Here is a 283,974-nt window from a genome sequence, read left to right on the forward strand (position 1 = left end):
TGCGGGTAGGTAGCCAATTGGCTGCAGAGCGCAGTTGGAGGCGTGGCTAAACCTAAACGGTTGACTGCGTCCACACCGGAAGCGTTTTTTTTCTTTTTTAATAAAACACTTTCATGGAGGTTTTAATGGTGCGCCGTCTTATGAAGTCACGCTAACCTTTTAACTCTTAATTGAAACTCAAAAATGACTAACTCCCAACCCTCAGTCAGCTGAGGGAGCTATGGACTGTTTGATGGAAGTGGTCGAAACGGCCATTTGGCATCCACCCTGGGAGAACAAAAAGCATGTAGAGCCACGGAAGTTTGTAAACCGTGTTCAGTGAGCTAGAAAATGTTGTGGCGTGATGATGTTGCTTCTGAGTGTCAGGCAACTAGGTTCAAAAGGTGTGGTCAAAAGACGACATTTACCTCCACTTAGGAATATCTAAGATGTGTAGTACCACGTGTTCCCAACACGGGGCGCACTCACTGTATGGTTGACGTAAGGATTTGTTTCCATCGGTAGTTTGGAATTTTTAATATGAAATTACGTTTTTGTTTTTTTAAAGGTCACTTAATACGAATGCGCACCAGCCACCTAGGAAATACTTCAACACACATAAAGGAAGCACTTACTCGAAAATTAATGTGGGCGCAGTCAAACTTTTAAATTGAACCACGACTCAAACTGCGCTTTGCGACACAACTGCCATGATATCATAATCATCTCTTAAGGGAAGGTGATTTTCTATTCTGAAAACGTGACTACGTATACAGAATTTCTCTTTTTATTGTTGAATAAATAACAATAAGTCACCTTATCGTGAAATAACAACAGAGCCAAAGTAGGCGGAACATTTCTTACTGTTGCATGTTCATGTCGGTGCAATTAGTTGATGTACCGATAACGGACCAAACGCGGAAATGAATCCGACTGTCAACGTTCTTAATTCTAACAAATTATAAAGGAAACGGCAGCTCACATATTTAATAAACATCGGTCGGACCGCTGCTTTGTGATATCATTGTACAATTTCCCCACGATTCTACGCCACATATCGTCGCTAACGGTCCGCTGACACCAAGCAAAACAATGGCGTCCAGGTCGCCGTCATCCTCTCCGGACACTGCGACGGGTTCAGGTACCGACCCGGCCCGGCCAGATACCGGAGAGCCCCTCGGTGGAGCGGGTTCGGACTCTGACTCAGACTTGGGTTTGAGTACATTTGACTACGGTGCAATGGAGGCGGGAGACCGCCTGGAGGGGGATGAACTGGTGCAAGAGTTCGAGTCTGCCGCCGACCGTGTTGGAGGTCTTGTCCAAACGGCCAGCAGAGACCAGCTACTGTTTCTCTATGCGCGGTACAAACAGGTCAGTGCTGGCTCCTGTGGCCCTTAAAGCCATCATTCATTATCATCATGTATGAACCAAAGCCTGACTTATTATTACTCATCATTAAAGGAGGACAAGAGGGGGCATTTTTTCATTAACAAGCTCAGTTTAAATATTTTTTGATCAGGGAACTCAAATTAGTTATCATTTTCTTTTTTATCTATTCATTTTGGAGAAATTAGGAAACAAGTGACGACTTCAAAAACTGCCTAATTTTAATGAGGAACGCCCCACCACACTCCCCATGGTCCGACACGAGTCACTTAAGGGACCGATTACAAACACTCTTTTGGAAATCATTGTACTTTAATTGCTTATAACGCCCAAAAACGGTGATCAATTGGCACCAAGATTCATGTGGTCAATAAATCCAAACTATTGTGTAGAACGCTTTTCTACTTCCGCAGGTAGAAGTGGAAAAGAGTAGTAATGTTGTGCATTTGCATTTTGGTGGCGAGCGGTCGCCGTTTTAGAGAACAGAACTGACAATTCGAGCAATATTACCATGCTTGCCTCCCCGCTGTGACGTAGACTCTGGAACTGGAAAAAAAATAACGTGCCGAGCTCCAAAAGCGGACGTGCCAATTTGTCGTAAATTTCATCACAAAAAAATACAAAACAACTTAAACCAATACAGAGTCTTTAATAAGGGGGGGGCATTTTAGTATTGATGTCATTTTTACATGCAACACTATTATATAAGTGCGAATGTTAACGTCAGTGAAGAGGGAAGCTTAAATGAGCAGGTCAACAATACAATTGTTGTTTTAGGTGAAGGTGGGAAAATGCAATACACAAAAGCCCGGTTTCTTCGACTTCGAAGGACAGAGAAAATGGTAAGTATGTAACATCCCCCTCTCTTGTCTTCTCAAGCACACACTTGGTTTTGGTTTTATTTGTTTGTCCCACATGACCGTGCCGCAATTCATTCCTCATGTGGAATTGTGTAAATATTATTTTTTTTGTTTAGGGAACGTGTCCCTCAAAAAGTCACTGCTTTGACCGAATCTTTTGCCATTGTGTGACAAATTTCTACTTGTTGTATCTGGGTGTGCAAAACTTCACAATAACATTTCAAAATACATTCCGAAGATAATATTAACACTTTATAAGCTATACATTTTACTTATGAATCATAATGATCAATGAAGACAATGTGTTTTTTTTTCTTCTTGTTTTTTTTTTTTTTTTTTCATTTTCAGGCAAGCCTGGAAGCAGCTTGGTGACATGGAGCCGGAGCAGGCAATGCAAGAATACGTTTCCTGTGTCAACGCGTTAGACCCTGAAGGCAACAGGAGGGTAATAATATGAACACACACTGGGTTTAGGGTTATTTAAATTTTATCTATCTAAACTGCAGATGGATATGATACAACCTGATAATATTCTTTTAACTTATTTCAAACAAACTAAATAAATAAAAAAAAAATGAAACAATATCCTAAACAATCATATTTGCCCTACCACATCAACATAAATTGCTTTCAAATCTTACCAACAGGGACACAAATTTGATAACAAAGCAAAACTTAAAATCAAATCTAGATGAGTAAAGTCTACCTGTCAAATTGAAAGGAGTGACACATCATTCGGTTTGGTTCCTACTCAGGGCTTGTGGAAATCTGATTCAGCAACTCTATGTACCCTGTGATTGACTGGTGAACAATCTGGTGTGTAGTCCATCTTTTGCCTGAAGTCAGCTGTCATAACCATAACCAGGATACGAAAAAAATAAAACAGTATCGTTTGAAGTTCAATACAGTAACGTATGACAGATTCCTTTTTTATAATGCAGTGCAGTGTTCTTACCAGTAGAGGTCAGTCTCACTGCATCTATTTTACAGGTTTGCTTCAGAAAAAAAATAGGCATCCTCCACTATGGTTTTATTTTAAAAGGTGAATCATGCAAGAAGTTGTAATAGACCGAGTCTGATGGTAGTGTGACACAACCGAGACGATTAATGCTACTGTGCCAGGAGAGTTTGTGTTGCCACGGTGACGCAGTCCCTTGGGGGCAGTTGCAGACTTCTTCAGTCACAACAATAACATTGCGCTGTGACCTTCTCATAGGACCCCCCCGCTCATGTCAAAATGTGTGAGGAGGAAAATGACAAGATACCAAAATCTTTCATCTCCGCCGTGCAGTAAATTTGCTGACAATGAAACTTTTTCTCCGAAATGACCCACAGACCATAGAAAAAATGAATACAAAGGAACACGAAAATGTTAAGGATGAAAATAACTGTATAGCAATAAAATTCCCGTAAATTGTCTATGCATTTCACAACATTTCTATAAAACATTTACTTTTGGAATCTGTTAGAGTGAGTAAAACACATTAAAACAAAACCCGATCATAGCCTTTGGTGTCTTCTTCAGAAACGTTCCTTTATCACGAAAATGTCCCCGAATAATTCAAGCTTTTTAGAAGTGGCCAAAAATTTGCACACACACCAGAATTATTATAAGTCACTCAAAATACGTTTCCTTGACTTAATACCATTTTGCATTCGTTGGATGCACGGGATTTTGGCTTAGCTCAAAAGTACTCCCTTTGTGACTGTGTGCACAACGTCTGTTCCTCGCCGCTTCTCCTTCTTTGTTCCCTATATTTACAATACCTGCCCTCTTCCCGTTAATGTTGCCCCGCCCTCCTCTTTCACCCTCCACTCATTGTTTGCTCTTCTTCCTTCCTCACTTATGTCACTTCGATGTCACACTCGCTCGTGCGCACGACCATGCTTGACACATTCTTTTCTCTTGGGAGGGTTGGGATGGGGAAAAAAATTGCTGACTGCGCCTCATTGCCACACAAAGCCGGCGAAGCAGTCGAGAGCGCTGGCCGCAAATGCCCAAATCTGAAAAGATGATTGTATTACAGCGGCCTGGCCGTTAGTTTGGAAGCCCTGTTAAATAAGTAGTGAATAGACGGAGAAACAGGACAGAGAATAATAGCCAGAAGTCGACCTTTGTTCCTGCTTCAATTGTTGAGGAGATACTGGGTTGATATTAGATTATACTGCAGGGAACCAGGGACGGCGCATCAGCGAATATTCTGCTTCACAAGTGGATTAGTTTGTCCCAAAAGTGCACGCACTGTTCTTTCACTTGTCATGTTTCTCCCCCTCTTTTTTTTTACAAAATCAAATTTGTGTGGGCTTTTTTTTTTTTTTTGAAAGTCAGATTTAGTCACTAAAGAATAGGCTGGAGATGGAAGAAAAAACACATTTCATGGGGAATTCCATTAAAGAGACAATGCAGTTGGGCGCAGACCTCCTCAAGGCCAAACTGTTGGATTGGAACCTTTTGTACACATCTCATGCACATGCCTGAATTTTATTAGGATGCGTGCAACATTTCCCAATACATTCAGGAATAGTGTGCATAAAACTTGCACACTTTATTCACATGCAAAACATAATAGCTTCTCGTTAGGTCTATAGGCCACGCCTCCACAAAATAGTTTGGGAAAGTGAGGCTTCTCTCACAAAATGCAAAACATCATGAAACAGAAACTTTAACCTAGTCTGAAGTTAGATTAGGGTTTTTAAATCCTCAGAAGTACAAAGTTCATAAGTGATGTTATTTGGTATTTTCTATACCTTTGCTAATACATCAATACTGCCAGAACTTTAGTTCCGGAAGCAGTACTAGAGCAAGGACTGTGGCACATTTCGACTTTTCCATTTTCAAGAAGTGCAACATTTTTTCATTTATGTTAACTAACGCGCTCATAATCTGTGTGTGTCAGGAAAGACGAGGGGCAGAGAGGAGAACGGGCTTTGGAGGCGCAGCGGTCAGCTCTTTGTACCAAGAGGAGACCATCAGGTAGTAGAATTAGAAATACACAAAAAGCCTTGCGAATATATGATGACGCTTTCCGTGTTCTTGGACAAAAGCCTGTTAAAAGTCTGGAGCATTGTGGCGTTGGCTGATCCCACCGTGCTCGCATCGCTTTTGGGCTGTTTGATTACATTCATCAGAGCGTAACATACACTCCTGATTTATGTTAATGGAATATTTTCTGCCATTTCCTCGTGCCTGGCAGACTTACTCAAGCTGAAAGACCTCATCTTCCTTCCAAATGAAAAAAAGAAGATCTTTTGGCAATTGAAATGAGATGTTCGAATCCTGCAGGTTTCTCGCTATATAATTAGTATGCGCAGTCTTTGGAGACGACGGCCAGTGTCTCCCATTTTTAATTGTGTTAGCATTGAAGGAAGAAGGGTGCGTGATGAATACGTGCTGGGCACAGCGGAGGCACACGTTTACATTCCCAGGACTGTTGCCCCTCTGGCAGGTAACGACCGTGCCCGCACGCACACGTGCCACCGCTGTTCGATCTCTGCGATTGCGTCGGAATCCATGCAGAGCTCGCTGGAACTGTCACATTGACTGCTCTGCTGAGTTCCAATTTCATCTTTGCTCACAAACACAAACATACCAAACACACTGCCTTCAATATTCAACAGCTACGCACCTGTCAGAGTTAATTGCATCGATCGTCCCTCACCTCACTCCCGAGACGTGCGCTTGTGTGTATTGATAAAAGCGCCATTGATTTGCAATATCGCGACGTTACTGAGCTGATCAGCGTGTGATTAAGGAGGCCACGTTTGTAATCCCCTCGACAAAACATGCTGATCAACACACAAGGCTTTGTTGCCTGGACCCTCTGACGGAAGCAGGCGCTGAGTTATTTCGCTTCTCATTGCTTCTTTATTGCGAGCGTGTGTGTAGGGGTGCGTGTGTGTGTGTGTGTGTGTGTGTGTGGGGCCAGTTTGGTCTGATGGATGAAGGACATATCTTCTCGACATCAGACTGGACGCGCGCGCACTACAGCACACAAGCACACATGAACAGCTTTTTTTTTTTTTTTTTTTTTTGATGACAGGCTAGCTGGTGACCTTCCCAGCATGCATTGTTGCAGTGTTGATGTCACTTTGCTTACAGGAGCCGCATTAATCATTTGTTTGTTTTGCGTGTGTGTAACATCAGCGTGTAGATTACAGGCACATAGCATCCAAATGTTTTGCTCTATCAAGCTTTATTTGATCTTTGGCACTAAAGTGCACAATATAAGCGTCTCCGTCTGATCATTGACAAAAGACTGATGAGCTGGCCTATTGATTAGTTGCCGCGGGAGACGGATGGCCGCCACACATCAGGAGCACTCGGGGTCACTGTGGCCATCGGGCAAAGGAAGGGAGTGGGCGTGTCCGAGCGGGAAAGTCATGAATATACATTGCGGCGGTAATCAGGAATATGCAAATGCATGAGCTCATACAAAACGTTGCGGTGATAAAAGTGTAATGAGTTATTCATGATTCATCACAGGCTGATGGGCAGAAAGACGAGGGCGGGGGAGGCGAGTAAAATGAGATGAGAAAACGTATTGAGAAAACAACTTATGTAAGAATAGCTTCACTCAAAACAACTTCATTGCGGGGAGTCGGTGTCAACCCAAATGACAGATTTTGTATTCAGCTATCGGCACATCATAAGGTTATCGGGATTTCAGATTTTATTTTTATTAGTTTTTAAGTGATCAGGAACTACAACAAGCTTAGTCGTGTTCATGTTGAGAATGACTGCATCGTTCTTTTCTTCCCTAATCTGTGTAAACAAGTTTTCAGGACATTTCAGCTCATTGCTCCGAGTGCATATTGATTAGCGTTGTGGTGCACTTGGTTACTGGTGGGTGGCCAAAAATAATAGCCAACAGCCCAACACTATTAGTTTACTATTGGAGTACTTGAGCGCTTACAAAGTGGGAATTAGCCGACAACTTATAGTGAACTCATTGACCCACAACATTAGGTACGTCTGCAATATGCAACTGATAGACAGTGGGGAAATTAAAAAATAAATATATTAAAAAGCAAAAAACATTATATTTACTCCAACATATTTTGTGCTTTTAGAGTCGTCGATTGTATTGGTCTACCAAATTAAGTATCTTTGGACATCTGTTGCACCGAGTTAAGCAAAACTTCTTTCAAGTGATTGAAAATTGTGAGTTGTGTCTTCTGCCCCCACCAAAAAGCAAAATGCTGCACGGTGTCTGCTGTGTGTGATGGGTCAAGGTGGGTTGAGCACAGGGCCGTTGTTGGTGTGTTGAGGAGACGGCGGGCGGGGGGCTGCCAAGCTTTTGGCCTTGGGGATGCCGCAGCGGCTGTGTGGGCTGTCTGTCACACAATAGAGCACTAAATTCAATTAATTTCAATGGCCAGCATGAGTAAGAGGGAGGGGAAGGCGTAAAGCTCTAAATGAGATTTTGCCCCCCCTCCACCACTACCATAACAGCAGCCACCTTCCAAACACACACACACACACACACAGCGGCACTCACGCTTGTCCCCAATGCCAGGAGGTGATTAGAGATGCGCAGAGATAATCAGAGGTGGGTTGGTGCCTCTGCGCATGTTTGTGTAGCCGTTGTACGTCAGCGTTCCCAAAGGATGCGGAATGTGCTTGTTGCCTGCGCACGAGGCAGACAGAGGTTGTGTTATCTGTCCGTGTGCGTTTGATGTGATCCTCAAAGCGGGGAACAACCGATGCGTTGATCAAAAACAGATATTGCCACTTGGCCACACAACACGGAAAGATGAATTGATTTATTGACAACACATCGATTGTTGACAATTGATTGATTTGTTGAAAATTGTCCAAATTCTTGAAATTTCAACCTCTCAATAAAACGTTCTCAGATATTTGTCGTCTTTCATGGAAGCAGCCTCATCTGTCTTAAAATAAAACATTTGCAAGCATTGGCTTTTATTTTGGAAATTAATGATCAACATTTTTTTGCCTTTTTTCAACATATGACAGACCAATTTATTAATTGAATCTTAATTCATGTTTGTGCATTTTCTGTACTCTGAATTTGAACTAATGTCCTGTTTTTCAATCGTGTATGGAAATTAAAACTTTTTCTATCAGATTCATCAACAAAATAAGAGAATTTTTCAGATCACCATTTTCAATGTCTGTGTCGTACTGCTTATTATCTAATTTACGACCAGCCCAGTAAAAAAAAAAAAGGATTTTGACGTATTTATCCGTCAATGGTATTGTAGGAGTTAAAATGCTGCTTGGATGTTGCTCAGACAACAGCCGCAAAACATTACGTCGTAGTCATTTGACTCACGGCCTCTCTGTTTTTCTATTATTTTTTTTTGTCAGAGAAGAGGATAAGAACATCTTCGATTACTGCAGAGAAAACAACATTGAGCAAATCAGCAAGGCCATCAGCTGCCAGAAAGTGGACATCAACTCTAAAGACGAAGAGGTAAGAAAAAGTTAAAAACGTCACCCCGCGTGATGCACAACATGACTTTCATGAGGCACATCTCATTGCTGGTCAGCACTGCATTTCACTTCTTGAGGATGAGTTTGAACACTCATCTAACCGCAGTACTGCCTGTGGAACAGCAGAGGGCAGTGGTGAAGTTTCACATAAGCTAACAGCTTGACTAGGGGCCAAGGGACCTGTTACCATTTACGTTGACCCCCCCCCCCCCCACTCTGTGTGTGAGTGTGTTGTGCGCGCGCGCATCTACTTGTGAGACACTACATGGAAGAAATAGTTCGAGGAGACATCCAACTTGTCAGTTTAATGATCTTGCAAATTAATCTTTAATTACTTTTTTAAAGGTTATTTGGTGATAATTACAAACAGCCATTTAATAGAGCGGACACCACAGCAGTAATACATTTTTCATTTTGTACATGAATATTCTAGGGAGAAAAAAATGCAAGGCACTTGTCAAAGTCATGCAATTTGCTGTATAAAATTTAATAACTTTCTAAATGATTCTGGATACACCTTTTGAAGAGGACCTTTTCAGGTAGTCCCATCGCTCAAACTGGAATTCATTAATCCTACTTTGAAGGCATATATATATATATATATATATATATATATATATATATATATATATATATATATATATATATATACTAGATTCAAAAAAGGGCTCCTTAAAAATAATTGCTGATTATTGCGTGTGCTTGCTCAAACATCAAGTCAGTCCTGTTCTCTCACGTTTAACTCTTCAAATTAAACCCCAATGTACAGACTTCAACTCATTTGCAAGTTCCCCTTTAAAGTTTATCTTGAGTTTGAGCACCCAATTCTTGGATGGTAAATTGACTTTTTGTTTTGAACCGAATGCCCTGATTGATTCATGGTTGTCCACCGCAGCCCCTCGAAAGCTCTCCACTTAATAGTTGCATTGGCCTATTACTTAATTCTGGCCCAGCAAGCATTATTCAGTTGCCAGCCACACACCTGAGGAGAGCAGGGAAGGAGAGGAATGAGGAGTGAGCGGGAAAACCGATTGGTATTCTCACTAGTATCCATTCCAACACGGTGATCAATATGATTTAAGCAGCAAAATTAGACTTGGAGAGTTTGTTTTACCTAATTGCCCCCACTGAAAAATGAACTTGATCTCGGACCAAAAGAGAGGCCAGAGTGTGTGTGTTTCAACATGATATAGAGTGGGGGCTGCGGATGCGCACGCACGCACGCAGCCAATTAACTAAAGCTCAGACTTGCCGCTTTTTGTTGTCCACTTTTAAAGAATACAAATGTCTTTCTTTTGTTCCTGTTTGCTGTGCATATACCACCCAAGTAAGCTCAACAAACACCTTTTAAGTCATCCTCAACCGATCCTTCCAGAATGTTCGCACACATCTTAAACGTGTTTCTGTTCTGACTGTGTACATCTGCAGGGTCGAGCGCTCCTGCATTGGGCTTGCGACAGAGGCCACAAGGAGCTGGTTTCATTTCTCCTGCAGCACAAAGCCGACATCAACAGCCAGGTAGGCACTCGTTTTTTTTTTTTCTTATGTTATGAAATTTGACGACGTTTACGGTAATGAGCAGCATCCCGACAAGCTTCATACAAAGTATGGTGATCAACGTGAGACACGTTTAAGTCTGGGATTTCATTTTAGGTTATCAATACGACAAAACTCTTTCTGGATATTTTGACTTTGGGGAAAAGTTTGATGAAAGAAATGGATAATTTATCCAAACCGCCTCAGTAAATAAAAGAAGAGCGTTTGTAGCAGACACGCAAGGCCATGCTGCTCCATCTGCTGCTTCTGGCGGGTACTGTCACACTTGGCCTCAATTCAAGTGCTTTGCGCTGGTGACAAGTGCAAGGCTTTTCATTAAGTGGCTCGTGTCGTCTTTGTGTGATCCCACTAACTCACAAACCAGTGGCATCAAAGCAATACCCTACCTCTCACTCTTGGGATTTTGCACTTGGCCGAGGTCAAAAGTGTCTCTGCGTCAGGTAGCACAGCCAGAAGGAATAGTTGAGTGATTCACTTCCACTTGCTCAAAGAAATTCGGAATGAATAAATCATGTCCGAAAGGCGTGTGAAGAAGTTCTGAAGGACGTTCGAAACCATCAATCATGAAAACCCCCTAACACTGCTATACTATATATAATATGCTGGGTTTCTTTGCAGAAATCTAGTTGCATATGCACACAAGCAAACCCTAAGTTGTATTCTGTCACGTTCTGACCCCTATTTGCTATCCTCTTCTCCCCGCCCCCTGTCCAAAGGTCACCTTTAATTCACGTTGAGCCACAGACAAATCCTCCAGAGCTTCATCCAAAAGAGCTGGACGGTCACTAGTGTCGCTTTTACTTTAGCCTCGCTCAGGTTTAGCAACATCCAGGAGAGCTTTAGCTCGGACTATAAGCTGGCTCAGCTGTACATTGGAGAAATTAGTCCCCTGTCTGCCCAGAAGGCATGACACAGCCACCAGGTTGCACACCGAGGCTTTAACCGTAAGGCTGAATCAATTGCAAGTAATCAGGCAAATTGTTTTACGTCGCACAAGCCACATAATCAGGACATTTCACAAATGACTTTGTGTGGTCATACGTGGCCTTTTTGTTTGCAGGGAGGAGGAGTGGGGGGATTTGCTGGGAATGGTTCATAAAGGACTTAACTGAGGGATAACTATAAAAGGAAAACATCAAATTAATGATTTGCAGCATTATAAAGATGAAACGCTACATAAAGTCTTTTGTCCTTTTTGGAATAAGCAGCATACATATTTGTTGTTTCTGTCACTGGACTCTAGATTGTGGATCACTCGGTCAAAGTGAGAAATGAATTTGAGCAGAATCATTTACAGCCTGCTCCGATTCCTTCTCGCAGTTGGCACGCAGCACTTGAGGCTTATCTTGAAGGTTTCCGATGAGTGGGAATTATTTGGAAATTAAAGGGGAAGTCTACCCCAAACAATTACAAATTTTTTTTGTGATTTTAAAATAAATAAAAAACATATTTTTGCACAGTTGCATCTACCAACCTAAATAAGAGACCGAATAATATGTTTGTGATGTAAATTGATTAAAAAAAAAAAGAGAGAGTCACGCAAGCACTTAATTCCGTTTTTTCACGATAACATAACACTTGTAAGAAGTGTAGTTTATTTGGCGCTTTGGAGACTGTGTTTGCTCAATTATATGGAAAAACTTCCTAATCTGTCATTCTCAGTTTTAGTTTTTTTGTTTTGACGAGGCTCAAAACGCAAACTGCTATGCGAGCCTCGTGTAGTTTAAAGGATTATCCAGCATCCCTTGCCAGCGATATGTTATTAGCAAGAATCCACGGTTGTAGTTTTGGCTCACTTCATTTTGAATTTTACCTTTTTTCTTCTTTTTTTTTTGTCAAAAGAAGAAATAATGATTGACTGATGCCTAAATTCTCACTAGTTGCAAAAAAAAAAAAGTAGCCACAAACCTCATTAAATCAAAATATTCTGGATTTGAACCCCAACAAAAAAACCTTATTTGGCATTGTAGAAGTGTAAAACTAAAGTATAATGCAGAAAATTAGCTGATCAGCGCGGCGGTCGAGCTCACAAGCATTTTGCAGCACGGCGTCTCCATTAGAGAAAGATTCCAGAAATTAGACAAGCAGTGTTATTGGAAACAGATTTACGAGGTGGCTGAGAGAAAAATACACGTGTCTAAATCATACCACTCCTTCACAATGCCAAATTATCTCATTATTTAAAGCTTGTGGAACGATGCCCTTCTTATTAGAACTTGCTTGAACCCCCTTTTTTGGCACTTTCCTTTTAATCAGACAAGAGGTAATGAGAATCTGTCCTCTTTGTGGCCAAAGTCTGTGACAGCAAAAAAACGAACAAAAAAAAAACATCCATTTCTAAACAAAATGGAGGAACGTTTGTTTGAAGCCACGGGTAATCTCACTTGACCTCCACCAACTGCCGAGCAACCAGTAAATAAAGATCAAACATGATTTATGCTTAATTTGTTGATTAAAAAAGGTGGGAGGGGGGCTTTAGAGTTAAACAAAAAGTATTATTTGCCTGGCTGAGGCGGGGAATCGTTTGAAATTAATCAACTGATTGTTTTAGCGAATTGTTCCCAAACCCCGGTAACCTGCATTAAGGGCTCGTTTGATAGTTAATCCTGGATCAAGCCTGGGGGGGCGGAGGGGTTGTGGGGGGTGAGGGTGGCGCTACAATAGATGGGGGTGTGCGTGTGCGCCTTTGAATACATAGATCACGATTGTGCCACCTGCCAACTGTAGATCAAAACCATCCTCACAATGTCGCCACTAGCCCAGTAAAAGTGGGACAGGCACGCAGTCGCTCGCACTTGATGTCATCATGGAAATGACAGCTTACGCAAACTGTGTTCTCTACTAGAATGCATTTAAGAGCCAGAATGCAGCAGAAGCTTAAATTCGTTTAAGACATTCCATCATATCACAACTGGAGTGAAAACGGATGAGATTGTCAATTTCATTCGGAATTAGCATTTCTCCCCTCGGATTTGCCAGATAATGTCATTTAATTTGCTGACGTATTATTATAATTTTTTTTTTTCATCTGTTATCGCATCATTAAATTGTTTCCCATAACTCAAATTGTAAATACTTTTGGACTGGGAATGCTCGTGCTCCTTGCACTGCCACTGTATACAAATTACAGCGTCTTAAAAAAAAAAAAACAATTGTATATGCAGTTTACAAAAAAACGCCCCCCCCTCAAAAAAAAAAAAATATATATTGTTTTCCTCGATGAGTGTTGTGTAAATGTTCCCTAACAATTGGTACGTAAAACTGTCTCTGCCCCAAAATTGAAGAAGTCTCCATTCTTCATCTCTTCACCAGATTTATTTTTCTACTTTTTATGAAAACCAACAGACAGCAAGAGATTGAAAGCCTGATCAGTTGATTTTTTTTTTTTCCCTCGAAGGCAACAGGCCCCCACACATTCGAGATAGTGCCTGTTTATGTTTTTAATGCTTTGGTGACTTTGGGAATCTCTCAGCGACATTTAACAGCCATTCATGTGTGCGCCTGTGTGGTCATTTTCGGTCCTGTCATCCCACAAGTACCCAACTTTTGTTTTCAGGTGCAAATCCCAGCCCCTCCCCCTAAAACATCCCAATCAGCCAGACAGTTGCCATGGCAATGTGCAGTTATTCATGGCAACTTGAGCCAGATGTTTTCGGAGGTGCTGCAGACGGTCACAAAGGTCCAGAGCGTATTTGCACAATGTGGTCCTTGTCGCGTGATTAGTGGGAGTAAGTGGCGAAGGTGTGGAGGGAAAGTTGGGATTAACCCGACAAAATGCAGGTTAACACCACGCAAACAACGCCAGGAAGGATGCATTGTTCACGGCACCGCGAGAGGAAGTGAGCGGAAGACGAGATGATGCCACGCAGAGCAGGTGTCACATGTTCACATGCGACTGTCTCACTCGCTCACGCCGCCGCCTCCGCATTGTTTGAAAATCAGATGATCCACAAGACGGAAAGGGCAACTCGCAGAACCGCTAATTTCAATTAGCAGCTCGGCCGCTGCAGGACTCAAGTGCTCGCAGTCTATCAGATAGAAATTCATAACTTGATTGAGGTCGCATTCCGCAGCTGACAGAACAAAAGACAAAACAAACGTAATAGATATCCGATTGCGAGGATGGGCCGCAATTGATGGCCAATGAACAACAAAAAGTCGACATGATGCTACTGTCGTGGCTTTTGGTACCGGATTGGATCGTCTTGGTTTATGGAGCCAATGGAGGAGATTAAGATTTATGACTATGACGTCAAACTGTGACATGATCTTTTCATTGCTCCAGTATGTTTACGTTTCTTTTTCCCAAATGAAGCCAAATAGAAACAGGCTACACAACATACAATATAGAAACCAACTGCCAGTGTCATATATGTTTGTTTTTTCCATCTTATACAACTTCAGAATTACACGGAGCCTCTAACATGACATGGAAGAAAAAAAACATTTTCAGTTTTAGTCTTGACTTTTTTGGAACAGATTAATCACGAAAAACGAGGTTGCACTACATTTGGAGGGGAGGGTGTTTTTTTTTTTCCCTTCTTTTTTTTCCCTCTCTGTTCAGCGTCTGTTGTAGCTCACACAATACCACACAAACAAACGCGCACACACACTCGGCTGATAGAAAGTCAATGTTGGAGGCATTGTTACAGGTTGCCTTCGCTCCGCTTTCCCAGCAATGTTGTCTGTAACTAATGGCGCAGTCATAACAAATAGCCCGTAAGATTCATCATAATTGTGTGTTGTGCATACGTGCGCAGGTGCGAATGTGCAACCTTTTTGTCTCCATAGCGCATAAGATTGCTACGTACAAAAAGGAATCCAAATGAGAAATGCACTCCGGAGAAAGCGACTAAATCTAAATTGACTGTGCAATGTACCGCAATCAGGCAATATCTTGGCGCACAACCGTTTGATTGTGGATGTGAAATGAGCACATTTCAGCTCCCTCGGTGACTTTCCTGATTAATGCTGGACTCGGCTGTATTTTGCTTCATACACTGTTCCACATATTTAAGAGCACTCCCTCCAACGACCTCTTTATAATAGACCCAATGACAGCATTACTGTGAAATATTACTCTCATCTTTACAAGTTTGTCTGGCTGCCGACTTTGCGCTCCTATAACTTTATGGCATTATTGCCTCGGGTGCATCCGATAACGTCTGCAAGGGGATTTTTTTTTTCTTTTGGTATTTTATGTTTACAGCCGTCTTTGGGGGGGACGATTATTAATACGTCAATATGAGCATATTTGACTTTTGAATGGGAAAGATGTCGGCGTGGGTGCCGTTCATGAATTTTTTTACATCCCCTTACTGTTGGCCTTCCCCAATAAAATTTTGGTCCTTCTCCGGATGTGAACTGGCATCTATCTCTTCTGCCACCAAACCTCATTTGCATCGTCAACTACCATCTGGTCCCACAGCCAAGTATTCTTCTGGCTTTTAACTTAAATCATTGGGATGTTTTGATTTACTCCACTAAGTTAACTAAAACTTGTCACCAGTTGTCCCCAAACGGCGCTCTGTAAGGCATAGCTTTTGCTTGCTTGCAAAATAATTGTCATGAATTCTTTCTTAAAAAAAAAAAAAAGGGGTTGGATGTGTACCTCCAAGTCGATTTAGGCATGTTAGCCAATTTCTGCTTTGGACCAATGAAAAGCTCTCTGTGTCGAGTTGTACAGCTAAGGCAAAGTGACCTTGGCAAAATATTTGCGGCTTGGGAGCACATAAGTTCAAAAGTCTCCGACGTGGATAAATCACGGCTCTTGCAACGTATAATTAGGCAACATGCTTTTATCAGTTTTTAGCACGATGGCCTTTGTGATCGCCTTCCCTGCTTTATTGTCAAATACGAAACAACGGGAATTGTTTTTTTTCACTCATTTTGTTTGTTGCACTCACAAAACAAATTTGTGAAAAATAGGCGTGAGCAAAGTCTCTAAGCCGTCAACAATGATTGTGCTTCAATAAACTAGTTCCTCTCTATTTGCAGCCATGTTGTTAGTGGCAGCCGTGAAATGTCAACTATGCGATGTTTTGTAAGTACTAAATTGAATTGAGCGCAATTTGGTTACGTTCCATTCTATTAAACAGATTGTAAATATTTCAGTAAAAAAATAAAATAAAATAAGAATTGTCGTTCCATTTGATTAATATTGGAAAATAAAAAAGCGTGGTTTCACAAATGCACGATTCTTCATTCATATTCACCATCGTATCACCAACCAGAAATTTCAGGCTGGTCCTGGAGCAAAATAGAAAATGGTTGCCTCTTTGACGATATTCCTTCATCAGCTACTTTCGCAAGCGCAGTTAGTTTTACGAAAAATTCAAATGGCATAATATCACACGCACTTTCCGTTTTTATGAACGCGTCTTCCAGGATTCATATTAAGTAGTCGCCACACGGTTTGACTTAATGAAATGAGCGCTGTTGCCGTGTCAAAGGAGCCGTTCCGACATTCACACACTTGCGAATGTATAATGCGAGCACTCAGAGGCGAGCTCGTGACTTGACAGTAATGCTGCCGTCTGGAGAGGCCTTGCGGCAGGTAACGGCCGTCTTTGCCTTCATCAGCTCTTGTTTCCTTCTTATTGGCCACTCACTGGGCCTCGCCTACATCCTACTATTTGATTTCCATCGTTCTTAACCATCCACATAAATTGTCAGGAGCATTAAAGCTGTCCTCGACCGCTTCAGACGGAGAAGGGGGGGGGGAGTAAGAGCTGGAAACTCAGTGGGTGGAGGAAAAGTGGGGGCGGAGGGGTGAGGAGAGAGAATAAACAAAGTAAGTGTTTTGCCTTCCATCAGTCTCCCGCAGTACTCAGCTTTATGAGCCCCCCACCCCCGCTGCCTCCGCCGCAGCCCTCGCTCGCCTGGCCATTGATTTTCATATTACACTCTTTTTTGCATTTATTTATTTCATATATTTCTTTTTAAACATCATCGATGAGCTGCAGGAGCCCCTCGCCATGTTAATTCTGGGCTTCAACCCTATCCTCCTCCCCGACGGTCTTAATGGAGGCTAAGGCGTCCCATGGGAACAAGCATGCTGGGGAGGGGGCTACGCTGCGCTGGGATGGGTAGAAGATGATGGATTTGCAAACAAGCAAAGCACATTTTTGTTCTCTTAACTGTGAAAAGCAACCAACTTGGACACATTTTAAGGACGCTTTTGCTATACTTGTTGAATTGACTGTCGAATAAAAATAGCCGTTGTTGCGCCACAATTTAAAAAAAAAAAAAAAGAAGAGAATCCGTACAATCTTTAGAATCTTTCCTGGTGCTATGATGTCAGCCGTAATTGCGAGGGTGGGTGAGGGGGAGCACCCGGGCACCTGAAGGACACTCCCAGGCACAGTGAAGGGCGGCGAGTTAGGCGTCAGGCTAATTTGACCACGGGTGGCAGTCCTCACACGCTGAGTGGCAAGGTTACCTCTTGCGGCTCAGAAAGGAGGCTCAGATTCAATTAAGGATGCCCCCCCCTCTCGAGCAGATCCTTTTAACACCGGGGCCTTCCCAGTACGCACACACGTAGAATGCACACTACACACACGCGCGCATCTGATTTGTCATTTGGAATTCCAAGACAGGCACAAGAAAAACAACTCACCTGTTTGCTCATTGAAATGAACAAATGTATTTCATTGGCCTGCATGAAGAAATTGAATTACAATCTCAGCAGAGATGTGGGCTTAGTGCCTTGCTCAATGGTAGTTTAGTAATTCTCTGGAAATAAAGAGTCTCTTGGCGGCAACGTATTACCTCGCTTGCCAATTGAAACAGAAACTTGGAAGTCATCGAAAGCAGGTCTGACTGCAACAAATCGAGTAAAAGCAAACATCTCTAACCGCCACACTCCAACCAAGTGATACAACGGCAGTAAAGAATCTGTGTGGCAATCTTTTTACGTTTACTCCCTACATTTGAAAACAGGCAGGTGTACTTTCACATCCTTACTTTGTCAAAATGTTATAAAACAGAAACATATATATATATATATATATATATATATATATATTTTTTTTTTTTTTTTTTATTTTATTTTATTTTTTTTTTAAATTTTTTTTTTTTTAACTGCCTTTGCAAAGCTACGGAATATTTTTTGAAAGCAAAAAAAAAAAAAAAAAAGTCAGGCTAATGCTAGCTACCTCTTGCTATGATAAACATGGCATTACATGATTTGTTTCCCACTTCTCAAAAGCAAACACTAAGTAAGTTAATAAAAAAAACTATTTTAAATTGATAACGGGAAAAAAAATGTATTATTTTTATTTTTTTTTAACTGAAGTATCGCATAGGTAACGTGCTCCTAAAAGGAGCTTAACAACATTTCCTCGGCCTAATTGTCTCCTTCTTATCTCATTGTGTAGTGACAAGCGAGCTTCACGTGTTCTTTATGTTGCAGCTCTACGTTTACATTGCGAAAGGCTGATTGATGTATGTTAAGCAGGTCAGTCAAGAAAACGTGATGACCAAAAATAGATGTTTAAAAAGATTCTGACCACTCACTCATTCATCATGGAAAAGTGAAAGTGATCTGTCATTGCTTATTACGCGTACTTACCTGGAGGTCTCACGGCTCTTTGCAATCCATCCCACTCACAAAAACTCACTTGGTATGTCGTACGCTTTGCAGTCATTCATCATAAAATCTTTAAAAAGGGTATGAAGCTTGAGCTTTTTGGGGCCACAGTTGCTGTTCTGGTTGTAGATGGGCCCCGCCCGGTCAAGTGACCGGCGTCTTCATCTCTTCCATCTTGCTGCATTTTGATTAATGGCACCTGCTCTTCATAATGCGATCTGCCGGAATCTGCATGCCAATGATTCCAGTCGATCGATTTCGCCAACACACGCTCGCACTCCCTCCCGGCCGCTGTCATTATGAAAGTCAGAAGCTGCTGCATGCATTGATCATAAATTATAATTGCTTGTCCATTTTTTCCCCACTTGTTTAATGTTTCTGTCAGGGACAGAGGGGTGACGGGAAATGAGAGTGTGTAAAGTCTGAACAAGGAAAAAGAACGGAACAAACTCACCGGCCTCAGAAGATGTTCATTCATTTTGTAGAAAAAAAGAGTCACGTTATTTTGTGTCATGTCTTTGATCTGTTTGTCGTTCTTGTTTTTTCTACAAATTTTTACAACTGACTGAACATCCTCTGTGAGTGGTGAGTCCATATTTTTTTCCCGAGGGTTGTACTTACAAAAGTAGACGATTGTGGCTACAGCATCTTCCCAAACTCTTTTTCAAAGGTCTTCGAGCCATGAAGCAGGCAATAAATAATACAATGAGCTAACTACGCTGTATAAATTGGCGGAAATTAAGGAGCATGCACCCCGAGTCTTGCTGACCAGTTCATAAGCAGAAACAGACGATGAAGGACAGTCATACCAATAGTGTTGATCTATGAACGAACGAAATTGACAGCAATGATATCCAATAGCCATGTGTATATAATAAAATCAGTTGGCATCTCGCAACAAAGCAAGTTGTCTTCTGATTATCTTGGCTTGGGCCATTGAAGCTAATCACACTAATGTCTCAAATTGTAAGCAGTGATTGATTGATGAAAGGCACTATCACAACATTATGCACCTTTGCAAAATCTATTGAGTGTCATTGGAAGAGACGTAGCAAAAACTTCTGCAACAGTCCAAAAGCGAGCGGCAAAATCTTAGAAACCACTCTCAATGGTTACCATGCTTAATTAATGTGTATTGAATGTGATTTGATCAAGCAAGCATTATTTTCTTCATTTTTGACAATGAGATTTCTCTATCTGTATGTAGTCACCGTTGTTTGATGGTTAGCAGGGAGTCTTGTCCGGCTTTAACATCAACCTAAACACATCTCATCCAAAGTTCAGACACACAATCAGAATGAAATGCCGCTGGAGTGTATCGTAGACTCCAGGGACGTCTGCGCTCTATTTCTATCCCCAAACCGAGTTATGTTTTATGCCCTTGAAGCCGCCACTTAATGCTGCTGTAAACAGTTTAGGCTCAACATTTGGACTATTCTTGTCTGAGCGGCAAGCGATTTGCGGAATCTGATCCGTGCGTAAAACCAGTTCAGTCACTTTCCATGAATGACATTTGTGACAGTCCCTCTGCGTGTTTGTGCTGTGGATAAGTTTGAGTACAGCTGAGGCTTTTATTACTTCCTGCTTGACGGATTCATCCGACATTGCTCCACTCTCATTAGACGGCGGTGTCCACAAAAAATGTAAATGCTGTTATCATTTCCTAGCACAGATTCATTCGTCAGGCTTAAAGATCAAAAGTGCATGACACGTCTTTCTGTTTTCTTTTATGATCATTCTCTTTCCTCACCTGGCTCGTGTGGTCGAAATGATAGATGGGTGTGACTTGCATCCGGAAATACTGCAATTGTACTAATAGGTCAATCCCTATTCATGCTGCACCATTAAGGTGATCCACAGCTCCGTGCTGGAGCACCTGCTATTGTGCAAGCGGCTGCTTTATTGAACACTCTGCTGACGTTTCTGCACCGCAAGGGGAAACTTTGGATGACATGCGAAAGCAGAGGTTTGGTCCAACATGCCTCTGTAATGGGATGGGAACAGGGGTGCACCCAAGCGGGGGAGGGGGGTTGATGCAACTCAGCGGCTGGTGTCTCTTCCAAGCTACTTCCAAAGCAAATGGAAGACAATCCAATTTCCTGTGATTCCATCAAGCCTGGGTACTGGATCCAGGGGCATTAGGGAACGCTGAGAGGACATGCCGCTGACCCCTCACATGCACACACACGCACACTCACACACTTGACACAGTGCATTAAAAACACTGCCTACGTTCACTACAACGTACATCTGCATTTGCCTTAACCTTAGAAATACCGAATTTTATTGTGCATAGTTATTCAGTTAGTTGAGGCTACGAGTCCCGTATAATAGGACTTAGATTTTTTTTTTTTTGTAGGAGGATGAGGATGTTACAAAAGTGCATACTTGCATCCATAGCCACATATACAGTGGAGCCCCCCTTATTTGCAAGGCTGAGGGACAAAAGCCAAGTAAAGCAAAAATCGGTATATAATTGACCCAAATTGCGAATACATTAAAAAAATTCTTAACAAAAAAAAAATATATATATATATTCTTGAAGAAACGTCCTTAAACTGAAAATAAATGACCTCCTACCCCCCAAAATAAATATTCACATACAGGTAGTATAGTTGAGTATATGCCCCTACAAATGTCAATGTAAAAATTACCTCTCACTTTATTGAAAAAAAACTGAAGTGTCATAATCCTTTTAGGCTTTTATTGTTAGCTAATGAATGCGTATTCAAGTGGACACAAATTTAGATTGTTCCTGTATATATAATGTACTGAAGTTCCCAAATTAAGTACAATTCTCACCAGACACCCAATCAAGTTCCTCCCATGTCCATCTCAACCCCATCCAAGTTTAGCGCAGTGTTAGCCAGTTCTAACACCATCCATCAGACTGCCAGTTTTGTTGTCATGGGCTAACTACGACCCGGTTTCCACTCACTGCTGGAGATTTGCATCTGTCTTTGAGATCCACCCGGAGGGAATAGAAAGCTCTAATCCAATCAGAAGGTCCCCAAAGTGCTGCCCCCGAGGCAGAGACAGAAAGAGAGAAAGTGAGGGAAGGAAAGAGAGAGAGGACAACAATAGGATCACCATGCGCTGAGGTTGGCAAGAAGAGAGGGAAGGAGGGGGAAATAAAAAAAATGAAATGGAGGGAATGAAAGCAGAGGGATTATGATGGAGGAGGTGAGTGAATGGGAAAGAGGGAGAAGGTGGATGTGGTCATGACAGCGGAGAGTGGCGAGGAGGAGGGGTGAAAGAGGAGATGTGATGTAAGAAGAGGGAGTAAGAAAAGTTACTTCTTAAATGCACACTTTGATCATCATCGTTTTCATCTTTTGGAAAGATTTTCACTGCAGAACAGCAAATGTCACCAAAGCTCGGCGGCTTTCAATCCGCCTCCAATCACGTGAACCCCTTGGACTTTTGTTCTGAGGGCGCCAGCAGCACTTTGGCCATTCATCATCATTACGAGGTGCAAAGGCAGGCTGGAGCAGTGATTAAGAACTGAATCTTCTGTTGATGATGCCTGTCATAGATTGGGTCGTCTTATACCTACACACACACACACACACACACTTCTCGCCCTGTCCTCAAGTCACATTTCTAATGAGAAATATGTCTCTACCATTGACCCCTTAACCTCAACTATCATTTGTACCCTTCACACACGCACACCGACTACCACTGACTCTTCACACTCATCTCTCCGTTGTCCGTGGACTGAGTGGTCACATAGTATTTAAATAAGATGAAGCAACAGTTTCTAAACATGACATTTCTACACTGCACTAACAGTTGATCACTTCAAACGCTGTCTTAACAAACAAAGATAATCCAATTTTTTTTATTCAGCTTTAGATCGATCACGATGACAAAACCGTTCAATTGCCCGTGCTTAGCATGGCACTGCCCAAAGCCAAAGAGGACATCCTCAAACAGAAGAAATAACCTGTTGAGGGTTGGACATGTTGTCTTATTTCTGGTCTAAAGTGCAAGACCAACATGATGTGAAGTTGGGTGACAAAACTAGCAACATTCTGCTCCGTACAAAACCGCCAATGAAATAAGAATTTGGAACACTGAAAAAGATTCTCCCATTTATTAAAAAAAAAATTGAAAATTGAAAATTCCCCCGGTCAATCAAAGAAACTTGTCACGCTCCCTCCCTCGTTGCAATGCATTCATCAAACATATTTTTGAATGTGTCAAATCACACAAAGCAGTCCGACAGATCACGATCACGTTTGAGTCACGCGTTTCCCAAATCAATACCTCATCTCCTCATAATCCCCCCACGGGCCAATGAAAACGAATCGTGCTAAACCCGCCAACAAGTCGCCACTAATTGCTATGCTAACAGGTGCATTTTTTCAGCATTTGCTGGCTGCAAATTTCCTTTCTGTTCTCATAACTCTGTGCTGATTTATTCTTCGCTCGTCACAAGTCTGTTGAACATTGTCTTTGCCTTTCACAGGATAATGAAGGACAGACGGCGCTACATTATGGTAAGAAGGCAGCTGTTGATGTCTGTTCACTTTTTAATGCACCTCCACTTTGATGGAAATGTGTCGCCGTCAACTTCCTGTGCTCCTTTTCCATGCTAATGAGGCTTGCCTGTTCCTCGTGTGCATGTCCTTTGGCATGTTTGTATCTATGCTTCCGTCGAGATTCCAGTCTGGTTGCGGTCCATCTATGTGCGTAAATGGGTGTGTGTGTGTGTGTGTGTAGGTTTGCTTAATAATCGCCAGGCCTCCCCGAGGAAATCAGCAGCGGTCCTCAGACTCCCCCTGACCCTCTCATGCCCCAACACACATGTCCCCTGAGGGGCGTTTCCCTTGTCCTTCTGAGTGTGTGTGCGTGTGTGTGGCTGCTCCGTCTGTTCTCCTCACCTCTCTGCAGTAGTTTGGTGACGGCCATATTGCGTCACCCGCTGGCACATGCATCCACAAACCGAAGGAGGTGGCATGTAAAAAAGATGACTAATAAACATAAGCGATGAACTGCGAGAGACAAATAGCAGAGAATGAAAATTCATTTCCACCTCTCTTTGCACAGGGCCATGGCGGCTAGCAAGTGATTAATTGAGGGTTTACTGCTCACCATAAATTGTTCTCCTCCTCTACGGCTCCCCTGAGGGCCGGCTACTTTTTCTTTTTTCCTATTTTTTTTTTTTTTTTTTACAGCTCAAGGCCTAGGCAAGACGTCAACCACGTGCCACACACGCCGCGGCGGCTAAATAAAACACTCATCAAGTGCAGGACTCACTCGGGAAAAAATAAGCCGCACACTAATCTCAGCTCGCGTTTCCGATGTATCATCACATCTCGCGTACACTCTTTGAGGTTAAGAGGCTCGGCTGTCAATCACCGATGCTGCTGACATCAGCAATCATGGCCGAGTACGTAGTCCGGTGTTTAAAGGCAGCAATTGATAGACAGTGACAGAGAAGAGCACTCACATAGAGAGTGCAAAAGGGGGGATCCTGCAGCGTACCTGCGCAGCGACAGGTGCATCGACGAACGCAGAGATGCAACTCTGTTAAGAAGGTTTCTTCTTGAGATGTTCAGAAAAAAAACCATCCAACTCATCTTAAACGGGAGACTGCACACAGCAGCAGTTTGACTTTATCTGGCGACGCTTCTAATTGTTGTCTTCTCCATGTAGCATCCGCATGCGAGTTTGGCGACATCGTGGAGCTCCTACTGAGCACCGGCGCTGACCCGTCCATCAAAGACATGGAGGGTTCTCTCCCCGAGGAAGTCACCGAGTCCGGCGCCATCTCTTCACTCTTGCGCCAGTACACCTCTCCCAAAGGCTAGAGCAGCCATGCCGTGTCGGCCCTCAACTCCACAACGCCGTTCAGCAGCCCAGACTTCCCAGCATCCCTCACTTCCCCGGTGAGAGACTGACTGTGCAACCGCAGCCCAGCAGATTTTGTTTTTTGAGGTTATTTGGTTTTGCCGTGTTCCTTTTTCATTTGAAACAATTTAGACCTCCTTCACCCACTAACGTTGGCTGACATGGTGCCGGAGCCAAGAAATTCATTTATCAACAGCATTAAATCATTTGATGAGGCAAAAGACTTTCTAATTTATCTTCAACGACCACTATAGACGTTTCTGACCACTGCTGCAGGTTAATGTTTCAATTCTGTTTCATTCCAAAGAATGCTTTATTGTCTGTCATTTATCAATATTAAATTCTTAAAAATTGTTTTCCTCTCATTTTTATAAACCGCAATCAAAGTCAGCCCAGATTTTTTTTTTTTCTGCTCAAGACCAAAATTAGTTTTTTTTGCAATGACTAACTCCTGGAGAAATACATATAACCATAATAACAGAGGGATGTATGTTTTTACGACCAAAAGAATTCTAAACTAAACATGCGCGATAATTCTGTTGCACAATAAGTGTACACACCTGCTTATAATGCTTATCACATTTAAACTCATCTTAAATGGGACTCAACACACGCCTGCCATCATTTAAATTGCCTCTGATAAACCGCAAAGAACGTTCGGATGTTCTAGTAGGCTTTCTCTGACTTTTTTTTTGCTTAGCTGTTTTCTGCAAGCACTGATCGGTGTTTTAAAAATTTTGATTTTGAGTAAGGCGGAAGTTCACTTGAATAAAAAGAGCGCCGAAGCATGAGGCTACCACCAAGTGTCTTTTGGTGATGAGCAGTATTTTATTTGCTCCAAAAGTCTTTGTGAATTGCAGCCCGAATGTTAAATCTTGGATTCTTAAGACGATAACACAGTTGACCACTCGCTTGGTAAATGTGTGTTTTGCAAAATCAGAAGCTTCCGTCTTGCCACCCCACTCCTCACCCGGACATATGAAGAAGATTGTTGTCACACAGCCAACACTTTCCCGAAAGTCCTGCAGCTCCTAAAAAGGAGACTGACTGGTTTCCTTCTACCTCTGATGCTCTCTTTGGACTACAGCTTGTACAATAAGAAGACAAGAAAAGAAAACCGCTCAACTTTATTTGGTGTTCATCAGAGGTACTTCAAATGTGCTACAACTTCATGAGTTTGAATGTGGTAATTCTCTCTGTTCTAAGAGGATGTGCACACTTTTGAAACCACATTTTCTCAGTTGTTTATTTTTTACTTTCCCTCTTGGACTACGTAGAGGTTGTAAGTGTAAAAATATTTATGTTGGTCTCCTCCTCCAAAACAAAGAAATGTCATTTAAGTAAGGGTGTGTAGACTTTCTCTATCCACTGTAACTCTGCTGTGTTAACGACACAAATTAAACTGTATGTCACATAGGAGCCATGCAGATGTTCTGCAGAAATAACCAGCACATGGTGCCCGTCCAAATCTGCTTTGCTTTTCAAGCTGCTCTGATCAGTGCAACACACGCACACGCAAACACACACATTGACAGATGAGAATAGGCTAAATCTGGATTGCGGTTCTTAACTACAGCTTCCCGATGAAGACTCAAATACACAATATGTACAGTGGCGAGGGGGCACAGTTTAATCCTCGTCTCTCTCGCGCGCTGTCGAGCGTCTCACCCTTGCCCCTCGTCTCTGGTGTTTAACTCAACTGCCAATCTGGCCTGATTGGAGGTGTTAGATAACAGTCGTCCGCTTGGACTCCGTCACCAGCTTGCATTTGCTCTCAAGTTTACATTCGATATTTGTTCAAATGCGAGAGAAATGACATATCTTTATCTTGCACGCACGCCGTGACCTCAGAAGCTCCTCTTCCAGAAGTAGCCAGCCTCACTCACGTCTGGAGAGTCTCGCCGTGCTCTATAAATACTCCTAATGTCCCTTTTATGAAATCTGGAGGAAGAAACGATGAAAGCAGCCTCACGTGAGTTGAAAGCTTTTCAGTATTCCGAGGCATGATGAGCTGCACTCACGCCCGCAGAGAGTCTCAGTGACCATGTCATTCATATGGATTGCGTCCGCATGCCGCCATTAGGCAGCGTGTGTATCGCTAAAGCCTGTTTGGGGGCTCCCTGTGCCTTCCTAAAGCTTGTAATACCGGCTTGAATTAAGAGAGGATGACGGCAGCCACGCGGCCCCCCCTCAGCCCGTCTGCAAGACTCTGACACTAAGCCCATTATGTTTCCATTATGGGCCTACAATTTTCCTCTCAGCTTCTTTTTTTTTTTTTTTCCCTCCCTCTCCACACTTAACCACTGTACCTGTATTTTGTTTAAACACAAACTTTTTCTCTTGATATCCGCCTTGTAGCAACACTCACTGATGATTTGAATGCAGAATGACATTTGGAAAACAGACAAATAATCAATGGGAGTCATTTGAATGAAACATTTTATGTCATTGTCTCGACACAAAATTAGTTTGAATTTTATACATCAGTTGGAGTTTAGAGTTAGGGATTAGGGGTAAGGTTTGTTGTTAGAGTTCGTTGTAGGGTTAGGGCTTAGAATTAGTTTTAGGGTTTAGGTTTGGGGTGAGGTTAGGGGTAGGGTTACTCAGGTCGTCAACAAACATTTTGACAGTTGGAATGTTGTTAGTGGAGGCTTTAATGGCGGCATTGCTTTGATTTCTATTATTTCTTTGTCTGGAAGAATTCCACTTTTAATTCAGAACATGCAAGCTTTGAAAGTCTTTGAACAGCAAGCATTCCATTCTATATTTGTCATGTTTTCCCGGCCCGTGTGGCCCCGCCTCCTCTGGTGACTTGACACGCCGCTGATATTATTTTATTGAGTGGGAAAAGGCCAGTTTGGCATTAAAACGGCACGCAGCTCCCAACCTTGAGGCTGTCATTGAAAGGCCTCCAGTTGACTGCAGCTCCTCTCTTTAACACTCACTCCATCACGGTGAACAACATTGTTCACCAGATGGGGAAAAAAAGTCTGGTCTTTGTGCTTGCGACACTGATTTTCAGGGCACAACAAATCATGTCTGTTTTGCATGTTAATTTATTCATCTGTTTAAAAAAAAAAAGACTTTCCTTCGGAAAGTTCGTAATAAAAGCTCGGTGCGATCGATGATAATGGCGTTTGTGCTTGTGTTTGTCATCTTCTCAAAAGCAACGTGGTGGACTTGCCGCAGATTTATTTTCTATACTAGTGCTGTAAGTGGCGTGTAAATTATCCCAACTGTCCGTGTGGCTTTTTGTCTTTGTTAGGCGCTACTATTAGAGCTCATCCATTAATGCCCATAGTCCAGCCAATCAATGCTTAAATAAAAATCAGCTCCATTTGTAACATTTTATGCAAACTTCTAAGCAGGCCGACTCTTGGTTTTTGTTGTTGTTATTGTTGTTGTTGTTTGTATAATGCAACAGGAATCGTTAAAACACACGAAATCAATATCACTTAGGTTCGGGTTTGCTTTGGCCCGCCCTCGGACGAAAGCTTCACATTGCAGCATACAGATGAGCAGAAGCATACATGCGTGCTGGGGTGTAATTTCATTGTGTTTCGATACATTCGTCTCCGCCAGTTCAGTAGAATACATTTTTGTAATAAAAAAACGGAGTTGGTGTTTTGGCGCTTCAAGCCGTCACACAGCCATGAAGCTCAACTTTTGTCAAATGGAACTCTCATTGTCCAAATTACGCAATGTTTAACATAATAATATTGTTAACTCAGTCACTGCCATTGACGGCTAAAGACGTCAAAGATCCATATGTTCTAGTAGGCATTTCCTGACATTCACATCTTAACAAGACATGCCTAGGTCGGCAGAGAGCTTCCACGGCGTCAGAGGGATCTCATTGTTCAAAGATCGTTTGAGAATTTCCAGCCATCAAATATGACGTGCAACATGGTGAAGGCGTCAAGACATCTTTATTGGTATAACGCATTTCACAACGGCTGCAGCTGTAACAAAGCGCTTAACATAAAATGGCAATAATTCACTAACAAAGGCCGTGAAAGCAAAACACGACTGAATGATACCAACACATTTAGCGTAGTCACCAGAAAACAGCAGAACAGTCTCACGTTGCGTCATAAGACAAAGAATAAAAATGTGTCTTCAAACGAGTTTTAAAAGTGGACCAAGAAGGAGCTTACCTCACATTTCCTGGAATTTCATCCCATAGCAAAGGAACGGCAACAGAAAAGGCACCAGCACTTCTTAGCACCTCCAGTATCATCCAGTGCTCAGACTTGAGGCACGTAATGGATGGAGGATGTTCAAATAAACTGTAAAATGCCCTGCAAGAGGTCACAATTGGGGTCATGTGCTCCCACTCTCACAACGGTGACCACCAAGAACTGGATGACGATTTCAGATCTGCTCTACCAACTGATGACATACCAGAAGGATCAACTGAGGGGTTTAGTTTCTTGCTCAAGGATACTTTGACATGGTCACACCGGCCGGGGATTGAACGTACAAAATTGGGAATCAACCACTCCACCACTGTTTTATGGCGGTGGCATGCCAAATGGTTGGTTTGCATTCCTCGGCCGTGTTTACAGATGCGCCTGCCTCGAGAGATTCTCGACACATATTTCACAAAGCACTGTCCAATTAGTTAACAGCGAGCGGATTAAAGCCAGCTGCAACAATCTGCTGCAGTCGCTTTAACGCTGACTGGATCAGGCAGCTGTTTCTCTACTTGTTTTTTTTTTTTGTTTTTTTCCTCGTCACGTCATGTGTCTTTGTGGTCGCCCCCACCCTGAGATGGCATCAATCACTGTTAACTGACCCACCACTGTCTGCTGCTTCTGCTAAATGGATCGCCACAATTGAATCGAGCTCTAAGTGTGTGGTAAATGCTCTCAATGGCTAAATGAATTTGCGGGTTAACTCGCTCCAAAGAGCGTTTCGATACGGCAAAAAAAAAAGAATGCTAACACCTAGAGCGGGCAAATTTTGACGACAAAGCAGACGACTTTAAACCAAAGACAATCCATATTTATTTTCCTCATATACATTTGACTGTACACGGTTGGTACCATTACACAGAAGGCAGAAATGAATAAATTCAGTGCTCGCCTTTACATCTTTTTCAAAGACACATGGCAATAATAAATAGCAGTCGTGAAACGAGACGATCAACACGTTGTCAAACTGTACACAATTTACAACAATTAAGATGCAAACTTTTGAGGCAACGTAGACAGAAAAGCGGTTGGGAGGTTTTTGGATGTTTGGAACGGAGAACGGGAAGAACAAAAGGGATCGTTTTATTAATCTCTTCAGTCGACAAAAGCAAAACGCATCAAGATAAAATGCGGCAATTGTGTTCGACGGGCCAAACTAAAAATTGACGTGAACGTTTTCCCCCAAAAACTTTCAATACTACGGATACGCGGCCACTAAAATTCGAAAAGAATTACCGAGTACCTTTTCCTCTTCCGATGCATTTTAACGGGCCTCAATTCTAAGAAGATTTTTGCGATTCGTTGGCCGGCCTAGGCTCCGCCCCCACAAACAATTGTGCTCGACTGTCGTACTAACAATAACTGGTCAACACATTTTTACATTTTGTTAATCGGCAATACAAGTAAACTTAAAAAAAAAAAATTTGTTGATTCTGAAGCTGCCCTTGTTTTTTGCTTAATATATTATAATATTTATGAATTAACAACAACAGGTCGTAGATGAAATTACAACACATTGTAAAATCCGTATTGCGCAAGCTCTTATAGGTCAAACTCAAAAGCAAAAAATGTAAATATCTCAAAATCTTAATGTTGTCGAAAAACGTCAAGACAACGTCCAAAATATGTTTACGGACATGAGCCATCTCTGATCCAAATTTTGCTGTTGACCAGCGTACTAATCCTTTCTATTATATTTAACACTTGTGTGCTTGCTTCGTTTGATGCATGACAGCGTTGGCGTTAATCCTCATCTCTCAGCATTCACACATTCTATTGCTCCTCTTCCCAGCTGATTGAACGATTGCACAAAAAAAAAAAAAAAAAATGAAATCTGCTTTACTTTCGAAGCCCCGACCTGAACTGTAAGACACGTCAGCCTTGCCACCGTTTGCTAATCCCTTTGACTCGGAGGCTGGAGCGTTGGAGAACAGGCTGACGACACATCTGGCCTCACAGTAAGTAGGATGAAAGCGGGCGCAGGCAGATAGATAGATAGACCCCCGCTTCACTGAGTAGATTACCGGAGCAAGAGAAGACGGAGGGAAGGAAAAGAGCTGAAACAAAACCAAGTCGCGGATGCACGTGGAGCGTAACAAGTCAAGATGTCCGACAAGCAGACACGACCTCAGAAAAAGGATTTGGCTTCAACAAATGTTTTCATGGCAAGTGCAATAATAAATCTTAGTTGAACAATAATGAGAATGAGGGCCATACTGGAAAGAAAAGAAAAGAAGCACTTTTGGGTTCATGAACGTCTCGACATTGTTCAAATGTCAATTTTTAGTGAGTTTGTCCAAGTGGCTTCTGATTGGCTGGCGACAACAAGCGGGTGTACGAAGCCTCTCGCCTAAAATCAGATGTGTTTAAAAAAAAAAAAAGTCACCAGAAGAAAGTTGCAACTTTGCCTGAAGGGGAAAAAAAAATATTTGATAAAAGAAATCAAAATTAGAATATTACAAGATGGGATTAAGATAAAGGCTGTTGAAAAAGTTGTCAAGTTTGATTTTAGTCGTACGTTTGTTTTGTCACATCGTCATCAAATTTAAACGTGATGATGGGCGGGTGACATCTTGTAGTTACATGACTACTTTATTCTCAAACTACGTATTACTTTTTTTCTTATGCAAGTTCAAATCCAAAATACCCAGAGTGACATTAATACTCGTCGGTTATTGTTAACTACTCATCAAGTCATTCTGAACGATTCTGAGCTCAAATTTCAAAGAAAGAATTTGCCTTGGTGGAGGGACATTGTGATCCGTGAATTAGCTGCGAATGATTAATGTTGTGGATTGGAGGAATTGATGGTTGATTAATCCCGTCTTCAATCAATGAAAGCAAAATGAAGGGCACTTCTTGAGAGTGCTGCCAATTTACTCACAACTAGCCTGCTGTGGAAAGAAGTTATATGAAGTTAGTAGATTTTAAAAAGTCTACACACCCTTGTTTCATTGCCAGGATTTCATTTCAAAATCATTTCGAAACGTTCTGGCATTAACGTATAACCTGTTCAATTTAATAGATAATTTAGCTGGAAATACTTAATCACATTTAAACTCATGTTAACTGGAGCGAACACACACCTGCTTCCATTGTCTACGCCTCTGATTCATTCCAAATAAGTGGCGGATGTTCTAGTGAGCGGGATGTCAAAATCAAGGTATTTCAATTGACTGACACAAATTGAAGATGAAGTTTTTTTCTGTTGACTTAGTATATCCACTTCACATCTACAGCATCTCCATCAACTGTCATGTGACTTATCTAGGCAGCATTAGTCTGCTCAATGTAACACTGTCATGGAAACAGGAGTTCAGAACATTCTGAGATTGAATCTCCTAAATGTAAAAAAATAAAAAATAAAAAATAATAACACCTAACCGGTAATCGATCGTTAATCGTTAATGTTCTTCTAATTGATCAAGGCAGTGTGGTCAAAAGTCCATTGTTAGGATTGGGTGACAGTAACACTGGTTTATCACAACGTACGAAGAGTTTGCATTTGTCAAATATGAAAAAGATGGGCACGTCTCGTAAAAACTCACCACGTTGCATCCGTGCATTTGTTTAATAAATGACCTATTGAAATGTTTTCCGCTCATTTCAATTTGGACTCTCTTGAACATTAAACGGTGACGTGCGTCCTGAAGAGCGTTACACAGACGAGAACAAGTCAAGCAGCCACAGATACACAAGTTTGAAAACATCAGCGTCCCGCGTCGACCTCCCTCGTAGAAAAAGGAAAAGAAAAAAAAGAACGTCCACGTGGGATTTGCAAATCAACACTTGTGCCACAGTGCTTGTAAAAGTGTCTCCCCGATGCCGATGCGACACAGTCTCAGCCTTGTGCATAGCCCTCGTCTGCGTTCTCCTTTTCTTCGTCCGAGTGGCGAGGAGAGTAAAGTGCATAGAAAAGACTCGGGACGCTCCGTCGGAAACATGCGAGCGCTTCCGGACTGACGCTCTTGACCGAGCCTCGTTTTCTGGTCAACATTTGCACTGTCGACTTTCACTGGTGTCCTTTTACGCCCCACGACACCTATAAAAATGCCGTTTCAGCATTTACTCCACATCCTTGATATCCACTTTGAGGTCCATGTACTAGTACACGCTTTGTCCTCACTAGCCGAATGATTTTTTTCCCCTTTACTGCGTGACATTCCTGCTCACTCGTAGCACAATTGCATGGTAAAATTCTACTTCACTTGATATTTGCACTTTACGAGTACTACCTGTGAATTTCTGGATATCAACTAATAGAAGTTCATAATGTCATGAGTAGTACTAGCAGCACGCAGTTGTCAACTACTCCATAGTTTTTTGAAAGATGTTCTACTAGTTATGTCAAAGTTGTCCTACAATTGAAAACAAAGTACAAGAACTTAAGCTGGACATTAATTGGGCCTACTAGCTGGTCCTTGTTGTGTTACTAGTGCAGCACAGTACTGTACGAGTAAGGTTTAATTGTGTGGCAGTAAGCAAAAAGTGGCACTAGTAGCAGAAAAATGTTACTATTAATTCTACTAGTGTCTTACTGGTGAAGAGCAAGAGCGTACTAGTTTATGGAACTTAATCGAGAGTAAGATGCATGTACTAGTACACTCTTTACATTACATTTCTGAATACTTTTAGGACAAATGTCAAGCAAGACTGCTTTCGCATGCAGTTGTCAACTAGTGCACACATTTGCCTCACTAGTAACATGCAGTTCTCCTTCTAATTAGGACAAAGAGCGCACTAGTACATCAAGGAAAAATAATGGCACATGCCAAATACAGTAGTTGGGCCTTGTAATGTTACTAGCGCAGCAAGGTAGTTTACTAGTAACAACTACAGTAATTGTTTACGAGTAGTAGTGGAAGAAACATTATAAATAAGACACTGTAGTTCTACTCGTGTGTACAATATCAAGTCCTTGTTCTCGTATCGTTACTCTCGTTGCTCTTTTTGTAAGACAAATCAACACACGATGAGAAAAACTATTAGAATGACTGTCTTACGAGTCACATCTTTTCTGATACTGGATGACAACCCTGCACACTAGTGCAACAACTTTTGCGCACTGATGGGAAAACTGCAAAAAGTAGAACAGCAAAACCACCAGTGGGTCCAGAAGGCTACTAGAACAGGAAGATTTCATTTGTACTACTAAACCATCAGTGGTTCAAATAGCGGCACAAACGACACCGGCTGAATTGTATTAAAAGTGAGGACCAAGAGTGTACTAGTACTGTTCATGGAGCTGAAGTTGGACGTCAAGGTCAACTAAATGCTCAAATGGCTTTCGTATAACCGCCGTTGTGTCAGAAACAAAAAAGTCTTGCGTGCGTTTTGTCCTCAGAACTGAGACTGGTCCATCTCATCCAGCCAGGACGCCGGACTGGTGGGGAAGTCGGGGTAACCCGTACTGCTGCCCGTGGACAGGTCTGACGTGGGGCCGCCCGCCATGGCCCGCAGAGCCTGGCCCACGCCGCCCGGCCCGCCCGGCGCCCCCAGCGTGTCCATGCTAAAGGCCAGGTTGTTGAGGAGGGGGGTGTGGCCCGGCAGCGAGGCGATGGAGGAGGGCGACTGCGGGAGCGCGTAGGGGCTCCCGGCGCGGATGTCGTGGTACGCTTGGCCCGTGGCGTCCACCGAGAAGCCGCCGTTCAGCACGCCGCCGCTCGTCATGTCGCCGACGCTCCCGTACAGCCCGTTGCCGTGGCCGAGGTCCGACAGCACCTGGTCGTCTGCGCAGGGCACAGGACATTTTCGACCGGACAGTTCAGTTGTATTTCACTTGAAAGGATATACAATCATCACAATCATGTACTTGAGTCCAATTTTTATGAAACTTTTATGTACAATACATATTAATTCGATCTGATGTTTTGCTTAATATAAGTGCAGCGTTGATGTTCAAATGTGGTTTTTGGTAAATAACAAGTCGGTCTAATTTTTGGGGAAGACTTTTTACATCTACCCTACCTAATGTGAAAAGTTTGAGAACTGCACTGAAGTATTTGCACTTGGGCTGAACAATTAATCAAATTCAAATTAATATTGTGTTGTAGTAAAATGCAATTTTCACTTTATTACGAGATGAAAGAAATCCGGAAGTCAATGAAGCAGTAGAAAGTTACCTGGATAAGCGGATGGACAGATTTGCGTCTATTTTACTCAGTAGCTTTCTTTCTATTCCACTAAAAGCTTCATGGTTTTGCTCCGACATGCTTAAATTGCAATGGAATTTCTTTTTGGAGGTAAAAAGATGATCTCAGTATGAAAACATCCAAGGCAAGTGTCTGGGAAGATATTGGAAGTTTGGGGCAGGATGCGTGTGAGGGCAACGTGACTCAACGAGGACATTTTGCATTTGCCCGGGAGCGAAGATCTCAAGAAAATAACGACAGACAAATGCGATGGCTGACGCACTCACAGCACTGCGCTTTTGCATCTTGCAGCGTGCCACAAGACGCACGGGAATGTTGCGGCAGGCCAGTGAGGCGTGGCTTCTCAAACTGTGGGGTGGGGGCGCCAAATATATCCCCAAAATAATTTGCAATAAATCACGTTGTATCATTTAATCAGGTCCTCTTCTTTCAAGAACTAAAAATGTGTTTGTTTTTTTTACAATACGGTCCCTTTTTTTTTTTTATGACAATGAAGATATACTTGTTAAATAAAAAAAAAAGGACTTTATTGACGCTTACCTTGTAAAAACTATTCTTGTACGATTCCGTCTTTTTATCACAACAAAAAATGTCTTTGTGTTTCGATGACAACTGTTTTGTTAGTAAAATACCTAATTGAATTTATAGAAAAAAATATTATATTATTTTATTATTATATTATATATATATATATATATATTATTATAATAATATTTCAAGTTTAATTTTTTTCTTTAAAATGGGCAACTTTTTCTCATTTCGGTGTACACATGGTAGTTAGGGTACGTTTAAGTAGCGCCGGCGTTACAGAGAGAAAATTCTTTTATCCCAGCAGCGCAAAAGTTTTGAGCTCTTCTTCGACGAAGACGACGTTACCTCTGAAGCTCAACTCGCTGTCACTGAGTCCCGCGTCGTCCGCCGAGCTCTCCTTCTCCACCTTTGGCCCTCCTCGGCTGCGTTTAACACTTTTGTAAAACTGAGTCCAGCGATGGCGGCCCGCATCTTTTTTCAGACGCTTTTCCTTGGCTCGACGGTTCTGGAACCACACCTGACGCGAGAGGAAACGAAATTGGTTCCAATGACAATCTAACAGCAACAACGTCATTCTTTTGGTTGGCGGGCTGGCTACACTTTGGATTGGTCGCCAGCCAACCGCAGATATTTTGGTGGAACATCAAAATGTGCTCTTTTTATAAACGTGTGTGATTTCTGTTTTATGATTTGGAGTCACATTTATTTGAAGGAGAAGTCAAGTCAAAAATTTTCTTCTCCATCCGAGTTGACAGCAAGTGGCAAGATGGCCGCCCCCTCAAAACGGCTGCTTAATTTCTTCTCCCCAAACACAATCTGAACGAGAATTCCGTGCTCCCACGAGTGGGGGGGCGCATACGGGATATAATTAGGAAGGTTATACAATCAACGGCAGCTCGACGTCTACCTGCACAACTCGCATGTCGAGGCCCGTCTCGGAGGAAAGCTGCTCCCTGACGTGTCGTGCCGGCTTGGGAGAGTTCTTGTAGGCACTTTTGAGGGTCTCCAGCTGCTTAGCCGTGATGGTGGTCCTCGGTCGCTTGGTCCCCGCCTCGGAGTCATCTAGCAAACGTCCAAATAGGTCAGTGAGCGCTTTTGTGTTCTGCCTCTGCATATTTTATACATGACAGAAATATAGCGATACATTTTCATCCCAGGTGAACTGTCCTGAGCCGTGAGAGCGCATGCGTTATTGCTGTGGGAAATTGGAATTTGTCCAATTCTATTCATCTTTCTTTGACAGTGAGATTTGTCTTGAGTCAAATATTTGTCTTGGCTCACATGAGGTTGGGAAACACGAACTTAGAGAAGGCATTGTCTTCGCGTAGTTAGCCTACGTTGCCTTTATTTCTTACTACCTTACCATTGTATTATTATTATTATTATTATTATTATTTTAAATATAATATGATTAATATTTGTTTCAGTTCTTCATCTGTGTTTGAGCGAAAGACTGATTCAAAGACATTTTTCTATGTTTAGTTTTTGAATTTCTTTCAACTAGCAGCTGACCGTTCTGTTTAGCAGTCTCGTAGTCCACCTTGCACACCAGCCTGCCGTCTTCCATGAGGTAGAACTCATCCCCGGTGGCCAGTTGCCTGCTGCACATGATGCAGGCGAAGCAGTGCAGGTGGTACACAAAGTCTTGCGCTTTCCGCACCACCTGCGTGGGAGGGATCCCCTGTTGGCACGATGCACATTTTGTTCCGAAGCGCCTACGGGGGGGGGGGGGGGCACGAAAGGAGAACGTCAACTTTGGACCACAACCATGGACAGCAGCTGAGATTAAAGTAGTTTCCCATCCTAGACGGCTACACGACAATGTGTTCTCCCGTCGAGAGTGATGGTGCGCCGCCTGTGTTAATAGAAGCTCCAGCTGTTGAAAAAATCAGCACTGGAATGCATTTCTGTTAACGATAGACCTGTCTGGAACTTGATGGATGGAGAAGATCAATGCACTGCGGCCACGGGGTGTGTGTGTGTGTGTGTGTGTGTGTGTCTACGCGCGTGGGTGTATGTTTATGTGTTTGCAGAAGAAATACAGGGAATGAGGAAGAAGAGAAGGAGGAGGAGGAGAAAGGGAGGAGGAAGAGGAGGCTGCTCCCAGTAAACACACCCTCAGGAGGACCAATAAAACACTGACTCAGGAGAGGCTCTAAATCACGCAAGTGAGCCTGAGACTGTAAAAGAGCAAGCTGAAGCCTACACACACGCACGTGCACACACACGCACACGCATGCAGCCCACAACATGAAGTGCACTTGCGCAGAGAGCTGTAACAAAAATGTGGCCTTCACAAAGACAATAACGCTCATAGACAAATGTAGCTTCTTTCCACAATATGTTTCATTTACTAAATATATTGTTTAATGAACAATAATTATGAACAGTCTATCTTGCCGTTTTAGTTTGCGGTGATGCGGCATCAAAGCACTGTCGCTACATGTCAGAGTTCAAGTTCAGGAAACAGCTCTGCGATGCAACTTTGCAAAAAATGAAAACTTTTTTTTTTTTTTTTTGCTCGTGTCACTTAATTGGATCGGTTCCATTTGCATTCATATAACGAATGAATGTACAATAAAATTAATTGCAAAATGTTTTTTTTTACTGAGCTAAGTGTCCTTCGCAGTAATATTTGCATATTCCCTGTGTACAATTTAAAAACTGAATTTATTGCTTGAACACTGGACAATGTCCTGAAATTAGCCTCAACCATGAAATAAATACATTTAAATCATTTACATGTTTTTGTTAGTTTTTTTTACATATTTCCCAAATAATTTAAGGTTATATATAGTCTTTCCCCCCCAAAATAAAAAAATAACTAAAATAATCCTTACCCACCACAACCGCCCCCCCTGCTGAAATATTTGGACAATTCCACATCATTGCATAATTTTGATGGTCTGCACAGCCAAGCAAAGCCAAAATGAAGCTTATTTGTTTAATTTGCTGCAGATGTTAGCCGTTTTCAAAGTCCTTTAACTTCAATTATTTTTGATGCAATGAGCTGCTTTTTCAAATACACATGCTACGAGCGCAAAGAGCATATTTCATGCATTAGTACATTTCTATGCTAAAAGCAAACTCATTAACTCCAGTAATACAAAAGAAAGAGGGGACGATACACTTTTGGAGTCTGCGCTAGTTCTATATGTGTACTATTAGCAAGACAAGCCAAAAGTGGGCCATGCATAAATTCCAGGTGGGTGTGGCTTATAGACAGCTTTTATAGTTGTGGTTTTCTGACCAACACTGAATTTACAGTGCCAACATAATTTAATGACTGACTGACTCAATCTCGAAATTTGTCAAAGTGGAACCGTATCAGAAAGTGACGACTCCCAGTTGAGTGTCAAAAAGCTCATTTGTACGAGGCGCGTTCCTAAAAAGAAGAGATCAGTGGCAAGATACAAGTGACATTTGGTTGCAGTATTTTGTGCAATTGTGATATTTCTGTTCATTTGTGGGAAGTTGTCATGTTAATCCTACATTTCTTAATAAGCTTCCTCTGAAAGTTACGTTGGAAACAAGTTGTCACTTCATTTCATCATCGCATCATCTACATTCATGAATCATGCTCTTAAAGCGCAATCATTTGCATTAGATAAGGCAGATGAAATGAAGCCCGAGCTCATTTGAGGAAGCTCCTCAGAAAACATGCAGTTTAGTAGGTCATGTGAAAGGTCAAAGGTCAAAGGTGAGACTGACTTGAAGAAGTCCTCCTTGCAATAGACGTTGCCGGCCCTGGAGAAGCATTTGTCGGCCAGCGGCGTGTGGCAGTCGGCGCACTTGAGGCACTTGGAGTGCCAATGTCGGTCGAGGACCTTCAGGATGAACTTGTCTACGATGTGCTGACTGCAGCCCGCACACTGAGGGATCTCTGCCAGACAACACACACACACACACACACACACACACGTTTGCAGTCAACACTCAACGTCATCACTTTCAATGGCTTTCATTTGGCGTCAAATTAAAAGGTGGCAATGCTGATGATGTGGAATAGAATGCAATCAGGTTGATTTTGCGGACGGGAAATTCAACCTCTGTGTTTGAGCCATCGTACGCGGATGCAAAACGTCAGAGGAGTCCCTGCAACACCTCCGCAACGTCAATAATGAGCAGGCCGAGATATATAAATGCTTGTTCGAATTTGTGATGGGCAACCTTTGACCGGCGGTCATTTGAGCAATACTTCAAATCTTCTTTTGTGTTTTTAACGTGAAAATATCAAACACACGAAGGCTCATAACATACATGTACACATTTTTTTTTTCATTCATTTGGTGTGGCCCTTTTGTAATTTGAAAGGTCTGAGTCATGTGTGGCAAACTCAAGGCCCGCGGGCCAGCACATTTTCGCCATAGTATTTGATGTGGGCCGCTAATGACAAGAGCGGGTCGACTCCATGGTGAATTGCATTCTACTTAATTTTACTTTTAATGTTCACAAATATGAAGAAATCACTTCACAATTTAAAATGAATAACAGTCGTACACTAAAACACACCAGTATATTTGCTTGTAATCATTTTGCAAGACATCTGATTTCAAATAAAATTTGTTTTTGATAAATATATAAAGTACAATAATAAAATAGCAACATGGCGGCACATACTCCACTTGCATGCGTGTCCACCTCAAAGCCAAATCTGGCCCATGGATCACTTCATGTGGAAGTTTGCACTAATTAAGCAAATTGTCTAATTTTTGTACTGAATGGAATTGTTCTTCTCGTTTTGTCTGAAAATGTGGACCAAAAATGGAAATTCTTTGAAAACTTTAATCTATTTTGAAAGCATTTATTTTCACCAAATGGACAATATTTGTATTTTCTCTGCATGACATCTGATTGAAAATTGTATTTGTCGTTCATAGAAAACGTACGCCAACAATGACTTGTGTGTGCTGTGAACATTTACACATGCACTAAATGATTTTCACATCATCTGAGCTCAGGGCAAACCTTCACGAAATAAAAATGATCTTGACGTCTCTTTTCTAAATGGCCATGTAAGCCTCACTAGATTTCATCAATGCCATGATTTCAAACCCAATAAATTAAAAAAAAAAAAAGAAGTTAAGAGAGAAAAAAGAAAAAAGAAAATGATACTAAATGATGATCCATTGAAGTATAATGTTGATAAGCAATGCAAAATGTCCCGCCAGCAAACGTCAGAATTGAAATGCAGAACAGGTATCTAATTTGAATTATATTTTCAAAATTGTATATTAACGTGGTCTCGTGTTTTCTGCCATCCGTATTTAATTAATCAAATTTAATTGTGGATAAAAGCACATTTTCAGGCATAGATTGGGACGTGCGTTGTATTTTGACCTTTCTCGTTTTTTTTAAATCAGATTCACGAGCGCGATGAAGTGGTCGTAGTTAGTTTCAAAGGAGAAACGTGCACATACGAAATCAAACTGTTTCAAAGTGTTTTTCTTTGCTTTGTTTAAAGGAACTTTAGGACGAGCATCCCATAACGATGCAGCCGTGCAACATAACAGGCAGGCCAAATGTTGCGTTTGACAACACGATTGGTTATTTGAACTCGATTTTTTTTACGTCAAATTCCGGTTGCAAAATCTTCAGTGGCTCCTCAAAACATCCACATGATTCATATTTCTCACTCATCAATGTTGTCATTTGTTTTGTTGACTGACGTTTTTGGAAATTATTTCTTTTTATTGAATGTCATCCACCCAAAAGATCCAAAACAGTCCAAATATGCGTTTTTTTTTGTTTTTGTTTTTTTCAAAATAGCTCAGTTACTATTTTTTTAAGTGCTTCAAAAGTGCTTTCATATTATTATGAATTGAATATGCATATTAAAAAAAAGCTAACAAGGCTCATGTGGCGATATCACTTAACTCTAATCGGTTGCCATGACTCCCCTCCCCATCATCACAGGGAACCTCATCATCTTCATCACTTCAACTACGCAAGAGGTCACGCACACGCAATGTATTTCGCCAGTTTCATTTTTCACCTATCGAATTCGTTTGTCGAATTTTCATGCACATCATAGAAAGAAATATTTTATTCCTAGAGAAAAATGCAGGTTTTAAATCCACGCATGTTGCCACTGCAGGGGGTTGAGTGGCAGGATCTTTAGCCAATCTTTTAATCTGCCTCGAATTATAACATTAAATAGCGTAATCTCACCACATGTTTAAAAAATAGAGATCATAATTAAAAATGTACAAAACGTTTTGAAAAATGAGATGATTTCTTTTTTAAACTTTTCATTGGGATTTGGTCAGAATTAGGTCACATGAGAAATGTTTACAGTTTCAACCACGTGCTATTAGAATTAATAAAGCGATTAGAGCACGAGCATTATGATGCCGACACAATTAGATCCTATTTTTTTTTTAATTATTTTGCTGTCATTGGGAAACATCTTGTGCAAAGAGAAGCGCACGCAAAGGCCTTTGAACAAACAATGCACGCATCGGCTTTGCATTATTACGGAGGCCGTGCAGTCCTCTTTTTAACATTTAAATTGATAATTTTTTTGGGGTGGACAAAATTAAACAAATTGAAAGCCAGGATGCTGCAATGTTTTAGACAATTTAATATATATATATATATATATATATATATATATATATATATATATATATATGAATGAATATCAATGCAAATACATTTGCCCTGTACTTGCGTGAAGAACATGAAAAAGAAAAGACACCGCGCACTTGCTAAAATGTGATCCGGCGTCGTCACGCAGCACTCACGACACGCAATCGAATTATGATGAATTAAAAAAAAATATATATATATCGACAAAAACATGAGCCGTCGGTGTCCTTACGTTGCAGTGGCACTCCCAGGATGTCCGGTAAACTCTTAACGGGACTCTCTGTGGGAAGGACCGCCGCACTTTGCATCATCGTGATCCCACGCGCACACGCACACGCGCATACACCGGCAAGACTCCCCCCTCTCGTGTCTTCTGAATGTAAAACAATTTATGAAGAAAAAAAAGGGAAAAAAAGAAAAGAGGCGTGCTAGTGTTGCTACCCTCTCGCTCCTTTATGTCCACCAAGGGATAGCGTCCGCGCTTGTACCGGGCCGTGCCGAGTTCTTTTTTGCTAGGACAGGATCAAGACAGGCTGCTGAGTCTTGCAGGGGCGGCGGGTTGTGACGTCATCGCGGCGCAGGCTCACCGGGGGCCAATGGGAGAGCTCCACCGCCATCTCCTCCTCCTCCTCCTCTGAGCATCCTCAAGAGGTGGAGATTGAAGAAGAGGAGCAGAGGCGGCACACTGAGCTCGTGGAGCCCATAAATAGCTCACTGCAGCGTGAGTGGCCCCCAGGGGGTCCCTTGAGGAACCCCGGAGGAACCCTGGCCACCATAGAGGACGACCCCACAACCAGGAAGTTCAGGCCTGATTTCAGTTTTGCCAAGAGTCATTTTAAAAAATAATCATGGTGGGATGATCTGGCTTTTCGATTCGTTTATGTTCTTATAAAAGCGAGAGTTGCATACGTTGAAATGTTTGTTCAAAATGACAGTATTTGCTCACATTGAATTAATAACTGATAGTTATTACAAAGGTAATTGGGTATTTCTCCTCTAATTTATTTTTTTTATACTTCAGTAAAGGTGCATAAAAAGGGCCATGTTCCGTTGTGCTGTATCTTTTATATTTTATATTGAAGCAAATATAAATATAAATATAAATATCGGACGACAAGGTATCGTACAATTATATCTAGCTCTCTCTCATATATATATATATATATATATATATGTATATATAATATTCTCACCATTAGACAATGAAGGAAATGCCGTATGAATGAGATGCTTTCTCATTTTTCAGATAGCAAAGTTACAGATATTGAAGATTGCATCATTGGTGCTATGCTACACTATCAATCTTATTTTCTTAAATACAAGCAGGGTACGAGTCTTATTATTTAATCCAACATGACTATTAATCTTATTGCTGCATGGAATATAAGCGCCAATAATTAATGAATGTGAAATTGGTGCTCACCACCGCACAATTAATATTATTCAAGTATTTTAACAACGATCAATTGGAATGTTGATGCTGCACTAAATTAATACAACAATAATGGATCGCATTCGGTATTTGTAGAAGGGAGCGAGGTGGTGGTGTTGGGGGCAGCAATATGTGCGCAGTAACGCAACGTGTTGAAGTCACTTTGGCGTGCGAGCTAGCAGCCAGAAGACATTGGAGGTGTTTTTTTTTTTTTATCATTGGGGGCTCTGGAATAGGCTTGGACTGCGAGTTCAAGCGACATCAACTCCGTCATCGCTTCCAATTGACGTCAAGACCCTTTCGGTGACTCGCGCGCGCACACACTCTCACACACACACGCACTACCCCGCGACTGACAAGCACCCACACGCTCACGTCTTGGTGCCAATTAACGAACCCGCGTTACGTACTAAATACGCTACGTGACATTTAGGCGTATATAAATATATAAATAAATTACCAACCCCCCAAGAAAAATCTATATCATTGCACAAAATGTGCAAAATACATACATTAATAGTAAAGGATTTATATTTCAAATTAGTTGAAGTATTATTGCCAGTTAAAATGAGGCAAGGAACAGAACGATTTTTACAGTTTCAAAGTAATAATAGGCACAACAATAAGCTGGAATGCAGAGATAATTCTAATAGACAAAAATATGATTTAGGCCTACACAGCCAAACAAAAATTATCCAAATCAATCATCAATTGAAAATGTTTTTAGATTTGTATTAAATCATTCATTATTTGTCACCAGATTTATGTCAAAATATTACGTTTTTGTACTAAACATAAATATCTATGAAATAGAATTAAAAATAACAATCGAGAAGAAAAGCGGGGATGTTTACATGACGAATTGGGTTTCAAGGCACTACAAACGCAAAAGTAGTTCACACTTTCATTTATTGAATAATATTAATACACGTAATTCCATTTTTCTAAATCCCAAAGCACTACAAAATATCGTTTTTGCCTCCAAGCAATGAATCGAAACACACCCGTGAAAAAGTGCGAAGTTGTGCTGTTCAAAAGAAACCAACAGTCGCATGCAGCAGTAATTCACATCGAGGGCGACTCCTTTGCCACCACGTTGACCCGCCACCTCTTAATTAGAGCTCATCTTTCACTTTATTGACATCTGCACACTCGCAGGCATGCATAAAACGTCAGCTTTTGCAACGATTCGCCCCCCCAAAAAAAAGTCAAATGCGCGGAAGCTTTCATGCATTCACGATATAAGAAATGCAATGAAGAACATGCATTGATTGTTGATGTTTGGGATTGTACGGAGTGACCCACCTCATCTCTGCACCTCTTCTTCGCCTTCCTCCTTCTCACATTTCCGCCTGCACAGAGCGTTGGTTAAGACCGGAAAATAAAATAATAAAAAAAGGTCCTCCATGCATGCAGCTGTGTCATGCAGACTTGGTGTGGTCACACCGAGGAAGTCAAGAGAGCAGCAGAAGAAGCAACCGTACAAGCGACGAGAAGAACCGGAGAGAGGGAGAGCATGCAGAGCACAGAGGCAAGCGGAAGAGAAAATTAAATTGCACTTGGGGGGCAAATTGTATTAGGGAATAGTTATTGTCTCCTGACAGCTCCTGTCCATTTGGGTAATTAGTCGCCCAGATTGGTCCAACTGTCAGAAATGATATTTTCCCCATTCGCTGATTGAACCTGACCCTCTTGTACATGTACACTATTAGAGGGCGCGCGTGCGCTTGCGAGGCGTTAATAGGCTCATTGCACTCTAATAACTGCAAAGTTCATCCAACTTGTCACGGATTACTTATCACCTGTCCTGACCACTCCCTTTGATTTTATTACACACAAAACACACAGACGAGGCTAATTACGTGATTATTATTATTATTGTTGTTGTCATTAAGCTTGTGTGTTTTACCATGTAGCTTGATTACTATATCGTTATTATTGTGATTTTATGCTGGTCTACAGCAATTTGGAATTAGAGATGGCTTTATGTGTCCCGAAACGGATTTTTGACGCACGTTTGAATTATGCCTTTCCTTTTTTTTTTTTATTTTATTTTATTTTATTTTGAGATTATTTCATTTTGTTGTCTAAGTTTGACCTATGAAAGATTGCACAATACAGGTTTTACCATTTGTTGTAATTTTTCGCTATGACATTTCAGAAAAAGAAAAAAAAATCCACTTGTTTTTTAATGTAACTATTCATTTATAAATATTGCTAATATATTACATATCATATTATTATCATGAAAAAAAATAAAACAAGGACGGATTCGGAATCAGCACATAAAATCGGCCAAGAAAGGTTTACTTGCATTTCTGATTAGAGAAAAAGTGCAACATTGTTGACCAGTATTATTAGAAGTAGCACACAACTTTTGGGATTCTGCAAGAAATAAAACAAATGTCAGTAAAATCCTACTAGAACACGTGAACTTTATTTAAGGTTCATCCGAGGCACTCGAACTTGTAGCAGGTGTCTGCTGACTCCCATTGAACATGAGTTTGAATGGAAGCTTTCTATAAAGTCAGATCCCAATTAAGGGGGTGTGCACACTTTTGCAACCACAGGTCATGACAGTAAAAATGAGCACCGGCCAACGTGATGGTGAGACACAGAAGCGTGACATTTTGGGGCAGTGCGGTTGTGTGTACGAGAGCCGTAAAAGCAGATGGATGTGACCCTAGTTGACTCCTGCTTTTAAAAGGCGGAATATTAAAACCGAGGGGGGGCCGTGCTTATATTTGGCTGTGATATATATACCAATACAATATATTAACCTTCTTTTCTTCATAATGTATTCAGCCAGCAGCCCCTCTTCCTCTTCGTCGCCCTCCCCCTCCGCGCCGGCCACAGCGGGACGCTTTATAGGAGCATTAAAGTCAGAAAGAGGAGATGACAGAAAAGCGCATCAAGGTTCCCTCCTGCATCCTAATATCAATAGCAGCGGGGTAATAAACACGCAGGCAGGGCTCATGGCGCTGAGGAGCTACTATAAAACCTTACATCTTCTAATTTATGGAAGACAACAACAGGCCAGCAAGGTGACGTTTTTACCCTTCACTGTGAGCTCGGGGGGAAATATTTGCTTTTGGCAATGGAAAGAAAACTTTTCCGGGGGTCCTCGCTGGGTTTTCCTGCCTCACTCCAAAAATATGAACGTTAGTTTCGTGATGGTTGCTTGCTTGTGAATACGTCCGGCTTTTGAGTGGCAACCGTGACCAGTCCAGCCAGTCTCCCGCCCAAAGTCAGCCGAGATGGACTAAAGCTCAACCAATGTGAGGGTTGAACGAGTTTGAAAAAAGAATTAAAAATCCTCCTAAATGTTGTGATTGTGATTTATTATGCGATTATTTTTTTTCACAGTCCACTCCTGATATATTTCGCCCAAAAATCTATTTTATAATAAACAATATCCCCCACAACGCCACGTGATCAAAAATAAAAACTAAAAATAATTCCTGACCAATTCTCGCTTTGGATTTGAATGGCGTGTCCTCAGAGTGAACCCCCCCCCCCCCCAGATTTGGCAGCGTCGCCTAGCAAAAACAGCAAATGGCTGCCAGCAGCGTCGTCATTAGGAATCATTAGTTGGAAAGCTCAATGAGGCCCAAGTGTGCGGCGGGCGAGAAATGCAGGTAACGTTTAAACAGATTAACAGATCGCTTGCGTGGGACAAACGTGCTTAAAGGACGACGCTTGATGACCTTGTGACGGAACGTGAGTGAGCTTTGGGAATGACCTTTGGCATTGCACTTTACAGCCGTTCATTCAATTAGTTTTATCCAAGTTACGTATGAAGAGGAATCCCATGAATGATATATCGTACACAAAATGAAGCCGTACATTAGAACAGTAGGCCAGACATATACCGCGCCGTGCCACGGAGGGTCCTGTATTTCCATGACAGTCCATCTGGCTCCTTCTCCTTACTAGGCTTCTGTTGTCCACGGCATTCACTAAGCAAGTCATCCCTGAAGGCCATCATCTTGATTTATTCTTGGAAGCCCATGATGTCCACGAGAAGAGTCCCCCTCCTTTTTTCCGCTTTGTGTATAGCAGGGTTAGGGAACTACTGCCCCGGTTCCTGGAGAGCCATAGCCTGCCAGTTTTAGATCTCTCCCTACTCCAAACGCACCTGATTCCAATAATCAGAATAGTTTGAGGCCGCTACAGAGCTTGTTGATATGCTGATCATTTTATCAGATGCGTTTCGAGTAGGAGGAGATGTAAAGCAGGCAGGATATGGTTCTCCAGGAACCGGAGTTTCCTACCCCTGGTGTACAGCCTCAAGATTCTGAAACCCTCCACCTCACCTTCTTTAAGTATTTGTCCGTGGCTGCCCTTAGAGCTGGCTCCTCTTGGTGACCATTTGACTGTGCCATTCAGCTTCCCATTAAAGAAGAGAAAACCGTGGACAAAATACTGCAACAGCGAACTGTTGGACATGTGCATTCAAAAGTTGAGAGGTCAAAAACAGGTAGTGTGGCACGTTGTTAAAAACGGAGAGCTTGTGGAATAACAAAGAACCGGCCAGACAAACCTAATTTGTTTTTGAAGGTCTAACTCCGTGTTTGATTCAGTGAGAGCAGCACAAGGGCGGTGGTGCTTCAAAGCACAGCTATTAATCAGCCTGTCGCTCACGCGGACTCTTTGAGCAGCCGCAGCAGTCCCGCTGTTCACGCCCAAGAAGTGGATGAGGAGATGAGAGTGTTTGTTTTCACTGCGAGCATGAAGAGAGTTCAATCCAATGTTCCAGGAAACACAAAGCCCAAGATCACAAGTGTCCCCTCAGATGAGTCCGCCTAATCCCGACGACATCGGACCGCCATCCATTTATCCCTCGCGCACTCTTTCATCCAGCTCGACCCCTCTCCGCCCACCGAGGCGGCCCCGTCGGAGTCCACCTCCAAGTGTGTGTGAGGGGAAGAAGGCCTGTGAAAGCCGATTGCGTTTTAATAAAGTTTATTATCTGCTGGGAGCTAATCCTCATGGGTAATCTCTCCCCCTAAAGGAAAGCTGGATTACTCACTTGCTTTAATCCCAATGAAATTGTTAGGATTTAGCCTGTGCTGCGCAGCAGATGGCAACAGGCTTTTTCCTTCAACCTTGTGATGATTTAACCCCCCTCACCTCCCACCACTCCCCATTTTAACATGCAACACCCTGCTGCTTTTGCACTGCGTCCGCAAAAACAATAACAAGAAGCACGAAAAGTTCTAGTCACGCTTTTTAATGTCACAGACAATAAGGATGCTTCATCTTTCTCTGTACATTCAAAATGAGCTGGCAAGACAAAAAAAAAAACCACAAAAAGTGTGGTCTTCCTTCCCACAATAAATTGCAACAGCGACATTAAGCTGTGCACTCTTCATGAACGCAGCGTCTGTCTTGACGACTCAGCACCGTGACGTAACGGTCACAGATGTGAGGCGTGAAGCGCAGGAGCAGCAAGACAAGTGGCTCATGGGCTCAACTGCTTAGATTAAAAAGTAACGTGAAACAGTACACGATACCATTTAGTTACAGAATGAAAAAAAAAAAAAAAAAATCTCCCACTGAAAGGATATCAATTTGTAATTCAAGAATAGTGGTGAGAATTTAGAAAGCAAACGATACACATTGGACACTTCATTAGGTACACTGGTATAATCTTATGATTTCCTCCGACGAGAGGCGTGTTGACAAATTTAAAAACTTTTTCATATGGCTATTGCAATGGATCTCCTTACTTCTTTAGTGTGCTGTGCGAGATCAGGTGTAATGATCCCAATTTTACTTAACTTGGCTGAGTTTTTAAAATTTATTTTCGACAAATAATGTATCTTTGTCCACCTTTCTATGCCTCCTACTTATAGTGACAGGCAGAACAATCACACGCTCTTCAAATAGATTATTCTCACTTGGGTCGATTAACCTGAATATCGCTGGCGTCAAATTTGGTGAATTTCATGTTTTTTCAAAAATCTACACTATTGGTCAGGCCACACACATGGGTGTTCCTTTTAAATGTTAAAATGTCTTGCTCCTGTTCAGGAAGCAATGCTAATGGTTGAGCAAACTTGCCATTTTTGGGGTCTCCTGCAAAGTGACGATTTGGGAGGTACAAGGTTTTGACCCGATACCAGCAATATTCGCTTGTTGCCATACAAAACTGAAAACTAAATTTGAGTAAACAGACAAAATGTTTGTTGATAGTTAACGCTGCATATTTTGAGGTTCCGTCATTTCCAAAGTCCTTATTATTCAATGAAAAATTCACCTCATCTCTTTATGCACTCAAACCAAAGAAATAAAAGTATTATTCTTTATTGAAGTGATTTTAGACAGAAGTAGTGTTTTGGGACCAGTTTGTGGCAATTTTGTGCAAAATAAATGGGATGAAGTGAGTTGTGGAGTTTCATTTAGACAAAGCGGCCATTTGAGGTATCTAACGGGGAAGGGGTATCAATTACTCACAGATTTTCGCTATTAGCAGCAAAGCTTGTTTTCTAGCCCGTATATACATTTTTGGGACATTTTTGTTTGAATTTTTGTAAATTATGTGCTTTGTCTCACTAAAGGATGAGAAACACTACATTAGATTGGACAAGTGTACCTAATGATATAGCCTTTAATATACAAAGTGTAACTCATAGTGGATGTCTTCCGCCCAAATTCGAACATAAAATGCTCACAAAACAAAATAAAAAAATTCTGTGAAATCACAGTTGAGAAGTTGTAGTAGTTCCATTGATTGCAGACGTGTTAAAATGTTCTTCATAGCATAATCAAAAAAAAAAAAAGTTTCTCCTTCATTCACGCCAGAATTATTGATGAAAATAAACATCCATATGCACAAAGTTCCCGTGCTCGGGCGTTTTCTGAAAAGCTAGTGGAAGGCACCACAAGTGCCCTGAAGCACAGAACCAAACCAGCAAGGAAAGGTTGGTTTGTGCTCTCCAGTACAGAAGTAGTTAAGTGGGCCAGGCTACTCCAGACACATCGCCTTCCACCAACCTGCGATGAGGCCCGGACCACACTTTGGATCAGGGTAGTGAGACTTTGGCCCGCCGTAAACGTAGGCGTGTTTTGAAGAAGAGGTACATAGCAAGAAGACACATGGAGGAGAGGAAATAGAGGATGACGCACAGGCTGACGTCCACTTTGGAGAAGCCGATGCTCAGCATGGACATCCAGCGGCCTCTCCGGCCCGACCCGCCGTCCTCGACCAAGCGTTGGGCCGACAGTCCTCGCTTCTGCATGCGCCTAGCCTCATCGGAACCGAAGTCCGGCTCCAGGGCCGCTACGGCCAGCTTGGCGTCCAACTCGACGCCAAGCCCGAACACTGGCCCGGAATCGCGCTTCTCACGGTTCCTCTGCAGAGTGCGTTGCTTGACTCGGCTGGAGGTGGCCACCTCCATGGCTTTGGCTTTGTAGTGCAACTTGGCAAATGAGTCCAGGTCCACGATGTCCTCCGGCACATCTCGAACCTTCATCCCAACGATGCTCGGCCTCCTGACGTTCTGTTGCCGATCCAAGCCTAGCTTGCTTTCCTCTCCGGCCCAAGGTGTCGTTTCAAGGGTCTTACCTTGCGCTTGGGCCACAGCGGCCGCTCCTCCATCGTCCACCACGTCCTCCTCTTCATCTGCCACCACTTCCTCTTCCTCCTCCTCTTCCACTCCAGCTCGCGTTGGAGGAGGAAGATTGGGAGGGTTCAAGGCCTCTCTTGCTTCTCTTCCGACATGCTTCTGAGCCTGCAGGTTAACATGTTTTACCTTTTGCTTGGCTATAACGTCACTTTCGTCTTCAAGGTAGTCTGACGAGGAAAACAAGAAACATTTGGATTAGAACCCTGGTGAAGTTAACAGTCAGATTATTCACACACACAAAAAAAAGATAACTTGTGCATTTAAAATAACCAGATAGCTTTGCCCTTAATCAGTTACAAAAACAATGTAAAACTCCATCGACGGGCTGTTTAGAACCCTTTATGCAAAAAATTTGCAATTCGTGTAGAAAGCAAATACGGCAGATGCTTTTTAGTCTCTCTGAAAAGGGATATTTTTATGAATCTCTTATACTGCCCCCAGGTGGCCAATGCATAAAAAGCAGAAGGAGCAGCACAAATTAATGAATTCATCATGACATGTAAACTGTTAAATAATTTAAATTCAATTACTTTGTTTTTTAAAGTACAATATTATAGTGTTTGTTATAAACATTTATTCAGTTTTTTTTCAGGGAGGCTGGAACAAAGTACAGTGGGTTGCAAAAGTATTCATACCCATGAGCAACGCTCAATTTCTCGACACACAAGTATGTTTCACCCGTTTGAGTTAAAGTAAATCAACAATCATTCCTGTTTTTGTTCCTAAGTGCTCTTTCCTATTGCTGGATTGCGTAAGTCCGGATTTCATTGTAGCAAAAGTATTCACACCATGTCATCAAGTCATAGTTCCGCCCACTCCTCTTTGCAATACTGCTCCAGCTGAGAGGATGGCAATTTTTAGAACCGTCGCAGGTTTTCTCTTGGGTTGAATTCCATCCTGTGTTAACTTTGCGTCAAACATACTTCCTGGTGTTCAGGCCACAAAGTTCCACAACCTGGAGGGACCTCTTAAGGTCTTCAAGAGTTCTGTAGGACTTTGTTCTCACTTCACTGAGCACATTCTCATTTACAATGCCAACCTGGCTGCAGGCAGCAATTCATCTCAAGCCAATAAAGTAATTATGCGTCCACCAGTTAATGCTCTAAAATTATGTTTTAGTATACAATACAGTACTAGTTTTTTTTTTTAAGAAAAAAACCCAAACATGTTCCTAAGAGAGTACAAACAATGTTTATTCATCTCCCAAAATTGAAAATGGTGTCAAGACGTGACAAGATCGAAGACGGTGCTTATGCCGCACCTGTGAGGATGCGTTCGGCCGAGTAGAAATCCTGAAGGAAGGAGAGAACAGGCACTGTGTTCCACTTGTGGTCCCCGTTGTCCTTCAGCCCGTGACAGCTTGCACACGTGTCAGGTGGAGGCCACTGGATCTTTGGGAAGTTGGGGTCCTCGCTCAAAGCACCTGGAAGTAATTTAAGAAAAGAAAAGTGGAATGGCTGCAATGTTGGAAAATTATTCTTCAGAAACCATCCAACAAGCACAAGGTCATGCAAAGTTGTTGCGCCGTGTTGTGTTGGCATGTTTGATTTGAGGACACGAGTGCTTCGAGGACTGGATGCAATCTGTGTTGAAGCCATTTCATCTTGTCACGAGCCTCCATAAATCTTTGGGCCTATATGCATACGTGCATGTAGGTCTTTTAAGAGCGTGTATGTAAATCACCTGTCTGTGTTTGTGTGCATGTAATCTACGGATTGATATTGGTGTGTGTGTGTGTGCGCGCGTCTCAACAATGATCAATGGGCTTCAGGGATGTCCCAGTGGGAGGGGTGGCGAGATAATAGATGTGACCAAAGTGGACAGCTTCCTCACTGCTGCACGTGCACGAGCACATGCACGCATGGACGCACACACAAGCCTTGCCGTGAGGCAGAAGGCCTCACTGGTGCAGACCACCTGTCTGGTCCCTTCGCAGCCCTTTGAAAGCAAAGTCCAATCTTCAAATTGAACATGAGAGGAACGGAGGCCTCGGAGGGGACATGTGCATCTAATGAATTAAAACATCTTCTTTTAACATCTTTTCTTTTATCTGTTGGCATCATGCTAACCACAATTAAACAAACTGCAATTCATGCATTCGCAAAAAAATGGGTTGGAGAGCATCGAAAAAGTCAGGCACGGTCATATGAGTGAGTGAGTGAGCATTTCGACACACTTGCACAGAACAAAATGAATTAAGCATGAATATGTATGTTACATACAGTAACACTTTTTCGTGCAGCATAGTCTCAAGTGGATACATTTTCGAGTACCATTCTCAGACAAGAAAATGACATCTTTTAAATTGAAACACAACAAGTAGGCCACAGAACTAAATTTGGCCAGGTAAACCTGGATGATAAACACATAACCAGATGTGGGTTAGTCCGTTGCGATTTGGATAAAGGTACTAGCTCCTCTCTGTTCGCAGCCATGTTGTACTTCGAACTACGGAAAACCAGCCCTAACTTCAAGGAACAAAATAATTCACAACATATACCACAAATTTCTTGCAAGGAAACAAGAGGATGCAGAAACTTGTATACACTTATCTGTACAAATACTGGCAAGGACACACACACACACACACGCACACGCACACATATACACACACAAACAGGGCACAACCTGGTAATAAATCGCTTGTTGTCACCTACAAACCATGTTGTGTGTGTGTGTGTGTGTGTGTGTGTGCGCATGCGTGTGTGCGCATGCGTGTGTGCGCATGCGTGTGTGCGCACACAGCAGCTTTGTCACTTTACGGCGCCGTCAATTTACTCCCAGCACCTTTCTCCCACACCTCCCTATCCTATCCTGCTCAGCGCGAATCTCAATGATATGCACGTGCATGGAGTCTGCATACGGTCCTTTACATAAAAGATACATTCATTTTACTCCGTCTTGCACCTGCTTGCAGCCCGTGAGGCTGCAAGCAGGTAGCGGGGGTGCTTTTACACATTTCAGCAGGTGGATGGGACATGCATGCACGCGGCCCTCATTTCAATCAGACTGCCAGGTTTGTGGCCAGGGTGACTTTAGCCATCGCAGCCACATTGAGATTGCCACCATGGCCCGTCACTGGGATGTCATCGCTGCTAGCGCATACATATTCATCAGGTATAAATATGTATTGTATTGTTCAAGTCAAAGCAGCCTCCTCAGCGTTGACTCTGTTAAGTGAGGATCAGATAGCACACGGCATCATCCAAACATCAGGGTGAATGCAGCTAAATAATACCAGATGCTTTAAAGAGTGTTCTAAGAACTATAGATAGTAAATCAGCAAATGTTCTTAGTATGATGCAATGCATTTCTACACCACCACTGCAAACAAATATGCAAATAGGGTGCTACCGTGACTTACAAGTGCAGTCTGTAGAAATGTGTCTCCCTCTCAGCCTGTTGACAAGCAGCAACAGGACTGAGCTGCTGCCGCTCTTTAATGCGGCCCGTGCGAGGCGGCCTCAGAGGGCCCTGGGGCCTCTTTGTTGCCAGCTAAATTAATTGTTCAGCCGCTTTACAAATAGCTCCTCTTTCATGCATGGCCACTCCTGAAAGGCGGAGTGCGGCGGCCGGCTCAACAGCTCCACTTTGGAGTATAAAAAATAGGAAAAAAAAGAGAAGAGGAGGGGTTGTGTGAGCGAGAGAGCGGAACGGAGTGCGGCTAAAGAACACAGACGCTTGCATCCTTCGTCCCTCTCTTTGCTTTTGAGTCACCACACTGATCCCCAATGGAAACAAGTAACCCTCTACAATGGCAACACGCCCCCCCCCACAAGCACACCCCACAAACTGTGTGCGCGTGGGGTGGACTGGAGGATGGGAGCATTGTGTGGCTTGGTCCTTGTGTCGTGGTGTTTGCCACCTGCTGTCGCACACTACCTTGGGAATTGTGTGTGGGGGTGCGCGTGTGTGTGTGTGTGTGTGTGCGCGAGTGCGCGTGTGTGTGTGTGTGTGTGTGCGCGCAGGAAGAGAGGCCTGGCCTCCTGGGGGAGCCATCCTGCCGGGGTGCTGTGCTATCACTTGTCAAGCGGAGGTTATGAGTCCCAGGGGACGGAGTGCGGGGGTTTTACTCGCAACAGAGAGAGGGACAAGACACAGGATGAGCGAGAAGAGGGATTGAGACGGTGTGTAGTAGTCTGGGGGGTCTGAATCGTGGTGAAGTGTCTGGGGAGTAGACACACGCAGAGGCGGGTGTCCCGCTCGCCCCCGCTGTTCAGGACACAAGCTGTCCCAGTGAGAGAAGAGGGGGGCGGTCTCCACAAACAAAAGATAGTGATTTAACAAAGTGGGCTGTTAATGACAGCGCTGGGCCTAATAACATCACTGGAACAAAGACGAGGTAGGGAGGAGGCTTTTGCTCTTTTAAGACTAATATACTTTAGTTATACAGTCAAACAAGAGTGGAAAGTGTTTTTTGGGGGGGGGCGGGGGGGGGGGATAACAGTGCTGTAGAGTATCGACACGAACATAAATTTTACCCACTACAAGTTAAACCTCAGTCCACACCATCAGAAAAACACTTGATTGTCAAAAATGAAAAAAATGTGCAACAGGTGATGTTAAAGAGTCATTTTGGACAGTCAGACGCCTGAAGAAAATGTTTCTGGAAAGAGCACTCACTGGAAAGACTCAAAATACCTCGACACAAACAAATGACATTTAAAAAGGTTGGCAGAAAATGTTTTTAGTGATCTAAAATGTAGTTCTTGAAAAATGGTCAAAACACAAATAAAATGAGCAAAAACAAACAGTGTTTGTGGATGATTCAGTTCCCTCAAAAGTCCCCATTTTGGAGACAAGTGAGCTTCATCAAAATCCTGAGGAAGCAGACGAGTTTCTGGGCGCAAGAGAAGAGAGGGGAGGGGCAAAATAAATGAGGAGGAGAGACAAACGAGAAAATGGGCAAGCGATAGTGACCATGTACAGGAGGACGCAAAGATAGTCAGGAGAAAATCGGGGACACAGACACCGATGATACTCGAAGACGGGGTGGGGCGGTGAAGGGTTGTAGGGGGGGGGGCTCTAAGACCAAGTGACAGCTGGTGTCTGATCTGAGGATCCGTCCTCGCACCACCCAACAACGTCTTTAGTCATATTAACACGAGCCAATGAGCATGTGAGGAGGCTGGAGCCGAAATCTTTTCGCAAACTCAGTGAGCTAACTGTGAAGGTCAGCAGAGGGAATGCGTAGCACAACTCCACTTTAAGTGCACCAAGCAATTAAAATGTATTAAATGTAAATGTTTTTTTTTATCAACTAAAAGGAAAGACATGTAATCCAACATGTTTAAATATTGATCATATGATAACATAATGGGTTTGTGATGGATATATGGCTAACAAATTGAAGACCTAGAAGGTGCACGCTTACCTGCGATTCTATTGTTGACCCGATTGTGTCGGGCCCAAAGCCAGAGGATGGAGTCAGTAAAGGTGTTTGTCTCCGCCAGGCTCTCTTTGGCCATGTTCTTGAAGTGGTCGGCGCATGGCCTGCAGCCAAAGAAATTGCTGATGTAGCCCGTCATGGCGCTCAGCACCTCCTTGGGATCTGGAGGGGATTCAGGAATTAATGCTTCACAAAAAATTCAATTTGTATTTTATTTTCGGTGAAATAAAATTAAACTCTGACTTTTTTAAACTGCAAAAAACAACAACAACAAAAAAACAAAAACAAAGTGAGGTGGATTGAAGGATTGTGTGAAATGTGAGACAAGCTTTCCCAATAAAAAAATGCTATTTTTTTCTTACTGTTACACATTTGTTTTCAATCTCGCTTGTTCTTATTACCGGTAGTTGTCTGCTGCATTGCAAATAAGAATCGGTTCTTCATTGCCTCATCAGAATAAGATAAAATGGAAAAAAGTAAATACATTTAGAGTAGTCTATCCTATCTTATTCTAGTGTTTTTCTAATGCATACTTTACATTAGCTTAGCATGGCCTCTCTGTCTTCACTTTTCTCGGTTGGTGGCTCGCTCGCATGATTAGCTATTCCTCGTCTTGCATTTCTGATAACGATACTTGTCATAAATGTAGCTCATTCATCGACATGGAAGTGAGGATTTGTGATTTGGAAGAGTGACAGCATCTTGGCAGGACAAACGTTTAGCCAGTGGCAGCTCGAAGCAAGTAAGTTATAGTGCCTAGTATTCCCTCGTAGTCCCCAAGCAGCCAAGCGAACAGGGAGGGACTGTTTGCGTCAATGCACAGACGGGTGACCGCCCCTCGAGCTCTGTGGTCAAATGCGCTTCAAGTCACTTTCATACTGGGGCAGATACAAAGACGTAATCAACACGTGTTACCCATAGACTAAATTTATAGCCTACAACATATAGCAAAAAACCCTCAGTCCTGGTTTGGGATTGGTATGGTATGTTTCGATTCATTTGAATGTGTGATGGTTTACCATGATCAAGTTGAAATAGCAATACCTTGAAGGTGTGTCTGGAAGATTGCTACGTCATTCAAAAAATGAAAAAAATCAAAAACTTGTGTCGTGGCTTCCTGGATTCCCACGCTTTGTGCGCTCGTAGTCAGAGAGCTGGGTTAACCCCATATTGAGATGAATAATCTATACCCAATCTGGAGATTAAAGGAAGTTAACCCTCTGTGTGAATGGCGGCCAGGTTTTTGTCTCAGGAGCTCGACAGTCCACAAACATATTTTTCCGGCAGTAGTTCGCTTTTGTTGTTGGCTTAGCAGCCCGCCGGGTTATAAACTGCACAGCCACTCAGAGAGTGTGACAGCACAACAGGAAGACTCTGTCTAGAGTTCACACCTGTAATATCGCATTTAGTGTGTGAGTTGATGCATGAGGTTTATATTGCGTTTATGGTTAGTATTGCATGTGCCCATATCCATCCCGTGAGATAGATGGAGGCCCGTGGGGTACCAGATGGGACACCCCTTTTCACCGGTCCATCTGCAGGTCACATGATGGTCCATAAACCCCGGGATTAACCCCTGCCTATGTGTGTGTGTGTGTGTTGAAGAGGGAGCTTAACATGCCTGCTAGAAGTAGAGCTTCCAGTCATCTGCCTTGTTTTATTAACCACTCACATTCCACTAATCTAACGTAATCTCTTTTCACACAGTCACAATTAGGTTCAATGCAGCTGTGACCAAAAGTTGGGGTTGTCAGAGTCTAGTTGGTGCTCAAGTTGAGTTTTCTGCTTCCACGTATGGGTGTGCATTCTGTGTTAAGTGTTGGATGGATTTTTGTGTGCTTGTGTGTTAAGTTAAATCAGGTCACTGTGAAAAGAGGCTAATTTGTGGGCAAAGTCCCCCGTCCCACAGACACATTCAAAGCCCCCCCTTCTCCCCATGAACTTAAAATAAAGTATACCTGAGTTGTGTGCACTTGAGTCCCTGGCTTTCATGGCTTGGACTGTAAGAAGGTGGAAGAGAGTCCACACGCCACAAGGATAACCTCGGAGGTGAGGTTGTGACCCCTGGCAAGACACCCATCTCACCCCCTCGGGCAAGGCAGCATCTGGAGCCTGAGAGAGACAAGGGAGTAAATTTAAAAAAAAAAAAAAAAAGGAACGACCAGCGAGAGTGGGCCCCCTTCCCGCATCTCCAAACCTGTTCAACTTAATGAAAGCTGCTGCGTGTAGTTTTCTTGATCAATGAGAAGTCAATCTCAGGTTAATGGCTCGGCCCAGCGCTAATGAACAAAGGCAGTCGCGATATCTAACCAACCGAATCCGACAACATATTCCCCCTGACGCAAAGTCGTTTCTCTCGCCGCCCTCTATTGCCGTCGCTGCCGTGATTGACAGGGTTACTCACATGTCAATAGTAAAGATTTGGGGCGAGCGCGAAGTCCATTTCCTCGGAAGTGAAGTCAATTCATACCTTCTCATCGATTCATTGATCCATTGATCGGCACAGCTAAAAGCTAATGATCTGAGTAAGTGACTCTTTCAATTTGCAAGGGGGCTGCACACTGGAGACATGCACACTTCCACATTCCAGGAAAAAAAGGACCTTCGTACATATTGAAAAGTCTTTTTCTTAGGTACACCTGCATAATGATTGGTTTCTCAGGATCACATTTTCCCCATTAATTTAACATCCATAAGTTCGTGTGTACTGTTCTATCAAAACTCACCTGTGTCACATTCTCGAGGATTTCACTGAAGGCTTTATATGAAACTTGGTCACCAGTCTGGTCTCGTAGCCATGAACTGAGCGAGTTCAACACGTTCATCACCATGGGGCGGCCTGGGAAGTACTGGAGCAAATACAGAAAAAAATAACATGGCGAGTTGGAACAGAGATTTTGGGCTGTGGATTTGTAGCATTTACTTCATCCAACGGGAATAAAAGCGGTATTGCAAAAAAAAAAAAAAATCATGACAAATTCCCGTTTATTTACTTGAAGCTGGGCCCTCTTGTAAATGGGAAGGTCACATTGACAAGACACTGAGCCACCTACAACATTGGTGTGTCACTTCCAAGATTTACACCGCAAAGTGCATTGGACAAAAGTACCACATAAAAACACGACCTTGTTTTTATGTTTACCCGATGGTCTAAGTTTGCAAGTCTACAAGAGTCCCTCCCAAAATGAACTGTGCCCACAGAAAATATCGTCACAATGTCAAGAATGTTAAAATGATTGACCACGAAGAAAACTAATCAATGTTCACCATCGCAATGACAAACGTTATTCTCCTTATTAAAAGCTGTAAAAAGTGCAGTAGATGTTGAAGGTATTATTTTCGGGTAAAATTGCAACCTTTAACCCTTTAGGGGCTCGGAAATGTAATTATTGTAGCTTGAAATAAGTGGCTTTCCCATTCTAGAATGATGTAAAAGTACAATTAAAAAAACATATTTACAGTCAACTGGTTTATGTCCATTTGAATTCAAATCCAAGTTACCAAGTACGCTAAACAAGTGCTATCAGACAGTCTAATGCATAAATAGAAATAAAATTGTAAGAAACAGTATACTGCACAATCTTGTCCATGTTGTCTTGAATAAGCCACTTGCTCATCCGTCCTGCTCAATAGTGACGCACACCAATCGCACTAAATCAGCACTTTAATAGCTTGATTAATAGTTACCCAAAATATCCCTGACAATGTTGTTCCCAAAGTGTTGTTCTGAGCTGCACTTGAGTTATGGTGCGAGTGATTTTCCATCTCAGCAACTTCCAAAAGAATTCCACCTTTAAGCTGCTTCCCTCACTCAGATCAATTTGCTAAGCCGCTAACAACTGTGCGGCGGGCAGCGGGGGGCTTTCACCTGAGGTATGTTTACGTCTTTTCAAATGGTCGCTACCAAGGCGATGCGCCATGAATGAAACACGATATAGAGACCGGCACAAGCGGCAAGACGGTAAGGAGGAGGAAATCCAGCTGATGGGCGATTGAGACCGGTGATGACAGACTAAATGCAAACACACACTAGCTCATTTTCACATTTAAGATGTTGACAAAAGAATCACTTTAGACTTTAATAAGCGTCTGCTAAACGTGCTTCCTGTGGATGGTTTACAGTATGTTGCTCACAAATAAACATAGAACCCCACCATCGTAACCTCTGCTGCAATTGCTCCAAATATTTTTTTCTTCTAATATAATATACTCCAGGTATTTAAAAATAAAAAGTGACTAGCGTTGAGTGCTTGCCAACAGCAAACAGATCCAGCTATGAGTCTCAGAGGAGATTTAGAAAACGTCATCCAAAAATATACTCCTTTTTATTTGTCCCCGCCATCTGTTCACCTAAGTGCACCTGCATATGGGGACAATCTTACGCTTCTATTCATCACGCTTTAACAGGATCTGGAAGACACAGCACTTAACTTAACCCACTCAGGCTGCATTTTGTTGACACTTTTATACGTACGAAAGGAATTCTGGATATTCTGCCAAATGTCCAAACTGCAGCAAAAATAATGAATTATTGTAAATCTCTGTTGACCAATATATTCTAATAAAGTCTTGCAATCATATAAACAACATGAGCACACGCTCAGGATTCATGAACATGTGTGAGCCCGGTGCGCGCTACTTGCGGCTGGGAAAGTGACCTAATGGGTTTAGGTGTGGATCGGAGGTCTGGAGAACAACCAGTCAGGAAAGCTCATTAAACGGTCATATGAATTTAAGCAGAAGCCGAGAGGCAGGTGTGTACCAGTAATGGGCTTAGCGCAGCATCACCAAAGCAACGCTATTCATGTCTCCATGTGCCGAGTGATCCCATCAGAAGCTCAAAATATTCCACCGGGTCAACGTGCTGAACCACTTGCGTCATGTGACTTACTCATCACTGAGGGGTGACAAAATTGTGCTAGGTTTGGGGAAATTGTTACTTGAAGTTGAACGTGGGAACAAAAACTGGTCAGACAAGATGATGAACGTCTACAGTTCAATTACATTAATTGTTTTACGTACTTCGAAGTCATGGCGGCAGTGTATGCTGCACATATCGAAAGAATATCCGAAAAGTAATTGTAGAACATCAAGTGATGTTTATATCAACAGCAATGGGAGACCATTTTTTTTCTTTAAAATTACAAATATAATTATGGATCAAAATGTAGATGACCTGGACAAAGGAAGCGCATATTTCAACATGTTCCTTATTTATGAGTTCAGAACATCACAATCTGGCATATGCAAGAGTTTGGACAACGACTGACTACTAATAAATCCTATGACGGACAACTATATGACACTTAAAAAAAAAAAAAAATCTCAGATCATAAAATATTGGGAGGTGTTGATTTTCTCCTGAAAGCGTGTGCAAGTAGATAAATATATCCGCCTGCCCTGACGTTTTCCTAAACACATTGGATTTAACCATTTGAAAACAGCAAAATTATAGTTTAGATTAGATGTTCAACTAAATTGGTTAATATAAACAAATGACATCCTTCGTTTCTACCTTCATCTCAGAGCATTTGGGTCCACATGGATCTTCGGGGGAAAAGAAAAAAAAAAGAGCTTTCCCATTTTCCAGTTTACTAATTCCAGTAAAAAATACATGAAGTTGATGTTTGGGAACAGAAATGAGAAGCTTGCATCCTTCTTTTCATTTGTTGCCCCACAGGGCTTCTTTCAAGAAAAACAAGTTGGCCATGTAATCCCTAAAAACCTCCCTTTAATGCTCTCATGCATCCCAAGATCCATTTTTTAATCCTCATATACATGTAGAGATGATTCATAAATCCGGCTTCAGTCCGACAAGACAGCAAATCGAGTCAAATATTAGGAAGAGCAAGCCAGCGTGAACACGCTTGCATGGAAATGCAATAACGGCTTGATGGTGAATAACAAAGAAACATTTCACGGAATTCTTGGACAAAGGGAGATTACCATAAAACGACGGCAAATCATCAAAAGACGCTTTTAACAATAGCATCATAATATGTCACAGTAAGCCGTACAAACACAAAAACATCATCAGACACCCAAAAACACTTTTTGGGCACAAATAAACACCCTTTGTCTTGGTGTTTGCTTCCCGTTGCTGCAATTTCATCCTTTGATTGTTTTTTAAAGCACTTTTCTTAAAAACATGTTTCTATTCATGGTCACTTTTGTGACGGGTTTTGTCCGCTTGGTCAATGTGTTTGTTGGTGAGTTTTTGTGTGCAAATTAATTATTGATGCCATTTAATAATGTGTAGTAGTGGGATGGATACGTTATTAGGCAGATACTTAACTCATTCACTACTAGCCAAGTAAAAAAAAAAAGAAAAAGAATCTTTGACGTCTTTAGCCATCAATGGGAGTAAATGAGTTAATGAGATCAAAGAAAATTGTGGTGTCTAGTATTAGTAATAAGAAATATACATACATTCGTTGAGTTTTATATACACTAAGTTCTTTACATTCTGGTAAGGTCCACATTGATTTTAGTATAAGAAAAGATTTTAAACATGTTTCATATTTAGCAGAAAATTATAAAAAACAAACAAGTTACATGAAGGATCAGTTTCATTGAGATATGATCAGCATTTTGAGGGAATTGTAATGTAACAGTGCCAAGTACCATGCAAGACATTATCAATATTATTAAATGTGTTTATATTTCAATCCAAATGTCATTTCGTGATCTGGGAGCTTTGATACAGTATAATGTATCAATGTCATTGAGCTTTTTGTTTTATAGTTGCTTATGCATCGCTAATCTATACATAGTGAACACATTTAAGATGAAAAAAAAAATTTAATAAAAATCACAATATGAGGTAGCATCACGCCATCAGCTTGTAACGCTGACTGAACTTCCTCCCCACATATGACACCATTAGTGACTTTTAATCTAATCACATGACTCACGCACTGAGGTCAGGTATCACACTTTCACGTCATTTCTCCGAGAGGACATTCCTTAATCAACAGATATTTGTCACCTTGATGCAAATTTCAAATACATGTATTTCAATGAGTCAAATTCAATTCCCTTCAAATTTGACACCGGCAGTGATGAGTTTGCCTCATCATTTGTTGAGCTTGATTAGAACCAACACCCAGCTTGTCTTGCATTAACTACGCCTAACAAGCTAACTGGATGAATGGATCATCTGTCGTGAGAGCGTTCAGTCAAACGTCAACAAGGGCCCTCACAAGTGGCGACCATGACAGCCGGCTTAGACGCACAAAGCCCCGACCGGCGGCTGGGCCACTCTGTTTGGGGAGGGGGTGGCAGGCTAAAAATACCACTGGGACCTGCTGCTATTGACTAAACAAACGGGAGCTAATGGGAGGCCGCGGCGCGTGGCCCGCGCAGTCACACACACAGCAGCTTGCTACAAGGCCTCCCTAGAGAGTGCGATATAATCAGGGAGATTGGTGGCAGTGAGGCAGCCTGGTGCGTGGCCAATAGGGACGAGGCTAGCGGGTCAGACCTCATCAGTGCAACATGTTAGCCTGGCTGGCACACTTTAGGGACGGAAGAAGAGCGTCATAGCCAGAGCGGGAATAGGGAGAGGAAAGACAAGTAGTATTCATAAAATCCAACAAGAGGATGATGACTCCTCAAAGGGGAAGATTTGTGAGCAGGTGAAGTAGTCAAAAAGGATCCAATAAAAGAGAGCGACGGGAGGACATGTTGTAGTGGGCAGAGAGCTCTGGACCGGATAACGCAGAGAGGTTTGGCTTCTAATGAGGATGCATCAATGCAAAGCTTGTGGATGGTGGCCACGCTTCAATACCCCGGAGAGCCAAAATCAAGAGGGTCAACAATGCCCTTGAGAGTCTTTACGCTCCCTCTCGATTCAATCACTTGAGCAGCATTAGTACACAACGTTTAGGAAGGAATGAACACAAAATAAATAAATTCGGTTTGATTCAGACGGATTCTGATGTTGTACGGCTCAGTTTGAGAGGGGATGACACAAATGAGATTCTAATTGTACAATATGAAGGAACTTGTCAGTATGGTTACTGTAAATGTTGCATTTCCTTCAAAGATAATATTTTTTACATGGTGAAAGGGGGGTTGTTTGTGAGCTCTACGCAATAAAGAGCAAAATAATTAAATGGTGAAATAATTCACTGGGTATACTTGGTGTATGTGTTCCACAATTTGAATTGAACAGTAGTAAAATAAATGTCATTTTCTATTTTCTAATTTATTGTGAGAAGTATTTAGGTTGCACATTCTTATATATTTACACTGCATTGCACCGTTTGCAATATTAACTTGAGCTGGATTTCTGAATTATTGGATCTTACAAGTGCACATGCCAGCCTCATGCTCTCACTGTGACAATTCGCTGTCTCACTCTCCATCTAGTGGTGACCTGCTTTAATTACACTATCATTTTAGATTAAGCAGATGTTCTGACAGGCACAAATTCCCATGGAACAAAAAGTAGGGTGGAAAAACTGAAATTATAATCAAGGAATAAATGCAGCTCAAACTGTGCAGACGCAAAGCAGAGTAAAGGGAAATCAAACATGGTCAACCTGTTTTCATTTCAGGTCATCTTTCTGAAATTAGATTTTACTAATATTTCTAAATTAGATTTCAACTTGCAATAAATATTTAAAAATGAAAAATAATGAGCCTAAATCTGTTTGTGTGTGTGTGTTACGCAGTACTCTCCCTTCCCACCTTTGCCAAGACTAAAATGTACTTCCTAAGAGAAGTCAGCGCCTCTCCGTTGATGACTTGATGAGCAGCCAGCTCCACCCGCAGCGAGTAGTGCAGCGTCGACTCCAGGTCGGCCATGTAAATCCTGGACCTGTGCAAATATTAACTGCAGTTGAAGGGACTGCCACAAGATGGAGAAGACAGAGGAATGTTTCCGTTTCATGCCTGTTGAAAGGTCTCCACAGCTCCTGTGTGTGTGTGTTGACGTGGTCTGTAGAGGCCGGTAGGGATTTCCCTGAACGCACCACCCCAGGAAGCCCCTGAAGGGCGTAGGAGTAGAAAGTGCGAGCCTCAATGTTGCTGTGTGGGATGAGAGAAGAAGAGGATGTAAAGCAGTAAAAAAGATTTTAGGTGTAAATACTACTCTAAAAATTAAAGGCTACGGCTCCCTTCTGGTGGTACCGTCTACAATTCTATACCAAACTGAAGCACCCTGCCTCACTTGGTTAAAAAACATTGTCGACAACATCTGCATCAAATGAAGAACATTGCAAGCAAGCACCTCATCATGCCACTCTCGTGCCTGACCCTTGCCAACAACTGGTTGAAAAGCGAGTGAATCCCAAGAGGACCGAGACATTTACAAGCAACACATTTGGCAACGTGCGGCTCAGTCGCCAAGCAAGGATTGTTCAACAAAATGCATTGGACTCTTTTTGTTTTCAAGTCTTGTGTTATAAAAATGCTTTATAGCCTCTTGTGCTCTTTGTGGCCATATATTTTACACACTTACAGGAAAACATTTGCGACGACGGGGCATCTGGTGCCAGGCTAGCGCGAACGAAGGGAGAGATCATCGATTATGAAGCCGCGTGCTAAAACGCCGCAGCCTCGGCCATTACCGCGCTTAGTCGTTCGCGTCTCCTTCTTTGCACCCTCATTGACTTTCTCCCCTTGTGCGGGACGGAGAGAAGACAGAGCATCGTAAAACTGGAAGGGGATGGTAATAAGGTGGATGGATGCTAAAAGGAGGCCCGTGCTCACTCACACCAGCCCGGGACTCAATTACACGTGTGAGCCTGGTGGGAGTGTTGCACATGTGGAGGGAGAAGAGCCATTTATCCAGTCATCCCCTTGGGCTGGTGTCAGCGTAAACCGGGACGAGGGGACACATCCACCTGGGAGCAGTGCACATTACATGCATGACGGATGTGCGCATTCTCACACAGACACAGACACACACAAATGCGTCTCTCCCAGGATCAATCAGACATTCAAGCGATGATGGGATGCCATCTGCCGCTGCGCAGGTGAAGCCAGAAAAGCAATGGCATTGTTTTCATGCAAGAAATTAAAAAGCTCCCCAACCCTCGTACAGTGATGGAGATGAGGGGGGTCGAAACAAGTGGGGACGCGGGGGAGGGAGCATAGAGGAGGGTGAATAAATACATCGGCAATAAATCATTTCCTCTTTGCATTTGTCAACTAAAAAGAGTCCTCTTTTGCATGCCAAGTTATTGAAAGCGCCAGACAAAGAGGCACAAGCGGCAGATGGATTTGCGAGGTGAGGAACGATGGGCGCCGCTTTATGATGGTGAATAATGGGAGCAATTTTGATGCTCTCATCCCATTAAGAGGCCAGATGTTTAAAAGTAGTCTCATGAATAGGGTTCAGATAATGAGGACGCAAAACTTGTTGTGTGCTAAACAATTCCGAATGCAATGAAATACACTTGTGGGGTGTTGATGGAGGTAAAGTGAACATACAGGTTTATGAGGTTGTACATGCAATGTTTTCAAGTTACTACACCATATGGAGGGAAATGTTGAGACGCATCACATCATCAACCCTACAGTCTTGTGATGTAACCGAGTAATGCTTTGTTACGGTACTCAAGTACAATTTTTACAAGAGGGGTCAAAATGTTCCCATCAGTGCTCCCACACACATCCTAACCAGATGCATGAGAAAAATGTTATTTTAAATATGGACACAATTTGTGAATACATACAAAATATGCGCTCTTAAAATACTAGAATACATTTTTCAATCCAGTGTAAGCACAACTAAGGCATGTCGGCCATCTAGTGGTGATTGCTGCTATTACAACTTAAAACGACAGTCGATCACTGCATATTCACATTTTGGGACCCACAGTTTTGCATATTCATGGATTCCTCCCAATATTTAGTCATATTTTGGATTTGGATGCATCTGTTCTCAATAGCCAGGTTAAAAAATATATATTTTTCTATTACACTTCCTGCGGCTGTAACACCCAGGTGTCCCAATACTTTTAAGTCGTGTACAACACAGATTTTCATATGGTGAACTGCTTCCCTACTTTCAAAATTCTAAAGCCTATTTTTGTTTTAGTCTTTATTAATCATGCATTGAAAAGTGTTCATTCGTGTCTGTTGTCAAATTGGGTGCCGCAATACATTAACCAGCATGTCAAAACGTTTCTGTATATAAAGGTTACACAAAACATGACGTATTTTGGCTATCAGCACCCATTTAAATCAATTGCTAGTCACTTTTGTTTGCCGCTTGTCAATTTATTGACCAGCGCTGCTAATGAATGTGAATTTGCAAACAGGAAGTTGCAGCTGGAACTAAGCCATACAACACATTCACATTGCGTAGATTTATGAGCTAAAACAACCGTCGCTACATGACGATCCTTCATTACATTTTTTTTTTTAGCGGCCGCTGTCCGATCGATTATTGCTGAAAGAGAAATCACTCCATGAATCATGTTTGGGAACGACTTAAAACTGTTGCGTGCCCTTCACATTTTAAAATAATAATGAGGTTGCAAGCAGAGGTGCTCTTCCTCCATCTGGCAGATGATCAACATATTGTCATCAAAAAAGAAAGGTCATTAAGTTTGTGAAATTATATCAGCGCAAGTGTGACTAGGTGGTAATGCCAGAGGAAAATTTGGGATTTTCATATCAAAAGCCACAGAGGTCATTTGGATGTGCCGAGGTAATTTTCAAAGACAAGTAATATAATTTTTGACCAACCAAGGAGTCCGCATAATTAACTTCCTTTTTTTAATTTTGCACCTCATAAATGTAGCGTGTAAAATAAGCCTTCTAATTTTGACCTCCAAACCTCTTCCTTCAAGCCTCGACTGTGTCTCTTATATGGAGTGAAGTTGAGTAACTCACACTTTGAGTCTGGTGAAGTTGCCTCCGGGATAATAAAGGTAGCAGGAAGGGAACACCGTTACCCCCAATTTGGTTACGAGGTCTTCCTCGGTGCTCAGGACTCTCCGCACTGCAATGTTCTCAAACTGTAACATGTCCAAGGTCACCTAATGCACACAAGGAAAAACAATGTGCTTAGAGAATGTGGTTGATGCCAAGCATTTTTTAAAGTTTTTTTTTTTTTTTTTAAGTAAGTTGATGCAGACGGGTGCTGTTACCTCTCTGCCGATGTAGGAGTTTACATCCTCAAAGATCAGGGCGAGGTGTCGAACGTTGTTGGTCTCCAAGAAGATGTCGATTTCAGCTTGGCTACGGATAAAAACGTAAGTTGCATTTTGCTTGGAAGAAAACTATTTACATATTTGCTTATAGGCTTTGTTCAATACATATTTGTGAATATGAGAGGGTGAAATCTGATCTTTCAAAGAGCATGAAGAAGGCTTACATTGTTCCAGCGAATAGCTTGAGGAATTATTTATTTAACAAGGTTAAACAAGGAATATAGTTGCCTCTAGCACCAAACAAGAAGGACTACATTTGCATGACAACACTGATTGTTATCCATTAAAATACAAAGGCAGACAGCCCATTATAATTTTTAAATGTACAGGGACTTTTTGTGCAGTATTTTAGCATAAAATGTTCCAAAACAATTCAAACAAGTCCCAATTATTTTTGTTTGGTCATTCATGTGAAGGAGCAACACAGCCATTTAATATCCAATTTTCCAATAATTTGCATCCATGAAATAGAACGCACTTAATGTAGCTCATCATGGTGCCCAAACTACTTGACAGAAGCTCCCGTTCACCTACTCATGCACACAGCACAATATCCGACACCAATGGGCGGCTGCTGCCATGAAAGGCGCTGTCGAGCCAACGAGGGGCAAATTAGGGTTGAGTGCCTTGCCCAAAGACGCATGGACGATTTTTGTCTACCTGGTGGGTTCAAGTGGCGGGCAGGCTGGAGGCCACGGGTCTTGGTGTTTTTCCATTAGCTCGACAATGTGGTGGCGGAGGGCCCTGATGTCATGGAGCAAACCTGGAGGTCAGAGAACATCAAACATTACTCATCAGTTTGTTTTGAGACAGTGCCAGCAGCCACCCGGTCGCAAAATGAGCCGCACGTAATCCAACATTAATATTTAATCCACATCTGATGAATTTATGTGAAGTGTGTACCTCAAAGGCCATCAAGATTTGGGTCAACTTCAATATTTAGCCACATGTGTTTTCATGCAGTGCAGTTGTGCACCACTGCAAATTACTTGTCTGGAGGAACTATTTTATTGACATTTTTTGTCACTGTAAATTGCCTTGCAAAGTAAATCTTCACATTTCCTCATAGTCTACCTATACTGATAATATGCTGCCACTCTTTTTTTTTTTTTTACCACGACTGTTTCCTCACAAAATGAATGGGACACATAATCAGGATTTATAGTTTAAGGAGAATCAATCAGAATTCAAGAAATATTGCCTCATGGATAAATTAACTCGTCTGTTTGCGACAAAAAGTGTCAATTCATTTTTGCATCATCACCTATAATTCGGCTGGAAAGTGGAGAACAATACCAAGTATCAATCAAATATGCGTAAAGGCAGAATGTCTGCGCCAACTCCTATATTGGATTTCATTTGACTGTGTTGTCCAGGTGTATCTGAAGACATGGTTAGTGAATGTGTTCCTGAATGGGCTCTTTGTGCACTACCATACCTGTAAAAGCCTTTCCAGCAGAATCGTCCCGGCTATAGGCATGGAAAAACTGAGAGGCAAAACAAAGCGAGAGAGTTTCGGGTTACACAGAGCCGAGGAGGTAAAGATTTCAAATCGGGCAGTCCTCACACAGCCATGAGAGAAGCAAAGCGACGTTGTGTCAAGTTTGGTTGGCACACAGGCACTCCCCGTCCACCTCGACCCACCTCTACCCCGAAAATCCCTTCTGGCTAAAAAGACTTGGAGATGTTTAAGCTTCATTGTGAATTGGTAAAGAAGGAGCCCTTTGTGCACAGTGAAAGTTTGCATTAAGTCACTTTAAAATGGGGGTATTTGTATAGTAAAAATCAAAAACATAATTAAAATGTAAATAAAGATATAACTATTAAAATGTTAAGGAAAACTATTGACTTTGCTCTGGCCAAACAAAACCAAAAATATTTGCTAGACGTGTCAGGTGGAAAATGCCCCACTCTGATAAATCTAAAAAAATGGCGGAAGCAGTGAAGTCAACACCACCAAGCATTAAGATGTATTTATCGTTTTGATCAGGTCATGTTCAATAAAACGTACATGATTAATGGAACTGCATTGGCTTCAATTCTTAATGTAAATTTGCATATTTTTACTAATGCACCAAGTTACAACGAGCAATTTGTACTAATTGCAGCGTTGGTTCTCCGAGAATGCCTTCCGTGCCAAAGTCAAATTGGTCCTGCGTGAAATCCTTGGTTGGAATCCAAAATCAATCAAAGTGAATCGAAAATCGAATCGGCCCCTTGTGTATTGAATCGATTTTGGAAATTTGAATCGATAACCAGGCCTACCAACGATGACTTCACACACAAATGTTTGTCTAAATCAAATCAACTCATGTGTAGCGTAACATCAAAAGAAGAGCACGAAGGTTGTCAAAGACCTACTAGAACTTGCCAATGAAAGACTTTAAACTTCACCTGGAATCAAGACTTCAACCTTTAAGATTCAAACTTTACTAGCGGAAGCGACTTGTAGGGGACAGTCATTACCTTCAAAGTTGGAAATCCTCTGATGCCGAAGCCTGTGCAGACCTTCCTGTTAGTCTCATCAGCGCAGTCAATAGCTGCCAGGTCAACAGCAGGCTTCCACTCTGAAAGACACAATATGAAAGCACCCAAAAGCCATAATTAGTATACGCAGGTTGAAAAAAAAAAAACAGGCAATTGTTTCTACAATTATTGATGATACTGCTTATCAGAGATGAGGAATCATTTTCAACCAGGCGACATTTAACAAAAAAAAACCTAATGGACTGAAAAACAGTTTCTTTCCGAGAGCCATCACCATTCTGAACTCTCACACACACACACAACCACCCTTACCTTGCAGAACAGCAACATAATTTATTTATCCAATTTTGTATTATTTTCCATCTCATTATTTATTCTTTTATTTATCTAATATATATATTAGATTAAATTATTGTTGTATTGCACTGGAGAGGGGAGCTCTCAAATCTCGTTGCACACTGTACAATGACAATATAGCGATTTCTGATTCTTATTCTGAACTCTGGCCTGTGGGTTTCGTACTCCGGTTTCCCACGTTCCACAGACGGGTTGATTGGAAATCCAACCTAGGTGTGATTGCGAGCGCAGGTGGTCATTAGTCTTTGTGTGCCCTGGCAACCAGTCAAGGGTGTTGACTGTATCATCCTTAACCGTAGAATGTGATAACTTAGTAAGGTACAGTTGCAACAGTTCATAGCATACAATCAGATAAGATTCAATAATATAACACATGCGATAAGATGTGACAACATAACAAAGCAACATACAATAAGATGCATATCACAACAAACCATGACGATCAGCCACGATAGATAGATAGATAGATAGATAGATAGATAGATAGATAGATAGATAGATAATCAATCAGTCAAGTCAGTCAGTCAGTAACACACCTTTAATATCCCTCGCCAGACGTTTGTAGACGGGCGAGAAGGAGATGCAGTGTCCACACCACGAGGCATAGAACTCCACCACGATAGCTGAGCTCGAGTTAATCAAAATAGACTTGACATTGTCCGGGGAGAGCGTGAGGATTTGATCGGACTCCGTGTACAGCCCGGCCTCCACCGCCGACCACAGAAGAAACAGGCAAAATGTCAGGCGGAACACGGTGACGTGTCGGGGGTCTCTGATGATTTTTCCGCGGAAACGGGACGTGACACGGTTGTAGCGCCGCGCCATATTCCCGTTTTGGTCACTCGAACGCAAAGTTGACCGCCACCGAGAGAAACTTTTCAACACAGCAGCAAGTCGTCAACCGCCATGAACAGCATCCAATTATTTCGACTGCTCCTCGAAGGTGGCCTTTACGGTAAATGGACGGAAATGACGTAGTGAGAGGGAGCGTCACGAACAGCGATGAACCATCGACAAGTATTTATTTTGGACGTAATTTTGTTTGGTTTTCAACCCTGATTAACCCTAAATTATAGCGAATCAGTGAAGTGGCACCACCAAATCTTACATTAATCTGAGATCATCACGACGCTATTTCATTTTTGACGAATTGCGGAAATGCACTCGCAGGCACATCCGGGTACGCTCATCATTCGTTTTTTTTCTCTGCGCCTCTACACTGGCCTTTACTGTAAATAGATGAAACTAACTTGATGAGCACAAATGTCACGTATCGCGACGAATCCATCGTCAACTACTTATTTTGACGTCATTTCGTTTGGTCTTCAAATTTGGCTGCGGCTAAATTATGGTAAATCTGTGACGTGACGCCAGGGAATTTTATATTAATCCGAACTAATGATTTACGGAAATGCACAGGCAGCCATATCTGGGTTTCAAAATAAAAACTCGAAACTGTACGGTGTATTCAGTAGTAACAGCTGGTTCTCAAACTTTGGACCAAATAAACACTACTTAAAAAAATTATAAAAAAATGCACGTCTCTCTCTTACCACCATCACCACCATCATTAAAATCCAGTACGCCCAAATGTTCTTAAATCAGAACAAAACAAAACATAAAAACAAAGCAGAATTAAATTTTCCAAGTAACGATTTCATGAAAATGTATTCTACATTGAAGTTTGATAAAAATTGAAACTAAATACATTTAAAAAAACAGCTCTTAAAAGAATAAATGCAAATGTGTTTTACTAAAATGTGAAATACAGCTGAACGGTAGTTAGCAAATGTTTTGTACTGGAAAAATGAACCACAAAATGCTATTATTATTATTATTATTATTTTACTTGTGGTATATTTCACTTGTATGTCTGTCAGTACATTCTAAATGGGTCAGCAGCATCATTCGTATACACGGATACAGCAAACACACAACTCACAATCGGGATGGTGGAAAGATGAAGTGTGGTGAAAATGTAGCCGATTTTTTATTTGTGTGTGATCAAGGTTATCAAGTGCAGACCAGCATGAGGCAGCTAGACAAACAAGTGCTTTGTAATTTATTGACAGTTGTGTGCATGTGCACTGTTGTCGCAAGACCATGTGCCAGGAGCTCTGGACTTTTGCCACCAGTCTTTTTTGCTGACATCGATTTGGTTTTGTAATAATGTGAAAGTTGATGAAGACACCAACAACCAATAATGTCCCCAACCTGTCATCTCCTCTTCAAGATGTAAATTATATGTAGAGTAGAAAGTCTACACACCCCAGTTAAAATGCTTGTTTTGGGATGTATAAAATGAAAATATCAAACTTACACTACTATTAATGTGGCCTAAAAGCTGTACAATTCACTTGAAAGAAAAATATTTTTCTTTTAACTTAAATAACAGATGACATCGATTTAATCTATTATATCAATGTTTGCAGGTGCTGACTTGGCTCATACTTAATACAGCCACGTCCCTATTTTCAAATGGGTGTGCACACTTGTGGAACCACATTATTTCCATTGTTCATCAATGCTTCAACTTAATTAGATTGTCTCTAGAGTTTTGAATGCACATCCATCTTTCATTTCCTGGTTGATTTATTTTGTAGAATTTGTATTTAAACAGTCCACTTCATCATAACGTTCACATTTTGATGTGGGATAAAGATGACGCGTAACAATTGATCAACAGTACCTCAGATGGAAAGGGCCACAGACAAAAGATGTGGTGTTACTGTGTCATCAGGAAGTTTCAGGCATGAAGGCATAAACGTGAACATTCTGGGAAATTTTGGAGTTCAGGCCCCCTGTTACAGAATAGCATGTACAAAAATTGCTGAAACACGGAACAAAAATTCAGCACATCAGTATAGGTTATAGTGCCTTTTAGGTTCATTGATCCCGTGAGGAAGATGGGCCGAACCCAAATCCAGTGCTGCTCGCAGCTCAAATTATGAAGCCACTTGAAATTTAATGACGTATTAGCTCACCGTGCTGTTACGTCATCTCATTTATAATAAAAACAAATAGAATTGAATATTTAGAACTAGATAAACGATATTTGCCTATGGTCAATTAACACTTAATCACAATCAAACAGTATTAACATACTACTCGAAATTGGATGCTGGTAACAGAAGTAAAAAAAAAAAAGTTCTGAAAAACAAAGGCAGAAAGTATTTTTAAACCACGACAGGCAGTGACCTCTAGTGGTAAATATTTTTCTTTCTAATAAATGGACGTGCTGTGAATTTATGCAATAGCTGGTCTAAAAAAAAAATTCTGACTTAAATGTTTTAAGTAATTTATAAATTCTCCAATCTCTAAATATAATATTGCTCGGGAAAACTGTTAAATTTCTACTAATCTGGGAACTCTAAGGTCATTGATAATGACAATTTAAAAGCACATCATTTCTAGTTCACAGGTAGGCGTCAATGTATGTGTTATTAGGCATGTGCAAGTTTCCTTAATAAATAACTCCGGCCACAAACAGAAACAAGCAACAATTTCCCAGCTAGTACATTAAATACCATATTAGTGAGATAACGCAGACACACAATTGCTATTAGGCGCAGTCAAATGATATCCAATACAAAGAGTTGTCAAAAAAAGAACCCCCCCAAAAATTCCTGCATTTCCAAAGATATTGCTTTCTATTATGAATGACTATCAGTCATAATATAGAAGTCACGGTTGTAGTTGGCCGTCGAGTAGAAGTGTTCGGCATCAGCTGTTTGATTTTGCAACAAAAGCAGTGCAAACATTGACATTGATGAAAAGGTTTCCAAACAAATTATGTACTGCCACAGAGGGTTGCTTTACAAACAAAGCTTTATTTACAGTTCCAAAGTCTACAAATATTATGTACAAGTTTGCAACGTAAACCGTTCATTAACCAACAATCACTGAGGTTACAGAAATTGAGGCTCTGATAGGCTACAGTATATATTTACACCCCAAAAAGTATCGTACAAGTCAAGTGCACTTGGTGCACACTCACAGCATATTAATATAAATAATTAGAGACATTTTAAACATTTAAAATGAGGAAATTAGCAAGATGGGAGAGGCTCATTTAATAAATCTGACTAGGACCAGATATTAAAGTGGATTCAACTCCTTCTTCAGAGAAGAAAAAGCTCCCCTCTACACCAAGAGATGAACGTATTAGACAGACGAGAGGTCTAAAAAGGTGTTCAGTCAACGACATGAAGCACTGCATAGTCACAACAGAGAAGGTTACTTTCTCCAACATACAATCAATTCAAGAAGACAATCTGGGAGAGCTGAGGTTGGCATCATGTTTTTGGTACATTATCTAACCAAAGACTATAAAAAAAAAAAAAAAATTGAGGGTAGAAACAGGTTTAAGATAAGGTCACTTCAGCTTAAAACGAGTCAGAGAGCAAAGAGCTGTCTTGCCAATAATGGGCTAGAAAAAAATAACTGGATCAAAACATGGTCACGCCAAGGCATGAGGTGTGGACAGAGAGATGGCATTTTGCTGAAAAATCAATTGGGAGAGTTTTTACTGTGTCATAGGAACCACTCAACTGTGTCTACGTACATCAGGCTGAGGCACACCAACACGAGAAGGTTAAAAACAAACAGAAAGCTTGGACAAACTGTATCAGGAAGCGATAAGGCCCAAACTGAAGTCGTGAGGTTGTATGTGGTGCACCGGTTAAGAGTAGACAAGCAGAAATTAAAAAAAGGATAATTTACAGCAGTTGAAATTTAAGAGAGGTTCAAAACATGATGAGCCATTAAACACAGCGTTCTTACAACGTGAAGAGGCACTTAAACTCAACGTTGACCGTCGTCACCTGGCTACGTTCTTAAATGTCTCGGCGCGCTGAGGATGAGCAAACACTGCGCTAGCCAAGCGTGGACTTGGAGAAAAGCAGGTGTTTCTCTCATGTCATAGAAAGGAAAAACAAAAGGCTCAAATCCAGCATCTTAGTACCGTAGTACAGTACGTTTTTTTCTTTTTGTGTGTGTCCCACTTTCACACTGTATATGCTAATATGTAGTGTATCTGATTGAGAGCATCCTCCACCTGCTTTATACTGCTAAACAGAAAAACTAAGAATTGCCTGAAAAGTGTTAAAAGGAAATCAGTAGTATTTTACTTGCAGGCTGTATGGAGTTACCATTTCACACACAGTGTTGATGATAAAACTGCACAAAAGTGGGACACAATTATTAATGTGACTCTTAAATACTAAAAACGTTCTTTTCATTCTCTTAAATCTCTGACATAAAAGTCTATTGCCACGCTCATTACTTGTGCTTTTACAATTAAATCAGATTCTTTGAAAAACATTAAATCTTTCCTCTTTGACAGGCGAATATACAATTCCAGAGTATACTTTCTCTTCTATTCATTTTTTTCCTTTTTACAAAATAAATAAAACACTATGTTTCACACTATACAGTATGAGTGAAGTCCCAATAGAGAGCAGTCGTGATTAAGATCAGTGACACATTTCAGTTACTGAAATTAAAAGTACGTTTATATGACGGCAAAGTTTTAAGTCCAACATATCTTGTTTGGAAAACGAGCAAGGAAGAAGAAAAGCCCCTCGCGGAGGGAGCATGACTGACATCAAGATGAGTTTAAGGCTTATGTCCTGCCCCCGACACATGATGACTTCTAGTTAAAAAAAAAATGTAGTGTAGATTGTATAAAAGAAAATGTGCCACTGATCAACCAACTTTTCACTTCCATTGGTTGAGATATTACATTTTTACTAAACTTTAAGTGGATTACATTATTACATTTAACTGACGGCAGCCCTTTTGGTCATCAGATTCAGCAAGTTTGCAGTGTCCTTCAGCAACAAATCGAAGATGCTGTCAGCCAGCTGCATCTTAACCGACAGCTCATCTTGTTCGTAGCAGACCCATTGACCCTCCTCCTCGTGGAGCTCCTGTACCTGCACATCAAATAGACACAGCAGAGGTTGTGGTGTGTTCAAGTGCATGTCAAGAATGAAAGAATTCTGCTTTTGAATGATGTCTGCCATGAACAAACTTTCAGTTTTACACATATGGGCCGCAATCTTGGGCATCAGAAACAAAACCAACAAATACAGTTTTCATTGCAATGCTTAAGGAGCTTCATTTTAATTGCATTCAGTTTAAATGACATTTTAAACGTTATTATAAGCCATTTATTTTATTTCCATTTTTTCCTTACACTCATTCCAAAAAGGCAACTTTTCCTTTGATAAAATCCACTTACAGTGAACCCTGCATATTCATGATTCAGCATTGGCATACTCTTATATTCAGATTTGTTTTTCAGAACTTATCCTCCTATTCATCTACATATTTGCTTTTTTTATCCAAAGTGATAAAAGTATCACTTTAGCACCACCCGGGGGAATCTCTGTGTTGTTACGCTTAATTCCTTGATGGAGATTGGAGATGTTCTGTGTTGTGGTGGGCAGTCCTTGAATGCACCTAGTGTGCAGTCAAAAAAATATATATTTTTTTTAAAAAACTTGCCCGATGAAGCCACTAACAGCCTCAATAGTCTATTGTATGAAAATGCCAACATGTTGCGCTTAATGACTTGAGTGCCGGTCCTTCTCTATGGAATGAGCTGCCACTTTTAAAAACTCTTTTGAAGACACATTTTTGTTATTTAGCTTTCGACTAAACATGAGACTGTCATTGTTCTGCTCTTCTTCAGGTTTGTGTTTTAATTTGTGTTCTAATTTTATTAGACCACATGGAAAGCGCTTTGTTACAGCTCCTGCTCTTGTGAAATGCGCCATATAAATAAAGTGTTATTGTACTGTACTTACCAGTATTTGATCAACTCTGTCTCTTTTCTTCCGGCCAAATTTCAGCATCTTCTGCCAGTCGGACGTTTTACTCTTGTTTTTGGCTAAACCGTAAAGCTTTAGAACTTCCTCTGTGACAAATTCCTGGGCAACAGACAATAAAAAGTTCTTGATTTTTGGGAGCACCAATGTTTTGGACGTGTGGTGGTGTTTTGGAGAAAAAGAAATCATACCTGCACTTTATTGATGTCTCCTGGCGTCTTAACTCTGTGGGAAAAGGCGGGTTGGACTCGCTGTGGCTTGACCCATTCAGGCTGATTGGCATTGGGGTCTTCAGCATAGATTTCCTGGAGGATCTCCCACGTCAGGTCATACACAGCCTGTGGCAATAGAGGTGTTTTGTTATCCAGTTGTTTGTCAAGGATTGCTAGGTTTGATAGTTATGGACAACAGAATGTAATATAAATAACTTTATCATGGAACATTGACTTCAATTGCTTGTCTGGAGTTCCTGCTGAACAATCAAGTAAGTGTGAACATCAAATAGTGGGCAAATAAATTGTGTCTATTGTGTGATCTATTCTTCTTGCCGCCTGTCATTTTGCCCACTTGCCACAAAAACCGCAATCAACATTACGGATAGCGGTGTGGGGGAGCACTCTTTTAAATACTACTTCAAGCAATCAAGTTTTTTGCACGTGCAAAACTTTAGTAAATTAGTCTTCTTTTGTAATCTGCCTAGCTCCAAAAATGTGTCTCTGAGCGAGCCCTTCTGAATTTTTGTGAAATGTGATGTCACAACATGCTAAAGTCAGAACGAATAAAACTAAAAATATTAAAAAATAGAGTGCGCAAGTGCAACATGCAGCGTTTTTACCTGTTTGTAGCTGCGGATGGAGAGGGCGTCCTGGTCTTCCGTGCTGTCCTCAACACCCAAAAACTCTTGAGAAGGTTTGGGGCAGGCCATATGTGATAGTGAAACTCTTCCTTCCTTTGTAAGGCCACAGCTCCCCCAGATCTCCTGAATGGCAACATGGACCATCTTTTCTACATCACCAGCTGAGTGGGGCACCACCATAGCAGGTTGTTCTGGCAGTTTCGGGGATAGGGGGAGAGGGAGCGCGGGTCTCGGAGGAGTCTTCGCCAACTGGTCCCCATCAGGGTGCGATGCCAGTCCCTTCAGGTGCTCTTCGGTTAAGGAACCAGACCTTCCCACATCTGCTCCCAGCCTCGTCTCTTTGTTCTTTTGCTTCTGTTGGAGTCTTTGCTGTTCCCTACGTGAGCTGAGGCCAAAGTCCTCATCAAACCAATCCTGATCCTCGCCTAGCTCGTCCAGCAGATCACGGTTTAGTTCCAGCTCAGCAAGTCGCTTGGCAAGCTCTTGTTGCCCACTGGCCCCCAAAATTGGACTTTCCTGATATAAAAGAATAATTCTATTAAATATTCATCTATTCTTTCCGCTCTCAATTTGATATATCATCAGCATAACATTGGACTTTGGTTGAAAAGAAAATCAATTGGAAAGGGCAAATCAACATGTTGTGTTTGTCAGTTGTCTGTAGCGTCTCAAAATGACTCTTTGACACTGTTATTTAACCATCAAAGCAACATCTTGGATTTGTGCATCACGTATTCAAGAAAAATCACTCGCTTAGTTTGCCCCGCAGCCGACAAAAAGGGAGGAAAGGGAAACTATCATGCTTTGAGTTCCTATCACTAACTGGTTACTCTATCACAGAAGATACACTTCGCAGAGATAGTAATGGTCAGAATTAAGAATATATTTATTATAATATTTGTAGTGTTTGAAGTGCACTCCTTTGTACAGGAGGCATTTTGAATAATTGGGCTTCTCGAATTGCTAAATTAGTAACAACCGCAAAATTTTATATACAGATCCTGTAGGTGATGCCATCTGATTGTGTGGGTGTTACTAAAAAAAAAAGATTTGTTCGAGTGCACTACTACACTCAGCTCGCTGTTCATAGCCTACATGGACAGCTATTGTTGGGAATTTAAGGGTTCAATTCAAAGCTATTCTGCTTTTATCCTGCAAACTGTAACTGGTGACTTTCTGGAACACAATCCCATCAACATGACATTTGTCACTTTAAAATACTTGAAAATGCTATTATAATTCAAATTCTGCTATGATAATGGATCTAATTTTGATTTAGATTTTCTGAGGTTAAGATTCTGACTCACCGGTCGATTACAAAACTCTGGCGAGGACGGCTCTTCTTCGGGTAAAAAGGAAGATAGACCATCATGTGGCTCCAACACAGAAATAAGCCCTCGTTCCTCTGATTCAAAGATGATGCCACCGTTGATTTGATTGGAAGCTTCAATTTTCTGCTCTTTAGCCCTTTTAATCTGGACCAAATGCTGAACGGTGTCAATCACAAAGTTAGTTAGTAGTTTGTCTGCTAATGTGTCGGGAGAAATTTGATCCTTCTGCGCGCCCTTGTGATCACCAGCTTCATGGGAGATGTCAGAATATATCAAGTGGTTATCTGGGCCCACCTCTTCCTTCTCAACGACTGCAGAAATCTCCTGACTACTTGGTGGCACATAGTGGTCTAGCGCGTCGTTTTTCTCAGATATTGCAGAAATCTCCAGAGTATTTGTCGGTGTGGACTGGACAAGAGAGTCGTCCTTCTCAACTTTGGGAATTTCCTGACAACTTGTTGGTGAGTACTGATCCAGCACATTATCTTTCTCAAGTATGACAATCATCTCCGGACCATTCTGTGATATGGATAGCTTGTGATGTTGAGAATCGAGGTGGCTTTCATCTTTAGGTAATGATTCCTGGCTGTTGAGGTTTTTCTCTAGGTTAGTTACTACATCGGTGGACTCAACCAATACATCATTATGAGAGGTTTCCTCACGCTTCTCCTGAATTTGTATCTTTTCTGACATATCCTCGTCACTTTTGTGTTCATCCTTGCATGGCTCTGACACGTCATCAGAGTATGAATCGTCATGTCCTGCAGTGTCTGACAAGATCTCTAACTTGTCGGACAGATGAGTGATCTTTTCAGGTGGAGCAAAGATTCCATGACGTTCTTGGCACTCAAAGTATACAACTCCATTGTAGGTGCCACAGTTGCTCCCCTCAGACTTGTCTAACTCCACACCAGCCCAAAAGCCTCCAGCAAAGACAGTTGAACCTTTAAATCTTAGTGTCCCAGCTTGCACGTTACCAACTAGAACACGGTCCCCGATGTTAAAAGTTGGCATTTCATCTAAAGTTAGAGGGAGAGGGCTATGAGAGTGAGAGATGGAATTCATGCTCTGGTTATCATTGTTTGAGTCTTCAGTTCGCTGAAGATCTAGTAGTTGACCAGATTCATGGCTTGCACCACTACTAACAGAAAAGTGACTCAAGTCTTCAGCAATGTCCTCTTCAATCTCTTCTTCATGACTGGCAACCTTAATTTCAGTAGCTATTGAGTGCGGCTGGGGAGTAGACGGCTCCTTCCTAGGTGAAGAGGGTACCGATGACTCAAAGTCATCTTGGTAATCTGTCAGAGGAGAAGAGGCCTGGTCATCACTTAACGTTGCCTTCTTCACGGAGGAGACGACGTCCAAGTCCAGCCGACAGGAATGGTCAATGGATGCGACGTTGTCATGCGCGTCTGCAGCAGAATGTGATTCCAACACAGTGTCAACCTTCTCAGATTCGATTATTTGTGATTGGGCATCTTCAGTCAAGGGTTTTAAAGTGCAGTCAGGTGACTGACACCTTTCTTGACCTGAGGTCAGGAAATCTGGACCGCCATTTACAGGGGATGGAGAAACAGCTGCAACATCAAGCTCAACAGATGCCGAGGTAGATCTGTTATGACCTAAATGAAGGAGAGCCATTTGTCAAAAAAACTTCAGTACAGAATCAAGAAACAATTATGAAAAGAGGAAAAACATACTTTGGTGGGGTGATGAATTTAGCCCCACTGTAGGTATTTCACTTGTTTCAGACCTGAAAATATTATGGGTTTAGTTTATTTGCAGGAGTACAATAACAAATTTTAGTTATTGCAAATGTGCGTACCTTTTAACAGGGGCTAGGGAACCCGATTGGCCTTCGACTAAGGTGAAGTCTTTCTCCGGAGACTTGCTAGGAGGAGTTGGCACAGGTTGTTTGTTTAGTTCTGCCTTAGTTTTTCCAATGTAGTTGTCATAGCTCTGAAAACAAAAGGAGAGAGGACAAATATATGACTATGTTATGAAAAATCCCAAACGACAAACACTGCCAACACCAGAAGAAAATACACAATATTGACCTCCAGTTGTTTCAGCAAGCTGGCCTCTTGTGCCTTCAGGCGCTCCTTATGCCTCATTTTCTGCTCCCTCTTGAGCTGACTCGCCATTGACTTGCGTTTTCTCAGCTCCTCTTTTAGGGCCCTGATACGGCTCTCTATGTCGCTCTGCTCTGAAATGGGTTCTGAAAAGCAAATGGAAAAAATACATCACAGATTGTGTGAGCAAAATCAGACCTCTGTGATTAGCAAAGTGTAATCCAACTTGGATCCATTTGAACTTAAACCTAATTCTTTAGGGATTAGTGTATGTTTTCTTTATGTCTAAAGTTCACTTTTAAGCTACTTGTCGAACTAGTTCTGCATGATGCATTAATAGAAACTCTCTAAACTTTAGAGTTACTTGCTTTATTGAGTTTGTTGATAAATCATATCAATTCGATGCTTTGGTATATTTATTTACCCATTATTATTTTTTTCATCGTACAGAGTGCAGCAGGCTGTAGCTACACAGTGCAAGCTAAGAAGCTTCGATATGTTCACCCTCGCCACTTGCCCAATTCCAACTTCTTGGAGCAACACTAAAGCCGTCATACTGGGCTCAGGCTGCAATGCTTACATGCCAGAGTTAGGTTGTTTCCAAACTCACCAGTCTGAGAAGCCATAGGTGTTTCTGTGGGCCTATTTATGGCCTGCTTGGATATTTGGAAGGGAGAGTGAATCTGCATCTTGCTCGCACTGCTGATATCAGCGGGAGAGGCACAATTGTCGCTGCCTTTGACTGGAGAAGACTGAAAAGAGGACATGACACTTTATTGCTTTCAGATGACAATATCAGCATGCAAGAACTAATTAACAAAATGTTGCAGAGAGAGTTTATGTTAACAGACATCCAGATGTGAAGACTATCTCAGAGTAGCGAAATGATTTTGTGCATACCTGCTTGCTGAGTGGGAGGGAAGCGAAGTCCTCAATGTAATTTGTAGGGCTGCTCAAGTTAGAGGCAAGTGTAATTTCAGCCACGGATGCAGGTTGTGTTGACGACGGACTTTTTGGTTCCTGGCAGTGTCCTTCTGTGGGGATACTGCACTCGGATGTTTCTGAGGAATAATCATCCTCCGTCACGTTCTCTGAAAATTAAACCACACGAAAAGGACAAATATTTTCCCCTACTATAACGTCAATGCTTTTATACTAGATAAATTACACTCGTCAACATATGTTTAGCAATTTTTTTTTAATCAAAGATGCAAATTCTTTTTTTTTTTAATAATTCTTTTTGCACCAATTCCGAATCTGTGCTAGTTGTTCATAATAACTATATTATGTCATATATTTAGTAGTATTTCTGAACATAAAGCATCACTGATTAAAATTTTGCTGTTGGCCAGTGTTATTGATGAGTCACAGGGCACTTATTAAACTATTAAAGAATTTGTGTCACCTTTCTCACTAATTGGTCTTGGTTCTGCGTTTCGATGATGACTGGACTTGGGGATAATTTTCAAAATCGCCTTGGTCCGATTCTCCGATATGACACCGCCCTCACCCCAACCAGCCAGGGCCTTTTTTTCTATCCTCTGGACCGCCGCCTCCTCTTGATCAAGACGCTTTTTCCACTGCAGCAGCTCTTCAGCGTGATGACGCCTCTGCATCAACTGCTGCTCCCGCTTTGTCAGGAATCTAATAGGTGGATGGTAGGAATAATGCAAACAAACAATGCAGAGAAGAAGTGTGTGTGGAGGGGGAGGGAAAGAAAGGAGAAAAATTAAGACGCGATTAAAGACAGAAGCAATACGGGAGTTAGTATTGGCAAACTAGGAAAAAATGTCATGAACAAGGTGCAAGTTGGAGAAAGACGTTTCGCATAGCACAAAAGTTCAAAGCAGGCAGATTAAAATCACCAAGATTGTTTTCACAGTAAATCCACTTCAGACATGCTTTATATTATCTTCATTTCTCCAACTGATCAGTCAAAAGTGAGAAAGACCCATTAACCACAGGTGATTAGACAGTAGCAAGATAAACAGCCGATTTCAGCAACAAACTGAATCCCTGATGTAGTGAATACATGAATATATCTTCAATAAAATAACACTCTACTTATTTTTTACGATGGTGTCATGCTGAAACATCCTACATTTAAATTGAGCAAATTTCATATTTTTTCCACAAATCGATTGTACTGATCAGTGCCCACGTGGATATGTTATTTTTTTTACAAATTATTGACTCATATAAAGAGTTGAAAACGACTTGCGCTCTTTGACTATGCAATGTAAAAGCCTCAACAACCATGTTGTTTGTGTGTGTTTCTTGAATCATTTCGGTGTTTCTTTGGCTTGACCAAGTAAAAGTACTTTAGTGGAAGCAATGTAAAGGCTCACAGCCAGGTACAGAAGTTGGATAATGCTGAGACTCAACGACACAAATACTGTTACACTTCAGTATTTATTCCGGATCTAACTTAAAGTTTGCCCTCTTTTCCTAATTCAAATTCACGACAGATCAGGCACTGAAGAATCATCGACCTATTCTCTTACAGAAAAATGGCTTTGAACTTATTAGCTCAAGCTGCACTAGTTACCCAACAGAGGGACAATTAAGATGTATTGACTTCTTTGCTCCACTCTTTGTTAAGTAAATTCTTTTAATTTCATGCGATTAATTTAAAACCTTTTGTATTAATGACTGCCACAGTTGTTGTACAAAGAAACTGAATCGGCAACTCTTCTAAACCTGTAAGCCGAGAAGGAAAAAGATGTTTTAAATTTAACACCACAGAATTGAGTACAAATTACAGAATGTAGTCAAGATTTCACACACAACAAAGAAAGGTATCATGAAAATATGCATAACATTTGGCATTTTCAAATCAGATACTGTCCAATCACTATACTCGCTTTAAAAAATTAGTGTGACGACACTTAGTGTCCTGAAAAACATTTTGAATCCAGTGTGAAGTTGTCAAAAGTTTGGCATATTTCAACACATCTTTCTTTGGATATTTAAAACGCCCCTCACCACAAACGGCATTCTGCACATAAAAGAAACACTGAAACCTCAGAAGTCCCAAACTCATCGCATCAGACATCCTTCTCCACCACACCCTTGTGAGGGCCCAGTGCCAGTGTTGAACAGAAGCTATTACATTGGAAGAGGGATGTGCGTTGTGGGTTGGGGGGCCAGGCTAGGTGCAACTGCGGCAAAAGATTTAGGGAGAACTACACAGTACCTGTCCAACTGGTTGTAGACAAAGAGCTGGAATTTAGGATGAAGGTTGGGAAGACAAACACTAAGGGAGGCCCAGTGTTGGGCCGTGAACACAGAGAAGAAGCAGTGGACGGGAGAACTGTGTCTACAATACATGAAACAAACAAACAAATCAAACACAAAGACATGGGAAATGTAGGAGAAATGCAAGGTGACAGGAAAAGACAGAAAAGCAAAACAAGGGGACAAAGGAAAGGAGAGAGGGAGAGGGAGAGGGAGCAAAGAACCACATGAGCATGTGTTTTGTGTGTCCCGTTGGAAACAGCCAGCTGCCCGCTGGAATTAATTCATTTTCAAATGTTGAAGCATGCATTAACCATAAACGTGTTTGCAGTGTATTCACAAAAGGGGGATACATATGAAAAACAGTGATAAATGTATGAATTTCAGGGAAAGTGACTGTTAGTGTGTTATTTTAGAGCAAAAGCAGGCGAGTGGTTTAAAAAGGATGCGAAAGTAGACAAAAATCTAATCTAAGTGGATCATGGTCAACGACAAAGCCCTCCAATAAAAGCCTGATCAATGTCAATACTGTTTGTTTTATCTGTTACAGTTTCCAAACATATTATAGTACATGTTAATTAATATTCAGGTAAGTTTATGCCGTAAGTCTTATGTAGCAGAAAAATAAAGCAAACTGTTTGAACTACTCTGCTGTAAAAGGCTCTGCAATCACATGACCTAAGATGGTAGCCAAGAGAAAAAGCCAGATTAATACCAATCACACGCAGCAACTGGTCAACAAAAACAAGTCGGAACAGAAAGAATTAGCGAAGCACTGATACCACTTTTCAGACTTTCATTTGAGTACTCATTGATACCATGTAAAGGTACTTGATAATGCCATTAAGTCTTGCAACAGACTATGCATGCAGCATCTCTGCGTATGGGGTACGACGGCGTGCGAACCTCCGATCACTAGTGTAACAAATAGCAATATCATTGATAGCATCAATCTATATATGATCTTGCTGTCTTGTGGAAGAATGTCAAATTATCGTTAATGACGTATTGCCTTTCAAGTTGTTCCAGTTATGCAAGTGTTGGCAAAACCATCAAATCACCATATCTGATTTATTGAGTCATTTGCTGGTTTACTGCACATGCAGGTTCATATGTACGTAGACTTGCACGGCTTCTTCTGACCAGCTTAGCTTAACTTTGTTTGTAGGGAACAAAAACAAGCATTACAGCCAAGAAAGATCCATCAAAAGTGAAGTTGTGAAAACATAAAAGATTAATTGTTGCCAATGAAATTGTCTTGGCGATTGGTAAACGTATGAACTTTGCTCCAGCTCACTGGTAGACATGTTCAAATAAGAGGCTCAGTTGAATCATTGAACATAATGGCCGACACAGCACAGAGTGTACTGGAGGAGCTATTCCTTTGTCTTTAAAAAGTCACAACACCTTGAAAAGAACCAGCTCCGAACTATTGAATGTGGCAGTTACATAAAACACACGTTGACACGCGTTCAAAGAATGAGGTTATTTTTCCACCAGAGGGCGTCCCAGTAGCTTGAAACAAGCAAAGACTGGAAACACGTCAATCGCTGCACCTTTGCCAGGTGTGATCCAATGCGACTCAGACAACTCGGCACTCAAACTCACGCAGGGAGGGGCCCTTTGGATCATCTATCTTGCATAGATAAATTAGCAAAAAATTAGTCAGCTTTAGCGTTGTCATCTGTGTTTATACTATCACAACATGGCTCCAGTCGGTTATGCATGTCTGGCTGGTGAAGTGGTATTGATGTCATAGCACTTGCACGAGTTAGAGTAAAGATGTAAGGTATCGCCGCCAATACTGATTAAGATGTCAGTGCGTCTGTAAAGAAAATAATGACAAATCTGAAAATGTATCCAACACAGTAGTGAGGGATTAATTCCGGTGACTAGTCTAAAAAGGGAACATAGAACAAGCTTGTTTTCACATCCACAACCAGAAAAGCAGAAGTGCAATTGAATGCTTGTTAGTCGCAATTTGTTTAGTTTCTAATCAATCTAATTTTTAGCACTCAACACTCAGCGTTGATAATTAAATTAAGGGCGAGGGAGGTTTCCTAAAATGAATTCAGTGAAATTGTATTAATGAAGAAGACTATTTACTTTTCATCCATGCGAGAGCGCATCTTCTTGAGCTTCTGCATGATGCTGCTGGTCTCACTTGCAGTTACTGACGGGGATGGCGATGGGGTGCGGCTGTCATCAGCAGGTCGCATGTTGGAAGGCGCTGCTTGTGACGTTTCTGACACTGGAGACACCTTGGGAACAGATGGAGGACTGAGTAAAAATTCAGTTCACATTTTCTTGAGAGAAGGCGTTTCAAGTCAACCTGTTCTTTCTGATGAAGAACTTTTGTCCTACTTACAGGTGGCACTTCACAGCCAGCAGACTTGAGACGCTCTTTTAGTCTCTGCGTTGAGTTCCTCATTCGCTCAATCTCCTCTTGTTGCTTCAACAACAGCTGTTTTTCTCTTCTAGCAACTTTATTTGCTTCTTGAAGACGCTTGATCTCAGCCTAGGGTTATAACATGTTCCCCCCAAAAAACAAAACAAAACTGTAAGCACTAAGTTATGGTTCACTCGATTACGATACCCATGTGACGTTAACTGTCAAGCACCTGCTCTTCCTGAAATCTTAACAGAAGGCCCTTCTGCTTCTTCTTGATGGGCGGCAATTTATCATCCTCGCCCTTCTTCCTCAGTTGCTTTTTCTGGTGCTCCAGCCAAGCCAGCTCAGTTCTGATCTTTTCCTTGACAGCTTTCTGGCGTAGACGCAGCAGAGCATTCTGATGCTGTAGTCGCAGGTCTTCGTCTTTCATGTGCTGACGCACCATGTCCATGGTGAACCGGGAGAAGCTGTCCTTTCCTCCAGAAAATGACATATTTGGATTCTGATGCAGTGGGAGAAAAAGCAAAATAATCTGATATTATTGCTGAGGAAAAACAAATGTATATAGCAATACAAAGGGTAAGTTACATGAAAACAAAATGAATTAGAGGAAGTGAGACAATGCATAATGAGTGAAAACATGCAACGTAGATCCTCAAGTGGAGCTTCATAGCAAAGTCTAGATGTGCCCATAGAAGTGGCCACACCAACGTGAATGTCTGAGCAGGCCTCTCACCTTTGCAATATGATGCGACCCCGAGACTAATGTGCTGTCATCTGCAGCTTCATCCTCCGAATGCTCGTGGTGGAGTTGCGTGTTTTCCAAAGAACGCCGACGGTGCACCTCAGACGGCAGCAGAGAGCTGAAGGAACACTCTTCCACCTCATCCTCCGTTCTCGACGAATCAAACTTGAAAGAGTACTCTGCGAAACGAGAAAAGCGTTGTGCAGTATGCAATTGTGATTTATAGTGGAATGCAAGTATGTTGAAAAAGAGAGTTGTGAGCTTAAAATTCTGTTTGTGTGGTACCCTTGTCATCAGATACAGAGTGGAGGCTTTCACTACAGAGGGAGTCGTTGTCCGCAGTGGGACATTCCTCATCTATTAAATTGCTGCCTGCTTTCTTCTCTGCTCGCTTGTCATCTTCTTTATTCCATACCAATTCTGTTTCTTCTTTGATCACCTCTTGGATATGTTCCATAGAAGTGTGTGAGGGGCTATTGGGGCTGCTATCATCTGCACCACTGAAGAAACAAGAGGTGGGTAAACAAGCATGTTATAATTTGTTCCTCAGGTGCACTGTAATTAAATGAAACTGGTTGTAACAAATAAGCATAGCTAGTACATGAGGGGTCTTTGCACAGGCCGTGAGTCTGTATGACTTAGGCTTTGACTTGATTCCTCTCTTTGGAAGCTGGAAGCAGAATTTAATTCAACTCCATGTTAGTGTTAATTTGTTTCGTATTATACTGTAGTTAATTAAAATATTAGTGAGCTAGGACTTTTCCAAGAAAGGTCTTACCTGTCGGAATCTGATTTGCTCTGCTTTTCACGATGGTGCTTTGTCAGAACCGAAGACACGGGTGCATCAGCAGACACAGCCAGAGCTCCTTCAATCTGAGTTCGCGCCAAATCTGTCAACTGGAAGACCAGAAAAAAAAATGCTCTGATGACATATTGGGTGTTTGCGTGGAAATCCTGCATTTATTGCAGTGACTCCACGCCACAATCAGCCATGTCGAAGTATTGCTAACCTCTTTGATGTGACGCGCTGCTTCAGCCGTCTCTTTTTGAGTTAACACTAGTTTTTCCAGCAATTCCTCATGAGCCTGTCCCAAAAGAGCCACTTTAAACATGAATCTCTTTATACTTGCAGCTGGTACATTTTTTGCGGAGGAAAACGTAACAGAAGCTTTTGTATGAATGGGAATTCGTACCCAGGCCGTTCTCTGTCTGTCTTCTTCCCGCTGCAGCTGGGCCTCCAAAGCCTTTCTCTCAGCCTGGATCTTCTGCTCATAAAGCTCATTCTCATATTTCTGCTGCTTGGCCTGTGACGTTTACAGAGAAATGCAAAATGAAAGCGGTTAAAACTATAAACGAATATATTAATGTTGATGTGTCCTTATTTTATAAACCGCCAAGGTCTTGCTTCACCTTTAGTACTTGTGCCAATGAAGCACTCTCCTGCTGAGCTTCAGACACACCCATCAGCCTCTCCACATCCACTAGATGTCTCAAGGAATCATCTATGGACTCCTGGTACTGAAGCTCTGCTGTCATATGATGATGAAGGGCGGCAGGAGAGTACTGAAGATTACCTGAGAGAAGGAATCAGGAAGAAGACAAACTTAATAAATGATGCTGACTCATGACTAATGAGCCTGGAAAAACAAAGAAAGTAATTATGTCGAACTTTCCTATCGATAAAAAGTCCTGCCAAAAGGTTATTAATAAAAAGTCCTGCCAAAAGGTTCAAGCTATTTAATCTTTTATAAATGTTGGCAATTAGTGATTATTCACCTGTGGCCCTGTCGCTGGTACTGGGCCCGACACCGAGGCCATTTCTTGGAGGTTCATAGCGAAGATCTGCAGCTGGAGAAGAGTCCAGAAAGCCAGTAGGAGAAGTCATTCGGGCTCTTGACGGTGGAGACTTTTGCTGCTTGGCCTGCAATGTTTAGGGAACAGTTTGATGTGAGGAACACAGGTTAGGAAATTAATTGAATTGAAATAAGAGGATTTATGATTATTACTCATTTGAAAGACCCAAAAAGTAATCAGTGTGCACGTCCAAAAATTATGCAAAAAACATAGAACACACAACGCAAATACTAATGTAATTGTGAGCAAATGCCAAATATCTGGGTTCATGACAAATATTGTATAGATTATTACTTTTCTGAACAGAACAAAAAAAATACACCATTTTCAGTATTAATGGGAATTCTGCACTAACCTCCGGAGCTACGGGCAGACCCATAAGTCTCTCCACATCCCCGAGCTGTCTCAATGACTCGTCTATGGACTCCTGGTACTTGAGCTCAGCTGCCATATACTGCTGCAGGGCAGTAGGTGAATACTGGAGTTTACCTGAACAGAAACAGAGTAGACGACAATCAAACAACATCATTAAAAAAATGTCGGCCTGTGATACGGGTCTCTACCGTTTTTTCGAGAATCGTTCTTGAGAGAGGCCGCAGCTTGAGACAACCCCAAATCGGGAAAGGCTGAAGGAGAAGCCAGTCTTCCTCTGGATTGTGGAGCTGTTATACTTTCCGTTGCCACACTAGAAGTGCAATACAGAAAAGACACAATATCAATAATTAATTCATATAGTGATTCCAAGAACAACAACATCCTTGCAACTATCCAGCTAACAGTTGCAATTTCAGGGATACGGCTATATAAAGAAATCTAACACTCCTCCGGAGGACAGGGTTAAAAACAAAGACGAGGGCATGCATGGCATTACCTTTAGCAGGCTAATTATGCTTTGATAAACCAAGCTTAGAACAGATACATAATCATCAGTGATACGTCTGCTGAATTTTTAAGTTGCATAGCCAATAACAGAGGCCGCAAATCAAGTTTGAAACAAAACCTAAGCACAAAGAAATCTTAAATGTTCTCAAACTGAACAATCCTCAATACTTTCAAGAGGATTCTTATAGGATCTGAACTTTCCAATTGTAGCATGAATGACACCTGGAGCAGAAATTTATTCAATCACCTGCGTGGACTGGAACCGTTCTTTGACTGTTGGCTAACGCCGCTACTATGAAATGACACAAAGTCATCATCGTAGACTGCTGCGTCTCTGTGGGAGTCTCCAGATTGAAAAGAGCAAGCAGATGGAGAAGTCCTGTCATTCACTGTGGAAGAAAGAAGAGAAAAATGTTCAGGTGTTTTTCTTCATTGCAAGTACAAGTACGATCCTTGAACGTCATAAATCAGCACTGGGCAGTGTCATTCAGAGGTAATTATGAGCAAACCAACCTTTAACATTGAAGTTCTTTAAGTAAATATTGATTACACTGAAAGGGTCTCCTTTGTTCAACTCCTCCCAAGGCATTTGATGACTGTTCTGAGGCATTAACGGCGATGTAAGGGCTGCGCACTTGGCAGCTTCCTTCTGGAAGTCAGTAAGGCGTTGCATTTCCATTCTTTGACCAGTACAGTCACTGGAGCAATCTGTCAATCTCGGAACATGATTGTTGGGAGGCTGGGGAGGGCTCATTTCATCCTTACTGAAGCTCCCCTCACTCAGGATGGTCCCCTCACTGATAGAACCGCCACTTGAGTCATGTAGATCTGTCCTATTCTCTCTCTTGTCATCAGCTACACTATACGGTTTAATTTGAGGCATGTCAACTATTCTCTCTATGCCCTTGACTTGATTCCTTTCTAGTCCATAGCTGCTTGCAGAGTGCTCTGTTCGATCAGCTATAATTTGTTGAGGTTGCCCTTTGAAGTTTTGCAAATTCCCAGTTCCCGGAAGAGAGCCACTATTGTATGGACTAAGACCTGCGCTTGTTATAAATCTCTGGAGCCTCGATGTCAAGTCGTCATTTTCAAATGTGCCAGGTCCAGGCGCCAAGCCTCTCTCATCAAGATCAGCCCAAGTGGACTTTGGGGCCAAAATATCCGCATTCAAAGAAGTTGCCTCACCAAAGTTGATTCCTACCCGGGCAATCTGCCGAGCTTCACTCTCTATGCGATTAGAGAGAGAGATGGCTGTGGCCTTGAGGGCGTCAATACGGGACCTTCTTGACTGAGACCAGGTGGGAGTTTCCGCGATAGTGGGCTTGATGTCACCAGCTACCACTGCGTTCTCCAGCCTCCGACGGTGAGAAAGGAGAGGGTCACAACTTGCACAGCCAAGTGCACCACTGCTGGAGAGGGAGACGGACTGAACAGCTGGGCTGAGGTCAGGATTTAGTTGAGAAGTAACTCCAACATCCAAATCACCCCTAAAACAGAAATGACAAAACACTTTCATTAAACCACTGTGATGTGTTCGGGAATTTCATTGGTCATATCTGACAAGAATGCTTCAAATCTATTGACGGCTTGACGCTCGTCAGTAAAAATCTATAAATAAATCACATCACATTAAAAGCCACAGGGTTCAAAATTTGGGGAAAAAGTAGCGTATTGTAGTCCGAAAAATGATACACAATACTGTTAAAAAAAAGGGGGTGGGGGCAGCAAGCCTATCGTTATGTTGTTAGTGTGAACTGGGTGATCTTGCACACATATACCTTGTTAATTGAGGAGCGATCTGATCAGTCAAAGACCTGTCACTGCTTGAGGGGCTCTGTGGTAGTTCCATTTTCTTATTCTCTTTATCAGACTCTCCAGAGGGCTGGTACATTGGTCTCTGTGGTACAAAGTTGAAACTGGAGTAAGGCAACCACTTCATCAAAATCTGTTAAGGCATATGCTTAAAAATGGGAAAAAAATGAGTAATAAATACCAGTTGATTTGACACAGCAGAAGATTGCATCTGTATGGCCTCTCCAAGCTGGGTCTCATCCATCGTAAGAAGGTTGTAGGTCTCTTCTCTACATTGTTTCTGCCAAGGGGTCAACGTTGCCTCGGTGGGAGTGACTACAGTTTTCGCCATTTCCTTTTGCTTCCTGTAGAGCTCTTGAAGCCTCTGGTTTCTTTTGTCCGACTCCTCTTTCAAAGACTTCTTCTCTTCTGCCTGTCGTCTCTTTCTTTCTTCTTTTTGTTTAACAATGTACTGACGGATTTTGTCGGAATCATAGTGGCGCTTCTTCTCCTGAGGTTCAGCCACATTTGTGGACCCTGGTCGATGTGGTGAGGGGTTGGCACTACGATGCCCTCTTGAGGGGCCATATGATGGCACGGTTGTTCCCCAGAAAGAGAGGGGAGTCCTTGTTTGAGACAATGACCTTGCTTTCCCCTTCTGACCACCCTTACCTCTCCCAGAGCGTGGCCGAGACCGCTCCTCCTCCTCAGCCGCTTTGCACTCAAGCTGTGGGTCATCAAAGATGGCCTGGATATCTGCTGACAAGAGGTCGTTGCTTAAAGGAAGTGGGAACTTGTCTTGACAAGCAGACGAGGGGCTAGAAGTGGATATGGAGTAGCTTTTGGACTGAGCCCGAAATGCGCTGTGACTCCTGTCTATGCTTCTGGAGCGAGGGAGTTGGTTTGCTTTTGAGCCTTTGTCAACACTGGACCGCTGATGGGAAGCTGTAAACAGTGGAAGGTGGGGTGTGTCAATCAAAACATTCATCACAATGTAGCTCATAGTGCATCCTCCAATTGTATATGATGGAGTCAGTATATTAGTATAAATTGTGCGAGACATTAATTCCAATATTAAGGGCAAAGAGTCAACTTTCTTTGAATGACAAATCAAATATGCTAAACATGAATGTATTCCGAGTGGAAGTAACATGGGTTGCCGTGCCAGCTTTAATCCATGATAAATAGAAAACCACAGTCTAGATTTGAAAGAATCTAATCCAGACAGTTGTGAATCACGCTACGTTGAGCCGAGCTTCACTGGATGCCAATCCTACTCCGCCACTCGCCAGGGTCTTTGCTGCCAGCAGTGTGAGCAACCTCATCATCAAATCAGGCCAAGACTCATTGGTCACCCAACCAAAAAAAGCCAGTCAACCTAAATTCCTTCCGGTCATTGGCTGCCAGTAGCGACAACCTTTATAAGGCAAAGATGAGGGAGATGACAGGCTATAGTCAGTCATCAAATTACTAACTTTGTATTTATTAAGATGTGTTTGTCTAGGTGTATGTGTGTCTCTGTCATGTATGATGACATTCAATGTGTCAAAACACTAGAAAGCAAGCATTTAACACCTTCAATTTCATGGATGGACTCAATGGCAGTTAACAGCCTGTGCAAAAATGTTGAGTCATAGGAACATAAAATTGAGAGCATCGAGGACAGAAACAAAATAAAATGAGAATTCTTTTTGAAGCAATGAAACCTGGTCAGACAGCGGGTGGACGTAAATAAGTGAAAGGCATATTTATGATATCAGAGTGATACATTCTGAGTGGCTGCTCAAAGCATTCCACCATTTATCACCTTTTTTTTTCTCTTTAGCATTTGACACATTGGGAATGATACTCTGCCAAGAGGTGCAAGAAGATCATTTGAGAAACAGCAAAGATGGCAAGACCACAGTTGGGCTGAGTCAGCTGTCTATACTATAATGGCTTGATGCGTGTTGAAAAAAAAAACAAAAAAAAAAACAGGTTTTGTGGCATAATGTATGGCTTGAAGAGTTTACTGGCCCCAACCTGTTTGTTGCAGTTTGTCATCAAGATGATGTCTCTTCTCCCTGGCTTGCTTGGGAGTTGTACCAAGTACCCTGTTTACCAGCTTCAAGCCCTCCCGCCAGGAGGCAGGAGTAATCACTGCGAGAAAAATACAATATTACTAATATTGTACACGCTTATCGAGTGAGGTACAGAGATAATAAACAAGTACTCAAAGCTCTGAAAGATCTAATTTAAAAGCCCAAAGAAATGTTCAAGTAGTTCCTGGTAATCAAGATGCGTGCAAGACAAACAAACTTCTGTTTGAAGTGATCAGAAGAATCACATGAACTTGGCTGCAGATTTGAGCGCTATTTATGGCACCATGGCTCATGAACGAACTCAAACAAGCCAAGTTGGAAGAGGTAACAAAAACCATAGAAACCATAGACGCGAGGCAGGCAACAAGTGTGTGCATGCAACACTTGACTACAGTGTGCGTGTGTACACATCTGTCCCTAGACAACTAAAACGTCAAGCCTGTTAAATATGTAACTACTCAAAGTTCTTATCCTTATTCTTACCTCTTTTTGCGTTTTGGCCAGAGGCTGCTTTGTGGATTTTCCTGGTTGGTTTCGCTTCTCTCTCTACAGAACGATACTTTTCGCGTTGTAGTCTGGGTGGTGAGCATACTGTAATGACAACACAACAAACATATACGACCTCAGCCCCAAGTGGTCTCACTCCTTACCTCTAAGGTTTATGTTGTGTCTCACCAGCAGACTGCTTAAATGGGTCCTTAAGCACGTCCCTGTTTAAACTGTGAAGATCCTCCACTTTTAACGCATTCCCATGAGAACTACGGGTCCGTGCCTCAGTTTTGCTGAAGCCTGAGAAAGAAGCAAACAACCTAAATATTTATTTGAAGAAAACTTATTTCAAAATGGTACTACTACTGTAATAACAACTGTAATAAAGTACGAGGAGTCAACGATACCTTTGTAAGTAGGCGCTTGTGGTGCAGCTGCTACCTTCCTTATTTTGGCCGCAGTGCCGCCTCTGTTACTCTTGTTGGTCATTATGGGCTTCTCAAGACGGTCCAACACTTTTTCCTTCTCTAAAACCTCCTCCTGATTTTTTACCTGCCTTCGAATACGCTCTTTGAGCTTTTCCAGCTTATCATCCGGTTGGTGTCGCCTCAGGTTTTCCAAACGCTGGGAATCAGAGCCTGGACTGGTTGAAGGAGTGCTTTCCCATTTACAGATCAAGTCAGAGGCAGGAGGTAGAATTGGACTGGAGTTTTGAATATCCGTGCTCCGGGTGATTTGTGCCTTGGAGCCGCTCGTCTCCATAGGTGGGACTGAATTTGTCGCATATGACGGGTTGGCATAGGTCTGCTGGGTGTCCACAGTGGGCGGGTCATTGAGGTAGCAGACCTCTGTACTGTCTGCAGAGTGTGCGATCCCCTGGTTCCCATCAGTCCGCTCGTCCCAAAAATCTATCTCGTCCACGGGCTTGCTAAATGGGACGTCTGAAGATGGTGACAAAGGCCCCGACATTGACTGCAGCCTGTCAGCCTCCAGCTGAGATGAGTGTTGCGATGATGGAGGGGCGGTCTCTCTGGAGACGAATCAGATTACATTGGATCAGCACAGAGGATCAAGATTTAGTCTTAATTCAACAGTGACACATATGGAGACCTCGTATGGATGGTAACATTTAGGAATGTTGTTTATGCAAATGTAACCTCATTGATTGACATTATAGTAGATATGTACCAAAAAATAAACATTAGGCACATATCATGGGAGAACATGTTATTGCTAAGAGACCGAACATTATGATGTGATAGATATATTTGTTCTTGGGGGAATTCAAGTTGGCATTACACTGACTTTTTAAACAGCAACTTTCAGAGCACAGAATAAGACTAGAAAACCACTTTTTTTCATGCCCGCTAAAATGTGATAAAATCCATCTCATTACAATATATTAGCACTTTGAATCCCGCGAGGCACAAACAACATTTGTCAGGAGAGAGTGATAGAAATATTTGCACAAATTGTTAATCCCAACCTGTACGAAGCCAGCTGTTCCCTGAGCGCCATACTGTTGTGCTGGCTGACATTGCAGTCTTGGGTGGCATTTCTTAACGGGCTGCGTGAGCGTCTCTTTTTGGAACTTGACCGCCGATGTTCTTTGGACTTCCAGGACCCCCTGGTCTCATCTAAAATGAGAAGAACGCAATCTTAATATCCTATCATGATAAAACTAATTAAAGTCTTTTCCCTCCACCCAAATATTATGACCATTTTTAAAGTATTGATTCTTGATATGTTGTAACATGATGTTGCAAACACCAACCTCTGCTGCAGACCGATACAGATAACTTCTTGGGCGGGTCCATGACAGAGAGGAGGAGTGCTGTCGTCCCAGGAACAGCCTCCACATGGTTTTCTATTCGCCGCAGCTACACATACAATAATATCATATCATTTGCTTTGCAGGTTGTCATTGGGCCACTCACTTAAGCATCATCTTTGGTTCCAAGAAAAATCTATAATTCCCATTTCACTCAGTACGAATATTGCAATAGAAATATCTACAAAATAGCCAACACCACTTGAATCATTGTAACACTAAAATCCACATTGAAGATGCTACAATAGTATTAAAGGTGTACAAATAAGATCTTCTGCATCACAAAATTGATGCTTTTTAGATTACTTACAGCAGCTTTGGACTGAGGCAAACTGTTCCATGCAGTTGTTAAATCTGATGAAAGAGGAAGATCATTATGACAAGAAATATCAAATGTGATGGATTGGACGCATCAACTGCTGAAAATGAAGCAGTTTAATTACACACCTGTATCGATGTTGTGATCTGTGTGCTGATTAACTGTGATAGCAAGGGGCAGAGCCCTCTGGCTACTCCTCATCTCACCCATTCACCTGCAGACGAGGTTAGACAAAGTTAATGAGATTACCTGAGATGTACAATATAAAAAAGGGAGGATGAGCCCATCTACGGGGTATTTATTACGGTCAATACTTATTCTGGGCATCATTCTTGTTTGGACCGCTCCATAAAAAGACGTTTTTCAACTTTTTCATTATTTATAGCGATTACAGATCGGTATTTATTGTAAGAAATGTAGTTAACTATGTGAAACTTTGTGTACATCATCACATAAACTGCAAAATTAAATCTAAAAACAGGGTTTCAGATTTTTTTTTGGTGCTAGAAGCACAGTGCCCCCTAACCTGATGTTTTAGGGGTGAGGTAAAGGTTTAGAGGCGCACACTGTCAATCGACTTGCAAAGTAGAGCACTCAACTCATTTTGACCCCATAACTGATAAATGGGCTGATGGGTGGAGCAGATGTTCATTAGCAACAAAATAAGTTTAAGTATAGTAATTAAAAAAAAAAATCAAATTACTGGTCGCACAGGTGCAAGGAGATCAAAAATTCACCTGCATTGTCTTAATAATAGGGGCAAAATGCCACCATTTAGGGGGCGGGTGGATGCCTGTAAGTGTTAAAGTAAATTAATAACGACTTGGGTGAACTCATGTTACAAATATTACTACACTGGGAAAAAATTAAGTAACAACAATAAAATATTGTTAATTAAGAAATGTGGACTTTCCCCTGTTTGTGCTACATGTGCAGCTCAGGCGCACCAACTGCATACCTTGTTTCAAGTTCAGCGTTGATCAACAGCCTCAAAAAAGGGCAAATGAAAATCAAAACAAAGAATAACGCGGAAGAAGGAAACAGAACAGTCAGCACTTTCAAACAAGGAGATGAGTCAGCTGGAGCCAACTAAAACTGTCCTTGATGTCAATACATAATCAACTAGATTTAATGAGCAGGTTCCTTGTGAATGTATACTGTATACCGTCAACGACAACAGCTAGTTTCTAAGAGCAATGTTAAGTCAACTTGTCATTTAAAACTGGTTTTACAACAACGTACTCTCCGCTCCAAGTTTCCATGCGGGAGGGTGAAACGGAAGATTATCAAATGTCATGAGTGTGATGTTTACCTAAAAAGTCAGGTAATACAAGGGTAGAGCAGCCATAGAGTCCAAACTGGGCATTCACTCACTTTAAAAACGCAACTACCTTCTGACGGTCTTCTACTCTCAGGGCTAACAATAGTCTCATATTGGAGAAGAAAACTTGCTTGGTTCACTTTTTTTAAGGGACTTTAAAAAAGAAAAGTCATGCAGTTTGGTCATATGAATCACATGACATTGCCCTGAGCTGAACATACTCCCCTTCTGACAGAGTGAAAGGGGGAGCTGGTGAAAGTTACATTTCCAGCATAGTCATGTATGATGTGAATACCTAAAACCAAGGGTGTCCCTTTATTGACAGGTGAGCAAGCACCTTCCACAAATAGATAAGGACTGAGAAAATTGTCTTTTTAAATTTGTGGACAGGATAAACAAAATGATAATACTGTGTTCGTAAAATCGATCTATATATCTCGATGCCATTCGTAAGCCTAAGTCTACGTTGTTTCCCATGACTGTATAGGTGAACATTAAGCGAGCAACGTAAGGGCGAAGATATCTAGTGGTTTTAAATACCCAACATGTCATTCTCTTTGTTTTGTGTTTAGCCTGACAGCAAATGTCAACTGGGAGTGACAGTGAACAAGTTGAAGCCAGCTTTTTGAAGACTTCCCATTTCTCAAACTGTTGCTTGCGGTGAAGTGACCTTAGTTCACTGCCACCACACAACGCTTGTACAACAAATGTTAGCTCGCAAGTCAAAGCATTCAATTGACCGAATGACAGCATAACTCAAAAACTCCTAAGTGGGGTCACTTGTATCTCAAGGCACCACTGTATGTATAACATATACTAGTTAGCCTGTGTACGCCTCACTACCCTTGGGATCATTCAGCCGGCCGGGATTGTCCAATTTGAAACTCGGCTGAAGAGTCGTCGCTGGAATTCCGGTGCTCTAAATCTTCCCAAACCCAACTTTGACATTTCGAAAAGCTGGCCTGCTCACTTGCACTCACAAATGTCTGGAATTACGAGCTCGTCCCATGTTTTTCTTTTATAAATAAATTAATTCATGTGTATTACAATAAACAATAGCAGATTTACTATACATAATGTTTTGGTCACATAGGTTAGGGCTACAATAAAATAAAGGGAAATGAACCATCAATTAATATCAAAGATTTTTTTGATCTACCATAATGAGAAACGCAGTGTTTAAAGCATTGAAAATGACAATTGAACAAAATTCTACCAAACAAGTGTGGCATAAATGTGATTCACCAAACACCTGAATTTACACACCACACATATTAATAAATAGAATTTTGCCCAACAACCAGCGATACAAACCAGGGTTGTTTGTTTTATACCAAATTGCAGTCTTTGCGATTTGAAAATTGCATTCTTCTATATTTCTTTGCAAATTTTAATTTGATTAATTTTTCAGTCCTCCTACTACAATAATACTGTGGTGGCATATGAGCTGAAAACGCATCGCGTCGCGTCTTGATGTTTTGAAGGTAGCTTACTTGTATGACTTTCGAGTTTTGTAGACACAAACAAAAGTCAAAACTGAAACTATGAAAGCTTTAAGTGTATTTTTGATCACTCGTGCTAATTTGCGCATAAACACAAGATTTGGGGCGTTATAGCATAAGTAATATCAATGTTATCTAGAGGAATTACGTATTGGTAGATTAAGACACCACCACACCTTAATGGCCCGGTTGCAGACTCAGTGGTCGTTAAGAAAATTGAAGTTGCTTAGCTACAAACATATGGCAACGGGCAGGAATGATCCCCTGTGCGGCTTACAATGTCGCGTTTTTAACAAGACGCTTCACGGAAATTGTTGATGTACAGTTGTTGATACAGGCTTTAAAATCATACACAGGACTTTAAACACGTTGACGATCATCTTCTTAGGGCGTGAACGAATGGTGGCATATGATCACTAATATGGTTTTCGTTTAAACATCAAGCATTTTTAACGGAAATATTAGGGTACCAACTTTTTTTTTACCTCCAACTTTAATATGACTCATATGTTCGTCGGCTCAGTAAATTACCGGAGAAGTAAACTCGAGACTTCACGTTTGAGCTAGCCGTGAAAAAGTCGTGAATGAAGTGTGTAATATGGTTAAAGACCACGATGCTTACCGTTTAAGGTAGTGGTCCGAATCATTTAGACGTCCATAGTTACGATGGTGGATTCAAGAAGTAAAAAGTCCTTACATCGTCCGAAATCTTCAGACTGCTTCTGTAGTCTGTTTGCTAGTGTTAGCTCCAAGCAGCGAGGGACTACCACTTGTGCTAAGCTAGCAACTTTTTTTTAGTGACGCGAAGCCATTGTTGCCATCCGAGACACTTTCCGGGGAAGAAAAACTAATTTTGTCGGGATAGTTAGCGTCCCGGAAACAAAAATTGTCTACTCGCTTCTTAGTTTATCTTTGCCGGGTTAGAGCCATGAACCTTTCGGAACCACTGAAAACCAGATAGCCAAGATGGGGCGCTTTGTGACGGACGAATCACTTGAATATCGCGAGATTATGGTCACGTCAAAAAACACGGGGATAAACTCATCCAATGACAAAATAAATAAATGTTTTGGGATTATTATTATTATTATTATTATTATTATTATTATTATTATTATTATTATTATTCGCAGTCTAGTAGTAGTAGTGGTAGTAGTAGTAGTAGTAGTAGTAGTAGTAGTATTTGTGAATTCGTGTTAATTTTCTAGCCTAGGACAGAATTGTACTATTGAATCCCATTTTATGCACGATGCATTTATTCTTAGTATTTATTGTATTCAGGACTAAAGCTAACACAATAAAACATTGTGACGCAAGTAAATAATTTAAATAATTTTAATTGAAGTAATTTAATTGTTAAAAAAATAAAATCATTGACTGTAATGAAATATACACAACAAGAATAATAATTCAATTTAATACTTCCCTATTTATATAACGCTTTGATAATTCACTTTGTTTCACCAGGTATGGAAATTGTGACAATTTCTCATTTACATAGTATAAAAAAATAATACAGAGATGCTGGGACCAATTACAAAAAAAACAAAAAACAAAATTACCTCTTATTCATGGACGCATTTGTATTATGAGCAATTTACGTGCGTCTACTGCCACCCTGCGGTCAGATCCCAATTGCACCCAAACGGAGATGCCCAATATTAAACAGGAAGTGCTTACAAGTGGCTCATTAATACACAAAATGCATCATGTGGCGCTGGACATTTTGAAGAATATTTTTATAATAGAAGAAGAAGGAAAGCCCATAACAATAATTAGTATTTTTTAAAAGAAAAAATTGAATTCTGTCCTATTTTCAGTAAATAAAAGGGGCTCCAGTGATGGACCCCGCCATCTCCCGCCCCCCATCTACCCCTTTCCGAGCTCTCGCTTACAGGCAGACGGACGCGGTTGAAACCGCTGCCACACTTGCTCTTCATCTACCGAACAAGACAGGACTTTAGGTGAGAAATCTTGTCCATGTTGCATTTTTGAGTAACATAGTTAAAAGTTTTGTGTCAATTTTGGGCTGGGAGAGTTGTATTCATGCGGAGCAAGGTGATGAATCTTTTGGAGAAATGCGTGCCTACTAGCAAGGTGCGTTCTCTCAGGCTTTAATACTCGTGAATACTCATGGAAAATGTGGAGGAATGTAGAATTTTGGACTTGATTTAATTTAAAACGTTTGTTTCCCAGTATTATTTGACAAGAGATGGTTACTCCAGTCACTTTTATTTATTTAAATGTATTGAATTGTTAAACACAAGCAAATTTTCTTGGATTTGTTTTTTCTTTTGGGGGGGGGGGGGTTAAGTTATTATTTTTTTTTTTTTTAAAGATGGAAGTATGGCTCAATTAAAATCTGCTAATGTCATTGCCCAGTATCAAAGAAGACTCACACCCAGTTAGAGCTCAGGAATTAAAAAATGCTATCATCACTGCCACAAAGATCAATAATTCAAAAGAAAATCAACATTTATTTTTTTGAAAGCATAATTGTGGTCTTTCTTTGTGCACGTTTACTCGCACACATACAATAACACATTTTTATTCCTATTCTGGTTTCCTGTAGCTCCAGTAATCAATTAGAGCAAGCACAGCCTATATTCTCATGTCTTGGGAGTGTTGCAATAAAGGGAGAGGCAGTTTGAATAATCAGTACAGGGGTTGGCAGACTGCTAGAGGCAACAGTGTCACAAGAAACCATCAGTACATTGATTTTTAAATCTTTTGATGAATTGTTTGGAGATTCTTCACACACATTGTGGAGCAGCACTATGATCAAGTACCAGCATTGATGATCGAGTACCAGCATTGATCTATTGGTGCTCTGCACTTGAAGACACACTGACTGACCACTGCTTGGGTCAATACTGCTTAATGACTACATCACCTTATCACTTACTACTTTCCAGTCCAATCTAGTTGGCGGAGTCTTTTCTTCTTAAATTCACTTTCTTTGTGGTTTTGTTGTTTAGATTACACAACACCCTCATTGGAAAAAATAGACCTATGTATAAAACGAGGTCATTTATTCTTCTCCAAATGAATCTGTTAAAGAGATGAAGAAAAACTGAGTTTCTCGATATACTTGCATTCATCATCAGTGGCTATTTGTTTACAGTGATCAAGCCAAACTTTTTCATCTTTGAAATATCAACATTTATTTTGTAGTCTTGCTCCAGAACAAGAAACACATTTTCCGCGTAAATTGACAGTTGGCACATCTGCTTGAAGTAAAGAGTTGAAAATGGATATGGCAAACTCCTCCAAAAGGTTCCATCTTCACGATTGAGTCAGACCGAATATTATACCACTTATTTCCTTCTTTAAGAATAAGGAACCAAAAAACAAATGCATGCAGTATATTCTGAAGAAGAACATAAGTCCAACACTTTTGTTTTAAAGATAAAGATTTCCTTTATTAGTCCCACAATGGGGAAATTTGAAGAAATTTGGCTCCCATTTTCATGTGTTGAACTCAAAAACTTGAAGTTTTGTTCACAAATTTGTCTAAATCTCATTGTGAGCATTTCTGCTTTGCTGAGCTAATCCATCCACCTGTGGGGCATGCTGATAACACAACATGATTAGTGCACGGGTGGCACGGTGAGCTACTGGCCTCACAGTGCATAGGTCGTGGGTTTGATTCCAGCTCCGGCGTTCCTCTGTGGAGTTTGCATGCGCTCCCAGTGCCTGCGTGGGCTTCCTCTGGGTACTCCGGTTCCCTCCCAAATTCTGGGAAAAAAAAACATGCATGGCAGGTTGATTGCTCACTCTAAATTGCCCCTAAGTATAAGTGTGAGCGCGGATGGTTGTTTGTCTTTGTGTGCCCTGCGATTGGCTGGCAACCAGTTCAGGCTGCCCCCCGCCTACTGCCCGAAGACAGCTGGGATAGGCTCCAGCACCCACCGCGACACTTGAGAGGAGAAGTGGTACAGATAGTGGATGGATGGATTATTGCACAGGTGTGCCTTAGACTTGCTCACAATCTCTCATGTACAATAGCACCCACAAGTGTGCATATCAAAAGCACAACTTTCAAAATTAAAGTAACACTTATTTTACGTTTTTCTTCATGGTTACTGTGAGGGCCTGTCAGAGACTGTTCGTGGACTGCATGTGGCCCCCGGGCCATACTTTGCCTCACACTTGCTGAAGCTGTCAAATGCTGATGGCTTCACTTCGCTCTGACTAATAAGTGAAAGGAATTGGATAAAAAGGAAGTGTCTGGATTTTGGGGCGCACCTTATAATGAGATTGTGTTTTTGCAAGTCAATTCCAAATGCAACAAGTATTAAAATCCTGTCCAAAAGTCACGAGAACATCTCTGTATGACACTTCATTTCCTTCCTCTTCACCATGGCGTCTAGTGATTGGGCAGTGCCTGCGTGATGGTTTATTAGTAGTGTTGCTCATTAGCAATACGACATGTCCCTAGGGTTACATAATGGCTCCGCTTCCAGGAAGGTCAACGTCACAGTTGGGTTTCTTTGAGAAATGTCTTTTCATCATATGATGGGTGTACCCAATAGAAAAGCGCAACCATTGGCTGTGACATGTGGATCTACTTAGCACTATCACTGCCACATATTCAACTGCAGAAGCCAAATTAATTAATTCCACTTCCGAAAATGAGTCAAGAGTGAATTTCATCATCAGCTGACAAACTCATAAATCTACTTAGAGTTGATGATATCTTTTAAACTAAAGACTGAAGAACTGTCTGACAGATATTAAAATAGTCCATGAATTATTAACTTTGGCTCTGACCATCAGTTGCACTAAATGCACACCATCAAAGGTCTGTTATTCAGGCTTCAAACCAATTGATCCATCAAACCTGAAGCTGTTCAGTGTTTAGAATGCAATAGGCAACAGCGACATGAAACTTTAATAAGCCCCGGCAGCAGTTGGTTGTTGTTAATGGAATATGAAGAAAATGGAAGCTACCACAAAGAATTGTGTGGAATAACAAAAAAAAAAAAGCACTATGGGCGAAAGTATTGAGAGACGCCACTTGATGTGTTTAGTATTCAATCGGAGGTTAATTTTTCATCTTAAAAAATAATTTTGGGGTTGTCATTTTCTGCAAGTCTAAGTAAGGCAAACTTAGATAACTTTTGTGTGGCAGAACTGGACCTCAAAATGACACAAAATCCCACAGACACTTTTACTGCCATCAAAATTTTACTTGATACCAATACTGACACAATACCATGGCAAAAAAAAAAACCTAAAACATCAATAGAGATGACACAACAAGCTTCCACTTTTTTTAGTGTCACAGTTTTGTTGTGATGTTGGTAGCAAAAGTTAAGGGCCCAAAGACTGAAAGAAAACAGGTGGACAAGTACACACAAACTCAAGGGACAACGAGGTACACCTGGACATGACACGAGTGGCCAGAGGGAACTAATTGGCCAACACATTTAAGGGACAGGGCTGACAAGGGGTACAGACATTCACACTGACACCCTGACGCCCGTTTTTTTTTTTGTAGAAAACTCATATTTAATATTCATCAGCGGTTTTTTGCACATTGTTAAAAAAAAAAAGGAAAATAAAATAAGTTTATTTTTTTTTATTTTATTTTTTTTAAATCTTCAGCAGCTCATGCTTGGATCGTTTCCACCTATACTGCCTGAGGCACAGGAAACACACCGTCCCCAGTTGGCTGTGCACCGGCACTCCAGTCAGTTTTAATGCGCTCTGAATAACGGAACGCCACATTTGAACATCGCACCAAATTTCTGAGCAGTCAAAGTGAGCACCTGCGTGCTTTGAGCGCATCTCCAAATATGCCCTAGAATCTCTACTAAATCTACTAAACCTCTAATCTCGTTGCACACTTGAGTACAATGACAATAAAGGGATTTCTATTTTTTTTCTAACAGGTGGAAACAAACACTATGTTGACAAGACATGAGCAAAAGTCACAGGAGATAGCATGAAATGAAACTAAAGCAAAAGTAAACAAAAAACACCAGTCATGACTCTTAGTATTTTTATTCATGCGAAGCAGTCGAGCAAATATAAGCAATAATAATGAGGATTATTATAGATTAGGCTTGATAATATAAAATATTTTAAAAAACAGCTCAGCTATTAACCTTCATAACACTTGTGCCCTATGCTCACGAAGCAGGTGACACAAACGAGCATATTACTGATTTAAAAAAAAAAAAAAAGTAATCGCCCTTTAGCCCCGCAAGTAATTTTTTTGGCCGCTGCTTGAATGCTAGGCGCCAAGCTACTTTGCGCCGCAGCAGCACGGACTTTATTTGTACTATTATATGCAAGTCCGTGCTCAGCAGCAGCAATGAGCTGTCCAATGCGTGAAACGGCTGACGTCATCACGACAAAGAGGTTCGATGTCAAACGTATATTAAATATTTATAATAATTTTGTGAGGTATACACAATAATAGGTCTCCAAATTATATATTTTAATCAATTTAGCTTTGCGTAGGGACAATGATTTTATTGACATAAGTACAAAGTCCATGTAAATTAGTATGAAATGCTTAAAAAAAATACTTTTTCACATTCACAATTACGCATAAATACAAAATTATACTTGACGGCAAGTAGTTTTTTAAAAACTTGAGAAAATACTGCCCCACCCCTCACAAAACCTCTTTAGTGTCCTTGCATTATTGTAGTAATAGCTTTTTATTGTTTTGAATGCTTTAATGGCATTTTGTAAATGTCACTGTACATTGTGAAGAAAATCAGAAATTAAGTCTAAATAGCAATATCTGTCAGAAACATCGCAATACAGTTTTTTTTTTCCTAAAATCGTTCAATCTCTTTTTTTTTTTCCCGTAGTGAGCGCTACATTTTACCACAATAATAAAAATGTATCCTAAGGAAATGGATTACGTGTGCACTACTCAGTTCATCTACAATAACATCAAATGCAGTTGGTACCAACTTTACAAAATAATTCACTTGCCTTTGACTTAGATTTGAGTGACGTCATGTTTGTGAACCCGCTCTCAGCAAGGTGTTATTGCATAAAATAAAGTTTTTTTTTTTTTGTTTTTTCTTCTGAGGTCAACCTGCAAAATTTGAAATTAATGTCAACGTTCCATCAGGTTGACCTCATTAAAGAATTACAGCTATGCGAAGTTGAGTTACATCAAAGGCTTCTTATAAATCAGAATTTATTATTATTATGATGATGAAAGTTCCTCATTATTGCCCAAGGGCATTTTGTTAATCGCCCATCCCGACTAATATGGAGGAGATTCCAGTATTAGAAGCATCTCCCCAGTTGTACAACAATAAAAACTCGCAAGCTATCCATCCTTCCATCAATTTCCTGTAGCGCTTGTCCTCATTAGGGTTGTAGGTGAGCTGCAGGCCGTCCCTGCTGACCGGGCTGGAGGCGCAGTACACTGTGGAATCAATCATAGGGCACATCAAGACAAACAACTATTCACACTCGACTGTCAGGCAACCATTCTAACAATTACGCACACGCGCGCTCACACACACACACCAACTTGTGCTACCACTGCAGCCACACTAATGAGCATGTGAGAAAATTGAGATTTCTATTGTTTTTGGATATAGCTGACCTAATGTTGAGGTTGGCAAATGTGTATGCTTTGTACAGTAGTCATTTATACACCTAACTTTTAAATTCAATTCCTCATAGATTACAAAGGTGTACTCGCTGACCGACAAGAGCTGACTTGCTGGATAAGTTATCTTGTGACTTTTATTCTAATAACATCTTTCATTGTTTATGTGAAGAGAGAGTAACAAAAGCTGAATATGCGTCGTCAGCAAAGTGACGCATTACTGGAAGTAATTGCTCTGAAAATCAGCATCGTGATATGTAAGCTGCTTGCATTGGCACCGCTGCCCAGTAAGTTGGAAAGCGCAATTTCCAAAATGTCTTCAAAAGATCAATGTCTTAGAAAAAGCTTTCGCTCCATTGGGACAAAAAGACCTACAGTAAATTTTTGTGCACGTTATGTTTTTATCCAGTCGCGTGTATTTGTATTCGTGATGGACTCATTCACATGAAAAGTGTTTCTTATCCGGCGCAACCAAAGTCGCTTTATATGTCGCGTTATGACTCAACATTATGTTTATCTGCAAGACGTTGAACGTGTAAGACGTAATGGACTTCATCAGCAGCAGATTGTGTGGCTGAAATAGCCAAACGCGAGTTTCACTGTTTGATTTATGATGCTATCGATTTTAAAGGCTGCCCAAGCCATTCCCAACAGACGGGCCTGTGATGGCGGCTTCAAAAGTGTCGTAATCACTGTAGACTCGAAGTTAGTGTTGCCATGGTGACAGCAATTGCAGTTGAACCCGCCTGGATCAGACTCCAGTATTTGTTGATCGCTAAACCTTCAACACAGGGTTAGCCAAGTGACCCGCCACCTCACTCTGAGTAGACATTTTTTTTTTTTTTTTAATTTTAGCTATATTTGCATGATATTTTGCTATGGGCCAGACTCTTAATATTTTAATTTGATTTTTATAACATTTTCTCTCAGTCGTCACATTCTTTTTCTGAGGAAATTGTTAGTTATTTTTCCGCCTGGCTTCATCATAGCTTCATTGGATTTCAAACTCAAAGTAAAAGCTAACTCATTTACAGTCCCCTCTTCTTCTTTTCTCCTCATTCATGCAGCAAGCAGTATGACAGGGGACCACAATACATTGGGCCCACCCCAACCTCCAGGAGGAGCGCATTGTCCAGAGGATGCTTTGGTTCTTGCTCTGGAGCCCATGTGTGGCAACAGCACCCCCAGACACCACATCCTTCACCCACCGCACGCCCATGCGGACAGCGAGAGCTGGCAGAAGCATCGGACGGGGCTGGCTGCAGGTTCCAGCGTGTGTTCCGGCTCCCCTTCTCTCCTTGACCCCTACAGTCTCTCGAGCAGCCGCGACACCCTCTACCTCACCCACGTGCCGGGCCGCACCTCGCCTCGCCTTACCCTGGACGTGATCTCATCTTTTGACGGAGGTAGCATGCTGGCGATTGATGGCGATTTGCCCATCAGCCCCAATGTGATCAAGAGACGTCGGGGGGGCATAATCGAGCAGAAGGACATAGTGAAGGCCCACCAAGCGCATAAGATCCACAGCACTCCGCAGGCACGTCGCAAGGAGTGGGAGTAAGTATCATACCGGTGAAACGTATTGTGCGACTCCTTACAACAGTACAGCGTTGCCCTTTTTCTTTTGTGTTTCAAGAGATCGGGCGCCCACCTGTGGCATTTCACACGTCGGAAGTCCTACTTAGTCCGACTTGAATAAATCCCCCTCATAATAGCATAATTTATGACACCATGGCTGGAGAAATAATATACAGACACACACTTCCGCACGACTGAGTGTTGGATGACCTCGGCTCACGAGAGCTAGCGTCTCTTGAAAGGTCCGTCTTGAAAATGGCCTTGCAAGTATATCGGCAATCAAATCCACTCTTTTCCCTCCTTTGGCTGTTGTGGGTAAAAAAGCAAGAATATATTTGAGATTTTCAAACGGTTGCCGGGAAAGACTGGTGTGGTTTTGTTCATTCCGCATAGCGCTGCCCTCTTACAAGTGATTCACACAATGCGTTCGCACCTTCAACATGAGGCCTGCAAGAAGGCCTTACTGTCATCAACCCATGATCTGATTGGCTATCGCAACTGTCTATCAACTCCAACAGCCTGTTCACTCACACAGCGCAGACGCCCGAACGGTGGAGTCTGAAGGTTAAGTCGAATAGTACATACCACTGGTCCTATGAAATCTGCCTGGCAACACAAGCTAGCTGAATTCTGATTGGATACAAATTCTCACCTAAAAATACAACACTTGTGTATACATTAAGTATAACAATAAGTATTGTTGTGTTTAGTATCTGCCAATTCTTCAGTTAATTGATTGTGGACTTGCCAATGCTTACCTTGAATTGGTCTGAGAGGTTTTTGTGGCTCCCATGACACCAGTTAAGTATGGATTACTGTTAGTTTGTCTGTCCGTTGCCATTTTGTAATCACGTGATGTTATTGGGAAACAAATGATTCACATTCAAGTGTCATTGAAGCAACTGTGCCGTGCATGTTTGCCCAAGCCACTTCTGCAATGGGATTTCTGTTTACGCTGTATCATGAGAGAGAGAACTGAATGGCAGGGAGTGATGCCCCCCCCCCCACTCCTCACTTTCCCAGCTGAAGCCGGGGCCTTACCTACGGTGGGTCTGGCCCCCCCATGGTGCACATCCCGCCTTTCTCGCCACAGGCTCAGGATGCCACAGTCCATGCTGAGTTGACGTCTCTTACTTAGTGTGGGCGGAGAAAGCTTGAATGGGAGGTGCTGATGCGAAATGAATGACATGAGATTGACTTGCACCTTGAAAGAACAATTCTACTGACATAACTGCTTTTATTAGTTGGGATCAGTAATTTAATTTGGAAAAGGGCAGTTTAATTATTTACGTTTATACCATGCTTTAAGTTATTTGTGCTGCATGTATAAGAATGGGGACCACCGACCCAACAGGTATGAATATGCAGTACAGTGATATCAATCCTAATGAATACTGACCCATACGGTCATGCGTTGTATCCAAACAAATCAGAATCTGAATCAAAGCTGGCGGGAACAGAAAATTAGGAAAACACAAAAAAACAAATTAGCTAAGAAAATGTACTCTGATTTCCCCTTTTGAGGCATTGCTGTGTGTTAAATATAAATCATCATCTGCACTGTTTCCTCGGCAAACGCAAGTCCATGTGACGAATGGATGATTGTGGCAATGGCATGATTAGGAGGCCTGTAGAGATGTTCAGTCATGGAGCAGGTAACTATCTTCCGGCCTGCCTGCAATAATTAAACCGATCCATTGATGTCAGGTGGATGGCGCTGCAGCTGACCCGAGTGAGTCACAACGCGTTACGACCGTGAACATCCACCTCTTGCGTCGTAGCGGTTTGGATTAGAATTGTTGCACCTGAGCCAACATGTGCATTTGTTTTCTTTCCAGGATGACTTCAAACCAACAAATAGTTTCTAATAACGTGATTTGATGTGGATCCTTGCCCAGTAGAAGAATTAATTTGATTTATTTTATGCCCCCTGCCAGGACTAGGAGGGGAAAAAAATCAATCAGACTACTTTATTTACTCGCTTTGCATTTCAAACTTGTAGAATGAAAAGCTTTCTAGTCAGACAAAATGGGAAAAAATATACGTATATTGCACAAAACGAAGTCAGAGCTGAAGGATATTATTAAACGACCAAACTGTCATCAGTCACCAGTAGGAAAAAACTAGAAAAGAAATTAAACTCATGAATAAAATATCCAAAAAGGTTATAGTTAGGAGAAAAAAATAATAATCCAGAACCTATTATAGCGGTGCATTGATATGAGATTTTTTTTCTTTTTTTTTTTTCAAGCCACCATTAAAATTTTATTTTTTTGAGATTTTTGCTAGATGGCGCCAGCAAACTTTATAACTTCTATCCACTGTCAATTCCCATAATGTTCAAATCTAAATAAATTCAATGTTTTGCTGAGATTAATTTTCAAGATCATGCGTTTTGCTTTGCCATTTCTTTGCTTTTGTGTACCTCATAGCATCCTTCTCATCCCATTCACTGATTCGCGAGCTGACAGCCAATCAGAGTGATCAATAATTACTGACGTCTGACACCATTTTAGCGCACTAGTGATTGTCACCTCATTTATTCAACTGTAGACTTAATTCGTCAAAAATCTTGCTTTTAGTCAGATTTGTCCCTGCTTGTCTTATACTGTAATCAAAATGCATGCATTTTATTTCTTAAACCCTGACTATGACTGGTATGATAAACAGTAACTTCTCGACGATGTTGAATGAGTGCCAAGGTGTAAAAATAATCATCTTGACTAACACTCACTCCAAGTATCAAATATTTCACAATGCTATGCAATACTATGCTTGTTGCTCAATATTATCGTTTTCGGTATTCAGACTGCTGCTCACGCTAAATATGCGGCAGGAGGGCAGAACTTCAAACTGTCTCAGTTTAATGCAACTGAGTGGAAAGTGCCATAAGGTGCACAGAATCTTGTCGATCCAAATCTTCCCTTGACGTGCGAGCGGTCAGAGTGTTGCTCTGCCCCTGCCTGTTGCTTCTGTTATTACTCTGCATTTTTTGAGGAAGCCGTACTAATTGATGGCCACACAAGGATCAAACTAGCACTTTGGAATCCCATTTGTGTCGAAAGTGTTGCTTCTGCAGCAACCGCAATAAAATCGTTGTTACCGCTACATACTGTCGGTATCCACGTCCACAATGCAAACACTCACACGTGTCAAGTCAACAAATTGTGCAATAGTTCATATATAGTGGGAAAGCCTCGGTGGTTATAGTTGAAAGGTGAAGACAGCAGCACATTCTAATTGGACGTGTGTGTGTTGGCTTTTCATTAGTCATCTTTTCAGACGTCGTTTGTGGTAGCAATCGTCTGCAGGGTTGCTCGCAGACTCGGCCAGGCACAGTGTGTGATCTTCATGTCTTCTGATCACAATGTGTTTGGAACGCTCGGGATGTGCCGCTGGTCATCCATAAAGCGTCCGCCAGTCACTGCGCACAGCTACCGGCGGTTGGAAAATTGCCCGTTTTTCCATCCCCAGAGGCTGAATTGCAAGCCTCATTATCCGTCCACGAACATTCAGCACGAGGCAATTTAAGAAATGCTTTCAAGTTTGGATGCTGGTTCATTTTAAAATAGCATTTCTGCTTGATATTATCGCCTGTTTTTAGTAATGTGGTTTCACAAAGCCTGTCCGTCGGCACTCAAAACGATACGATGTCGCTCATGTGATACTTTATCATATGATCTCAAACATGACATCTCGAGCTTGTTTTTGGCGGGGTAAATATTGAAATAAAATGTTTTATAACATAAGAGATTGGTTTGAAACAACAGAGAGTATTTCTTTTAGAATTAGAGTCTGGATTGTCATTTTTATAAAATGACTCAAAAGCCTGCCTTCTGAAGAACTGCAGCCTTCTCATTTGCAGAGCTGGGCCCTTGACCCTTTTTTGCCAGTCAGGCTCCCGGCCGCGATTTCTGTACCTTTCCGGCCTCGAAACTCCGGCCTTATCCGTAGAAATTGTCGGCCCTGGACCCAGTTGGTAGTGGCGCTTTTCACGCATTCTGAGACAATTTTTGTCATTTGCCTATTTCTCGAGTATGTTCATCACACCCACGAGGGCCGATTTGTGGGACAGACTAAAATCAACCTGCGGCCTTTGTTAATCGAACCCTTTTTTTTTTTTTTTTAAAGTAAACTAAGTTCAGGAAATTTACCATTTGATTCTAAGATGCAACTCAATAGATTGGCACAAGCTACAATAAAAGTAATGTTCTGTATTTTTACAAAACTGTGTTACAATTATTTATTTAATTTTTTGTCAGTTCTTAGCATCTGCATTTGCACCAGTGTGTCGATCCGCAAACCCGACATATTCAGCAGGCAGAACGCAGCACTCCCCAAAAAGTTCAATTGCCTATTTACATTTGAAAGCCGAGCTTGTGTGTGTGAAATTACTTCAGAGGTCTTAATTGCACAGCGAGGCATGCCAGCTACCATAGCAGCGGTTACTCATTCTGACCAATTAGATTGTTTTATTTTTTTTTTCCTTACACTTCCAATGCCAAATTCCTTTTTGATTTCTTTACTTTCCTCCATTCAACTTTACTGTCAGACTGAGAGAGTCGGTCACCGTGAATTATCCTCCAATATCGTCTTACTGTTATTGTCACATGGACACACAGTGTGGTGTAAATGTCAGACCTGTTTGACACAGGTGAATTATTAATGATGACACGCTGAAAAGCCATTTTCAGCGACATATCCGTTAAATAACGTCCGGAATAGAGAACAGGTGCTTGCGTGCTTATTTGCAGCAGTTTGAAGTTGAATATTTTAGATGTTGACGTTTTTACAAGATTGCACACATTTGTTCCATGTTTCAGTGCCACTTCCTCTTTTGTTTTATCTCTTTGTCCAAAATGTAATAAAACTGTCACTAACTGGCCCTGTTTGTGACTGCGAACGAAGCCAAGAACTTACAGGACTGCGTCTGAGTTTTCCGTTACACGATGCCTCGGGGTGGCAAATTGAAGTGTGGGTTTTCCACTCGCTTTGTGACAAGACGCTTTTTCTAAAATTGCTGCTTGATATAATGTGGCCGATATGACTGTAATAGAGGACCTTGCTTGAGTGGAAAAAAATATTGAAGCTGTCCACATACGATATGTATCCTAACGCTCGCTGACTTTGCTGATGAATCGGCACGAAACCTTTTTTTTTCTGCTGCAGTATTAATATATTATTCTTTTAACTTGGAACCTTTTTTTTCTTTTCAGAGTGCCCATAATATCTAAATTGTATTTGATACACATGTGGTTGTCTAACGACCTGCAAAGATCAGTGTTGATTAGATGTTTAATTATTAAAGTCGATGGACTTGCTAAAAGCTCAACTGCTACAAGAATGCACGCAAGATGTTTATTACAAGCAGTATTGGCTAGACTGCTCATCCAATCAGATTTGGGCCTTACTCTGCTGCCATGTCACTTAAATCTGCATAAAACTTACACTAGAAAAACACAATTGTATCATCGTGCACACGCTTAATTTGGAATGTGACACAGTTGTGTTGATTAATTGTTTGTGTAAAGTATTGACAGTTTCTATAATTATAGAATGTGGTAGTGGGGGATTAAGTTTGATTCCCATTGAGGGCCCATGTACCAAATGTGAACCTATGTATGAATGTTCCTAAGTATCCCTCTTTGACAGTAATGCATTTGAGGAGCCTCTCATGCTCTCTGTGGATGAGTTATATAAAAAATTATTACTTCTTGAAGGTTGATGTTCTCGTTGCCCCGGTGAGAGGCTTCCCGTTGAAATTCATTTCTCTGTGCAGCCGCTCCGCAGGACTCTGTGTCAAACTCCCACCTTGCCCTGTGATATGAAACCATTTAGTATAGGAAGCAATGTGACCGTCCAATCCGCTGCACATGTGCGCTAACGACAACATGCTGTTTGCTTGGAGACAAGAAACATTTATTCCTCCTCCTTCTAAACTGGGAGCGAGCAATATGTCAAATTACAGAACTGATTTGGGTTGTGGAATAATAGAGCACATGAGGATTGCTTGCTAATGCTTTTAGTTTTGAACGTGTGCAGGCCTGTCAAAGAGCTTGCACTTCTTTCATGCGGCTTACATTTCAATATCAAAGCTGATTGAGCCTTGCAGTGTTGTTGAGGTATAATGTTATTTGCTTATTGGTGCTTTGTAGTGTGACACGATTCTTTTTTAGATGTTGCTTTTATTTGTGTGTGGTCCGCATCAGCATCCACATACAGTATTAAACTTTGCTGCAAGCTCATGCACAGAAAGCGGGAGACATCGTGTGTGTGTGCGTGCTCGTGTTCCGTGCAATTCATCACTTGCACTCCCCCACTCCAAACCAGAAGGAGCCCAAATATTGCAGCAGCCTGACTTATGTTCCTTTTAGAAGGGGGCAGTTTTGACAAACGACAAGGAGGTGCTTGGTAAGCAAACACCATGACCATAAATATCCAACGTCGCAGCAAAAAAACGAGACTTTATTGACTTAGTTGTGACCCCTACTGGATACAATGGGGAATTGTTGATAAAATACACACGCCCATTCAAGATCAGTCATCGCAAGCCACTGTCTGATTATTATATCATTTGGACGTCACAGTTTGTTTAATGTGAACCCACAGTTAGGCATTGATCAGAACAAAGTGAGAAAGTAAATTCCAAAAGATGCTCTTGAGGGTGAATTGCGTTACGCAGGATTACAACCAGCATTTATTTATATACATTTGACTTCAATTTAAATGTTTTTGTTGTTTGTTATTTTATTTATTTTAGTTTCCTGTTTTAAATGTGGCTCAAATCCGAGACGAATAGAAATTATATCAATGTATTATTGTCTTTGGTCACTAGAGGGCGTCATCTCATTTCCTTTGCCTGTTGCCTTGCTCAGCTGACTAAATGAAGAAAAAGTCCGAGTATTTCGAAAAAAAAAAAACTAATTAGTCGAGGTGTTTTAAAAACTCTTTTCAGTTTTGTAATTATTCAATCAATTAATTTTAATTTATGACATCTTTGCTCAATATGGGCGCGTGGCCTGCAACTCGAAGTTAATAATTAACTGCAAGTCACACATGGTTACGTTAAGCACCAATATCCGTCAATACATTAAACAAGTGTGCGATTTTTGAATGAGGCTGAACATAACAAATTGTGGAACAAAAGTGAAAGACTGTGACTACGTTGTGGTTGCTCTCGTTTGTATATTGCCTCATAAATGTCCTCTTCATGTCTCCCACAGAAGATGCCTGGATAAACTGAGCATCAACAAACTGTTGCATCCTCTCCTCTGAGCATGCAATGCCGTGAAAAGGGCTTTGATGTCAAACCTGTCAAAAAGTCGTTATTGTTCATCCCTTGGGCATCATCTAGACCAGGGGTGTCAAACTCCAGTCCTCGAGGGCCGTTGTCCTGCATGTTTTCCATCTCTCCCAGCTGCAACCCACCTGATTCAAATGAGCAGGATACTTATCAGGCTTCTTCAGAGCTTGCTGATGAGCTGATCATTTGAATCAGGTGGGTTGCAGCCGGGAGAGATTGAAAGCATGCAGGAAAGCGGCCCTCCAGGACTGGATCTTGACACCCCTGATCTAGACTCTAGATGATGCCCAAGATTCTAGAGGTTGTTTCATTAGAACGTTGGGTTACGGCAGCAGATTCACGGGGCTGGGACTGGAGGGCATGTCACTTGTGTTGCTAGGAAACGCGAAGGAGGAAGGCAACAGTAGGAAGCAGGATTCTGAGGTGGGAAGAAAACAAAGGGGCAAGTATAGAAGAGGTTGAGAAACAAGGAAATGGCGCAACTGCGGGAAAAAAAATGAAGCCCAACACATGATTGTTGTTATAACCATAGAATCCCTCGAAATGTAGCCTAAGCGTTATGTTTATGATGCAGCCACTCTTAAGCAAAGCTGCTCATGCAATCTCCTCTCATGTTCCAACCATTACCATCTCAATGAAGCTAAATATAGAGCAGCCCCAGCCCCTCCTCACCTTCTCACTCCCCACCCTCAACCCCTTCATGAGGCCACATCAATACGTCTGCCTTTGTACTTCGGCTGCGCTCTTGTCGCGTGATTGGCCAAGCTTTGGCACGTCACTGTCCGATTTTGGCCAAGTTTTGGGGGAACTTTTAACGGGAGGAAAACATTCGACCAAATGACAGATGTTGAACTTTTAAAGATGTTATGGCTTTGTTCAAGAATAATATTAGAGACGGAATACTTGCTGATTATGTATGTTCCGTAATTAAATCATTTTCTCAGTTTTTACTACCTGTGCTTGGAAAGCTCACTTGTGCTTCAACCAAATTTTTAATAAAATTCAAAAAAATATTTAACATTATTTTTATTTCAACAAGTCCATTAAAAAAAAAAAGAAAACACTGAAACTAAATGCTCTGTTTTTCTGCACGGCCTCATCTGTTGTCATCGTGTTCACCACACAGATGAAAATGTGTTGACAGCACACAAATAAACACAGCTCGTGAGAAATTCAAATAATTTCTCTTAAACTATATGAGTGAAAAGACCTCCAGTTCCTTTAATAGCACTTTTTGAATGGATTTTGTGTGTATCACACTTGCCATCAAAGGTAACAAAATTAAATAAAAAAAAATACAAAAAAACATCCTTGTAGACTTCAATCTTTGGCGTTTTGTCAAAGCTGCAATATTAAAAAATTAATCGTAAAACTCCCAAGTTCTTTTTTTTTTTTTTTTTTTTTTTTAAATCACAAAGTTTGTCCACATGGTCGCTTTTCTCCCTTTCCATTTGAGTTCCCACATCACTGTTGCGCTCATGAGACAGAGGCCGATGTTGCCAGAAGCCTTCGAGGCAGCAACACGATAACGACCAGCTTTCGGAGACGAGCCTGCCAGGTACATATATCCGCCTTCCCGTGTTCTATTTTGAGAGCCAAATCTTTGCATCTCAGTGCTATGTGCCACTAAGAGCAGACGCTGTCAACTTGCTGTCCAACATGCACCACACTCACCCTCGTAACACTGATATTGTATTTCTTTATTTTTATTTTTTATTTGGAGTGTGTACTATATGTATATTTTATGGATGACACCATCTCATCACTGTCACCTCACGTAATCTATGTTATGGTACTACAAAATCATCGTGTTTCACAAGGGGAATGAGCAGATCGGGGAAAGAGACACGTTGAGCGCAATTTTTAACAATGATCAGAAATTCGGCTGTCTGAATTTGTGACTCGGGTTTTAAAGTTGTTCGGGTTTTAAACTAGCGCTAGTGTTTCAAAGGACGCTTTTAAAAACCAGGGTTAGGGTTTCAAAGGAGGTTTTGGCTTTCCAACTCGGGGTCACAATTTTTAACAGTGGTCACACATTTGCATTAAAAAAAATTCAGCTGTCTGAATTTGTGACCTCAGATTTTAACGTTGGTAGGGTTTTAAGTTAGGGTTAGGTTTCAAAGTAGGATGTTAAACTAGAGTTAGGGTTTTAAAGTGTTTAAAACTATTTACTGCAGCCAGCTTTCGGATGCCGTCATGAAAGGGGCGTGGCAGCCACACGGGGAGAGGCGGGGTTTTAGTGAGCCAGGCTAACTTCCAAGTTGAAAAAATAGACACCGAAATAAAACGTGTGTTTGAAAAGGAATTTGATTGCCATTCGGCAAAATGTAATATAGATCCATTCATCATCCAAGCCTCACTGGAAAAGAGGATTTGAGTGTTTATTTACACGTTTACGGAATGAAACATACATTTTCGGCGGGAAACAAAACAGCATTTTCAGTCCAATGAAGTGAATTGAGTTTGATTCTCTCCAAATGGTTGTCACACTGGATTCATATTCAGCTTTCAGGAGACAGAGGGGGGGGGGATTGAGACTCCAAGCATCAATGTGCAAGGTTGCAAACGCTTGGCTCGTTGGACGGAAACATCAGCCGCACTCCGTAATCAGTGCCGCCGGCAACACTTAATTACCATAATAACCTCTTCACCTTTCAACCAAAAAAAGCTGAGCGTGTTTAACACTCGCAGTATGACATGAGCGCAACGTAGTGCCATCATCTGCTCTTGTTTCAATTACACTTGGAACCTGAGGGACCTGCTGGGCGTGGCGAGCCTCTCATGTGACTGCCATGAAAAAGTCAGACTTTATTTTCAACACATTACCTAAAACGCATTGCTTTGTTTTTTTTTCGTTGTTGTGCTGCACCATTACAACTGAAATGATCCACCGTGTCTTTGAATCGGATTGTACTCCATGTATCAAGATACATATTGATTTTTTTGGGGGGGGGAGAGGGGGGGAGTGTACGGTTATCATTATTATTATTATTATTTATTAGCTTCAAAATACATGTATCTTTTTGTGCCGGATACATGTGTACCTAATAACCTGTTCAGTAAGCGTTTGCATAATTTTTTTTAAATTTTAACCTTTGTATACAGTGGTGCCCTGAGATATGAGTGCCTTGGCTCAAGAGTTTTTTTTTTAGATCGTATCGGTCGCTTGGGCATTTGTGGCACATTAGCTAAGAGCAAAAATTTGAGTGTGCTGGACCCCCACCACTAGATGGCGACAGCAAACTTCACAACATCCAGCCACCATCAGTTCACATTAGATTCCTTGCAGTGGAAGAGCAATGTTATTTGGTGGCGCAAATGCGCCATTAAGACGATTTGGCAATAAAATAAATATTGAAGGTAGCCCAATAATAAATAATAATAACAAATAGGTTTTGTGGAAAATAGAATTTGATAACTTTTTTATTTTTTTTATTTTGAGTTTTTGAGTTCAACAACAACATCCTGTTTTCATTTTTTCTGGGGGGGGGTGAACGGATTAATTGCATTTCCATTCATTCCAATGAGGAAGGGTGATTTGAGATCCAAATGTTTTAAAATATCAATGTAGTCACGAAATTGATTTCAAGGCCCTACTATGTAATCCCTTTACAGTGACAGCAACCCCCACCCCAGCGTCTTCATGCAGCCCATGAACACATAATTAGACACGCACTTGATGTTGTCATTGACATTGTTGTGTAAATAATACCAGGTGATTAATTCTCTGCTTTAGCTGCATTCACAATGCAGAATATAATGTAATTATATATTTGCCATCCGGTTTTATATTATGCAGATTTATTTTGACATTTTGGATTTTTGTCATCTTGTGTTTTGATGCGCAGTATATAATTTTAAAAAACCGCCTCACGTCTTCTTTTGCCTTGGGACTTGTTGTAGTTATTTGCATATTCATTGCTAAACCAAAGTGCATTTGGAGCAGGCAAAGGGGGCGTGATGTATTTGCATGAAGACACGTTGTGCAGGTCCTGTCTCCTGATTTTTTTTTTGTGTGTGCGTGTGTGTGCGTGGAAAGAGTGGAGGAGATCGAGGTGGCTTCCCTCCCTCCCAATGCATTTTGCCTCTCTTATTTTTGGGGGGGAAATGACAAAGTTTATACCTCTTCCAGCGTATTTTGTACACGAGGAATGAAGCGCTCGGACCTGTAATTGCTGGATGAGTTCTAATATCATCGACGCGATGTGACCTGTTGCAGCTTCTTGAGGATTTTTCGGGTGTGCGTGGATTTTGAACGCGCGTGCTTATAGATGCGTTTTTTTTTTACTTTACGCACACCAGTGGAAAGTGGTGGTGAACTTGCTGCTTTTTTTGACCGCACGCAAAGACAAGGCTGAAGATGTTTTCACGTGTTTTCTGAGTAAAAACTAATGATGGACCGATAGGTCACGGACGGCGATCGAGCGCAGCACCGCGCCCTTTTTAACCACGCGTCTCGTCCCACCGATTGCCTGCTTCTTCATCTTATTTTCCTTTTTCTTTTTCAATTTTTGTTTTTCCTGGACAGAATGGCCCGCTTTGGTGACGACGTTCCGGTCTTGTTGAGCACCGGCGACGGCGGCTCGGAGCGCAACAGGAGCCGCGATGGTGCGGCCGCGTCCACAGGTGGCGCGTCCCCCGCAGCCTTCAAGATGACCAAAGCGCAGCGTGCTCGCGCCATGGCCTTGTACAACCGTATCCCCGTCCGGGAGAACTGCTTCACCGTCAATAGATCTCTCTTCATCCTTGGGGAGGACAACGAGGTCCGCAAGTACGCCAAGAAAATCACCGAGTGGCCATATCCTTTGAAACATCATCTTCAAGTACAAACTGGTCCATGTGACAACACACCCGTGCGTAAGATTCACCACTGGTATTACACCGGCCACTTTATTAGGTACACTTGCACACTCTCATGGGATCCACTTTCGACCCAATGATCAGACTTATTTCAAACACGTGAATGTGCAGTTTTAGTGCGATATTAATCTAACAATATGTCAACTGTATGTCAACTATATAACAGAAAGTATTGCCTTGATATGAGGCAACGCAACGCGTAAAATTCAGAACCATGGATAGCACGCACGATCGCTGCTACTCCTACACCAACCATTTTATTAGGTACACTAGCTTGCACGCAGCATGTGGTCGGTTGGATCCTCGATTGAAAGCAAATAATCTCACACCTTAACCACAATCATGCTCGGTTTTAGAGCTATAGCCAACGGATATAACCATATGTGCATCATTGTGGTTGCAGTTTTCAGTGGTGTATCATGTCAGTCGAAGAGGTGAACTTAAGGGATACACCATGTAAAACAAAATTTCAATGTACTGTGGGTGATGTTCTACTTCCATGGATCCATTTTCTATCTCGCTTAGGCCAGGGGTCTCAATGCAATTGTGTCCCTGGTGATCGCTATGAAGCTTGTTCAAATCTTGCTGTCAAGCTGATCATTTGAATCAGTGTGACCATCTGACTTGCAGACCCCTGTTTTAGGCAGGTCGTGGGTGAGCTGGTGGAGCCAATCCCAGACAAGAGGCGGGGAACTGCCCGACATACTTACGCCACATTGACTCACTCAGATCATTTATTTGGCTTTTTTTTAATATATATATATATATATATATGGGCTTGGGACTGACAGTGGCTGGGACATAATTTTTTTTCCCCAAGCAAACCAGGAAATGTGCACATTTTCACCTGATAAAAAGGCTTTTTTTTTTTTTTTAAGCTGTTTTTTACCTAAAATCCGACTATCTGATAGAGATTCCCCTTTGCCAAACAGTATCGTAGTGTCCCTTAATTGCTATTCTGTTCCAAAGCTATGAAATTACATAACTTTAAGGATCATGTTGTCCAACCCCGCCCCCAAAGTTACCTGCTCACCCACGACCATATTGACGAGTTGCAATATAGAAAGTGAATGGATGAGAGTTTTATATTTATAAAAAGTAATTTTTCATAAATAAAATATTACTTGCAAATCCAAATACTTTCACCAGTCGGAATCATTCAGTTATCGTAAGACAAATAATTTGAGGTTGACTGAATAATTATTTTAGAATTATTATGATATTTCGTTGATGTTATTTAGCTATTGAACGTGCGGGAGCAAAATTCCCCCAAATATTAAGCAAGACTCCAAAGTACAGTTGTTCACCACGGCAAATGCAAATCACTATAATAATAACTTGAGGAATTAGTGATGCATCTATTTGTCTGTCTGTCCTTCCGTCTGATGAATTTCTGTATATTATCAGCAGACTACTTCCTCCTTCCAATGGTCATATGGGTGATGCCATTATGATTTTGGAATCTTCCATTGTGTGCATAGTGACTCAGTGAAAAATAAATCCCACCCCTTTCATTCACATTGGCACCAAATTGAACGGCTTCCTCGTGCACCTAAGCTCTTCAATGTTTGTTTTTCGGTTTATATATAGTACAAAGCCTGAATGACATCTTTTGGAGATGGAGATAATTTATCGTATATAATGGCACAATTTGTAACCTTATTCAGAGTTATATACTACTTTTAACTACCAATGGAGCGACTTTATTATTCATTCTGTGATCACATGCTAATAGGAATCGGTTCGTGCGTGTGCATTTCTGTGTGTAGGGGTGTGTGCGTGGGTGCGGGGGTGGGTGTGTGTGTGTGTGTGTGTGTGTTTCTGGTGCCGCTCACCAGGTGTCCATGCAGGCCAGGTGTGGCCTTTTCTCCGCTATTGTTGTGCTCAATACAACAGCCTTGTGAATAACTGGAATGCCCGCTACTGGTTTAAAAAAAAAAAGAAAAAAGAGAAAGAAAAAGGAGCATTCTATTGTTTGCCGTCACCCATTGTCGTTTTCCTCTGCATTTGCCCATTCATTGACACGATAAAAGATAGAGTTAGAATGAAATCTAGTCAACTGGCAAATGTTTTCAAATTCTTGCTATTGTGTTCGAACCCAAAGGAAGTATTTGCACTATCAACTCTAGACAAATATAAATCTATAAATAATAATCTATATATAAGCTATAAATCTAAGTGTTGTGTGTGTGTTGTCGTGACAGGAAGCGAAGCAAGCAGACCGGCTAACATGCAGGTTAATGTACTGTCCGGGAGGGAGTGTCCTATTACATCTAATGAGCTCTCCTGTGCACGATGAACAGATATTAAGAAGAATTATATGGAACGATATCTGATGGCTGTGTCATGTATCATCGTGACGAGTCGTCACTCACTGTATTATATGGCTAGCGAATACATTTCATGGAAGAGACATGCTTAAATGGTGCTGTACTCCGGTCGCTGACTCAATATGAAGGCACAGAAATTGTCAAGGAGATGCAAATATCCGTCCATCCATTGTTCCTTTAAATGAATGAGTGAGATCTTAAGATATCTTCCTCATTCATATGCCATCTATCACAAGAAGGTAGCTAGCGTACTATCATTTGTTGAATTGATTTGTCAAAATGTACATGGTTAAAAATTGCACGAGCAAGCACACACGTGCATTCGCTGCAGTAAATCTCTGAAAGGTCAACTGTGTGTTCACCGGAGCGCCACTTTGTTTTTTTTATTGATTTTATTATAAGGAGTGCTCATTGAGCATGATTGCGTCACTTGATTTATTCAACATAAAAAATGGCACATGAGAACATGCAGTATCTGTGTGTGTGCAAGGGCTTATACATGGCCGCTTATCTTTCTGACGTTAGCGGCGATGCTGAGAGGAAGTAGCGCTAAGCTAACCAAACACCCGAGACGAGCGTTAGCGTTGAAGGCCGAGTGAAGACTGACAGCTGCTCCTCCATTTTGATCCCCCTGAAGTGGGAAATACCCCATTGAGAAGCTCCATTTTTAAATCATTGATATTTGGATTATTTATTTTATTTATTATTTTCTATAAATGTAAATTTGCTCTGTTTTTTCGTGTTCAATTTGACAGAATATTTTGTCTTATTTTGGTTATTTAAGGAAAGATTTAACCCAATGTGTGCAGCAGTGTGAAAACATCACATGCCATAAACGCGATAGACATAAAGTTGATATTTTCAGATAATGTAATCACATTTAACGGTGATGTTGCAATTATTCCTTTTCAAACAATGAATAACAAACAACTTCTGAAATATACTCACTTATAAAACAAACAGTTAACTCTTCACTTGTGCGCACTTCTCAAATTCAATCATGTTCAAGAATCTTCCAATCCTGTTTTTCCCAAACTAAGAAACTTAACGTTATAGAATGAACCGACAGCTGTCGCTTTCTGTCGGTGAAAAAACAGGAGTAAAGATAATTTGACGTTTAATATTCTTCAGCTAAAAGTAGCTGAAATGCTTTGTTTTCATTCTTCCTCTTTTAAATGTACACAAAAAATAGTTTGCTGCCATCTAGTGGTTGACAGTCAAATCACAATGGAAATAAACAGGCAGCAAAATTAAATCCTTATAAACTGTACCTAAAAAAAATAAAATAATGGAGGTTGTTTACTTTCCTACACATGGCTATGAAGTCGAGCAGTGTTGGATTCCAATCAAAGTATTATGCAATGGAATTTCTGACATTTTCGGGGGCAACTAATAATTAAAGGTATACTGTAGTCTTTAATTAATAATGGCAGTGCAGTGCTTGTTTCTTTTCAATGAGCCGTTACCATCATGGATTCGATGGGGAGACAATGACACCCAAAGTGAGATTTTTATGTCTCATTTACTCTTTAACTTGTTTCGAATTCTGTTTTTCTATAGCCTATCAAATCGAAGTTTTAATGTTCATGTTACCGAAAAGGCTTTTTCCCCAAATTTATTTTTAGTTGACTTTAACTTCCAGAGCTATCTGACTGATGGGTGACAGCATTTCTCTTCAAAATTGATTCTCAGAAGCAACCTCCTGATGTGTGAAGGTGATCCGTCGGAGGGAATGACTGCGTCAAATATATTTATCGCTACATCGTAGAAGTCGCCATCTTTCTTAATGTCACACTCAATCTCCCTATAATGAGCTGAAAGGTGTCGTCCGCCTTTTTCCATTCCTTTCCTTTTGTGCGTCCATTAAGTGAGGCTCCGAATTCCTTCTCCACTTTCGTCTAAAGAATCTCAATTTGTGGATGTTAGCTGGAGCTTGAGCATATTGGCGGTTGCATCGTAGCCCATCTCCGTGTCTATTTTTGCATGCGCATTTTTAGGACTTGTGGCACGGTGCGAGCGTCAATGTGACTCACAGGATCGCTCACGAAGCGTGTGACTGATGAATCTGCACGATATGCGACATCACTCAGTGAGAAACGGAGTGGTTACTTTCCAGACACTTGTTGAGTCTCTTGAACGTCAATGTAATGTAAATGTTTTTTCTACTCACTCTGCAATGTTTCGGTTTGCGTGGCAAATGTGAATTTCTTTTTCTCACAATTTCTAATAGTCTCTGACTAACAAATCAGTGACAAGATTTTGTCAAAATGCCGCAGGGATCAAGGAATATAGCACTCTTTACACCCTCTATTTTTTTCATGTGGCTGAAATCTGGCTGTATCTTTTGATGCATGTGAACCAGTTCTTATTTTGCTCTGTAGAGTGCGGGACCAATGATAAGAATGGATTTCCTTGCCATGACGATTTGGGGTGGCCGCTCGTTGAGTTGTCACCTGCAATGCACAAGCTTGCCCCCACAAAGACCAAATTGATTGTATTTTCCCTCATGGACGTAGCACTTCATTGACACACTGCTGGCGGAAATGTATTTGATGTACGTAGAAGTTACATTTTCACAGAAAAAAAAAGAATTTGTCAAGTTAAAGGCAAGGTGCAACTTCATTTATATACAAGCAATTATTATCCCTTTAGCCTCGTGCCTTTTTTTTCTCCCATTTTGTTGATTATGTGGTGAAAAGCATGCAAATCGATCCCACATGAGAGCTTACATGGTGCTGTCGCCAGAAAGTGCCGAGGTGGGCTGAGGGGTCCCGCGGCTGGGCCAGTGGCTGAGCCGCAGCTGGTACCTTTTGTTGGTTGAGTTATGAGAAAGTCACCAAGTCTTGAAGTTTTCAATTTAAAGGTCAGATAAAAAAAATAAAAAAAACTCCCCGAATGACCTAACCTTGAATCGTGTCAATGTTTACGCTTCAGTGTAAAAATGTTCAGGTGTCTATTTGCTGGCAATGAGCTCATGGTCAGTCATGTTCGTACTATGTCAATTTCCTCCCCAAGCGGTTACAAAAAGGTCAAAACTAATAAAAGAATAATAAAGCGAATAGACACTTCACTGCCCCAGTAACCACCTCGGGGCATTGACTTTTGGCTCCAAGAGAAAACTTGTTGCCGTGGATACCTCGTTTTTTTCCCCTCCCTTCCTGCCATCTTTTGCGGCACTCCCTCCTGTTGACTGCTGTTTAAGGACAAGAAGGCGGCATTTATCTTCTTAGCGGGAGGTGAAAAATACAATAAGAGAGAAGACAGCACCTCATGCTGATGCAACTATTATGTCATTAAGACCGTTTTTTTTTTTGTCCGCTGCTTGCTGACGGCCTCGCAAATGTGCGAGCGAGTTGTAATGTGCAGAGAGGTTCAAGTTCCAGCTGGTGGGTGTTAACATTTGGATTTGCTCTTTTTATTCAGGCTCTCATAACTCGCATGCCCCCGAGTAACCCCGCTGGGTATCAGCAGCCGCGCGTTATCGATCTGTCCGGTGTCAGCCTAATTTGGTCTCATTGCTTCCCACTTCTTCTTCTCCTCCTCCTCCTCCTCACTTGTTTCGCAAGCACCAGCCTATCTCCTCCATCCCGATCACTCTCACGCCTTGTCTTTCCTTCCCTATTATCTCGTTGCCGACACCTTTCTTTATGCCTTGCACAGCGTGACGTTTGAGGCACACTATTTCAGTGCGTTTGCAGACCAAATAAGGTGTCGATTTTGAGTGGCTTTTTCTCGGAGGCTTGTTCATTATTATTTTTTTATATGCTATACATCGCGAACGTAATAGCCTTACGGTCTCCAGCTTATGATAATGACTTTGTAATAGCGGTGCCAATGTGATTGACTTCATTAGAAGTCAGTTTCTGTGGGAACAAGAAATAATTGGGGTGTGATATATGAGCGGAGTGTGTTATGAGACGTGTGGTAGCAGTTACACACAGTGTAAGTGAGTGAAATCTTGGATTGACCTCAATGCATTTTGCATTGGCAAAAGGTATCCGATCCAGTTTTGATTGAAATAGTCGTTTTGCGATACGTTTATTTCTGCACTTGTCGTTTGCAAGGGGCAGCAAACCTGTTTCAAAGTGCCAAAGTCCTGCCTTTGTGCATCGGAGCTCTTTCAATCTGTGTGGAATTTGTTCTTGTTGTAAAAAAGAAAAAATGGTTGTGGCATTTACGAAGAAACGCATCTCAAATCATGCCGGAAAAAAACTCAAACTTGACAAATAGTGAAGCAGTGCTTAATTTCATTAAAAAATATATTTTGTAAAATACTTAACCATGCACACATGTAAAAGGATTCCTATTTCTCTGCAGTCTGAACAGTATTACTGAACCGTATTATACGCATTGCAAATGGGGAAGCCCTACAATACACTCTAAAAACAAAAATTGGATTGCTCAAATAACACAATTAAACATATCATCCACAGTCAGGTTTTCGTTTAATAAACAACGTAATGTTCCAAATATCAAGCATTTGTTTATCAATTCTGGTCACAAATTCCTTTGCAATTGCTATTCGATTAAGTACGTTTATCAGTTCTGCCTTTAGGAATGTGAAGAATTTGGCGATTTTTTTTTCCTAGTCAAGACTGAGCAAGAGTCAGCAGGATTACACAAAAAGTACAAAACCATTCTGTGTTCAACTTTACAATCAAGTGATAATGAACTGTTACATTTTGCTGTCGATTAACATGATGCTGCGGCTTGAGGAATTGATTTTGCTGCGCAATTTTCGACTGCAGCAGATGATGACATAAAATCGTCATGAAAAATTTTGTTGTGCACATTACTGCTCCTGCAGGACTTGAGTGGAACAGCCTCACCTGTCACTTGATGACTTTTTCAATCAAAGGCTTCATTTTTGCCAACATGGTTCCTTAACTCGTTGCCATCACTCCATTTGAGTACATGATCCTGGCCACCATCATCGCCAACTGTATCGTCCTGGCTCTTGAGCAACACCTACCCGGCGAGGACAAAACGCCAATGTCAAAGCGACTGGTGAGGCACAACGTGAACATTTAACTGCACGTTAATATTGAACTGTTGATTCCACCTTTTCATTTGCTTTGCACCAATAGGAGAAGACCGAGCCCTACTTCATAGGGATGTTCTGTTTGGAGGCGGGAATAAAGATCATCGCACTGGGCTTTGTATTCCATAAAGGCTCCTACCTCCGCAATGGGTGGAATGTGATGGATTTCATTGTGGTGCTCAGTGGGTAAGTCAATGAGACAGGCTCTCCCGAGCCGTTAGTATGTACAGCACGGTGGGGACCGAGTGGATAGCACATCACAGAATTTTGGCTCTGGGCTTTCCTGTTGTTCTCTGGGTACTCCATCATTGTCCCACATTGCAAATATATCATATGTTCATGTTAGACTTCAAATGTTCTGTAGGACTGAATATCATTGTAAATGTTAGTCTGTATGTCCCCTTTGATTGGGTGGCGACCAGTCCCGGCAACTCTGTCTCCCGTCCAAATGTAGCTCGCACATGCTCAGGAAAATTGTTGAATGGATAAAGTTGGGCATTGCATTGCTATTTTCAACCTATTTCAATGCCTCTTATTCTGTGTTTGAATTTGGCTTTACAAGATATGCAAATTATTCTTGAAGCAAATAAAATTGCGTTAACTGAGTTAAAATATTTAATTGCGTTACAATTTTTTAAAATTAGCTTGAATTAATGTTTTAATTTTAATTTAATTTTAATTTTAATTTTAACAGCCTATATATATATATATATATATATATATATATATATACATATATATATATATACAAATGAAATATTAAACAATTGGAATAAAGCGCGACGGGAATCTGACAGTGTTCTTAGAGAATTCTATATGATTCCGGCGTCTTCCATTATTGATGAGTCCAATTGAGGCGCCGGCTCAAGGATGCTCTTCTCGCTACAGGAGAGAGGAAGGAAGTGAGGTCGGAGGGGGGATGACAATGAGGGTGGGGGGGGGGGGGGGGCGGTATAGGCTGGCTGTACCCTGTTGATCAATTGACACCGCTTGAAGAAAACTGTTGGTGCAAAATTGGAACCTTAATTAAAACACGGTGAGGCAAGCAATTGTTAATGGATTGGGCACGGCCACAAATGTGGAAAAGGCCACAGTGGCTCGCCCAATGCGTCACGTGTGTTACAATCAGACTTGCTGCATGTGCGTGCGTGTATAGCTCAGTAGCATTTATTAAGAATCATCTTGTTCACAAAAGAATTTGTGTTTGTGTATTGGCCTTGATTGTCTGTGTGAGAAATGAGTTTTCAGTTAATTGCTGCGCTTGAAATGTTATTTCTGAAAGGAATCTGTCTTTGAGAGTTCTGAACTCCTGTTTCCGTGCCATTGTTGCAACGAGCTGATTAATGCACTCCAGAGAAGTTATCACTCCTAGCGGGGAATGTATAGCAGAAATCTGCATTTTATTACATTTTTTTAAAATTGGACTTGATAAACTGTCTCAGATGTCCAGTGTCAACATAAATCCCAGTGCTAGCAATGCAAAGCTAGCATTAGCACTGTAAACATGACTTATTTGAAATGGAGTTTTACTTTAACTCCGCTTATTGGTTTGAAGTTTTATTTTTGGGAATGTGCAACGAATTAAAAATCAAGATGAGGTTATAGACACAATCCTCCTAGTTGTTGGCAAATGAACGAAAATGATTTTTTTGGGGGGTGGGGGGATATTCCGCTATTGTTTCTGTAATGCACCAAAAGTCCAAGTAAGTCAGTCAGAGCGAGATGAAGGAGTACGCTCTCGAGTGTGTGGCAATGATTTCAATGATTTCTTGAAAAAATATGTAAAAAAAAAAAAAAAAAGAGACGGGCCAGGGATGGACGATTTTTTTTCTTTTTTTTTTTTTTTTTTTTTTTTTATATATATTTTTTACTGGTAATTTTAGTGATGTCATTCGGTCAGTGTTAAGAATTATGGCAATTTATTATAATTTTTTTAACAGTGCAAAAGGCTCAGTTGCCATTGTCGCCTTTTTATTTATGACTCACACAGGCAGAATCACTGGATGATTAAACAATGTAGTGGATTTTTCTATTCCTGCGTGAGTGAGAGCTAAAGAACCGTCTCTCAGCGGCAAGCCCTGACTCACACGACACTATTTTGTGTTGACGGAAGCTTCTGCTTACTGTATCAACACTGGTGGTCACCGTTCACTCTCTGAGATGCCTCGGTCACAGATGGCCAAGGGAGGTGACGGCATGAGGTATAAAAGAAAAGAAAATGCAGACCACCTTTAGCGGTCTGTTTTTATAGTTAAAATTGCAGGAGAACAATATCACAAGTGCGAATGCCAGAGTGAAAGTGACAAATAAAGAGATGCCTGTGAAGAGAGGAAAACAGAGGTTAAGTCGGAAGAAATGCGGAGATTGTGTCCATGCGTGATCTTACAAGCTAATTGGCACCTTTGCAGTCTTGCTCAGTGACAAGCCACCATTAGAATGACAACATTTGGCAGGAGGTGAAACCCAACGTGTGCTTAAGTCACCCCCATGTGCAAGATTGAGTAAAGAGTGTAAAATATCTGGAAAGCTTCGCTTCATTTTATTTCCTGGAAATGTAAACGCTTTTAGCGGTTGATGACAAGTGCCCGTCATGATAACAGAAAAAAGAATATGACCGTTAAAAATGACAGTGTTGGCCAAATGGAGCACGATACTAGCAATGCCAGCATCGCCTTCTGTTAGCTTGGCAGTCATACACCTGTAACACTGAGTAGCGGACACTCACACGCGCACACACGCGCACACACACACCCACACACACACACAGACACACAAAGAGAAAGGGAGAGGAGAATGGGAGAGCTGTCTCCACCAATCCTATTCCCCCTCTGTCATTGGATCAATTGATGACATAGGCGGCCTGCAGCAGGGATGCATATGTCCCCAAGAGCCGTTGCCGTGGTGACAGAGGACCCCGCCCCAGGTCAGGCTGTCACTGGCTTCCCTACTCAATATGCGCAGTTAGTCTTCAACCGCATTGCCATGTTGAAGTGCAATCGTGAGTAAAAAAAAAAAGAAATAAAACAAGAGTGTGTTTATGTCTGGTGAGTGATGTCGCTGATCCAGAATCACGTCTGTTACCGATGGCGGCGATGTCGAGGAAAGTGATAGTAAGAAGCTCGCTCTCCATTTTTGCCGCCACCATAAAGAGGCTGAGTGGGCCGTGAAACAAAGCCCATCGAGGGCATTCATGTCTCGTCAGTCTCATTCTGGTTGTGATCAGAGACGATGAAGTGCTGCAGTGAGATGAAAGCGGCCATCATGCAGGCTCGGATCCGACCAATTTGAATTTGCAATTGTTTTTGTTACGTTAAAAGTAAAATATTCATATATCATTGTTGGACTTTTAAATAACTACTTGACAGTACACTAAGGACAATTGTATCTCTGTCATTGGATGGTGACCCATGATCATAAAGGTGCCTTGAAATATGAGTTTAATTCCGTGGCCATGCTCAGAACTCAAAACACTCATATCTCAAATCATCTTTTTTCATTTAAATGATTGGACTTGTTATAACTGTTCTAGCCTCCCCCAAAAAAATAACTCAACTTTTTGTGGTATTAGGTTTACCAATATGATATTTTGCAAATCATCACATCATTGAATCAAATTGAAACAGTTTGTGCATCTAGAATAATTCATTGTTGCTCCTTCTGGTGAGTGCAAATTGGCCACTAGAGGGCATAACAGTCATGCCAACACAAAGAAAGAAGACTTTCACCACTACTGCTAGTGATCCAGTAAGCTTCTGTAATAAAATATAAACCAAAAAACTGTACAGTGACGCATTAGAAAGTAGCCAACGAATCTAATAAATACATTTTTACTGAAACAACTGATTCGGCAATTACTAATTATCAAATGATAGTGCAGTGTTGAGTAACATTTGACAACACTTGAACAGTGCCCATGCCTTATCCATTAGGCCACTGGGGCACATCCTAATTCTGTTGTTAATATACAGACTTGATTAACATTGTATTTCAGGTGTGCAATCGAGAGAAATTCTCTCACTAAAACTGTCCAGTCCATGAAATATTAACTTGTGAAGAAAACTTGGAGTGCCATAAACAAATCGCAACAAAAGCTGAAGTGTTCTTTCAGTTTGGGTTGTTATGAATGACAATAATTGCAACATAGTGTTCAATCCTTTTCATTTTCTGTTGCCTCTATGTCAAAGACTAGCGCCTCTGAATTTAAAGGGAATGTCCATGAAGCTTTTTGGCTGTGTTCACACCCACAACGGCGCAATCATTCATTCCTAACTGTAGACTTGCACTGGACAAAAATATAGAGCCCACAATGTTAAAGTTCTGATGCTGGTAGGAATGAGGTCTCGCAGGATGTCATGCATAATGGAGGTTTCAAGTTTTTGAGGACCTTAGAGGTGAATTTACACCAGAATCATCTCAGGGCTGCTTAACTAATCAGGGCTGTAAGTGCTCACAATAATTGCCCACAGAAATCATTTTATGACACGCTAAAGTAATGTTTTACAGTGGATATTTAAATGGTGGGGAGAAGTTTTTATGGGCACCATTTGCCACATAAAGGCGTAATGCACTTAATTGGTATTCGCTTTTATTGGGTTACTCGCTGGTGGGCCGGTGTATTTGGTGCCTGGACCTTCAGTAGGGACCAACCTAATCCACCTCATAGTAGCAGTTATTCTACAAAATAACATCATGTAAATGTGCCAGGTTTATCACCTGAAGCAGATACTTTACATCTAATAAAATGACAAAAACAAAAAGCATTTAAATTAAATGCTGTATATCACATTCACCAGAAATGAAAATTATAAAACATATTAATGGTGAAAATCACCACAGATGTGTTTAGCAAAGGATGTGAGTAATGCTTGACATCAACAAAGGACCAGCTCAGTGAGAAATCTGAATGGTTGCAAAAAAAAAAAATGACCACTTTACTAACTGCAGATTCTGAAGATCCTGGGCAGTTTAAATTGATATGGCGGCACATAAAAGCTGAAATTGAAATCTCTGACAGTGTCACTAAAAATTGGCTGTTATTATCAAAGGCAGCTGTTGTGCTGGTTCTTTTGCAGTTGCACTGTCATGTTGTCTTCGCTGAGCGTACGGTAGAAATGCGGGTTCTCGTCTTGGCAGTGACATGGCGCACAAGTCACAATGTTGTCACTTTCAGGGCCTGGCGGTTGTCCCAGTCGATTTTTCACGCCATGTGGAGGTGTCATGGGTCCTCACGTCACGCTTGACAGGTGTGACCGGCTTAGCGCTCGTGTGGGCGTCTCTCTTTACGACTGCTTCGGTGCCTCAGACCAGTAGTTCTCATCACAGGTCACATATTTTACATTGGACAAATCTCACGTCACCACGCAAAAGTGACATAAAGGGCCTTATTTTGGTTGGCAGGTGTCCTTGCGCTCAGCGTAAGAACGGGTTCATCTTCATTTTGGTGCCAGGACACATCTAGTCTAGCCCATTTCGCAGTTTGGTGACAAAAAGAAGACAAAATTATGGACTACTTAAAAACACGTCTAACTCGTGGCACGGGTGGTGTACTGCGATTTTGGTATTTTCGATCGAGGCGCAGGTGGACATATTTATAATAGTTAAAGACAATCCCTCTGAATCTTTGTAGAAATCAATTCATTGAACAAATTCTAATTTCTATCATCTTAATTGCGCTGCCATGACCCCGTCGCACAACTGTGCAAAGAAAACTCCACCCATGCACATAGTCTGTGTGAATGGCTGTTTGTCTATATGTGCCCTGCAATTGACGGTGACCAGTCTGATATGGGGACAGAAAATGTATATACTGTAGGGATGCAATTAGGACAATGATCACGCAGCCGTTATTCTTTGAATAATTTTATGTTACTATTCCAGCACTGCTGGAGTGACTCATACATTTGTAGCGTTTTATTCAGTCTAAACCAATAAAAGATTAGCTGTCAGAGTTTATTGTCGTCTAATAATTACAAGATAGTATATAACCAACCTGTACCATTATCAAAGGTTTATGATGGTGACAGTTTGACCCGGAACAAATTAATCAACTCCATTACATTCCTTTTTTTATGATGTGCTTTGTAAACATAATAGGCTGGGAGGAAATTAATTTGGCTTTGACCCACTCCGACCTCAAGATGAACCGATTATCGGACAGCCTCGTGGACCTCACGAAGCACGTGAAACCCGATTGATGAGCGCAACTTTTCACACAAATGTCTGCAAGGGACAGTTAATAAAGAGATGACATTCAAATTCCAAAGGTCATCATCATACAGTGAGCGTTCAACCGCCATTTATGTCTGCACTTAATTGTTTTCATTAAGTGTTCATTAAACTCAACGTGTAAAATTTGACACGAGAACATGAAATAATGAGCTGACCAAGCACGGCGCTGTGTTGGAATTGTACCGGGATGGCCGACTTCTTCTTCAATTTCAGTTCTTGAGACTTTTTCTTTTGTCCATCCCATCATGATATCGGTGTCCACCAAATTCTGCGTGGATCAGTCAACCTGCTAGTTGATGTGTCACAAATCTGGTTCTTGTAGGAAGAGGAAGAACGAGGCGGGGAGAAAAGGAAAATCAATTAAAATTGATATATCCATTTTTTAATTTTTTTTTTAAACCCATCCCTAATACTTGGATTAAGTGGTTGCGTCTGCCGGAAACACAAATCAAACGACAGAAGAAAATTATTCCACGATAAATAAACAGCGTTTATTTTACAATACATCTGCGCAATGGAACGCGGTTCCAAGTAACTGTAAACAATTGTTTGTGATTACCAGGAGGCTGAAGGTGTGGCAGCAGCTGTCATGTTAGTACAGGCGTGGTCAAACTTTGGCCCGGGGGCCACATGCGGCCCATTAAACGTTTTAATCCGGCCCGCCGAACATGAAAAAAATCAAATGAATAAACCTTGTTCGTGTTTTATTATCTAAATACTGTGGTTTTTCAAAGACATATATATTGTTGGAATGCTTTTGTCCACTTCCTTTTAAAATTAAATGTATTATTTTTCTCCGATGAGTTGAGGTTACCAAAACACTCCATCTGCTTCTGGTCCGGCCCCTCTGTCAAATTTTAGAACCCATTGTGGCCTGCCAATCAAAACGTTTTCGCACCCCTGTGTTGGCACATTGCAATCCGTGCGTTTTGCAAGGATTAAACGAGACAAACAAGTACACAAAAGTCAACCTTATTATTGTTGAAAGAGCACAATTTCAGTTGCAGATGTTGTTTTGCCTGTGTGTCCGAGTATAATGAAGTGGCTTGTTAGAGAAAATGCAGACTGATGGTTGGTTGGCGAGTCGGGACCGCCACAAGGCATCAATTTCGTTTTATTGTAATCATCTCAACATTGTTGGATCTTTCTATTTCGGCAGAAACAAAACGGCGCAAATAAATGAACAGCCTGTGAGTGTGGAAAAGGAGGGAGGACACGGAATGTGAGCCAAATTGTTTTGTGCCAATCCAAGCCTGTGTTTTTACTCCCTTGGCTTATTTACATGTCGCACTGCCTGCTGCCAGACTTCCAGCTCCAGACGGCAAAGCTGTCGCACATAATGACCAAGTGACGGCGAGGTTACTCATATTATTATTTTTTTTAAATTGCAGCTGAATAGCCAACAGCCCAACACTAACAAACACGGTCGCACACAAACAAATTTGCTTAATAAAGGACAGCAGAGAACAGATTTTTTTTTATTAGCCGGTGGATATGAGATCCTCCCGTCCACTGACTGACTGACTGATGGAACTAAACGAGCGTGACATTTTTAGAACTCGTCTCCGTTTGTCGCCATAACAACTAAAGAGCAGCCACGACTGACTACTGAGGTGAAGAAAGGCGTGAGAGAAAGCGAGACGCGCGCCAAGTGCCAGTTGATGAGACGACAAGCCGCCGCTGTGGAAAGCAAGAAGAAGAAGAAGAGGGAGATAAAGAGCTTGGAAACAAATGAGGCTGAGGAGGCAATACTTGGAGGTGTAAAGCTCATGGGGATAATTTTCTTTCTATATTTATGGCAATGATGATAATGACGACAATGATGGTGATGATGATGAGCTATTTCAGTCCGTCACACCCCATCTGACTTATGTCATGATGTGCTCTACCTCCCGTCTGGTCTTCTTTTAATAACTGTAAACCATGAAAATAATTAAGTTTTAAAAAAAAAAAAGAAAAAGTTCACGTTATTTGATAAATTTAGATTCGGAGCTACTCCAGAATGCGGCGCAGCTGCATGTTGTTACATTTTGGTTTTGATTTGGCTTGATGATATAAAATGACCCAACATTAGAATGTGTGGGGCACCCCCATTGTGAGGTATAAATGTCACAGAGGTTGGGAGTATTGTGGAGGGAAAAAAAAAGAAGTCTGCTTTGTGCAGCTGTAAAAGGCTCACTGTCTGCATGTGTGTGTGTGTGTGTGTGTGTGTGTGTGTGTGTGTGTGTGTGTGCGTGCGCGCGACTTTCTGTGCTGCGTGCATCCATGCCTTCCCGTGGTGGAGCTTCATTCTTTGTTCTGCACTAAACTCGCCACAACATTTCCATCTACACAACAGGGAAAGAACCCCCTTTAAAAAAAATGTGTAAATTAAAAATAACCTCCCAGTTGATGGCTGTAGTGCCTCACATTCTCGTAGTCCATATCTGTGCACTGCAGCCCGGTGTGTGCGTTTGAAGGTATCCCCCTTTTGCATTCAATGGCAACTTTTGTTCTTGTTTCACATTTCTCTCTTTTCTCTCTTTGTTGATCAGAATTTTGGCTGCGGCAGGCGCTCATATGAACATCTCTGTGGATCTGAGGACTCTGAGGGCGGTGAGGGTGCTGCGTCCGCTCAAACTGGTTTCGGGCATCCCCAGTGAGTATCAAGTCTTGGGTTTGTCTACATCTATAGCTCTCTATCTATCGAAATCACCATAGCCCACGACAAAAGTAGACAATGACTAAACTTAAGACTGACTGGAAATGAGCCATCATTTTCCTGCTGCTTTGCCTTTAAGTCAGACGAAGATGGATTCGTCGCCTCATAATCGATTTCCAAACGATTCATGTTCTTCCTCTGATTGTGTCAATCCCGAAATGTTCATTAACAGCGAATGATGGGTTCAATTTAAAATGATTGATTTGTGCTCTCTTGTCAGGTCTGCAGATCGTCCTCAAGTCCATTATGAAGGCCATGGTTCCTCTGCTCCAGATTGGCTTGCTGCTGTTTTTTGCCATCCTTATGTTCGCCATCATCGGCTTGGAGTTTTACAGCGGCAAGCTGCACCACACCTGCACGCCGCAGCCTGGGATACTCGGTTAGCCTTTACAACGCAATGCGTTCTCATGACAATTAAAAGTGATAATGTAAATGTTTTAATTTTCCAGAGCCAAGTGTAAGGGATCCTTTCGAGAGTAACCGGCAATACTTCAAGAATAAAGTAGATTTTTCACTTCTTAAAATCTGCCTTTATTCTGGTCTTAACTTTGACTTTAATAGCAAAATATAACATTTGCATCTTGGAATGTGTTTTTTTTTCCCCCCACAAAATTAGGCCGACAATTTTTAAGAATAAAGCCGGAGGGTCAAGGCCGGGACGTTACTGAGATCGCGGCCGAAGTGCCCAGCTCTGCTTATGGCATTTGGGTGGATAAATGCATTTGTACAACTGGCGTTGATATTATGTATTAATATTATGAATCATTTATAATCTCTGAGAATGTGTCGAACAACACGATATTAAAAAAAATTATCTTTTCAAGAGTAGCCTTGGTAGCTTTGTTGTGTTGTGTAACAATGATGCTATAAATCATGTTGTGCAATCTTGGGCGTCAGGGGCGTCCGGATATTACAGTTATTTAAGATTTTTCTTCTTCTAAGCACTAATTTGAGCTGTGCTCGAAGAAAAAAAAGAAATCATCCTCTGCCTTGCACTCCTTGATGGAATGAATGAAACAAAAGGAGCAATTTGTATTTTGGAAAGCCATGAATAATGCATCAGCGTGAAGAGATGAAAAAGTCACTTTGGAATTTCAGCATTGCACAAGTAAATTCAAAAGAGGTCTAACTGAGCTCTATCTGGCTGCCATACTTGTGTATGTTAATGCATAAGTGATCTTCTGCTACATGTAGTTACACAACCTTTTAGCATATAGCGCCATTATGCTAATCACGCGCGCATGGTTGTGCACACATGGCATCACAATGCACCGACTGACTGAATCAAACCAAACCGGCAGAGATGTTTCTGTGCAAGAAAACCAAATAACGTTTTGCGCTACAGTCGAACTATTGCGCGTTCGACATTGCCCTTATCTTTGGAGGGAATTGTGAGCAGGTCCGTAGAGCGGTCAGCGTTACAAAAAACAGGGTTCTGCTCGAGAGCAGCAAAATGTCAGGAAAGGCCGACTCGAACATCTGAACTTCACGTGGGTGATCACAGGCACTTTAAATGGTGCCACTTGTGTTTTTGTTTCATTTTGTTATATCACTGAAACTTGGCATTTCAACTGGGGTGTGTAGACTTTTCCAATTCACTATGTGGTAATGAACAACATGTCACATACAGAAATTGAGTTGTTTTTGTTTTTTGTGGCTAATTTGGACCCCTGCAGAAAACGAGACGGTGGACTCCTCTGAGTTTGAGTTCCCGTGCGGCGTGCGTCAGTGCCCGGCCAAATACGCCTGCAGCGACACGTGGATCGGCCCCAATGATGGCATCACGCAGTTTGACAACATCCTGTTTGCTGTTCTCACCGTCTTCCAGTGCATTACTATGGAGGGATGGACCACCGTGCTCTACAATGTGAGGCCGCAACGTGCATTCTATGTTGTCATTTCAGTCATGTTGTCCAAAAAAAGATTTCACTAAACTTGCCACAGTTCAGAGAATTCTGATCATAACTGTATTCAAATTTGGGATGATTTTTTATTTTTTTTATTTTTTTTATATAGTGGGGGGGGAGTTGAATAAGACAACAACAAACCCCTAAAAAAGGACAGGTTAAAAAAAAAAATCATGTGCCGTATTGTCTTTGAATGTAAACACCTTTTGTGTTGTGATTTTTTTTGTTTGGGCCTCAGGCCGACGATGCCTTGGGTCCCAATTGGAACTGGCTCTACTTCATCCCGCTCATCATCATCGGCTCCTTCTTCGTCTTGAACCTGGTGCTCGGAGTCCTCTCCGGGTACGCACACTTTACGCCTCCTCCAAATCATTTTGCGAAAGCTGAACCTCTGCCTGAACAAAAACATCATTTTGTGCTTTGATCCCAAAGTGAGTTTGCCAAAGAGAGGGAGCGGGTGGAGAACCGCAGGGCCTTCATGAAATTGAGACGCCAGCAGCAGATCGAGCGAGAGCTCAACGGATACCGCGCCTGGATCGACCGAGCAGGTGGCATTGCTCTCCATTTCATATCACAAAGAGAAAGAAGTTGAAGTTGGTTATTACCGCAGCCGAAACAAACCAACCCAGCACGAACTAGATTAGAAACGAGCACGTGAAATGTTATCTGCTGTTCATTTGTTGTGGTTGTGCTTTTCCAGAGGAGGTAATGCTTGCTGAGGAGAATAAAAATCCCGGACCTTCTGCCCTCGATGGTAAGGCGGCATTTTGAATTTCTGATCTCCATTTAATTACACGACTAAAGAATTCAAGCAGACTCTTTTAATTCTAATTCAATTCAAATGATTCAGGTAAATGTTGTAACTGTTTTTCCAGAAGGATTTTTACTTGCAAAACCGTTTTAGTCACCGATCTTGTTAATGATTTCTCACGCTAATTGTCAACAATGATTTAACAAGGTAGGAAATATGCAGCACTTTATTTCCATTTTGCTCTACAAGTGTTTACATTTTCAAACCATCGCTTTAACGTCATTCCTAGGAAATCACAATGTCCAGTCATTGGTGAGCTATTTTTAGAACAGCACCGCAGTCTGCTCTTGGTGCCCGCTGGCACCCGTCTTACAATCAACTTGAATTTTCAAATGGCATAAAAATTGGCTTTTGGCTAAGCACTTGCATGTGTTTAATGAGTCTATACAATGAACAAGTTTTTCATTTTGGAATTGAACTTCAGAATTAAATGTTTATTATATGATTTATATAAATTATTATTATTATATAATTATATACATTTTCTACAAAATTCCAACTTATGTTCATATAAATCCCATAGACAACAACAAAACATTCATTTGCAGCACTTCTTATTCATTCATATTTATCGGTCTATTAGAAGAGCTTTTTTGGCAGAGCTGGGCACTTGACCCTTTTTTGCATGTCAGCCCCTCGTCCTCCAGCCTTGGTCATAACAATTCTTGCCCCCCGTCCGTAGCTCTGTAAACCAAAATAATGCTGAGTCGCCATCGTCCATACGTGTTCATTCCAAGACCAGCAATGGCATAACGCGCGCGCTCATCGTCAACGGCAAGCCGGGTGCCGACGCTCATGACCTTTTGTGACCTTTCCTTCCGACTGAAGCAGTAGGACTTTTCTGAAATGTTGATTGATTGGCAGCTCTCAGGAGGCTCCCTGAGTGGAGCGCAGGCGCCGCCTATGGTGAGCATCCCTTCCTCTCATCTGCTCGCTGCCTCTTCAGCGTCACCACGCCGTTTGCCACATGTGCACACACTCACTGGATGAACTTTTTGCAGCGTTGGGAGACCAGCTGTTATGATGACAATGAATGCAATGGCTGTGATTGTAAAGATAGGTGGTGCTCTGCGGTTGCCTTGACAACCACCAGTCTGGGGAAAAAAAGGAAGAGGAATGCAAGTGCTTGTGCATGGCGAGTGTGTGTTTCACACTTTTAGAAAACGGGGTGTGTATGTGTGTGTATGTTTGATTAGGGGCCTATTAAAAAAAGTCCCCAAGCAAATATTGAGAGTATATTCCGCAATCGAGGAAGGAGGATGGTGAAGGCACGTCAGGACAGGATGAAATATAATGATAAACGCGTTCAACACCAAAAGGTCGAATCGCACTCATCACACACACTCTGGCATGCATGTCGACTCTCCGTGAAACTGAATGAGAACAAATTTGTGTGTCATTCGTTCTTTCCATTTTTTGAGTTGACTACCTGAAAAAATTCAAGTGACTCATTATTTACAGTCACAAGACCGATTTTGTGTTTAATGTTTAATTGGTCGTGTTTATGTGACCCGGAAGTTTTATTTTTTTTTTTTTGTCAATGATAACTTGAAAGTCATTTGACAACTCCTCAGAACGTTATGAAGTTGTCTGGTGAGTCGAAAGTCCTCTATACAATGCAAGAAAAGAACATGTGATTCGGGATTAGTCAATTCCTTGCTCTAAACGTCGATGCCACGTCGTCAAGTCAAATCATGGACGAGTTTGTTCAACCCCGAGTAAAGATACTCGGTTGATTATTTATTTAAAAAAAAAAAAATTATTTATTAAAAAAAACAAAAAAGAAAAAAAAAACTTTAGCAATATTAGCCAGAATAAAATGGACAATTCCGATTTTCCTCAGAAGTCCTTTATCTCTGAAATCAGAAAATATATCTGGTAGCTCAATTGTTGGTTCGGACTAATTCTGGCGGCAAAAGCTAATGTATCTTTACTAATGTTTATTTTTGGGTTTGTACGCCCGTGTGTTCTGGGTACCTTTAATTGCACATGACACAAAATAAGAAATCATCTAAAAGCTAACTTTTGGGTCATGTAAGCACGACCAATGAAAGCAAACTTAGTCCTGTGGCTCTGAGCCAAGAATGGAAATGAGAAAAAAATAAGTTTTTGTTAGTTTTAATTGAGTCACTTTTTTTCCATTTTCCCATTAACAATGATGAATGGCAAGAAAGAATAATCCACGGATTTGCATGGCCTGCCCGACTGCCTGGGAGCATGTTTTGCTTTGAGCGAGATCATCAAATGGCATTCAGTTGTTTGGATCATTAAGTGAACATTAAAGGATTGTTGTTTTGCTCTCCTTCAACGGAAATGCAAATGAGCTTGGATGAACTTTTCCTTTTTAGCAAAAACTATCCTGGCATTATATCACGCGTTCCTTAATGCCACTTGCCTCAGTGTGTTTGTGGTCGGGTTGTATCTTCTGATATGTACTCGACTTGTTTTGCATGAAGAAGATGACAGGTTGTTTTTTGTGTGTCTGTGCGTGTGCGGGGGTGTTGTTATTGATCTTTGCGAAAAGAGATCGCGGTATTTCGTCTCATCTGTTCTCCCCAAATTTCAACTTGGCTTTTTGTCGAAAAAAAGCTGGTATTATTTTTCATTTTTTAATCAAAGAATGAAGTTCATTCATTTGTAAATTCATTTGTCATTTATTAGATGATAGATAATTTTCTGTATTCCTCCCTTTTTTTTAAATAAATAAAGAAATAAATAAAACATTCCAAATCCTCCTAAATTGAAAGGTTTCTGTATTTGTCATGGAATATTTTTCTAAAGGCTAAACTGTCATTCTTTTTGTAAACTCACTACTGCATTACATTTTTCAACATTAAAGTTTGTGAGAACACTGCATTTGATCAAAACTGAACCTTATTTGTGTTATAATCTCATGAGCAAACGTCTTTTCCTGATGTGTTTTTTTTTTTGGTGTGTCGATGCTGCTCCACGTGAAGTGCTGAAGAGAGCCACCACGATCAAAAAGTCGTCGCCGCATCGGGGGCCTGGAGAGGAACAATACGGCGACATTTCCTCTGTGGGTGAGTGGACGTCTTGCCGATTTTGTTCAGGTGACCATCGTCTCGTCACGCTGAGCAGCAGGATACATCCGCTTCTTTCTACCGACCCACAAGGCATCCCCATGGCCAGAGAAAGCTTCAGGAGCGGCCGGCGAGGTCCCGCCGTGTATTTCCGCCGCAAGGAACGTCTCCTGCGCATCTCCATCCGTCGCGTGGTGAAGACGCAAACCTTCTACTGGACGGTGCTGGGCCTGGTGGCTCTCAACACGCTCTGCGTGGCCATCGTTCACCACAACCAGCCGCTCTGGCTCTCCGATTTTCTGTGTGAGTCACAACTTCCAATTGGGTTATAGCAGTGACGGGTCGTGCGTTTGCTAACGGGGATTCAGTGGGGGGCTTATCGGACTTAATCGGAATCAGCATCATCTCTATTGGCCATCGTTAAGCTACCATCAAACGATACAAAAACGCAATCTAACCACACAGTGTTGCTAATTACATCTGGAGCATTTCATAATCAATATTTATCTAATGGCATGGGTAAATATTATTTAAAAAAATGTTTCGGTGCATCATATAGTGTTCCTCCGCATTATTCGTGAATTTTTTTTTAATAGAACCTTTCCTTTATTATTTGCTTGAAAATTCACTTTTTTGTGCGTCAAAGCAGTGTTTCATTTAAAAGAATTTCTTTGGGGTCGGGGAACTTTGTCAAAGTGAGTTGAGGAGCTTCATTTAGTGCTTTACTGCCGTCTTGTGGCAACTCAAGACAAATTTGACAGATTTGTTCAATTTGTGGCAGATTTTGTTTTTGTTTGTACACAAGATGATTGTTGAACGTGTTAATGTCTGCAAGGCATTGGCATCATTGTGGGCCATCTTCTCGACTCTGTGAGGATGAATTTTCAATCTGATTGACAGAGCTGGGCACTTGACCCTTTTTTGCCGGTCAGTCCCCCGCCCTCCGGCTGCAATCTCTGTACCCATCCGGCCTCGACCCTCCCGCCTTATTCATATAAATTGCTGATGCCAATTTGTGTCTCCAGACTATGCAGAGTTCTTGTTCCTCGCTCTGTTCCTGACTGAGATGTTCCTGAAGATGTACAGCTTGGGCCCCCGCCTCTACTTCCACTCCTCTTTCAACTGCTTCGACTGCAGCGTCAGTGATCCGTCTTCTTCGCCTCAATCCGTACTCTTCTCCAAATCCGTCATTTCCCGTCTTTGTGCGTCCCCAGGTGATTGTCGGCAGCATCTTTGAAGTGCTTTGGGGTGTCTTCAGGCCGGGTATGTCCTTTGGCATCAGCGTCCTGCGTGCTCTTCGTCTGCTCAGGATCTTCAAAATCACCAAGTTGGTGCTTCTTTCCTTGGCTATTGACAGAAGAACCCGAACCATTCCGACTTCACGTAACTGCTTGATTTCCTCTGAAGGTATTGGGCGTCTCTGAGGAACCTGGTGGTGTCGCTGATGAATTCCATGAAGTCCATTATCTCCCTCATCTTCCTCCTTTTCCTTTTCATTGTCGTCTTTGCTCTTCTGGGCATGCAACTCTTCGGTGGCAGGTAAAACAAGATTAAAGATTTACTCTTTCAGTCAGTAATTCAGCTTTGCTAAACCTCGGTCATCTAAAGAACTTAAATGCCAGCTTAACTTTCCAGCTTTGCAGAAATTTTGCAGTCCTCGAGGGCCCGTATCTAAGATGATTTTTATGTCTCCCCTCTCCAACACACCAGATTCAAATCAGCTCATCAGCAAATTCTGCAGGAGAGCTCGATAATGAGCTTTATCATTTGAATCAGGTGTGTTGGAGCGGGGAGACGTATAAAGCATCCAGGTTAGCGGCCCACGAGGACCGGGGTTGCCCTCGATCATCAAGCCACATGTGATTACCGTAGACAGCAGAGCAGCTTCCCTCGAAGTGCCGCAGCTGAACTGGAGAAGAGGTGGAAATTTAATAAGGGGCCTGAGAAGTATCCTGCTTGGTCCACAAATTTTAGAAAGCGTGAAAATCAGGTGATTAGGGTTGCCAAGCAAATGACAAATTCCAATTTCCTCATTAGGAAGAATTGAAGCGTTAAAATATTTTTTTTAAGTCCTGGTTATTTTAAAAGGTGAAATGACAGCATAATCCTTTATTTAAAATCCGCTTAATGTCTCTCTTTGGACAGGTTTTATAGCCTACAAAGCTATTCTCAAGCTGTCAATAAAGTATCCAATCTGCTCTTTAAATACCAACTTTGTCTACATTTTGTGGGTCTCCACAGGTTCATCTTTGAGGACTACACGCCCACAAACTTTGATACTTTTCCTGCAGCCATCATGACCGTCTTTCAGGTCTGCTCGTCAATGTTACGCTCAAGTTTCGAATGAAGACCGATTAGTGGGAGACCTTGCTCAACAAACCTTACGGGAGTTTTGTGTGTTTGTTCTTGTTTGCCAGATCTTGACTGGCGAGGACTGGAATGAGGTGATGTACAACGGTATTCGCTCTCAGGGGGGCGTCAAGTCTGGCATGTGGTCTTCAATATACTTCATCGTCCTCACCTTGTTTGGGAACTGTATCCTCTCTGTTTCGTTAACTCTTCTGAACTCGGGTTTCAGCTGTCCAACACTGTCTGATTATTGCTGCCACAGGAGGGTTTTGTGGTTCTGGCAAAAAAATGCACTCACTTCTCACCCTCGTGTGGTGGAATATAATAAAAGACTCCTGGCTTGAGTCTCCACCCGTGCTTTTCATGTTTTTGTGATAACAGTAATAGTGTTGTGCTTAACTCAAGTTTGACCAGACACTCTGCTGAATGTCTTCTTGGCCATTGCTGTGGACAATCTGGCTAATGCACAAGAGCTCACTAAGGTAGAGCCAATAAACACGTGAATGAAACCTGCACAATTTAGTAAGATCCAGTACAAGAAGCATATCCACAAAAAGTTCTGACACTTGTCAGACGTATACATTTCATTGGATATCATTAGATGGTGTAGGTTCTCATTTTCTCCGGCCATCACTCAGATTTGCTGCCATTTGTAAAAAAAGAAGTCAGAGTTGACCGCGTGCTCGCTCTTAGGACGAGGAGGAAGCCGAGGCCGCTTTCAACCAGAAGCATGCTCTCCAGAAGGCCAAGGAGGTCGGCCCGCTCTCCTCCTTCATGTCTTCAGAGTAAGTCCCCCTTCTGCCTGACCTCCACGTCGCCTCCTTCTGTCTCTCTCCTCATCTTCTTCCTTCCTGCCTCCCCCACTGCAGTCAGCGTCCATATGTTGTACAAATGAACCCGCACGACTGACTAGTTTGATGAAGACGTTATGGATGAAAGGTTGAGACTTGAGGTTTTGGTCCAGACTTGCTGGCATGTAATCTCACTCTAAGTGGAAATTCAGAACACAATTGGTTAGTCGTGTTGTCATAGAGACAAGTGCACTTTGTGTGTGGTCAGCAATATTGTTGTGTATTGGCTAATGCAAGGCATATAAAGCGGAAAATGTCCTCTTAGCTACAATGTCATAGTTTGATTTTTCATGATATATTGCCTTTGTGGTGACATAGTTTGAAGCTTATGATACACATTTTTGGCCTTAGTCAAGGTGGAAGCAATTAGGAACTAGCGATAGACCGATTATCGGCCGGGCCAATTATCGAGGCCGATATTTGTCATTTTGACGGTTATCGTATTTTTTAACTTTCAAGAACAATAAATTAAAAGCTGCAGCACACTTCTCTCTCTCTCTCTGCTGTGCTTGTGGCCCTACCCGCAGAAGCAGATTGGCCCGCCCACAGCACAATCTGATTGGTTCCTTGTGCAGTGGGTAGCAGCCAATCAGCAGCCTGTTTGTTTTTTCACCTCGAGTCACACGCACTACGGGTAATAAAATTTAACTTGAGTTTGGCTGATTTAATGGCTACATTAATGCTGGGCATCATTTTTTTTCACGGGTGTGTAGACTTTTTATACACGCTCTGTGAAGTCACGTGTCATATTTGGGAAATTCAATAGACCTGTTTCCCTCAGTGGTCATGTTTCCAGATGGCAAGATTGACTGTACAGCGTGTTGTGAGCAGTGGTGGAGGCGCATGTGCATGACAGGATTGGAGTTTGCCTTTCACTCTATCTGCACGAGTAATCTTTTTTTGGATGAGCATGTGAAAGACTTTTTTTTTTTTTGCCTTTTATTTTCACTCAAAAGGCAATGGCGCGGGCTGAAAAAGAAGAATGTGCATTAGTTTGAGTTGAGCTAGCGTGACAGATGCTCGTCACAGCCGAACGAAAAGACGACGCCGGAATGTGTATGCTCGCAGGACGCTCTGAACTTGATCTCATTTCAAGTAGACGGTGCACTGCTGACCTTGAAGAAACTCGCATGACGGCAAGAGATGAAAATAAGAAGTTGCGGCTTGTCGGATGGAGGCCGAAAATAAATAAATTCTCTGCATGTGTTTGGTTGGCATGATGATGGGAAGAAAATCATAAATTGCAACACCCTTGCAGAGAAGTTGTCAGACTTGGAATTGCTTCTCCGTTGTGCAGCCTCCACGAAATATTGTGCTTCTACCTGAATTCACGCATTAAGTTGGCCAAGCATGACCTGAGGAAGCGTCGATGCTTGGGGGTGGTGGTCTTGATTAGAGATGCATCCAGAAACGTAATCCACCTTGCTGTGTTGACTGTACAAAACCATTTTTGCATTGTCGTGTACACGTGATGTTAATTGTAAAAATCTGTGATCATTGTTGTGCTCTCAATGTCTGTAAATGTTTTCGAATTAATCTGATATGACGGCCATCTTGTTTGTCAATGTGTCGCTTGGCTTCAGTGGGGGGCACACGCCAAAAGTATTAACAGGTAACATAACAATTGTTGCGTGAATTGAATTTCTCTTGGGATATCAAAGTTAGGACCAGAGTAAATCAATTCCAAAAATGTGAATAAATTCGTTTCAGCCTAACCTTTAAAAAAAAAAGAAAAAATCTATTTTAAAAATATACGCACACATATCAAATCTTATTCTGTTTGTCAGCACAACATTTGACTCCCACCAGCCACAACAATGACGGCAATCTCATCAGATAAAACGCAAGAGCTGCAATAAACGTATTCAGCCTTGACAAAGAAAAAGATCATAATGCTCCAACAGAGCGATATCAACATCGCATTTTCATGATTATGCAATATTTCCCACACTACTGTAATTAAGACCGGGAGCCACCAGGGGTTGTGTTTTCGATTTATTCCTAACACAGCAGGCTTGCGATTAACGCAGCAGCTGCTCTCACAATTGAACAATGGCACCTAACGATCACATTTAATTTTTTTTTTTTTTTACCATCATTAAATGAGCCATATGCTGCTTCACCGTGTCCAAAGACAAGCTCTTTATTTTGGATCAAATGTAGCGAGCAGCCTGCGCTGGTAAATTTCCATCACGTTGTGGTTGTCGGCAGTGAAGAGTGAGCACGATTGAATTTGCAAAGACCCACACTTTACGACAGCTCTCATTTGTGGGTGTCACTGTCTTTATTCCACAATTCAATTGAGCTAGAAGAGCTCTCATCATTGGCAAAAAATTAGTCGTGTGCAGTTTGGTTTGGCTCGTGCATTCTGCAAAATGTTATTACCTGGAAATTCTTTTGCTGTGTGTCTACCAGCCTGTTTTTTTTGTCTCTGCTCACCAAAGCACTAATGTCTTGTTTTCAACCATCATTGATAACACGGACCGCACAAGAGTCCACGCTCCAGTAAGTAACACGGACACGTTCGGTTAGCGTTCACCTTTCTCAATGTCTCACTCATAACCGGCTCCGCCTCCCTCACTGACTTAAACACATTCTCTTCATGCATTCATATTTTCTTCTCTTCGTATATGTTTTTTTTTTACATTTCACTCTTTCTGTTGAAAGCACACACAAGCAAAAAAAAAAAAAAAAAAATCATCACTGATCCAGTAAATCAGCGGTCTCATTTTGGAATGAAGTGGCTTGCTGTTACGACCTAAGCATTTGATTACAGCATCTGCTCTGCACGTCAGTTTCATCATTTTTCATATGAAAAAAAAAAGAAATCTGTGGAAACTCTTGAAGTCGAACACAAGCCATTCCGGAATGCTGCTCAACAAATGGATCCAGGAAATAATGCAAATACTTGCAATGCCATCTTGCAACTCTCATAAAACCAAGTTCCACACATTTACATATAAATAATAAATAAATAAAGTCCATAAATATGTAAGGATGATTTGCATGGTGGGTGCATCTTCATTTTTCTTAAGTGTAAAGTAAAGTGACGAGGTCGAACTTGCACACTCACGAGAGCTAGCTCCACTTGGAAGATTCGTCTTGAAAATGGCCTTGCGAGTATAAATGCAATCAAATCTACACTTTTCCCTCCTTCGGCCATTGTGGTTTAAAAAAAGCAAGATTAGAATCAATCAACAAATCTCAAATATAACTGTTGATGATGAACTTTATTTCGTGTCAAAAAGTCAAATGATTTTTGAAACAGCAATGAGATAAGATTTGACCTTCTGAGTTGTGATTTTCACTTCTGGAATTGAACTGCAGAAGTGATTGAAGCTTTCGACAATATTCGACTTTATTGCGATCCGCGTGTATGTTCATTTTTCTTCTCTTCGCACCTTCTTTAACATGCCGTCTTGAAGCCCCTATGAAAAAAAAAAAAAAAAAAAGAAAAAAAAGATTCATCCATTGGTTTTTGTGACATCGATCCAAATTCAGATTTGTACGATCTTAGGACTGTTCGACTTTAGAGATTCCAAAATTAGTTCACACCTGGATCAGTCCCGAAAACACAAGTGAAAGTAAAAACATCTTCCATTTTGAATTCCACTTTCTGTTCCCAATGTGATGAATGTGTGTGTGTTCTCCTTCTCTCCGCAGAGGAAGCCGAAGGAGGCGGCCCTACCTGTACAGAAAACGAGCCATCCACCGTGGCCGACCCGCCTACTCCCGCTCGCTGCAGGAGGCGCAGGGCAGCCTCAGGGAGGGCCGCCCCCTCCCGCCACTCAACCCGTCTAACTCTTTCATGTCCAGGCGAGAGAGGCGAAAGAGGATGACCATGTCCGTGTGGGAGCAGAGGACCAGCCAGCTGCGGAGGCACCGCCAGATGTCCAGCCGGGAGATTTTGTTCAGCGGCCCCGGCGAGGAGAAGGACGGATCCGCCGCCTCGGCCTCGTCTCAGCACGGGCGCCCGCAGTCGCTGCACCGCAAGGGCATGCAGAGCACGCCACCTGGGGGTGTGAGGTGCCTGACGGACCCCCTCGCCGATCCACTGGCATCACCTACCAAGAACCAGACGGATTTTGAAGCCGTTCTACCCGCCGTCATTCCCGAACCCCCCTCTTCTGAGATATCGGACCCCTTGAGTATAAGCCCTGAGAATCCCCCGGAGTCCGTACCAGAGCCAAGCCTTGATGTTGATGAGAGTCGCAACAAGATCAGCGAGCAAAGGAGCCCCAGGTTGAATGGTGATCGTCAGCACAGGGCCGTGAAGAAGTTCCGACCGCCAGACAACGGCGACGCTGGCGGGATCAGGGGTAGGAAGGCACTGCGTAGTCGGCAGAACGGGGCCAGAAGTCAGGGATCGTCTCCTCGGAAAGGAAACCACCCGGCGAGTCGCTCGGTCAGCGGGGACAGGAGCGGGCATAGGATTCCTGTGAAAGTCGAGGAGAAGGAGGTGGAGCCTGAGAAGAGACAGGAAAGCAATCCTGAGGATAGCAGGTCTGGTTAAGTATTCCATCTGTCTGTCTGTCTGCTGGTTGTCGTCAAGTAGTGCACCCACAACACAATTAGCAGCGCTGAGCACTTAACCCTTTTTTGCCGGTCAGTCACTTGCCCTTCGACCACAACCCGGGTACCCCTCTGGCCTCGACGCTCCACCCTGATTCATAAAAATTGTCGGCCCCCTACCTCGTCAACAGCACACAATAATTTATTGTGATTCGGTGTGGATCACTTTCAACACAAAAAAATGTTTGATTTTGAATCCTGTTCGGCACCTTGCTGCTTCACCTTCTCCTCCACTTCCTCCTTCTTATTTGTCTCCTTCTTCTTCGTTTCATTCTTCTTCTTTATTCTTCCCAATGCAAGTAAGTACGCATGGTTGGTAGTGGCGCTTTTAATGAGTTCTGAGGCAATTTTTGCCATTTGTCCATTTCACCGAGTAGGTTGAGATGAACTTTTGGCCGCCTCACAACCACATCACGTGCACAAGGGCCGATTAGTGTGCCGGACAAAAATCCACCTCCGGCCTTGCTTTGTCGAGCGACTGCCAAGCTCTGACAATTAGTCAAAATAATTTCCACACAGTCCTAACGATCAATTAATTGGTTGGTTGATTATTTTCCAGATAGTTAACTTTGGAAGCAAAGGACTTTTAAAAGAAATTGTTGCTTCTGTTAGTGTGGTTAGAAAGTTTCCAGGAAATGCAAATCGTGATTTTTGTTTTTCTTTTTTTTTTTTTGTGTGTTTTTTTTGGGTGGAGTTGCCGATTTGAGACTCTTTTTCTTTTGCATTTCTGCCGACATGGTGACAAAAGTGAGCATGTGGACACAGAGCAACCCGACAGCTATGCCGGTGTCCAAAAGCAGGCCAAGGAAGAAGACGCGTGTCCACTTGCTCAAGAAGAGAGCAACCAAGAAGACTTGGATAAATCTCAGCTCAGCTCCAGCATGATTGTCGAAATGCCCGACATGGAGGCATCGATGGAGCTGTCTACCATCACGGGTAACTGGCGGAACTCTTTCAGCTTTGACTGACTCGACCATCATCACATATGTCCTTTGTCTTCTGTAGTTAACAGCAAGGACCCGGAAGCCTCCAAGTGTGAGAAGGAGGAACCTGAAGACGTCAAAGCGGTCGGGACGCCTGACAGCATGTTCATCTTCAAAGCTGACAACCCGTAAGCGCCCACTGCCAACTTGATGATGATGATGTCATTCTGATTCATATTTTTGTTGGTGGAAGATGAATAATCAGAAACTCGAGGAACCGTTATTGGTCGTTATCAGAGAAACTGTGATGTCATTTTCAGTTGAGCGCAAGTTACTCCCTTTTGCGACTGTATAATATAAAATATGATTTATTTACGCCTGCGATGTGGCAATAATGGGGCCCCCAGTGGGCCCCAGATTGGGATGTGAAATCATAAACGCTTTATTAGCTTAGCGAGCCCAAAAAGTGTTTTGCTGTTCAACTTGATTGTCATTTTGCTGCGTGTGGCTTGTCCTCAGGGTGCGTCGAGCGTGTCACTACGTGGTGAACCTCAGGTACTTTGAATTGTGCATCCTGCTGGTGATTGCTGCAAGTAGCATCGCGCTTGCCGCAGAGGATCCCGTCGCCACCACCTCCGACTGGAACAAGGTTTGCGCTTTCAGACGTGGCAAATCACTTTTTCAATGCAGATTTTTTTTTTTTTTTGAATTCACGCCCAGTCATGAATCATTATCTCGAGAAACAATTTAATAATCCCCAGGGTGCAACGCCTCTCTTGTGTTGCACAGCAGTTGAAAATGAGAAAAACTACCGGCCAAACATATCCTGAAGTTATTTTGCAAAATGGAACTAATGGGGGAGACGATTAAATCGTGATTAGGATGGCAAGTTCTTTTTCTCCTCAGCTATTGTTTTGAAGAGATTGTAACATTTCAAAAGACAAGCTGAGAGTATTTCAGTTTTGAAATGATCTTTACCTTCACAATAAAATGGCACAAGTTTACTTTTTTCATGACTGTTTATTCTCTTTATGTTTTTGTTTCTGCTCTCTTTTAGGTTCTGCGCTATTTTGACTATGTGTTCACTGGCGTCTTCACCTTTGAAATGATTATTAAGGTAAGTGACCGAGAGGCAAACTGGAATGGGTGCCGCAAAGCACTTGGGATAATTTTTATTCTTTCTTTATTTTTTTTTTAATGTATGAAAATATTTAACAACAATTGAATCACAAACTGAAAGAGAAAACTGCCTCACAGTACAGTATCTTGCAAGCTCAATTTGTTCCCTGACACATGCAGTGTAACTCAATTTATTCTTATAAGAAATTTATACTTCCCATTGAAATCATTTGAAATGCCATGAATTAATTTTTAATGACAAAAAAATGGCACTTTGTTGTAAAATGTAAATATTACAGCCTGAGCGATATGGATTTTTGATATTTGACGAAAATAAAAATCAGATAATCGACTAATCGGACGATTATTTTTAAAAAATGATGATCTGTCCTTTGGTATTTACAAGAAAGGAATTTGTGGACCTTCTCAACATACATATAATGTCTTAATGTGCATGTAATACAAACAGAATACGAGTCAGTCAGCCACGCATGTCCTTTACTTCTTGCCCATGCTGAGTGAACAACATTTGCTGTTTCATTCAAAGATGAAAACCTCCTCAGATCGGAGTTGCTGTTCCTAAAATTGCATTGAGAAATGTCCCGTCCTCGTTGTCCCGCAGATGATTGACCAGGGTCTGATCCTCCACGACGGCTCGTACTTCAGAGACCTGTGGAACATTCTGGACTTCATCGTAGTGGTGGGAGCTCTGGTGGCCTTCGCCCTCACGTCAGTTGCGTACTGCCGAAAAATATTTCTTCGTGTCAACGCTGCTTAATGGCGGCATGCGCAAGCATATCGTCTGCATTCCATTCTAACGACCTTCTCTCGTCTTTCCTGCCGCCGGACGGTGACCTCGTTGGATTGCCTGCAGCAATGTGATGGGGTAATACTCTTCAGATCGAACTATGTCACGTCAGGTTGCAAATATGGAGACTACTACCAGATTAGAATGCTCACACTGTGTCTTCTTGCACAGAAATAACAAAGGAAGAGACATTAAAACCATCAAATCGCTGAGAGTGTTACGTGTGCTCAGACCCTTGAAGACCATCAAGAGGCTTCCGAAACTCAAGGTCAGCGCTTCGACTTTTCAGTTGTTTGGTTTTCAATTACACTACCACAGACGGAGAGAACAGAGGGGAAGTTAAACCGTTTACCAAATTCGGTTTTAACAAATCACAGGCTGTGTTCGACTGCGTGGTGACCTCGCTGAAAAACGTCTTCAACATCCTGATCGTGTACAAGCTTTTCATGTTCATCTTTGCCGTCATCGCCGTGCAGCTCTTCAAGGGGAAGTTCTTCTACTGCAACGACAGCTCCAAGGACACGGAGAAGGACTGCCAGTAAAAACGCACACTCACTTTTGCTCTTTTGCATATTTCCAACGGCTCGGTGTCCTCGTGAAGGCATCGGTAAGCGAGTAATAGCCTTCAACTGACGTAAGCGCTGACAAAGTCAGTCTAGAAAGGATGGAGGAGAGCTGCCAGGTTATCATGGCATCCCCACGCGGAAGCGTCACAGGTTGCTCTTTTGTCAATAACGTAATATTATTACTGCTCATTTTGAACGCAGTTGGTAGGTAGGAAAGTCGCTAGGCCGGTAGGTCCATACAGTGGATTTAAAGTCGATACCGCAGGTTTTTGTGATTAAACAATAATTTGAGACATCATTTCAATGTTTTTTTTTCCAAATGAAAATTTGCATTTTCTCGAAGTATTTTTTTACTTAATTAGTAACCTGTAATTAATTGAAGAAGAAAAATATTAATTTCAGCTTTGATACTCGGGGAATGTTACAAATACCAAATTAAAAATATGAAAAGATCCGTTTTAAATGTATACAGTTCAAAACCAAAAGGGCAAAAGCAAAGCTTAGGAAATGAAGCCCTCCCCCAATAACATGTGATGTAGTTGTAAAATAAACAATTGTATTTATTCCTAACGGAATGCATAACTCAATAATTAAATCTTTAGTGATCATTCCTAATGAATTAATAACATTTCTCCTTACCGATTTATCAATTTCTCATTTGCTTGCTCGTTCGATCTGATAGTTAATATCAAGGTAAGAGTAAGCCCAGTTTTGAATATGAACCACCTGAAATCGTGTTTTGTGTTAGTGCCAATGCTTGTGCTAATACAAAATAACACGACGTTTTAACAATGTCTTCTAAACCAATATGCTGCTAATATAAAATATTTCAACAGTTGAACATTCTATTGATATAGATAAAGGTGATATAATTATTTAGCTTAGGGTTAGGGTTCAAGATAACTGTCATTGAAAAAAAAGAAAAATCACTGCTCACATTTTTGGGCTTGGCTGAACAGAGGTCAACAATCTCATTGGAGGCAAGTCCTGTGCAACTTTCAGATATTTTTTCTCAAGATTTGGAGCAAGTTCCACATTGGTTATAATGTGATTTTTAAAGGCGTTCTTTTTGAGATTTGTTTTTACAAACTCTGGCTCCTTTTCTCAGTCTTGTGTCCTCTGGTTCAGAGGTTACTATATCGACTACGGCAAGGACAAAAAAGAAGTGAAGAAACGGGACTGGAAACGACACGAGTTCCACTACGACAACATCGTCTGGGCTCTGTTGACTCTCTTCACCGTCTCCACCGGAGAGGGCTGGCCGCAGTGAGTTGTCTGCATCACGCTTTCACCTTTTGACGGGCAAAATAGGATTATGCAAGTCATTCAAGAAAGCTTTAAGGTTAGACTATATTTCACTTACAAGGCTTGTAATTGAAGCACAAGCATTTAATGGGTTCATTTAAAAATGTAAAATCCTATCATTTGTCAAATGCCAGGCCGACATTTCACCAGGCAATGACTCAGGCGAGATGATGAGCACCTCGCAGCTTTTTTGGCAAATTGTACAATATTAAATACAGTGGTAGGTTGAGGTACAAGTCTTTTTTTTTTGTTGTACATCCATTATTTATTTGCTAATGCATTTTTGAGATACAATATGGTGGCGGTGAACTGAACTCCCTTCACAGCCAGCAGCGGTTTGACACCCAGTGAACAATCCCTCAAAAAAGGAGACTCGAAGCGGTTTCTTGCCATTTGAAGTTGACTGTCAAACTAAGCAATGTGCATTTCTTCTTCAACCGCAGAGCTTAACTTTAGATCTTTAGCTCTGTTTAGCTTCATGCTAACAACGCACAGCACAATCGACAGTTAATGAAGACTGTAAGTGTTGTAGTGATCGAAACCTTTTAGTCATGCATATTTGAAGACAAATGGTGGAGCAACACATATAGACAAACAATACAGCAATACTCAACGGCATATATACACTTTAATAATAATAATAATAATAATAATACTGGTGCTTACAGAGGAGAATGTCTCTGTTGTACTACCCCGAGCTAGCCAAAGTCCGCACACCAGAAGAAGCAGCACAATGTCTATTGTATGGAAGAAAAGAATGTGGTAAAAAAAAATGTAATTCTTTACATCACATTTAATTATATAATTTCTGTGGTTTTCATTTTAAAACAAAGTACAAGCCTAGTCACGGACAAATACAGTTCACATAATATTGGCGGTAAGAAATGCCATATTGTGGTCCGGCAGAGTCCTCCAGCACTCGGTGGACGTGACTGAGGAGGACCGGGGACCAAGCCACGGCAACAGGATGGAGATGTCCATCTTCTACGTCATCTACTTTGTGGTCTTTCCGTTCTTCTTTGTCAACATCTTTGTGGCCCTCATCATCATCACTTTCCAGGAGCAGGGGGATAAGATGATGGAAGAGTGCAGCCTGGAGAAGAATGAGGTGAGAGATGTTTTCTGCTCAGCAGCAGACAATAAGATGGTGTGCAGGCAATTTGGACAGAGCCGAATGCGTTTCCCTCGGAAAATGCAAATTTGAGGTAGCAGTATTGTTCCTTTACTAGTGCACCCATACTTGATGATTTTTTAATGAATTGAAAGAATTTTTTTTTTCTTTTACAAAATCTGCAAAATCATATGAGGGAATGTGTTGTGGTCCGATGAAAGCAAGTTTGAACATAATTCTAAAAGGTATGCTAACAACACTGCTCATCACAAAAGAACACCTTCCCTACCTACCTGCTGGTGGCAGAATCATGCTTTTGGCCTGATTTGAAGAATTATGAACAGTTCCAAATAGCAGTCAGAGTTATCGCAAAATCTTCCAATTCCAACTGGAAAGCAAAAAAAAAAAAAACAGTCAGCAAAAGCCTACATGTACCTCTGATCTATACTGTTGTTAATCAATTAATAGGTTAAATGCTGGCAGGTGCGCGCCGACTCCCCTTTTTTTTTTTTTTTTTACTGAGCACCAATCTCCCTTTGCACTCTTCTATGTGTTCTATTCTCTTTAGAGGGCGTGCATCGACTTTGCCATCAGCGCCAAGCCGCTGACCCGTTACATGCCTCAGAACCGGCACACCTTCCAGTACCGTCTGTGGCATTTTGTGGTGTCGCCCTCTTTTGAGTACACCGTCCTGGCCATGATCGCTCTCAACACCATCGTGCTCATGATGAAGGTGAGAGATTGGCACTCATCAGCCCAACTTCATTATTCTGTTTAAATATGTTAAAATCAATTGTGGCAAGCAAGGAAAACTACACTAATTTCTATTAAGGTATTTCAAAAGATGTTTTCAAAAGGTTGCAACTTGAAAACAAAAATAGGTCATCGCTTGTCTTTCTTTTTTTTCTTTTTTTTTAATCTTGTTATGCGTTTGTATGGCCGACCTCTTGTTGCTAGGCAGTATTTATTGTTCTACGTGATTGTGTACCTGAAATCCTAAACAAGGCTGTTTCTTGGTGACTTGAGCAAAGAGCGGTTTAGTCTCAAACAGCAAAAAAAGGGACGAGCTAAATGGCATAAACTGCCATAACTTTTTTCATCACAGCGCCCTCTGCTGGAATTTATGAGGCACGAAAACAAACCCAACACACGGAAAAAAGTCAAGTCATATGAAGGAGGCATATTGAAGTTGAAATAAGTAGAGCAGGAACCTTTTGACATGACGAGATCTCTTTCAGCCTTAAATACACTCCAGATGCCTACAAACTAGTCTACCGTATTACGTAAATTTGTCTTTTGTATCATAAGATAAACTTACTTCACTAAAATTCCAACGCAACTTATGCCACAGAGCTACTATTAACATTTCTAAAGGTGGAAATGGTTGAACGAGCTAAGAAATGAGTGAACAAACGAAATGAGATTAATTTGGTTTGATTTTAGTTTTTGCACTACAATATGGAGGTGTGCCTCTTTCCTGATAGTGATGTTTTCATTGGTTCCTTTCAATATGTTGCCCTTTATTTCGTGCAGAGCTCACTTGCTGCTATTTATTTGCTCAAATTGTCTTCTTTTCCTGGACTGCTGAGATGAGAGCGACGCAGTGTGACTCAGCCTGAATTAAATATTGATCCTTAACGTCCAGGGGCTGCTATTTAGCAGGACCTCATTAACGCTGGCTGCCACCCCCGGAGGCATGACTCCTTTTTATAGTGCGGCGGATGAGCGCTGGAGACACTTGGCTGCTATTTCTGGCTCTGGACAAATCTTCCATCAACCTTAGCTGTCAAAAGATTATTTCACGTGTGTTTTAAATCCTGTTTCCCATGTGTGTGTTCAGTATTATTCGGCCCCGCCTGCCTACGAGGCTGTCCTCAAGCATCTGAACACAGCCTTCACCGTTCTCTTCTCCATTGAGTGCGTCCTCAAGATAATGGCATTTGGCTTTCTGGTGAGGGCGAACGAGCCGACACGTGACGCATTGCCTTGGATGTCTGGACATGATTGCAACCGTCCGTCTCTTGTGTCTCCACAGAATTACTTTCGAGACACGTGGAACATTTTTGACTTCATCACCGTACTCGGCAGCATCACCGAGATAGTAGTAGACTTGCAGGTGAATGGCAAAGTGCAATGAGAGGAGATGCTGTCATTCTATGTTGGGTCTTCTTTTTTTTTTTTTTTTTTTTTAATGCAAAATCTGTCGGAAAAATCACTATACAATATTTTTCTTAAAATCGTTCAACCCTATCTTGCAGTGTTAGTTGGCATCGGTTCAATCTCACCCGCAACACTAATGAGGAAAAGTGCGGTACAATATTGATGGCTGTATGTAATTGAAATCTGCAAGAGGTTGCATATTCATAACTTCCAACTCTTTTAATCAGACCTCAGACAGACTGTATGAAATTCTAATCATGTCTGAACAGGAAGGTGAGATTTATCATTTTCTTTCAATGTCCTCCACCAGTTCGTGGATACGTTCAACATGAGTTTCTTGAAGTTGTTCCGAGCGGCGCGTCTCATCAAGCTGCTGAGACAAGGCTACACCATCCGAATCCTTCTGTGGACGTTTGTGCAGTCCTTCAAAGCTTTGCCTTACGTTTGCCTGCTCATCGCCATGCTCTTCTTCATCTACGCCATCATCGGCATGCAGGTCAGACACACACACACAAACACGCACGCGCACACACACACGCTTCACTTGATGTGCAAGAGGACACTTTGTAAACGTTTGGGTAACTCGAATGGGGTGAAAAAAATCGAAGCAAGCTCAGCGTCCAAAAGAAGCCGAGCCGATGTTGTGGTCAAGATCTTGATTCGACAAGGGTTGAACACTCTCCATAGAGATGAGTTAACGCTACCAATGAATTGGTTCTCATCTTGGCTTGGAATCGGCAGACGGCGTTACGGGTCTCGCAAGTGTTACCATTTGCCCTGACCAGAATTTGAAGCACGACGTCCAAAGTCAGTGTTGTGACTCACTGAGTCATTCAGCAGCCATCAATGTTTTCTAAGAACGCACAGTACTTCAACTTCAGTGCGTGACACAAAATTGTCCAAAATACCGGACAGCTTCAGCTCTTTAGCTTGCCCAAGTGAGCTTGAGCTATTTCGCTGTTTGAGTTTAACCCAAAAAAAAAAAACCAGTCTATTATGAATTGAACAGAACAATGAAACACACAAATGTAAAATGAAAACATTCACAAGGAGCATGGAAAATATTTTCACACCTCTGATGTCACATCAATACACGACCTTTTATGTCTTTATATTTAGATTTGATGATGCAGTGTTATTTTTAATGATAAAAACCTAACAAAAAATGGTAGTTAATGAGTTAATGGCATTTCAATTATGGCGCAAAAATCAAAAGTGATTTACAAGCTTGGCCATGAAACAAATGAAATATGCAGAGCTGTGCACGTGACCCTTTTTTGCCGGTCAGTCCCGCGCCCCTCGGACCGCGATCTAGGTACCGTTCCGGTCTCGATCATTAAAATTGTCGGCCCCCGACCCCGTTAGGTTCTATGATGACAACAGCTTTAGCCTTGAACAAACTTGAATTAACTTCCCCTAAATTAGCGCCTACTTTGCAGTCAGTCGGCATCACGGAACGATTGTGTGATTTGGAGGTTGTAGTCCATTTTGCCGCTTGTCACTCAACACGTGTAATCTGTCAATCAGGTGTTTGGCAACATTAAGCTGAATGAGGAGACGCACATTAACCAGCACAACAACTTCAAGAGCTTCTCTGGCGCTTTGATGCTGCTCTTCAGGTAAATGGCATCTGGTTTTCGGCTCCATTTCACCTAATGAAGAGATGGATGAATGGTTAATGTAAAAAAATATTTGTCAGCACCATAGAATATTACAATTTATTTTTAATTAATAACAATTAAAAATATTTTTTTCCAATTATTTTACTATTTCTTACTGTGTGTAGCATTGTTTCAAGTTAAATTCCTTCAGTTTTTTTTTTTTTTCAACACTGCAGGTATGAAACACCATTCGCATTATGAATGCGATCAAATCCAAGATGCAAAATGACATTTAACACTGCATGGCATTCACCCCTCCACGGTAGCGCTTCAGTGTTGTCGGGGTGATGTTGCTAGGTGACAATGGCAAGGCTATGTTTCGAAAAGTACCCAAAGGGCCACTCGTTGTCAGAGGTTGATGGATGCTGCTGCGAAGCACTTAACTCCTCAAGTGTTGGTGGAATAAATGTTGGGAGTTGTTTTTGCAGGAGCGCCACGGGGGAGTCATGGCAGGAAATCATGTTGTCCTGTCTGGGGGGGCAGCAGTGTGAGACGGACCCCTCCAATCCGTTGCCTGTACTGAACACTGAGCAGGAGGGAGGCTGCGGCTCGGACTTTGCTTACTTCTATTTTGTGTCCTTTATCTTCTTCAGCTCCTTCCTGGTGAGAATAAAAAAAAACAAACACACCATCTTAGTTTTTGTTCCATTTTCTTGCAGTGCCCTCAAATAACAGAAGAAATTATGGACCATTTTTGTGTACAGATGCTGAATTTGTTTGTGGCTGTGATCATGGATAACTTTGAGTACCTGACTCGAGACTCATCCATCCTCGGCCCCCACCACTTGGACGAGTTTGTCCGAATTTGGGGGGAGTATGATCGGGCTGCCTGGTCAGTGTCGCTCAGTTTTTGTTCAACTCTGTCATTTTATTGTTCTAAAGGGCATTCTGATTCTGATTCTGATGATGTCCACATTATCCCTTTTTTGTATAAAACAGGTGTAATATGAGATAGCATCAAGAAACCTTTAGGAATGAAAGACCCAGCCAGGTCACTTCATTAGGGACCGAGATCAACAATCTGCAGTGAAGCCAGCCCTGGATATTTGTGCTTTGGCATTCCTAAATTCACCCATTTGCAAAATGATTCATTGAAAATGCATCTATTGGCTCGTCTACACTCAAAACCAAAGCCATGTTTCATATACAAGTTGCTTTGATGCCATCTAGTGGCATCTTGGTGCTAACAAGTGTTGAATTAGGCCATAACCTTGTCTAATAGAAAACGTGCTTTGCTGCCATCTTGTGACATCCATTGACAGTCCCAAACCTTTTTCAGTGAGCATCAATTCCTCGTACATTTTTTTTTTTAACTCATTCACTACCAGCCGAGTAAAAAAAATAAAAATCTTTGACGTGTTTATCCGTCAATGGGAGCGAATGAGTTAAACAGGGCTCGGTTCCAATTCCCCCGCGAAAAGCTTCACTGTAATTACATCATGTATAAGTATGACAAATTCTACACTGATGAAATAAAAAAAAAAACACTTACAGTACTTCTGCTTTATTTATGAGTGAGGCTGAAATATATCTTCTTTAAGTTTTGCCGGTCCGCAAAAGTTCTGGACTTGTATGAACCGGTCCGTGGTTAAGTGGTTTTGGGCTCCTGTTCTGGTTGACTGCTGTGTACCTAATGAAGTGTCCAGTGAGGGTTTAAAATGTCTTTTAACTCCTTAAAGCAACCATTCACGAAGGCGAAGGTCTTTGTTAGCCTTCCCGAGGCCTGTGAGGCTCTACTGACCCAAAACTAAAGCCTCCTATGTTTCTTGCAGTGGTAGGATCCACTATAAGGAGATGTACAAAGTTGTGCACTCTATCTCACCTCCTCTGGGATTTGGGAAGAACTGCCCCCACAGGGTGGCATGCAAGGTTTGCTCTCCCCAAAACAAAGCAACCAACAAAAAAATCAAAACACTCGGCCCGCTTGGGAGCCTCGCTGACTTCTTCCTTTTCCCTTTTCTTCTTTTGTATTATTTCACCTCCTTGCTTGACACTTTTAGGAGTGTGTTGTTCCGGTGTGATGACAAAGAATGCTGACAGTCTCGTGTCAGGGTACTAAGCGACGGGTCTCCCCAAATGCACGCCCACATTTTTGAATGCGGAAAGATGAGCCGTTACAATTATGCCATACATGCAGGTGCACCTCCCGAAATTTGAAGATTGAATTTGAATTAATTTCAGTAGTTCAACTCAGAGTGAAATGTTTGCATGATTGCATTTTATAGGATTTCAATGTTTTCAGCGTCTGAATGAATTTAAATGACTTTTTTTTTTTAATAAACTAGTGCTACGTAATTAAAAATGTATTCAAAAACTTTTTTTTTTTTCAGTATTGCTCCAATTTTCTTCCAGTGTAAAATTGACTCTAGTATTTTACCCTCCAAATTGACTCTGTTTCAACTGGGACCAAAAATGTCTTTCTCCGACATGAAAATGTGGGAGGCCCGTCTCTTTCTGCCTTCTGGATCTGCTTTGAAGATCTGTCAAACTCGCATGCACCGTGTGTCAGGACGTCATTTGGACCAGATCCAGGCTGTCATTCCGTTGTTCATTCTGTCCAAGATATTCCTCCTTCCCTCTGAAATTTCTATGCCCTTCCTATCAGCATAGAAAGAATGCATACAAGAATACTTTTCTCGTTGCTGTTTTTGTGATGCACTGGAATAATCGTCTCTCTTCTTTCTCTACTATTCTGTTATTTCCCCTTCACTTGCATTTTTGTGATTTGATTTGATTCTTTTTTTTTTTTTCCATTTCCTCTCCCTCCACTCCATCCTCCCATCGTCATGACTACCTGGCGCCCGCAGTGGTCGCATCCATTACACTGACATGTATGAGATGTTGACCAACATGTCGCCACCTCTTGGCCTTGGCAAGAAATGCCCGTCCAAGGTGGCTTATAAGGTAGACGCCAAACAGGCTGTTCTTGTATCTGAAGAGAAATGCTGTTCAAGATCAAGTTTTCTCTTTGTTTGTTTGAATACGTCTTTTCTGTGGACTGTATGACATCTTATTGATTCATTTGCAGCATTTATGTCCGATGAAATGCCTGCTTATCATTGCTTTTTTGGCTGAGATACTCACAATCCGATTTTTACCATTTAAAAAAAATTTTTTTTTTCTTTTTTCCTCGCTTGTCGATTTATTACATTTAAGAGAAATGAGACTGTCGGGATGTGTGTACCGCGTTTTTGGTTTGCTGTTAGTGGCTGCTTTAAGAAGGTTCTTCGCTCAGGGCGTTGCTATGAATCCACATGCTCGATCTTGTCATCGTCATACTTCTTTTTCTTCCTTAACGTATGTGCATGCGCCCTCTGCCACGGCCCAACATTGCATCAATGTGCATGCGTACATGTCGTTGCCACAACATTAGTTTCACATTCAGATGCGAACCCGATTTGAGTCATTTATCACATGATGATGATATTCCGTTTTGATTCACATTGTCAGTGGGTACTTTGATTTAACAATGTGACATGTTTCTGTTTCGGTGCACCGCGTCGCACGGAGAGTTGTTTCTAATTTTGCCCATCCCGTGTTGCGAATAAAAAAAAAAAATAGAAACACTTCTCAGTATGATAGACATTACCGCAAGCGCCAAGGCAGATTTATTTATTGTATTGATCAGGTCATGTTCAATAAAACATCCATGATTCGTGGAACTGCATCGACTTTTTAATGTAAATACTACGATTTTTTTAAAGCAAGCAGTTTGCATGAATTGCAGCATTGGTTCTTCAGAAAATGCCTTCCAAAATAAAGTCAAATGGGTACTGCATGAAATCTTTGATTGAATCCAAAATCATTCAAAGTGAATCGAAAATCGAGTGTACCGAATTGAATAAAGTTTGAAAATTTGAATCAATATCCATCCCAAATTAAAACCTCTGACAGTGTCCGGCTGAACTTCCTTTTGTGATCACTGTAAAGGCAGAGTTTTGATACTCGTGATAAATTGGATGTCATTTGAGAGTGGAGCTGGTATTGTGGCAAGTGAATGGACTTGGAGTTAATGCTTTTTGAAACTCTGTAATGATGGCTGTGGCGACTTTAATATATTCTACATGTATGCAGTGTATATATTGTATGCATCACATCCCATGAATTAATTAGAAGAGTCAACTTGTTCCTTTGCGACCACAGCACTTATTCTGTTGAGGGAATTTTCCCCCCAATCCTTTTCGATTGCTGATTGTGTGTGTCTAACCTCCAGAGACTCGTCCTGATGAACATGCCAGTCGACGAGGACATGTCCGTCCACTTTACCTCCACCCTCATGGCCCTCATCCGGACTGCCCTGGAGGTCAAGCTAGCTGGAGGTCAGGAGAAAAGTCAAAATAATCACAATTCATCAGTTGAAATTTTTATGTTGAAACTTTGGCACCAAGATGCCGAAAAGAGGGTGGCAAGGCACCACGTGACGCTCTTCAACTCACCTCAACATAGTTCCTTCAATTTAGTTTTGACAATGTTCCAATTGATGGCGTTGTATTCATATTTTGCAATGGAATTGCTGCTCTGTGTCAATATAAAATATTAAAGCAACGGAAAACCACGCCCCCTGGTGGAGCTTTGCTGCTATTGCAGAGTTGTCACTGCTTGTCTGCACAGGAGGAGAGGATCGAAATCAGATGGATTTGGACCTCCAGAAGGAAATCGGTGTCATCTGGCCTCACCTCTCTCAGAAAATGCTGGACCTTCTGGTTCCCATTAACAAAGGTGACGTTTTCAAACGTTTTGTTCGCCTATTAGAAGTATTTCACAACGTGTGTTTCCATTTTCTCAGCGAGTGACATGACCATCGGGAAGATCTACGCGGCCATGATGATCATGGACTACTACAAGCAGAGCAAGGCCAAGAAGCTTCGACAGCAGCTGGAGGAACAAGTACATTTTGTTTGACATTGAAGTTGCAAAGGGTGCAAAATAGAATGATTTTATTGAAATCCTCTTCTTGACTGATTGGATATTTTGATTTCATGTTCTCCTCCATGCAGAAACACGCTCCCATGTTCCAGCGTATGGATGCGTCCTCCTTGCCCCAGGAAATCATATGCAATGCCAAAACACTGTCTTTCCTCAGCCACAGTGCAGGATCAGCGCTGTAAATATGCAACTTTCAATCCAATTGCACAATGATGACCATCACAAAGCCTCAACCGTCTCTTTTGCCTTGCACCAACAAACGGATTCTGGTTTTGTTCTTCCAGCACCAAAGGCGGCTTTGTGGCCCTCAGCCCTATCTCCCCCCAAGAAATGTTCCTGCAATCGCGGCCACGCTCCGGGGAGGAAGAGGAGAACGATGATTACTACCCGAGCTTTCGCCCTTATCACTTCCCTCATCACCACCACCACCATTTAGACACACTGGTAATGACACTTTCCTAAACAAGTCAATATCGGGGCTGCACAACCTCTTTCCATCATTTTTTTTTTTTTACTCATAATTGAGCCATGACAGCTAGAGTGACCATTCATATTTGAGACAGGTCCAGGACGGTCCATCGGACCATCGTAAGTCTGCACCCTATCAGAATGACAAACACGCGTTATCTGCCTTCCCGAGACTCATCATTAGATTGCTTCACTAAATCGGTCCTCTATTAGCACAATGAGAGTGGAGCTTCAATCATCTCAAACGCCAATCCGGACTGCATTAAAAAGCCAACCGAATAGAGTCCTGACAGCAAAGTTGGAGAGACAATAGCAAATCTTGTCGACACTCTCCTGCAGTTTTGAGTGATCGATTTGAACATAAAAACAGAAACACTATCGTCATTAATTCAGTATACTTTACATGTTAAAATTCAAGTAGGAGGAAATCATTTGCATTTCACTAATTTAACTTGAAACTAACTTCATTATAATATTGAATTAATACAAAAATAGGTTATTATAGGTCATGTCAAATGTATTTGTATAGCTCTGAATCACAAGAGTCTCAAAAGGGTTGACACGCCCAATTCAATTTATTTTTCTAAAATGTATTGATTTGTCATTTTTATCCACTTAACTCATAAAATAATTGGTAATTTTATTTATTGTAAATTAAAAAATATTAGTCCAATAAACATTTTTGTAATTGGTTTATTCAATGAGAAGCTTAAGCTTTATTAAGTTTGTATTTAAGTATCTATTAATAGTGAAATTCTAAATAATAAAATCAATCATCCTGAATCAATTATTTTATTGTTAGAATATATATATATATATATATATATATTTAACTATTTACATTGAAAAAATTTTTTTTCTCATATCATCAAATATGTGAGTAGAGCACAACGATTCTTATTAATTGTTACTGGACAAGTGAATGACAACAGTAAGAAATGACCTTACCTGTGATGCCGTTAAAAAAAAATAAATAAATAAACATGCTGAGATTATGAAGTGGAATAGCTTCATTCGTCGTCCTCTCTGTGACATTATGTAGGTGCCCGATGTCGTCGAATATAACCAAGTGACACAGCAGTCAAGGCTAGAGCCAACAGTCGTCAGGTCCCCTCAGCGCACGTCATCCATCCGAGCGTCTTCGATGCCCAGACTGGCTGTGGAGCCGCAGGTAGGAAAAGGCAACATTCATATTAGTCTTCACCAGATATTTGGTCACACACCTGTTCCATTGATGAGGTGGAACATATTGATCTGCCCCACTATATTGCCAATATGAATTGCCTCTATCTATTTTCTACACTCTTAAAACTGTCAGGTCAAAACTAAGCCAAGATGATGTTTTGTTTCGGCCTCCGTGCCGTTGCAGCCTGGAATGTCAGCAGACAGAAAGCCGATGAAGCGCTCCTTTTCCACCATCGGAGACCAGTGTGTGAATCGCCTGTGGCAAGAACAGCATTCCCTGGAGAGAGTCAGCCCCGACAACACGTTCAGGCTTCGACAGAAGAGCTATAGAGGTCACATTTTGTTTTGATTTGTTGAGGGGTTTTTTTTGTCGGGATTCTCTAAAAGCAGGCATGTTGGGATAGTTGTAGACTCCAAATTGTTCTGATGTGAAAATGTGAGTGCTGAATGTTTTTCTTTCTTTTCACGTGCAAACATAATGTGACTCCACTCCCAGGCCCGAGAATCAATCAAAGTAGCCATGAGAGGGGGCGGTCTAAAGAACGACGCCACCTACTGTCTCCTGACGTGTCCCGCTGCAACTCTGAGGAGCGAAGTCGAGACCCGTCGTGCGAGAGGAGACGCTCCCTCTCGCCTAACGAACGTCGTCCGCACTCCTTGCAGAGACAGGTGAGAAGGCAACAAGACTCCCTTTGCGGTTCAAACCAAAACAAACAAACAAAACAAAGGAAAATAGGAATTGGTTTCAGCTTCCAATATTGCAAATAATGTTCAGAATATATCAAATTTGCTGTTGACCACACCAAACATTGATGATCATTTCTGTTTACAGGTCAACACAACAGGAAGTCCCGCCCATTCAGCCTCTGAGTCGGGCACTCCTCGTAATCGGCGTCAACTCCCTCAAACACCCTCTCGTCCTCGTCCTCACATCTCGTACTCGCCGCTGGTGTGCCGCGATCACCCCGCTAGCGCCTCCGTCGCAGGACGCGCCCCGCACGCAGACTGCCCGGCTCCCTCCAAGCAGGCCCAGTCCTCCTCGTTTCAGGCATCCGGGCCGAGCCATCCGTCTCCTCACCGTTACATTTCAGAGCCTTACCTCCCGTTTCACGAAGACGCCAGGGGAGGCCAGGCGGGCGAGAGGCAAGAACACCTGACTTTTGAGAGTGCCATGGCGACCAGTTTGGGACGCGCCAATGCCATTAGCTCCGCCCCTCAGCTCAGACACTCCTGGCAGGTCCCCAACGGACATTTCCGGAAGAACTTGCCGCAGGCGAGCCCAGACGGCGAGCCGCTGAGTGACACGGACGATGACGACCATTGCTAAAACAAACAGGAAGTCCATGTACAGGAGGAGCGGACCTCGTAGCGGCGCCGCCTCTTGCCTTGTACTGTTTTATGACTACTTCTCTTGTAGCATTACAACGAAATTGAGCACCACTGCCATTCATGAGCGGTGTTTGCTGTCAGTCTCTACTTGCTGTGCCTTGAGCAAGTGGGTCAAACTTGTTTCAATCACAGGGCAGGTACGGTGCCTGGGCCTTCAGTATACAGTGGAACTTCGATGTAAGGGACCTACGAACCAACGGATCTCCGATTCAAGAGAAGGAAAAACATTTGTACAATACTTTTCCAATGTGTGAGTTCCAGAATTGGCCCCAACTCTCAACAATGCCGCTAAACTGCACTGTGGCGCCATCAAGAGGCCGAGTCTGCTCTCTCGTAAATGATAAAACAACTTTACAGTCGACTTAGGCAAAAAAAAAAAACGCCAGTGTGGCGGCCATGTTGCCAGGGGAGAGTGTCCCTTCACATGTAATGAGACAGAGACATTAGCTTAGCATCCACCATAGGCAGACCGCTAGCTTAAAAGGCACATGTTGTAGCAACCTATTTCTATGTATGGCCGTTGTTTTTACTTGAGTCAATAGTGTACATGTCTCTCAACCAAGCTATTTTTGGTTCAGTACAAAATAGTTTTTTTTTGTCAAGCCCTTTTCTATGGCATCTAGTCATGGCGGAGGAAAACTGCTAACAGACCGGATGCACGCTAATATCCTGCCCCAAGCACCAACAAGTTAAGTTTAGTTTTGCACAAACAAAAAAATTAAAGCTTTTTTTTAAATAATTATTTACAATACTTTTTAGGCAACCCCCAAAAAATACCCAATAATTTTGTTGTATGGGGGATATCTTGAAGATGGGAAAAAATGTACTTTGATGTAAACAGCCATTATTAGTCCCTTAAATCGAGGTTCCAATGTATGTTGATGAAACAGGCCACTGCATTTAACGCATCAAAAATAGTGAGCACACCCGAAGAGCAGTTCAGGTTGGCCGTGCCTCACCAAGGTCACCACGGCTAGCAGGTGCAGGCAATGTTTGGGTTGGATGGTCAAAATTACGACTACGGAATCAACAATTCTGGTAACTGGTGAAGATCGTTGTTATGGTTTAGAGCGGCGGTCCAAACTTTTTTGGGGGGATAGTTTGACATAAAACAAAGAAAAAGAAATTATTCAAAATGCAGTTCCCCATTACATTGAATTCAGTTTTTGCCACTAGTGGGAGTCCTTTCTCTTCAACCTGTCGTCCCATTTTGGAGTAATAAAATACTGTGTAAGTGTACTATTTAATACTAATTTTAAATATAATAATCATTTCGTTTGCAATCATTGCAGAAAATTATGCTTTACAAAGATTGGATGAAGGAAATGTGAGCATGCTATCCTGCGCTTTTGCTTTTCAATTATGAAGATTTCATGGCCCATATTCCACACAGACATCTCCTGTTGTGTTGAATCTGTATTTTAAGTTGGACTGCTGATGTTCTCTCTTAAATTTGTTATCATTTGACATTTTCAGTGAAGCATCCGCTCAAGTACATTTCCGACCAATTTTGACAAAATAAAATTGATGGCGGCTAGGCACAATTATGAATTGCACGTCTGCCTTGCAGTCCGGAGGTCCAATTTCAAATTCTTCCTCCAAAACATTCACGTTCAATTCATTAAAAACTCAAAGTTGCCTGTCGCTCATCCGCGACTCTAATGAGGGTTTGAAGTGCCATCAAAAATGTGTGGATGGATCATGACAAATGTCCTATTTAACAAACAAAGTCCAAGTTCTTGCATTCTGGAGCCAGGAATGAATGAAATGAAGTGAGAGCCTGTAAAGATGTGTTTTTTTTTCTCTGCCATGTTTTCAATCTGATGTATTTATTTGTTTAACCACATCAACCCGTAAAGCCATCTTGTTCTTGTACGTACGCACTGTAGAGCCCGGGGTGTATTCTTACTATCAACAATGTGCTGTCTTCTCCCATTCTCATTAAGATGACAACAATGCATTTTTACATCTGTTGCAAATCCATTTGAGCAAAATCCGAGTTGCTCATCAAAACATCTTTTTCGGCATTTTCACATCCTTAGTGAAATAATATAACTTTTGTATATTCATGCTGGCAAAAACCTCTGGGTTGTTGGAGGTTTTCTTGGATTTTTTTCCTACTTCCTTTAAAAGCTGTGTATTTATTATCATGTTCTGTAGTGGTCACTAGAACTTGAATTTGTATCTAAAATGTGAAGGAGAATCCACAAGCTGCCTGAAATTCTGAAACTTAATGTTTGAACTGATAAGAAATGCTACATTTATGATTTATGCTACACACGTTAGGGTACATCTTCAGCCAGCAAAAGCAAACTGCTGACCACTTCACCTTGCGCCATGTCCACACCAACAGCGGGTATTTTTTATTTATTTTTTGTAAACATTTTTCATATCCATTATTTATGTGTTTCTTTTGGCCTCTTGTCCACACGCAAAAAGTTAATTTAAACATGCACTTTTGTGCCTGAACTTTCCAAACCTACTTGCAAGCCTTGTGTACACAGTGTTTCAGTTTTCTTGTAAAATTGTATTCAATATTTTCCTCATATTTATTTTTGTGTGCATTTATGTGTGTGAGCTAACTCCTGTCTCGTGTGATGAGTTTTATTTATTTGTAATTATGTATTTATTTTACAGTCCACTATTCGTTTACTGTGCACCAAGTTGTTGTTTTTTATACATGATAATTTTCTGCTTTTCAAAGTACAAAAGATTGCCATGCAGTTTGGAAGATATGGCGCCATCTATCGCTTCCACTCGCTCATGGCAGCCTGTGAATTCATTACGGTTCTTTTTTTCCCCCCTTCATTGTTATTGCTTGAATTGCTGTTGTTTCGCTGCCTTTTTTCTGGAAAGGACTTCTAATTGTCACAAATGGCCTTCCAGTTTGGGGCTAATGTGCTAAATGCTACTTTTGGAATGCTCTCGACAACCCACGAATGCATTTCCACACTTGGCCGTTTGTTTTGATTTCCTCGCCTTTGTGGTTTTTTTTTTTGCCTTTTCTAAAATGAATTTATTTATGATTCTAGTTGTCCCGAATCGTCTTATACTGCAGAGTAATCGTGTCACCTGTTGCTTGGGCGGGTTGATCAATTGAGAATGTGTTTGGATGCATTTTTTTTATTTTCTTGTGTGGTAAAAAAAAAAATAAATACCCGCCTATGTGTGCACGTAGCCTTAATGTCAGCCTCATCTGTGCCTGGGAACATTCGCCCAAAATAGTTGCCTCTCAAGCCACAATTTCCTCGACGACAGTTTTCATCTTGAATATGTTGTATAAAATGGACAAAATAAATACTTATATTAAATAAATACTCATATTTGAGTTCAGTCACCATGCTCGTCTTACTTTGACTAAGTTCTGTTTACATTTAATTAAAGAAAGAACACTTTTGTTTTCTTGCGGTGATATTGTTAACAACGTTCTCAAAAATCATCTTTTCTATATCAGTATCAATTTTTATTTCTTTTTTTTAGGGTGATTGCAGTGACTGCCATCATTAGTGTGCTGTGATAAAACGACGTACAGACACATACGTGTGAGTACATTTAGATTTGCATATTGATTTATTTATTTTTTTATCTTTCACAATTCTTTTTGGGCCATTTTTGTTTGGTGGCATTTGTCAAGAATTTTCTCATCTAAAAAAATGTCTGCCTTGCCTTTGTCTACCTATTGCAAGCCATCATATTATCACATCTGGCTTAGAAGCTCTTACATTTTGAGGTAAAGTTATTAAATGATGTACATAAAAAATGAAATGTGATCTAGAGTGGTGAAAAGTGCAGCCTGCCAGGTTCTTCAAATTAAATTCAACAAATACTTTATTGTACTTTCTGGCTGACTACAGTAAAAGTAGTGCTAAAAGTAGGGTTATTGTATTTTTATTTTATTTTTTAAGCTATTGTCTACTACTGCTTTCCATGTCATCAGTAACAGCTGTGAAGCATGTCCAAACACGCCGCCATTTCTTTCCACAAAAGTGTCAAATTAAAAGACTGGCTCGAGACACTGCTGTGAACTTTGACCATGCATGTTTCCAAGTGTCGCGCTAATGCCGTGAGAATGTGTTAGCTTAGTGACAAAGCTTGCATTGATGCGCGAAATTGCGCCGCGCGGAGAAAGTCAAATCGACACTCGCTGTACTGCTGATGAGGTGAATGATTAAAAACAATTTCTTAATTGCTACCCCATATTAACGGTTTAGCGCGGAGACTTAGCAAATGTTAACTTCACGGCAATTGTGGTTCACGCACTTTGCGTGTGCCAATCGCATTTCTCGGACCCCTGCGAGTCTACGCACTGCTGTGCTTCCAGTGCCTTCCTTTTAATGGGAATGAGGGAAACGTGCTTTGATTGGCAGGGAATTGGCACACTCCATCACACACATTATGCTCAATTTTACCTGTGTGAAAAGAAAACTCCATCCATACGCTCAGACTGCGCTTTGCGCTTGACTTGCGCTCCGTACGAAAATCGGACCCTCAACTGGTACAGTGTCAACAAAATTACACTCCAAGGAGTGACCCAGTAGGCTGTCTGTTCAATAAAACACTTTTGTTCGATGCTATTGGACAGGAGTGTCTAAAATATGAAAAATAAAAACAGGAGCGAGAATCCAGAACTGTTGTTTATATAATATTTCTTCATTACTACTTCCCAATGTGTGTAATCATATGAGGCCCCCTGGTGTCAGAGCTCATTGAAGGGCCTCAAACGCCCCCCCCCCTATGCCTGCCTCCCCCACTGATCTTTTTTACCGTAAATTTGAATCCATCTTGAGCGGACAGTGAGGCAGCCGTCGAGCACTCTTTTGATTTCCATGCCACATTCCTCACCTGGGCCACAGTCCTCGCCCTCTGACCTTCCCGTCAAGTCAAAAGATGAACGCGCGAAGGTTCAAGGTGAACTTTAATGGGAAACCAAGCCGAAAACATGGATGTGGCAAAGAAGTGAGGCGTCATCTCTGTGACGTTGATAAATAAAGCTCCGCTATACAAGAATTGTAGGACTTTCCTATGGCAATACCATGAAAGCTGGCAATGGAAGACATTGAGTTGAATATCTACTTTCTTCTATTTTGTGTTACTTCTGCCTGCATGGCCAAAAAATGTTTATATTAGGAAATCTCATTACTGATTGTGACTTCACAGCAGAAAGTCAAACTCGACTGTTATCAAAAACCGTCCCACACTCAAAAATCTTTTTTCTCCCCTGATTGTATGATTTGAGATGAATAATTTAAGAATTTTGGCATATGCAACACTTCAGAGGTCACTGTTGCGTAATCCATGTGCATGAGTTTGTGTGTGTGTGTGTGTGTGTGTGTGTCAGACGGAAGGCTCGCACGGGTGCCATAGTGAGCCAAGCTATAAGTCCGAGCGTTTTGCGACGGAGCCTCCATCAGAAGCCATGCGGGCGTTGATGCTGTTGCTGACCTTTGTAAGTCCGCCCCCTTTCTGCCCGTCTTATTACAACATATTTATTCGTACGGCTGTATTTGTTTTGTTTTTCCTGATATGGAAATGATTTCATGGCCTCATGTAGAGTTTTGTCTGCTTGTCATCTTTTTATGCATTGTCTGAATATCAAGAATTAAGTGAGGGAGAAATAGTCTAAGTAATTCCATTGACAATTGTGCATGATGTTTGGAGTTATAACTATTCATTGTTTGTTTATTATTATGGTTGTAGAACTGCACTGCATCATACTGAAATAAATGTTTCATATGTGCAGTAAATAGAGTGGGTCTCAAAAGTCAACACACCCTTGTTCAAAAGCCAGATTTTTGCGATAAAAGAAATGAGACCAACTCAACTTATATTTCTTTCTAACACTTTCAAAAGCATAGAAGAGAATCATTAAAATAAAAATAATAATAATAATAATAATAATGCCATTAACCACATCAAATAGTTTTATCTAAATAAAAATGTTTCACAATTGCAAAATAAAAGCCTCAAAATGTTTTGTTTTTCTGTTCAGCTTTTTTTCCCAAAAATTCTAACTAAAAGCCAAAAATTCAAATTTTTATTTGTAATCCTCTAATTTTCACATTTATTTGACGGATTCAAACCATTCCAACTTTACCTGTTCACCTGATCCGTGAAATAGTTTTGAAAAATTCAGAGTAAAAGCCAAAAATATATTTTTTTTAATTAGTTTTACACCTCTAGTTTTCATATTTTTGAATGATTCAAATCATTTCAACTTTACCTATTCACCTGATTTGTCAATTTTTTTTCAAAAATTCAAACTAAAGCCCAAAATTACTTTTTCTTTAGTTTTGTCCTCCAATTGCTACATTTTTTGATTGAGTCAAACCATTCCACCTTTAATCTGTTAATCTTAACCTTACATCTTTTTTGTCTCCAAATTTAATCATAAAAGCCCAAATTTGTTTATTTTTTTTTATTTTTCTCCTCCAATTTCTACATATTCTGATCTATTCAAACCATTCAAGAAACTGGTGAATGTCCAAAATAACACATTCAAAGAAAAACCAACACTCAGACTGAACTCACTAGCGCATCGAATGGCAAAGCAAAGAAGCAAAATGATACAAACGATGACTGAACGGAGGCAGGGAAAGAAATCCAAGCAAACTAATGAGACAGCGAGGAACACCGAGACAAGACACAAATGTTCGGAGGTCCAAAAAAAACAATCCTAACAAGACAGACATGAAACAAACTTCACGAGAGCAAGGCATAACACGAAACCAAACAAAATCTAATCAAAATAAAAACACAAATCCGAACAGATTGGCTTTTTCATTCGTGTCGTGCTGCGTGTTTTATGGTGCGTTCAGGGGACCATTCAGCAGAGGATCCAAGCCTTGGCAGGTCCTCCACCGCTCAACTGTCTCCATGACGACCACAGCTGCTCTGCTTTGACCGACACACAGGTGAGCCATAAAACTCTTGGAAATTGTCACACGCTTCAACATCAATTTCAAGGCGGAAAGATGAGGTGCGTGTTTAAAAAAGAGTGTGTGTGTGTGTGGGGGGGGGGTGGAGGTTGTGCTGTTTATTCATAACGTGGTAGTGCAGAGGGACATGACTTCATAATAATCATCCTAGCATGTCTGCAAGTGTTTGAGATGGCAGAGCTCCTGTCCGTCTGTCTCTGGAAATCGTTTATCTCTGGCATATTTAACATTCTAGAGAAAAAAAAAAGGAATTTGTTTTGGACTGTAACTGCACCTCGTATGTGCATGCAAGCCCATCAGGAGTGTGTTTTTTCTCACGGATCATGACAAGAAAGAAAGAACCTCAGTATGGCTTGCCAATTTTCACAAAGTTGCCCTTTTGTGATGTACTGACTTGTAACATTTAAAGCCTAATTTTAAAATGTGTGGCATGAAATGATGTTTTTTGGGTACGGTGCAGGGAAAATGTTTCTGATTGAGCAATGAGATTGTGAGAGCTGTCTAAAAAATATTTCTCAGTGCAAATTAATCAATTTTGATTACGTTTCGACATATTATTTGGAAGAAATCTCACTGCACACCACCAAACCAAAAAAGTGGATATACGGCTTGTCCTCTTGAAAGAGCCCCTCCCAGCCTGAAAGAGAAACGCAACCAAAAACAAGCAAGGTGGAACAGGAACTAGGCCCGCCAAAATAAAGCCAGTGCTGCTGTCACACTTGCACAAGACATTTTTTCGTTTTAGTGCCCCATTTAAGTTGTTCTCAATCTGTTGTTTGTTTTTGTGTCCAACTTTTTCAGGTGACTGGAATGCTTAATGAGGTGACTGTGTCATCGTCCCAAATGAACCAGCGATCATCTGGACCTCCAAACTCTGAAGGTGCCAAATCCACTGAGATTACTCCAACGGATCTTGGGATCCTCAAAATGAAACATCTGAGTACAGAACAGAAGCGAGATGACAATACGGAACCGGATGCTTTGTTGATGCATCACCTTTGGAGGGGAGCAGAAACTCTTTCACCCAAACTGGATTTACCTGAAGCTCATTTTCCGTCTGATGTACTCGAGAAGGACGCATCACTCTCGGAAAGTCTTGAAATATCAAATTCAAGTCCTCACATTCAGCCCGAGTGGCCGACTGCGTCAGGTCCGTCTTCAGAATCAACAAGTTCAGTCAGCTCTGCACAAGTTGGAGACATCACCACAAATTTTGGGAACGTGGCTACCAGAAGCAGTTCATTGGCCGAAGAAGGAGAATCGTCACGTTCAACAGAGAAGCCGCCTGTCTCTGCTATTTTGGACTTCCGAATAAAAGGAGAAGAAATGTCTCATGCAAGGAAGGCTGAGGAGCATATTGTTGCGCAAGTCCCAAATGTGGATAATCGTAATGACAGCAGAGAAGCGGGAAGTAGGCGAGAAGGAGAAGGAGTGGCAGAGGAAGAGCTTCCTGGAACAGACGGCGAGGAAGATGCAGAAGACTTGAGAACAGGGGAGAACGACGAGAAAGCGACCGGTAATAACAGTCAACTCCCCGAGGAACTTGAGCCACTATCAACTGGCGATATTTATGCGTTGAGCCCTGGCGAATCCATCCAACCAGAGCATGAATCGCCACTGAAGGCTCTGACAACAATTAACCAGCGTCCTCAACACATACCCGATAGACGACTGCTAAAACCGGGACCCCAAGGTCATATGGTAATTAGGAGAGAGAGTGAGTGAGAGAGTGAGTGTGAGTAAGAGAGAGAGTGAGTGAGAGAGAGAGTCTCCCTCCCTATATATATATATATATATATATATATAGTATATTATTTTTGTACATATAGATTATATTAAATACAATTTTAATATAATAATTGGTAGTAGTCGTATATTGCTGTTATTTTTATTTCTAATGATACTATGATAATGTATTTATTACAATTGAAATGTTTTCATTTAACTATTTTATTAGTTATTATTTTTATATCAATGATTGTAATCACTACTTATCAATTTTAACAACATATTTGTATATGTAATTTCTTCACCTCAGGGCCTGCAGGGTCCAGCAGGACTACCTGGCCTTACAGGCGCAAAAGGAGACAAAGTAAGTCACAGATTTAAAATAACAGTCAAGATAAGAAAAAAATAAAATAAAATATATATTTTTTTCCCATTTTCCATTGTTTTATAGTCACTAATGTCTGTGATGATGTTGTGATTCACGCACCTGACTGACCTGATTTACTATTCAGTGTCTGTAGGTCCCTTGAAAGTTGCGATGCAAATCAAAAAATATTCTTGTTAGTTTCTTTTAGATCTTCTATCTGTTTGTCAGTTGGATTTTTGTCTTTCTTGGCATTTAATGTCAATGAAAATGCTGTAACTCGCAGTTTTTGTTTTGTCATTATGCAAAAATTCCAAACAATGAAATTATTGAGGGCATAATGTGCTTTTTTTCCCCACTTTTAGGGTGACAAAGGTGTGATTGGAAGAACTGGACAGACTGGATCCATAGGCCGCATTGGTCCACCTGGGACATCCACTATTGTTTTAATTGAAACATCTGAGGAGGAGTGGGAGGTAATCAAAGTTAAAACTGCTTCTGTTGCGCTGGAAATCAATGTGACCCGCTCATTTTGATCGCAACTGGAAAAATAAGTTATTCCATCTCATTTTCTCAAAGGAAAAAAATCAATTACATTAAGCGAGTTTTTTCAAGTCCTGTGTGTGTTTGATGTGATAAACTGAAACATGTTTATTTTTATTTGTAATGTTTGTGTTGTAACTTCAGAAGCTAAAGGGGCCTCCTGGACCTCCCGGACCTCGTGGCAATATGGGACCAATCGTAAGTAATAATATAAGAATTACTTTTTTTTTTAATTGATTTGGTGCCTTGACTTATGAGTATAATTTATATCTAAAAAACAACTTTCCCCATTTTGATAAATAGAAATGCCTTAATCTGTTGCAGCCTTTGGCCTCAATGCCTAACAGCGTATGCCTACCAGTATTGTTAAACAGTATTCTTTGTCCAAATGTGTTGCTGTATAGTTTATGGCTACGTTCGCACTGCAGGAAATAATGCCCACTCATTTGCAGCTCTAGGTGGACATTAGCATAGTCCTGAGTCCTGCTCTGCCCCACTCTGTGGTGTTCCTCAGGGTTCAATTTTAGGGCCCTTGCTCTTTTTATTGTATTTGGGTTCCATCTTAAGAAAGCATGGCATTTCCTTCATTTCCAAATCTATGCCGACTGAACGAAAGGCCATTTTGTCTGGAGGACATCATGGCTACTAACTGGAGCTCAAAGGAGGGAGCACATAACTCAATTCCCTTTGCTGGCTCCCTGTAAATTTTAAGTTCATTATAAGATTATTTTATTTGTCTATAAATCTAGAAATGTTCACACCTCACCTTACCCCTCTGAGCTCCCCCACCCCTCCAGTGCCTCTGGTCAGAGGACATGACACAACTGGAGGTACCGAGGACTCAGTGGAAGCACAGTGGATCAAGTTTTTCCTATGACTAGAATTTACTTGAGAATGTCTGGCCAAATATATGCCTCCAATTTTGTGAGAATTCTTGGAGGACAAAATGTTTTCAGATCCCTGAAAAATCTCATCACACCCATACAAAAACTGTATGTATATGTATCTGCTTTTGTCTCTAAGGGTTTGCCTGGAAATACTGGGAAGCAAGGCCGGAAAGGAATTCCAGGAATAATCGTAGGTAACGCGTTACTTTCAATCTAATAATCATTAAAAAAAAAATTTAAAAAGGTTTTGTCTTCACAACATATGTCATTTTGTGCTTTGTACCTCAGGGTGTCCCCGGGCCTCAAGGTACGCCAGGGCCACAAGGCCGACCAGGCAACGATGGAACTCCTGGGGCGAATGCAGAACCAAGACCCCCAGGCTTGCCTGGAGAACAGGTATCGCTCCTGAACTATTTAATGAAAATATTATTGCAAAAATTGAAAATTTTTTATTATTTTACCGGGTACTTCCTTTGTGAAGTTGAACATTAGATTTTTGTTTTCAATGTTTTGCATTCTTGACTCTTTAGGGACCCCAAGGCTATAGTGGAGATCAAGGCAACAAAGGGGAGCTGGGTGAGTGGGTAAGAATGTCTTGAACTTCCAAAGAGTCCTTACGAAAAGGATAAGCCTCCTGACAAGTGTTACTTGTTCCTGAGAGATGCGTATGAAGATACAGCAGAAAAAATGCATTTGATTGTATTTTGTTGATTAGCGATATGCTTTTATTGCCTTCAGGGTTATGAGGGAGAGCCTGGTCCACAAGGCAATAGAGGTGGAAAAGGAGTCAAGGTTGAAGCAAACATCCACCACACACTTGGCAATATATCGCAGTGATTTGGTTACTGTAATCTTTCATTTGTTGTAACTAGGGGAATAAAGGCGTCAGAGGTATCGTTGGGATTCCCGGTTACTTGGTAAGACAACTTTACACCTGAAATACATCATGATACATGCTTTAAAAGCTTTTTTTTTACAATTTAAAACGGCTCCCAGGTGTCTCAATAGTCTGCGTCCCGCTTTTGTCGAAATAGCCAGAGGATAAAGAATTGTCGCACACTTTACACCCCATGATTTTGTCTTGCTGAAATTAGCCCATTTGAGATGTTTTCTGGGGAATTGAGCCTGCAGGAGCGGAGCCCCACAATGTTGACAAAAAAAAAAAACTATCGTACATAAATCCAAAGAAGCCTTTTCACTCGATCATGGAGACAAAAGTTCATATATTACACTGCGTAAATGTGAACTCAAAACAATGAGACATTTTTAAAAATCTTGTAAAATATTTATTTGGTCGTTTAATTTGACACTTTATGCATGGCCCAGTGATGCAGCTACGTGCATACAAGCACACTTTTGAACATTTCACCCACTGCATAGAACATTTTGTACTGTTTTATTTTCTGATCACTTGCTCTGAATAACCTGCGAGTGCAATAACGTAATTGGTCATAATTTGTGGAGACTAGATTAGCTTTCTACTTTTGCCTTCTCCTTTTGATCATGTCAACTGTATTGACCTAAGACCTCTCTCGACCTTTTCCATCCTTTCAATTTTTATTTGCATAGCTTTGTTGCTTTTTGTTGTTTATCTGTTCAATAAGTCAAATCAAATGTATGATCTGAACTGTCTTTTGTTTGAAGGGAGTAGTAGGAGCTCGAGGTCCTCCAGGTTTCCCCGGAGCATCAGGACCACGGGTTAGTGCAGCTCGATAATCGTTAAATGATTGCTGTTTTTACTTCCTGTTTTTTTGCATCCATACATTGTTTTATGTTTGTCAGATATTTTTATTTTTTGTAGAAGTGGACATGTTTGGAAAAATAAACGATTTGATATGCTTTTGAATGTCTGCAGGGACCGACCGGTGCGATCGGCTTTGGCGGACCACCAGGCCCACATGTACGTGAGGAAAAGCACAGCACTTCTTTTTAAGTTGTGAGGTATCCACTTTGTGTTTTTAACGATGAGCTAATGTGACTTCCAGGGCAAAATGGGCCCAAGAGGTCGAAAAGGCGTCCCAGGAGTAAAGGGACCTCCTGTAAGTTCACAAGCACAACTTGTCATATTCATGAATTATTAGAAGGATAATCATAATTTGACTGTTTGTTGTCAGGGTCAACAAGGTGAAATTGGTCTTAGAGGAGCAGTCGGACTACAGGTGATGAACTACAATCATGATTTTATGAATAAATAATGACAAAATGCATGACATAGTACTAAACTATGGCTCGATATTTTGCTTTTAGGGAGAGGCTGGTCCCGTCGGAAGAATTGGGTTTCCGGGAATACGTGGTCCTCAGGTAAAACTAAGCTGTAGAACTTTATTCAGTAGGGCTGGGTATCGATTCAAATTTCCAAAATCGTTTTTATTCGATAATCAAGAGCCCGATTCAATATGATTTTTGATTCATGATTCACTTTGATTGATTTTCCATTCAATCAAGGATTTGACCCAAAACAAAACCGTAAATATATCTGCCTTCATACTTGTTGGCACCGACATTTTCTTATGATATGCTACTAATCGCGTAGTTACAAGATCTCGCGTCACCTGAGAAGTCGCGCAAATTTGAGGGGGGAAAGACATTATTGAAAGTATCGATATATGGTTTTATGAATCCATATTGGGCTATGAAAAGGAAAATTGACGAGAATCGATCTATTGATTTTTTTTTTTTTAAACCCAGACTTATTTAGTACATTGACTGTACAGGCAATATCTTAAGTAGCAACTGTGAAGTGTTTATTTCGACTACATTCTTAGTACTTGTTTCTTTTGTGTCTGCATGTGTATAAAAAAAATGACTTTTTTTTTTTTTTTTCAGGGGAACCCTGGACCTGTTGGGCCTCCTGGTCCAAAGGGAGACCCTGTAAGTATAGCAACCCAACAGGTGCCGATTAATTTCCAGTCAGCATATACACACTGTGCGTCTTTGTGCCTTCCTCAGGGTGGTCTAGGAGATGAAGGAGACATCGGGGAACCTGGACCTGATGGACTTTACGTAAGATGACAAGACGGGTACATAAGCATTCATTTTGAGACGCTTGGAGTTCAATGTGTTTTTCTTTTCACTGCATTTATTTCAGGGAGCCAATGGGAATGCCGGATTGCCTGGACCCTCAGGTGATCCCGTAAGATTATTTAAAGCAATTTTACTCTTGACTAAACTGTTTAGAGTCATGTCATTTTTCGTGATCAATTACATTTTTTTTTGCCTGTGTGTTGGGAATTCCGCAGGGCGCCAAGGCCTTCCGCGGTCAAAGAGGTGCTCCAGGATTCAAGGGTGACATGGTAGGTTCTTGTTTCAGCTCATCTGGACTTTACTGTTCCAGCAATTCCTTAATTGACTGACAAACGCGATAAAGGTTTAGCACCTTGTTCTGCTTTTACGCAGGGGCCCCCAGGTCCTCCCGGGAAGGCAGGATACAAGGGACGTCGAGGCCCGACGGGACTCGAAGGACTTGGAGGGCCAACAGGACCGGGCGGACTTGCTGGATCCAGCGTGGGTAGAAACTGAGCGATTAAAAGCGTGCATGCTGGACTTCTGTAAAAACTCTAAAATAATCAGGTTTTGCCTCCAGGGGATGGACGGCATCATGGGAGAGCAAGGCAAGCAAGGCAAAGACGGGCCGAAGGTTTGTTGAAGGAACTTGCGTAACTTGTGACTGCATGGACATGTTTTTTCTTGACTTCAATTACGTTAATGTGTTTGTAGGGAGATAGGGGCCTTGCAGGCATTCAGGGAATTGCTGGACCACGAGGAGACAAGGTTGGACAATAAATGAGTCAATGTTCACATTTTTTTTTTTTTTTACCTAATATCACTTTTATTTGTAAGAAATACCACTTAGGGAATTATTTGAAACAATGCATGACCAATTCTGCTTGAAATTATTGTTTTGATTTGATACCTACCAATTTTGTTACTCCCATAATTTATTCTAGTCTGCATTCAATAATTTCTGAATTTCAAAAGAGTTGAACTGCTTTATAAATATGCTCAAATAAATGTCAATGTTTCACGAAGGGGCGAGAGGGGCGTTCTGGATTTTCGGGAATGCCTGGCCCTTTTGTGAGTGTAACACCCTGCAAATCATGAGTTGTTTACTTTACTGTCAAATATAAATTATTATCAGTAGTCTTGCATTGTTTTTCTTGCAGGGACAGATGGGAAAATCTGGAGAACGAGGGCACGAAGGAGAACCTGGTATTAAGGTTCTTATGTGTCTAAACTTCTTATTCCGAGCTCTCCTGCCACACTTAAAACATATGCTTTTAAAACAAAGAAAAAAATTCAAGTTGCTAAATTGTCTATAGGTGGGAATCTGAGTTGTTGTTTTCCTGTGTCAAAGACATGCAACCAGAGTCGGCAAGTGACGCAGTGTCGCCCCCTGCTGTCTCTTCCCACGCATATGATGAATAAAATAAAAAAATAAAAAAACAGTGATGGCCACTTGACACTATTTTGGACTGCGCTGTCCTTGATCCACGATCTGGGTGCCCTTACATCATGCTCCCTCCGTCCATATTCATAAAATATTTATCCTGGACTTGAGTTATGAATTCGTATTTGACCTTTCTGTCCAGGGAAGACCGGGAGTCCCAGCCACAAGTGGGCCAAAAGGCCTCAAGGTGACGTTGCTGTCTATTGCAAGAATTTGTGAATCTGATTAGAAAAAAGTCTTGCAATTGAGTGGGAGTGAATTACGAGAAAATTATTTCTTTCCTCTTTTAGGGTTTTCGAGGTTATTCAGGAGCCGGAGGACAAGATGGAGTTGATGGAGTCATGGTGAAACCAGTTGCAAAAAGACTGCTTTCCATTGATATTGTTTGTATAATAATCAATATTTATTTCCATTAGGGACTTGTTGGTGCCAACGGAATAACCGGAGACACTGGACCTTCAGGTCCAAAGGTGAGTTTCTTTGACTGAAGTGTGCATGAATGTTCGCAACTAGAGTGGAAATGGTCTTAATGTATGCTAACATTTGACAGGGATTTTCAGGGAAGACGGGCGCAAGTGGCCTTCAGGGACCTGTAGGGACCAATGTGAGTGTTTTGTCCAGTCCAACACATTTTGCAGAGAAGCCTGACCATTAGTGATGGGCATGACGGTTCTTTTAAATGAACTGAATCATTAGAATCAGCTCATTAAAAAGATTCACTGAATCGTTCACGCCCCCCTACTCAAAACGCCCTCTAGCCCGGACAGGGATGAAGTCAGTTTAAAAAAATAAATAAAAATCGTGCTCAGCCTGATGTTGCAGGAATTGGAATTGGTGCATTTGTATTGTTATTGTTATTATATTTATTACAAATTTTACAGCTGTAATGTATGAACGAACGAGAGTGGCAGTACGTTCACTCACTGACACTGGCTTCTGATTGGTCATTCGAGTTGATTGACAAAATGCGCGTCCCTGAGCTAAAATGTACTGAAAAAAGAACGAATTACTTGAGGAAGTGGGAAGAGATCCCTCTCAGTCATTGAAAAGATACATTCTTTTTGAATGAATCATTCAAGAACGACCCAACACTGACTTTTATAAACATGCAATTCCAGGGAGAAGCTGGAAGTCCGGGAATGAATGGAATACCTGGGAAAATGGGAACCAAAGTGAGAAACTGCGATTCTATATTTCAAACTGACTTGAAGGGGAGCCAGGATGATATTCTGTTGAAAATATTGTTCTAGGGCACAAAAGGAAAACAAGGACCTAAAGGACGAGTAGGGATGGAAGGAGACAAGGTAATTAAAGCCAAGTTCACCGCATTTGTGTTTACATTTTTTCATTTCAATGTTTTTTTTTTCTTTGATGGGAAGGGCACGAGAGGTCTTAAGGGGCCAAGAGGGAAACCTGGTCCCCCAGTAAGCATAGTATAGTTTTAATGTGTAGATTTTTCATATTTAAATTTTCTACTTTATTTTTTGAGATACAACATGCAAACCACTGTCTTCGCCGCGTCTTCATTCACATCACGTCTCAATGTCCTTCAGGGCAAGATGGGCCTGGCAGGACCACGAGGACACGCCGGACCGCCAGTATGATCATTACAGGGATTCATTCATCTCGTCAACTGTAGTCCACTTTCTGTCATCAAATTGTCTGGTGCATTAAGACTATGTGAAAGAAAATGACCTCGGTCTTCCTGAGGCGTAGCGGGGTCTTGCAAATTCCCAAACACAGTAAAATAGACTTGTCCAGGCACAAAATTGAATCCAGTTTTCACGCCGAGCACACGTGCGTCTGTCTATGAATATTCAATCCCAGTTCTCAGCGGCTTTTTTGGGGGCTAATCAGTAAGAAGGTGTTTGTTTGTTTTTTTTTAAATGGCGCTTTTAATCCATGTTGTGAAGTTAAGTCAATATTATGTTGCCATGTTATGTTCCATTTCAACCACAGCATCGGAAATCTGAGAGTATCTTCCAATTTTTCACCATTTCGAAGCCCGATTTCATATACGTGGCAATTTTTTTTTCGTTCATTAAAATTTGGCAGGCTTAACAGAACACTTTTCTGTGCTGTGTCGAATCATTTATGTTTTTAACTTAACATGGATTTTAAATGTTTAATTCTATGTTTTAAATAATAAAATCCAGTCATTTGCACTTATGCAGACAATCATAAAGTATGCTGTGTAATAATAATAAAAATAATAAGAAGAAATCCCTTGTCCTTTCTTCTCTTTGTAGGGTACACAGGGTAAGATTGGCGCTTGGGGTGAGGTTGGACCACGAGGCCGTCCTGGTGAACCAGGCTCACGTGGAGCTGTTGGTCCCACTGGAAATATTGGTTATCCTGTAAGAATTTTTTAGTAGCCACCACTTTAGAATTTAGAGTATACGAAAAACATGGAGATGTGTTCTACTTTCATGTTAAGGGTAAAGACGGACCCCTCGGATCAGTTGGCCCAGCTGGAGTCAAAGGTGGCAAGGTCATCTGTTTCGGCCTAATGTGATTAGATATTATGACAACGAATGCATACGAGCTGTGGAGGAGTAACTGTGCCATTTTTCTATTTCTTTAGGGAAGTCAAGGTGTTGTCGGAGACGAAGGGCCTGCGGGTCTCGATGGTGAGGAGGTAGATAGATTAAGACTGTTTTTTTTTTTTTTCAATAAGTGGCAAAACTTCTCCCCCACTTTAATGCAAGATTATTAACATTGATGAAGTTCCAGTCTGTCCATAAGCTTTAGTTGACAGTTTAAGTTAGGCCTTGTCAAGCAAAGTCGTCTTTAACGGGAACTTTCTTCTTAGGGTCCATCTGGAAACGGAGGGGCTGAGGGATCACCTGGACAAAACGGCACATCAGTGAGTTCATTTTAAATAAATAAATGTTTGAAATCTTGTGCACACACACACACACACACACACACACAACAATGATGACATTTATTTTAGGGTGATAAAGGAAGCAAAGGCCCCCCGGGTCAGCGAGGTCCAAAGGGAGCTGCTGGTGAACACGGTGTCCGAGGTCCCGAAGGAGTGAAGGGCCGTCCCGGAAAACAGGTTTTTAAAACACATCGCATTCGCTCAATGTTTCTTTAGTGGGAGTTAAAATGGTCTGACCGATGTTATATGACAAAATAAAATGTTGCCATAATTGTGTGGAGTGCAGAATCATTACTGTTTGTTTTTTATTTTTTTAATAGAATACAGTCAGAGTCCCACAATGGGAACATTTAAGATTAAAGATAACCCGCAAAATTTTCTTCACAATATGTTTGGTGTGTCTTCACTAAACTTCGCAAACACACGTGATGCGTTTGTTAGACACCGGTTAAGCAGCAAAATCCATCATTTACAGCAAAGAAGCAAAGGATATTTGAACACACACTGTGGAGCAACACATGTACAATAACAATACTCTCAAGCATATATTTTTGATCCTCTGCGAAGAACAACTAATATTAATGCAGCTTACCGAGAAGCTGATGACCATCTGCATGAACACTACAGTATATCCAACACGCCCGTATTGTCCGTAAAGGCGCACACACCAGAAGCAGTCGTGGCTATTTTACATTTGCTCAGCCTGCTGTGTTGCAAGGAGTCATTAATAGAGCTCAAGCATGACAGCCCATGGGCCAACAAGAACACATTTAAACGTTGAACTATGCTGGGGGAAAAAAGAAAATCGGCGCCAACTAGTTTACCAAGTAGCAGCGCCTCACCTGCCATTCATGCAGCATCGCTATTTGTTCGTTCTGCTCTCTTTTGTCTCATCTCACAGGGACATACTGGAGCACAGGGAGACAGAGGCAAACAGGGATCTCCCGGACTCAAGGTAAGTAAGTAAGATGTTTGGCTTGGGATGATGATATTTGTAATGCGAATGCTTTTCAGGGTGCACCAGGCCAAAGGGGTCTTCAAGGTATGCTTGGACACTTTGGACCAGGGGGGGACACTGGAAAACCCGGAAGCAAAGGGCAGAAAGGTCTTCAGGGACACACAGTTAGTATCTTGTTATTGGCTTAGTGATGTGCATGTTTCCCGTACTGCTTGTCCTTTCGAGTTTAACTTAAAGATGACTGAAAACTCTGACATTTATTTATTTATATGTTTTGCTGGTTTAGGAATGCTTTGTAAATGCATGAATCACTTTGTGTATAATTTCCTACTAAATATTCACAAGTCATATGCTAAAGCAGTAGAGAAGGATCAGTGCGGTGACATTTGAAGAAAACTGCATGAAAAACTCACGTGAGAAATGACGTCACCAAGATTACGTTTTCAAGTTCAACTTTACGTTCTATCATTTCAGGGCTCTCCTGGTCGCATCGGACTGTCTGGCCTTATTGGTCCTTCAACACCAGTAAGTAAGGCGGTGTTGGTTGATTGATTGGTTGATTGATTGGTTGACTGATTGGTTGATTTTGGGCCACAATGATCACTAGACCTCACCCCAAATGTATTTCTTCTGTGGTGTTGTCCAACTTAATTCAAGAAAATCACACACTCTCGATGAAGCGCAAATTCTTAAGAGAGGCATGCCAACAGATTGATATATATATATATAAAAAAAAAAAAAAGACTGCAATATTGTTCTGGGTGAGACCTTTTTTTTTCATGTTTTTTTGTTAGGCTTTTCCAGGCAAGAGGGGACCTGATGGTAATGCTGGGAATACTGGACCAAAGGTGAAATGTGTTGCACAATTCTGCGTGTATGATCAAGAGCTATCCGTTTTGAATATTTTGATGGTAATCAGGGCACTAGCGGAAAGCATGGCGAGCTTGGACCTCCAGGCGTTAAGGGAGACGTGGTGAGGTTTCATTATGTCACTCTGGACAAGCATTCTTTATTGATTGATTATCTACTTACTATGACCACAGTGATGCACTTGTTGTTTTGTTTTTTTGTGTAAACAACCTTGTGAACGTCACAGGGAATAAAGGGCGAAAAGGGGGCAAAAGGAGAGCCTGGAACTCAAGGCACAATGGTGAGATAGCTGATGTATCAACGGATTGTTGCTTTATGCATTCAGCATGGTCACATAACACGAATTGAGAATCATATTATCCATACTTTTGTTTGTTTTTTTCAGGGTAAACTGGGAAGGATCGGCTTTATGGGCCATTCTGGTTCTAAAGGTCAGCCTGGAACTGCTGGTCCTCCTGGACTTCCGGGAAATAAAGGAATTCATGGGGCAACTGTAAGAACACAACAATGCAACTATTGCGGAACTGAATTGTTTCAATGTTGTGTGCTACAATGTGGATGTTTTCATTATGAAGGGATTGTCAGGTCAACCTGGTAATAAGGGGAGCAAAGGAGCACGGGGAAAAACGGTGAGTCAACAGCATGATTATAAACGATTAAAATAAAATGATGAGAACTTGGGGGGGAAATTTTGAATTAATTTTCTCCACACACTTATTTTATTATGTCTTCAATCGCAAGCCGATCATGTAACTATAAACTCTGGCACTAAAGTAAAAATTAGCCATAGCAGTCAAAGCAGTCTGTACTGTCTTCGGTTTTTATTAAGACGTCACGAAAGGATCCGTCCTTGAGTTTATCCTTGAAACTCACGATCAAAAAAAAAAAAGTTTCAATGAAATTGATGTTTGATGTTCTGCTGCACTTGAATGTGTCATCTCATGACGTGTCTTTATTAGGGAGCTAAAGGCCCACCAGGCGACCGAGGACCAGTCGGGGGACGTGGAATATCTGCAAGTATCCCCATTGATACATGGCAGTAAACGCAATACATGCAACCATTATGCACAAATAAACAGATGTGCACCCCTTGTGACTGTGTTATCTTCAGGGTTTGGATGGTTTGGACGGATTACATGGGGTTCAGGGTAATGAAGGATATCCGGTAAGAAAATGATGGCAGGCTGTCAAATGTAATATTCAATCATTTTCCTAAAATGGAGTTTATCTCCAAAGGGAACGACTGGCCGCACAGGAGCACCTGGACCTCAGGGCAGGCCTGGTAAACAGGTAAAAAGCACTACAATACTTTGACCTTTTTAATTTCGAGCGGGGGGGGGAGCAAACAATTTTCATGAATAATTATGGAAATTGCATTTTAAAATATTTTAGGGAACACCTGGACCACCTGGTCTAAGAGGAAACATTGGGAAACAAGGCATTAAGGTAATTTCAGTCAGTCAACAGTGGAAGTTCTAGATGGAATCAAAGAGGGGCATCTTAGAAATTAGTCTAATACAATCTTAGGGATCATACAGATAACGTCTTGATTATCAGTTTAAAATGCAAAACATAATGAAATCTGGCAATTTTTCTTTCTTTTTTGTCCGATAATGTTTGCACAGCAATTTGTCACAATGCAAAGTTCATAGTCATAGTTGTGACCGCTCCAGACACTAATGACAAAAGAAACAGCAACTTGCACACAAGAAGTGTAAAAAAAGAAGAAAGAAATGCATGTATGCAAAACATCCTTTCAAGCCGTCCCATTCAAATATGTTTTGCACGTCGGCCTCACAGTTCAGGAGTTTGAAGTTTGAATTCCCAAATGGCCATTTTTGGTCCATTAAAAACAATGAATGAATGTCAACTCATACGCTGCCTCTTGCCTCAAATCACTCGAGACGAACTCCAGCTCACCTTGACTTTGATGGTGAGAGGCATGAAACAAAATGAATATATGTATGGACAGTGCCACCATATATATTGTTTACTGCATCTAATTCACTCTTTTAGGGCGAAACTGGACCGGCTGGAGAGAGAGGACCTCCCGCACCCATGGGGCCGAAGGTACAGGAGTTAGTTGAAACTGTTATGTTGACGTCAGTATCAGGGCTGAACGATTTATCGTTTTGGGATCGAAATGGCAATCTCACACAACAAGATTTTGAGATCATCAAAGCTGCATTTTCTTTTCAAGGGCTCTTGTGCCCCATGCTCACGAAGCAGGTCGCCCGTAGTCCCGGAAGTAATTTATTTTGCCGCTGCTTGAATGCTAGGCGCCTTGCTCTCAGCAGCACCGACTTTATTTGTACGATATGCAAGTCAAATATAGCCACAACCTATGAACACAAATGTTGTATTTCAATCAATACATATCGATTTTTTTTTCCTAAAATCGTTCAGCCCTAGTCAGTAGTGCCATGGTCTTTTTTTTTTTTATATATATTTTTTGACACAGGGTATCCCTGGACTGACAGGAGAGAAGGGCAATGCGGGACTAAGCGGTGCCAAGGTAGATTTATCCTACTAAGATATAATATGTTGTCAAAAGAGCAACCTTTCTATCAATCTGCTCACTTCCAGGGTCTCCAGGGTGAACAAGGATTACGGGGTCCAGTTGGTCCAGCAGGGATAAAGGTGGCCCAAATAATTTGATGCTTGTAGATTGACTAGATGATTGATGTTGATCTTATCTGGTTATTTTAGGGGAATTTCGGTCCGCAAGGTGCGAAAGGTGTAACGGGCCAAAAAGGAAAGCAGGTACATTTTGATTCAATTTCTCGTCGCGTTACTTTTCTGTGAAGTGACTCATTAGCGCTTTGATTTTTGCAGGGGGCAACTGGACTTGGTGGTCCACCTGGACAAAAAGGGCGTCCTGGACTCTCTGTAGGTTTTGTTTCAAAGGACTTCTCAGTATATACTTTACAACGAGGGTGACCTTAGAATAGATTGTAAAAGAAGATAGTGAAACGACAAGCCTTCGTCAACATTAGAGAGGATAACTGCGCAAACGTCTCATGGGCTCAAAATGAATGGAAAGCAGCAAAAAAGTGAAAACTGAAAATACAGCACATAAAAATGGTAAAATCACTAAAAGCTATCGAAGATGTTTGGATTAAAAATGGGGAAGTATAGTCCAGCATGACATTAAATCAGTGCTTCTCAATTATTTGATGTTACGCCCCGCTCCCCAGCAAGAAAACAATTCGCACCCCATGCCACCACCCACTGTCCACCGCAACTATAAATAATCACATTTTTGTTGCCAAACAAACCTACTCTGTAGAGTTAATACTTGCTGCCCACAATGAACAATGAAAGCGACACTGCCATCTACTGGAGTGGATGTGCAATTACACTTTTTTTGTAGTACAGCAGAAAAAAAGCATGTTCCCCAGGGTCACACGCGCCCCCCTCAGCATTGCACCCGCCCTCCCTCGAAGTGGGGCCCGCTCCACTATTTCTGAAACAAACAAAGAAATTAAAAAAGAGTGAATTGTTTGCAAATCATTACATCATCATGAGGTATTGTATTGCATTGTTTTTAAACAACCGGTCGCAAGGCAAGTTTATTCCACTGTAAATTCCATGCGCTGCATTTATTATCACTTTTTAAAGGGGGCCTTGTTTTTATTTCAATATATTTAGAGAAATCATTTTGCTAACCAGAGAATGAGCATTTTCATTTTCAAGTAAATATGGAAATAGCAACTTGAAACATTTTTTATTTCTGTTCTGTCTTTCTACAGGGTCAAATTGGAAAGAAGGTGAGAGATTATGTTCAACAATTTTTTAGTTGAGAGGATCATTGGCAAAACAAATTTTTTGTTTTGACTTGGATTGGCTAATGTATGCAACATTAGATTAGCAGTTGTGATCAATTTAGCTAATAGAACGTGGACAATCTGTAAACATACTCCTCTTCTCAGATGATCTAATCTAGTCTTTCTATTTTGCCCCTACATCTTAATTAACCGTCTTTTGGTCCTTTCCAGGGAATGAAAGGTATCCCAGGCAACAGTGGAACAAAGGGCGTTAAGGGCAAGCGAGGACCCCCCGTAAGACTTTAAGATCAAGCAAATTATATATGAGAAGCTGTGAATGGTACTCGTAAATTTTCGGGCTCTTCCTCTCATTTAATTTTCAGGGAAAAGCAGGTTTGCCCGGCAAAAGTCAATTTCCTTCCAAATCTGAGGCGAAACCAACTGAAAGAACAAAATTCAGCACGGAAAATAAGTCTGAAGGGAGACACGAGTCAACACTCCCGACGATACAAGGACAAGAAAAAGTAGGTATAAGATTTTTTTTTTTCAACTCTCGACTTTATTTGCATATGATGCTCGTTTCGCTATACTGAATTAGTAGCGACTTTAATTTCTGTTGCCCTCATGACACCGACGTCCAATGCAGCAGTTGTCATACACCAAATGACCAAGGCCAAGACAGACAAGGAGTCTGAAACATGGCCGCAAAGCATTGGGGAGGACATTTTCTCATTGATCGGATTTTTTAGTGAGACCGCTATTCAATTTTTACACCTGCAACTGCCCTTGCCGTTCCTCGCCACACTACCGTCTGACTGAATGTTAACCATCATCATTATCATCATCATCATCATCATGTGACTTGACTAAATAACAGATTCCTCTGTAGGAGTCAAGTCGAGTGAAGCCTGCCCCAAACCTCTATCTGGATGATGAGGCAGACGACGAATCATTCAGCTGGCCGCAAGGCACAAAAGACGACCCGGGCACGTCCTGCTACGAGTTGGGTCTCATCCACCCGCATTATGACGACGGTGAGGACTCGAGCAGGCTTTTAATCGTATTGCATGCTTTCTTGGTATGCTTTCAAGTCCGTTCTCTTTCAGGTTACTTTTACATGGACCCCAACCAGGGTTGTCCCTATGATGCTTTGAGAGTGTTTTGTAACTTCACAGCTGGAGGAAGCACCTGTATTGACCCGTTGCAGTCGCAGGTAAGATTTCGTCATCAATCACGGGTTGTGTTTGAGCGTGACTTTGCTCATGAATCGATGCTCGGATAGCTCCCCTGTCAACCCGCACTACACCTTTGAAGTAAATTACAACCGGGATAGTGTGATAGTAAGGCTCTCTCTTCAGTTCATCATTGGATAAAAATTCCCACAGATGCATTCAAAGGACAGAGAGAGAGAGAGAGAGAGAGAGAGAGAGAGAGAGAGAGATGATTTCTTTATTGATAGGCAATAATGACAAATCTGTGACGTCAAGTTTTAACATCTTGATGAACTCAGGATAGGTTTCACTCACTTTGGTCTGGTCAATACAAATCAATTGACCTGATCTGAGAATGGAAGTTTCAGACATTTCTGGCCAGAACATGTAAAAAAAAAAAAAAAAAAAAAACTAAATAAATGCTGCATTATAAAATGTGTATCATGCATGTTTTGCTGTGGAGATAACATTTAGGTGGAATTTAGAAAAGCGCCAATCAAGCGCATCACCAATCCAGTGGTTTAGCCAGCAGCGCGGTGGTGACAAGGTAAAGCCGAACATTGTGGACTGAAAAACAAACGTGAGCGTCTATGCCAGAATGTGTTGAATGCTCCACAGTTTGATTACCTCGGCGCAGACGTTGTTCAACTGAGGTTTCTACGGTTACACAGCCTCACATCTTTCCAGCGGGTGACACTCAGATGGACATCCAATAACTCGGCGATGGACGCCACGAGTGACTTTGTTCACTTACTTGGAGACTGCAGTAAAGACATCCATTCAAACCACACCAAAGTGTCCACACAAGGGCAGGAGGTATTGATTTTATTTTGGTCAGTAAAACATCAGAATCAGAATTAGAATTCTGATCTTCAAATATTGAAGGAATATTTTTTCTTTTTTTGTAGATTAATTTGTATGATCAAATTTATAATATATAATCTGTGTGTGTCATCGATTCGTTGTTAATTCATCGATTTAATTTTGACACCACAATATGAAACTGTCTTGATGTTTGATGCTTGCAGGTGGAGGTGGTTGCGAAGGTTTGGGGCAGCACAGAGCTCCATCGAGGCGACATGGAGTTACTTCCTTTCAGAGATCTGGGACTTGAAATGGCGTCAATTTGGGCGCTCATGCCAGAAATTAGTGCTGATTTGGGGCCCGTCTGCTTCTTGTGACCAATCACAAGTGTGCGTGTTTCATAAAACGCCTGTAAATAACTATTGTCGGAATGTACGGAGTCTTGACCATGCACATTAGCGCTGCTTTCTTATTTTGTGTATATTTATTGAAAGAACATTGATAGAAGTGGATATATTAGAGCGCTTTGAAAATGTTCACGGCATTGGATGTTCAATGTGTTTGTTTGTGTGTATATAAATAAAAGTGAGTTGAGTGTGTATTTTTTCATACGGACTATCAGAATGAAATAATTATTAAATTAATAAAATCAAGTCACATCGATTGATATAATTTGAACTGAATTATTCTGAGGCGTTAATACTGAGTCTGATATTGTTCACAGAGCATGTTTGGGAGGACAATAAGTTTTCAGTGCAAACAAAACGGGTCACAGATAGGCAGCCTACTTCATGTAGGTAATAAAACCACCATCAAGGAAGTTATTAGGTTTGTACCGTCGGTATTTATTGAACATAGCATCATATCATTGACGAGCAAAGATAAGAAAAGCTCACATGACCTTACCGAGTCACAAGCTCCTCACATTTTTATTTGTTTTTAGGTTCTGTTTGGCAGTAATACAGCAAGCACCCAAATGTACATTTATGATGTACGTGTCTAAAATAGTATCTAGGAAAACGCAGTAGTTTTTGAAACGCGAATGGTTGAGGAATAACATGGTTGCATTCAAGCAGCTAGACAGGCCTTCATTTACACGGGAGCCGAAGCTTTTACAAGGAATTTAATACTTGACCACTGTGAGGTAAAAATGCGTGGAGAGATACGCTCAAGATGTCATTTGGCAAACATCATCGTGATCATCACCGACCAGGAAAAGGCCAGTGCGGAAATGTGGACGCAAAATAACAAACACAGATGCTCATAGTTTTCATAAATGTGCTCTTGTGTGGTTGTAGCAAATCATGTTGGAAATGCTTCGCTCATAAGACCAGCGTTCTTAAACACTGCTTTGCTTCTTTTTGAATATTATTCAAACTTGACTCAAAGCTCATGACACGAACTGAAATATGCTCTTGTACTTGTCCTTCAAAGAAACATTGAACAGAAACAGGATTTGACCCTCGTTGAGGATAAGCGGCTTGGATAATGGAGGGATGAAAATGAAAGAGGTTTACGTCCGCCATGATTGACTCGCGAGTAGTCCAATTGTTATCAATTTTGAAAAAAAAAAAATCCATAACATGTCGCCTTTACAGCGTGCTGAGTAATTATATGTGTGCAAACATTTTGGTTTCATATTGGGGTTTCAATCTCAGTGGTTTCAATCTCAGGTTAGGCTTTCAAAGTAGGTTTAGGGTTTCAAAGATGGATGAATTGGGGTTCAAAGTGGGGTCGCTAACAACACTCGTAGACTTTGATGCTGTTGCAATCATCCACAAGGGAGAGACAGTCACTCGAAGCATGTAGGGAAGTGACTTTTATTTACCACAATACATCCCCGCGACCCGAGTGAGGAGAAGCGGTACAGATAATGGATGGATGGATAAGCAATACATGTTGAGCCTTAGGAGAGGCCAGTATACAAAAAATTTACAAAAATGCGTGTCGTTTTTTTTTTTGCTAGTTTTTTGACACAATACTTGGAATTAAATTGTTTATCGACTAGCAAAATTTAAAAGTTCTGTAAAAAAGAATTATAATAAATACCCATGTGAAATATTTTCAGTTGTTACCTAAAGTACCGGAAAAAGCTACATTAGTCCAGTAACGAGTATTTTTACTTTATTACTTCTCGCTGCCACTTATAACAAATTCTGGTCGTTGCAACAAGTCTTTTTATTATTTTAATTTTTCGGCTTCGCCACAGATGATAGCCACGCTGAAAAAAATGCTGTGATTTCCGATGACGTACTAAGGGGGAGAAACGTTCAGCCAATGAGCGTCGAGCTTTCCGGTGCTCATCTGCTCACTGTTGACGCAAAGGAGAGGGCATGCAGTGTCGCTCGACGCTCACTTTGGCTTCATTCCGAATAACGACGTGTGCTGAAGACTGGATGCTCCGTAGAGTCATTTGAGGAATCGGGGCTGTCTAACTTTGCCGAGAGGTGCTCACGTGAGCGTTTTATTCGTTTTTTTTTTCCTGTTAGTGTTGACTTTGAACCTGTTGTCGGGCTACGATGGATAGTTTGGCTAAATTGAGCTTGCAACGCCATGAAAGCGTTTACAGTGCAAGCAAGGGAGTGAAATGTCTTTTAAGTGACACGGTTGGCAGCTTTGGTTGCCAACTGTGTGTGAACTGCTACTTGTCGCTACAGAGTCATGTGAAACTGATTCACTTGTCTGTCTTACTGGGCTTGTTTTGTGTGCCACTCCAAATCCTTCAAATTCTTGCCCACCGTCATGCAATTGTGAGATGTGAGTCCAAAAACGCCCCAACTTTGTATGCATTGTTTTACTTTGCAGGATGGAGAATGGGGATGAGAGCGGTGTAAGGTTTCGCCTCCGAAACGTTGCCCAAATGTCCAACGAAATATCTGATCCTGTGAATGGCGAGTGTTGTCGAGGAGAAGAACAAATTGGAGACAGTCACGTCAACAGCACTGGTACGAGTTAATGACACTAGATTATTATTTGGTTCCCTGAAGATTTTTTTTTAATTCATCTAAGTTGGGCGTTCACACGTGACAGTCTGTCTGCAATGTTCAAAACTTGAAAATTCAGCGTCAGAAAGTGGACTCTTTTGTCTATCTCAAATGAACGTTTGGACGTGTCTAGCGATTTCTTAAGAAGCATGAATCGACACGAGCACCTTTTATGAGGGAAAATGGTCATAATGAGATGCGTTTCACAAGGTGCTTGTGTACCGGTTCCAAAGCAAGTCAGCCCAAAGCTGAGTGGGATCGGCTTCAGATCATGAGCTCAAGTGTTGTACAATTTTGATGGATGTAATTGCACTTTGTCAAAAATTTCTGGTGTGAAAGTCATTCTCATTCCTTCATGTTTCCAAAATGATGCAACATGCTTGAATTGTCAGGTTATGTTTGAAAAGTGATGGCATTTAGGATTAAAATGATTTTTTTTTAATAAGCTATAACTTGGCTGTTGAGTTTTGAGCTGGGGAAATAATGCCAGATGTGCACCTACTTGTACATCAGATATTTTCCTAATTTTTTATATCCCAAAACACATCTTAAAAATGATGCTCGTGTTTTCTCCTAAAATGGTCACGTAAAATAATCTCTTTGTGTAAATATGTGGTTTACCACAACCCAAGGATTCTGGGGAAAATACAAATGAATCAATTTAATTAAATGAAGTGCTTGAAGTTTGACGTAAATTAAAAACCTTGTAAAGTAAATTAATCTATGTGTATTTTATCACATCATTAGTATGAGGTAAATTTTATTAATTAAACATTTTGTAATTGTTGTGACCATTCTTAATCCCATCTGATTATGCAGTCATAATTCATTCTATTTGACTATAATTTGCAAATGTGCAAATTCCCAGTGTCCAATTTCGCTACATCCTTGCAAAATGTGCGTATGCTGTGTGTTTTATCATTTCAGGGAAAATTGAGGTGGAACAAATGATCAGCAAGAAGCTCCAACTGAAAACGAAAGCAGAGGTTCGAAGTCGAGTCATTTGTTTTAGGGGAAAGTTCAAAATGCTCATTTGAATGAGTTGCTCGGGAAACCGAAACGTGAGGTCAAGTTTCTTTCAATATGTATCATGCTCCTGTCCTCGCAGAGCAGCTTCGTGTCTCTCGAACATTCATTTTTAATCTATCTGCATTGATTCCTATTTTAATTTTCCTCTGAACAGCGATCGTGACTTGTGTGCTTTTTGACTGTGCTCAGTACCTGAAGAAGCACCTGATGCGCGAGTTTGACAACGAGGTAAATGACTTCATGGACAGTCTTATTGAGGAGTCGGCGAGACTGGAGCCTGCTCCCCTGCCTGCCGTCTTTTCACCGCCTCCGTCAGACAAGCATAAAAGCCGACTCGGGTACGTGAGAGTGTAGAGAACACCTGCAAACTCGCAATATAAAGGAAGAGTTGGTCCATTACGAAGATTGTCCATTGCAGCCTGATTATCTTGGAAGAAGGGGGGGGTTCCCCCATCTGTGGTCCCTTCTCAAGGTTTCTGATTTGTCCCCAGATGGGTTTTTTTTTTTTAGTTTTTTTTTTTTTTCCACTGGGTTGAGATCACGGGATGTTGTTAATATTTGTGAACTGTGCGCATGTTTGAGACTTTCCCGCGATTGACGGCTGCATAAATAAATTGGACTTCATTGATTAGAGAGGTATTTTATGATGTCTGAAATATTGTTGTTGTAGTTTGCATTATTGTACAGATTCACTGCCACGTACTAAAAGTTGTACAGATACAGATTGTATCTGAGCTGATTAAAAAAAAAACATGCTTGAATTCTGGAAGCTAAGCATTATTGTCTTGAAACACCAGATTGTTGCTAAAACCCTCTACCTCATGAAGTGAAATTTACGCTTTAAAAATGTTTTATCACCACAACACCAATGTGTTACTCGCTTGTCCATTTGTTCCTCCAGGCATTTCCGACCTCCTCATGGCCAGGGCAAACAGTTTGTCAGTCGCAGGTCCCTCCTTGAGTAAGCGTCGCAATCTTCACCGCCTGCCACTTGCGCCTTGCTATCAAGTGTTTCCAGTCCCTAATCTCTTGTTACGCATTTATTCCTCCACAGTGAGCTATTTGAGGTGAACCACATCCGGACTATCTACCACATGTTTATTGCCCTGCTCATTCTTTTCATCCTCAGTACATTGGTGGTTGATTTCATAGATGAAGGCAGGTAATATACGAGATCGTTCACAAAACGGCATTTTATTTCATGCCTTGCTTTTGTTTTAAATAATATTGTCCTGTCTGCTTTCTCTCTTCAGGCTGGTGCTAGATTTTGACCTGCTGGTCTACGCATTTGGACAATTCCCGCTGGTGGTGTGCACGTGGATCTTTATGTTCCTTTCAGTTTTAGTGGTTCCCTTTCCCCTGTTCAAGCTGTGGACGCAGACCCAGTGTGACTCTTCCAGTCACCACGGGCTTTACAGCTTTCTCTTTGGCTCCATGTTCCTTCTCTACCAAGCTTTAGGCCTTGGTTTTTTCCCCACATATGTGGTTGTGGTTAATAGTTTGCCCCCGGCTTCGTGCTTCATCGTCATCTTGGAACAGGTACTCTTCATGTGTTTGAACATTGTGAATATAAAGCGGTCACTTTTAGGAAATGGAAGGTTAATTGGAAACAAATGACAGAAATTGCGTGTCCTTTGCACATTCTAGGTGAGACTCATGATGAAAGCCCATTCTTTTATAAGAGAGAATGTACCAAGAGTTCTGGCCTGGGCTAAAGACAAGTCCAGTAAGTCCCCTCTCCACAGTTTTAATGGGAGGCGTGGCCATATTCCTCATTAAAAGTAGCCGTTCTTTTCGTAATTTATTTCCTAATTTCTCCAAAATAGATAAAAAAGAAAATGATAACTAATTTCAGTTTCCTGATGAAAAATATATCAACTGAGCTTGTTAGTGGAAAATGGGTCATCTTTGCTGTAGAAGAAGAAAGTGATCTATTCCAGGGTCAAACTTTTGACATCGGAAAATATTAAGTAACCGAAGAGAGAATTTAGAGAAAGTAACGCTTTAAAAAGTGCTGAAACAGTTTTTCTAACTACATTGACAAAGATACAATGTTGCACATTTGCATGTAGCTCAAATTCATTCTTTTTTTTTTTTTTTTTTTTTTATCTTTCGGATGTGGCTGAACGAGGCAACCAAAATATTTGAAACATCTCTCTTTGTTACACACACTGAAGCTCTACAATAGTGCGAACTACTACCACAAAAATGTGCAACGCTGTTCGATTAATACCTCTGACCGCATCGCTCAAAAATCTGCATTTTCTTAAAACTTTGATTTTGGATTTTTCTTTTTGGACAACCTTTTTTTTTTTATTTATCATTATTCAATTTAGCACATGCATACTGAAATGTCCAGTGAATGAGTGTATGTAGTCTTTATCTTCCACTGGGCTCCTAAGATCACATGCAACATTTTGTTTCTAATATCCTAATAGCTAGTATATTTCCTGTTTGATTATGATGTATGGATTGTTTAATTAATATTTGAGTATACAGCATAACCATTTTTTTTCCCTATTTTAATGAATATGTTTTGTCATGTACAGGCCCAGGCCCGGTCGTCCCTCATGCTTCTCAGTATCTCTACTTTTTGTTTGCGCCTACGCTTATCTACCGAGATAAATATCCAAGGTGAACATGGCATCAATTTTTCACATGTCAGAAAAACTGAAGATGGAGCGCCTGAATTAACAGTCCACTATTTTTCAATGTAGGAGCCCAACGATCAGATGGGGCTACGTGGCCACCAAGTTACTGCAGGTGGCGCTCTCTCTTTGAACTCTCACCGACTGACTCAAATAACGCATGTTTGCTCGTTTATCTTAGCATTGCAAATTGTTTTTCTCTTCGCAGGTCCTGGGCTGTCTGTTTTATGCGTACTATGTGTTTGTGCGGCTCTGCATCCCTCAGTTCCGCAGCATCAGTCTTCAGTTTTTCGACCTGAGGGCCATGGTTTTGGGCGTGTTTAACTCCATCTTGCCTGGTAAGATCAGCCAGTCTTTATTCAGCCATTGCTTGTCCATTAACCAATTAGCCGTAATTGTTTTTTTTCACGAGCTACATTTAATTCTTATTCTTTTTATCCCCAGGAGTGTTGGTTCTTTTCCTGGGCTTCTTTGCCTTCCTCCACTGTTGGTTGAATGCATTTGCGGAGATGCTTCGTTTTGACGATAGGATGTTCTACAAGGTGCGATGACACCTTCTGCTCGCTCTCTTGAAATGAAGTTTCCGTATGTGTGTGTGGTCAGACTCATTTATTTGAATTCCACCTGATAGGATTGGTGGAACTCAACATCTTTTGCCAACTACTACCGAACTTGGAATGTAGTCGTTCACGACTGGCTGTTTCACTATGTGTATCGGGACTTTCTTTGGGTGAGTGTCTGCCTTTTTTCAACCATCTTTATATTAAATGGCGTTATGTGTGCAGTAGAACCTTTACATTTTGCATTTGTTGCTGGTGATTTTGCGTTTTTTCCTCATGCTAATGCAAATGGTCTTTCACTTGTGTATGTGGAATTGTGTAAATGGAAATTCCCTTTACAACCATTAAACCTTTATTAATCACATTTGTAGCGGTCATGCAAATGTAAAAACAAGTTGTTACTATTAATACATTAAATTAATACATTGATAAGACTGACTGACATTTGGAACCGTTCGTAATTCCTTGCTGAAGGGAAAAAAAAAAACTGCCCCAAACAATGATGCATCACTGTGGGTGCTCGTAGGTGCCAAAATGTGTTACGCTCCAATAAAACCAAGGTTGAACTTTTTGGCCATAATTTGAAAAGTATGTTTTGCACAAAGGTGACACTGCTCATCAACTAACCAATTTAAGACGGAACTAGTGCCATTAGACAGAGAGAGAGGAATTAAAACCAGTTGTAAATAATACTCAGGCTTCTGCTATAAAGCAAAAAAAAATTGTGAAAGCAGCTGTTAACATTTGAAATGTATTTTGGGTTGATCTGAAGTAGTTTGATTCGTGGCAAGTGTGTGTGCTTACTTTCAATGGGTTTTATTGTGATTTTTTATTCTGAGCACCGTCACATACCGGTTAGAAGAAGGTGAGCACAATTTTAAATTTTTATTTGTTGCTGAGTTGTACAGATATTTTTACATCACAAAAACTTGTCAACTTTTTCTATATATGTATCCACATGGATGCAGTGAAAGCAGCTTGTCCTAAACGTTTCTGACTACTTGGCTCTTGTGATTCCAGATCTCCCAAAAGCGCTTCCGAACAGCGGCCATGCTGTTTGTGTTCACGTTGTCTGCAATCGTCCACGAGTACATCCTCGCAATCTGCTTTGGCTTCTTCTATCCGGTCCTCTTCTGTCTGTTTATGTGCTTTGGAAGTGAGATGCCAGCACACGTTTCAGCTTCTTATTTTCTTCTGCATTCTCTCAAAGCACTTAAAAAATTATCTTCTCTTTGTAAAAACAGTGATGTTTAACTTCATCCTCCACGACCAAAGGAAAGGTCCCATCTGGAATATTATCATGTGGACTTCCCTCTTCTTGGGTCACGGCGTAATCATTTGTTTATACTCTCAGGAGTGGTATGCCCAGCGCTACTGCCCCCTAAAAGAGGTATTACCTCATAAGCAATGTGTTTATTCCCCCTTTATGCATGCTTCATTTTTTAAATTGCTTTTATAAAGAAATGCTAATTGTTAATTTTGTATTTTTGCTTCAGCCCTCGTTGCTCGAGTTACTGCAACCTCGTTCATGGAGCTGCCAGAGAAGTGTGATAGGCTGTGACCTGCACACAAACTGTGACAGATGATCCCATTGACCAGCCTTTCTGTTACGCGTCTGCTGTTTTCCGGAGTTTATTGCACTACAGTCACGACTGAATTGTCTTAAGAATGTATGGAAAAGATTCAATAAGCCAATATGTCAAACAACACTGATGCCTTACTTGTATGTTCTGTCTTTAAAAAATATGCACACACTATATTACACATATCTTTTTCTTCCCAATCTCCTTGACTTGATCAACTCATTTTTACAAGTCTTCCTCATATACAGTAATAATATTTAACAAAGTTTGTTTGGCATTCGGCGTTCCAAAATACTTGACTTCTTGGATTGTATTATAAAAACAAATATACTCATAATTTATATGTCAACTATGTATTGTGTATAACTTGAACTGGCTTGGCCAGGCATTGAGCATGACTGAGAATTTTTCTTTGGGACCGCAATGAGATGTTATGCTTAAATTAATATTTGGCGAATTACACGCACTTGTTTCATGTGGCTGCAGTCTTCTCGAATGTTTAAACACTTGAATAATATTGAGAGTTGGTTACTCAGCACTAAGGGCTAATTTACCGAATGACTCCCTTTTTTTTTTATTTCAGTCGTGATGAGCTTCCATGTTGGCAGGTCGTGTTTTTTTACTTGAGATTTTTACTATCAGAGTTGACATTCTCATCGACATGACGAAATCACTCGTTGCAGGTTGATTGTGATGGATTTCAACGCAGGGAGGATATATTTGACTGTAAAGAATCCCATCTATTTATCTGCATGTTGGAAAAAAAGCAATTCGAATGTTGCTTCGCTTCATTTGAACACAAGGTGGCACTGTATTAAAAGTTGACTTTTTGTATCAGCTGGGCCGTTTGTTCATGAATATCTCATATGTATTTAAGTAAAGTTTATATTGCTGTATGCACTTGTGACAGGGTCAATTTGTTACTATTTCATTTAGTTTCACGACACTTTAGTCGTCTGCATTGAACTCATTGCCAATTCCGATTTAAACCAAACTTCCTAATTGATATTGTGTCAAGATGCAGAAATGTGTGATAGGGTCGACATTATTACTTAAGAAAAAAATATGTATTTTCCTGGCCTATATTAAGATACTGATGCCACGTGACCGTTTTGCACATCTCTATTTTCATAGCCGAATTATTTTATGATGTTGAACTTTGCTGAATGAAAGCAATATAAATGTTCACATTTTGTAACTGGTGAGTAAATTTTATTTATAGAGCATTTTCACAGAGTTTGTCTCACATATGAAGTCGCCCCTTTAAAAAGCTTAGCAAAAGGTTTCGGAGTGTGTTTATTGGAATTTTCGGCGATTTCTGCAGAAGTGCATTTAGGTGACACTGATATTGGACTTGAAGGCCTGGCTTAGTCTCTTCTCACTATTGGGTGGAGATCAGAACTCTACATGCTAGTAAAGATCTTCTCATCCATGTCTTGGACGAACCTTCCTTTGTGCATGGGAGTAGAGTCATGTTTGTAAAGGAAGGCCATCCCCAAATTTTTCCCACAAGTGGGCGGCATGGCCCAGTAAAAGTGGGCATCTCCCAATTTAGAGGTTGTGGGTTCCATCCCCGGCAACTGAGACCATGTCGACAAGTACTTGAGCAATATTCTGAACACACAGGTGCTCCTTATGCTGAATGAATGAAGATTCAGTGTTGAAAGTAAGCACCGGAGATGTGTCGCACGGTGAAGGCGACGGCCGGGGGAAGAACCCAAGCCAGCCAACCCCCCGCCAACTTGTGCAACACATCTTCTGTTCTGCGGTAAAGATGGCGGCGTCAGAGGGGGCGCGCAGCAGCCGGAGCACGGCGACAGCATTTTGAAAAAAGCTCCACATTTGAGCAAAACCCGCTCGTTCATCTTCTGTCCGGACGACGTTTGTTTCTCCGCAGCAAAGACGGTCGCTGTCATGCGGCGGGGGGAGGTAGTTTAATGTTTAAAACACGGACAGTTGTGGATTTCTCTGATTGCTGCTAACAGCAGCTAGCTGCTTAGCCAAGCGAGCTAATCCGGGATCGTTCGCGGCGAGAAGCGCGAGGAGGAGGCGGGGGATTTGAGGAACGCTTTTCGGCTCGCACGCTTCTCCAGCGCGGGGGAATGTGAGCCGGAAGCGCATCGGGGGGTTTGCTCGCTTCGTCCCGAACGTCCTTACGACAAACTACCGGGATGGGACAGCAGGTAGGCCGCGTCGGTGAGGGCGCATCGACCGGACTGCAGCCGCCACAGCCCCACGCGTCCCAAGCGCACCAAGGGAAGGGGAACCGGGGGAGCGTCGCCGGGAGGAGACCCCGAGAGCCCGGCAGTAACACCGGCACACCGCCGGGCAGAACCGCTGCGATCAACGTGCCTGACCCCTCGATCAATATATTCACCAAGCATTCAGGTAAATACATAAGTGTTTTTCGGAAGCAGTGTGTGGAGTTGCTTCAATATTTGTTGCAGCTTCTTAGCATTGGCTAAGCAGGGACGTGCTAGTTTGACGTTAACGGACATTTTCAGCAAGACTTTACAGATTTTACTCTCTCTTGTTCCTTTTCTATTGTTTGCTTCTATTTTATTTCATGATTGCTGGATTGTGTGTGATTAAAACAACAGCGCGAGTTGCAGCTTGTGCCAATGCTGAAGATACCAAAAGGAAGGACAATGTTATGAAGGAAGCCCCATTTATGTAGCCTTCGGCTTCGATTGTTTAGGATTTCCTTGTTTGATGCCATCATCTGATTGCCGCGTTGGTAAACATCCTCGCTCTCGGAGCGATTCCTCTCCATCGGAACGACAATAACGTGCGCTTTTGTCGCGCTCACTTGCATACTTGCACTCTTGCATCCTGTCTCTTCGCGTCTCCTGTTACAGCAAGCTCAGCAATGCCAATGCGTGGTTTGATCCGGTGCTGAATAATTGAGGTCACCTTCTGTCGTTATAAGAGGACGCTCATGCACTCAGGATTATTCCCAAGTAATTGTTTTTGTGCAATATCTTAACGTCTGCCCTACTTCTGCGGAAGATTAGTGGGATCGCCTCGTTCCTTGATGTCAAGAATTAGATGAGTTTTTTTTCTTAAATGTTGGAATTTGTCATCAAGACAATGCAAATTACTAGGGAATATACCCTTAATTAACTAAACGTACTCAATGCATTTTCAATTTTATCTTCAAGAAGACAAATGTTCAAATAAAGACTCAACAACTGATTCAAGTTTTTTTTCAATATTCTTTTCAATGCCCTAGAGTTCAGGAAATATTAAAAGTCAGACACTTTTCTTATCCTCGCGAGGACCCGCACCCAAGATGAATTCAGCCAAGAGAAAAAGCGCTCCGAAAATGTAGCTCTCACTAGGGCTGAACGATTGGTTGTCTTAGGACCGAAATCGCGATCTCAGACAACGTGATTTCAGGATGGTCAAAGCTGCCTGAGTTTTGTGACCCACATTCACACGAACCAGCGCCGTATTGATTAAAAAATACGTTATGTCCAAAAATGCACAGGAGCAGCCATGTGCTAACAATAACTGCATTACACATCCACACGCCAACGTCACGACACTTTGCTTTATGACACCGTGTCATGATGCATGTTGCGCAAGTCGATCATCAAATAAAATGAAAGCACAAGTGAATTAGAAACAGAGACATTTTTGGGGACCCTGCCTACATTGTCGTGTTTTACAACGCACAAGATGAGACCGTCCAGCTCGTTGAAGTGAAATGTGCGCAGGATTCCCACGAGTTATTGCGACGATATTCAGTGCATTCAGACTGTACGAGAGAAAGCGCAACTGAGCTTTGCGTTTGGATGCTTTGACTGTTTGCAAATTGAAGCGTTGTTTTTAGAGCCGTCACGAACGGATCATTTTGGAATCGATTATCCTATCGATTCGTTTTGTTTGGGACGACACGAGTGTGTGCGTCTACGTCACCAAGCTGTGTACTTAGTTGACGTCAAGCTTGCAAGAAGTACAAGAAACTTTATTCTGATATGAATCTATCCAATTTCATGCTTTTTTTTTCCAGCTACGCTGACATGACGCATTTCCTCATTGTTCCTCTTGAGATCAAAAAGTCCAAATTCTGTCACTTGAACTATCCAGCTTCATTCGTCACTGCATCACAACATGCGCTCAACAAGCTTTCCCAATTGGTTGCAAGTGAGTGATGGGCTTTGTACCAACATGACACTGACGTTTTGCGTGACTTGAGAAGCTTTTTTCTTAATAGGAAATAATTGGTTGAATAACAAATCCTGTCAGCTCATTCTGAACAAGGACACAACGTTTCTTCCTTGGTCGCCTTGTGTTGCGTAGTGACGGTGGTCCGTCTCTTTAAAAATAAGATCATTGCATGATGCTCGTTATCCCCTATATGAGCCTTAAAGAAAAGCACATAGCGTCCGTCCATCGTAGCTCATGCTTATCTGATTGAGATGACAGTGCCTGCAAAGTCATTTGGATGTTGTCATCTTATTTTTAAGCAGCGCTGGGCAGTCCGTCCCGGATTGCGGAACGGCCCGGTCGAACGCCCATTTTTGGGGCTGGGTGTGTGTGTATGTGTGTGTGGGGTCGGGGGAGGGGGAAACAATTTTTATGAATTAGGCCGGAGAGTACCTAAGTCGCGGCCGGAGGGCGGGGGACTGACCAGCAAAAAAGGGTCAAGTGCCCACCTCTGTTTTTACGCTTTTACTTTTGGTAAGACTGTCAATACATGTAAGGCATGCCGCATTTCTCCCCCCAAGTTGCTCGCTCGCAGTACTGCACTGGAGAAGGACACGCAGACAATGGGGACTTTGGGGACTGGATAGGATTTCCCGTCCGTGGCTGTGTCAAAACGAAGCCCAAGAAACACAGCACAGACGTGAGTGCAGAACACACTCGCGGTCAAGTGTTGTGCTTTCTCATGCTGAGAGACAAGAGTGTGTGTCTTTTTTTATGGCGGTCATACTGCCTGCCACTCTGCAGAGAGGATTTTCGTCATCAAAGCTCACAATAATAGAACAAGGGCTTCTCTCTTAAGAGACAGCGAGGACCGAAGTCTTTGAATGGCTATCAAAGTGCTCTCTCATCCAAACGTGGTTAGTGACCGTCATGAAGAATTGTTCGTCTTTGTGACAAAAGCTGGGTTTGTTTTGTCTTGTCAATCGCTGACCTTTTGACTGCCTGAAGTGTCAGTCTGTGCTTAGTAGGGCTGCCAAGATTAGTCTAATCACGACGACGATCCAAATCGTCGACAATTAATTTAAGTAGTCGACGAGTTTTCTATTTCCATATTTTTTTTATTTGGCGCCTTGCTTTTCTCTTGAAACAGCCTCGTCTCTCCAAAAAAGGTGTGTTCCTCCTATTATTATTCACATAAGGATTTTATTTTTGTTTGTACCATGTGCATTGTATTTGTCTATTAATTAACTACTAAATTATGCATACTAGTGAAAAAATGCAAAACGTTTTGGATAAAGGTTAAATAAAAACAAAATTAAAAACCAATCCAAGTGTTTATTTTCTTTTCTTTAGCACAGTGCATTTTCCTAGTTTACAAGCGTACTCTGATTTCACGACCTCTTTTGTTTGGGAAAAAAAAAAAGGACTGGTGTGCAAGAAGAGTGAATTTAGTTTTCAAGTATTTTTTTTGTAGTCACTCATAGTTTTTTAAGTATTAGCGCAACTCTAATGTCGTTTCTTCTTCGCTTGTTAACATTTTTCTTTGCATTCCAAAATGTAACAAAATATTTCACATTGTATTAATTTTGTTATTATATAAGTCATTCCTTCTGGAAGGGTATAACCAGATGCTTTAAAAAAATGAGTGCGGCACAGTAAAAAGATGGATTAATTTAAGTGGATAAATCTTAAAATATGGACTATTAACTGTTAAACAAAATGCTGCTTGCATTTCCACCGCTAGGTTAGTAGACACGTGAATAGCTTTGTATTGTGTAACGTTATCCCTAGAATTTTTGTTTTTTTTACATTCCACCGTCAAGTTGAAGAATCTGTTCAAAAAGGTTTTGCTGAGCTTGCCTTTGATCTTGCTGAAAAAGTCCACTATTTCATCACAGATTAGTTTCGCTCACCCGTCATGACTGAGTGGCCTCATTTCTTCCTTCTTTGTGTGCACAAATTAGTGTAATGATTAAAAACCAAGCTCAGCAACAATAATACTTATAATATGGTCATAACATACATTGGAATACTTTTTAATTTGATCAGAACCATATCTGCAAGTGTAGACACAAAAAGACGAACCTGCAATGAGATATTTGGGCCGTTAATTGAGAAAATCAAATCCATTTTGAAATTTTCTGAGGTTTGTCAACGGAAATCCTCGTTGAATCCAATGATGCCTTCTCAGGTTCTAATTGAATGGTGCCAGTCTTTGAGGAATGCATGCTTGTCTGTTGAGGTCACGCCCGTAGTATGTTGCTGCCTGTCCCTTCTGTGAATCTTGTATGCTCACACGGCAAAAAGGCAAGGAAACTTCTTATGAATCGCCCTTTGCGCTGCTGATTTTTTTTTTTCTCCTCTTAATCCATTCATGACGAGGTGAGTCATTTCCTGTCTCTAACTCAGGTGTGCAGAATTGCCCCTCTGAGAACCTTATGATTTCAGCCGCTCTGCGTCCCAACACGACTTCCTGTGGCGAAAACCACAGAAGGAAAGCGAGAGACAATGAATGCAAAGGAGGACCTCAGTGCTGATTCAAAGGGACTGTCACGTCACCTTTAGTTGTATCGGCAGAAGTGCAGTATTACGATATTGACGCCTCCACCCGTCTAGCCGCTGCAAATCTTTTCAGTCTTGTGTTAACGAACACTCGATTAACGCATGATTCCTCACTTGTATCCCGAACTTGTGGAGGCTTGCGGAGGCTCAGCGTCCCCCCCACCCCCCTTCTCCAAACTTAAGCCCGTTTCCACTGCCTGTAAGAAGCTGCCATTTTCCCACTATACTTTGGCCTTTGTTTGAAAATGGGTGTCAAATTGGACACTTTTAACCTAAAGTGTCTGCTTTACCAAATTCACGTTGCTGTTTCAGTATTTGTGTTCACACGTCACGAGACTGTTTCATCATTGATCATCATTGCCAACTACAAGCCTGGCATGTTTATTACTAGGCATGCGCCAATCATGCGCAGACCGAGTACAAGTACTTCCATAATATTTGTATGCGTTATTAATCAATCGTTATTGTTGATGATTTTCATTTTCTGACACTGATCATCTTAATGATGTCTCTCAATAATTAGGATAGAGATAAATATATGCACCACTTTTTTTCTGCGAGCTTTTGAAAACCACAATGTCCTGTCCCTAGTGAGCTATTTTTAGAACTGTCCCTCGGCGACTCGTGGTGCTCGACGGCTAGCTGGTGCCCGTAGAGGAACAACTTGTCATTCGACGATGGCAATACCAACTGACATTGACGACACTTTGATGGCGCTGTCACAAAAATATACCGTACCCCTAACCCCCACCACACAAAAAAAAAAAAGCCCCCAGCCGGCCAAAAATCATGTCTGCTTAGTCTCTGTTTTGTGCATTGATCGAATATCTAGCTGGTAGGGAATATGCTGATTTTTTACATTTTCTATTTTTTTTTAAAATAAGTTCTATGGTTATTGTGTTTCTGTCTAACCCAGCCATCACCTGAAAATAGCAGTTTGCTTACAGACACATTTTATTTCATGTACTTGATTTATGTAATCTCCCATTTGAGAGGTTGGGCTGCTTTCCAAAGATTTGTACACAAGCACAGTAAATAATTCATTGTTGTAACTAGATGCTAACTTGAGTATCGAATTAGAGGCTGATGTCTAGAATGAACCACCTCCATGTCCTGGCCAGACGAGCGAGAATGCCTCGATCCAGGATCCATGGACATAAGCCGATTTGCATCAAGGATGAAATTGGATTAGAGACAAATCCACTTTTCCTTTGACTATGCGCTAAAGCCTTAACAACCAGAGCGAGTCACACAGCAGCTATAGCACAATGTGCGAGATATTCTATAATTAGCTGCGGTGACATGATAAGGCCTCGTATAAAGCAGATTTGTCCAAAATGGGTTGGTCAGTTAGGCCTTGTGACTGCCATTAACCACCAGGAGGAGCCGTGGCCACACCTCCTCTTGATGTGGGGGGCTTTCTTACATGACATAAGTAAAAAATGTAGGTGAGTGTGTTTGTGGGAGGTTGAAAGTGTTGATGGGTACATGTTTGAAAATTGCAAAATTTCAATGTTCTTGTCACTGCATCTTTGCCTTGAGCTTTTGCGTCGGCTAGCAGCCAAGCTTCTTTGGCCCCCCCCAAAAAAAAGTCTTTCAGTCCTTGGCCTCGACTCTCTTGCAGCTTATATCATTAAGGAGAAGGGATTAATTAGAACAGCGCGTGGTTGGCTGTACAGATGGGGAAAGCATTCCATGCATCTGTCATCCTTAGAAGACAAAATGGTTTGAACTTTGGGGAGAGGTCCAAGCCAAATTGCTGCAGTGGCTCGTGGTTAAAGTAGCAGTTTCACTATAAAGCTTAGCTGTGATGGTGCTGCATGGGAGGAGGAGAAAAAAAGAGAAAGTCTCGAACAGAGCTAGTTGTGCTGCCAAGCCTGTTCAGCATTGATTGGCTTCCAGCATCAGTCCTCTGTTGTTGGCATTATCGTTGCCGCTTATCTTGTGGCTTGCAGGCTGGAGAGTCGGCTTGGAATTTACATGTCCACACATACTCTGAACATGCGTGCGCATCCAAAGCCACATTCATGCTGAGAATGCTCCATTTTTCAGACCAGATATTCAAGTTGTGTGTGTGTGTGTGTGTTTCTGGAGAGTTTTCCAGCAAACGTTTTGCCTTGCAATGTGCTCTCTTGAGTTCAGTTGCATTAGTATGGAAAATTGAGTACTACGGTGTATTATGTCTAGAAGTATTTCTAATGTGGAACACCTCTGAAGTCAGACAATTAGATCACTTTTGGGGAAAAATATGTCACAAAATGTGGGCGTTTGAAACTGCTGCGTACCTCATTGGGATGTGCAGTTAAATGAAATTCAATTATGATTATTACACTCAACGATTACAAAATTGACATCATAATAAAAAATATATATTATATACAGTTTTCTTTTATTCAGACAAACTTGAAAGCTAGTGAAAAAGAAGCCAAGGTAAAAACGCCATAATGCAATTATTATATACAGTGTTTTATTTGTGTGTTTGTGTGTGTGTGTTTGTGTAAATACTCACTATTGATGTCAAGCCCCTTTTCCTTGTTGCTCTGTGGTAGACTCACTGACGATATCTCGTCACATGATCATCCAGGGACAGATAGACAAGTGGTGTGACTTATTATTATTTTATTTTTTTTAAATGTCTCTGCGCTTATTATGTATTTGTGGGCCAATAGCAGGCCACTGTGCTCTGCTGCCTCCAGTTTGGCAACAAGATAAAATTCAATTTGAGTCAAATATCACTCGAAAGATGTTGATCCACCTCTGGATGGTGGAACATCTTTTTTTTTTTCAAGTCAGTCCACACACATCTTACATTCACATGCATGAACGAGGTGTGTCAAGGTCGTGTTTGTTTTCTTCCATGTGCATGTGTGTGAGTCGGCAAAGGAAATTGATGTAAATTTTAATGATTCAAATTCCATTATAGCGAGACTGCTCAATTAACAATTCTCATTGTGCTGTGCGCCGTGGAGAACATTTTATATCCTGATTAAGATACTAATTGCAGTATTTTTTTGTTAGCTTGAAATCAATTTTGTCTGAGGGAACGGTGCAATGGATCTTTGCTAACAGCCTCTCAAGCTCATTTATTTCTAAACACGTTCTGCAAACAATTACATTGATCAATAAGATGCAATAAAACACAATTTCAAAGAGTGCGCCAAGTGTTTTCAAGGAATGTGCTGCACACTCAACTATCAGGCGATATTGATTTTCAAATGCGGAAACTCGTAATTGTTAGAATTAATATAAAAAAAGACAACGTTGAAACTGTTTCGCTTTAAGGTATTATTTCACTAGTTTTTTTTACTATTGTTTTAAAAATTCGCAGCGGTATCAAAGTTTTTGTTTTAATGCATGTATAGTGTGACAATGTTGGAATCGTGTCATGTAGTCTAATGTACAATTTTGCTCGTATCCATGTTATATTTGCCAGTGATGTAACGTTGCTGCAGTTAGTTTTTTAACCGTGATTCATTTTTCATCTCATAACTTATTTATGCACAGTTTGAGCTGGCATCAGTCCGGCATGAACACTGCACACACTCCAAGTGCCCAGCATTAAAGAAACTTTTTGGCACATCATTCCCGCATCCCACACTCCAGCGATGATTTACCGATTCACACTCAATTCAACTGTGAGGCTAATGTCATCGTTGGATTAAATAACTCTGTAACCTTAAATACTCCGAGCCATTTTGATCCGTCTGCCACAGAATAAAAAAAACAAACAAATTTATCCTGTCTGTATAAAATAACTTGAGTTTAATTCCTGGCGGACCCTCTGGAGGTTGTCCACTCCCTGACGACATGACTGCGCATAGAAATCTGATCAGACGACACGCGCAGTTGTTTCCAGCCAAGACCAGTTACCCAAATGTGTTTCGACACCAGGATGTGTGAAAGGGGGAAGTCTGGTTGAGGGAGACGTGCGGAACTCCATGGACATGACTCAAATGTGGACACAAGGCAAGTGCATACATGGGCGCTTGTAAAAGCGTGTGGAAAAGTCCCACTGTTGGGGAACTGAGTCGCGTGTGCACTAGGGATGAACGATTTCAGGAGAACATTGAATTGAATTTGATAAACGATTAGCTTAATCCCCCCCCAAAAATGAATGCAGGTAAAATTAAAAAAAAAAAAAAAATTAAATACTTTGGTGATCACAGCAGGAATAACTAATTACACTTTCCCCCCAAAAATGGATAAAACATTCAGCCCTTACTGTGCACACTCGCCAAAGAAGAATTCTAACAATAATTAAAACATAACTTAACACATAACACGCACGCACACACTTAGAATATGGTATTCATTCTGGGTGACGCTGGCTGACTTCTACGTTGTTCTAATTCTCCACGTTTCAAACGTTCAAATTTTGAGCTCCTTCTGTATTTCTTTATCAGCAAAGTGTCTGTGACCTCCTTGCCTAAAAGTAGAAAGGCTTTATTCTGACTCGAATCACCTCAGTCTTGCTTATCCTTCATCCTCTTGTGCTCGTAACAATCAGACTCCTTTCTGTCTTTGTCTGCCGCTGGATCGCAACGAGCCAAATCTGTCTTGTGTAATGTCTCGTGCACGTGGAGATGATTGTATCAGGTTCGAGTATGTGCTTCCTGCAGACGGGCAAGCGGCCATCTTTTGTCTGCGCCTTTATCACGATGTGCATTGCCGAGTTATCTCTGGCGTCATGCTGCTGTGTTTTGTTCACGTGCAGCTAAAAATAATTGCTTGCCTACGTTGCCATGGGCTTCCGATACATTCCATTCTGGTACTTTGTGTTGGAATAACTTTGTGTTGATTAGTTACTCTTCAGGAATTATTACTAATTTAAAATGTGTTGATTTATTATGATTTCCATGAGGAAAGTACACCAGACAAAGGCATGGATCCAAGACTTTTTTTCTCTGCATGACTTTTAATGGCACTGACTAACTAGATGGAGCGGATCGAGTTGGATCCAGGCTCATCAGAAGTTCATCAGTTTCAGTTCATTTTATTACTATCCTTGAGACGTGGTTATACCGACAAATCTTTCCACTCGTATTATTTTGGCCATTGGACATTTTTTTTCTAGTCCAGTTTAATGACTATTTTTTCCCTTTTTGTGTGTGTGGGGGGGGTGTGCGTGTAGGTGTGGGTGTGTGTGTGTGTGGTGTGTATGAAATTATGCATTTTAGTAACAAATGCAGAAAAGACTCCAGAAACTTAACATTAATTTCATGTAATTTTAAGGAAAAATACTGCATCGGGATAAATACGGTTATCAGGATATCAAATTACGTTTATCTGGAAATACAATTGCACACCACTAATATACCGTTATACAAAATAATCGAATGATGTCCAGTGGTATACAGTGTAATTATCTACAATTTATTTTGTTTTTGCCTCAAGAAAATACCTTGGCCACGTGATAGGTGATCATGTAAACAAGCACCAATTGCTAATCGGTCATACGAGCGAGCACCTGCTGTGTTGAGGCCGGCCAAGTCCTTGGAAAGCCAAAAGGAAGGTGTCACAAAATGTGTCCTCTCAGTGGCATTAGTGTGTGCGTGTGTGTGCGTGCCACGGGATCCGGGTCAACCTCTGTCCCGGCCGTCTCAGTCGGCGTAGTGCAGGCTTTGCGTCCCCCCGTACGACTTCCAAAGACCCCTTCTGAAAAGCTGGACACAAAGCGTTTCTTCAGAGTGCACATGTGTTTCGTTAACAACATACACTCACACACACACACCACACGACACACACAACATACAACGCGAGAACCAACTGCTCATTCAGTTAGACGTTGCAGTGTTGGGGGATTGAATGGAGGCCAAATGGAAAAGCAAACGGCTGTATTGAAAATCTGTCACATGAAGCATTTAAAGGATTTGAAAAAGTTGACTCAATGTAAATTTTTGGAGTGTGCTTGGCGCATTGGGATTTTTTTCTATGTTGGAAATTGAGGACTGGAATTGGAACCATTAGGACCATCCCTACAAATATGTGGAGCATCTAATCTCATTTAAAAAAAACATTCCTCCAAGAGAGTGTGATATTCAGCCAAGTAAGAAAAACAGTTGGTCCAACGTCGCTTGCGGTTGTACACACTACACATGCACGCCTACACACACACACACCCTCTCTCTCTCTCTCTCTCTCACTCATTCCCAAGAGGACAAGACCAGCCATCTGCTGTTGACTGCAGCTGTAGTCCGCACACACAAAAGCCAGCTCTCAGTTTTCCTACTTCACCTTACACTCTTCACCAAGTCCCCAGATGTCCACTTGAGCATATGTCTAGAATTCTCCCACCCTCTCACGTGCCATCCCTCCCAGCGTGCTACATCGCGAGGAAGGGGGGGCTTCAGTCATGGCTCTTTCTGCTTTCCACGTGTATCACAATGTGTTTGGGATTCTTGCTTCTAGCGTGTTGGTGGATAAACTTCATGGGGGCACTCACTTTGAGATGGTGAACTCGCCTCAGCGTTTCTCCTTCAAGGCTTGGATCAGCTACTTTGAGCCAGATCAAGAAGCCCTCAGAGTGTAGAGCTGGTTGAGAAGATGTACTGGGAACTGTGGCTGAGCCAGGCCACAGCCAGTGGCACGTTGCAGTGCGTTCTGGTCCCGAACAAAGGTGGGCATATTGTGTGTGTTTTGGCACAGTGGACATACAAGATGATTCATCGCGTTGTGTAGGCGACACAAATATTTGGGTCATATTTGGGTTCTTTGTGCAGCCACTATTCATGCGGCATGTAGCGTGTGTCCTCCAAAATTGAAATGATGTGTTTGTTTAAATGCAATGATCAAGTTTGCCATCGCTTTGGACCATCCCATAGCGATGCTTATTAGAGCTGGGTATTGATTAAAATTTCAAAATTCTCTACAAAAGGGCCCGATTTGATTTTAGATTCCCGATTTCACTTGAGTGATTTTCGATTCAATCAAGGATATAACGCAGTAGCAATTTGACTTTGGTATGGAAAGCTTTCTCAGAAGAACCAATGCTGCAATTTGTACAAACTGCTTTACATTTATTAAAAGGATCATTATATGGTTTATGAATTTATATTGGGCTATGAAAAGCAAGATCGATTCAAATTGATTATCGCTTCTAAAGCAAAACAATCTCTGGCGTACTTACTTGCTTTGCTTGTTGAATGAAAGGTGGCATTTTGCATTAAGATTTTAAAAATAATGTTAAAAGTTTGCTTCATAATTGTTTTTTATGTTGCCCTTTTCCTCTCATAAAGTTAAACCAACGTTAAGAACAAAGTAATGCGTCAAACTGTTTTGCTAGTAATTCAGATCTTTTCTGTTGGAAGTGATAAAGGACCAAAACTGAAGTTATTTTATCAATTATCTAATTATTAAAATGAACCTTTGTTGGAGTTTTATTCTGGCAAATTTCGGTATCTGTCTCGCAAAAATCCGTATTAGTCGGGCCCTAGTTTGGATATTGTGAAGCTGCCAATGACAAATTCCTTCCAAAATCAACAAAAAAAAAACGAACCCGAAATCAATTCATACTCGTAAGCTGGAGTACATAGCTACTCTATCATCAGTCGGACAATTTCAACACCCTCCTCTCCCACTCCTGCAGCAGCTGTTCAGACATGCAGCTGCTGAGTGTTGTTCATCTGCTACTCACGTTCTGCTTCATCGATGGCAAGTCAATCTCTGCTGTGGGTGCGTCTTTTAGCTACGTTATCACTGCGTCCCCGTCAGGTCGCGTCACTCTCATCCTGACTCTGGAGCTCCTCCCTCTTTGCGCTTCTTTAAATACGTGCACCTTGTTACCTCAGATCATACCTGACCTCAAAGGTAAGAAAGCGTTTTACTCACGTAATGGTTTTGAGGTGCCTGCAGGCAAACAGTTTTGACGAAGAATGGGTGGCCCTTAGTGGCCAGAAACTCTCGACTGGCTTTCGGCAGAGTCCGGAGCCCGGACGACCAGGTAGACCGCTAAGGGCATCTTGATCAGGAAGCTTCAGAGTTTTCAGCAGCCAGCAAATCAGCATGAGGCTTGATGTTTGATTTCTCTCATCTCATTATTTCCCTTCTTTTTGTCTCTCTCCCTCTCTGCTCATCGTTTTTCTCCAGAAGCTCTCCACAGGCCATTTGGGCTGGATTCTGCGGCCTTGACCGAAGCGGTACGCTGGAGTTCCAAGGAGAACCTATTGGGGGCGACTGAGAGCGACCCCAACCTGTTTGTTGCACTTTATGACTTTGTGGCCAGTGGAGACAACACGCTCAGCATCACCAAAGGTAAACAACAAACAATTTGACAGTATTTCAATCAAACGTCATTCATATTATTCAAATCATGAGAATGCAATTTTGCATGGTTGAAGGTAAGTTATTTATAATGCGTATTATATTAGATCTGTGTAAAAAGATTACAGTGCTCAGTTTGCATTGACATTTTTCCTTTTATCACAACACAACTAAAATTTCTGGAACTGAAAACTACAAAATGAAAACATTTTTTTTTTTTTTATCCCAATTCCAACAACATATTCAAACAGGGCATCATAATGACACCTGCTTAGCACGTCCACTTGTATGTTCTGAGCTTTGGGCTCCCAATCAGGCGGTGACCTTCCCTGGCCGAGTTTGCATGTTCTCACGGTGCTTGCATGGCTTTTGTCTCCTCCCACAACGCAAAAACACGCTTCTTGGCTTAATTGCAGACTCGGATTTGTCCTTAGGTGTGAACATGAGTGTGACTGGTTGTTTGTTTTCATGTACTTTGTAATTAGCTGGCAACCGCTCCAGGGTGTGACTTGCATCAGGGATTGCCTCCAGCTCACCCAACACTAAACAGTCTGAAAAGAAAAATTGGTTGGATGAATAATCAGACATATAATCAATATTTTTTAACCACTTTGCCGCATATTGTGCAGAGCGGGCTTTGTACATGGTCTGTTTTTACAAATTTTCCAAGCTTTGGGGTTTAATATTGTTGTAAGGCGACCACGATAATTAGCATCTTGAACATGCGTCAAGAGTCCGAAGAAACGCAGCTGGTCACTTCCATATAAAATATTGTAACAAATTGGGTTATGTACGTTGTTATTGAAACACTTGTGTTTTGCCGAGCTATGTTATTTCCGAGTTTTTTGAATGCATCACGCGACTCGCACATAGGAGAAGGGAGTTGGGAAGTTCCGTGTTCTTGCAGCCGTCTTGTAATAATAAAAGGGAGATAACATCTTTGGAAGACGTTAGAATATTTTTTTTGCTTCGAATAACAAATGAACCGGAAGTACTGAATTTTTTTTATTTTTTTTTATTTTTTTTTTTTTTCTCCATCGGTGCTGCCCGGTCCAAAGTGGCCCACAGCCTTGTGGTTGGTCACCCTTTTCTTAGAGAATATATATTTGTGTCTGCATCATCAAAATGGTTTGTTGCTAGGTGGCGCCATGTTATATCAACACACGCCCAGTCCCACACCTTCCACAGACGCACGTGTGTTGCAACACAGTGAACTAAGTGTTCCGTAGAAAACACTTGAGGTCACGGCGGTGATTGACAGGCCACCAAACCCGGAGGGGGGAAGAATTCATGTTTCATGCACAGTTTTACAGTTATATCATTGGAATGTTGTGTGTCAATAAAGCTATAGGTGATAAGAATCGTTGGGACACCTGGCCGTGACACACACACCCACCCATCTATAGGAAGAGAAAATGTAAGAAAATATGGAGTTGGTTCCCACTTTGCAGCTATGACTGATAAACGCTTGTGGGAAGAAAAGATTTTGCTTTAAAGCAACAATGTCGAATTCTTGCCTGGAGAAAAGACCGCGTCACGCTTCTATTGCTGTGACGACATGGAATTATTTGACATCACCAGCTGGCTTACTTTGAGCGGCCACTAGTTGGAATTAGCTGCTCAAAGTCATTATCTCCTCTTAGCCAGTCCAAAGTAAGGCAGTCACTATTTCCAGTTGTGCAGAGGAAAATAGAGAATGGCACACAGGATAGCACTTTGTTCAAAGTGGTTTAGTGCGGATAGTGACAGTGGTTTTTGCTGCTCTGTGCTTGTCCAGGTCCAGTAACTAATTCCTGGCAAGTCTGTTTAGCTTTTTTTTTTTTTACGGATCATTACAATCTTAATTGCTTATTGGCTACAACCGCCATTTCCTGGACGCCTAGCTTTGCCGTGCGTAAATAATGCGTCATTTTCACTCTGACTCACTGGACAGTCGACCCGGCCCGGCCCGGTCTGGATGTTGGGCTTCTGTTTCATAGTTGGAGGAACTCTCATAGGCGATGGAGCTCTTTGAAAAAGAATGGCAATGAACTCGACTGACATTCTTCCCGTGGTGATGAGCTGCACTAAATTGCTACTATTAAATTGAAATGGCCCAAAGCCAAACATTCAGAAAAAAATTCTAATTAATATATAACATTGTGTAATTACACACTAGAAATGAAAGTGATGCTTGATTGACGTTAACATTGGCACTTATATAATAGGTTAACCCCAATTTTTTTTTTTTTTTTTTAACGATTACACTTTGACACCCTGGCTCTTTGGAATGTCATATGCTTCTTTTCTGCTAACTAAATAACTCCAACCAACCACAATTTGATTGCCAAATAATGTCCGGCGAAGAGGTAAATGTCTGTTGCATTATTGAATCACTCCCTCCTCTGGTTTTGGGAAAATCGTCCGCCTTTCCGCACCCTCACGTCTCCCGCTGTGACGTCAAGAGACAGACGGAGACGAGACACCGAGTCGCTACTTGTCTGCTTTTGCCCGGCGCTCGCATGGCAGCGTCGCTCGTTATTATTGCTGCACAGCTTTTGAGGTCGTTCAGTAAGATTCCCAATGTGTCCATTCCGCCCAGTTTGTTTATGTTACCAAAGCATCCTCGCCAACATTCTTACCTGCTGACAAGACTCCCATGTTGAGTCTCTGAGAACCTCTTTTTCTTTTCTTTTCTTTTTTTTTTTTGTAATTAGATTTAGTCTAATGGCTTTCTAATCCCGATTCCTCATCTTTGAGTATCTTAAGGGCAGATATAGGATTAGGCAGCTGGATTCAAAGTCACTTGGCCCATTTTCCCATCATTATTATGTACTTTTACTCAGAGGTTATGCTTTCATTATATCTGCGTTCGTTTGTTCTCCTCTTCTAGAGTAGCAGTTTTTTTTAGGCATAAATAAGTGTAAAAGGTTTTAGAACAACAACTTAAGAACTCCAGATATTCAGATAATATGAAATAATTTGGCTTACAACCTTTTCGGGAAAACATACCCAAGAAAAAATAAATAAATAAAAATTCCTCAGTCAAAGCGGTTCACTCATTGACATGGCAAGCGACAAATGTTTGAGAATTTCCTCCTGTCTGTGTCTAGGGGAGAAGCTGCGTGTGCTCGGCTACAACCAAAATGGCGAATGGAGCGAGGTTCGCTCCAAAAATGGCCAGGGATGGGTCCCTTCCAACTACATCACGCCCGTCAACAGCCTGGAGAAGCACAGCTGGTACCACGGGCCCGTGTCGCGCAGTGCCGCCGAGTATCTGCTCTCATCCCTCATCAATGGCAGCTTCCTCGTCCGAGAAAGCGAGAGCAGTCCCGGACAGCTGTCCATTTCCCTCCGCTACGAGGGGAGAGTCTACCACTACCGGATCAACACTTCCTCGGATGGAAAGGTAGCTTAAGACAGGTGGTGGTTAATAGTTGGGATTTGTTCAGATTTATATTTTAATTTGCCATTATAAGTCTTATAAGGCAAAAGTTTGACATATTTTAGCATTTTGATTTTGAAAACAGTAACTACAGTTGGAATAAAAAAGAGAATAAATAGGACAAACTTGTTTTTGTTTCACTGCAGGACTGTTCCATTTCTCCTGAAATCTAATTTGAATTGCTTGCATCTCGCTCTCCCTTCTCCTCCTTCAAGGTGTATGTGACATCCGAGAGCCGCTTCGCCACCCTGGCCGAGCTGGTCCACCACCACTCCACGGTAGCCGACGGACTGGTCACCACACTGCACTACCCTGCGCCCAAGTGCAACAAGCCCACCGTGTACGGCGTCTCGCCTATCCACGACAAGTGGGAGATGGAGCGCACCGACATTACCATGAAGCACAAGCTGGGAGGCGGCCAGTACGGCGAGGTGTACGTGGGCGTGTGGAAGAAGTACAACCTCACAGTCGCTGTCAAAACACTCAAGGTGTGACTCCACTTCGAAGATACTCAACCGTAATTTCAATGTCATTATTTGCAATGAAGGGACAATTTATGACAATTATGGTGGTAGGTCACCACCTACAGGCAGACTCTGGTAATACACATAAATTGTCTCTCTTTATTCCAGTTTTATTTCTGATTGTCGCTTGCACTATATTTACATTTCCCTGGGTTGTACGTCTGTCATGGGTTCAAATCTAGCCCCTGATTTTTTCTGTGTGGAGTTTGTGTTCTCCCTATACATGCATGGCCTTTCTACGGGCACTCCGACTTACTCCCACATTCAAAAAAAACATTTATGGTAGGTTAATTGAACACTCTAAATTATCCCTCGTTATGATTGTGTGCCTGAATGGTTGTTTGTGTATTTGTGCCCTGTGACTGGCTGTCAACCAGTTGAGGGTGTAGCCCGCCTGCTGTCCTTGAAGATGGCTGCGATAGGCTCCATCTTGCCCGTGACCCTCGTGAGGAAAAGCCGTTTGGATAATGGATGGATGGATATCACGGATATAGACATTAACATTTTTTTCCCGCGTCCTTAATGACAGGAGGACACCATGGAAGTTGAGGAATTTTTGAAAGAAGCTGCTGTCATGAAGGAGGTCAAACATCCAAACTTGGTTCAGCTTCTTGGTCAGTATCATAAGTATCTGTTTGTCCCATTTTGATTTTCCCCTCCCCTTACAAATATTTATCAAACTGCCTCTCCCACAGGCGTGTGTACGTTGGAGCCTCCGTTTTACATTGTGACCGAGTATATGCCCCACGGCAACCTTCTGGACTACTTGAGAGACTGCGACAAGGAGGAAGTGAATGCTGTGGTTCTGCTCTACATGGCCACACAGATCTCCTCGGCAATGGAATACTTGGAGAAAAAGAATTTCATCCACAGGTGAGAAGAAAGCACCAAGCACCGTTCTGTTTCTTATGGTATATTCCCAAATGTGTTCTGTTTCAAATGAAATATTCCCATGTTTTTTTCTGTCAGGGATCTCGCGGCGAGGAACTGCCTCGTGGGTGAGAATCATGTAGTAAAGGTGGCAGACTTTGGTCTGAGTAGGTTGATGACTGGCGACACCTACACTGCACATGCCGGGGCCAAGTTCCCCATCAAATGGACAGCGCCGGAGAGCCTCGCGTACAACACCTTCTCCATCAAGTCTGATGTATGGGGTGAGTAACGTGCACTCGGTCATTTCCGATATTCCCACTTCGCTCATGCTCGCATGGCCCATGATCGACATTGTATTTGTCCGACAGCGTTTGGGGTCCTGCTATGGGAAATTGCCACCTATGGCATGTCTCCGTACCCAGGCATCGATCTGTCTCAGGTTTATGATCTTCTCGAGAAGGGGTACCGCATGGAACAGCCTGAGGGATGCCCGCCAAAGGTCTATGAACTCATGAGGGCATGTAAGTAGATTTTTTTGCAATTAAAGTCCTTCAGATGATGATTAAAGTCATTGTGACCGCTACTTGAAGCCGAACTCTGATTGGCTTTCATTTGTTTCTCTTAGGCTGGCAGTGGAGTCCATTTGACCGGCCATCGTTCGCAGAGATCCACCAAGCCTTTGAAACAATGTTCCATGACTCCAGCATCTCGGAAGGTAGCATGGAAAATAATGAAAGCATCTTCCTGGAGTCCAGCCTTTTTTAAATTTTTATTTATTGTTTTAACTGATTATTATGTAGGTCATTCTATTTCCCTCTTTGCAATATTGGACTGAGCAACCAAGACACAAACACAAACTGTAGTAAATATAATTATAGTTATGTGCTCATTGTCATAATGTAGCTCTTTGCAATCACTGCTATAACCTTGTGACATTTTTAGTCATATATATATATATATATATATATATATATATATTTTTTTTTTTTTTTTTTTTTAACTGAAAATTCTGTCACTCAGAGGTTGTCTTGTATCAATGCTGCCAATGTGTTTTCCAATTTTATTTCTTTTTTTATTGCAGAGGTAGCGGAGGAGCTCTGTAAGACGGCTTCCTCCGGTCACGGGGGTCCCCTCCAATCTTTTGACACGCCTCTGTTGCCCTCCAAATCCCGCACAACACTCAAGCACACAGAAAACAAGGAAAACATCGAGGGCGGGCTCGACGGAAGGCCAGAACACGGGACGCACGGTCCCTCAGGTACAGCTAGACACGTTTGCCTCGCCGGCAAGCGATCGGTTGCTTCACATTACAAGCCCGCAGGTGTCTCGAGCCACCTTGATAGCAAGAGCCAACTGCAGCGTCGCCAAGCCCGTCGCCTGAGAAGAAGGGCGGTTATTTTTCTCACTGATTGACCACAGGTTTAAGAGTCAGTCTTTTGCCAAGTCTGTGCATTTGAGGCAAGTCACAAAGAGATTTGTGAGGCGCTATTGCTCGCTTTACTGTCAAACTAGTCACATGAATGAAATCATATCTAAAAAAAAAAACCTAAATTGTAACTCATGCAAATATATCACAAAACATCTATCTATCCATTTTTATATATATCGTTTGTCCTCATGAGAGTCACGGGGAGTTGCAGCCTATGCCAGCTGACTTTGAGCAAGGCGTGGCAACATGTTGGAATGTTGCTTCTCCTTTCAATTAAGTGTGTTTTTTTTCATGTTGATAATAAAATGTTGGTCCCTTGTGGTTTTCTGTGATGCAAATAAGTGTGTGGTTACATTTCTGTTTCTGTTCGTATCCGCACATCCTTTGATCCCCTTCGAGTTCATCAAAACACTAAGCATGAATCATACTAAACAAATAAACAAACCCAAAAAACTTTCTTGGATGAACATTTTGACACTGTCTCAGGTTTGTAAGAAGGGCTGGGTTTAAATTTTTATTTTTTTTTTCTTTTCATAGCCGTTATATTGATACTTTTAATAACGTCTTTTTCCCCATAAATTGACATGACTTCACCTGTCAGGCAAGATCTTGTCACACGCAAATAGCGTATTAGAACAAAATGGCGGAAGCCGTGAAGTCAGTGCCAAAAAGCATGAAGGCAGATATATTTGTTTTGATCAGGTCATGTTAAAGAAAACATACTTGATTAATGGAACTGCATTGGTTTCAATTCTTAATGGAAATTTGCATATTTTTACTAATGCACTTAGTTACAGCAAGCAGTTTGTACTAATTGCAGCATTGGTTCTCTGAGAATGCCTTCCGTGCCAAAGTCAACTTGGTACTGCGTGAAATCCTTGATTGAATCAAAAATCAAACTGAATTGAAAATGTAATCTATTCGGGCCCTTGTGTATCGAATAAAATTGATTATGGAAATTTGAATCGAAAACCCAGCCCTATTTGGGAGTTTTTGTACAGTACCAGTCCAGTGATTTGGACACACGTCCCTTGGATGTGGCGGTGTCTCCAAATTTTTGACCAGCTTGATGCTTTTATTATAAAGCCTTGTTAATCAACCCATTTTGCACATGTGTAACTTCAGTCCAAATCTAGTTAAATGGTTTGAATGTGCGTGTGCGCGACTTACGCATGTCCAACTTTCCATGCCACATTCAAGTTGTTTTGTGTCAAGTTGGAAAAATATCAAGCATCAAAGTCTGAAACTGAGGGTCGGTTTTGATTGAGCCATCTTTTTAATGGCTCATCAGGCTCAGAATTACCTTACCTAGTGGTTAGCACGTCTGCCCCGGTCTTCGTATGTTGACTTTGCTTCTTCTCCTCTTATTAAAACCAAGCATTTTAGTAACAATTTTCGGTGAGTGCAAATGGTTGTTTGTACACGAATGAATACACATGGCTGGCAATCAGTGCAGCATGTAAGCCACTTTTTGCCCCAAGTCAGCTGGGATGGGCTTTAAATCACTTCTGAGCCTCATGAGGATAAATGCCGTAGAAAACGGGTCAGTCCTGGGAAGAATGTACATTTTGATTTGGGACTCGAACTGATTTTTTTAATTTGATTATTCTAACAAATTGCTCATATTTTTTTTGTCTTCAGGCTGGACTTCTTTATTCGGAAGCGATGGATGTACAGGCAGTTCCCCGGCGCTACCCAGAAAACAGCAACCTCGTGATAAGTCTCCCGGGAGTCTTTTAGAGGACGCGCTGGACACGGGCACATTCACGCGCGATCGCAAGACTGGCTTCTTCAGCTCCTTCATCAAGAAGAAGTCATTGTCATCATCTTCCTCCTCCTCTTCTCCGTCCTCCCAGCATCAACAGAACCTCCCGACGCCTCCCAAAAGGAGCAGTTCCTTTCGGGAGATGGAAACGCAGCCGCACAAGAAGTATGAGCCCACTGCTGATTTCAGCCCCCCGCCTCCACTACCGCAGTCGGATAGTTTAGGGGGCTTCTCCGCATCCCCCTCTCATACCCACAGTGAGCCCGCCCAGCCTCAGTCGCGCTGCTGCGGGGCCACATTTGGACAGAAGCCCTCTGGTGGCGGACTTGTTTCGCAGGTAACAAGCGGCAGCAGCTGGGGAGGTCTCGCCGGGTTTTTTACCCCCAGGCTTATCAAAAAGACCCTCGGGCTGCGGACAGGAAAGGCGGTCTGCTCAGGGGATGGTGGAAACTTGGTTGGGGGGCCGAAACCCTTACCTAGGTCCAATTCTACCTCCTCAATGTCATCTGGGTTGCCAGACCTGGAGCGGATTGCGTTGACTTTACCCAGGAACCGCAGTGCAAAAACCCCTCTGGAGAGGACTGCGTCAACCACCTCGCAGCCAGAGAACGGGGCTTCCCGTCCCCCTGAAGTGCTGCTCAGGAGGATGGATGAGGGGACTGCTCAGATCAGGGAAAGGCCCAAAGCCAAGCTGCTACCCCGGGGCACTGCCACAGGGGGGAGGGTGCCCGGGGTCGGGGGGGAAGTCGGTGAATCGGACAGTGTGTCTCGGGTGAGGGAGGGTAGAGAGGACGGCGGGGCAGGACTGGAAAGGCAGCAAAGTTGGTCGTCCCCCTCTAAGACTTCTACTTCAGCTGCGTCATCAAGTGCACAAACACACAACCACAAAGTTCCAGTTCTCATCTCCCCCACGCTGAGAAACAGCCCGGGCGACGTGCACCTCGTCGGGCTGGACTCTCAGGGGAACCGCTTCAAACTGCTGTCGGAGCACCAATCCGACCGGGACAGGCCGCGGCTTGTCAAGCCCAAGTGCGCGCCGCCTCCTCCGCCGACCTTACGCGGCATGCAACACTCCTACAGCGGCGAGGGGGAGGAGCAAGTCGGAGCCGCACCGATCGAAGTCAACGGAGATACGTTAAAAGGTCACAGGTCGGGCCGGTTGTCAGGAGGAGTGACCACAAGCAGACCGTCAGTGCCACCACCACAAGTGCCTCCTGCTTCCTCCGCAACATCCACTAAAATGGCCAACGGGGCACCCAGCACCGCCGCCGGCTCCAAAGTGGCACTGCGGCGGACCAGACAGCCATCCGAGAGGGTCCCGCCCGAGCGGGTCAGCCGCGAGGCGCTGCTGGAGTGCGCCGAGTGCCTGAGCAGCGTCCTCCACACCAGCTCGGAAAGCCCGTCCAGCAGTCAAGTGCTGGACGCCGGCCACCAGCTGCTGGACTACTGCTCGGGTTACGTGGACTGCATTCCGCAGATGAGGAACAAGTTTGCCTTTCGAGAGGCGGTGGGGAAGCTGGAGCTCAGCCTGCAGGAGCTGAGGGCGTCGTCCTCAGGTGGCGGAGGGCTGAGCTGCGTGGGCTCCAACAGCGTACTAGACAACCTGCACGGCTGCATTAAAGAGATTAGCGACGTAGTCCAGAGGTAGCCGACGCCAACCGTCACGCCACAGCATAATTCTCTTCCGGATTCCTTTAACCGTTTGGACATGAGAACAATGTACCTCAGAGAAATCACTACAAAATGTCATTGTTTTATTGTTTACAACACTTGTTTCATAAATTCCCACTATGGACACTTCCTTTTGGCTCCGTCTGACCTGTACATATACGGACCGCCACGTATGCCAAACGAAACGTGGTTCCAGTCCAAAACGTGAAATGTTTTGCCTCACACCGGCCATAATCATCCAATGAATGTCAAGCGTGTGTCGCTGAAGCGCACTCTCGCTTGTGCGTCAGACTGTCGATTGTGCTTAGCCTTAGTGACGAGCAGACCATTAAGCTCAATGTTTCATGAATGTGTGACGTGTGAGCGGGTCGGGTGCGCCGTGTTTCTCTGGAGTATTTTTGCACCGTGTCTCGCAATTTAGGGACCATAACTAATTCTTGAAAGCCAATTCACGACAGACAGGAAACAGCGTCCAGGTTTTGATTTAGTTTTAATTTAAAATGTGGTCACTGTGTGATAGGGATGTATGTGCATTTGACTAAATTTCCTTGATTGACTCGCTGCCAGCAGTTTTCACAGCAGAGCTTAGACAACGGCTTGATATTTTTTTTTTTCATGATTTTGTAGCCTCGTTAAATATTCTTGATTTTTTTTTAATCATTCAAATTTGGCAGAGTTGTTTACATCACTCTTCTTTGCGGTGTGTGATATTTACAAGATCTTTTCAAATTACAGAGATTTTTATGGTTAATCAATGATTGTGCCTATCCCCATTTCAAACATTACAGTATTTGGGATTTCACTATGGGCCGTAAATATTGTTGCCTCTTTTGTTACTCTAAGTTATGAATCAAGTTAATGACTGTAATTTGCCAACTTCACCACCATGTTGGGAGATTTTTTTTAAAATAAATTGGTGGTATATGCCACAGCCTTTTTTAGTGAGGAATTATGTTTTTGTTTTGTTTTGTTTTTTTAAGTACGGAAGCCCAGAAACAAAAGATCTAAAACTCAAGAAGTGTGATGGAGTCAAAGATTTTACTTTATTTCCCCCTCAGTATTCAAAAGAAAATGAATGTGTGTGTTTTTTTTTTTTTTTTTTTTTTTTTGCCTGAATGAGTTTCAACCCACACGGCTTCAAAAACATTTCAATATTGATCTCTGGCTGTCCTTTGGCACCACATTGTTATCCTCGACAGGAGCACGGGGTCGCTCGCACACTAGGCCAATTGGGACAGCTTTCCTTCCAAGTGTCCTTGCGTGTTGTGCACGACTTCCCTGTAACCTTTTGTGGTCTCAGTGCCTCACTTGTCTGCAATTTATGAAACTCAATCCAAACACACTTGAGTGTTCATCACAGTAATTACACAGTACCTACTCTTCGTAGACTCATCTACAATTTTGTCTTCAGCACATGAGCGATTTGTACAATATTTGATTTAAAGAACGTGATTTCTAGAATGTCTATGTATGAACTTGAATTTTAAATTATTCTTGTTTTTATTATTATTAGCAAAAGCACAGAGCTATTTGGGGGGGGTCATTTTTTTTAATTTCATAATAAACCAGAAAACAATTTATGTTGTAATTACGGAAGTGGCTCATGAGAACATTTGATTCGGCCTGCCGAACAGTTCTAAAAACAAAACTTTAGAGGAACTATTGAACCTCGGAGTACTTTATTTAAAAAAAAAAAAAGTGAAAAGGCCCCTGATAGGACAAAGCTTCACCACCACTCTTTTAGACTGAGGCCTATCCATCGGCTTTCTGAATGTATTCTTCACTTCTGAAGTCATCAAATGTTCATCAGCATGAATATGTCATCGCTTTGGGTGCCGCTACGTTTATTTATTTTTTTCCACAATTAATCACTGACCCACATTTGCAGTCCAAGCTGTTCTGTTTTATTGAGCACAAGCTGCAAGAATTGTACATTTTCTGCACACGTCCACAGAGATCCTGTTGTTCATTTGGGCTCACAGCTTCATGTACACTGGATAAGGCCTCATACAGAAAATGGTTGGCACATGTCTGTAAAAGTCGTAACATTTGCATGTGAAACACTGCAGGTCCATAACACATACATTTACACAAACTGTGAGTCTGAAATATCAAGCAAAATGTCGTTTTTCTGTGTTCTTGGTGCCTTTTATGTGAGCAAATTTCTTTCAAGAATCTGCAGCCTCATAAACACATTCATGTGCCATATTTGTATTGCGTTACACATTTAAGACTTATCCCAAGCTGCTTGAAGTTGTTTTTCGTCATTTCTCTCTACTGATGATCTATTTTCTATGTTTGTGTAATTTATCTTTGTGACATCAAGTCTCAACAAGGATTAAAATAAAATTGTCACCACCCTTCAAATTCAATGGAGTAACAGGGTCTATTAATAATTTAAAGTCAAGTTTTTCTTCATCTCATAGCTGAAACAATGCTGAATGAACCACCAAGTGTCGTCATTATGCTCCATCTGCACACTTTTTACTGTGCTTGCCTTCATTGTTTTTATGATTTTTTTTTTTTTGTTTGTTTTGTTTTGTTTTTTTCCTCCAATTTACTCCCTGTCTTGGAAAGTGCTCTGCAGCTCACCATTATACCAAAGTGTTTCAAGTGCAATGAAAGCCAATGCCCACAGTCCGACACGCCATAATGGAATATGTGAACCTACACATGGATTGAATAAAAAAAAAGAAAAGAAAGAAAGTAAAATGTTAACACATTTTTTAATGTACAAATGATATGTTTTTATTTAAAGCTCACATATATTACTGTGAAGTTTTGCTTATCAGTGTTAAGTTTATTGTACATAATAAAGATATTGCTGAATATTGTATCACTGTTTATTTTATTGGTATTTTTCCATGTCGGTTGTTTTTTGCAGTCAGCCAGTTTGACAAAGGAAATTGATTGTATCAGAAAATATTTTTATATATATAGTTGTAATAAAATAAAACTCATAGCATTTTATAGATAGACTCGGGTATCTTGTGTTTTAATAAAAAATATATGAACCGAAGATCAAAAGCAGCTTTCAATTAACTTTATTAATAGAACAGCGGTTAATCGTGACGTCACTGAATAGCACTTCCGACTCCTCCCAGTCGTCGGCATTTTTTCAAGATGGCGTCTATCATGGAGGGGCCACTGAGCAAGTGGACTAACGTCATGAAAGGTTGGCAGTACCGCTGGTTTGTGTTGGACTACAATGCCGGACTGCTGTCTTACTACACGGTACGTCAGTTCCCTCCGAGTGTGAGTCTGAAGCCTTCTGTTGTGGTAGAAGTTGGCGCTGGTTGTGATGAGGGCCTTAAGTGTTTGTCAGGACTTTTTGGAGTCTCGGGCACCAACAGGCGAGTCTGCTCGGTGACGGATTTTTCTATGGACCAATCACGATGCTCCGTCAGGTCGACCTGACCAATCCGGTTGCAGCATTTCCTACATACTTCCGCTTAGCTACATTGCTAGCTAAAGCTCAAATGGAAAACATCTTTCACACCTACGCGATGTAGCAGTGAATTTTTTTTATGTTTTTTGGTGGCAGCGAGACAGAATTGTGTCCACTGTGAAGACTACGTGTTGATGTGTGACACTATTAAGCTTACTAGTCGTTTGACTATAGATGAGAGACACAGCGGGAGGAGTCGGTAGCTAACGTTACTTGTTAGTTCTGTATAAATAGCATGACAATGACGAACTCACACAATGGCATACAGTCCCAGCTGCCACATCATAAGTTCCAATGGTGCTTCTGTGTGGTATGTAAATGTTATTGTAAAGAATGAATCACACAGAAGCATGCTTGTTGGGCGAGCTGTCATTCTGTGTAAACTATTACGTTGTGGAATTAAACTGCAAACTAATCCTGGCATTTGTGTATGCAATGGCGCATGATGCTGGGAATCCGTCAGGAAATCGTTTCTTTTTCTTGACAGAAACCTGACCTCCTATGAGCTCTGTCAGGCCAGGAATCATGAAGACCTTAAATTGTTGACATGAAGTCCGGTGCTTGTTTGCGGTTGCCCTTCTGTACGGATTACCACCGTTTCAATCCATTTTATCTTGGAATATTCGTCCTCAGGGAATGGTTATGCATGGATTATGGTTCCCATGTTTTGTAAATACAAAACTATTTTGTTTGTTTTCAGTCAAAGGACAAGATGATGCGAGGGTCCAGAAGAGGCTGTGTGCGACTTCGGGTAAGTTTCTCAAAGTGAATGGCATCAATTGCATAATATGAACATCACATGTACACCAAAGAATTATGATCCAAATGCAATTAAATTAATTGTTGGATATGCGGTTCTAAAATTAGCCGAATGAAGTCTTGGTTTTTTTATTGCAGAAGCATACTATCATATTGAAAATTTAGGAATGGTTCAGCAGAATCAAGCCCCTCCCTTTGCCACCAGTTCCCAGACCTCGAACCCATTGAAAACATGTGGTGTGAGCTAAAGAAGCGAGTGCAGAGAAGAGGACTCTGGTCGCCGGATGATTTAACGAGGTTGTGCAAAGAGGAATGGTCCAAGATCCCGCTTTCTGTTTTCTCCCATCTTAAGAAAAACTCTAGGAGGAGCTTCAGTGGGGGTTGTGCAAAGTATTAACTTCAGGGGTGGTATTAATTGTGACACGCATGATTTAATGTAAAATTAATTATTTATTAATGAGGGATTTCTCCCCCACAAATAAAGGTGATTGAGCCAGCACGTGCTTGTCGCCATGGGTGATGAGACACAAGTTGTCCACTTTTGTTGTCTGTTGACATTTGGCCACTAGATGGCAGTATGTTAATTCTTGCCAACTCTCATGTCATATTTCAAATGAAAAGGAACAGTCCAAGTGTAGTAGGTACAAGGAGTGACTCAACATGCATTCCAGCATGAGGTGATATGCAACGAGATATGCGCATAGTTTACACAAATTGACCACCGTTGGGTCATTGCAAAAGTAACAGTTTGGATCTGCCACATAACCTTGATAAGAATTGAGCAGATAATTCTTTGTTCAACCACTTCACGCCGCTCCGCATATCTAATGCCAATTTGCAGAAGTCGATCTTGTCTTTAAACGCTGCATCGCTGCACTGGACTTGTTCAGATGCACAGCCATGAAGTGTTCCATGTGCTATTTTCGTTTGCCTTGCTCTCGCACAAGTCACACAACAACAACATAAACAAAACATCGATGTGAACGAGGTCACAGTTCAGAGTACTACATTATTGCCCTTCGATAAATGATTAACCAAGTCAAACACTTTGTGCCCTGCAGTTATTTATTGATAAAATTTTATGATTTGGTCCTTTATGGTTTGGCGCATTCCTTCTGTGCCAACAGTTTGTGCTGGGTCAAGCTTAATGGTGTAAGTAAATATTATTCCATTACATTGCTTGAGGATCAGGAAAGACGACAATTTTTTATGAATATGAAATTGTTTTGCTGCATCGCTGATGTTGTATCTTTTGTAACAAAACTTTTTTCCTTTTTTTTTTTTTAACATCCACTATAAATCTGACCTTTCAAGCGTAGCATACCCAGGTTAATGTGTGATGAAACTCTCATTTGTCATTCATTTCAACTAATTTTGGTCATTTTTGTGCAACTGCAGATCATTATTGTAGGGAGAAAACAATTTCAAGCCTGGCTTCACCCTCTGACAACAAATGCGTTAAAAAGCACATATTGTATAGTGTGGGGTCGGTCACCAATCCTTTTTCAAACTAAGAGCTGCTTCGCCGATATTGATTCATGCAAAAGGCTACCAGTATGATGCCCACTTCTGAAATAGCACATTTGTCATCGGGCAGTAGGCGGGGTACACCCTGAACTGGTTGCCAGCCAATCGCAGGGCACACAAAGACAAACAACCATCCGCGCTCACACTCACACCTGGAGGCAATTTAGAGTGTCCAGTCACCCTGCCATGCATGTTTTTTGGAATGTGGGAGGAAACCGGAGTACCCGGAGAAAAGCCACGCAGGCACGGGGAGAACATGCGAACTCCACACAGAAGGTCAGAGTCGATCCTACAACCTGTGCACTGTGAGGCCAACGTGCTAACCAGTCGCAATATGCAACAATTTATTTAAATAAATCTCTGTAATTATTTACATTTGAAATGATCACTTCTGCAACATTCCTTGGAAATCACTATATCCCAACACTGGTGAGCAGTTTTTCCGAACAGACCCACTGGCTACTACTCATGTTGGCCTTTGGTGCTTCTGCCAGCCTAAAAAAAAAAATCTTTATTGGTCAGTCCTTAATTGAGATGAATCAGTCGTCCCCTGGTAAGTATTTTTGGAAAAGAACTTCGACCATACTGTGCATACCATTTTGAATTTTTTATGGGTAGTTGTTATTATTAGACTCCAATTCTGTAGGTGGCGGCAATGTGCATTATAACGTGGTTGCCAACTGCAAAACAACTCAAGGGAAAGACTTGACAGTGATGCATAAAAGATTCCTGGAGCCGTACCAGAGTGGAACGGTTTCTTCCGAAGGCGATGCCACGCTTTCGGCCAAGTTAAACTGTCATCATTTTTTTTTACTTGGTAGGAAACATGCTAACTTAAATATAAAGCGCTAAACAACTTAGTTCACGTCCACCCGTCAGAAGTTGACGATTTACATCATCGGGTTGTGCCGTCAGCAGCTGTGCGTCCAACACCCAGTTAGCTTGCCAGCAGTCTTGTTCCTCTGCAGTCCTTTTAATCTGTTGGCTGCCTGTCCCTTGTGAGTCTGTTCCTCCCCTCGCCACACCTCCCCTCCCCGCCTTTCTCCTCCTCTGCTTTCCAGAATCCCACCTCCTCCTCTTCATACTTTTTCCGTCACTCCAAAGGGCATGCAGATTTTGTGTGCGTGAGGGAGAAAGATGTGGCAGGAGGAGATGAGCTTTTATTTCATTGTGAAGGAGTTGAGATTAGATTAAAAGGTCATTTCAAAAGAAGAGAAAAGGAAAGTCAAGTGTGACGTGTCCCTCTCACACTCACGCTTTCATTGCTCTTGCCCAGGGCGCTGTAATCGGCATCGATGACGAGGACGACAGCACCTTCACCATCACAGTGGACCAGAAGACTTTCCATTTCCAAGGTAAGATGACCCTCTTTTTATTTGGCCGTCATTAGCTCTCTTTCTCTGTGGTTTCTTTCCCTCCCCCCGTAGCTACTGTTCATTGCTCGCTTGCCCCATCAGTCTCTCTCGCGGTCTCTCTCTCTCACTCTCGCTCTCTTTCCCTCCCCGTCTTATTAAAGACTTGGGTCAGTCTTGTCCAATGCCAGGAAACGTGCAAGTCTGCTGTGAGCAATTTGAAGCTTTTCTCCCGTCCGGCAGAACATGGCCTAGCCTCACCAAGTTGGATAAACGAGATTTGCCCGCTGCATAGATTCCGGGAACAGCAAACAAGGAAGGAATCTGTTTTCCTCAGCACTCCTGACTGCGACTGAGCGCGAAGATTGCTGCTCGTGTGTGTTGCAGCTGCGCCTCTGGGAATAATAATGGTATACTGCTGAGCTGGAAGCTGAGCTCAGGTCTCTGCTGGCTGCCGCCACTACTCGCCCTTCACTAGAAGCCTGCCGCTGCTGGCACAATAACAACCAGTCGGTCGGGCCGACCATAGGGACGGGATTGGCTCCCGGCAACGGCGTCACCCTTCCGCCACCACATCCCAGGCGTTCCTTCGTTTCCCTCGCCTCGAGCCAGCACAACCGCAGGCACCTTTTCTTACATCACCCCACCAGGTTTTGAGCTAGCAGCAGTCCCATTTCCTTTGCATCTATTCTTCCATCCCGCCACCGGTGTACCTTTTTTTTTTTCTTCTTTTTTTTCCCTCTCACTGCCTACCCCCTCACCTCCAATTTCATCACCAGCAGCCACCCACCATAGCCCATGGGCCCCCCGCCCCTCTCACCTCCTCCATGCCCTCTCCCATGTCTGTGTTCCGAAGCTGTATGCTGTGGTTCTACAAAAGGAAGGGTAAGGAGAAAACGGCCCCTGGCTCGGTCCACATGCATGTCAACAACTGCAGACAAAAAGAAAGAAAGCAGAGGAAAGGAAAGGGCGTTGATTCCTTGTCATCTGGGATTTACAGTTCAGGCGGAGCGGCGTGTCCTGTGTCGCTTGGGTGTATTGGTTTTATGGTTGCAGTTCAAGGGTGTTTTGTAGCTATGCAAGGTAGATTGTTTAGTCAGGTGTGATAGAGACAGGGCTATGTGCAGTCTGACACGTCCACCCATTGTCGGCTCATTGTGAAACTATGACTATGCAATCAGTTTTGCTTTATTAGATTGAGGCATGTTCAGGGCTGAAGTAATTGTCCACAAGTTTATATTTAAAATGAGGGAATGATAACTCTTGTCAGAATCCTAACACAGTCCGGACCTCTCTATACATTATTAGAGGGTTAATCGAGTCAAAAATGTTCTTTACGGTAATTTTGGCCATGCGCCCCCACTCATCTAAACACGGTACTCTGATTAGTATTGCATTTACGGAATATGAATTAAACAGCAAAATCCACCCATTTTTAAACAACTCCGGGGGGCGGCCATTTTGCTACTTGCTGTTGGCTAAAAATGACATCACAGGGCTCTGGTAACTACTGTCACATGATCATAATCCGGAAAACTGGTGATCCATGACTGCCGTTAGGCATTAGAATATAATATTGGAAAGAACATTTTGGACCTGACTTCACCTTTAAGATGTGTTCAATTTTTGTGTGAGATTCATACCTTGACCTACAAGAGCTTTTCGGATTACGAGCCTTTTATCGTTTATTTTATTTAATGTTTTTTTTGCACTGTGTTGCCAGCCAAAATTTGAATTTGTGAGCTTGGTCACAGCACAAATGATACTTGTATGTCACGATAGCTATGTAACAATCATTGACAGAATATGAGCTCGACAAGCTATACCACTGCTGTTTTACTCATGGAATATTTGAACAGCATTTGATGACCGTTTGTCAGGATAATTGATTGTTTTTCCCAGGGATAGGGGTAACAATTGTTCGATTGACAATTCAGAATTCTCTTGATCATGTTGAGCGCTTCTTGAAGAAATTGCCGTGGCAAACACTACTTGGATTAAACAAGCACAGATTCTGTTGATTCATTTTCTCTCAACAAGTTTGTGGCCTTTCAAAGAACTTGAAGTCAGGCCAATGTCCAGCCGAACTAACACAATTCCTGCAAGCATCACGACACAAGCCCAGATTACTCAAAAGATTCTGTAATATGACGCCTTTTAAGGTAACATTCCCCAAATAATGACAATTTAAGGAAATGGTTGTTAGTTGTCCAAATAGTACAACATCCATCCCTAGTGTTGATGATGATTGGTATTGCTACATTCACACCAAATCTGTTTGAGCACTCCGCTTCGCTTAACTCGCTGTTGTTTCTCCGCGGAAATGTTCCTGAATGTTCATTCGCTTTGTGACAACGACAGCGAAGGGGAGGTTTCAAGACCTGGGGGAAAAAAAAGTCGTAACAGCCTTTCAGTTTGGAGATGTGATGCACAGGATGTTGATCTGAGGTGATTCCTCGGTCGCAGTCAAGTGATCCTGGATTGTTGGTCTCTCTGGATTCACAGTACTATGAACATATGGCTGCATTGGTTCTCACATTTTTGAGTTACTTGTACATGTGATCATGCACAGACCTCGATCAAAGTGTTGTGTTTCACGAACGAGGTTTTTCCGACATTAATGTACAAAGCCTCCGATGGGACGGTCCAGCTTATGAGCACAAATGTAGTTGTTATTCAGCTGCTGTGCCAGCTTCGATTGTGTCTCCGTCTCTACTGTGCTTTTATTTAGAGGAGCATCCATTATTAATCAGCCCCTCTCTACTGGCGGTGTCTGAGTTACCTGAGAGGCTTTTAGCATCCCTCGTTTTCCTCCACTCTCATTCACCACCTCTCATCTACCGTCGCCATCCTTCCTGTCTTCGTCGTCCACGTTTGTCAGCAGCAATAGAAGTCGCCTTGACTGTTCCATTCTTTGCCTTGAGTGACCCACATGAGCTCCATTTCCAATCACTTTTTTTTTTTTCCTCCCCCAGCATTTTGTCCCGCAGTTCCCCATGAGCCATTCGGGCCAAATGAACACATTTGACCGGCATTTCTATTCACCCTAAAATGCTGCATTGTCTTTGCCGCATACTAGGGTGCAGGTCTTCGCAATGTTGAAAGGTTCACCGTCCCACCGGAGCACACAAACATCAGCTGGTGGAAGGATGGAGGGGTGAGGAAAGAAAAGGGCGGGATGAATAATTCAGATGCATTTCGGACAGACGGGGAACAGCCGATACGATGCATTTTAAACGGAAATGTGGCAGCTCAATATCCTGACCTCTTCACGTAGAAATCCAACCCATCATATTGTGCTAATGACTCAAGTTATTTTTGTTTTTTTTAATGTAGATTGTTCCACTTAAATTCACGAGGTAGTTCAGGAATGTGACTTATTACTGCTATGAAGCGTGAGCAGTTAGAAGATCACGCAGGAAAGCCCAACTTGGCCTGTCTTGATCAAGAATTAATACATTGATCATATTAAATATAATGAAGTGTTTCTGCTAACATACCAAAGCTACACAGATGAGTGGTACAAAGTTAGTTCAGAACTTTAGGAGTCTCATTTTGATTTGAAATTAAAAAAAAAATATATATATTCTACGCTTGTTTGATTGCTCTTGGTTCTATTTTCTGTGCATCGAAAACGGTAAATCTTTTAAATCTTAAATCTAAAATCTTTTCGGTAAATCTGGCTGTTTTTCGAATACTTAGTTTGTCTAAGCACATGGAGATAATGATTACACTCTTCCTTCCTAGAGTGGGAAATAAATCCATAAAGGTGGAAGTCAAAGCTTGTATTGTTCTGTGACAAAATCTATGTCAAGGCCGCCGTTCTCCTTCCATCAAGAATGGAGCTAAATAAGATTAGCCTCAGTAACGTCTTCCTCTTGGAGCGAAGTCTATTAGGATGAGAACGAAGCAAGGGGCTGTCTGAGTGGCTTGGCCTGAACCGAGGCTGGCTGTTTTTTATTTATTTATTTATTTTTTTCATAAAAGCTTTCTCTGCACTGCTCAGCCTGTCTTAACTCATCAATCCATTTGCTTCTGCACTGGCTGTTTATATAAAAAGTATTAGACCGTCACCTGAGGTCGGGTACAAGCCACAGCAACACTAAATGACCAGCGTTAGGAATGAGCAAAATAATGAGATAAGAAGGAAGCTCTATTCGTATAACTGCATCCATTATGAAAACATTTTATAATGTTGGAAGGTTTCTTTAAAACCAGGCATCTAATGGATTTTAAAATGTGTTAAGTACTCTATATGCTTCTGATATCATAGCACAAGTCGTGCCCATGTTATCGTCTGTTTTGGGTCAATGTTCACTGTCAGCCTGTTTGTGTGTGTGCGTATGTGCAACGAGGGTGAAGCTTTGTCTTGCTCTATTTCACCCAAATGTAAACATTTCAAGCATTTGACATGACGGCGTTTGTTTTGTGCAGAATTTAAACACGATCCTAAAGATAGATTTTCTCATCACTAACTACAGTATTCAATGTCCGAGTGTGTAACGTGTGCTGATAAATCAATGGAAGAAATATGGCTGACTGGGCGTGTCTGTACGCTTGTGCCCTCAGCCCGTGATACAGACGAGCGAGAGAAGTGGATCCAGGCCTTAGAGGGAACGATCCTGCGGCACGCCCTCCAACTCCGGGTAGGAAACCTTGCGTGTGTTTGGATGAACGTTTTCTGTTAGTGCATGCTTTTAATCTTCTGGGAAAATAAGAGACATTTAGCTCCGGGGCTTGTGTTATAATGCTTGCAAATTCAACGTTCTCATTTCTCCCATTTTGCATTTACAATCTACCGCTAGAATAGATGATAGATAGAACTGATTTACGATCCTTCAATGTGGTCTTTTCTACTTCATGGTTGTGCTTTTGTAGCATTTGACAATTTACGAGTTTGTGAGAGGATGTCCGTTTTCTGCTGTGTTTAAACTACGCGATTAAAGCCTTATTTGAACATGACAGAAACGTCGCAGATAACACGGTCAATGTCGTCGCTGATATTTTTGCATTGTAATGAGCTGCATTACCTCATTTACAGTATTGTTTTTGGCAGGCATTTTAGATTTAGTCTTAGTTTTAGTCTTTTGGACAAAAATGCTAATTAGTTTTCGTCACATTTAGTCATACCTATTTGTGATAGTTGCAGTTGACGAAAACTCAAAAACAGGTTTAGTCTAGTTTTTGTAAATTTAGTCGACGGAAACTCAAAAGTATCCGTTGTTTTAGTTCAAAATAGGCATACAGGGTTTCCACCCAATAGCAAAGACCTTCTGATCGACTACTACGGATTATTCATTACAAACGGATAAAGTGGTAACAAAAAAAAAACAGACTTTGGTTAGAAGCAATTATTTGATTTTGGCAGAATTTTTTTTTCAACTGTGAGTAACTTGAGCAGCTTGAAACATGCACTCTCGGCCTCTTATTTGGAAATTTGTGTAAGTGCGTGAGGATAGGTGCTAAGGATTACTTTAAGTGTGTCTTAATACGTTTTAATTTGTTGAAATGTGTGGGAAGAGTAATTTTCTGTTTAAATATAGTCTCTGTGTTACGATGTGTATATATATATATTTTACTATATATATATTACTTTGTCTTTTTTATTTTATTGTTTGTACATCATATCATTAAGAACTTCAGTGTTGTTTCATTTTTATTTCTTTAACTTTATTTGCGCACCACCGTCACCACCCTTTGAGGCAAATCCTTCGGATGAGCTAAGTGCATTGCTCAGTATACTGACACACACACACACGCACACAGACCTAAGACGCTGCCGCGGAAGCATCATGTGACCCACTCTTTCCAATCTCAGAGCTGCTTGCTGTCTCAACCAAACATCTCCCCCGGCTGCCTCAACCAATGAGAGCAGCTATTCGTGACGTTTTCCTCTGTCAGTGTTTGCTGCTGCTTTCGTGTGTTTTCTCCACCGCCCGCCTACGTGAAAGGAAGTGTGCCTTTCCTGCCTAGGGGAGGGTCCTGGATTAACTCGGCTGTCTGTCTCATACTAAACGCCCTGCTGATAGAAGATAAGACGGGATCAACTGTGGCTGCCCGCCGAACTGGCTCTGAAGGTTACTGCGGTGAATCTTGTCATATTGCGGTGGAGTGCAAGAGTAGTGTTTGTTGTTCCTTGAAGAAAGAGCAGCAGAAGGCTAAGTGAGGAAAAAGGCAAACTTGGAGCGGAGCTGGTTGCCTTGTTTGCTGTGGGAAGAAGGGAAATGTCGGCGCACACGAGGCAGCGGAAAGATCCTGTGGCAGGTTTAAATGGCCTGAAGGACAAGATGTGCGTGGTTTAGTTCAGCATGTCTATTGGAGAGCGGAACCCTGTAAGTAAGACACAAAAAGCACCACTGCATCACAGCAACAGATTAAAAGGCTGCAGTGCACTGTTGGGACAAACAGTGCGGAAAGACAAATACAAAAAACAGGGAGGGTGTGAGAGCAGTGTTGTTTGTCAAATCTGCTGTTGTGAGAGTTTGGCAGTTTGTGTGTGACGCTTTCTAAGCTCCTTTTAAAATATTCCCGCTGTGTAGTTGGCACCAGCACTCGAAGATGTGACGACATCTAATGTGTGCAGAAATGGGAGTGCAGGGCCACACTGGGGCATGTTTATATTAGGAAGGGGTGACTGTGTGAGCATGTGGCGTGTCTGCAAAATCTTGTTTACAGTCAAAAACAACAGCTTTGAAATTGGATACAGTGGCACCTCGACTTAATAATGACCCGACTTGCGAGCTTTTCTAGATGTGTGCTGTCGCTTGGCCGTTTCTTTGGGCGCAGAGGGTCTTGAGTTGCAAACAAAAGTGTGAATTACCAAGAGCTAAATGGTGGCAAACCTGACAACTTGTAACCTTTAAAAATCTAAGAAATTCCAAGTACACCAGAAGGAGCCACGCAGTGCGTGCGTGAAGTCACGATGCACTCAGTGATTAATTTGTTACTTTCTGTTTGTTTTTAATGAAATGCAATCTTATGAGTTCTATTTTTCCTATTGGAAAAGACTCTACACAAGCGTGGCTGAGTCCAGATTCAAACCCACAACGTCAGAACTGTCGGTCGGGTGTGCTGAAGTCATCCACTGTGCCGCCGCATATTTGTATAGCTCATCAAAATGATTGTGCAATTTGGATAAGTACAACACTTTGTGTTCCATGAATTGACTCAGCTAAATTGACCCAAATAGTGTTTATTTGCATTGCATTTTGCTCAGGCTCCCACGCGGCCACCTACATTTTCCCGTCATGACAGTGCAAGCACCTTTGCCCCTTTGAGGAAGTTTGGCCAGTTAGCCGCAGGCTTGATGGAAGTTGAGTTAACGCAGACTTTGCTCCCTCTAAAGAGTGCACTTTTTACTTTTAAACGGATTAGAGGGCGGCGTTTAGCTGCTCATGGCTTTTCTTCACGTCCCCATGAGATGCTCTTTAGCAGGAGCAAAAAGCCCTGCAGGTCCACGACACGCCAGCACTGAGGGACGCGACCAAATCAGAGGAGGCGTATCGGCCGCAAAGGTTTGATGACATGATTGGATTCTAAGTGAGTGCTGCTGTGCAATGCGTGACTCAGCAGACTCAACATCTGCTGTTATTCTTCCTGCCCAACGGTCCGCCTGGATCTTTATGTATTTTTTCTGTTGTTTGAGTTGTTTTTGTTTTTTTTTAAAGGGAAGTCTTGTCTGTACACGCTAATCTGCACTTTTTCCTGTTTTTGTGTCAGCTGACCTTTTTTGGTGACAGTGGAACTTCCAAAGGCTGACACAATCTGTTTCGTGACGCTGGTTGACTTGCAAGTTGTTGTAGGTTAAAAGAAATGTTGAAAAAGTTATTTTATTTCTTATAGCTCAAAGTGTCACCCTTATGTGGACAGGCAATTTTTTTAGTAACAACTAAACATGCTCAACTGGCATACTGCAATAAAGCGTATATAAAGTATATTAAAACTAAAATAAAGTTAAAAAAAATTAAAAAAAACCTTCTGAATCTGGCCGTTCTGAAAGGGAAGTTTTGTTGGCATGCTTCTCCGGTTATTTTCATGCTGGTTATTATTCTTTCATCTACATGCCATTTATGTTAGCATCTGCTTAGTAAAATGAATTTGTGCATGTTATTGATGTTTAATAATTCAGAATACTGAGCGGCCAGGTCCTTTTCTGGTTTGCTGGCTATCATCACACTTTTCCTCTCCAGTCACCGATTTCCTTGTGGTGGTTGCTACTGAGCTGAAGTCTCTCGTGAATTTACATGATGCCATTTGTGATGACAGATTAATCTTTTTTTTTCAGCATATTTCCATAGAACATTTGGCCTACCCTCCAAATTGCTACCACTTTGGCATTGGACTTTAGCGTTTCCACTGTACTTGGAGATAGGCCAGACAGATGCCCCAGTACATCTCCTTCTGCCATTAGTCTAGTAATGACCTTGTAATGGGTATTGTGTAATTAAATTGTCCAGACTGTGCCTGGATTAAGTCTGTTTTTAATCAACCAACAATTATGTGCAGCACGGTCGATTTGCGCGCGCACACACACTATCGGCTCTCCTGTCTTGGTTGCCTTGATTGGGTTTATGAAAGCGTGAATGCACTGATCCCAGACAGCGCTGCTGGCCTGTTGTATAGGCAAGGATGTAAACAATAGTGCTCGTATGAAGACCGGTGCAGTGTGTTGCTGGAAGATTCGACAGGACTGTTGATGTTTCTGCATGGCATGATGTGTATTTGCAAAACAAAGGACACATAGTCAGGACATGACACACATTGTGCACGTTATTCTTACTGTCTGTTAATTCTACTGTGCAAATATATGCCAAGAACAAACACAACATCGTGGTAGACTTTTGGTTGCGTTGTGCTAATAGTCTGCTAAAGCTTTTTTTTTTTTTTACACTCACTCCCTCTTTCCAATCACAGGAGGCCGAGACAGGATTTGTACCGAGTGTCCAGGACTTTGACAGAAAACTTGCAGAAGCTGATGCCTATCTACAGATTCTGATTGACCAGTTGAAGGTAGAACACAAATCTCCTCTTGGAACACACAGCTGACCTCACTTACATACAGAATATCACACTTGGCTGTTTATATGAGCCATGTTGGGTTGTTAGCGTACTTCTTTTCTGTACAGTGAAACCTTGGGTTTTGTCATTAATCTGTTCCAGAAGGTTTGACTAAAGCCGAGTCGTACCAAAGCAATATTTCCCATAGGATCATCTTCACCACCATAGGTTTTCTATATTTTCCTTTATCTTTTTATAAAAACGATGAGAGGAATATGGCTGGAAAAGTGTCCAAGAACTACAGAATGAACCTCTTTGTGTCAATCACAATCTTCTCAGTAATTGTCCATTCTTTTCCCCATTGGAAATAATTTAATAGGGAAAAAATGTGTTCCAGGATAAAGCTGTGGGAATCAAACTGTATTGGAAATTCTTTAAATAAACAAAAAAATACATCAACTTTCCTGTTATAAAAAAAAATAATAATAAAAATGGACTTAACTGCTGATAATATTAAGACTTGGCAAATATTGTAATTGTCACACACATGTCAAAATAATTTTGGCGGGGATACCGACACTGGAGTCTTGATGCTCGCTGACCTGATGTCTCACACACTGTCCTGATTTTATTCATGACATCGGCTCAAATGACATAGTTCTGCATGACAATCTCCATCAAAATTAGATTGTTTGCATTTTACAGGTTTCAAAGTCCGTGAAAGTAAAGGCAATTCCAATGATAACATATTGCTGTCGCTGAAACAGTCTTAGCAGAATGTTTGAAGTTGCAGCAGCACAAAATGCAGCCAGTCCATTTGATTGTGATTTGTGTCCTTGTCGCAGCTTTTCGATGAGAAGCTCAAAGACTGCAATGAGGACGAATCTCGCAAGGTGAGTAGCATCAATGCAGGCTCGTGTCTCCACTTTCTTTTTTTTTCTGGCCGCCACCAAAATCACAGCAATGAGAGATGTTGTTTTTCCAATTCCAAAATGTTTGTTTGACAAAGCCAAGGAAACTCGAAGAAGCTTCATTTGTGTGGACCAAATCATCACGACATTGATGCGTTGTAACCTGGAAATAAATACTTTTTGCTTGATTAATGAAAGCCTGTTATTCCTGGAATTGCGAGCTATGCCCAAGTTAAGCACGTTTTGGAGCTGTTAGCGTAACATTTTTGACAGTCAACATCCTCCCCTGCGACTTCCAAGGTTACAGGAGATTATATCCATGTACTGTTTTTTTTTTTTAAACTGTATTTTCTTCACGTTGGATTTAATAGCCACCCACTTTGTGTCTTTCAGAAAATAGAAAATTTGAAAGAGACTACTTGTGTAAGTCCAAACTTAACACACTTTCCTTCCTGCGTTTTAGTTCCTGCTTATTTATTTCCTTGCTTTGCTGTCTTTTTTTCTACAGAGTATGGTAGAGTCCATCAAGCACTGTATTGTTCTGCTGCAAATTGCCAAGGTAAGTGCGCTATCTTTGCTGGTGTCTTTTTGTTTTTTTTGGGTGTTGCTGCTTGGGTGTGACAGTTCGCAGTACTCATCTTGTGACCTCAAGTGTTTGTATTTCTGGGGTAGTTCCCAGCTTAGGTTGCTGCTTGGGTCAGCGGTCAATGAGGATGTAACCCAGTAATCATTTCATCACATCTACTTTTTAAAGTGTGTTGGGGGGGGGGGGGGGGGGGAACAGAGCCATTAAAATGATACCTTCTCCTCTGGCCTTATTATGAACGGTCTGAAATTTGTGATGTGATGAAAGGATTCCTACATGTGGCAAGTTGCTAAAAATTACATGAAATCTACATCAGTAGTCTAACATTGTCTTCTTAAAATTTGAAGGACCAAAGTAACGAACAGCAACACGCAAACGGACTTATAGTAAGTTTTGACGTTCTCTGTCCATGAAAAGGATTGAAATCAAACCAACTGCTAACTTTCTTTTCCCGCTGAATTCACCCCACTGTGGCAAAGTGGATACAATGGAATCCGTTAGTGCATGCAATCATCCTGGAGATTTGTTTCTATCTCAGACTCTTTCCTCTCATCTGCCACTATTTCCTCTTGATCTTTTCAAGTAATTTCATCTATGATTGAGTCTTTTATTACCACTGGTTGGGAACTATTCTCTATGGTGTTTATTTTTATTAGAAAATGAAAATGTGCATTGTATGTTTATGATGTGTTTGCATGTTTTGTCTGCGGGACCCAGTTTGAGAATATTGCACAAATGTTGCAACATTGATTTCCGCTGCACATGCTGCCTGCTTATTGACCCATCCGGCACTAATAGCTTGGCGGCCATTCTTGGAGCACTTTAGCGCCTATGCAGGTGTCAACCACTCTTGGTGTATTATTATCATTTTCTATAACTCGCACATTATCAGGGAGGTAACATTTTAATGGCTGTTCTTATTCTGCAGCCACTTCCTAAGTCTTGCTTTGTGGTGCCCACATGACAAACCATTTCTCTGTGATTGGCTATTAGTAGTTGCCATGGCCTCACTTTCATGATGGCATGACACAACAGACGGGAAGATTGATGGGAGCTGACAAAATGGTTTCGACCTCGCCATCATAGCTTTTATTGACTCATCATTGCCAGAGTTTATATGCAACATCCTGTTTTTTTTATTTGCGTATTAGCAAGGGGTATATTGCACCAATGTCTTGATGTTGCTGTCAAATGACAATGTGCAATGTATATTTTGAAGTGTTCAAAAAATATTGGGGGGGGGGTGCCCAAATAGGGGAATTGGCAGGTGTCCACTGTGTGACTGGCTCATCGTGACTCAAATGAGTCACCCATTTAGTTGATTATGAAGTTTGAATCATTCACAAATGATGTGATTACATGACAGAGGACTTTCCTGTCTGCTCCTGTCACCGCACTATAACACGATACGGAGCAGCAACAACTCAACTCATCTTTATTTGTAGTACTTTCACACACTGCAGCTGGTACGAAGCGTTTTACAGAACATAAAACATAAAACCGTAACGATACTATAACAGAACGGAACACATCATGTAAAACTGTCACGGTGATAAAATTATAACCTAAAGATTACATCAAATTGTTTTCTTACTCAACCATGGAATTAAGGTGCAACAATCATCATAAGTTTAGAAATATACAGTAAAGAAGCAAAGTCTTCTCACATCTGCGCAAGTCGATGTACGAAAATAATCTTGGGATCAAGACGAGCAATTACCCTGGCTAGCTTCAGCTCCTCCCATCACTGCTTGTCTTCAAATATTTATTCCTAATCTGCAAGGAACAACGGCAGCGGCGTGAAGAGAAACGAAGCGCCTTCTTCATAGTCCATATTTTGGATGCGATAATGCTCAGACAACAACTGTGTGATAATGATAACTTTATTTGTATCACAACGCTCACCAACCGACATCATGCCAAAGGCGTACTGTGCTACAAGCTGGGGAGAGTATTTGACCAGAAATTGCATAAAAGTCTGTCCTCAAATATAACGAAACCACAAGTGAAATACAAAAATTAGTGTGAATGCTTCACTCCAAGCATTCCTACAATAAATACTTTGACCACTGAATATTTTTGACACATAGTTACAATGAAAATAAAATCAAGTAGCAGACCGGATCTGACCCACGGACCTTGAGTTTGACACCCGTTTGCTAAACATTCAACAACAGAATGGCTGCAAATGATGTCATTGCCTGCATTTGTGCAAGTTTTTGTGCTGCACTCGGGGTCTTATTTTTGCATGCGAGCCAACATGTTTTGAGTGCTCCCGTCATCTTCCGAGTGATGTTCGGGCACGAGAGACGATGTCCCAGCTGGTTCTCACCACAGGGATGTCAACATGTAACCGATGTTAGGCAGTCGTCAATTAACTGTTTGAATACGGGAGGTTGTTCAGAGTTCAAAAGGTACTATCAATTATTTTTGTAAAGCTACTGCAGCTGCTCTTTGCATATTGATTCATGAAATCTGTTCATGTCTGTCATTCCTGGGAAGTGGAGCGAAAGGAAATTGATCCACATGGCAGGGGGGAGGGGGGTTGGGTGAGATTTTATTTCACGCTTGTTGTTGCGACTCGAGTCTACTGTTGGTTAGGCTGACCACTAGTCAATAGAGCAAAAGTTAGCGCCCAGTCGAGGGTGAGCGATATTGTTTCAGTGAGGTTTGCATGCCGGCATGTGTGGTTATAGATATTAATATCGACCAGTCACGAACAAGTCCACCAGGATATGTGCTGTATCGATTACCTATAAAAAGCTAGCTGTATGTTCATGAACATTTTGAGTGATTTCAGAGCGGTACCATTAGTGAATGCTGCTGATGTTGGGCATATGTCCATACTTGATGACATTGATGGCCGTTCTGTTTCCCCCTTAGAGCACCATCAACCCTGTGGATGGGATCTACCAGCCGCCTCTGGACACTCCTGTAGCCAACACCACGATGCCAACACAGACCACTCACCCCACAGGTAGCTGCCGGATGTGTTTGCGCACTCACCTTCTTCCTATTCACTGATTCATGAGCGGATTTCATGCTGGCTCTCTTGATTTATCCTTTAAGATTAAAAATGAAGTAAAAACGTCTGTGTATGCCAAATGATGATAAATATTCAAAACATTTATTTAAAAAAAATTCATTTTCTCCAATCGTTTTGAGACGACGACGCCCCCCTGTGTTCGATCAGTCTTTTTTTCCAACAACATAGATAATGACGACCAGTTGCCTCGGTGGAATATAAAATGTTATATTGCATGCCTTTTTTTAAAAAATGCTGTGAATCTGTCAACCTCAAAGTAGTAAAGTTCTGTTACCTCAGAGACTGCAATGCCTTCATATACAATTAGATCATTCTACATCATATCACAGCCTCTTGGACGCTCTAATGTGTTTCTTTTCTCTACCTTTCGATTTTCTGTTTTGGCAAAAAAAGATACGTCTCAGGTGTGTAAATCGGACCAGCGACCTTCAACCTTACCTGTTGGTCCGGTCGTCACGGTGATGGGCAGTTTGCAGACCCCAACTCCTAATAGCACAGGTGAAACATTGTGTATTTTTGTGTATGTTCCTGGAGGGCGCCGTTGTCAAAATATTTTGCAGAAGATGCGCTGTCGTGTGTCACCTGCGTGCTAACGTTTATCTCACCATTGTATCAGTGAGCGGCCCATCAGACCCCAACAGCGGCGCCTCCTCTCCATCTCTCATCCCTCTCCCGTCGCACTCTGTGCCGGACTTCTCGTACTCCTCCAGCGAGGATGAGTTCTACGACGCGGACGAGTTCTACCAGAGCACCACTTCCCCCAAACACTGCAAGAAGTGAGTCGCTGCTACCGATTCAGGTCACGCCAACGTGCCGCGCTTCAGTGAACGCTCTACTTATCCTTATCCATCCCGATACTTTTAGCCCCTCAGGACCCCCGGCTGCATCGCCGCTCAATAATGAAGAAACATTGTTGAAGAGACCAGACACAACAGAATCCCTCAACTCGACTATGTCAAATGGCACCACAGAACCAGGTTTAAAAAAAAAAAAAAAAAAAAAAAGCAAACGTTGAGTTTGATTTAAATATTTTTAGACAGTTACTTCACAAAGTGACTCTTGTGCTCAGATCCGTTTGACAGCCACGACGACCGTGACGACGATGGCGAAGGCGAGTCGGTGGAGGAGCACAAAAGCGTCATCATGCACCTGCTCTCGCAAGTCCGCCTGGGCATGGACCTCACCAAGGTAACGCCGCCAGTCTCTTTCCTTGCCGAGCCATCTTGTGACTTGTGAGCTTACTAACTTACTTATTTACTAACATCAGAGGGCATTTGGGTTTGGTTCTGAGTTGCAATTTGTTTCCATCCTAATTCCGCAGGTGGTCTTGCCTACCTTCATCCTAGAAAGGAGATCTTTGTTAGAAATGTATGCTGACTTCTTTGCACATCCAGACTTATTTGTAAGGTAATTGTCCTTCATAGCTTCCACAAATACTGATTCCTCTGAACGGAATAGTGCAGTGCTGTTCAGTTCAGTCCGCAATTTGTCTTTTGTGTCTGTTTCACAGAAGTACAGGGTTTCCTAAATAATTTGACATCACAAATTAAAAAGAAAAAATTGTAAAGGATACATATGTGTTATAACAATTTAAAACCGTTCTCGGATGTTTTGGGAACATTTCTGTGACGTTTTATTGAAATATCCCGATCTGATCTACAAATGTTTTCCCTTTCTTGCTGAAATACTTTTGAAAATGTAATTTGCCGTGTAAACCAGCAGTTCCACAAACATTAGGACTCGATACCATTTCAACCAAGAAATGCACTTTTTAGAGCAACATATCACAAAAATTATAGAAGGGATCACAATAAAAACAAAGTTGCCCTGTGACAACTTTTTGTTAAGGTTATAACAGACATCAATTTTGTTCCATGGTGAATGCGATGCATCCAATGTTTGTGCCGTATTGTGAAGTAATAGACATAATTTCATTGGTTGAAACATAACTAACACTTCTGTGGACTTGCAACAATCATCATCAATTGTGACAACTGAGCCGAGTTCCAGGAACTGAACTGTACCTCTTGTCAAAAGTGATTTCCTGCGCACGCAATGTAACGCAATCCTTCCTTTTGCATTCCCGCAGTATCGCAGAGCAGCCAGAACCCCGAGAGCGCATGGTTCAAGTGGTCAAATGGTACCTGTCGGCGTTCCATGCGGGCCGAAAAGGCTCGGTGGCCAAGAAGCCTTACAACCCCATCCTGGGAGAGGTTTTCTTCTGTCACTGGGATCTGCCTTGCAAGACCGACGAGCCCTCCGCCAACGTGGTGAGCTCAGCCGCCTCGCTCTCTCTCGTATGCGCTCGACATCACACGCCAACTTCTCTTTTCAGTCGTCTTCTCCTGGTCCTGCGCAGGACACACAATCGGATGGTCCGATTCCGTGGTCGTCACCCAATAATGTGTCTTTTGTGGCAGAGCAGGTCTCTCATCATCCACCCAGTGAGTAAGAAGTCTTCAATAGCCAAAATCAAACAAGTGGAACATGATCTCAAATTGAAGCGAGGGAGAAAATATTAGATTTTCACCATAGCAAATAATAGGACAAGTATCTGGCATTCCAGCATGATTTTTTTTATTATTTATTTTTGTGAGAACAAATGATAGATTACAGGAATAAAGACCTCCATCCATTCATTCCATTTCTTCTGCTGGAATAAAGTCTTATTTTTTTCAAGAACAAAATACTTTAAAAAAATTTCCCCTTAGAATTAAAAACTTTTCACCTGGACAAAATAAGTCTTTGTGAGTGCAACATTTTTTCCTTGAAAAAATACAACATTCTTCTCAACATTACAACTTTTTTTGTTCTTTAAGAAGTGTGAATTTATTGTAACATGGTGACTTTTTTTTTCGGTCAAAAAGTACATTAATTCCCACGGCCTTTAGGGACATATGAGTATGACTGATTGTCATTAAGATTATGAAATTAAAAACTCACCTGTTAGTGATCTGAGCTTAACTTCAATTGACAAATGTTTTTTCATATACTGACGCTGGAGACGCACTGCTTTGACCTTGAGCCGATATTCTTTATACACATTTCACTTTTTGAATCTGTTGCGAAACCCAAATCCAAGAAAAGTGTGATATTAAACCTTGCTGGACAAACTGAAGTCATTTTGGTTGGATTGCAGTTAGACTAAGTGTTCCACTTGTTCACATGTAAAATTTGCACGACGATGTTTTTTTCTTTTTCGTCCAAAATGACCAAATTGTTCTATTTCTCTGTCTTCTCTTTTTGTAGTTTCTGCATTCTACGCGGAATGTTTAAGTAAGAAGATCCAGTTCAATGCTCACATCTGGACCAAGTCTAAGTTCCTCGGCATGTCTATCGGCGTATATAATATTGGACAAGGTACACCCGATTTTTCTTACACTTTATCACACGTTGATGTTGTCACATTGTGAACTGAATTGATGACGTCGTCCATGCAGGCTGCGTGTCTTGTTTAGAGCACGACGAACATTACATCCTCAACTTCCCCAACGGATACGGCAGGTGCGCGCCGCTTCGTCGTCTCTGCGCGTCCGCGACGTCCGTGCGACTTTGACTGACCCGAGCCGTTTGTGCAGGTCCATTTTGACCGTGCCCTGGGTGGAGCTGGGCGGGGAGTGCAACATCTCCTGCTCTAAATCGGGCTACAGCGCCAACATCGTGTTCCACACCAAACCCTTCTACGGTGGCAAGAAACACAGAATCACGGCAGAAATTTTGTAAGGAAGAAAAAAACCTCCTGATTCATTTCGAAACATGAAACTTTTTTAAAATCATTCTAACGTTGTTGCTGATGGTGTTTTGCAGTGCACCGAACGATAAGAAGTCTTTTTGCTCTATTGAAGGCGAATGGAACGGAGTGATGTTTGCCAAGTGGGCCACAGGAGTGAGTTCTCCCTCGGGCGAAATTTCACAAAACACATGTCAAATGCATTCCTTGTGCCACTGCTGAGAAAAAAAAACAAGTTTTCACACTTATGCTAATGTTTGTAAATTATTCTATGCAAAGAAAAATTCCACTGTCGAAGGATATATTTTTAGATTACAAATTAAGGCAATAATTTGTGAAAAAACGCTCAGAAATAATAACATTTTATAGTTATAGTTTTCATATAGCACATTTTATGAAGGTGAACTGCACCTTTTAGTTATATTGCAGTATTATAATTTTCATATTTGGTTAAAACATGTTGTGAAACTAAGCCACAGCAAAATAAAATTCACAAAAGGAGGTCAGTTGGTGTCCTGTTGTTTTTCTTGTTCTACATTTTGCCTCATATAAAATACATTTTGGAGCTGCAATTTGTGACTTGATCAAGAAACACGCCACCAAAAATGTTCTCCTCTTATTCGAGCAGCCATGGTTGCTAAAGGGTTTCGAACACAATGTCATTTGAATCTGTGTAACTCGAACATACAGTTGAAAAAGTGTGTTTCAACGTGTTCAAATATTTCAATTAATTATTTTATGAGGGCTCTCTGTAAACTGGTGGGTCCGGCACATATCCCCCGTGTTTAACGTGAATTAATTGCATCAGTATTCACACACAATTTAAGGCGATTGAGGACAATTATGTTGTCATTGTATTAGTTCTTATTCGGTTGACATGCAAAAATGATCCCTGAATATTAAATGTGTTGCAGGAGAACACGTCGTTCATTGACACGAAGAGGATGGGCATCATTAAGAAGAAAGTGAGGAAACCAGAAGACCAGCTAACGTACGAGTCTCGAAGGTGAGGCGTTTCATCCTTTTTGGAAGTCTTGTACGTTGTCACAGTGCTGAGGGAGAAAAATAAATAAAAAATAACTTTCCACACCCAACAGACTTTGGAGAGACGTGACACTCAACCTAAAGCTCAAAGACATCGACGCTGCAACGGAAGCCAAACATCGGCTGGAGGAGAAGCAGAGAGTGGAAGCCAGGGAGAGGAAAGAGAACGAGCAACAGTGGGAGACGAGGGTGAGCCTGGCGGACATTTTAAACTCCGACAGCTGCATTTAACGATGGCCGTTGGATGACATTTCTTTGAGTCACTCTTGGGGATTCATGTGCCACAATGTGTTGCTTCTCTGTGTGTCTGCAGCTATTTCACGAGGACGGGGAGTGCTGGGTGTACGACGACCCGCTATTAAAGAGACTTGCCTCTCCTCGACCCTGAGAGGAGCGACGCGTGTAATCCCCCACCCAGCCCCTACTCCCGGTCCCACCCCTCCGCACTACATGCATTAAGATTGAACGCACACTGCAGAGTCTTCATAAGAACTCTTTAGCGAAGACCACTTTGTTCTCCGAGCCTTGGACTGACTGACCGCCGATGGCATTTTGGTACGCAGCTTTGCATCCGACTGTAAAAACGATGGGAAGGAATGAAATGAATCACCTAAGATATACCGAGACGATTTGGTAACGCGTGACTCCTTAAAAGTGCGGCCCCAGTTCTCAGCCAGGCCACTTCATCGAGGGCGTTGAAATCGAATAATAACCTTTTCACGTGTAAAACAGAGCTTGACATCTCAGGGAATCTGGCGACCGAAGAAAGCAAGCCCCCTCCACGAGTCTGGCAGCCTTATTAGGATGATGATGGAATTGTTGAACCTTAACTAGGCGGGGAAGACGTTCTCTGCTTGCCTGCAACTAGTTATAACTGTTTATATATAAATATAGATATACATATGATGCATATATTCTTTTTTTATTTTTCTTTCTGGCAATAGTGTAAAATATTTGATCAAATAATGATACTTTTAAGGAAGCATCCAATGGTCGGTCACGTTTGATGTTCTGCTCTCATTTCAAGTTAGTTCATTGCAGGACACAGTTAAAGGTCCACAGAAGCCATAGCATCGCAACACACTGATTAGAAATGTATTTATGCAAGGTCATCAGCGACGCTTGTCCGAGTTGAAAGGACATGGAACAATTCTATGAATGTTTCTATGAAGTGAACAAATGATTGTTTTTGTTCTTCAGGAACTCTTTGTCCACGATGACGTGATTTTCAGTTCAGTACGCATCACCTTGCTAAGGGGGAGGAGTAAGTTGTAAACCACCCCAAACATAGAAACATCATTGCTGTATTTTTTTGTAGTGCTGCAACAGCTCATTTAGTTTTTTTCTGCCCAACTTTTGTACAACACTGAGGAATATTCTACTCTTCACCTCAAATTTTCTTTTCCCGAAATGTTATTCATTCCTTTTAGTTACAGTGATGTTGATACTGGATCAAAATGCAATGGATGAGATACAATAATAAATTCCACCTGAAAAACATCAAAAGTAGTCCTGTGTCTTAAAACTTGTTTATTTGGGGATTAGGATTTACTTATCAATTATAGACTCAGAAGTGGAAAATGGTGTTCAAATAAACCATTCACAAATGATAGGGATGTTGTGCTTTGTTGTCAGCATGGCACTATAACCTTTACGTGTGAGCTCAACTTTGAATGCATTCGTCCAACTCTTCCGTATTTCAATACTTCCTGCACAACTTGCTGTTCTCTGACAAGGAGCTGAATTGCAAAATTCTCAACAGTGGTTCCAATATATTGCAAATTGCACCATGCTCTGCGAATTTTGATGCGACCATGACAACGCCTAACAATTGATTAACTACCTTTTTCGTCCTTGCGATGCTTCAAGCAACATATGAGAAGGGAACCACTTAGTGTCATCACCAGTTTTGGACAGACTGGGAGAGTTACAGAAAGCAGTGTCCGTATGCGTGCTTGAAAACCTTAAAAGTGCTTGGATTTTAATGTTTTCAAGGTTTGAAAAGTGCTTGAATTGTGGGTGAAATGCTTGAAAGCGTCATCATATTTCTCGGCATTCTGACTCAGTAAGATTATAAAATGCATAAATAAATACATTAAATAAGTGTCCTTACAAATGGAAGCTACATGCTTCATCTGTTGGTACGCGCCTTCATGAAGGGCAAATACAGCGCTGTCATGCTGCTCAAGGGCGCCCTCAAAAGGACAGATGCTGCATCGTTCCACGTTGTCGCATTAATTAAGGTTGGCTGTTAAATGGAAGATACAAACTTTGGATAAAACCTGGACCAAATTCTCGTTTGGCCGGCTGAAAACTCAGCAAAAAGAAATCTAACCTTTTTGTATTGGGAGAGTCTGCTCTCTCGAGCAATGTGAAAGGTAAGACGCAGACGTTACAAGCTCTTCAAGTGAACTAACGTTAGCAAGGAGGCTAACCTTTTGGTACATGCTAGAGGTGTCTCTCGGCGTAATATTACATGTTGTTTACGGAAAGTTATTTGTTGTCTTGACAAAGAGGTTTTTAATTTCAACAGGCCTTTCTTGGTTAAATAAAGGTTAAATAAAAATATAAGAAATAAAATCTCTCACGCAACGCTACTGCGCGGGCCAAGGCACACTGGTTGAGAATCGACGGCCTAAACTTTGTCAGTGTTTACTTTAGGCCCTAAAGTAAACACTGACAAAAAAGTTGACATTTATAAAATGTTCATGTATGTTTAGTTTAATTTGTAACGTAGGTGAGAACCATAAAAAAACTAAAGAGAGACATGCATTAAAAGCAGAAGTTTGTAGTCTAAATATTTGAGCCATAAGCTTCGGTCCGAAATATATTTTCATTAAAGGTAAACAATTTTAAAAGTGCCCCCTGGCTACTTAACTTGTCTTGCTACCTCACTGCAAGCAAAAAAAAAAAGTTGAATCTGTGATGTTCTATGTCATTGAAAAAGAACAAGAAAATTGATAAAACAACACAAATGGAGACAAGTTTGCAAATACCAAAGACACTGAGTAATCTGCAGAAACACTACTTCATTTCTATGCCCCATTTGGTTAATAACTGCTGGGTTAATGTTGGGCTTGAATTTTAGGAGATTTTTTTCGGTGACCTCAAACAACATGGCTATGGATTGATTTTCGCCTCTTGAATGGTACTGGAAAATGTATCTTGAAAGTTCTTAAAAAGTGATTGAATTTTGACATGGAAAATATGTACTAACCCTGAGAGAGGAAAAGAAGTTGACATTCTTGAAAATTTTCAATGATCAAACAACTTGTGAATTTAATTGTGAATTCATTTATTTATGAGTTGTGCAAAATATACTGAAACACTGAACAGTGGGAATGTGCATTCAATGATCCCATGTAAAGGTACGTTTTAAATATATTTTAAAGAATGTGGTGTGCTACGCATGCACAAAATTTTCCTTGGCATCTTCAGTTTGCTTTTGTGATATTTTCAAAGTCTTTTTCCACACTGGGGGCATCGTGTGTGAGCGTGGACTTTGAAGTACTCGGCAGGTGTCGGCTTTGTGTTTTCAATACAAAACAGTACAATGCAACTTTATTAATATGGGGCATTTCACAACAGCTGGAGCTGTAACAAAGCGCTCTCCATATTGTGTAATATAAATTAGCCCAAAGCCACTTTGATGTTCTTCACCTTTAATTAATTAAACCAATTATATGCTGTCGATTAAAGGTATTAATCAAATAGTTTAGGATTTTACAGGATTTTTAGGTTACGTGGTTGCCCCGTATCACTTTCAGAATAGATGTGCCTTTCGTTCGATCCATAAATGAGCATTGTGATTGGCTATTAGCGAATGAGTGCCCTGGACAAGAACGCAAAGTGACGAAGCAGAAAAATTGTGAAGGTTGAAGGTATTACTATCATTTTCACATCTCCTCTTTGAAAATAATGGGTGGCTAGTAAGGAGAGGGCAAAGACGACGTAATCGCTCTAATTCAGGAAAGACCGCCGTTATCATGGTCAAGCTACGCTGTGACGACTTCTCACGCATGCGCAGAAGGTCCGCTGTAGTTGGCGTCTCCGTTGGATTTTGCGGTGCGTTTTCGTCATTTCCCGGTCTGACGTGCCGACTTCTAGGCTGACCCGAAAATTAGCCACGACGGCTGACGTCGGATTTTGCGGTGCGTTTTCGTCATTTCCCGGTCTGACGTGCCGACTTCTAGGCTGACCCGAAAATTAGCCACGACGGCCGACGTCGAATTGGTGTGGGGAGGCCTTAAATGAGCAGCTGGTTGGAGACTGTTTAAAAAATCGATCATTAATGTAGCTTTGACAAATATGGACTCAAATATGGTACCAGAACCGTTGTCGTGGCCGAGTGGTTAAGGCGATGGACTAGAAATCCATTGGGGTCTCCCCGCGCAGGTTCGAATCCTGCCGACAACGTCTTTTTCTTTTTTTTTAAATGGTCTACCATGACGTCATTTACGTTATTTGAGCAGAGACGGACATTAGGCGCATACATAATCGATCAGCCGTTATTTTGGATAAAGGCATCAAAATTAGTGTCCATTAAAACAAATGAAAATAGAAATAAAAAAACAAAACCTATGCATCTGTACTTTTATGTTTCAACTAAGTTCTCCCAACAATATAAATAAAGTTGTACTCGGAAAAAAAACTTGCAAAAGAATGTCTGTTGTCATCTCATGTTTCGCACCCCAGCCATTTTCACAAAAGTCCGTGCGGCATTAGAATAGATAATTAAACATATTGCTTGCTTCTTTTGGGGATATATAAATCTAGTCAGAAAAGTTAGCGAATTCCACCGCTGCCATTTTCCCATCAGCCCGCGTTCTGCCGCAGTGGCTGATGGGAAATGTGTTGGAGTATAAAATGGTCCTCCGCCCTCTGCTCGGTCTCATTCTTCCGTTTCGCTTGGTGAGTAATCTTGGTCTCTTTCGAAAATGTTTTAATCTCTTCACTGTGACTGAATAGCATTTTGGTCTTTGTTAATTGCTGATATTCTTTCGCTTCGTCAAATTGCCAAGCGTAATGGTTATATATAATGTTGGTTTCAAGTTGCACTCTTTGCAAGGCCTACACCACGTGCATTGAGCAAATGCGACTGCAGCCTTTTGGTTTCCCCCCCCCCCCCATAAACACAGCTTGAATATTTATTGTTGCCTCGCTATATGATGATAAAGTGTTGGTAGGGACATCTGAATTGATGTGAGGAAACGCCAACCATCCTGACACCAGCGTGGGCGCACATGCACGTGCTAAGCTACACTTGGCTTCGTGTTAGCCTCTTTGCTAAAGCTTTTGGTTAATCGAAGTCTTTCTTATTGTAAAGTTCTTTTTTCCCCCCCAGTTGGACTATTCCCAAGATGCGGAAATCTACTAAATTGAACCGTAAGTATTCGTTTATTTTTGCCTCCAATGCAATTCTTTTCGTCCTCCTAGTCTGTGATGACTTGTTAATGTAAGAGTAGTGGACAGAAGTGATTTCTGACTATAATTACGCTGAGACTTGATGGGATCGGGGAAAGAAAAACATGAGTGTGAATTGCATTGCTAAGTTGCCTTTTACTTGCAGGGTTCTGTAGTCTGCATCAAAGACTGGAATCATTAAACATGGTCAGTGCCCCCCCCCCCTTTTTTTGTCTTTAAAGCGTCTCTGAGGTGGGCTTTGTGGCTCAAATTAAATTACAGCGGACCCCTACACACGAGGATTCACAAAATGTATGCAGATTTCCACGATTCCAAGTCAACTTGGTCCCCGTCGTTTGCAAACAGTGGGGGTCCCTGTACTTTACGAGGAGTGGGCAAATATTTAACTCCAGAGCTGTAATTGCCACGTTCTTGTAGCCCTTTATATTGATACATTAGTTCCTAATTTTCTTTAAGAAAATAGTAGTTGGTGTACTTGATAGGGAGAAGTGCATTTATAATTAATAACATTGGTCAAAACTCCCAATGTAGATAATTTGACTTGCCGTAAATAAGTGGGCCTTATGTGCCCCAATTCAAACTTTGCCCACTCCTCCTCCTGATGCGCATAAACACTGCAGAGAGGCGTTTGTCTCTTGTTGCCATGATGACATTTATTTGCTACTCTTGACAAGATGGATGACGATAAAATCAACCCACCAAGTTGACATCTGAGGCACTGCCAAAAGATGGCTATAAAAAGGATATGAAAAAGGAGTTTCTGTACATAACTTTTCTATTTTATTTTAGTTCCACCTGGTGCTTGACTCACCTACTAAACTGGCAGCAGAGGTAAAACTTAAAATGTTTTTTTCTTTTTTGTAAAACGAGCTGTTGATGATGATTTTTAAAAAACATTGGGAATCTCTCTGAAAAAGGGTGAAAGATATAACAAACAAATATCTGATGCAGTTCTTTAGTTGGCTGCTTTGCCTGCCATGTGCTTCCCAGTGTTTAGTATTGTCGTATGATTGCAGGCATTTTTCCCGCCTTGACACACTTTGCATGACTTGAGTGGAAAAACACCCAACGAGACCATTTATGCAGGTAAGCTTTCTGCTTTTTTAATGACCTTTTCAAGTGGCTGATGAAAGTGATGATTGCATAGTTCAACAGATACTCTGTGAAGAAAAATTCTTTATCTGATAAGTAAGCCCCACTTTTTAGCACGAACTACCACAAGTGACTTTTAATTTAATTTTCTTTTTTTATTTTAGGTTTTTAAAAAAAATGGCCGCATGGTAAGTTGACTTGCATATTTACCTAATTACTACATTTGACATGATGATGATTTTCATAGTTCATCAGATACTCTGTGACGAATACTGATAAAAAGTCTTTTGCTCCTATCTGATATGTTGGCCAACACAACTTCTCAGCACAAACTACCATGAGTGGCTTTTAATTTATCCTTTTTTTTATTTTAGGTTTTTCTAAAAAAACGCATGGTAAGTTGACCTGCATATTTATCGAAGTGCTACATTTGACAATGATTTCATAGTGCATCAGATAATCTGAATATTCCTTCGCTCCTATGTGGCCTTATATTTTTAGCTATAGAAATGCTCGAATAAATTTTCCCCCTTTCTCTCATACAGACTTGCGCTATGCAGGAAGAAGCAATCACCGGTAAGTTAAAGAAAAGTATATTTATAGGCCCAATTCCAAACTGGCATTGCACAAATCTTGGTTTATCTAGTCATTTCCAAAGTGGGTTGATGTTAAAAGACATTTGTTTGGTAAAAACTGACATTGGTCAGTGTAGAAGTCAAGTCTTTGGTTCCAAGAGCATTGTTGGTTGTGAATGTGGGGCCTAAATCTCTCCATCAGGTGTGATGAATTTGAATCAGGTCTCTGATCCAGTTGAGGAAATGAACACATGTCTGACCCTGATTAAGAGATTAATTTTCAATCGCCATTTAAAGAAAATGATCATTCAAATTCAGTCTTTTGATGCAGGTAGCTGAGGAAAGTTGAGCTTGTTGACTGCAGTCTACAAAACTCAAATTTGAGGTAAGTTAGAATTTAGACTAGTTATTGTCCTCAACTGACCCGTGATGATAAAAATGCTGCTGACGCTTTGATCATGGAGTCATTAGCTCTAGCTGAATGGTCAACTTGAAATGTCCTTTGGTAATCCTTGAATGTGTTTTGACTGAATGACATTTCCCCCCTTCAGGCAGTGAACCTGCCACCCATAGTGGTGCCACCATCAAACAGTTGCATCGAAGGTGAGAAAGTAACAAGTAATAAAATGCACAATGAAAAGGGTTCAGTGATGTCCCAACAAATGTCTGACCTGAATTCTAATGTAGATAACCGTTGCTGAGTGACCCTTTTAGTATGCTAGAAGTATAACAGTTTAATACATGTAATAAGATTTTTCTACCCCCACTGTCTGCAGCGTAACCGGGAGTCTACTGGATGACTTTGGTAAGTTTCTTGTCCGTCATGGGTCACCAAATATAAAAAAAGGGGGGTGGCGCCACTATGCATGATGACAAGATTCTGCCAAATGAACTCTGATTATATCAAAACCGTTCCATTTTACTCTGACCTTGTGGCCAATGAGTGCTTTTGTTTTTGGGACTTATCGTACACAGCGATTTATTTTTATTTTTTTCCCCTTTTCTCTAGGTGTTATGTGCACTCGCTTAATGGACTCAAGTACTTCATGGCCAAAATCTACTTTGCCCAAGGGCATCCAGCTAAGACGAGCATCTTAATGTAATGGGACCTAAATATGCCCTTTAAAGGCTGCTACTGTGGTCTAATTTGCTATTGTAATCAATTTATTATGCTTATTGAAATTGTACTCTTGTATTGTGGCATTTTAAACTCAAGACGTATGGGAGCACAAGATGATTGCAGAGAAACTACTGCTGCTGCCTGAATTTTTAATCTTTGGGTGTTTGAATGCAATAAAAATTTTAAGTTGAGTTCTGCCTCGTATTTATTGAACTGAAATAAAATGGTTTTGGAAATAACTATTAGTATCCCTGTAGCAAAATGCCAAGCAGTGCTCATTGAAAATTGCAACTTGTCATGTTGCAAAAATAGCCCTCCGTAAGTCTTATCGTACGAAAGTGCCGAGATGCGTTGTGAAATTACGTCAATTGTGCGGCGCTTTATGGGAAAGTAAGTTGCGATGACGTCAAAGCCGCCAAGTCCCATCATAGTGAGGCGGGGCTTCACTCGTCTACTTCCGTTGTGTAAATGGAGCGCCCATCTCGTGTGCAAGTAGCCTAGCAGCGGGCTGACTTGATTGCCATTCTCAGTGTAGGCAACCTCTCGTGTGGGAGCTTCACCGACATCTTCCATCAATGTTGACCCGCTTTGTTTCACCCCTTCTGCCGCTTCTCGTGCTGGCCGCATCCGCCCGCGCTCACTTGTTCCAGCTAGACGCGCTGTCCAACGCGTCCACGTATTATTTTAATTACATTTACTGCAACATTTGGGAGGGCGAGTGTCAGCCTCACCAGGACGATGCGGCGCAGCAAGGTAAGAAGCCAAGCGTATTGGCGACAAATATTCAATTTTTTGGTTCTCGAATGACTTTGCACTTTACGTGGACAGTGCCTACCAGGGACTTGTGGGCCGGTTTTCCACAGGACTACACGAACCTACTGTATCGTTGGTACTGCAGCCTGGGTCAGTGCTGCGAGTCCGGAGATTGCAGGGTGACCAACAACATCACTGGTAGTACACCTCAACAATTACCGTGTTGAATTATTTTAAAGATGGTGTGTCATTGTTTACTGATCAGTTGCAATGTTTTTTTTTTTTTTGTAGTCCAACCTGCATTTATGATGCTGAGCTTCTCGGTTTACGACTTGGTTTGTAGCGTCAAGCGATAAAAGATGACCCGCTCATTTACCGCCGTCAAGTGTTGTTTATGAATCTAATCTAAAATGATATTTTCCTGCTGTAATGCAACATGGAATGCAACCCCAAAACAGACAAATAGGCTGAAGGAAATATCGGTCTATTGATTTTATAAAACAACCACACAGTAAGGTTATTATAGATTGCAAAGAACTAAAGACCATCACAGTGAATTCATTACGAGTCACTGTTGTTCATAACTTGTACACTGGGATGCAGTACAGTGTAGTTCAGTGGTGTAACAAAATTTATTCAGCTACCAAATTAATCACTAATTGTTTTTTGAATCGATAAATCGTTTTGAGACATTGACTGTTGAATCAGATTTTTTTTCTTTATCTAATTAATTAATTGACAATAATCAGGTGTTAAAATAATCATTAGTTGCGGCCCTACCTAACATACTCAAGAGGACAGAAGACTTTCACGCCTACTTTAAAAGACTCAGTTAACTTATATTTTTTGTAGAGGTAGCTACACTAAGGAAAATGTTTATTTTTTTTAATATTTAGAAAATATGTATTTTTATTTCTTTAGATCTTTATGCATATGTATTTAACTTATTTAGCTATTTCTAAATATAGTTTTGGAATTTAATTCAGAATATTTATTCAATTTAAAATTTTGCATTTCTCAAATTTTCAATAAATTTTGAGTCAGGTTGTGTACATATTGCAATGTTCCCGAGTTTAGTCTGGATTTTCCTTTTAAAGATGATTAATAGTCATGTCCCTTATTTTGTAGGTTTGGCCAACGATCTTCAGAACAAGCTACACGGGCAGCACCTGGCCCAGTCGGTGGTTCTGAAGGCAATCGAGGGTTTCATCAACAGCCCGGACTCCAACAAGCCCTTGACGCTCTCGTTCCACGGCTGGTCGGGCACTGGGAAGAACTTTGTGGCACGGATAGTCGCCGATAACCTTTATCGCGACGGGGTGAAGAGCGAGTGCGTCCGCCTGTTCATCGCCCCGTTCCACTTTCACCACGCCAGGATGGTGGACACGTACAAGGTGAGACGCAAGAGGTGAGGGCTCGCCGCCAAGAACATGTCGGGTCAAGTCCTTGCCCAGTTAGAACTTTAATCTAAATTGAATGATAACGTGCTGGACGGGAATAATCAAACACAAAGTTTTTTGGGGAAGCTGGCTTCAGCCCAGCTGGACCACAACCACCGTGATCGGCGTCCAGTGTGCACAAATGTTGCATAATCACTGTTACATTTCAGAATATTAGTGGGTCACTTTTACTACACAAGTAAAGTCCGAATTCAGATGAACATTTGTATTGATCTCTCACTCATTAAGGTCATGATTCTGTAACTTTTATTCCAAATGAAGCTTTTAGTAACTTCAACAATATAGTGGAACAGTGGACTCGACATTCGATGAAAAAAATACAAATGAATGACATTATCAATTTAATCAGTTTACTGGACTCCCAAAACCCAGAAGCCAATTCAACCCGTACTTTCCAGGGTCAGCTGAGAGAGGCCATCCGCGACACGGTCCTGCGATGTTCCCAGACGCTGTTCATCTTCGACGAAGCCGAGAAGCTGCACCCGGGCCTCATCGACGCCATCAAGCCGTACATGGCCCACTACGACAACGTGGACGGGGTCAACTACCGAAAGGCTATCTTCCTCTTCCTCAGGTTGGATTGCTTTCCGGCTTCACTTGTCAACAATGACATTCTGTCAAGCACGAGTTGGCAAAGTATGCCCTATTGTGTTAACGTTCTGAACTCCTCGGTGGATATAACAGCCAATTACCTCGATAGACATTTTCCACTTAGGAAATAATAAAAGGATAAAAAATCTGTTCATATAATTTTCACAAGTAGCATCTTGTTAGCCTAATACCATAATTTTTTAACTTCCTGTCACATAATTAATGAAAATAATACAGATGTGCTTGTTAAAATGTTTTTCCCCTTGTCTTATATTAGCTTGAAACTCCATATTTAACCCAAGATTTTGTCCATGTGTGGTGTAGTAATATTGGAGGAGCGACGATCAATGACGTCGCATTGGACTTTTGGCACTCGGGTCAGAATCGAGAAGACATCGGTATGGAGGATCTGGAGCATCGACTACGAGCCGAAACGATGGAAGCTCAAGGTATGTTGAAGTGCTCCTCATGAGAGACTGCAATTGAAGACTTCATAAAAGGAAAGCTTCAATGATGTTAACATTGGCTCTTATATAATAGGCTTGCTTGTAAAAATGGCACCAATACGAAAATGTTCCCCCTAAAAGAGTCTGTCGTAATTCAAGTTTTTTTTTTTTTTTTGTGATGAGATTTACAACAAATTGGCACGCCCCCTTTTGGAGCTCGGCTTATTTTTTTCCGGTTTCAGCGTCTACGTCAGAGCAGGAAGGCAAGTGAGGTAATATTGCTCGCTTTGTCGCTTCTGTTGTCTAAAACCAAAATGCAAATGCACATTACTCTTGTCCACTTCAACCTGTGAAAGTAGAAAAGTGTTCTGCAAAATAGTTTGGATTTGTTGACATCAAGCGTGAGCTCATGTGATCACCCCCACAAAATCAAAAATACCGTGCCGATCAGCTTGCCACTTACACAGGCTGAAGCGGGCAAGAGCAAGAATGCTCACATGAACCCCGACTGGTTAGAGTTCGGGCATTTAGCGATGCCAAAGTTCGTGTCAACTCAAAAGAAGCAGGCGACCATAGATCTTTTTGATTTCCAATGGCGGGTTTTCAATTCATCCCTTTAATGACTCTCGCAGAAACATGGACAGAGCGGAGGGGGGCGTGGCCATATTCCTCATTAAAAGTAGGCTTTTTTCAAGTCGTCACTTATTTCCTAATTTCTCTAAAAGTAATGGATAAAAACAAAAAGAATATGATAACTAATTTCAGTTTCCTGATCAAAAAATGGACCGATACTTTGAGGTCGTCTAATCCCGTGTTTATTGCTGAAATTGGCAATTGGTTTAGTTTCCCAACTTTTATTGATCCAGGCACACATTTTGAACCACAAAGGGGAATCAGATCATTTCCCAAGGCGTCAAAAGTTTGATCATTTTGAGAATTCACCATATTAGCATTGTAATTTTTGTTGTTGTCGTCATTAATAAATATTGTGGCCCTTATTTATGTGTGCTTCCAGGTGGTTTTTCGAAGAGCGAACTGATGTCCGGCCACCTGATCGACTTCTTCGTTCCTTTCCTACCTCTGGAGTACCGGCACGTCAAGCTGTGCGCGAAGGACGCCTTTGCGGCCCGAGGCCTGGAGACGGACGAGGCCACGCTGGACGAGGTGGCCAAGGCCATGCTGTACATCCCCAAGGAAGAGAGACTGTTCTCGGCACAAGGGTGCAAGTCCATCCCCCAGCGGATCAACTTCTTTCTTCCTTAGAAGAAACGAGAGAGACGTGTGCGGTGCGCGCCCTTACAGGTGTGAAACATGTCGATGCAGCTTACTCGTTCAAGGATAACAAGAGCACTTCCTGTGTGAGCGGGATGAACAGAGTGGCGTCGCACAACAGTCGTGCGGCAGCGAAGGAGATCGGGCCTCCTTGTTGCAGATGATCGTTTGAGAGGAAGAACACCACGTGGTTGACGGCAGTGGGGGAAATCATTGTCATCAAAAGTTTGCTCGTTTAAGGAAAAATAATAATAATCTTGTTGACAAAGAAGTAGCAATGATTTTCCTCTTAAAATTGAATGGAAAGGCAATAATCTATCATGTTTTTTTTCCCGCACTTCTTTACCATTACAGTAATGCACTTTAAAATACATTTGCTGCAAACGTGTAAAATTAGAGCTCAAAACACGACTTTAACTCAATCATTGCCAACTATTTTAGAGAATTTTGACTTCTACATGTATATTTATTTATATTATATGTACTCTGACTCTAACAAAGTAAGAATCAACTCCTGTGTCTTATGCAATTGTCAAAACAACCATACATCTGGAGATTGTTGCTTTCTTTAAGAGCAAACTTACAAATTCAGAAGGGATAAATCGAATAATAATTTCCCCTACTGCATAGCCTGTGCAAAAGTATTTGAACACCATTTGTTTTGTTTTATGCTCTTTTTCACGCTAGTCATTATGACAATGTATAAGAAAATGATGACACAAAACCAATTTTAGTTTGGCGGGAGTCTGGATAAGTGTCAGGTTTAAAACGGCCCTGACGCCTTTTTTTTACACCGGGAATTATTTAAATAATGATGGCTGAATGTCCAAAGTCAATCAAGCAAAGTTTTATTTTGCAATTTGCGAGTTGGTGAGAGAGAGAGAGCCTGTTCGGCCTCCCACACTCCCTTCATCTGACCCCCTCCTCTGACTCTCCTCCGGACATAAAGAGACAAAGAGGGGGGCTGTCTTCTGGAATTCTAGCAGACAGGCAGGAAACAACCAATCACAACAGACAGTTTAAAACTTCAGCTCGAAGATTCAGAAACTTGAAACCGAATGTGTGTGTGTGTGTGTGGCTGTGCTCATGTGTGCTAAATGAGTGTCTGTGTGTATACAATTATTAGTGATACAAATAGTGTATGAAACATGATTATGAATACACAAAATTGGTGACATATCCTAACAATAAGTTATAATTTAGGTTCACCATTTGAGTCACTAGTGCTGCACGAGACTTGCACAGTACGATGTCTAACCGCCCTCCACAGATTTTTATGTTGCACTATTTATTATCTCGAAATGTGGTCAGGATTTAAGTGTTACTACTGTATGTTAGACTTTTTTGGACTGCTTATTTTGTGTCATGCATATTGTGGTTGGTAATCTTACAGGACAATATGAGGGGCATAATGAGGAACTAATGTACTGAATACATGGTATCAAAATTGATTTTAATCATTATCTAAAAAGTATTTTTTAATCACTAAATTAAGATAAATGCTACATGCCTTTGTTTTTATATATTTATAAGTGCTGAATATGGTTATGTTATAGGTTTTATTGTCACGTGATTTTGCTCTTGAATTTTTTACATTTCACATCTCAGTATGAATATGAAAAAAACCTCCCATTTTTCTGTTATGCGCCAAAACCAACTGAATAAATAATAAATGTTCAGTGCTTCGTCTTCATAAATAAAGGTCATAATTGTGGTCACTGCACGCTTGAGATTTTGAGTTCTTGAGTTGTTAAATTATAAAGTAGTTGGGTTTATTGCGTTATTATATCCGTGATTATGAATGCACTTACAGGCGGATGGCCCAAAAATAAAATCAATACCGAGTGAAAGCATTTTTCTATTTGTTTTGAAAAGTTAACGTTGTATGTTATATTAATTCACACGCAATTTAAAATATTCCAAGCCTTTATTTGTTTCAACGTTGATGATTATGCCAGAAAGACTCAAAAATAAAGTTAAAAGCGTTCAAGATGGAAGGCTTCCTTAGACCCAATATTTTTTGCCGTATTTTACGTGGGGATTGATTATTATTTGGTCCCCTTCCAAATGAATACTGTCTACAAACAAATTAATATACTACAGCACAGTAATGACGATTTCGTCGTTCTCATTCCGAATGTGACTTCATGATGTGCATCAAACGCATCACGCTTGTCCATTAAGGCACCATAAACGCATCACTCTTCCTTTGGGTGTGTGTCAAGCGAACGCGTGGTCTTCGTCCATTGGCTGAACTTAAGCTCGTCAACGCATTGACCCATTTCATTGGCCAAAAGGCCTCTGACTTCCTGGCCGAGCACTGGCACCGACAGCCAATCAGATTGAGACATCTGTTCCCTGCCGAGAGGCGAGAAGCTGCAAGATTTCAGTGAAACGGCACTAACGGATTGTTAGTCACCGCTGAACGGTTTCGAACCTTCGCGGAAATTTCATATTAATAATTGTGTTAGTTTTAGATAGAGTCACAATGACTGCTTTGTCACTGCTGTTTTTGGCTGTGTCGGCCGCCTGTGTCCTGGCCGAGTCTACTGTCTATTTCCGAGAGCAATTTGATGACGGGGGTGAGCGATTTTCCCATCATTCTTATCATGTTCTTATTTTTTTTTGTTATTTGTCTAACGTTGAATGCAACGTGACTGTATTGTGTTGATATTATTTTATCGGTACATGGACGTGTTAACGCATGATACACTATCTTAGTTTAATATGGTTTTCAGATGGTGATTTCTGTCTGAAATTGGAGAAGAAATCATCCCGTTCTGCTTAGTTTTTTTTTAACAATTTGCGTGTGTCAGCCCCAAATTAATTTTGACAACCCCCTCCCCCACATATGGTCAAACCACAGTACATCACCCCTCCCCCTCCTGTAGCCCCTCCCCTGGTCATTGACTGTCATCACCCCCCAATATAGAAAAAAATACATAACTCTACATGTAAACTATCCGGAGCATTGACCAACATTTAAATACATTAACGTTATATTAAGTGTTCAGTATATTAGTATTGTTGTTAGCCACTGTTACAGTATGCTCAGAACAGTAAAACTGCCCTTAAATTTGAAAAAAAATAAATTCAAATGTATTACACATATAATTGCACTTTACCTGAATAAATGTTCATGAAAAAAAATATGGTTGTCAAAATTAAAGAGTTAACTCTGATACTAATTAGAACATTTTGTATGCAGTTAAACATTTGAACTCCGTTTGCTTTACTTCAAAAATAATTTGCATAATTTGCAAAGCTTGTCCCATATTAGCTGTACATCTTAAGCATGTCGTCTTAGAACAAACCTCCCCGTGCAAGTTACCACTGGGCCTTGCAAAAACCAACACTGTTGCAATGTGCTGCTCTTTGGCTGAACTAAATGTACGCAAATCAAATCAAATTGTATTTATGGAGCACTTTTTATACATAAAATGCAGCTTAAAGTGCTGTCCAATAAAAACATCCCAATTAAAATAAAAAAAGTAAGACCCAGCCCCGCCCACCCAACATAAGTAACAAGACACATCCTCAACACATGCATGCACACAGCTGTATAAGTTTTGAGCATTGTTTTGAAGAAAAATGCAGATACAAAGATGTCTCAGTTTAAATCGTATTCAAGGATCAGAGAAAGCTATTACAACAATCCTTTAATTCAAATATACTTCATTTTTTTCATTCATTTCATTTTTTCATTCATTTTGGTAATTTTACATTAATTCCTAGATATTCAAATAAATATCTGTTAAAACTACTTAACAAAAAATAGCAGTTGAAAAATGTGATTAATCGCAATTAATTTCGGAAGGTTTTTTTAAAAGTTTTTTTTAAAGAATTAATCGCAGGACGGCACTAAATATAATGTAAAATATTTATTGCAGTTGTACTTAAATGTTAAATACAACCAACTGTAGTGTGTGTCCCATCTCAGGAAATGTGACCTTTTTTTGTGCGTCTGTACGTATAGATGCTTGGGAGAGTCGCTGGGAGGAATCCAAGCATAAGAGCGACTATGGCAAGTTAGTCCTGACTGCAGGCAAGTTCTACGGTGATTCGGAAAAGGACAAAGGTGAGTGAGTTGTTCATGTCAATTTAGGGCTGGGTGATGAATTTAGCTCTGTTAGGGATGTTCGATACCACTTTTTTTTTTTCAACAAAGAAGCGGAATAATGTCAAGAATAAAGAATACCCATTAAAATTATTTTTTTATCTATGTAGAAACTTAGTCATCCTCTCTTGTTTAGTTGTTTTGTTTTCCGAAAAATACTTGAGCAATTATGATATTAAGCTAAAAGATAACAACCGGGGGGGGGGGGGGGCGGGGGAAAGCACACAATGTGTTTGTTTGACACGATACGATTAAAACAGGTTTGCAGACGAGCCAGGACGCCCGCTTCTACGCGCTGTCGTCCCGCTTTGATGACTTCAGCAACAAGGGCCAGCCCCTCGTCATCCAGTTCACCGTCAAGCACGAGCAGAGCATCGACTGCGGCGGCGGCTACGTCAAAGTCTTCCCCTCAGACCTCAAGCAGGAGGACATGCACGGAGACTCGGTCTACAACATCATGTTTGGTACGACGGGCTTGTCAGGGTCTTCGTCAGGTTGGGTGCCTCGCCGATGTGTGCGTTGAATGTCAGATTTTTGTGTGCAGGTCCTGATATTTGCGGCCCCGGCACAAAAAAAGTTCACGTGATCTTCAACTACAAGGGAAAGAACCACTTGATTAACAAAGACATCAGATGCAAAGTGAGTCATCGAGTGGTTGTGTAACACACATGGCTTGTTTTTTTTTCTAATTCTAGCAACTAATAACATCCTCAATGCATTTCTATTATTAAGCTATTCTAATTGTGTCTCAAATCTGTTCCAGGACACTGGAAATTATTTTTACACAGGAACTGATGGTCAAAAAGATGTGTTCCATTTAAAACCTTGAACCGGACCCGCAATCAATAAAGTATTTTTATGTTACGTTTATCTCGCATTGACGTCTGTCCATTATTGTAACCAAAAACCAATTTAATCCAAATAAGAGAGAAAATGAGTGAAAAATGAATTTTCTATCTGTTTCCCAACAACTGAAAGGAAAGATGCATTTGTTCTTCCCGCCAATGCCACTGAACTTTTTATTTAATTGCGGGAGATTTTCAGAGCATATATTTAAAAGTTAGTCCTGACTGACATGAATGTTTTGTTCCCTGGCAGGATGATGAATTTACTCACTTGTACACACTGATCGTCAACGCCGACAACACATACGAGGTGAAGATCGACAACAAGAAGGTGGAGTCCGGCAGCCTGGAGGACGACTGGGACTTCCTGCCCCCAAAGAAGATTAAGGACCCCGAAGCCAAGAAACCGGAGGACTGGGACGACCGGGAGAAGATTCCCGACCCCGACGATACCAAACCAGAGGCGAGTGCGGGCCTGCCACTTTGACGGGCACCAGAAGGAATTTGACTAACATCAGGTTCTGTTTGACAGGACTGGGACAAGGCAGAGAACATTCCCGACCCCGATGCCAAGAAGCCAGAGGACTGGGACGATGAGATGGACGGCGAGTGGGAGCCTCCTATGATTGCAAACCCTGAATACAAGGTACATAATTTACAGCAGTTATTAAGGCTGAGACGATACATCGAATGACTACACTCTCAATCACTGACTCCCATTTCACTCAGCAGCCCAGGCCCCGCCCTTTAAGGCCACACACACTAAAAAGCACAAATAAGACAGTGTGAGGCTAACAATAAGTCCGCCTCATGCACATTTTAATTGATTATGCAAAAGCCATCATTAGGATAATCGGTTGGATGACTATTCTAAAAATATTTGATCGCTGCAGCCGGACAGGTGTCAGTGGAGCAAGAGAGGAGGAGAAATGGCTTTTCATGCGGTGAATTTAACCGTGTATGCTGTGTTAAACAGGGCGAGTGGAAGCCCAAAGAGATCAGCAACCCCGCCTACAAGGGAAAGTGGATCCATCCCGAGATCGACAACCCTGAGTACACAGCCGACTCTGAAATCTACAAATATGACAGCATTGGCGTGATTGGACTGGATCTGTGGCAGGTAAAAATTCCTTTTGAGTTTATCGTCATTGGCATTTATGAGATCCAACATAAAATGAATAGTGCATCTGGAAAGTATTGACAAAGCTTCAGTTTTTCCAAGTTGAATCACTATGTGTTAAAATGTTCCGGTTGATATGATGCTTATTGCTTTAATAACATTAATCATCATTAATATACGTTTGTTTTTTTGAAGGTCAAATCTGGCACCATCTTTGACAACTTCCTGATCACCAATGACCCAAAACTAGCTGAAGAAGTTGGTGACGACATATGGGGCAAAACCAAGGTATGGAAACAAGTCTTTGCCATTTATTGTCCTTGCCCACCCCTTTTCCACCCTAAATAAGTCTTTTTTTTTTTAATTCCCAACCAGGATGCGGAAAAGAAAATGAAGGACAGCCAAGACGAGGAGGAGCGAAAGCTGCGCGAGGAAGAAGACAAGCAGAGGAGAGACGAGGCAAAGGACGATGAAGATGAGGAGGAAGAAAAGGACGATGATGAAGAGGAGGAAGATGGCGAGGACGAGAATGAAGAGGAGGAGGAGGAAGAGGAAGATGACACCGAGTCCCCCATGAAGGATGAGTTATAAACCGTTGATAGGCAAGGAGCAGTTTGAAGAGCAGACTGTTAAACCGACTCACCCAGTGGGAGGAGTTTTGTTTGTTTACAAAGACCGAGAGGCATAAAAATATCACAATTAAAATACCATACTATAATTACCATAATAGTTAATGACTGTGATGATTATAATAGAAATATGATTAGAAATGAAAATGTCGCAGTGAATGTCCAGACTACAAAACGGCATTTTTTTTTTTTTTTATTTGAATTTTTATTTGCAGTTTATATGAAACAAATGTGTACGTAAAGGTCGGGTTTGATTTGCCAAAATCTGGGTTGGTAAGATATTGGTGACACATGACAAATCAAATTTTTATAAAAAAAAAGAAAAAAAGAAAAGAAAAATGTTTGTGTTACCTCATGTGTATTGTTTGTCTTGTAATGCTGTCTTTGTTTTAATTATTTTTGTGAGTTTCAAATTTCAACCGCCTGCTCAAAGGTTCATCGCATCAACCAAGGGAAGATGCGACCTCAGAAGTCTGAATTGTTGTTGCAGTTGGGATGTTAACCTTGTGAGGAAATCCCATGCGTACGTTTGCACTGTACACTTGTTCCACATTTGTGCACATACAACTATAGTTTCTGATTCGTTGTTTGAAGCACTCCAACAGCAGGAAAGCTTCGGTTCATGTTAGGTTTGCGCATTGTTTGATGCGTATGCAGTCAACTGTCCTCATCCCGGATGCCCACTGAAGCTGTACGCTGATCCTTTTTGTAGACATTTTGTACTAATACTGCTGGTAATTTAAGTGAGGGGATTTGTCATTTGAGTGCAAAAGAAAAATATGTTCTGTCCAATAAAAAAACACAGGAAAATAACCCCCAAGCCTCCGTATGTTTTGTTTGCACAAACTGATTCACACGTTATCAAATTTTCTGAAAATCGCATGGGGAAAAAATAATAAAATTATAATATCCCGCTAATTTGTATTAAAGCGAGTTGTTACAGCTCCAGCTGTTGTGAAATGTTCTATATAAATAAAGTTGTATTGTGTTGCGGCATGTATAGCTCCAATAAAAGATGATTCTACTCGATATATAGTGGAATTAGTTTATTTAGTTGGGTTTGATGCACTCGTATTTTATTTTGTTAAAAACGATTTTCGGATTCAAATTGTTCTAACTTTTTTGTTGTTAGTAATTGTACTGTACAGAATATTTTCGGGGACTGGCTTTGACTGCGTGTAACAATTCCAGTTGTAGTTTAAATCTACTTCTCGGTTTTCCGACAGCCCGGTTTGCGTGTATGAGCGCGCGCGCACGTTTGTTTGCTCGCCCGTGTATGAGCGCGCGCGCGTGTGCGTGTGACCGCGCGTACGCGCGCGTGTTTGCTAACCTGCTCCAGCAGCAGCGCGGCGTGAAGGCAGCAGTGGGAAGCAAAAAGACTATGGCCGCCTCGCTGACTCTAACCCAGGTAATACTCTCGTCCAAACTCTCTTGTCAGCGCTTCGTGTCCGCCGTCTTCTCCGCCCGGAAAGCCTTCGGCAGTTGCGGAGTGTTCGGGTAGACTATATTGATTCGGTTTCGATTCTTTTGCTCTTTTTTTTCCGGGGGGAAGTTGACTGCTTTGCTTGTGACTGGGAAAAGTTTGTGCCTAATCTCTTTGGGGACTGCGTAAGGGCGAGGCTAGCTAGCTAGCATGCTAGCTCACAGCTAGTTTGTGTGCAGTGTTTTGGATCCGCTTTTTGACATTTACGATAAGCGGAGAAACTTCTTCCTTTTCAGTTATGTTTAAACATGTCCGCGTTGACAGACCAGCGCCTTGTTTTTACTGCACATTTCAAGTGGTTAACGTGACAACTGTGGCAGTGGTCCGGGCTGTTATGTTCTGTCATTTTCTGGACAATCAACGTCTGTGCTTACGTTATGGAAGTGCAAAGACAAACAATGTCGGTCGATAATTGCTGGCGGTAGTAAAGACCCTCCTCGACTCGGTGCCTTATGACAAAGTGAGCTTTGAGCTCCAAGCACCCGAGCTGTCAAAAAGTCTTGTTGCTAGTGCAGGTAACACCACAAGGTGTTACCTGAGCCGCTGTTGCCTCTAACAACACGCAGGAGATGAGTGCATGACCACTTGAGTGGGTTCATTGGTAATGTTGTCGTCTGGGGAGCCAGCAAACAAGCTTTTCTATAGGACCTCACTTTCATGGTTCTCTCTACTTGCAGTACTTTAGGTTTATTTATTATTCGAGGCTGAAAAATATTTTATTTTGAAAAGTGACATTCTTCTCTCCCTGACATAGGACTCTTGACGCATGTGAAGATGCTAATTGTCTTAGTCATAGCACACTTATATTAAACCCACATGCTAGCAAAATGAGTAAAAAACAGACCATCATGTACCAACCCCACTGTGCACAGTATGAGGCCTGCAATAATATATATATATATATATATATATATATATATATATATATATACGTGTGTATACGTGTGTATACGTGTATATATTTATATAAATAAATACTGTCACTAAAACCAGCTTTGCAGATTCACGGACAAAGCTTTGTGTTCAGCGCATATTGGGATTTTGATGATGTAGAGCTCAGATAAATCACCTCTCCGTTCAGACTGGTCACATTGCAAAAAATCCGATACGTATCCAATTTAGGACCACACGTGAAAGCGACACAAGTTGGATTAAAAAAAATGGAAATGAGATGTTCAGACTGTCATTAAAAAAAAATCTGGTTCAGATCGCATTTGCAGTCTGAATTTATCCAAAGTATTTCTTAAGTGAAGTTGATAGATAAACGGACTTTCCTATAAAGTCATGGTTCATTTGCCTTTAGTTTACCATAAGTCCAACCTATAACACTGAAACATTTATGAAAAATAAATCTGTTAATGTTTATTGTAATACAGATTATTTTATTGCATGTTTATTAAAACATAAATAAGAGGACCTTGAAACAAATAATCGCTTATTAAATGTAAATTGCAGTTTTGAGAGAAACAAATTGCAATTTGATTATTTTCAAATTCGTTGAGCTCTCTGACAACATATTGTGTCGTTCTCTGGAGGTGTGGGCATCATTGATGGCTCAAGTCGAGATCAAGTGGATGCATTAGTACAATAAGGACTCTGTTTGGAGCTACAATTAGTTCCAGGCACACTATTGTGTGAGAGAACTGGCTTGGCTATACAAAGTTAAGTGTGTGTGGCCAGTTATCTGACTGTCAATTGACAGTTGCTAACTTAAAATGTCAAGTGGTCAAACAAACGCCACAGAGAGAGCCAGCAGATCTTATGCCCTTTTTTTTTGCCAAGTTGTGTAAGGCGCTCATTACGCAAGCTCTTATGTTGTTCTTTGCTGCACCTGCTCCTTTTGAGTCAGAGAACATCAACATGTTAAGAAGGAAGTGCTGACTGTCTTCCTCTTCGGCCCAGCTGTAGACGGTCAGCTAGACCGAAAGAGGAAAGTGGCGAGTTTGGGGACATGAAAAATGTAAAATGCAAAAGTGGAGTTCACTTCTTATATACTCAATGTGGTCATTTTGTGTATTGGCAAATTATTGATGTGTTATGCTGTTGTTCGATAAAGGGGAAATGGAATACGATTATATTGTATTTTGTCAAATCTTCTGACACTACTTTTCAACTGGACGCCAGTGACAGCGGTGTGCGTGCCGCATTGCCTGGAATTCCTGGTCTCTCCCTGCCGCAGCTTAGCCTAGCGGAGTTGAGCGTCAGATTTGTAGAGCATAATTTGCGATCGACTTTAAGTGTTGTCATCCGTGTTTACCTCAAAGTAATTCCACACAGCTGACGTGGTTTCCACCGGGGCTTTTATGTCAGCCTGATTAAGTTGTATCTAGTATCGTGTCGTAGTTTCGGAGCATTTTTATAAGCTTAAGGATAACAGCTCTCATTTTTACTTTCAGAATGTAAACTTTGATTTTTGCTCTTTTCTGCGCTTGTTTCCGCCAGTAAAAAGACTCGTCATTCTTTGCAAAACACATCTCGCAGGGCCTTTGGTTAATCAAAAACCCAAAATCCAAACCTCTCGTTCCAATAGTCTCTGCCACTGACTACTTGGTAGTTATGAATGTATTCATGAAGTAATTTGTCGATTGAGCGGGTGTCTTTCATTAAGCTTTTTTTTGTTGTTACCCTGCGGTATATTTGTTCATTTTATAGGAATGTTTAAAGTCCGGTTATTTGTACTTTTGTAAGTGGTTTTAAAATGGCTGTGAATCAATATGGTCCTTATTAAATGTTTTCTTGTGCTTCCTCAACAGCTCTCCAGTGGAAATCCAATTTACGACAAATACTATCGCCAGGTATGAGCGTACATTGTCAGTGTAAACATCCTCCTTTATGACGAACACTAAAATAAATTAAGAAAAAACAAAAAAAAAACAGTTTGGGTGTGTGCCCGTTGATAGCTGGGATGGGCTCCAGCATGCCCGCGACCCTCATCAGGAATTGAATTGTGATTATCAGATGTTAGACTCTCACGTGAGACTTTATTAGCTACGCCTGCACAATCTAATGGTCCAATATGAAAGTATATGAAAAAAGTCTGTCTTTGCAAAGATATTATGCTCAATTTGGAGTGATTCAGGTAATCATTTAATAATAATAAATACATTTTGCTCTTCTCTGGTATTGACCTCATTAAATTGTGGCACGTGTACCTAATGTGGTGGCTGGTGGGAGCACGTTGCAGAAGTAGAGTAGCTTCATATCCTGTGATCATGTGACCTCTCCAGTTATTGCTTCCCGTACAGGAAGTCAGACTATGAATTAATAATGCAGCGCTCTGCCCAATGTGTCATGACAGACTGTACCTGATGCTGTTGTACGACTGAGAATGGAGCTTTGGTTTTATTTGTATATATCGTATTCATTTAAAATGACTGGGGCTCCTGTTTTCTCAAAAGTTTCACCAATTTGTTTCACAACTGCTTTGAGCTTTTAGTATTGCTTTTTTTATGACTTGTGGAATAAAGCATTTTGATGTAAAGTAAGGCCCATGTGGAATGTTCCGACCATGATGATTTATCTGTGATGGATGCATTCTGTCTTTGGATTTGTGTGCCTGCCCGCTCGCTGCCTGCAGGTGGATCCCAGAGGTAGCGGGAGAGTGGCAGCAGCTGAAGCAGCTCTCTTCCTGAAGCGGTCGGGCCTGGCTGACCTGGTCCTGGGCAAGGTAAGTCATGCCTGCAACCAACATGTTCAATTATGCTGTCTGCGAACTGCTCAATGTTGATAAATGTTTGATAAATGTCCGCCACAGATTTGGGATCTGTCTGACTCGGAACGCAAAGGTTGTCTCAACAAACAGGTACGGGAGACCGTTGTAGGGGCGTTATATCGCATGATTTTTTTTGGGGCGGGGGACAATATAATTGTATGTTTATGTTGACGTTACCTCCACAGCAATTTTTCATCGCATTGCGCTTGGTGGCCTGTGCTCAGAATGGCCTGGAGGTGGCACTCAAGAGCCTTAATATGGCTGTTCCGCCCCCCAAATTTGTAAGTCAGCTTCTCTGTATCAGTTACAAATTGATATCCATATGATCCCATATGTGCTACTATATTCAATTTGAAGTCATTATTATTAATTTTATTCATACATGAAAGAATCAAGCTAATATTTGTTTCCAGCACGACACAAGCAGCCCGCTGTTAGTCGGGGGCTTAACCACTGATCTTCCCTGGGTCGTCAAGGTGATGCCTTTGTTGTTGTTGTCTTTTTTAAACATAAAATTTATCAGCAATATTTTTTATTTCTGTTTTCTTGTTCTTTCAGCCTGAAGAGAAGGTCAAGTTTGACTCCATCTTTGACAGCCTTGGCCCAGTCGGGGGGATGCTAACAGGAGACAAAGTCAAGCCCGTCCTGCTCAACTCCAAACTGCCAGTCGACATTTTGGGCCGGGTATGAGCTGCTTGTCGCACTCTTGTAATGTTTTGGAAACAAAGCAACTCCACTTGCTTTTGGAAATTGAGAAAGTTTTCCAATTTAGTAATTTGATGAGTCCTAACATCAATCAATTTGGTGTGATGTCATTTTTTAGGATATGAAAATAATGGATGTGAATCAGAGTTTTCATCATACACAAGTTTGTAATGTTGTGTATGATTTTTAAAAAAGGGTCTTTTTTTTTGAAGGTGTGGGAGCTCAGTGACATCGACAGAGACGGCATGTTGGACAAAGACGAATTCTCTGTGGTAAGACGTGAGGCTTAGTGGACACTACTGTGAATCTGGTCAAGGAGCAATCAGTCAGCCAGGATTGTCATTATTGTGGAGCAATGAAAAGCAGTTCAGCAAGCCTGTCTTCTAAGACAAAAAGTTTGTCAGTCCTCCTATTTATGTCGGTAGTATTATGTACTGTTATATATTGTGGCCAGTCCAGTGAGAGGAGGAATGTGAGCTTTTTCGTTGAACTTGTGAAAATCTACTTTTATGTGCATGTGTGATAACTTCAAAAGTTTGAACGACTGTTCTCCCTACCTTTGATGTATTTTATTGTCCGACTCAACTCCCTGCCAGGCCATGTATCTGGTGTATAGAGCCCTGGAAGGAGAAACTGTTCCCATGTCGCTCCCGCCTCCCCTGGTTCCACCCTCCAAGAGAAAAAAAGCCTCGGTGCCTCCCGCGATGCCCTTGTTACCCTCGCCCCCCTCCGTCAAAGAGAGTCGCGCCTCCCATGCCGTCTCTAAGACCATGCCCCTACCCCCTAAACCCGCCCCAGCTCCTGCCCCGACGCCAGCAGCCGCCCCTGTGAGTACGCTACCAGTCCATCCTGGCCGTTACAGCTTAATTTTGTGTCAAGCACTTTAAAATGATTTCAAACTGGATAGCGCAGTGTGTTTTTCAAAAGAACAAGACCAAAGGGAATGTGAAGGTAAATTGTGTTACCACTTGCGTATGTGTTAGATAGTTTGAGTCTGACGTCCATGATTTGAGTTGCTTTATTTTCTCTAAATACACTTTTTGGCATGTGCTCAGTGGGTGGTGTCGCCGCCGGACAAAGCCAAATATGACGAACTCTTCAGCAAGACAGACGGAGACATGGATGGGCTGGTGTCTGGACCCGAAGTCCGAGATATCTTTCTCAAAACGGGGCTGCCTTCTGCCACGCTCGCACGCATCTGGTAAGAGGCTGACAACTTGTTTCCTTTTAAATTTGGATCTTTTACCTGTTGTCAAGTTTACTACCTCTAAAAATTGGGTAGTTGGAACCACTCTCAAGAATAGTGGGGGAACATAGAAAAGCGTATCGTAAGTGTTGATGTAGACCTGTGGTGGGCAAGTGTTTGTTCTCAAGGGAAGGTGGGCTGCCTGCATGTTGGACCACGACTGCGATATTTTACCTCATTCAATAAATGTGGTTAAAAACATGACACAGTGCGCAATCCTCCCCCAGTACAATCAAACTTATTAGAGTTATTATTATTATTATTATTATTGTTATATTATTAGAGTTACAAATTATTTATTGAGATAAATGAATAAAAAAAATAAAAGAATGAATTAAATACATTTTAATTAACCAATCCCCTCGATTAACGCAGCATGTATTTACAGAGCTTGTGATCAAGTAAAAGCTCAGTGGGCGACATTAAAGAACTGAGCCTTTTTCATAATAAAAGTCCATTTTTATGGGAAAGAAAATTTCTCTCGATGAAAAAGTCACACTGTTGTCTCTCTCGAGAGAGAGAGACGGAAAAATCCTGCGCCAAATAGATTTTTTCTAATTAGTTTCTGTCCTGCTGAGTTTGTCTGCTCTGTTGGTCATAATTGGCGGACAGTTGTGATCTGCCGCGGCCTTAGGCGTTGATCGTTAGTCTGTTGTGTAACCTGTTTGCCGTCCTTCCCTCAGGGAACTTTGTGACATTGGCAACATTGGAAAACTGACCCGAGAGCAGTTCGCCCTGGCGCTCCATCTGATCAATCAGAAGTTGACACGAGGTCTGGACCCACCGCAGAGTCTTTCCCCGGATATGATCCCGCCATCTGACAGACTCAACGTAAAACAGGTGAAATTTGACCGATGCACTCAATTGGATTACTGTTCATTAAATAGCATGAAGCGATTTGCGGGGATAGAGACCGTGCCGGCCTGTGAATAGCAAAAACACTCGATTGAAATGTATTTTTTAATTGAAAAACAAGTTTAGATTGCAGTCATATGACAAAAATAAATAAATAAATAGCAGGCATTGTTTTTGTTGATAGGTTTAATACACATTTAACATTTCGAACATTGTGTGCTGCTCAATGATCCGGCATGTTCCCATTTGGCTACTTTTGCCAAAAGTGTACATTTGCCAGTATTTTTCCTGCTTTGCCTGTACTTATTTTCGCCTCGTTTTTCCTTTTGCTGTCATTGCAACAGTTTTTTTTTAATCCCTGTTTTTCTGCACTTCGCATTTTTACTCTGCCCCCTTCTCATGCGGATGGACAAGTGAGTTTGCGCGTCTGTTTCATTCCACTTTATGAGTCACCTCACTTTCTGTTTCCCACCTTTTACGTGCTTAGTCCCAGAAACTAAAATACAAGTGTGGAGGTTTCTGTCTATATTGTGTTTGTTTTAGGCCAACATCTGTTTTAATGCCCATTACAGAAGCACCGCATACATTCTTGTTTCTGTCTTGTGCAACTTTTCCTCATCAGTGAGCTCAGCTGTGTAACTGTTCTTTTTCTTTTGTCCAGTTATGTGACTTGCTTGTTGCTGTTTAATGATTATTGTCTGTGTTCGCTGCTCGCCTCCAATCAACGCGCCTCTGTGCTTCCTTTGCCACAGAACAATGTGGCCAACCTGTCAGCGGACTTCTCTGCCATCAAGGAGCTGGACTCTCTTAGTAACGAGATTGTCGAACTGCAAAGGTATGATTTGTTTGGGGATAGGAAAAGTCCTGCAGGTTGTTGTGTTGAGACGGTTGTTCAGTAATCATCCTGTTGAACCCATTATTTTTAAAGATGCAAATATGGCGTCTCCTCCTATATGTACAATACTAGTGTTTCACTGACTGCATTATTTGCTCTGACCACCAGAGTGCAGTGTGTTTTCCATGAATTGATCGACTCAATTTAACTGACGATAATGACTTAGTACAAATGAGTAAGCAGAAGCTTGGGGATTGTGGCAAAAAATACCACATTTAGCACCACCAGTTTAATGCTACAAATTGTCAGTCACATGCCCACCTTCACCTAACTGTCGTTTGCATGTGAACAATTTCCATAAATGACTCAATGTTGTGTCCTTTTTGTGAGTGTGCGGAAGCAGACTTCCCTCACTTCCACTCCAGACAAGGTTGCACTTTTCTATTTCTATCCAAACCCTGTGAGTACATTCATCTCTTCGAAGAAAGAAATTTTCGGGAAAATCAACAAAACTCTAAAGCCGCAAAAAGTGCTTGGATGCAAGGTTTATATTTTTTTATTGTATTCGCGTCACAAATATTGCACTCCACCCTATATAACACATTTGAAGTGACATTATTGTAAAATGAGCCTACAAAAACAACACTACAACCATTATGTTAAACGTATTGTTAAATGAATACCTTCCTCTCAATTAATTCTCAGTGTTGGATCCATTTTGTTATTACGAGAAAATGCACTTAAAGTTGCATTAATCAGAGCACTGTTGGAGACGTTGAGGCAGCAAGTGAAGGATGTAGGTTGGTCCTCACTCTCCTCCTCCCTCATGCCAGCCATCTGCTTCTCACCTCTCATCTCCCACTTACTTGACCGATCAAGCACGAGCTCGCTTACTTGCAGCATCCGAGTCATATCTTATTTGATTACCATTTTCATTTAAATCGAAGGTCATGGTTGTCCAGGGAAAGCAGCGGGTTGCGGCCGATGAGCGAACAGACGGCGGTGCAGCGGCGGGCTGGCTGTGCCCTCGCAGTCTGGGAATCGTAACTTCTTTGTCCTCAGTGGCTAAATGTTCCTATCTTTTGTGCTGGAACCGCAGGGAGAAAACCACGGTGGAAGAGGAGATTAAGGAGAAGGAGGCGGCCGTCATCGAGCACAACAACGAAGTCCAGGTAAGACCGAGTTAGTGACCAACTGTTAAGTTTTAAATGTTGATTTTGACATCCCAATTGTTTTTGAAAAATCCAATTCTTGTTTATACCTTGTGCCATTTTCGGGTCACATTCTCAGTCGGACAGTGTTGATTTAATGTGGCTACTGAATGCTGAAATAGCACACGAGCTACCTGAGATGTTTTGCGAACAACACCAAGGGCGTCCAAGAGACTGCTGCCCTTGTGTGGGTGTGTCGGAATGCTTGAGCACTATTTTGGGCGATAGTGGCTTACAGGGCCACTCGCTTACTTCACTCAAAGATGTGGAAGCCT

At 41.5% G+C, this 283,974-nt stretch overlaps 14 protein-coding genes, 4 long non-coding RNA genes and 7 other non-coding genes across 43 annotated transcripts in view; 21 read left to right on the forward strand and 4 right to left on the reverse strand.

Annotated features, from left to right (window-relative positions):
* The first annotated feature begins 824 nt into the window (after positions 1-824).
* On the forward strand, positions 825-25,042 carry acbd6 (acyl-CoA binding domain containing 6). The gene is made up of 8 exons (XM_088313200.1): positions 825-1,350; positions 2,143-2,207; positions 2,574-2,670; positions 5,123-5,199; positions 8,557-8,662; positions 10,111-10,200; positions 23,304-23,334; positions 24,494-25,042. Exons 1-8 carry the CDS (start codon positions 1,072-1,074, stop codon positions 24,646-24,648), a joined length of 900 nt encoding a protein of 299 aa, XP_088169326.1. The 5' UTR covers positions 825-1,071; the 3' UTR covers positions 24,649-25,042.
* Positions 25,043-32,245: 7,203 nt separating this feature from the next.
* lhx4 (LIM homeobox 4) lies at positions 32,246-42,661 on the reverse strand. Its single transcript, XM_088313921.1, has 6 exons — positions 42,391-42,661; positions 39,279-39,450; positions 37,080-37,282; positions 36,475-36,629; positions 35,913-36,084; positions 32,246-34,613 (listed from the first exon to the last, which is right to left on the reverse strand). The coding sequence occupies exons 1-6, from the start codon at positions 42,467-42,469 to the stop codon at positions 34,225-34,227; spliced, it is 1,170 nt and encodes a 389-aa protein (XP_088170047.1). The 5' UTR covers positions 42,470-42,661; the 3' UTR covers positions 32,246-34,224.
* Positions 42,662-49,883: 7,222 nt separating this feature from the next.
* On the reverse strand, positions 49,884-72,574 carry qsox1 (quiescin Q6 sulfhydryl oxidase 1). The gene is made up of 13 exons (XM_088313202.1): positions 72,161-72,574; positions 71,247-71,347; positions 70,219-70,267; positions 69,441-69,543; positions 68,718-68,808; positions 68,461-68,606; positions 65,509-65,643; positions 65,305-65,434; positions 59,337-59,459; positions 58,569-58,722; positions 56,596-56,772; positions 52,483-52,644; positions 49,884-51,388 (listed from the first exon to the last, which is right to left on the reverse strand). Exons 1-13 carry the CDS (start codon positions 72,447-72,449, stop codon positions 50,619-50,621), a joined length of 2,430 nt encoding a protein of 809 aa, XP_088169328.1. The 5' UTR covers positions 72,450-72,574; the 3' UTR covers positions 49,884-50,618.
* A 3,984-nt stretch (positions 72,575-76,558) lies between these two features.
* On the reverse strand, positions 76,559-102,135 carry cep350 (centrosomal protein 350). 3 transcript variants are annotated; one of them, XM_088312998.1, is made up of 38 exons: positions 101,783-102,135; positions 98,466-98,551; positions 98,329-98,372; positions 97,962-98,067; positions 97,674-97,824; positions 96,595-97,217; positions 96,374-96,487; positions 96,182-96,289; positions 95,640-95,756; positions 93,820-94,562; positions 93,605-93,723; positions 92,340-93,313; positions 92,074-92,215; positions 91,508-91,629; positions 91,300-91,433; positions 90,867-91,011; positions 90,501-90,664; positions 90,284-90,394; positions 90,101-90,175; positions 89,869-89,987; positions 89,692-89,760; positions 89,376-89,590; positions 89,082-89,269; positions 88,575-88,847; positions 88,322-88,471; positions 88,060-88,214; positions 85,913-86,035; positions 84,122-84,360; positions 83,617-83,777; positions 83,327-83,468; positions 82,702-82,862; positions 82,470-82,603; positions 82,345-82,397; positions 80,621-82,266; positions 79,293-79,829; positions 78,649-78,795; positions 78,437-78,559; positions 76,559-77,560 (listed from the first exon to the last, which is right to left on the reverse strand). In XM_088312998.1, exons 2-38 carry the CDS (start codon positions 98,545-98,547, stop codon positions 77,405-77,407), a joined length of 8,865 nt encoding a protein of 2,954 aa, XP_088169124.1. In that variant the 5' UTR covers positions 98,548-98,551; positions 101,783-102,135; the 3' UTR covers positions 76,559-77,404. The 3 variants fall into 3 exon arrangements, with proteins under 3 accessions (XP_088169124.1, XP_088169123.1, XP_088169125.1); XM_088312997.1 differs by having other exon boundaries at positions 83,617-83,807; XM_088312999.1 differs by lacking the exon at positions 85,913-86,035 and having other exon boundaries at positions 83,617-83,807.
* An 886-nt stretch (positions 102,136-103,021) lies between these two features.
* cacna1ea (calcium voltage-gated channel subunit alpha1 Ea) lies at positions 103,022-173,224 on the forward strand. Its single transcript, XM_088313794.1, has 48 exons — positions 103,022-103,124; positions 109,819-110,308; positions 122,161-122,430; positions 129,724-129,829; positions 129,910-130,049; positions 138,626-138,729; positions 139,013-139,171; positions 140,469-140,659; positions 140,938-141,041; positions 141,132-141,247; positions 141,400-141,453; positions 144,468-144,551; positions 144,645-144,854; positions 145,577-145,689; positions 145,766-145,878; positions 145,959-146,090; positions 146,793-146,862; positions 146,969-147,086; positions 147,315-147,382; positions 147,594-147,685; positions 151,415-152,254; positions 153,072-153,259; positions 153,329-153,434; positions 153,766-153,895; positions 154,304-154,363; positions 154,988-155,094; positions 155,240-155,251; positions 155,345-155,441; positions 155,551-155,711; positions 156,868-157,005; positions 157,951-158,152; positions 158,724-158,888; positions 159,996-160,106; positions 160,191-160,271; positions 160,626-160,811; positions 161,843-161,934; positions 162,405-162,579; positions 162,681-162,808; positions 164,784-164,880; positions 166,190-166,295; positions 166,588-166,695; positions 166,763-166,863; positions 166,974-167,080; positions 167,187-167,346; positions 168,413-168,541; positions 168,740-168,887; positions 169,052-169,224; positions 169,388-173,224. The coding sequence occupies exons 2-48, from the start codon at positions 109,827-109,829 to the stop codon at positions 169,880-169,882; spliced, it is 7,329 nt and encodes a 2,442-aa protein (XP_088169920.1). The 5' UTR covers positions 103,022-103,124; positions 109,819-109,826; the 3' UTR covers positions 169,883-173,224.
* On the reverse strand, positions 150,986-152,186 carry LOC148324392 (uncharacterized). The gene is made up of 3 exons (XR_015846366.1): positions 151,933-152,186; positions 151,440-151,815; positions 150,986-151,179 (listed from the first exon to the last, which is right to left on the reverse strand). It is a non-coding gene; the product is annotated as an uncharacterized LOC148324392 (long non-coding RNA).
* Positions 173,225-179,338: 6,114 nt separating the features above from the next.
* On the forward strand, positions 179,339-180,592 carry LOC148324393 (uncharacterized). The gene is made up of 3 exons (XR_015846261.1): positions 179,339-179,447; positions 179,659-179,712; positions 180,538-180,592. It is a non-coding gene; the product is annotated as an uncharacterized LOC148324393 (long non-coding RNA).
* A 1,452-nt stretch (positions 180,593-182,044) lies between these two features.
* LOC148324394 (uncharacterized) lies at positions 182,045-182,439 on the forward strand. Its single transcript, XR_015846289.1, has 3 exons — positions 182,045-182,099; positions 182,257-182,301; positions 182,387-182,439. It is a non-coding gene; the product is annotated as an uncharacterized LOC148324394 (long non-coding RNA).
* A 208-nt stretch (positions 182,440-182,647) lies between these two features.
* On the forward strand, positions 182,648-184,571 carry LOC148324395 (uncharacterized). 2 transcript variants are annotated; one of them, XM_088313919.1, is made up of 9 exons: positions 182,648-182,702; positions 183,228-183,272; positions 183,351-183,404; positions 183,490-183,534; positions 183,641-183,694; positions 183,798-183,905; positions 183,985-184,038; positions 184,119-184,172; positions 184,431-184,571. In XM_088313919.1, the coding sequence occupies exons 3-9, from the start codon at positions 183,364-183,366 to the stop codon at positions 184,477-184,479; spliced, it is 405 nt and encodes a 134-aa protein (XP_088170045.1). In that variant the 5' UTR covers positions 182,648-182,702; positions 183,228-183,272; positions 183,351-183,363; the 3' UTR covers positions 184,480-184,571. The 2 variants fall into 2 exon arrangements, with proteins under 2 accessions (XP_088170045.1, XP_088170044.1); XM_088313918.1 differs by having other exon boundaries at positions 183,490-183,526.
* On the forward strand, positions 184,434-187,708 carry LOC148324396 (uncharacterized). Its single transcript, XM_088313917.1, has 14 exons — positions 184,434-184,475; positions 184,565-184,610; positions 184,991-185,035; positions 185,139-185,192; positions 185,265-185,318; positions 185,399-185,452; positions 185,967-186,020; positions 186,099-186,152; positions 186,228-186,272; positions 186,402-186,446; positions 187,098-187,205; positions 187,286-187,339; positions 187,433-187,478; positions 187,661-187,708. Exons 4-14 carry the CDS (start codon positions 185,190-185,192, stop codon positions 187,684-187,686), a joined length of 543 nt encoding a protein of 180 aa, XP_088170043.1. The 5' UTR covers positions 184,434-184,475; positions 184,565-184,610; positions 184,991-185,035; positions 185,139-185,189; the 3' UTR covers positions 187,687-187,708.
* Positions 187,709-187,842: 134 nt separating this feature from the next.
* On the forward strand, positions 187,843-195,845 carry LOC148324397 (uncharacterized). Its single transcript, XM_088312326.1, has 26 exons — positions 187,843-187,912; positions 188,637-188,690; positions 188,750-188,857; positions 189,168-189,218; positions 189,488-189,541; positions 189,613-189,666; positions 189,790-189,843; positions 189,949-190,056; positions 190,139-190,192; positions 190,523-190,603; positions 190,675-190,728; positions 190,800-190,853; positions 190,956-191,009; positions 191,580-191,633; positions 192,025-192,078; positions 192,150-192,203; positions 192,273-192,326; positions 192,399-192,452; positions 193,316-193,333; positions 193,562-193,624; positions 193,714-193,854; positions 194,220-194,364; positions 194,437-194,543; positions 195,005-195,088; positions 195,160-195,357; positions 195,570-195,845. Exons 3-26 carry the CDS (start codon positions 188,780-188,782, stop codon positions 195,720-195,722), a joined length of 1,875 nt encoding a protein of 624 aa, XP_088168452.1. The 5' UTR covers positions 187,843-187,912; positions 188,637-188,690; positions 188,750-188,779; the 3' UTR covers positions 195,723-195,845.
* Positions 195,846-197,618: 1,773 nt separating this feature from the next.
* Positions 197,619-205,045, forward strand: soat1 (sterol O-acyltransferase 1). Of its 2 annotated transcripts, none has more exons than XM_088314024.1 (16): positions 197,619-197,800; positions 198,151-198,290; positions 199,257-199,315; positions 199,548-199,696; positions 200,260-200,319; positions 200,413-200,520; positions 200,612-200,897; positions 201,006-201,084; positions 201,908-201,992; positions 202,076-202,121; positions 202,215-202,344; positions 202,451-202,548; positions 202,638-202,736; positions 203,587-203,722; positions 203,811-203,956; positions 204,063-205,045. In XM_088314024.1, the coding sequence occupies exons 2-16, from the start codon at positions 198,152-198,154 to the stop codon at positions 204,150-204,152; spliced, it is 1,710 nt and encodes a 569-aa protein (XP_088170150.1). In that variant the 5' UTR covers positions 197,619-197,800; position 198,151; the 3' UTR covers positions 204,153-205,045. The 2 variants fall into 2 exon arrangements, with proteins under 2 accessions (XP_088170150.1, XP_088170151.1); XM_088314025.1 differs by having other exon boundaries at positions 197,621-197,792.
* Positions 205,046-205,743: 698 nt separating this feature from the next.
* Positions 205,744-229,906, forward strand: abl2 (ABL proto-oncogene 2, non-receptor tyrosine kinase). Of its 4 annotated transcripts, none has more exons than XM_088313365.1 (11): positions 205,744-206,537; positions 218,952-219,113; positions 222,215-222,510; positions 222,762-223,034; positions 223,600-223,684; positions 223,766-223,943; positions 224,040-224,224; positions 224,312-224,464; positions 224,569-224,658; positions 225,025-225,201; positions 227,014-229,906. In XM_088313365.1, exons 1-11 carry the CDS (start codon positions 206,321-206,323, stop codon positions 228,783-228,785), a joined length of 3,588 nt encoding a protein of 1,195 aa, XP_088169491.1. In that variant the 5' UTR covers positions 205,744-206,320; the 3' UTR covers positions 228,786-229,906. The 4 variants fall into 4 exon arrangements, with proteins under 4 accessions (XP_088169491.1, XP_088169489.1, XP_088169493.1 ...); XM_088313363.1 differs by having other exon boundaries at positions 205,746-206,537; positions 218,949-219,113; XM_088313367.1 differs by lacking the exon at positions 205,744-206,537 and adding an exon at positions 218,666-218,802.
* Positions 229,907-231,898: 1,992 nt separating this feature from the next.
* Positions 231,899-255,714, forward strand: osbpl9 (oxysterol binding protein-like 9). 4 transcript variants are annotated; one of them, XM_088313107.1, is made up of 24 exons: positions 231,899-232,042; positions 232,957-233,007; positions 235,819-235,897; positions 240,464-240,540; positions 244,808-244,903; positions 245,737-245,784; positions 246,196-246,225; positions 246,311-246,361; positions 246,736-246,774; positions 249,272-249,365; positions 249,828-249,932; positions 250,051-250,210; positions 250,299-250,411; positions 250,504-250,622; positions 250,756-250,841; positions 251,524-251,704; positions 251,770-251,878; positions 252,684-252,794; positions 252,875-252,938; positions 253,013-253,153; positions 253,242-253,320; positions 254,079-254,170; positions 254,262-254,397; positions 254,522-255,714. In XM_088313107.1, the coding sequence occupies exons 1-24, from the start codon at positions 231,932-231,934 to the stop codon at positions 254,594-254,596; spliced, it is 2,247 nt and encodes a 748-aa protein (XP_088169233.1). In that variant the 5' UTR covers positions 231,899-231,931; the 3' UTR covers positions 254,597-255,714. The 4 variants fall into 4 exon arrangements, with proteins under 4 accessions (XP_088169233.1, XP_088169234.1, XP_088169235.1 ...); XM_088313108.1 differs by having other exon boundaries at positions 251,524-251,701; XM_088313109.1 differs by lacking the exon at positions 246,736-246,774.
* Positions 255,715-258,542: 2,828 nt separating this feature from the next.
* On the forward strand, positions 258,543-258,624 carry trnas-aga (transfer RNA serine (anticodon AGA)). The gene has a single exon. It is a non-coding gene; the product is annotated as a tRNA-Ser (tRNA).
* A 392-nt stretch (positions 258,625-259,016) lies between these two features.
* Positions 259,017-262,554, forward strand: LOC148324402 (uncharacterized). Its single transcript, XR_015846253.1, has 11 exons — positions 259,017-259,119; positions 259,553-259,818; positions 260,422-260,463; positions 260,649-260,718; positions 260,889-260,912; positions 261,099-261,119; positions 261,270-261,300; positions 261,631-261,684; positions 261,851-261,902; positions 262,076-262,104; positions 262,309-262,554. It is a non-coding gene; the product is annotated as an uncharacterized LOC148324402 (long non-coding RNA).
* LOC148324403 (small nucleolar RNA SNORD74) lies at positions 259,367-259,443 on the forward strand. The gene has a single exon (XR_015846425.1). It is a non-coding gene; the product is annotated as a small nucleolar RNA SNORD74 (small nucleolar RNA).
* On the forward strand, positions 259,643-259,712 carry LOC148324404 (small nucleolar RNA SNORD75). The gene has a single exon (XR_015846427.1). It is a non-coding gene; the product is annotated as a small nucleolar RNA SNORD75 (small nucleolar RNA).
* LOC148324405 (small nucleolar RNA SNORD24) lies at positions 260,272-260,350 on the forward strand. The gene has a single exon (XR_015846421.1). It is a non-coding gene; the product is annotated as a small nucleolar RNA SNORD24 (small nucleolar RNA).
* Positions 260,501-260,585, forward strand: LOC148324406 (small nucleolar RNA SNORD79). The gene has a single exon (XR_015846407.1). It is a non-coding gene; the product is annotated as a small nucleolar RNA SNORD79 (small nucleolar RNA).
* LOC148324407 (small nucleolar RNA snR60/Z15/Z230/Z193/J17) lies at positions 260,948-261,033 on the forward strand. Its single transcript, XR_015846426.1, has one exon. It is a non-coding gene; the product is annotated as a small nucleolar RNA snR60/Z15/Z230/Z193/J17 (small nucleolar RNA).
* Positions 262,161-262,231, forward strand: LOC148324408 (small nucleolar RNA SNORD47). Its single transcript, XR_015846414.1, has one exon. It is a non-coding gene; the product is annotated as a small nucleolar RNA SNORD47 (small nucleolar RNA).
* A 311-nt stretch (positions 262,555-262,865) lies between the features above and the next one.
* On the forward strand, positions 262,866-267,691 carry tor3a (torsin family 3, member A). The gene is made up of 6 exons (XM_088313234.1): positions 262,866-263,172; positions 263,248-263,370; positions 264,301-264,566; positions 265,031-265,206; positions 265,548-265,672; positions 266,685-267,691. The coding sequence occupies exons 1-6, from the start codon at positions 262,995-262,997 to the stop codon at positions 266,930-266,932; spliced, it is 1,116 nt and encodes a 371-aa protein (XP_088169360.1). The 5' UTR covers positions 262,866-262,994; the 3' UTR covers positions 266,933-267,691.
* A 1,577-nt stretch (positions 267,692-269,268) lies between these two features.
* Positions 269,269-274,465, forward strand: LOC148324410 (calreticulin-like). The gene is made up of 9 exons (XM_088313390.1): positions 269,269-269,523; positions 270,918-271,019; positions 271,319-271,522; positions 271,603-271,697; positions 272,157-272,366; positions 272,436-272,549; positions 272,880-273,023; positions 273,219-273,311; positions 273,399-274,465. The coding sequence occupies exons 1-9, from the start codon at positions 269,430-269,432 to the stop codon at positions 273,612-273,614; spliced, it is 1,272 nt and encodes a 423-aa protein (XP_088169516.1). The 5' UTR covers positions 269,269-269,429; the 3' UTR covers positions 273,615-274,465.
* Positions 274,466-274,885: 420 nt separating this feature from the next.
* The window catches only part of eps15 (epidermal growth factor receptor pathway substrate 15), a 19,329-nt gene continuing 10,240 nt past the window's right edge, over positions 274,886-283,974 (forward strand). For 2 of the 9 annotated variants that reach the window (XM_088312761.1, XM_088312756.1), the window contains exons 1-13: positions 274,886-275,060; positions 277,889-277,930; positions 278,713-278,802; positions 278,890-278,937; positions 279,033-279,128; positions 279,261-279,323; positions 279,406-279,531; positions 279,765-279,824; positions 280,149-280,379; positions 280,608-280,753; positions 281,482-281,638; positions 282,406-282,488; positions 283,588-283,660. In XM_088312761.1, the coding sequence (XP_088168887.1) occupies positions 274,893-275,060; positions 277,889-277,930; positions 278,713-278,802; positions 278,890-278,937; positions 279,033-279,128; positions 279,261-279,323; positions 279,406-279,531; positions 279,765-279,824; positions 280,149-280,379; positions 280,608-280,753; positions 281,482-281,638; positions 282,406-282,488; positions 283,588-283,660 (1,383 nt within the window). In that variant the 5' untranslated portion in view covers positions 274,886-274,892. The remainder of the gene's footprint in view (positions 275,061-277,888; positions 277,931-278,712; positions 278,803-278,889; positions 278,938-279,032; positions 279,129-279,260; positions 279,324-279,405; positions 279,532-279,764; positions 279,825-280,148; positions 280,380-280,607; positions 280,754-281,481; positions 281,639-282,405; positions 282,489-283,587; positions 283,661-283,974) is intronic. The other 7 variants (XM_088312755.1, XM_088312763.1, XM_088312759.1 and 4 more) reach the window with 6 other exon arrangements.

The sequence above is a fragment of the Idiotropiscis lumnitzeri genome, chromosome 13, assembly GCF_059441095.1.
Source record: "Idiotropiscis lumnitzeri isolate Australia: NSW breed Sydney's pygmy pipehorse chromosome 13, RoL_Ilum_1.0, whole genome shotgun sequence".
In the NCBI taxonomy this organism is placed as follows: Eukaryota; Metazoa; Chordata; class Actinopteri; order Syngnathiformes; family Syngnathidae; genus Idiotropiscis; species Idiotropiscis lumnitzeri.

Bases quoted from the DNA above. Each gene is read 5' to 3' on its own strand.
- qsox1 (XM_088313202.1), bottom strand. From the start codon at position 72,449: ATGGCGCGGCGCTACAACCGTGTCACGTCCCGTTTCCGCGGAAAAATC. The intron at 70,268-71,246 runs GTAATGACTGTC...TTTGCCTCTCAG, and splicing joins GAGGATTTCCAACTTTGAAG to TTTTTCCATGCCTATAGCCG. The intron at 56,773-58,568 runs GTATACTTTATT...AATCCCCTCCAG, and splicing joins CTCAAGTGCACACAACTCAG to ATCCCAAGGAGGTGCTGAGC.
- abl2 (XM_088313363.1), top strand. From the start codon at position 206,321: ATGGGACAGCAGGTAGGCCGCGTCGGTGAGGGCGCATCGACCGGACTG. The intron at 223,944-224,039 runs GTGAGAAGAAAG...TTTTTCTGTCAG, and splicing joins AAAAAGAATTTCATCCACAG to GGATCTCGCGGCGAGGAACT. The intron at 224,225-224,311 runs GTGAGTAACGTG...TTTGTCCGACAG, and splicing joins CATCAAGTCTGATGTATGGG to CGTTTGGGGTCCTGCTATGG.
- cep350 (XM_088312997.1), bottom strand. From the start codon at position 98,547: ATGGGTGAGATGAGGAGTAGCCAGAGGGCTCTGCCCCTTGCTATCACA. The intron at 96,488-96,594 runs GTATCGTTGACT...CTTCTTTCTCAG, and splicing joins ACAAGCGCCTACTTACAAAG to GCTTCAGCAAAACTGAGGCA. The intron at 93,724-93,819 runs GTATTTATTACT...TTTGTACCACAG, and splicing joins CTGCTGTGTCAAATCAACTG to AGACCAATGTACCAGCCCTC.
- LOC148324397 (XM_088312326.1), top strand. From the start codon at position 188,780: ATGCTTGGACACTTTGGACCAGGGGGGGACACTGGAAAACCCGGAAGC. The intron at 189,667-189,789 runs GTGAGGTTTCAT...TGAACGTCACAG, and splicing joins CAGGCGTTAAGGGAGACGTG to GGAATAAAGGGCGAAAAGGG. The intron at 190,604-190,674 runs TAAACGCAATAC...TGTTATCTTCAG, and splicing joins TCCCCATTGATACATGGCAG to GGTTTGGATGGTTTGGACGG.
- lhx4 (XM_088313921.1), bottom strand. From the start codon at position 42,469: ATGATGCAAAGTGCGGCGGTCCTTCCCACAGAGAGTCCCGTTAAGAGT. The intron at 39,451-42,390 runs GTAAGGACACCG...GTTGTCTGGCAG, and splicing joins CCTGGGAGTGCCACTGCAAC to AGATCCCTCAGTGTGCGGGC. The intron at 36,085-36,474 runs GTAGACGTCGAG...CTCTCGCGTCAG, and splicing joins TCGACATGCGAGTTGTGCAG to GTGTGGTTCCAGAACCGTCG.
- acbd6 (XM_088313200.1), top strand. From the start codon at position 1,072: ATGGCGTCCAGGTCGCCGTCATCCTCTCCGGACACTGCGACGGGTTCA. The intron at 1,351-2,142 runs GTCAGTGCTGGC...TTGTTGTTTTAG, and splicing joins TCTATGCGCGGTACAAACAG to GTGAAGGTGGGAAAATGCAA. The intron at 2,671-5,122 runs GTAATAATATGA...TGTGTGTGTCAG, and splicing joins ACCCTGAAGGCAACAGGAGG to GAAAGACGAGGGGCAGAGAG.
- LOC148324395 (XM_088313918.1), top strand. From the start codon at position 183,364: ATGAAGGAGACATCGGGGAACCTGGACCTGATGGACTTTAC. The intron at 183,695-183,797 runs GTAGGTTCTTGT...GCTTTTACGCAG, and splicing joins CAGGATTCAAGGGTGACATG to GGGCCCCCAGGTCCTCCCGG. The intron at 184,173-184,430 runs GTTGGACAATAA...TGTTTCACGAAG, and splicing joins CTGGACCACGAGGAGACAAG to GGGCGAGAGGGGCGTTCTGG.
- tor3a (XM_088313234.1), top strand. From the start codon at position 262,995: ATGTTGACCCGCTTTGTTTCACCCCTTCTGCCGCTTCTCGTGCTGGCC. The intron at 264,567-265,030 runs GTGAGACGCAAG...CGTACTTTCCAG, and splicing joins GGATGGTGGACACGTACAAG to GGTCAGCTGAGAGAGGCCAT. The intron at 265,207-265,547 runs GTTGGATTGCTT...TGTGTGGTGTAG, and splicing joins GCTATCTTCCTCTTCCTCAG to TAATATTGGAGGAGCGACGA.
- soat1 (XM_088314024.1), top strand. From the start codon at position 198,152: ATGGAGAATGGGGATGAGAGCGGTGTAAGGTTTCGCCTCCGAAACGTT. The intron at 200,320-200,412 runs GTAAGCGTCGCA...ATTCCTCCACAG, and splicing joins AGTCGCAGGTCCCTCCTTGA to TGAGCTATTTGAGGTGAACC. The intron at 200,521-200,611 runs GTAATATACGAG...TTCTCTCTTCAG, and splicing joins GATTTCATAGATGAAGGCAG to GCTGGTGCTAGATTTTGACC.
- LOC148324396 (XM_088313917.1), top strand. The intron at 186,153-186,227 runs GTAATTAAAGCC...TTTGATGGGAAG, and splicing joins TAGGGATGGAAGGAGACAAG to GGCACGAGAGGTCTTAAGGG. The intron at 186,447-187,097 runs GTATGATCATTA...TTCTCTTTGTAG, and splicing joins GAGGACACGCCGGACCGCCA to GGTACACAGGGTAAGATTGG.
- LOC148324410 (XM_088313390.1), top strand. From the start codon at position 269,430: ATGACTGCTTTGTCACTGCTGTTTTTGGCTGTGTCGGCCGCCTGTGTC. The intron at 271,523-271,602 runs GTACGACGGGCT...TTTTGTGTGCAG, and splicing joins GGTCTACAACATCATGTTTG to GTCCTGATATTTGCGGCCCC. The intron at 272,367-272,435 runs GCGAGTGCGGGC...TCTGTTTGACAG, and splicing joins CCGACGATACCAAACCAGAG to GACTGGGACAAGGCAGAGAA.
- cacna1ea (XM_088313794.1), top strand. From the start codon at position 109,827: ATGACAGGGGACCACAATACATTGGGCCCACCCCAACCTCCAGGAGGA. The intron at 130,050-138,625 runs GTAAGTCAATGA...TTTGTTGATCAG, and splicing joins TTCATTGTGGTGCTCAGTGG to AATTTTGGCTGCGGCAGGCG. The intron at 155,712-156,867 runs GTAAAAACGCAC...CCTCTGGTTCAG, and splicing joins GACACGGAGAAGGACTGCCA to AGGTTACTATATCGACTACG.
- osbpl9 (XM_088313107.1), top strand. From the start codon at position 231,932: ATGGCGTCTATCATGGAGGGGCCACTGAGCAAGTGGACTAACGTCATG. The intron at 250,842-251,523 runs GTAATTGTCCTT...GCATTCCCGCAG, and splicing joins CATCCAGACTTATTTGTAAG to TATCGCAGAGCAGCCAGAAC. The intron at 252,939-253,012 runs GTGCGCGCCGCT...CCGTTTGTGCAG, and splicing joins TTCCCCAACGGATACGGCAG to GTCCATTTTGACCGTGCCCT.